General features: G+C 44.1%; 2 protein-coding genes across 2 annotated transcripts; one reads left to right on the top strand and one right to left on the bottom strand.

Moving 5' to 3' along the window:
- Positions 1–5,847: 5,847 nt before the first annotated feature.
- Positions 5,848–21,435, top strand: LOC123426060. Its single transcript, XM_045109834.1, has 3 exons — positions 5,848–5,885; positions 10,890–11,252; positions 21,080–21,435. Exons 1-3 carry the CDS (start codon positions 5,848–5,850, stop codon positions 21,360–21,362), a joined length of 684 nt encoding a protein of 227 aa, XP_044965769.1. The 3' UTR covers positions 21,363–21,435.
- LOC123425742 (G-type lectin S-receptor-like serine/threonine-protein kinase At2g19130) lies at positions 18,085–21,082 on the bottom strand. Its single transcript, XM_045109456.1, has one exon. The coding sequence runs from the start codon at positions 20,778–20,780 to the stop codon at positions 18,312–18,314; it is 2,469 nt and encodes an 822-aa protein (XP_044965391.1). The 5' UTR covers positions 20,781–21,082; the 3' UTR covers positions 18,085–18,311.
- Positions 21,436–288,358: the final 266,923 nt, after the last annotated feature.

The raw sequence follows: 288,358 nt of genomic DNA, 5'->3' as shown, positions 1-288,358 counted from the left end.
GCCCTCGCGCCTATTCCAGAGCATCCAGGGTTATCCAAGGGGTATAATTCAAAACACGCCTGGACTCACAAGCCATGCTTGTGGGATCCGCCTTACTTCAAAGACCTCCTTCTTCCACACAATATCGACATGATGCACACTGAAAAGAATATTGGAGAGGCTATTTTTGGTACATTGTTCGACATAGATGGGAAGACAAAGGATAATACTAAGGCTAGAGTCGATCAAGAGACACTATGTCACAGACCGTTACAAAACATGCGAGAAGGCAAAGGAAAGCAGAAGTGGTCGAAGCCAAAGGTCTGGTTCAATCTTGGAAGGCCAGCTATGATGGAAATTATCTTGTGGGTCAAAATGCACTTGATGTTCCCCGATGGGTATGCAGCGAACCTAAAGAGGGGAGTGAGTCTTGAAAAAATTAAAATCTTTGGTCTCAAGACTCATGATTGGCACATATGGCTTGAGCGGGTAATGTCGATGATGTTACGTGGCTTTATTCTTGAGGATGAATGGCTAGTACTGGCGGAGCTGAGCTATTTCTTCCGTGTTCTTTGTGCGAAATAATTTTCGCCTGGCGTGGTAGATGACATGGAGGAGTTTGCACCGGAGTTGATGTGCAAGTTAGACAAGATCTTTCCGCCGGGCTTCTTTAATCCAATGCACCATTTGATTTTACATCTACCGACCGAGGCAAGATTGGGTGGGCCCGTGCAAAATCGTTGGTGCTATGCAACTGAGAGGATGCAAAAGACGCTTCGAGCTAAATGTAAAAATAAACATAGAATTGAAGCATCGATGGGTGAGGCATTCATTACTGAGGAGGTGGTAAACTTTGTGACAGCACACAACGAAGCCAAAAATCATCATTTGCATAATCCGAAGCCTTGGTACAACGATGGAGACCCTAAAAAGGTGGATCCAACCTCAACCTATTCAAAGGGAAGCTCGCATCATCCGGTGCTTCGAAACCAATAATGTTGGATGTCAAAGAATGGCGGAACATTTCGTTGTGTATCTTCAACAACCTAACAGAAGTGTCGCTGTACATCGAGTAAGTTCTCGGCACATTTTTCCGTAACTTCTAATTCCTTTGAACTGCTCTTATTCCCGGATATTTCATACAGCCGATACGTTGCCAAATTCTCGGATGGAGCGGTGATCCAAAATGATTCTGTCGAAGAGTATGAGCTTCTGGCAAAGCATGGAGGCGGCTATCCCGGTTTCATATCTTGGTTCAAACAAACAATAATTATCAATAATTGACCATTTCATTTCTTGGTCTAACTTGTGGCTAATGCAACAATCGTTTCGTATTAAACTTGTAGGCTAATTCAGAGTCTATGGACGCCGAATTGAGACAAACCGCTAATGGTTTTGACTATAAGGTCCATTCATTTGAGAAATACAACATCAACAGGTATCTCTTTCGTAACTTTGGCAAAGAGTTATCTATGCCCGACCGGAAATCTACAAATTGTTGTGTATCTGCTATCGGCGAAGGTGGTATCGAGTATTATGGAAGAGTTTAAGCAATTTATGAACTTCAATTCTATGATGAAAACCCACCGAACGTCATAGTCTTCAAATGTTATTGGTTCCAGCCGAAGGAGACTAGAAGGACTCATGAACATATAGGACTAGTCGAAATCAATCCAAACACCCATTTAGATGTTCCCAATGTCTATATTACGTCTCAACATGCGACCCAAGTTTTCTATCTACCGTGGGATGCCAAACTGCTAAGAATCTGGAAGGTTGGTATGTTGTTTATGAAGTGCCACCACGTGTTAGACCACCTCCCCCAAATGAACATGATTATGAACCTCACAATAACCCACACACATATGATGGAGAATTCTTCCAAGAAACACGCCTTCCCAAGAAACGTTTCAAGAACCGTCGTGCTTCACCCCAGAACATGGAAGTAGACAGCAATAATGAATCCAACTTCACCCCTGAGACGGAACCAGCAGAGCTGAAACTAGAAGAGGTTACTGATGCGGATGACCTGTCAATGCTTGACCGATTATAGAAAGGCCTTCCACAACTTCATGTCGTTGAACCCGATGAGCACATCATTCATGAAGACATGCGTGATAGTGATGATGATGATGCATTTATTGATGATGATGATTAGTTTGTAAGATTCCCAACTCCGATCCAGGATCAGCCTTGGGTCGAGGTGCCTTCGGCGCACGAGACTCCGGTTCCTAAGGCTACATACCAGGAGACTCGTGCCACATAGGATTCGGCCGACGTGGGGACGTCCGGATGGGGTGCCTGGCCGGATCAGACCGAGGTGCCGGATTGGACCAAGGGTCCGGGTGGTTGTTCTGTTGATGGCGGGGATGAGTCTACGGATAGTGAGGGTGACGTGCAGGTGGACGGGGCCACCGTGTACAAGCATGGTAGTACACGTCTCCCGATCGTGCCGGCTACCTACAAGCAGAGGCCGGTGATTAAGCCTCAATGGGATAGGTAAGTACATTTACTCTTTTTTAGCTTCTGCCTTCAAGTTTCTTCAAATATCTAATGCATTGATCTTATCATACTGCAGGGGATGGACACACCCTCGTGGACTCCGCAAGCCGAACAGCGTCCTTGGTGTGCTTTGCCGGACAAATTTCTCGGGGTTTGTCATGTTGCCTGGTGAGGGTTAGGTTCCTACACTAGGATTTACCTGGGAGCACTACTAGGCTGCACAGGCCCCACCGGAGGAGATTATAGATGGTGTCTTGTGCCACACGAGGGCCGAGATGGTGATCAACAGCTTTTGGGTAAATTATCCTTTTACACAATCTAAAATTAACAATATAGCTAATTATTGTACTAATTTGTGTTGTCTCGTTTGATTGCAGACCTTTTATAGGTGTGAGGAGGGATATGAGGAGGAGGCGGCCAAGGTTATCGAGGCCGAGTGTAGGCGGTTATTACATAACTTGCGCCACGAGGCTCGACTGCACGCTATTCGAGACTACGACGCCATGTGTGGTCTTAAGAAGCAGAAGGAGTGCCACGGAAAGTATCTGAAGAAGGAGCAGTACATGAAGGTAATTACCTATTCTTAAGGCCTTGTACGTAGTTTTCTTGATTTGATTCATAGGCGTAGCACTCAAAATTCTTTTTAATAACTTATAGGTGCTCCCGAAATGGTGTGCGGATAAGATGGATTGTTGGGAGGCGTTGGTGGATGAGTGGTGCACATGCAACTAGCGAGCCGTCGACAACAATGCGAAGGATCGGCGTAGCCAAATGGTTGGTGTGCCACATCATCAAGGCAACGCCAACTTACTTCAGTTCGGACGAAACTGGGTATGTGGTTTGGTTCATGATTCATGCAATTCATTCTTCATGCTAGCTTGAGCCCCTTACTAATACTTTGTTCATCTCTTTTAGGCGCATCACAATAAGACGGAGATGCCAGAGTTGTACGACCTTTATGGCATGGCCCATACCTCCTCCTACAAGAAGGCGAAGGCATTCTCTGAGTCTGACCTGGATGATCTAAATAACTTCACCAACATCTCATCCCACCACAAGCTCGTGAAATACAGGGACACGGGGAAGGCTTGCAAAGGGGAGGACTTTAACCCGAGCCAGGTGTTGGAATTATGCCCTAGAGGCAATGATGAATAAGTTATTATTATGATTCCTCTATCAAGATAATCGTTTATTATCCATGCTATAATTGTATTGAATGAAGACTTAGATACATGTGTGGATACATAGACAAAACACTGTCCCTAGCAAGCCTCTAGTTGGCTGGCCAGTTGATCAAGGATAGTCAGGGTCTTCTGACTATGTACAAGGTGTTGTTGCTTGATAACTGGATCACATCATTGGGAAAATCATGTGATGGACTAGACCCAAACTAATAGACGTAGCATGTTGATCGTGTCATTTTGTTGCTACTGTTTTCTGCGTGTCAAGTATTTATTCCTATGACCATGAGATCATATAACTCACTGACACTGGAGGAATACTTTGTGTGTATCAAACGTCACAACGTAACTGGGTGGCTATAAATATGCTCTACAGGTATCTCCGAAGGTGTCCGTTGAGTTAGTATGGATCAAGACTCGGATTTGTCACTCCGTATGACGGAGAGGTATCTCGGGGCCCACTCGGTAATACAACATCACACACAAGCCTTGCAAGCAATGTGACTTAGTGTAAGTTGCGGGATCTTGTATTACGGAACGAGTAAAGAGACTTGCCGGTAAACGAGATTGAAATAGGTATGCGGATACTCACGATCGAATCTCGGGCAAGTAACATACCGAAGGACAAAGGGAATGACATACGGGATTATATGAATCCTTGGCACTGAGGTTCAAACGATGAGATCTTCGTAGAATATGTAGGATCCGATATGGGCATCTAGGTCCCGCTATTGGATATTGCCTGAGGAGTCCCTCGGGTCATGTCTACATAGTTCTCCAACCCGCAGGGTCTGCACACTTAAGGTTCGACGTTGTTTTATGCGTATTTGAGTTATATGGTTGGTTACCGAATGTTGTTCGGAGTCCCGGATGAGATCACGGACGTCACGAGGGTTTCTGGAATGGTCCGGAGACGAAGATTGATATATAGGATGACCTCATTTGATTACCAGAAGGTTTTCGGAATTACCAGGAATGTACCGGGAATGACGAATGGGTTCCGGATGTTCACCGGGGGGGGGGGGCAGCCCACCCCGAGGAAGCCCATAGGCCTTAGGGGTGCCGCACCAGCCCTTAGTGGGCTGGTGGGCAAGCCCAGAGAGACCCCTGCGCAGGGAGATAAGAAAATCAAAGAGAAAAAAGGGGAAGTGGGAAGGAAGGGAAGGACTCCACCTTCCAATCCTAGTTGGACTAGGATTGGAGGAGGACTCCTCCTCCCCCCCTTCGGCCGAACCCCTTGGGGCTCCTTGAGCCCCAAGGCAAGGCCCCTCCCCTCCCACCTATATATATGGAGGTTTTAGGGCTGATTTGAGACAACTTTTCCACGGCAGCCCGACCACATACCTTCACGGTTTTTCCTCTAGATCGCGTTTCTACGGAGCTTGGGCGGAGCCCTGCTGAGATTAGATCACCACCAACCTCCGGAGCACCGTCACGCTGCCGGAGAACTCATCTACCTCTCCGTCTCTCTTGCTAGATCAAGAAGGCCGAGATCACCGTCGAGCTGTACGTGTGCTGAACGCGGAGGTGCCGTCCGTTCGGCACTAGATCGGAGCGGATCATGGGACGGAACACGGGACGGTTCATGGGGCGGTTCGCGGGGCGTATCGAGGGACGTGAGGACGTTCCACTACATCAACCGCGTTTGTTAACGCTTCTGTTGTGCGATCTACAAGGGTACGTAGATCTGAAATCCCCCTCGTAGATGGACATCACCATGATAGGTCTTCGTGCGCGTAGGAAATTTTTTGTTTCCCATGCGACTTTCTCCAACACCAAGAACCTTTGGATCCAGAGCTGGTGATGATATCTGGTGGCAGGAGGCCCCATGGCTCGATAGCCATTGGAGATGGGATAATACGTTGTCCACTCACTCTCCCAGAGATCAAGGCGCGCCAGTCCAGCTCATGTCCTGAGATAACACCTCGTCCACGTCCAATCGATCTTGCCGTCGAGGTTAGTTGTACGGACTCAGAAAACTTTCATCCATTTCATTGTGTGTGTGGCCATCGATCATTACTGTGGTAACGAGGAATGGTGTTGCAGGTTGCTCTTAAGAAAGAGAGAGCGGCAAATCAGGCTGCTCTTGAGAAAGAGAGATTGGCAAGCCAGGCTACTCTTTAGGATGCTCTTGAGGAGAGGGACCGGACCACGACTCGGTTGATTGAGGAGGAGAGGGCCCGCAATGAGGTGGCTCACCTGTCCATGTACGAGCTTATTGTGGTAAGTTTCTTTTTTACATTAGCCAAATCATGTGTGTAATGTCTGTTTCATTACTAACTAATACGACCGACTCTTCAAAACCGAATGTGCAGCTTATGTGCGAGAAGACCGGTCAAGCCCCTCCGCCAATGCCCGTCTTCTCTGTGATTGGCACGGTGAGTTTCATTTCAATGGTCATTATAAACTAGTATTAACAATTGAGTGTCATCATGCTAACTGAGACATTGCAAAATATCTTTTGTGGAGAATAACTCCCAAGCGGCATCGCACAACCCTTCTCCATGGCAACCGTCTCCAAACGAAGCCACTGTGAGCAACCCTGGCATTTCTCCTCCTTGATGACCATTATGGTAAGTTTTCTCCAAAATGACATAATAAGCTCCTACTTGATTTCTACTAGGAAAAATGGTTAGTGAAACCACTAGTTTCATAACTTAGCTAATTTAGCTCCAAAATGGTTAGTGAAACCACTAGTTTCGTAATTTAGCTAATTTAGCTCCAAAATGACATAATAATCTCAATTGAAATAGGAAAAATGAAAAGAATGCAGAAGAAGAAGAGAAGAAGAAGAGAATAAGAAGGAGAAGAAGAAGGAGAGAAGAAGAAGAGAATAAGAAGGAGAAGAAGAAGGAGAAGGAGGAGAAGAAGGAGAAGGAGCCCTCCTTCTCCTTCTTCTTCTCCTTCTTCTTCTCCTCTCCTCCTTCTTCTCCTCCGTCTTCTCTTCTTCTTTTTCTTCTTCTCTCCTTCTTCTTCTTTTTCTTCTCCTTATTCTTCTCTTCTTGCTTCTTCTCTTTCTTCTTCTACGTAGCTTATTTTCCCCAATAAAGACATACTTAGCTAATTATCCTCCAAAATGATATAATTAGCTTAGTTAGGTAAAAACATCATAAGAACCTTGGTTACATCATTAAAATGACTAATTAAGCTCCAAAAAGACGTGATAAGCTCAAAATGGCATAAGAACCTTGGTTAGCTCATTAATATTATATATTTATCTTGTTTTCCTCTAAAATGACATAATTAGCCCATTTAGCTCAAAAAATACATACTTAGCTAATTTAGCTCCAAGAAGAGGAGAAGAGGAGAAATGAAAAGAAGGAAGAAGAAGAAGAGAAGAAGAAGAAGAGAAGGAGATGGAGAAGAAGAAGAAAAAGGAGGAGAAGAAGAAAAGAAGAAGAAGAGAATAAGGAGGAGGAGGAGAAGAAGGAGAAGGAGCCCTCCTTCTTCTTCTCCTTCTTCTTCTCTCCTCCTTCTTCTCCTTCTTCTTCTCTTATTCTTTTATTCTTCTTCTCCACCTCCCTCTCCTTCTCCTCCTCCTCCTCCTTCTTTTTCTTCTCCTTCTTCTCTTCTTGCTTCTTCTCTTTCTTCTTCAATTTAGCTTATTTTCCCCCAATAAAGACATACGTAGCTAATTATCCTCCAAAATGACATAATTAGCTTAGTTAGGTAAAAACATCATAAGAACCTTGGTTAGCTCATTAAAATGACCAATTAAGCTCCAAAAATACGTAATAAGCTCAAAATGGCATAAGAACCTTGGTTAGCTCATTCATATTATATACTTAGCTTGTTTTCCTCTAAAATGACATAATTAGCCCATTTAGCTCCAAAAAGACATACTTAGCTAATTTAGCACCAAGAAGAGGAGAAATGAAAAGAAGGAAGAAGAAGAAGAAGAGAAGAAGAAGAGAAGGAGAAGGAGAAGGAGAAGAATAAGAAGAAGGAGGAGGAGGAGATAATAAGAAGAAGAGAAGAAGGAGAAGGAGGAGAAGAAGGAGAAGGAACCCTCCTTCTTCTCCTTCTTCTTCTCCTTCTTATTATCTCCTCCTTCTTCTCCTTCTTATTTTCTTCTTCTTTTCTTCTTCTTCTCCACCTCCTTCTCCTCCTCCTCCTCCTCATTCTTATTTTTCTTCTCCTTCTTCTCTTCTTGCTTCTTCTCTTTCTTCTTCAGTTCACTTATTTTCCCTAACAAAGACATACTTATCTAATTATCCTCCAAAATGACATAATTAGCTTAGTTAGGTAAAACATCATAAGAATCTTGGTTAACTCATTAAAATGACTAATTAAGCTCCAAAAAGACGTAATAAGCTCAAAATGGCATAAGAACCTTGGTTAGCTTATTAGTATTATATACTTAGCTTGTTTTCCTCTAAAATGACATAATTAGCCCATTTAGCTTCAAGAAGACATACTTAGCTAATTTAGCTCCAAGAAGAGGAGAAGAGGAGAAATGGAAAGAAGGAAGAAGAAGAGAAGAAGAAGAGAAGGAGAAGGAGGAGGAGGAGAAGAAGAGAAGAAGAAGAGAAGAAGGAGAAGGAGAAGAAGAAGGAGAAGGAGCCGTCCTTCTTCTTCTCTCCTCCTTCTCCTCCTTCTTCTTCTCCTTCTTTTTTCTTCTCCTCCTCCTCCTCCTTCTCCTTCTCCTCCTCCTCCTCCTTCTTCTTATTTTTTCTTCTCCTCTTCTTGTCTTCTTGCTTCTTCTCCTTCTTCAATTTAGCTTATTTTCCCAAACAAAGACATACTTAGCTAATTATCCTCCAAAAAGACAAAATTAGATTAGTTAGGTAAAAACATCATAAGAACCTTGGTTAGCTCATTAAAATGACCTATTAAGCTCCAAAAAGATGTAATAAGCTCAAAAGGGCATAAGAACCTTGGTTAGCTCATTCATATTATATAATTAGCTTGTTTTCCTCTAAAATGACATAATTAGCCCATTTATCTCCAAAAAGACATATTTAGCTAATTTAGCTCCAAGAAGAGGAGAAGAGGATAAATGAAAAGAAGAAGAATAAGAAGAGAAGGAGAAGAAGAAGGAGGAGGACGAGGAGAAGAAGAAGAGAAGAAGGAGAAGGAGGAGAAGAAGGACTTCTCCTTCTTCTTCTCTCCTCCTTCTTCTCCTTCTTCTTTTCTTTCTTCTTCTCTTCTTCTTTTCTTCTTCTTCTCCACCTCCTTCTCCTTCTCCTCGTCCTCCTCCTTCTTCTTATTCTTCTCCTTCTTCTCTTCTCGCTTCTTCTCTTTCTTCTTCAATTTAGCTTATTTTACCCAACAAAGACACTTAGCTAATTATCCTCCAAAATGACATAATCATCTTAGTTAGGTAAAAACATCATAAGAGCCTTGGTTATCTCATTAAAATGACTAATTAAGCTCCAAAAAGACACAATAAGCTCAAAATGGCATAAGAACCTTGGTTAGCTCATTAATATTATATACTTATCTTGTTTTCCTCTAAGATGACATAATTAGACCATTTAGCTCAAAAAGACATACTTGGCTAATTTAGCTCCAAGAAGAGGAGAAGAGGAGAAATGAAAATAAGGAAGAAGAAGAAGAAGAGAAGAAGAAGAGAAGGAGAAGGAGAAGAAAAAAAAGGAGGAGAAGAAGAAGGAGAAGAAGGAGGATAGAAGAAGAAGAAGGAGAGCTCCTTCTTCTCCTTCTTCTTCTTCTATCCTCCTTCTTCTCCTTCTTCTTCTCCTCCTTTTTTTCTTCTCCTTCCTCTCCTTCTTCTTCTTCTATCCTCCTTCTTCTCCTTCTTCTTCTCCTCCTTTTCTCTTCTTCTTTTCTTCTTCTTCTCCCCCTCCTTCTCCTCCTCCTTCTTCTTCTTCTTCTTCTTCTTCTTCTTCTTGTTTTTCTTCTCCTTCTTCTTCTCTTCTTGATTCTTCTCTTTCTTCTTCAATTTAGCTTATTTGTCATATATATGTTGTTGTTGTTGTTCTTCTTCTGACTTTCTTATTCCCATTTTGCAGATTGGATGTACTACATGCATGGAAGCTGACATTGATGGAGTGCTTTAGTTCTAGTTTTCATTTGAGTTGATGAACAATGTGGAATTATATGTATATGCATATATGGATGAACAATATATGTGGAACTATATGTATATGTATATATATGGATGAAACTTTGTGCTATGAATATGTGTTGTGACCTATATATATGTGCTATGAATTATATGTGCTATGTATATGTATATGTGTTGTGACCTATATATGTGCTATGAATTATATGTGCTATGTATATGTGGAGTGAAATAAACAAAAAAAAAACTGTGACAATATGGGCTCTTTGCCGTCTGCTAGCTGATGGCAAAGGCCTTTGCCATCAGGCAGCAGACGGCAAAGGTGCCACGTGGCACCAAATTGTGCAACCTGGGGCAACAGCAGCTGGCCCATATAGTCTTTTTGTCGTCCGCTGCCTTGGGAGGCTGACGACACAGCGGGAGGGAGGCTGACGGCAAAGGGATGATTCCTGTGCTGTCCCAACTATGTGTTGGCCCATAGAAGCAGACGACAAAGAAAGGGAGGGGGGGCAGACGACACAGAGAGGGAGGGAGGCAGACGACAAAGCCTCCGTTAGCCCTAACGAAGGCGTTGCCTGTCGGCTGTCGTCTAAGCATGTGTGCCGTCTGCTCGGAGCTAGAGACTGTCGGCAAAGGTCTTTGCCATCCGCCTCAGGAAGACTGACGACAAAGAAGATGATATGCCGTCGAAAGTAGTCGTAGGAACATTACCGACAGGAGGCTGACGGTAAAGACCTTTGCCGTTGGTGGATCACCTCTTTGTCGTCCTTTATGGCAGACGACAAAGAGTTTGATTCATGTAGTGCTTGCAACAACCATCCACCTTGTTGCATCCTGTGGAGCCTCTTTATCAAAGACGACATCATCGAGGTCCTCTTTCCGGAGCCCCAATTCAGCCATCATCTTTTCCACTTCCGACGCGAAGCTGGAGCCAGACGCCTCTGTGGTCTTAGATCCTATTGTCGCCAAAATTGATACCTAACCCGAGAACAAGGAATCGGGCTATTGAGGATGGACCCTACCTCTCCAACCAACTCGAGGGATCAAAACAAGACCCCAGGAGGGATCCGAGGAGGGAAGGTGAGGGCACTCGACGCCGGCGATTGATCGCCATCGGGAGAAAGACAAAACCCTAACTAGAGGAAAAAAGACCGGTTTTACCCCATGGTACATGAGGTTAGCAAAATCAAAAATTCATAAAGTAGTAGATATACTAAATGGGCTACTCCGGCCCACACAATCCCTGCGTGCGGCGCCTGGAGAGTGTACATTTTACAGCCCAAATTGCTCCTCTCGAGAAAAAAAAAAAGCTGCTTCTTTTCAACGGCAGGATCTCCAGTTCTCCAAGGGAGACGCAGACGGTGCCGTGGCCTCCGGCTCTCCGCCGTCCTCTCCCGTCGCGCCTCCGGCGCTACCCTGCCAATTTGTTTACCGACATCAGATGATCGGATTCAGCGGGGTGTTGGCATTCGCGCCGCGCAGGGTGGCATTAGCGCACCTTGGCTTGGGGCGTTTGCCAGTTCGTCGTCTCCTCCGCCGTCTTCCTCTCGAGGCTCCAACCTCAGGTTAGCCATCCTTCTTCAGTCCCATACGCACGTTTTATGTTGCTTAGATGTTGCCTTTGCCCATCCTGTATTGACCAGTGACCTCCTCGTGTTCGATTCGGTGTGGGGCAATGGGATTGGGGACGTGCCGGATATGGGCAAATCCATCCCAAATTGTAGTGCGATCTGCTTGCATCAGTGGAATTCCAAGTGCCAAGTTGAGTTGGTCTAGCGGATCTAGGAACTGAATGAGGGGTCGCAAATTGGCTATCTTCTTTACCATATGAATTAGGGGTAGCTGCACTGAGACAAAATAAAATTGACGCGTCACAAAATCATTAACTGTACATTGCAGTTTAGTGATTTTATTTTAGTTTTTAGGTGGTCGTTAGTGCACAGAGTACATTGCTTTTTTGACGTTTGAGGCTTGAGTGCGACCCTAATTCTACTTGTCCAGTTGACTCTACATCAATTGCAGTTATGTCACTGTTTCTAGAAATATAACTGCAGCGCTGGAATTCCGATTAGGGCATCTACATAAGAGCGCCTCAACCCCCCAAAAACGTCCGGCTAGAAATATAACTACAGCCCTGGAATTCCGTTTAGGGCATCTACATAAGAGCGCCTCAACCCCCCTAAAACGTCCGGGCAGACGGCCCGGTTACTGACCGATCAAAAATAGCCGACCTAGACGGGCACCTTAAACCGGCGTCAGACGCCCGGGCTAACCAGTACCCTTCATCCAACCCAAACCTGGGGCGGATATGGGGAGGCCCGAGCGCGACCGGGCATGTCCGCAATGTCGGATCCGACCCACATTGGCCCATCCCTTGCTGAACCAAACTTAGTCACTCCACTTCACTCCGCTCCGCCCCCAAACTCACTTCTGGCGATCTCCGAACTTGTACGACATGGCCCACAACGGTTGACTCCGATCGCTCTGGAACCGTCGACTGAGGTGTCATACCATGCGGGATGGAGGAGGCTATGGCCGTCCGCATTGCCCTCCTCCGCTCCCGGGAGGACTGCGTCCGATCGAGGACTAATCAGTCTGGCGCGAATCCATTGCATCGGTGCAACAGGCGCTTGGACACGCCGGGGGCTGGAGCACCCCGGTCCGTTAGCCTCCCCATCTTTGTTCCATCAGAGTATGAATGCTACATGGACCGGTGTGTCCGTTGTGGGAAGGAGAGGATGAGGGTGCCTGAGGCCCGCCTCATCGCCGACATGGCGGAGGTGGAAGCGGCGGCATGTGCTTCCACAAGGGAAGAAGCCATCTGTGCCTGCATCCTAAAGAAGCGACAAAGAAGGAAGAGGCGTGCCCTCGCCCGAGAGCAGAATCGGGTGGTCGATGGCATGGTCAAACTGCCCCCCATAAGGAGAAGGACAGAGGCGAGTTGGACAACTCCGTCAAAGAGCAGATCCGTCTTGATCCATTTTGTGTTTTCGAGCACTACTAGCTGGCATGTGCTCCTATCATTTGATTGAAGGTACATTTCTTACTATCGTGTATGATCCTACTCACTGCTAACAAATGCACACTATATGCAAATGAAACAAGATAATTAATCAAAACTATCCTAGTTACAGTTTATGTGATCATAAGAAAAATAAAACCTCCCTTTTTGGAAAACATTTTTTTTACTCACTAGTGCTAGAATACTAAATCATGGTCTTTTGACTTGACAATACATACTATTCCACTAGGGATACTTTCGTACAAACATCCACAAGTTAAGAAATTTAAATGATAGATTCATTTCTAACATATACATTTGAAGAGATTTGGAAATCAATTCCTGGTTAGATTGTCCAATACCTGTGAATGCATCGTTGACCCTGCACTACATGCCATAAAATAGCACAATTTCAGAGTTCAACTTACGCTAACGACGTTTGATTTGGACAGGTTGTCTTCTTTGATATCGACACTATTTGCGTTAAATTCTTCAGCGACTTTATTCCAATACTAATTCCGGGCACCGTTTACATTGTCAACAACAAAATTAGTGCAAACATTTAATAAATAATAACCTGCTCAATTTATAAAATGTTTTTAGGCCAACCTTTTCATGATAAAGCACTAATGATAATTAAACAAATGACACACGGGGCAAAGATTATCCTCTTTGCTCCATTGTAAGCGCATGCTTCCGACGTAGTCATTGTCGATATCCATTTGCTATAACTAAATTGGGCTACTACGTGTGGAATGAAGTATATGCAATGAGTAGAGTATTTACAAGTTCAAGTAAATATTGAATTATTAATTATTACTAATGCATGAATAATTGAGTGGTCATTGTTGCTTTAACTAGTCGGGTATTTGAGGTGCATGCCTTGATTTAGGAGGCCGTTGTATCTAGCTTTGACTGAAATCCACGTTACTAATTATTATAAATGCATGCATCAACTATACCATGGGTTCTTTAACTAATTATTATATATGGTGTCAATTTGGAGATGATCAAGGGAACAATTAGATGTACCATTTAGAGCTATTTTAGTCTCCATGTTATTTAATTTTCTCCGGTTTTTAATTTCTAATTTCTTCATAATGCAATCTCAGCACATTCAACTATGGTTTATTTGAACTGACTTATTTGTTCATCATTGATTCCAAATGATGTCCAAAGTTCTCTCAAAGCTATGTATAAGGTTTTCTATGTTTGCAGTATATAATTAGTAGTCATGCACTAGAAGCTATATACAAAGGTGTTCTATTTTTAGTCTTGCTCCTTAACTACTCAAATAAACCATGTCCATTGGTTCATGCTTGCATTTGCAATAATTAATAACCCATAGATCACTTGAAGCTAGATACATGATTTTTGTTTATAGAGGTGCCCCAAAAGTGCCCACAAGTCAAAGGACCCATGGGCATAGTTGGCATGCATTTATAATAACTAGGAAAGAGCCTGTGCGTTGCAACTGGAGAAAAAATACCACTCCCCGAACACAATAGCCATGACTTAAGACCCCAATACGTCCAAGTCCTCTATTTCAACACATGTCATCCCAGCCGTGTTCGCACTTATCCTCCTTCCCACCCTCGCCGACGGTGACCTTAGTGCCCACCCAATCACAACGCATTTGGATGTGGTCGACCCTAAGGCGTCTTTCTTCCGGCATAAGATGAGAAATCTGATTTTTTCTGTGAGGTTTTGACGTCGCATGCATGTGTGGTTACAGATGTTTTCTGTCCTCTCCGATCTGGTTTTGTTGAGGTGCTCATTTCCAATCCGGATCGGCACCAGTATGAAAAAAAGACGGATCATGAGCTATTGATTAAGGTTGCACCTTAAATAGCATTTTTAAAATGGTTAACATGTAAAATAACATCATATTTAAATTACACACATTTTGCTAATCAAATTCCATATCTAACATGTTAAATTTGGAGTTAGGGTTTAAAAGATGTGAATAGTTTTGAAAAGCATTTGATATGGTCTGCGGGTTGATTAACTCAAATATCACTTTTTTTTTTGCAAAATCAAAAATCTGACTTAAAACTGATTTGCTCGTTGATTACCAGAAACATCAGGGGGTTTGATTTGATTAACGCAAATATCAGGGGGTTTATTGCAAAAGAAAAAATCTGACTTAAAACTGGTTTGGTGGTTGTTTAACAGAAACATCAGGGTTTTCTACAAAATTAAAAATCTAACTTAAAACTGGACTCTTAGGTTGATTACGGGAAACATCGGAGGGTTTCCTGTAAAATAGCATGACAGACCAAGAATACCACCCTTATTTATTAGTAGTATTACAATAATTAGAACTTAGATTTCAGTCAAAGCTACATACATGGCCTCCTAAATCAAGGCATGCACCTCAACTACCCGTTTAGTCAAAGAAACTATGACCATTGAGTTATTCATGTATTAGTAATGATTAACAATTCAACATTTATACTTGAACCTATAAATACTTCACCCCACACGCTAGTAGCACAATTTAGTTCCAGCAAATGGGTATCGACAATGCCTACATCGGAGACATGCACTTATAATGGAGCAAAGAGGATAATCTTCGCCCGTTGCGTCATTTGTTTAATTATCAATTGTTTCTCTATCATGAAAAGATTGACCTAAAAACATTGTATGAACTGAGTAGGTTATTGTTTGGTTAAATGTTTGCACTAATTTTGTTGTTGGCAATGTAAACAGTGTCCGAAATTATTGGAATAAAGTCGCTGAAGAATTTTACGCAAATAGTGCCGATAATTGAAGAAGACAATCTATCAAAATCAAATGTTCGTTGGGTTAAGATAAACTCTGAAATTATGCTATTTGAGGGCATGTGGTGCAAGGTCAATGATGCATTCACAGTTACTGGACAATCGAACCAGGAATTGATTTCCAAATCTCTTAACTAGTGGATGTATATGTTAGAAATGAATCGACCATTTAAATTTCTTAACTTGTGGATGTATGTACGAAAGTATCCCAGTGAAGTAGTATGTATCATCGAGCCAAAAGGTCATGATTTAGTACTGAAAGTTTGCTCCAAAAAGGGAGGTTTTGTTTTTCTTATGACCCGTAAACTGTAACTGGATAGTTTTGATTAATTATCTTGTTTATGTACATTTGAATCTAGTGCGCATTTGTCAGCAATGAGTAGGATCATACACGATGGTAAGAAATGTACCTTCAATCCGATGATAAGGTTGCAGCTAGGAGCACATAGCAGCAAAACCAGCAATGCGAGAAAAGGGCACGTGGTGAAAGCAATACAACGATAGATAATATATCCTGGAGAGTATGTCGAGATACACTACTAGTGCATGCGCAGGTACAATTTGTAGCAGCAGAGCACATTTGTGTACCCGATAAAGAAGGGGATGATAGATAGATGAGAAGACTACTTGCGAAGATGAGAAATAAATCAGAACTTAGCCTCACTAATTCCAGTATATACGAACGCAGAAACTATACCATACTAGCCTATGAGTGTTCTCCATGTAATTCAAATTCTGACAATTCAGCAAAAATTGCAGTAACAATCTAGATCACCGAGAAAAGACTCCTCCCAAGACTGTAAATCAAACTTTAAATAAAGCAATATATAAATTAAATAAAGCAAACTAGCATGAACACAACTCTGATTCAACATAAACAACAAAGGTGAAATTATCACTGCAATACTAGATAAGAAATTGCTATTTTAATTCCAAGCTGTGCTCCCCAAATTTCTTTTTAATACTATCTAAACTAAAGGTCAGACATTTTGGAACATGTCAAAACTTTAGATCACCATGTCTTGTTTTGCTATGAGATCATAAATTTCCTTCGTAGAAGTATTGTCCTACCAATTCAACAAGAACAAAACGGACAGGAATGGAACCCTGGCGCCCGTTGTAAGCGCCCACGTCGTAAGTGCCCTTAGTGAATTACATTGCTGTAGATGAACAAAATATTTGCGGAGCATTACTCTGGTATACGTACATCCAACTTAAAGTAACGACACATATAATGTGATATGCTATGCATGCTATTATTTTTGGGAGTACATATGCATACCCCTCCCCCCCCCCCTTCCCCGCACTACACACACACATGCTAGCACACCTGCAAGGAGGAGAAGATTCCCATCCTAAAATATTTGTGTTAGCATGATTTCATTAGGAATAACATAACATGATCTTGATCTCATGTTTAGAACACCAAATATATATGCGGAAGATTAGGTACTAAGTGTAACCGGCTGAGACCATTAGACGGTTGACCAGCACTACCTGGGGGTGGCCAGCGGTGGTAGTCAGTCTTCCAACCTTCAGCACCCTTTTTTGTTGATAGGTTTATGTGCATCCATAGATACACGCCCCCCTCTTCAGATCAAAGTTTTAAACGTGTGTTATCTCAGCGCTATAGAGTTTGGAGGGGCATCACGCTAAATGGCATTGTGTGCCATTTAGCGGCTTTGCGTGATATTGAGTCTGCCTCTAATTGCTAAAGTCTGCTATTTAAAACTTTGCTTTATATATGAGATGTTGATGGGCCAGGGACCGAAACCAGTCGCACTACCCCTTTTCTCTCGGTCTGTTTTGACCTGAGAGACCAAATCCAGCAATTTGAGCTCTGGAGATAAGGCACTTAATACAAGATTGTCTCAAATGGCCACCCAAACCAATAGATTTTTTGATACACACCAAAGCATTCTTTTAAGTGGTTCTGAACCGAATACCAGGATAACTTACCTGGATAGAAGAAATCCTGATCGAATTCTACCATTTGATGTAACAGTTGTATGATTAGAAAGTGTTTGGGGTCCAGATATTGTATTAGTCACAGCAGATCTAATTGTGGAAGTGGAAATAAGTAATATATGAGCAGAAACGGATGAACGTATGTTGCGAAAAGGCCATCTTTTGGTACAGAACTGTTATGGAATATCCTTCACTATCTGTACCTGGCTCAATGGAAGCTCTATAAAAGTACTCTCTTGTTCTTTATTAATTGAAAGCAATAGAGGGGTTCCAGTTTACTTTCTTGGGCGCCAAACGAGCCAGTTGCTGCCCTAATAGAGGTTCATGTCAATCCAGCCAAGCCAGTGCCATGTGGTACTCTGCAAGTTTATACTCAAGGGCGTTACCTCCTGGAGAGGGTTAGTGCAAAGAATATCCCCTGGAGGGACAACATGTCCATTGATTTCTTTCGTCCATATTGCCAGTTTTATCATTTGAATTGACTTGTTTTCCCAGACAATGGTTCTATCTGTTGCTAACTTCCTCAGTTGACTGGAGACAACATGCTATCTAGAGGGATGTGCTTCTGCCAAATTACACAGGTAAAATTATGCCATGACCGCCTTTCTCCAAGACATGCGTTTGTGAAAAGGCAGACACTCGCCATGAAAAAAATATTATTTGTTTTTGTCTAAATAGTAAAGTAGTTTCCATTCCACAAGATAGCATGCAACAGAAATTCTGCTGTGAGCCTACAGTGTTTAAATTGATACAAAGGACGGCATAAAAAGCTGAGTGTACTAGTTTCTACATATATACAACTTCAGTTATTCATAGCACTTTTCAAACATATATATAAAAGCCTTGCCCTCATAAATTGCAGGGTTTCCTGATTAAGAACTATGGAAATGTGAACTGCCTGAAGTAGCACTGTGTGTCTGAGAAGTTGTTGTGCTGTTTTGTGTCTGGGAAGTCTGGCTTGAAGACAGATCTGAGAAGAAGTTTATGACATCAGGGCTTTCACCAAGAGCTCTCAGTGACCTGGGAATGGGAGGCATATTCACATCCAGAAACCCCTCTAGGATTTGGATGATCTGACCCGTCGTGGGTCTAGTGCTTTCATCATCTTGGATGCACCAACAAGCAACCTTACAAGCTCTTGTGAGCTCCTCAGGATTTGCATCCCCTTTCAGCCTAGGGTCCAACAAGGTCTGCACATCCCCTTCATGGAGCTTGCTTGCAGCCAAGGTTGGGAAGAAAGTGGACCTGCCCTCCTCTCCATGATCAGCATTCCTCCTGCCTGATATGATTTCAAGGAGCATCATGCCATAGCTGAATACATCTGCCTTCGCCGTTATGGGCACGCCACTGATCCATTCAGGTGCAAGGTAACCCCTTGTTCCTCTCATTGTCGTTAAAACACGGCTGAAGTCCCGGCCTAAGAGCTTTGCTAGACCAAAGTCGGATACTTTGGGTACAAAGGAATCATCCAAGAGAATGTTATCTGGCTTGACATCACAGTGTATGATGCAATCCCTACATTTTTCATGCAGATAGTTTAGGCCTCTTGCTGTTCCAAGTGCAATTTGGTACCTTACGGCCCAGCTCAAAGCAGTTGTCTCACCAGGGAAGAGTTGCACTTCCAAGGAGCCTTTTTGCATGTACTCGTACACAAGCAGCCTCCTTGATCCTTCAGAACAGAACCCAAGAAGGCGGACCAAATTAACATGCTGGGTTGTCCCAATCGTGCTCACCTCAGCACGGAATTGCTTCTCCCCTTGATGAAACCCATCGAGCCTCTTCACAGCAATGGCAGTTGAATCTGGGAGCTTCCCTTTGAACACCGAGCCGAAGGCACCTCCCCCCAGCTTCTCTGAGAAGTTTTTGGTGACATGCTGCAGATCACTGTACCTGAAAGCAATCAATGTGCCGCCAGCAGTCTTTGATATTCGAAGAGTCCTTTCTCGGCGGAACTTCTGATATACGAAGAAAAACACAATTGCAAGGATTATCAGAATTGCAGCAACTCCACCAACAACTCCACCAACGATTGTTGCCTTCTTCCTTTTTGGGTCTTGCAGCTCGGACGCTGCAAGCCTGAGGAAGAGTTTGCCAACTCCATTTCCACTGTACTGTTCTTGGAGGTTCACCAGGTCCCCAGACCAAATAAAACAGCCACTGGTATTGTAAGTGTAAGCATCGCATGAACAGCTTTTCAGACAAGCCTGCTCACATTCTTTCGAGCTGGCGCCCACTGCCCTCTGAGCATTGTCAGGTAGCCTCACGCCTGCCATGGTATAGAACTTATCAGGCTTGGTCTGCCCGGAGGTCGAGTTGGTCTGGCACTGCAATGGTACGTTCCTCTTGCACCCACCCCTGTAATCCTCGAGATCCCAATCACTCTGGACCTTCTGGCTGAACCCCTTGATGCAGTTGCAGTACGGCAGCGCAGCCTCACTGCAGCTGCCGTATGCCCCACAGAGTGCATACACCTCACACTGCGTCCGTGGCTGTGACCAGAACAAGATCCACTGCTGTGAGTATTCCACCCATGTCAGCTGCTTGATCTGTCCGGTCACGTCCATGATGAACCGCGAGATGACTGTATCATCCTTCATTGAGTAGTAGAAATAGCTTTCTGTGGCATTGTCGACGAATTGGAAGTCGTATCTGAAATTGGCCGTCATCTCTGGCACGAGGCTGAAGATATTGCCGTTCCAGGGGCCACTGGTCCAGTAGTTTATGGATTCATTCCACTGGATGAAGTACTGTTTTGTGCCATTGGGGTCTAGCTCCAGAGAGAACAACCCAGGAGATGGGTTTTCTTTGTTCTTCCAAGGAAGAAGTCTCTGGCTCAGACCCGTGGTCTTGTTCAGCCCGAGCTTGCCCCCCGGAAGCCAGGTGTTTGTGGGATGGTCTATGCTTCGCCAATAAACTATCGATGAATTGGAGGCATCGGTGAGCTCGAGGCTACCGCTGTCCCTGATGGTGGCCATGGTGGAGTTGGAGGCTATACTTACATTGGTCGACCATAGCAGCTGGTTCTTGGCTTGATCAAGGAGGACAAGGTTGCCGTCGCGGGCGATTTCCAAGGAGGCGGTGGCCGGGTCGGACACCGGCTTGTCGGTGTTCCACACGGTGGTTACCTGTGGTATGTTGCTGTACCATATGGCTATGTAGTAACTGCTGGAGGTGGAAGAGGCGGTGTTACTCTGCGATGGGGAGTGGAAGCCCACGGTGAACTTGTTGCCCTGGGACAAGATCTTCTGTGACCCGGACAAGGGTGTGGTGGAGTTGATGGTGTCGCCGGCCTTGCAGAGTAGGATTTGGACGAAAAGGAGGAGGAGGAAGAAGGGAGCCATGGATCATGGATGGGAGCTTGGAAGAATAGTCAGGGCTTGACCGAGGATGGGAGCCTGAACTCTGGAGACAGGACTAATTAAATAAGCAGCCTTCTTTGACCTGGTAAACGCCCAACGCCCTGCTGCTGCTGAATAGTACTGCTCCTATAGATGAATTACTCACAAAATAGTAAAATCTCGTGTTGAAATTTATGACCACATGGCTAATGGTGTTTTGTTTTTCTTGCTTGATTTATGTTTTATTTTTCTTGCAAATATCTGGCTCCTGCCATGATGCTGACTGTTGCTGATTAAGAAAGGGAGAAAAATGGTGTGAAGCCAGAAAAGTGGTTTTCCGGCGGCAGAGGCACCAAGGGGAGCGTTGACTTGGAATGTTTAAACGAAGGCAGATCTTTGGCCGCAACTTTTACAAGACTGATGACTTGTCATCTTGTGAATCTACTACTCAAGTTACAGAACTTCTTTTGTTTAGGCTATTACTTCCAGAATTCAACCTCCAACCTTGACCAGATGGCGTCTCCTCTGGAAGATAGGATCTACAACGGGTACTTACCTGGTCACGGTGAATTACCGGAATTTTGAAATGTCTCCTGGTCTGTTTGATTTACAGTGCGTCAGTTCACGGTTGCGATTATCAAAGTCATGTTAATCATCATCGTGATTGCGGTCTCCACTGGAGGCGTGAATGGTGTCCATTGATACGTCTCTGGTCACCTTTTCCTTCTTTTTTCCAGCTGTAGCACCTCAGTAACTCGAGCGCGGAGACGAATAAGCTCTGACCCAGTCCTCATACTATGGTGCCCAAACTCGGGCAAAATGACCTGTCGGAAAAAGGAACGTGATGGCCGTGTTTGACCGGTAACAATGCTAGATGCAGTCACCCCTTTTCCCGATTCCTCGGCTAAATCATGGTTCAGGCAGCGCCCTGTCCTGCTCGGCCATTCAAGAGCTTTTATGATACGGTCCCAGCACCAGGTGGCGTTAAAGGTAGCGTACGGATAGAAACGAAATAGAGGAGACATCAGCACGCGAGGCTACATCCGTATATAGTGGTGATAGGAGGAATATACGAGTATTGATGGAGCACACTGACGACATCTCCAATGGCTGTAAAATAGTTGTTGGTAAAGTTTACCATCTAAGATATATAATGATATGACAATAAATAAATAAGGAGAGAGAAAAGTTGCATGTAGATTAATCAATAACTCTTGCACAAGCTTCAAGGTTACATAGAGAGCAATTGCATTTATTCCAACTTCTCCTAAGAGCAATTGCATTTATTCCAACTTCTCCTATTGAATAATTTAGATGCAATCATTGGAGTAGTTGTATGATCCCTTGTTGGTTGATGACATGGATAATTTTACCAACAAGACTACATACAAACTATTGAAGATGCCTTGAACATGTGATGTACGAACCTCGGAAGGCATATAATGTGGGGTTTGTATATATTACCCCGGAACGCATCTAGGATATATGATGATGTTGCAATAAATAAATAAGAAGAGAGAGGAAAGTTGTATGTAGATTAACCAACATCTCTTGCATAAGCTCCAAGGTTACATAAAGAGTAATTGCATTTATTCCATCTTCTCCTAATGAATAATTTACATGCAATCATTGGAGTAGTTGTATGATCCCTTGTTGGTTGATAACATGGATAATTTTACCAACAAGACTGCATACAAACTATTGAAGATGCCGTGAGCATGTGATGTACGGACACCGGAGTGCATTTAATGTGGGGTTTGTATATATCACCCCGGAACGCGTCTAAGAGCATCTCTAGTAGACCCCGTATGTCGTCGACCCGTAAAACTCGTTTATAGTTCGCGGGAAAACGGTTTTGCGGGCCATCAGGGGCGCCGGCCGAACAGATCCCGCAAAATGGAACTGTAAAACGGAATATTCGTGGATATTCCGTTTTACAATTCCACCATGCACTGCCGACGCTTGTGCCGGCCCGCATATCAGATGCGGTTTTATCTAAATTTTACACATATGCACATATTCAGAATTAGTCTTGCATCAACATGTGTGTTCCCGAGATGGCAATTTCGAGGAATGCAAAGACGGCCAACGATCGATCCTTGCTGCCTCTTTCGGTTCTCATCTTCGTGCTCCTTCATGGCAAAGGTCATCGCCAATGTTTGTTGGTGATAGTTGACAAGCAGTGTCTCAACATCCGAATCGGACGAATCGTCGAGCAAAAACTTCTCACACGGGCTCAATTTCATCTAAGTTCACAAATATGCGCGCCGCGTTAACCAACTATGCATGCCGCTTGACACAAGCACAAGTACAAACTCACCGGCTGCTTCGGGGCGGTGGCTCTCCAACGGTGGACTGGTGGGTCCGGGGAGCCGGTGCAGCAGCTCGGTGGAAGAGGCTAGGGCGCGTTTGGGGGGTCTGGTCAGGCAGCATTTTCCGCGCCGACCCATATTTTGACGGTTATTTTGCGGGACGCGGCTTTATACGGGGTCTGCTAGAGATGCTCTAATGTGGGGTTGTATATATCTGAACGACGGTTCAGACGTACTTTCTTTCGAGGAGCTTTGCGGGTGTTCGGACAACACTTAAGCCCGATTCTGATCATCCTGGCCCATCCCAACACCTCCTTCCTGGTCCGTGCGTTCCCGCACGACGCCGCTTGTTCGCATTCATGTCGTTGTAGAGCGCATCACTACACATTGAAGATGGCTCAGGACGGGTGTGACCTCTCGTTACCTTACCTTCGCTATTGAAGCGACGCGCCGGCCAAGGGCGTCGCTCTCGACACGTGCCCTCGACGTGCCAGGTTGAACACGCCTCCTCGTCATAGTCAAACACCTAGACCCGCGTGGAAGCCAAAAATCCTACTTCGGCTACACGTTTGTTTACGAACGAACAACATTAAACACAATGCAGGACAATCTCCTCTTGTCAGCACGCTATTTAAAGGAAACCATATGTTGGGCAAGAGTCGCACCACTTTGTCGGTCCCTATCTCTTCCTTCCATCATTATCTCCACCTTTTCGATGGCATCCGAGAAGTAGGAAGAGCAATTCTTCGGCATAAAAGCCAGCTAGGTGGCCCGACGGATACGAGCAAGGGAGACGGTTGCTCCACCTCCCCCTAGCCTAATGGAGCAAGTCACCGCTCCAAGCCAACGCGTGGTTCACCAACTCGCCGCTCGAAAACCGATGAGGCACACATGGGATGTAACGTCCCCATTTTGATTGAACGCTAATCATACACGCAAATGCGTATGATCAAGATTAGAAACTCACGAAAAGATATCAAAACACAGCTCTAGACACAAATTAAAGTCATACAAGCATTATATTACAAGCCAGGGGCCTCAAGGGCTCGAATACATAAGCTCGAATACAAATGAGTCAGCGGAAGCAAATAATATATGAGTACAGACGTAAGTCAAAAAGTTTTGCCTTAAGAAGGCTAGCATAAACATAAATCGGATCGAAAAGGCAAGGCCTCCTGCCTGGGAGCCTCCTAACTACTCCTGGTCGTTAGTGGCCTGCACGTAGTAGTAGGCTCCGTCGGGGTAGTAGTAGTCGTCGGTGGGATTAGCCATCTTCTAGGCTTCGTCATCTGGTCGCGACAAGACGTATCAAGAGGAAAAGGGAAGCAAAGCAACGATGAGTACTCATCCAAAGTACTCACAAGACTGACATCAAAACTATGCTAAGTATGCATCAGTATCAAAGGAATGAGGCTATATCTTTGGACTGAGTGCAAAAATGCGAGAATGGAGAGAAAGGTCTAGTCCTATCAAAGACTAGCATCTTCAGTGTCTTGTGACGGGTCATGTCTTGTCGATCAGACGATCGAGTCTCTGATTCTTTAAGTTGTCGAGTCTTTGATGATGAAGCGGGGGCAATTGAGACTAAGTGGGGTCACTGTGGATCACTAATCAACCTATACTAAGCATTTAATATGCAGTAGGGTACAAAAGCAGTTTAACAAAAACAGACTATGCATTAGAATAGGAACTATGTACAACATTAGAATAGGAACTATGTACAACAGTAGCAAAATCTAATGCAAGCAGGAGGGAGAAAGAATGGGTGATATCGGAATGATGAAGGGGGGGGGGGTTGCTTGCCTTGTTGCTCTGCTGCAAAAGGATGATCGTCACGGGCGTAGTCGTACACGGCAGCAGGGTCAGCCTCGGTGTCTATAGGAGAGAAGAGGGGGAAGAAACAATAAATATCAAGCAAGCAGATGCAACGTGATGCATGACATGGCAAAATGCAGTGCTAGGGATGAGCTAATGCAATACTACACGTTACTGACGGAGCGGAAAAATACCTCACAATATTTCCCGTCTCTGGCTTCTACAGTCAGATGATCCTAACACCAAATGTCCATGTTCATCATGCTAGGAGCAAGTGACACATGAACGGACAAAGTATTCGGATTCGTGAGATTTTTCTGAGCAACTTTCATGTATAAAATACTTCCAGCCGAGTTATAAATTATTTTATATGATTTTCAAAGTTTTAGACATATTATGCAATTTCTGGATTTATTAATTTCGAAATTAAAAGCTAAAAATGTTGGGTGCACCCAGAGGTCCATGTGTGGTTGATAGGGGTGGCTAGCTGACTCGGTCAACTGGCCAGTCAGCACAGGGTGACTCGTGGGGCCTGTGTTGAGTCAGTGGGATGACTGCGGTGACTCTATCCATGGGAACGGTGGTAGGGCCCCACCTATCAGTGTGAGTGGAGTAATTAGGGGTTAGTTTTAGTTAACAAAGTTAATTAGAAGGTGGGGCTCCCTTGTGAGTGGCACAGAGACTAATTAGTGATTAAACTAACTTAATCCAAAATGTAACAAGGTTGCCCCCACCTGTCAATGACACTAGGGTGTCATTAGCGCGGGTTTGGACCCGGATTTTTACCGACGACTCGTCGCCGGCAAGGTCAGACGCGACAGAGGGTGTCAGGATTCACCCTCCAGCGACCAAACAAGCGACGAGGGGCTCTACGTGTAGGTGGCGATGCGGTGCGTCCGATGGGGGCAGTAGCAGGTTGCGGGGGTACCGGAGCTCGACGGAATAGAGCCTATGTCAGCGGTCGGAGCTCAGGCTCGAAGGGATCGAGCACAAGGGCTCGAATTCGATGCTCCAACGAGCCAGGCAGCACCTAAGCATGACTACGAGCACGCTGGTGTGCTCAGCAGCGGCGACAGAGCTCTGGCAATGGCGTAGAGCAGCTAAGGGCGAAGCAGCTAGGGGAAAAGATAGGGGTTGCAATGAGGAGCTCACGTGGGTCCTTTAGGCCTCGTTTGGTTAAGGGTGATTGGGGAGGTTTTGAGAGGAAAATCCCGGGAGGGCCCAGAAACCCCACAGATCCTCGGGCGTCCATTTGATAGGAGGGGTTTGCTTAGCCCAATCCCCTCCGTTCCCCTTCAATCCCTTCCTATCCATGTGTTTCAAAACCCTCCTCGGGGGACTAGTGGAAGCAAAACCCCGAGGATTTGAGAGGATTGGGTGAAACAAAGACATTCACCCAATCCCCTGAAATCCCTCCCTCTCAAAACCTCCCCAACCCCCCTTAACCAAACGAGGCCTTAGGGGGAGGCAGCAGGCTCGGGAGGCACTGGTCAAAACGAATCAACGACGAGAAGCTTCGGCGACTGGCGGTGCTAGCGAGGTCGATTTTTGTGTTGTGGTGATCTCCAGCTTGAGCGGCTCCTCGGGATCAACAAAGATGACCACCCCGGACCACCTAGGCAAGCTTGCGGGGCGTGGAGACGACGGCGGCCGCGCGTTTCAGCGGATACTGGCCATGGCAGCGCTCGGTTGAGGTGGGAGAGAGTGAGCGGAGTGGGCGAGGGAGAAACTGGGGGCGACTAAGGTTAGGGTTGGGACAGGGACGTTGCCGGCGTCTTGAGGTCATCGGGGAGTTGCCGCATGGCCGCCGCGTGGCCATCAACGCCATGGACGTGCGCCCTCTATCCACGGAGGCCCCCGTGAACACAGGTTGAAGGAGGGAGTGGAGGTGGGTCAGGCCGGTCCCTATAGCAGTAGGCCACAAGTGGCTAGAGGAGGGGGTTCTTTCTAGTCCAAAACCTTTTGTGATTTCTTTTTTTAAAGAAGTTTGTGTTTTTATTTAATCCAACACTATGTGACCTGGCTCATAAATCATATTACAATATTAGAGAGAGCCACAAAATGTTTGAGGCCCATTTGAAAATGTGTGGAAAATTTACATAATTCAAAAGGCAATTAAATAACATTTTGGCCTCCGTTTTGTTAGTTTTAGAGGTAGTAAAATACCTTATAAAAGGTTGGTTTAAATTTTAAAAATACGAGGGGATTATTTGCAACCCAAACATGATTTTTGTTTTCTGGTTTGTAAAAATATTTAATCGACTTCTTAATTGAATTTGAAAATCAAAAGGGAAAATGAAAAGATATATGATTTCAAAATGATCAAACATTGTTTAGAAAAAATGGATTAGCTTAATATTGTGGTCACTATAGCTTGATTACTTAGACTACTGTAGCAGAAAACCAGGGGTGTTACAACTCTCCTTTAAAAGAAATTATCGTCCCAAGAATTAAGAGGTATAAGTAAGGGGGAAAAGTTTGGTTACAAAATTATAACGAATATTGTCGGTCTTGTTTGCTCTTCGTGAAGAATTGACCCCTTGCGTTGATGTCTTCAATTCTCTGTCTGAGGGCATCCTAATGACGTCGTCATCCTTCCTTCGGGATGTTCATCATCCTACGAATGCGACAAGAGGGAAAAGCTCTAGAAGAACGCTTCCCCACAAAGTTGGGCACCTGACGGTGAACTCGAGGAAGAAGACATGCATCAGTCCTCGAGTTGTAACTCATGGAATTCATCGAGAGCAATATGCGATGGTACAAAAGTTTCAAATGTGTAGGGAATCATTTGATGCCTGATTATAAGGGGAAGGGGTTTAGAGCAACGAGAATAAGTATAGCGTCTGATACCATAATAGATCATCCCTTGGACGGCGGGTTGGGAATATCAAAAGATACTTTGGAATCAAAGATGTACATGAGAGTCAGGTTTTGATCCTATGGAACTATGGGTTATGGGCCCACCATGTGGGTTAAGAATAGGCAGAGCGATGATATCTTTTACGGTCTTGGTAGCAAGACATGTTAGAGGATAGCCTGTCACTTATGTTGGCCACAACATCGGTGCCAAGAGCGGGGGACGAATAGAACCATTTTCCTGCTCGTTGAAACAAGGCGGACCAATAGGCAAAATTCTCGTCCACCGGCGGCTACCGGAATGGTATCCACAATAGTAACAGGGTCTTACTGACAGAGTTGTACACTGAGGTTTTTACCTAAGCAGGGAATTAGCACTACTGAGATAATTTAGATTACAAGAAAGGTTAAACAGACCAATGGGAAGGAAAAAGTGACTATCATATCAAACAGACCAATGGAAAGGGAAATATGTTCACACACAAGTATTAGAATATACCTTTCCGAAGGAAAACAAAGCATGGTATACATGATTGGTCACCAAGTACATAACCATTTAGATAAAGGGGCAAGGAGAATCATGATGTTTACCCATACAATATTGATTGGATAATTGATCAAGAACATTTCAGCATTACGCTTCCAATGTCCCTCTTGACATTTGAAGTACCACATTCGTGCGTCGGGGTAGCATCGACATGGTCATCAGGTAAAGGTCGGACTTTGGGTACACAAAGGATCCATGAGGAACGACTTATAAAATAAGTCATACCATTTCCTTACGGGAGAATGGATAACCTTACCGAGTGAAAGGATCGATATGGTTGATTAGAGGGGGGGGGGTGAATAGGCAACTACCAATTTTTAGCTTTTCTTAACAAGTTAGGGTTAGCAACATAAAGGTTCTCTAAAATAATAACTAGGTGAGAAACCTATATGATGCTACCTACTATGACCGCAAAGGAAAGTACGAAATACTCTTCAACAATAACATACACAATGTAAAGGTAAGAGATAACCACAAGTGGAACCGATGAAGACGAGGATGTGTTACTGAAGTTCCTTCCCTTTGACAGGAAGTACGTTTCCTTTGGAGCGGTGTGGAGGCACAATGCTCCCCAATAAGCCACTAGGGCCACCGTATTCTCCTCACGCCCTCACACAATGCAAGGTGCCGTGATTCCACTATAGGTGCCCTTGAAGGCGGTGACCGAACCTTTACAAACAAGGTTGGGGCTATCTCCACACAAAGCTTGGAGGCTCCCAACAAGACTACGGAGCTTCACCACAATGGAATGTGGCTCTGAGGTTACCTCAACCGTCTAGGGTGCTCAAACACCCAAGAGTAACAAGATCCGCAAGGGATTAGTGGGGGAATCAATTTTCTCTTGGTGGAAGTGTAGATCTTGGCCTTCTCAACCAATCCCTAGGAAATCAACAAGTTTGATTGGCTAGGGAGAGAGAACGGGCACATATGAGCTTAGGGAGCAACAATGGAGTCTTGGAGGGTCAAAGGTAGGGTTTATGAGGTAGGTGAACCCGTTATATAGTGGGGGAACAAGTCCAACCGTTACCCCACTGTCAGCACGCCCCTGGCGGTACTACCGCTTGGGAGCAGCGGTATTACCGCTCTCCCTAGCGGTACTACCGCGTGGAGGAAGCGGTACTACCGCAAGCCCCAGCGGTACTACTGTCAGGACCGAGCGGTACTACCGCTAGGCTGACACAAAGCCACGGTAGTAGAAATACTACTACCAAGCCTACCACCGCTGGAAAAGTATTCACAAAAAGTCCAACGAAGTACAACCGCTGAGAGAGGGAGGTACTACTGTCCCCTAGCTGTACTATCGCTCGACTGTAACAGTACTACCCCTCAGCTAGCGGTACTACTGCTCATCTGGAGCGGTACTACCGCTAGCGAGCGGTACTGCCGCTCATCATGAGCGGTACTACCGCTGGACCCTTTGCAAATGCTACGAAAGACCGAGCATTTTCTCCATTGCCGCAAAGAGAAAGTGGTGGAAAGAAAATGTGCGCGTGTGAGAGTTGATTCCACCCAAACCTTTCCGATGCGGACCCCCTCTTAATAGTACGGCTTTCCTACTACTCAACACTACCAAAGAGAACCTTAGGAAACACCGTGCTCCAACAACACCAAGGGGTGACGAATCATCTTGTGCCCTATGATGTATTATCTGAAATGCTCAATGCACACTTAGTCCGTAGAGGTGCTGTAATCAATCACCAAAATTACTTAGAAAAAAATATGCCCTAACAATCTCCCCCTTTTTGGTGGATTGGTGACAACACCAGATTTGCACAAAAACATAATAATGAAACATAGACATGTGAGCATAAAGATAAAGGCACAAGATAAATGATCTCACATGATAAGTATAGGGAGAGACTTTAGAGATAATATAAGGATAGCATATGTCTCACACCATATGACGAAGAGTCTTCACACACATAATAAGGTATCCAACAGACTTAAACCAACCAAGTTCAGAAAAGAAAGACGAACGAAAAAACCAAAGGCAAATCTCTAACACTCTCTCCCTCTTTGGCATCAGTGCACCAAAAAGGCAGAGAGAACGCGAACGCAGGTGGTGGCTCATTCATCCTCATCCTAAGCAGACACATCCGTAGCGTCCTCATCGTCCTCATCATCATCCTGCCGCTCCTCGTGATCAGACCCTGCTGCATATTCTTCGCCAGACACCTCCTGATCAGTCCCATCCCACTGGTAGTCTCTACCCTGCATTCAGGCAGCCTTTGGAGTGATGACATCCTCATAACCACTAGATACGTGCACATCAAGCGTCCTCAGCAGGCGCTTATTCTGCTAACGGTTCTTCTTCTGAGCCACATGAGTTTGATACTGTCCTTTTTCCTGCATGCGAAACAAGGTCCTCATCTGGTCCTTCAGGGACCCCATTTGTGCCTTCAGCTTCTTGGCCCAAGATGGCTCAGCAGAAAAACGAGTCTGTGAAGCAGGGCCGCCCTCAGCCCTAGCAGCATCAGTCTCCTCCTCAGCCTCCATGTGAGGAGTAGAACGTGAAGTGGAGGTGTTGGTCCACTTCTCTTTCTGGCGCAGTTTGATGGGATCATGGCTCAAGAGCTATGTGGGTGCAGGAAAGGCCCTGCCAGGGAAGGTCTTAGCCCATTTAGTCTTGATGTAGTAGTACAAGCAAGGCCCATAGATGGGGACCCTACGGTTGTATATGACCATCTGAAGCTCGCAAAACATCACATTTTTCGCATCGAGTTGCCCATTGGGCTCTGTCAGTCCTTCCTGACACATCAGGAGCATGTCCACCAGATAGGAGTGAACTTCGTCTTTGTTACCAACCCGAGGGAACAGAGTGTTACGGAAGACCTGATGCATGATATTCAAGAAGGGAATGAGCACACCCTTCGTGACATAGAAAGGCATCAGCTTGTCCTTGGGGGTGTTATCAGGGTTGTGATGAGGACGCAGGCCAAGAGAATTATGCAGCCCAGCGAAATTGATCCTCAAAAGCTTCATGAACTCAGCCCAAGAGCCGACCAACTTCTCACCATGAGTCATCCAAGTCAAAGAGAGATTCTAATCATTATGGAAGAAGAAAGAGGTATATAATTGAGCCACTACCTCTACATCGAAGTCACAACGAAAAGTGATGATATCCTCAATACCCAGCTGCTCAATCATACGCAGGGCCTCGCCAAAATATTCAGGATCCTTCCGGAGATGATTGAGATCAATCCACTGCACTAGAACAAATTTCTTCTTCTTAGTCAGGACGATATCTTGATAGATCATGAGCTGCTGCTTGGTCCAGAACATCTCTCCGCCCCTGAACTCCTCCCTCTCATTGACATAAGAGTTTTGCTTTCGGGGCCTCGCAAACTCCTTTGGAGCCATAGTGTCATAGTCAATGGTGGACTCCTTGTCCTTTGAGACAGTCTTCTTGACGGGGCGCTTCTGAGGACGGGAACCTTCCAGTTATTCAGTGTCGCGGAACCTCTTGGACTCGGTGTTGCAAACTGGGTTGGAACGACGGGAGCAACTGTTGGGGAACGTCGCATGGGAAACAAAAAATTTCCTACGCGCACGAAGACCTATCATGATGATGTCCATCTGCGAGGGGGAATTTCAGATCTACGTACCCTTGTAGATCGCACAGCAGGAAGCGTTAATAAACGCGGTTGATGTAGTGGAACGTCCTCACGTCCCTCGATCCTCCCCGCGAACCGTTCCACGAACCGTCCCGCGATCCGTCCCACGATCCGCTCCGATCTAGTGTCGAACGGACGACACCTCCGCGTTCAGCACACGTACAACTCGACGATGATCTCCGCCTTCTTGATCCAGCAAGAGAGACAGAGAGGTAGATGAGTTCTCCGGAAGCGTGATGACGCTCCGGAGGTTGGTGGTGATCTTATCTCAGCAGGGCTCCGCCCGAGCTCCACAGAAACACGATCTAGAGGAAAAACCGTGGAGGTATGTGGTCGGGCTACCGTGGCAAAGTTGTGTCAAATCAGCCCTAATACCTCAGTATATATAGGAGGGAGGGGAGGGGCCTTGCCTTGAGGCTCAAGGAGCCCCAAGGGGTTCGGCCGAAGGGGGGGAGGAGGAATCCTTCTCCAATCGTAGTGCAACTAGGATTGGAAGGTGGAGTCCTTCCCTTCCTTCCCCCTTCCCCCTTTTTTTCTTTCTCTTTGATTATTCTTATCTCCTGCGCAGGGGCCTTCTTGGGCTTGCCCACCAGCCCACTAAGGGCTGGTACGGCACCCCTAAGGCCTATGGGCTTCCCCGGGGTGGGCTGCCCCCCGGTGAACATCCGGAACCCATTCATCACTCCCGGTACATTCCCGGTAATGCCGAAAACTTTCCGGTAATCAAATGAGGTCATCCTATATATCAATCTTCGTCTTCGGACCATTCCGGAAACCCTCATGACGTCCGTGATCTCATCCGGGACTCCGAACAACATTCGGTAACCAACCATATAACTCAAATACGCATAAAACAACGCCGAACCTTAAGTGTGCAGACCCTCCGGGTTCGAGAACTATGTAGACATGACCCGAGGGACTCCTCGATCAATATCCAATAGCGGGACCTGGATGCCCATATTGGATCCTACATATTCTATGAAGATCTTATCGTTTGAACCTCAGTGCCAAGGATTCATATAATCCCGTATGTCATTCCCTTTGTCCTTCGGTATATTACTTGCCCGAGATTCGATCGTCAGTATCCGCATACCTATTTCAATCTCGTTTACCGGCAAGGTTCTTTACTCGTTCCATAATACAAGATCCCGCGACTTACACTAAGTCACATTGCTTGCAAGGCTTGTGTGTGATGTTGTATTATCGAGTGGGCCCCGAGATACCTCTCCGTCACACGGAGTGACAAATCCCAGTCTTGATCCATACTAACTCAACGGACACCTTCGGAGATACCTGTAGAGCATCTTTATAGTCACCCAGTTACGTTGTGACGTTTGATACACACAAAGCATTCCTCCGGTGTCAGTGAGTTATATGATCTCATGGTCATAGGAATAAATACTTGACACGCAGAAAAACAGTAGCAACAAAATGACACGATCAACATGCTACGTCTATTAGTTTGGGTCTAATTCATCACATGATTCACCCAATGATGTGATCCAGTTATCAAGCAACAACACCTTGTACATAGTAAGAAGACCCTGACTATCCTTGATCAACTAGCTAGCCAACTAGAGGCTTGCTAGGGACAGTGTTTTGTCTATGTATCCACACATGTATCTAGGTCTTCATTCAATACAATTATAGCATGGATAATAAACGATTATCTTGATACAGGAATTATAATAATAACTTATTTATCATTGCCTCTAGGGCATAATTCCAACAGTCTCCCACTTGCACTAGAGTCAATAATCTAGTCCTCACATCGCCATGCGAATTACATTGTAATAAATCTAACACCCATACAGTTCTGGTGTTGATCATGTTTTGCCCGTGGAAGAGGTTTAGTCAGCGGGTCTGCCACATTCAGATCTGTGTGCACTTTGCATATATTCACGTCCTCCTCGTCGACGTAGTCGCGGATGAGGTTGAAGCGTCGTTTGATGTGTCCGGTCTTCTTGTGAAACCGTGGTTTCTTTGCTAAGGCAATGGCACCCGTGTTGTCACAAAACAGGGTTATTGGATTCACTGCGCTCGGCACTACTCCAAGATCCGTCATGAACTGCTTCATCCAGATACCCTCCTTAGCTGCCTCTGAGGCAGCCATGTACTCCGCTTCACATGTAGAATCACCCACGATGCTTTGCTTGGAACTGCACCAGCTTACCGCACCCCCATTAAGAATAAATACGTATCTGGTCTGCGACTTAGAGTCGTCCGGATCTGTGTCAAAGCTTGCATCGACGCAACCTTTTACGGTGAGCTCTTCGTCACCTCATACACGAGAAACATCTCCTCAGTCCTTTTCAGGTACTTCAGGATATTCTTGACCGCCGTCCAGTGATCCACTCCTGGATTACTCTGGACCTGCCTGCCATACTTATGGCCAGGCTAACGTCCGGTCTAGTGCACAACATTGCATACATGATAGAACCTATGGCTGAAGCATAGGGGACGGTGCTCATATGCTCTCTATCTTTATTAGTTGCTGGGCACTGAGTCTTACTCAATATCGTACCTTGTAAAACTGGCAAGAACCCCTTCTTGGACAGTTCCATTTTGAACCTCTCCAAAACTTTATCAAGGTATGTGGTTAGTGAAAGTCCTATCAGGCGTTTTGATCTATCCTTATAGATCTTTATGCCTAGAATGTAAGCAACTTCTCCTAGGTCCTTCATAGAGAAACTTTTATTCAAGTAATCCTTTATGCTCTCCAAAAACTCCATGTTGTTTCCAATCAGCAATATGTCATCCACATATAATATTAAAAACGCCATAGAGCTCCCACTCACTTTCTTATAAATACAAGATTCTCCAACCACTTGTATAAACCCAAATGCTTTGATCACCTCATCAAAGCATTTATTCCAACTCCGAGATGCTTGCATCAGTCCATAAATGGATCGCTGGAGCTTGCACACTTTGTTAGCATTTTTAGGATCGACAAAACCTTCGGGTTGTATCATATACAACTCTTCCTTAAGGAAACCGTTAAGGAACGCCGTTTTGACATCCATCTGCCAGATTTCATAATTGAAAAATGCAGCTATTGCTAAAATGATTCGGACGGACTTAATCATCGCTACGGGTGAGAATTTCTCATCGTAGTCAATCCCTTGAACTTGTGAAAAATCCTTTGCCACAAGTCAAGCTTTATAAACGGTCACATTATCGTCAGCGTCCGTCTTCTTCTTAAAGATTCATTTGTTCTGAATAGCCTTGCGGCCTTCAGGTAGTACTTCCAAAGTCCACACTTTGTTTTCATACATAGATCCTATCTCAGACTTCATGGCCTCCAGCCATTTGTTGGAATCCGGGCCCACCATTGCTTCTTCATAATTCGCAAGCTCATTGTTGTCCAACAACATAATTGATAAGACGGGATTACCGTACCACTCTGGAGTAGTACGCGGTCTCGTCGACCTACGAGGTTTGACAGGAACTTGATCCGGAGTTTCATGATCATCATCATCAGAAAATAACGATATCCGCCGCGTGCCTCCACACTCATCGGACCACACACATCGGTATGTATGATTTCCAACAAGTCACTTGCACGCTCCATTGTTCCGGAGAACGGAGTTTTAGTCATCTTGCCCATGAGGCATGGTTCGCATGTGTCAAGTGAATCAAAGTCAAGTGACTACAAAAGTCCATCGGTATGGAGTTTCTTCATGCGCTTTACACCAATATGACCTAAGCGGCAGTGCCATAAAAACATGGCACTATCATTGTTAACTCTAACTCTTTTGGTCACAATGTTATGTATATGTGTATTATCACTATCAAGATTCAATATGAAAAATCCTCTCACATTGGGTGCATGACCATAAAAGATATTACTCATAGAAATAGAACAACCATTATTCTCTGACTTAAACGAGTAACCGTCTCGCAATAAACAAGATCCAGATATAATGTTCATGCTTAACGCAGGCACTAAATAACAATTAGTTAAGTTCATAACTAATCCTGATGGTAACTGAAGTGAAACTGTGCCGACGGCGATTGCATCAACCTTGGAACCATTTCCCACGCGCATCGTCACTTCATCCTTCTCCAGCCTTCGCTTATTGCGCAGTTCCTGTTTCGAGTTGCAAATATGAGCAACAGAACCGGTATCGAATACCCAGGCACTACTACGAGAGCTGGTTAAGTACACATCAATAACATGTATATCAAATATACCTAATTTTTATTTGGCCGCCTTCTTATCAGCCAGATACTTGGGGCAGTTGCGCTTCCAGTGACCCATACCCTTGCAATAAAAGCACTCCGTTTCAGGCTTAGGTCCAGCTTTGGATTTCTTCTTCGGATTGGCAACAGGCTTGCCGCTCTTCTTCGAATTACCCTTCTTTCCTTTGCCGTTTCTCTTGAAACTAGTGGTCTTATTCACCGTCAACACTTGATGCTCTTTACGGAGTTCTGACTCTGCGACTTTCAGCATCGCGAATAACTCGCCGGGTGACTGTAGCGACCCGACTCAAAACGAGTCAAGCCTCTGTGTATCTGTGTCATCCCTGGATCAGTATGCTGGCACACACAGTACATCAATGTATATATCAAAGTGCAATCACATGTAAATAGCGTAAAACTGATATATACCTTAAATATCTCAGCGGAAGGAGTCAAGGGAGTGGAGTCCCAATAAACACCAACGACAAGTTGAGTGTAGACCGTAACCCTGAATCGTACTCTTACTCGTCGAAGAAAAGTATCTGCAACATAAGACGTTGCAGCCGTGTAGGTCAGCATATTGAATATGCCGGCAAGTCACATATGAGAGGGGGTAAAATATCATCTATACTATATGCATATATGGCAGGTGGTGTTGTAAGTTTTTAGCGTAAAGCAAATTTTCTTCTACAACAAGAGGGGCTAAAAGCAAAATATTACTACAAGGTTGGTTGTTAACGAGATGGTTCCGCCAACCAGTTCTCGTACCCGAGTTGTCAATAATTCCCACATCCATATTATGATTTGTGTTGAGAATTTCAGATAACTTCAGTTCCTTTGGCTCAAGTTGTCCATGACCGTGGACACGGCTAATCGATTAGGTTTGAGTACTCTGCAGAGTTTTGCACACGTTCCCCACAAGATTTGATCGCCTCCGTGTATGTCCTCGCACTTCAGGGTGTTTGAAGACCGGATGATCAAAACATGGTCTTTCAACGGGTCCCTCTGAATCCCTGTGGGTGCCCATCCATTCCTACCGTTCTTCTACATCTGCTAGCACCGCCTGTCCAGAGTCGCCGCGTTGTCCAACCAAGCCAGAGCCCATAGTGACTTGTGGCTGTGCAGGTAAGCCTTGGGTCTTGAAAATATCCGTCCGTCTCTTTGAGCCTGGGTGAAGCTTTCCGCAGGATGTCATGGCCGTCTCCAGCATCCCGGGTCATCCACTGGTTTCTCCAGGGAGCCGATCAACCGTCCTTCATCCAGAGTTGCATTGCATCACGAGGTCTTGAAAAGTCTTGACTTAACCGGTCTTGGTTATTAAATTATTCTCGCATCACTCGTGGTAAACTTTCAACCAGAATCCCGTCTACTCAAGCATATCAATATGAAATTTGTCGTCCCGGGCCAAGTAACGGGGTTGTTGGGTGCCTACCACATGATACTACAATATGTAACCATAATTTCCAAGTACCTACTCAGCATGCAATTGGGCATAGGATGGTAGAACTACGATGCATAAAACATAGGTGATACATGATCAAATGACTTGCCTGGTGATGTTGACGAAGAAGAATTTCTCGAGAAATAACTTGATAGACCACTCATCACTCTCCGATGAAATCTATATAACAAACATATCATTCACATAAGCATTCATACTAGCAATCATTCTAGCAATCAAAACAAAAGAGAGAGTGAATAAGAATCCGAAGGAAACTTCAAATAAGACTAGAGAGTCTTCTACTACATCAAACACTAAATAGTTTTTTAATAACAGAAAAAAATAACAGGGAACTAAGATATAAATTTAACTAAGATAAAATAGAGTATTTTTCACAAAACTTTTTAAAAGTATTTCCAAACGGGATTTGAAACAGTTGAGAAACCAATTGCAAGTTATTAGAGAACTAGAATTGATTTCATGATAACATATAAAAATAAAAATCAAAACTTGTTGCAAACCTACTGTTAACTAACAGAAACAAAACATAATCTTTCTGAAATATAAAAGAAAATAATTTAAAAACAACTAAAGAAAGGAAATTAGTCACAATCCTAAAAGAGGTGAAACAGAAATTGTTTCACAAGAAACAATGAGCTAAAATACTGAAATAATTCTGAAATTTTTACCACTGATAACTAAGATCACTAGTGATCAGTAGCAAAAAGAATCAAATTAAAAGCTATTTTTAAACTCCTGGAATAAGCAAAACAAGGTTTAAACTAAATCTGATCTAATTCAAATGTGAAAATTTTCAACATAGACAAATTATATGTTTTTACAAACTACAGAAAAATTGTGATCTACTGGAGCAAGTTTCAACTCCATTGGAATTCGGGATCAAAATCTATGATCAAAACAAGATTGGAACTTTCTCTGTTTTCTAATATAAAACAGAAAAAGAAGAAAAACTACCAGTGGACAGGGGAGGTATGTGGCAGCTCTTGATTCGTCAGGGAGTGTGTTTGCTGCGAGTCCTATTAGCAAACGGCCGCAATCTAATAAAACGCTTCGGCTAAGTAATAAGTGGGGCAGAAAACCGTTCGGTTTTGTTTAAAAACCGAAGGGGTATCTAACATTTAATCTAGCGCGTCTATCTTTGATCTAACGGCTACAGGAGGTGATGGGGTTAGCAGGGAGCTGGCTCACCGTGGCAGTAGGTTCTCCGGCGAGGCAGGAAGTGGTGCTCGTCGTCGGCGTCGCGGCGGTGGTAGGTGATGACGTCCGAGGTGTTGGGGAGGTGGCGGCGGGTCTCCTCCGTCGGATGGAGGCGACGGCGAGGCTTCTCGTGGCCGGGGAAGAGCTCGGGGAGGTTGGGAGGCTACTGTACTGGCCGAACTCCGGCGAGTGGAGGGCGGAGGCGTAGGGCGGCGAGGGGGTGATCTGTGGTGAAAAATGGGGCGCGGCGGTGAAGGGGGTTTCTCTGGTGGCGTCGGTTGGGGTGGGGAAGAGTGCAGCAGCGAGGGTGGCGAGGTGTTTTTGCCTACTGGAGCCTGGCTCTAGCGAGGTTCCTGGGGCGAGGGGTGGCGTGGGGAGGAGGGGGGCGAGGGGGGGCTTGGGGCGCGACTTAAATAGAGGGGGAGGGGTGCCGAGGGAAGGAAGGGGGAGGCCGAATCGGGGGAGATCCGTCGGATCCTAGCGAGGCAGGAAGGCCACGCCATGGCTGGGCGCTGGGAAGGAAAAAGTTCACGGGATAAGAAAGGAAAGAGAAGAAAGGAGAAAGAAAAAAAAGAAAAGGAAAGAAAAGGGGGTGCGCTGCGTGGGTGTGGTTGGCCAACGATCTGGCTCCGTGGGAATTCTCTCCCAGCGATCTGGGGATCTCGCCCACGCAATCTCCCGATTTGTTTTTTTTAAATAGCAAGAGAAAGAGAATAAAAGGAAACAAAATAAAAAGATTTATATGGGGTATTATATACCAAAATTTTCAGAAAAATATTTCCTTCTCGTTTATCATTTTTCCAACACCAAAATAAAAACTTTAAAAAAATGTTTTTTCAGAAAAATCCCTTATGCTATATTTTCTTTTGGCAAAATATTTTCCCCATAAACTTGGGTCTTCTTGGCTCAAAATATTTCAGAAATGCCTCACATTTTGGAGGGTCATTTTCCTCCGCTCTTTCTTGCGTGCAAGAATTTTGTCGGAGCATTTTCTCGGGGAAGAAAAATATAGAAGCAAGGGCAAATATTTTGAAGGGATTCAAATGCAAACTCCGTTCAAATTCTTTATAGTTGAAGAAGTCATGTCATCTTCTCTCTTTGCTTTTAAAAGATTAAATTTGAATTCATCGGAGATGGGGAAAGTTATTTTATTCCCTCTCATTCAAAAGTTTTTGAAAAGTTTCAAATTTCACTCAAGTTTCAATCACTCAAGCAAACAAACAAACAATATAATAATTATATTAACATTCCAAAATTTGGGATGTTACAGTGACTTGTTCATCCCTTGCATGTTATAGTTCAACACAAAGCCCTTATAGCTTGGCGGCAGTGATTGAAGAATTCTGTCAGTGATAGCCTCTTGCGGGAGTTCAATCCCGAGCTCAGCTAGACGGTTTGAGTACCCAGACATTTTGAGCACATGTTCACTGACAGACGAATTCTCCTTCATCTTGCAAGCATAGAATTTATCGGAGGTCTCATACCTCTCGATCCGGGCGTTCTTCTGAAAGATAAACTTCAACTCCTGGAACATCTCATATGCTCCATGACGCTCAAAGCGACGTTGAAGTCCCGGCTCTAAGCCATACAATACTGCACATTGAACTACTGAGTAGTCCTCCTTACGTGTTAACCAAGCGTTCTAAACATCTTGGTCAGCCGTAACGGGTGGTCCATCTCCTAGCGCAGCATTAAGGACATAATCCTTCTTCCCAGCTTGCAGGGCAACTTAAGATTACGAGCCCAGTCTACAATGTTGCTTCCATCATCTGTCAACTTAGTTTTCTCTAGGAACGTCTTAAAATTCAGGGTGACTGTCGCGTGAGCCATTGATCTACAACACAAATATATTAAAAGTGGACTTAGACTATGTTCAAGATAATTAGAGTTTAACTAATCAAATTACTTGCTAAACTCCCACTCAAAAAGTACATCTCTCTAGTCATTTGAGTGGTTCATGATCCAATTCCACTAGCTCAAGTCCGATCATCACGTGAGTTGAGGATAGTTTCAGTGGTAAGCATCCCTATGCTAATCATAACAACTATATGATTCATGATTGACCTTTCGGTCTCATGTGTTCCGAGGCCATGTATGCACATGCTAGGCTCGTCAAGCTTAACCCGAGTGTTCCGCGTGTGCAACTGTTTTGCACCCGTTGTATGTGAACGTTGAGTCTATCACACCCGATCATCACATGGTGTCTCGAGACGATGAACTATAGCAACGGTGCACAGTCGGGGAGAACACAATTTCATCTTGAAATTTAGGTGAGAGATCACCTCATAATGCTACCGTCGTTCTAAGCAAAATAAGGTGCATAAAATGATTAACATCACATGCAATTCATAAGTGACATGATATGGCCATCATCACGTGCTTCTTGATCTCCGTCACTAAAGCACCGGCACGATCTTCTATCACCGGCGCCACACCATGATCTCCATCAACGTGTCGCCATCGGGGTTTTCGTGCTACTCATGCTATTACTACTAAAGCTACATTCTAGCAATATAGTAAACGCATCTGCAAGCACAAACATTAGTTTAAAGACAACCCTATGGCTCCTGCCGGTTGCCGTACCATTGACGTGCAAGTCGATATTAACTATTACAACATGATCATCTCATACATCCAATATATCACATCACATCGTCGGCCATATCACATCACAAGCATACCTTGCAAAAACAAGTTAGACATCCTCTAATTGTTGTTGCATGTTTTACGTGGTGACCATGGCATCTAGTAGGATCGCATCTTACTTACGCAAACACCACAACGGAGATGTATGAATTGCTATTTAACCTCATCCAAGGACCTCCTCGGTCAAATCCGACAGTCGCCAGTCATCTTTGAGCAACGGGGTTACTCGTAGCGATGAAACCAGTCTCTCGTAAGCGTACGAGTAATGTCGGTCTGAGCCGCTTCGATCCAACAATACCGTGGAATCAAGAAAAGACTAAGGAGGGCAGCAAATCGCACATCACCGCCCACAAAAAACTTTTGTGATCTACTCGAGATGACATCTACGCATGAACCTAGCTCATGATGCCAGTGTTGGTGAACGTCGCATGGGAAACAAAAAATATCCTACGTGCACGAAGACCTATCATGGTGATGTCCATCTACGAGGGGGAATTTCAGATCTACGTACCCTTGTAGATTGCACAGCAGGAAGCGTTAATAAACGCGGTTGATGTAGTGGAACGTCCTCACGTCCCTCGATCCGCCCCGCGAACCGTCCCACGGTCCGCTCCGATCTAGTGCCGAACGGACGACATCTCCGCGTTCAGCACACGTACAGCTCGACGATGATCTCGGCCTTCTTGATCCAGCAAGAGAGACGAAGAGGTAGATGAGTTCTCCGGCAGCGTGACGGCGCTTCGGAGGTTGGTGGTGATCTTATCTCAGCAGGGCTCCGCTCGAGCTCCACAGAAACGCGATCTAGAGGAAAAACCGTGGAGGTATGTGGTCGGGCTGCCGTGGCAAAGTTGTGTCAAATCAGCCCTAATACCTCAGTATATATAGGAGGGATGGGAGGGGCCTTGCCTTGTGGCTCAAGGAGCCCCAAGGGGTTTGGTCAAAGGGGGGGGGGAGGAGGAATCCTCCTCCAATCCTAGTCCAACTAGGATTGGAAGGTGGAGTCCTTCCCTTCCTTCCCACTTCCCCCTTTTTTTTTCTTTCTCTTTGATTTTTCTTATCTCCTGCGCAGGGGCCTTCTTGGGCTTGCCCACCAGCCCACTAAGGCAGCACCCCTAAGGCCTATGGGCTTCCCCGGGGTAGGCTGCCCCCTGGTGAACATCCGGAACCCATTCGTCACTCCCGGTACATTCCCGGTAATCCCGAAAACTTTCCGGTAATGAAATGAGGTCATCCTATATATTAACCTTCGTCTCCGGACTATTCCGGAAACCCTCCTGAAGTATGTGATCTCATCCGAGACGTCGAACAACATTCGGTAACCAACCATATAACTCAAATACGCATAAAACAACGCCGAACCTTAAGTGTGCAGACCCTGCGGGTTCGAGAACTATGTAGACATGACCTGAGGGACTCCTCGGTCAATATACAATAGCGGGACCTGGATGACCATATTGGATCCTACATATTCTACGAAGATCTTATCGTTTGAACCTCAGTGCCAAGGATTCATATAATCCCGTATGTCATTCCCTTTGTCCTTCGGTATGTTACTTGCCCGAGATTCGATCGTCAGTATCCGCATACCTATTTCAATCTCGTTTACCGGCAAGTCTCTTTACTCGTTTTGTAATACAAGATCCCGCGACTTACACTAAGTCACATTGCTTGCAAGGCTTGTGTGTGATGTTGTATTATCGAGTGGGCCCCGAGATACCTCTCCATCACACAGAGTGATAAATCCCAGTCTTGATCCATACTAACTCAACGAACACCTTCGGAGATACCTATAAAGCATCTTTATAGTCACCCAGTTACGTTGTGACGTTTGATACACACAAAGCATTCCTCCGGTGTCAGTGAGTTATATGATCTCATGGTCATAGGAATAAATACTTGACACGCAGAAAACACTAGCAACAAAATGACACGATCAACATGCTACGTCTATTAGTTTGGGTCTAATCCATCACATGATTCACCCAATGATGTGATCCAGTTATTAAGCAACAACACCTTGTACATCGTAAGAAGACCCTGACTATCCTTGATCAACTGGCTAGCCAACTAGAGGCTTGCTAGGGACAGTGTTTTGTCTATGTATCCACACATGTATCTAAATCTTCATTCAATACAATTATAGCATGGATAATAAACGATTATCTTGATACAGGAATTATAATAATAACTTATTTATCATTGCCTCTAGGGCATAATTACAACAGCAACCACCTGAGAGACGCAACACAAACACGCGAAAACGACAAGAGAAGTCATGAAAACATCCAGAACAAGGAGAAAACACAAAAGAACCCAAGTAGGAGCAGGCATAGGCAGCAAATCGAGCGCGAGCAGTAGTACTGCTCGGCCAGGGCGGTAGTACCACTCTACGAGCAGTAGTACCGCTCGGTCAGGGCGGTAGTATCGTGAGCTAGCGGTAGTACCGCTTGGGGCAGGGCGGTAGTACCATGTGGTTACAGATCTAGAGGAACAAGAATAAATCTAACCACAAAGCTGGAGATTTAAAAACATAAGAGACCAAAACTATGGATCCAAGCCCAAAACTATGCAGATCCTATGCAGCAACGCAAATAGAGGCACTTCCCAACATCTCTCCTCCTATCCATTAACGAAAAAAAGCATGCCACAACAATGGAGCCAATACATCTATCCCTAACCCTAGAACCAAGAACATCAAGACATTACAAGGGGGATAGGGGTAGTACCAGAGTCCATGGCACACAGGGGAGGAAGGAGGAGGAGGGGAAATCCCTCCAACTGGAACGGGAGGAGAAGCGCCGCGTAGGAAGATCAAATCTGGGGGAACTCGGGGCAGAGAGGGAGAGCTCCACGAAGAAGAAGCAAATGGGGCAAGGAAAAACTGCCCCCTCTTTTTATATACCCCCAGGGCATGAGCAAGGCGGTAGTACCGCTCGGGCAAAGTGGTAGTACCGCTTGCTACGGTAGTACCGCTCGTGCCCTAGTGGTAGTACCGTTCGAGTCTTGGCGGTAGTACCGCTGGGATCATCGCGGTAGTACCGCATGAGGCAGTAGTACTGCTCCCCCTGAGAATTTTCAGACGCTAGCCCTAATCAGCAGTAGTAACTCGCTGGTCATCGCGGTAGTACTGCTCGGTTCATCGCGGTAGTACGGCTCCCCCTGGCGGTAGTACCGCTTCCCCCCTAGCAGTAGTACCGCTCTAGAACATACAGAAAAATCCAGAAATTGCCAGAACAACGAGAAAACACTATGGACACATACCAGTCAGTACTGGAGAAAAGACAGAGGCAAAATATACTGACTAGCAATATTACAACCCTCCTTTACCAGGAGGGAGAGGGGCAGTGGCCGGAGCCACCTATGTTTGAGACAAAAGGTATGACACCGCGAATAATTATCCTTGGGTTCATGACCAACACTCATCTTTGAAGCACAAGTGCCATCAATAATGGCCAATGTGAAAGACTTGATCGATTTATGCATAATGGGGGAGAGAAAGTTCATTGAGAGAACAACACCCCCCCTATGTCCATGCCTACACCTAGAACGAGATATAATGCGGAATGAGGTGCATAGTGCCTAGTTTCAATCCACATTACTTGAATCAATGATATTTAGCTCATGCCTTAACTCCCGGAACCTTGCTTCATCTAGGGGCTTAGTGAAAATATCTGCAAGTTGCTCTTCAGTGTTGATGGAGTGAACCTGAATATCACCACGCTTGATATGCTCACGAATGAAGTGATCGCGAATATCAATGTGCTTGGTCTTGCTATGTTGCACCGGATTGAGGGAAATCTTGATAGCACTTTGATTCTCACATAGAAGAGGCACTTTGTCACAAGTGACACCGTAATACTTTAAAGTTTGCCTCATCCATAGCAACTGTGCACAACAACTCGCAGCTACAACATACTCAGCTTCGGTGGAAGACAATGAGGCACAGTTCTGCTTCTTTGAAGACCAACTTACGAGTGAACGACCAAGAAATTGACATCCTCCAGAAGTTGACTTCCTCTCCACACAGTATCCCGCCCAATCTGAGTCAGAACAGCCCACTAGGTTGAAGCTTGCTCCTTCCGGATACCATAGGCCAAAATTTGGGGTATGAGCCAAATATCGAAAGATTCGTTTGACAACCATAAAATGGATTTCCTTTGGTGCAGATTGAAACCGTGCACAAATCCTACACTGAACATGATATCCGGTCTAGATGCACAAAGGTAAAGAAGGGATCCAATCATGGAGCGATATACCTTTTGATTCACTTCTTTACCATTGGGATCACTGTCAAGCTTGCATCTGGTTGGCATGGGAAACTTGACCAGCTTGACGTCCTCTAGCTCGAACCTCTTGAGCATGCCTTGGGTGTACTTGGCTTGTTTGATGAAGGTTCCTTCTAAACCTTGCTTAATCTCGAACCCGAGGAAGAACTTCAACTCACTCATCATTGACATCTCAAATTTCTCGGTCATTAGTGCAATAAATTCTTCATTGAAAGATTCGTTAGGGAACTAAAAATAATATCATCAACATATAATTGGCATATGAAAAAAATCCCCTTTGACCTTCTTGGTAAAGAGTGGGATCAATCTTCCCAATTTTAAACCCACAATCTTGTAATAACTCGGTAAGGTACTCATACCACGCACGTGGGGCTTGTTTAAGGCCATAGAGTGCCTTATTAAGTTTATATACATGATTGGAGAGCTTAGGATGTTCGAATCCTGGGGATTGTTTGACATATACCAACTCATTTAAAGGACCATTAAGAAAAGCACTTTTCACATCCATTTGTTGTAATTTGAAATCATGATGAGATGCAAATGCAGGCAGCATGCGAATATATTCTAGACGAGCAACAGGGGCAAAGGTTTCACCATAGTCGATACCCTCGACTTGGGAGTAGCCTTGAGCCACCAATCTTGCCTTGTTTCGAACCACAATCCCATTGGCATCTTGCTTGTTTTTGAAGATCCATTTGGTCCTGATGACATCATGTTCCTCGTTTGGTCTTGGCACTAATTTCCAGACTTGATTACGCTCGAAGTTGTTTAGTTCTTCATGCATGGCCATAAGCCAATCCTCATCATCGAGCGCTTCATGTACCTGTTGAGGTTCACAATACGAAACAAACGCGTGATGCTAACGATAATTTACAATTTGTTGACGAGTGGATACTCCCCTTTTTGAACTTCCAAGAACGTTCTTCATAAGATGTGATTTGACTCTCAGCTTGGATGCAATCTTGGCTGCGTGACGCTCCAAGAGTTCCGCGCTTGATAATTGGGGAGCATCAACTTGATCACGTTGCTTGGCCTTGAGTTTTGATCCTTCCTTGGCACCGCGACCCCTCTTAGGTGCTGCAGTTGGAAATTGAGAAGCAGCATCCTGATCAACTTGATTTTCGTCTTGAGCATGCTCACTGGTTTGTTCTTGATCTTGTGGGTGCTCTTGATCTTGATCTTGTGGCTGCACTTGATCTTGATCTTGAGAAGATTCGGAACCTTGTGTAAGCACTTGGACATCATGTGGTGCATCACCATCTTCGAGCGGTTGATCTTGCCCATGATCCTGTTCAACTGGTTGAGGGTTTTCTCTTTGTTCATCAGAAGCGTGTTGGGCTAGCGAGGGTGATGGCTCCACTTGAGTAGAGCATTGTCCTTCTTCTTCGGCCACAAGGGGTTCCTCAATGGGGAGTATTTGACCAATTCCCATTCTTCTTATGGCTCGGGGAGGAATTTCATCACCTACATCACAAAGACCACTTTGCTCCACTTGAGAGCCATTATTTTCATAAACTCCACGTTACACGTCTCCTCAATGAGCCCGGTGGACTTATTGAGGACACGGTAAGCATGAGAGTTTGTGGCATAACCAACAAAAATTCCCTCTTGAGCTCTAGAATCAAATTTAGCTAAACGTGCACCTTTCTTGAGAATGAAACATTTACACCTGAATACCCTGAAGTACTTGAGGTTGGGTTTGTTTCCGGTGACAATCTCATATGGGGTCTTGTTCAAGCCTTTGCGGATATATAGCCGACTGGATGCATGACATGCTGTGTTGATGGCTTCGGCCCAAAATTTATACGGAGATTTGAATTCCGTCATCATTGTTCTTGCCGCGTCCATCAACGTCCGGTTCTTCCTCTCCGCCACACCATTTTGTTGAGGGGTGTATGGTGCTGAATATTGATGCTTGATTCCCTCATCACTAAGAAACTCATCCAAGGTGTAGTTCTTGAACTCGGTGCCATTGTCACTTCTAATCATCAGAATCTTTGCCTCATGTTGACGTTGAGCTTCATTAGCAAAGTTGATGACGGTTTGTTGAGTCTCACTCTTTCTCTTGAAGAAATATACCCAACTGTATCTTGAGTAATCATCAATAATCACCAAGAAGTACTTTCTGCCCCTAAGACTATCAAAAGATGGAGGACCAAAGAGATCCATATGAAGGAGCTCCAAAGGCCTCTTAGTGTAAATGAGAGTCGTGGGACGATGAGCAGTCTTGTGAATCTTCCCTTCAATACAGGCACTACAAGCACGATCTCTGGCAAAACTCACATTCGTTAGTCCACGAACATGGTCCCCTTTGAGGAGACTTTGCAAAGATCTCATATTGACATGAGCTAGTCGGCGATGCCAAAGCCAGCCCACATCAAGTTTAGCCATTAGACAAGTCGCAGTTTTAGTTGGTCGCTATGAAAAGTTCACCACATAGAGACCATTTTTGACATATCCAACATAGGCTACTTTAAGAGTCTTGCTCCACAAAAGGACCACAATATCAAGATTAAAGAATGTGGCGAAGCCCATAATTGCAAGTTGACGAACAAAAAGTAAATTGTAAGCAAGGGATTCAACTAGCATGACCTTCTCAATAGATAACTCTTGAGAGATGAACACCTTACTAAATCCCAATACCTTGGACGTTGAAGCATCAACAAATTGGACATGGGTGGGCATAGATGGGGAAGGATGCACGTCCACCACTAAGTCCTTGCTTCCGGTCATACGATTTGTTGCTTCACTATCGACCAACCATGACACTCCACCGGAAGCAAACTCCTGCAATAGATCAAGGCTTGGTTTTAGGTACCCATTTTGGAATGGGTCCTTTGATGTTAGAAACAAGGGTCTTAGGAACCCAAATAGCCCATTCAATGGACTCATAGTAAGAACCAACAAATCTGGCATAAACATGCCCATCACCAGCACGACATAAAACATAAGAGGGATTAAATTTGCCGGCTGTGTTGGTAGGAATGGTTTTGCCCTTCTTGACACTACCATCCTCCACCTTGTTCCTGTTCTCCTTCTGAGTCCCTTCGGCTTCTTTGACAAAGATGTCCATGAGGGTAGGAGATCGCTTGTTCCTGTTCTTCCTTTTCCTTTTCGACTTGGATGTAAGTCCAAGTCCCTCCTTTCCTACAACTCCCTTTCGATTACTCAAAAGGTCGTTAAGATTCTTCTCGCCTTGGATGCATGACACAAGGCCCTTCTCAAGTTGATCCTTCAACTTAGCATTTTCCTCCACAAGATGTACATGCTCACAACAAGGATTAGTTGCACAAGCATTATCAATTATAACAAAAGGAGGACATGTAGAGATCTCCTTGGTAAGCTTTGCTTGGAATTGATCATCAATCTCTTTCAGGGAGAAATGAGCACCTTTCAAGACCTTGTGGGCCTTGTCAAGTGTATCAAACTCCTCCTTGAGTTTTTGATGGCCAACCCCAAGTGCAGCCTTTTCAGACTTAAGCACACGTGTAAGGACAATAGCGTGATCTAGTTCCTTTTGTAATTTAGCACAATCATTGTTGTGTGACTCCTCAAGAGACAAACGAAGACTGCACTCTTCTTCTAGAGCAATAGATAATTCAACAATCTCATCGGCATAGTCACGACTATGTTCTTGTAGCTCGGAGATAGTCTCCTCATGAGACTCAATGAGGTCATTAGCCTCACCCAGTTGTTCCAAAAGAGCAACAAAGTGCTTCTTGGATTCTCCTTTGATTTTACACAGAAATTTGTCAAAATCATGCTCATTAAGTTCCACAACATCACTATCATCAACACAGTTTAACAATGAAGGAGCAGTAGTGATGGTGGTCTTAATACTGGGTGTTACCCGATCGATACCTTTGGCCATAAGGCACTTGGCGATGCGGTTATTGTTGGGGGCGCTGAAGAGAGACACCTTGGGAGAGGGGGTGGCAATAGATACAATAGCCGTTGCCACCATATGATCATCCTCATCATCATCGAAGGGGTAATGTTCAAGTGCCACCGTACCCTTTGGATGGGGTTTCTTGACAAAGTTGTTCTTGTTTGGGAAAGACTTGGCTTTGTCTTTGCGAATGAGCTTGCCACTATTGTCTTCCCTCTTCTCATAGGGACACTCTGCCATGAAGTGACTCACATTGCCGCAGTTATAGCATGTCCTCACACGCTGCTTGGTCTTGATCCCACTTGAGTTATTCTTGGAGAAATTGGGCCTTGAGTTTCTCTTGTTGCCCCAGAATTGCCTTGACGCAAGAGCCATGTGCTCGTGATAAGCATACTTAGTGTCTTCAGGGAAGCCTTCCTCTTCCTCCTCCTCCTCTTCTTCTTAAGAAGCATCCTTGGCTTTTAAGGCAAGTTAGGGTGAAGCTGTCTTTGACCGAAAGCGAGCAAGAGCATTATCAAGAGTCTTGTTCATGATAGTCATTGCAATGAATTCATCCAACACCTCACTGGAGGACAAGGAGTGGAAATCTGGCCGTTGGCGAATGATGGATGCCATGGTTTTGTTGAATGGCATGATGGCCTTGAGAAACTTGCGCTTGACCCATGTGTCATCCACATCCTTGCTTCCATGATCCTTGAGGGAAACAACAATAGCATTCACCCTTCGATAGAGATCTCGAGGGTCCTCATTCTCTTCATCACAAACTCATCGGCCTCATCAAGAACCACTTCATAGTTGGACCGTTGAATGCTTGAGATTACCTTGTAGAGAACCATAATGTGATCCCAACATTCCTTAGCCCAAGTGAAACGCGCAAGTGCGGAAGATCTTCAGGAGGCACTGCAGACTGGAGAATGAATAATGCGGAGTGATTATATTGATTGTCCGCTTCTTCTCTTGGAGTGAGGTTGCTTGGGTCATGCGGATAGTAGCCTTGCTCAATGATTCTCCATAAGTTTGTTGAGCTGTGATTCAAATGAGACTTAATGGAAAACACCCAGTTAGCAAAATCACCCTTAATAAGCATAGGAGGAGGACCAAGATGATTGATACGCGGTGTAGGAACCGGTCCTTCATAGACCAGGGGAGGTGGAACCGAGGCATAGGTTCCAGTCCCATTATTGTCGAGAGGGGAAGAAGGTTGCATACTCTTCGGGTGGTCCATGGACTCCCGCCTCATCGTCATCCATACTCTTCGGGTGGTGAAACCCTTAATAAAGAGACGTGTCTCTAATACCAATTGAATGGATCGATATGGTTGAGTAGAGGGGGGGGGGGGTGAATAGGCAACTACCAATTTTTAGCTTTTCTCAACAAGTTAGGGTTAGCAACATAAAGGTTCTCTAAAATAATAACTAGGTGAGAAACCTATATGATGCTACCTACTATGACCGCTAAAGAAGTACGAAATACTCTACAACAATAACATACACAATGTAAAGGTAAGAGATAACCACAAGTGGAACCGATGAAGACACGGATGTGTTACCGAAGTTCCTTCCCTTTGACAGGAAGTACACCTCCGTTGGAGCGGTGTGGAGGCACAATGCTCCCCAGTAAGCCACTAGGGCCACCGTATTCTCCTCACGCCCTCACACAATGCAAGGTGCCGTGATTCCACTATAGGTGCCCTTGAAGGCAGCGACTGAACCTTTACAAACAAGGTTGGGGCTATCTTCACACAAATCTTGGAGGCTCCCAACAAGACCACGGAGCTTCACCACAATGGAATGTGGCTCCAAGGTGACCTCAACCGTCTAGGTTGATCAAACACCCAAGAGTAACAAGATCCGCAAGGGATTAGTGGGGGGAATCAATTTTCTCTTGGTGGAAGTGTAGATCTTGGCCTTCTCAACCAATCCCTAGGAAATCAACAAATTTGATTGGCTACGGAGAGAGATCGGGCACATATGAGCTTAGGGAGCAACAATGGAGTCTTGGAGGGTCAAAGGTAGGGTTTGTGAGGTAGGTGAACCCTTTATATATTGGGGGAACAAGTCCAACCGTTACCCCCACTGTCAGCACGCCCCTGACGGTACTACCGCTTGGGAGCAGCGGTACTACCGCTCTCCCTAGCGGTACTACCGCCTGGAGGAAGCGGTACTACCGCAAGCCCCAGCGATACTACCGCCCGGACTGAGCGGTACTACCGCTAGGCTGACACAAAGCCACGGTAGTAGAAATACTACTACCGAGCCTACCACCGCTGGAAAAGTATTCGCAAAAAGTCCGACAAAGTACAACCGCTGAAAGAGGGAGGTACTACCGTCCCCTAGCTGTACTATCGCTCGACTGTAACGGTACTACCGCTCATCTAGCGGTACTACCGCTCACCTGGAGCGGTACTACCTCTAGCGAGCGGTACTATCGCTCATCATGAGCGGTACTACCGCTGGACCCTTTACAAATGCTGCGAAAGACCGAGCGGGTGCTCCATTGCCGCAAAGGGAAAGTGGTGGAAAGAAAACGTGCGCGTGTGAGAGTTGATTCCACCCAAACCTTTCCGACGTGGATCCCCTCTTAATAGTACAGCTTTCCTACTACTCAACACTACCAAAGAGAACCATAGGAAACACCGTGCTCCAACAACACCGATGGGCGACGAATCATCTTGTGCCCTGTGATGTATTATCTGAAATGCTCAATGCACACGATTAGTCCATAGAGGTGCTGTCATCAATCACCAAAACTACTTAGAACAAAATATGCCCTAACACCAAGGAAGATAATATACAATAGGTCCTCCGGCCAGGTGTGCTAGACAAGACATCACCATACCGGGTTACATAAAGACCGAAGTTATAATTATTGGAAAAATGTTCCAACCATCATGTGTGCCCGATATTCACATCATATTGATGTTAGGATACCCCAGGCTCAGGGTGCCTGAGAAGAAAAGGGGCAACAAAAATTGATGAGATGATGATGCAAGATTCTCGGGATATGAACTACGGAAGCAAGTCTTGAATCATGAGTTGAATTGTAAGACACATGAACATAATGAAAGAGATTCATGCCCCATGGAATTCTTATAACGAATGCAACCGAGTTCTGATTTGGGAAGCATCATCGAGGATATCAAGGTCCTTGGGTAAGTCTAGATTAGCTCTTATGAAGGCCCTTCTTTTCCTTGATCAAATTAGTCATTGGCTTGGGGTGCTAAGAAAGTTATATGAAGTGAATATAGCAAATCTTCGAAACATATAACACTTTGCACACATGTGAATGATTTAGGATGATCCTAGACGAAGTGAAACAAAACTTCCTCATATTCACGGCGGCAAGAATGTGCGTGATCATTGGGAAACACTTCTTATATCAAACATATTCTTCATGAGTTAAGCACATAGATCATGCTTCCAAGAGCTTCATCATGAAACATGGAGAAGTTGAGGGTGGGCTCAGCAACAATCCCTCACGATTTTGATAGTGATGAATTCCCAAAAATATAAGAACAAATAGATACCATTTTTAAAATCAAATAATATAATGACGTATAATCGAGGAAACATCAACAATTAAACATTGATCGAACAATGCACTCAGATATACAGACTGAGTAGCATGACCAATGCTAAAATGGTGAGTCAACAACCAACAAACTAAGAATGAAACTATCATTCTGTAACTTCAAAGAAGTAGGGTTGCCAGAAGTATTGGAATCACACGTTAGAGTTCACTTGTTGATATTTTGGTTAGAAACAACACGGGGGCCAAGAAATGAATGGTGATGGCGATAAGTATCACTATATCAATAATTGTTAAAGCGGTGCAACAATTCTCACAACATTCTTGACATAAAAGATGGTAATACTCCAAGGTAGCAGATAACGTAAGCTGGATAGCAAGGAACTCAAGGAACAACATAAAACATGGACAAATTTGTGTTGGAGGGAAGGTAATAAGGTTTTCAATGATAATACAAATCATCGAGGGGCAAGGATAGTATTTCTCATCATAAATTCGATTGATACTCCGGAAGAGCTCAGAATGCTGATGATGATCACGACATAATTGTCGAGAAAGTTCATGAAGATGTAGTCGTTCGGCGATGACATCAAGCAAAGGAGTGGTGAAGCGAAAGGTTGTCGGAACCACCGATAAAATTGCTAGTTCAGAACCAAAATTGCCTTTCAAGACAAACAACATGATGTTGAAAGCTCAATGTAAGCTTAGCGTACTGTTCGAAATGTGTTCCGGGGATGAAGGACTCAAATAGCATGGTCAAGCTCTAGCATGACGATGATGATGTAGCCTAACAGCTTGGAATGACATGATCGAGTACAACTCATAAGCAAAGAAGATTACTAAGAGTTGTTGAATTCAAATGCGTACTCGATTCAGCTATCGGTGTCCTTGAATGCCCAACCACTCAGAATAGGAGGAAACTGGAATCAACAAAATATCATAGTTGATGCGGAGCTCATAAGAAGTTATATAGCTCTGTGATATTCTCGAGATACCAAGGATAATACTCGGAGGTAGATCAGAATACACTACAACACAACACCACAATCCTCACAAACAGGTTGGTCAGAAAAACTATGTTTGCCGACATACAATCGGTCGAGAAAGAGTATTGCCGACCGACAGCGTATGCTCGGAAAGTCCACACGAGAAAGACTTTCCTGACCGACATATCTTTCCTGACCGACAGTTGGACGCCTATAAAGAACATTGCCGATCGACTTTCTGATGGAACTTCCAGGAATCTTTCCCGACCCAATTGCAGTTAGCGCTTCCATTGAATCTTTCCCGACCGACCTTTTGACGGTACAATCTATGCCGACCGATATTCTGTTGGCTCTATCCTGATCTTTTCCCGACCAATTGTGCGACGGTGCCCTTTTTGCCGACTTACTTTTCGTTGGTCCTCGCATGAGCCTTTGTCGACCAACAATAGGACGTTGTTTTCTTTTGCCAACCAAAAATTTGACAACATTTTGTCTAGCTGAGCAATATAATATCCCACCCTTGATTTTCCATCTGCCTTACAATACAATATCAATCAGGTTGCATATATTATGATATCAATCAAGTACAATAACTTGCATGTACTCGACAAATATTAAATCATGATCAAATAAAGATAACATATTAAGTACTTCTCTTAAGTCAAGGAAACAATTATAGTTTAGTCACTGAATCACCAAATAGGTGTACAAAATGATAGATGCATGTCCAAGATTCATTGTTTGCTCCATTACACAAAATGCCCAGATGAAAAGATGCCATATAGGTTTACAAAATGAGACCTAAAAGACGCATTGTTTTTGCTCCACTATAGAAAATGTCTAGCAGATGCAAACTGACATCTTCCTGGTTCCTTCATGCTCCTTTTGTATGTCTTTCTTACAAAGGATAAAAATGTCACAGGTGAACATGCAGTCAGACCAAGTATTAGATAATGGGTATTATATGCACTCGCATAAAATACAATTAGGCATGTCAATCAATCATGAACTTCCCAGAAATTGCACTCACGGACGGCCCATGAGTGGAATTATATCTAAACTGGTATTTTACCCTTATGAAAAAGAAAAAAAATGTGAAATTCAAGGGGATAAATCATAAGAAGCAACCCTTACTGAATTTTCGATGTCAAATCAATAAAAACATATATACATACAACAGTACAACAGTAGCTCACTGTTACTTTCAGTCATATGCGTGTAAAATAAATGTGCACGGCTAACACATCAAACTCTAGTTCTAGACCTTTTAGCATTATGTTATAGGATATGTTCAAATCAAATGGTTTTCTTTTTCCGGCGTATCAACAACCACTTATTAGCATAACTGAAACACTTACGACTGAGGTCATAAAAACTTCACCTAATAGATCATCCACATGAAAGTGTGGTGCATGGTGCACCTAGAGTTTCCCAATTTCTTATTTTCGTATATTTGAGAACACTACAATTTAGATGACTGTAAGTCTTAGGAAATAATAACAATCTAAGAATTAGCAAACTCAATAACTAAAAGACTTAGGAAATAATAACAATCTGAGAATTAGCAAACTTCTCGAGGAGTTTCTTTTGTTCTTGTTTGCCCCTATCGCATGCACGTTGCACGCATGCACACAGCTGCTTGTTGTATGCACGTCTAGCTCCTTGCCATATCACACCAAACGACAACTGCTCCAGCGCATCAAGCAGAGGGCAGAGGAATAGTAATTTTACTAAACCATGTAAGTTATGAACTGTACATTATCTTAGGCAAACTATAAAGAATAATAAGCAAACAAAATTGTACACCAACACCATGTAAGAAGTGGCACTGAGCTAGGAAGACTTTGCTACATACAAGGTCTAATTAAGTTCATTTCGGTCCCTATTTTTGTAGCTCAAAAATAAATACTAGCTCAGGATTAAAAAATCCCTTAGCGGTGAGACAAGGAACATGTCCTTGGTTTATAGGGTTTCATCTAGCAAAGTGATCATGAGTCAGTATATATCACACATCAAACAATTCAAAATAAGTGGACAAAACACACATTGTTGATGATTACCTTTCTAGATGGCCATGGAATGGACCTTGTGACAGCATCAACGATAATTTGTAAACCATCATATTCAAAAGGCACCGTAGCATCCCTTCTAGTCGCAACGTTGCCAAGAACCTCATTAGTTGCTAGTCCAAGGGGCTCTCTGCCCACAATAGTGTCTCGATCAACTCAGATAATTGTTGCCTTAGCAACAGGAGTTTCAGGACCAGTTCATGCATATAGAAGCACGTGCATACCAGTCTAAATCAATGATTATTTTAGAAATATAGAAACAAAACAGAATTTAAAAATATAGGTAAGGATGCGAAGATTAGAAGGCTTTTATCTTCATGGGCTAATGAGCTTCTTGCAGAGGTCTTTGCAACAACTCTTCTATGAGCAAAGGGCTCTTCATCATCCCGTTCATCATCTTCTTCACCATCGTTATCTTCCTCAGCTTGAACTCTTGAGTTCTGTCACACAACATTATGAAAATAGAGTTGGTGCATGCAACCTGGATTATTGATGCAATGAAAAGGTGTGGAAATAGTCCATTACTTGTCGAGAGTTGGAACCGTGCTGTGACCTAGGAATTTCCAGATTATGCCCTCCTTGTGATGCTAACATCAATTCCATTTGTATCATTCGTTCATGCATTTGTTGCACATGCCCCTCCATCACACTAAACGGATTAAATACATCGGCACATACAACAAGCTTAAGATTTCTGCATTCTTTTGCAAAGTCGTTATTATTTTCATCAAAATCTTTCCAAAGGAGAGAATCTGCAGGATGCCTAATCAGGCCATCTTCCATGCGCTCTTATGCATGCTATCCTGTGGAGCACACAAACAACCTTTAAAGCCTCTTATTTATTGAGAAGTAAAGAAGAGCCTTCTTAGGAGCCTTGTGGACACGTTTCCCATCTGCACTCTTCCTTTCCTTTATGATTTCCGTCGTGAAGCCTTACTTTCTTAGCATGAATTGGCATTGGCATTGTACTTCCAAAATAGAATGCAATCATTTTCACATGCATGGATATTAACATACCCAAGTCCTTAGCATTTGACTAGTTTTGGGTTCATTGGAGTTTTTGGGTATTGCGGACTGAGAGTAAGCATCTTTGAGTAGATCTAACAACAGATCAAAATTTCTATCAGACCACCCTCCAAGCAGTTTGGTGTGAAGAAGTATCACTAGGAAACGAAGCGTTCAGAAATTCTTACAACCTGGATATAGCTCTTGTCTAGAATTAGCTTCAAGTCTGTGGAGAGATTCTATGAAAGAATCATTCTTATGTAAACCACAATCATCTTCAAGATCTCCATCTTTATCGAAACCAGCAACAAGGTATCTTAGCAAATGAGATATATCATGGCCCTCATCCCTATCGTCACCCTCATCTAGATTTGGAGGAATGGGAGAAGAAGAGACACATTCTCCATGAAACATCCACTGTTTGTAGGCATCTACAAATCCCTCGCATACCAGGTGCTCACGGACTTCAGCTTCTTCTCTCCACTGTGAGTTCACATAGTTTTTTACAAGGACATAATATTTTATTCTCGACTCATGATTTACTAAATGCATAACCTAGAAATCTGGCGAGCCCTTGTATGTACTTCTCTGTATGCGTACATACACTGTACATGTGCAATGTGTTATATGTGCAGTGTGTTATATAAAGTTTAAGCATCGAAGAAATTTAAAATATATATGTGGCGTTATATCTAGATGCATCCATCCAACTTCTATCCATGGTAGCTAGCTTCACACTTGGTTACTACCAAATCAACACTAAATCCTGAATAAATAATATCATAACCAGAGAATGCAAGGAATTACTTCAAGTACTATTAATACAATGGCTCAAAAAAGAAAGGAAGAATCATAGAACCAATTCAATGGTAGTACACATAGCAAAGGTAGATACCACCATAAATAAAACACATCAAAGATGTGGTTGACTCACCAGCTGGTGGGGGATGTAGTGACAAGCACGGAAGGGGGATTACCACATCGTTGTTGGAAGCCGAGTCATTGGTGTTAGAGTACTATATATGTAGCGATGTAACCTTTTGTATTTACCCTATTGTGTTGGGGAACGTTGCATGGGAAACAAAGATTTTCCTACGCACACGAAGACCTATCATGGTGATGTCCATCTACGAGAGGAGATTTGGATCTACGTACCCTTGTAGATCGCACATCAGGAAGCGTTAAGAGACGCGATTGATGTAGTGGAACGTCTTCACGTCCCTCGAACCGCCCCACGAACCATCCCACAAACCGTCCCGCGATCCGTCCCACGATCCGTTCCGATCTAGCGCCGAACGGACGGCACCTCCGCGTTCAACACACGTACAACTCGACGATGATCTCGGCCTTCTTGATCCAGCAAGCAAGACGGAGAAGTAGATGAGTTCTCCGGCAGCCTGATGGTGCGCCGGTGGTGGTGACGATCTACTCCTGCAGGGCTCCGCCCGAGCTCCGCAGAATCCGATCTAGAGGTAAAACTATGTGGTCTAGGGTTGAGTTGCACGTGGCAAACGTTGTCTCAAATCAGTCCTAAAACACCACTATATATAGGAGGGAGGGTGAGGAGGCTTGCCTTGAGGGCCAAGCTCTCAAGGGGTGCGCCGACGCTAGGAGGAGGAGGACTCCTCCAATTCGGTTTGGGAAGGAGGAGTCCTCCTCTTCCTTCCCACCTCCTAATTTCCCTTTTATTTTTATTTTCTTTTTGGTATTTCTTTAAGTGGCGCCATGGGCCCCTTGGGCTGACTCGACCAGCCCACTAGGGACTTTTGACGCCACCCTATGGCCTTGTGCTCACTCCCGGGTGGGTGGGCCCCTCCCGGTGAACTCCCGGAACCCATTCGTCTGCCGGAATTGCCGAAAACTTTCCGGTAACCAAATGAAACCATCCTATATATCAATCTTCGTTTCTAGACCATTCCGAAAACCCTCGTGACGTCCGTGATATCATCTGGGACTCCGAACAACATTCGGTAACCACACATATAACTAAACTATACTAAAACATCATCGAACCTTAAGTGTGCAGACCCCGCGGGTTCAAGAACTATGCAGACATGCCCCGAGGCACTCCTCGGTCAATATCCAATAGCGGGACCTCGATGCCCATATTGGATCCTACATATTCTCCGAAGATCTTATCGGTTGAACCTCAGTGCCAAGGATTCATATAATCCCGTATGTCATTCCCTTCGTCCTTCGGTATGTTACTTGGCCGAGATTCGATCGTCGGTATCCGCATACCAATTTCAATCTCGTTACTGGCAAGTCTCTTTACTTGTTCCGTAATACAAGATCCCGTGACTTACACTTAGTCACATTGCTTGCAAGGCTTGTGTGTGATGTTGTATTACCGAGTGGGCCCCGAGATACCTCTCCGTCACACGGAGTGACAAATCCCAGTCTTGATCCATACTAACTCAATGGACACCTTCGGAGATACCTTGTGACATCCTCGGATTGGTGCTATAGTAACTCCTGTAGCCAAGCGACAGTGATCCTACGCTAATGATGCCACGTCACCCTAACTATATCAATGTTCTCGTGATGGTTGAAACCGAATCATAATTCTCGTGAAAAGATTTTTTTATGTTGTTGAGATAACAACGTCGGGGAGTTATAAAGATTCCCTAACAGATTATAATATCAAGTCGGGTACTTTTGGAATCATTGATGATCCCGATATATTAAGAAAGGAGCTTTAACAAAATAAGTAAAGAAATATAGTAAATGAAAATAAATAAACAAAAGAAAGGACTAAAAGTATAAGTTATAAATTATAAAAGAAAGTAAATAAGAATAGAATAATAAAAGGGATTAGAATAAATAATAATAATAAAAGATAAAAAAAAAGAAACAACAAAAAGAAAAAAAGGGAACAACCCCTCCCCCCCGGCCCAGCTGGGCGTGGTGGCCCAGCTGGCCACCACCGACCGGCCCAACTGGGGGGCCAAACCCTAGAGCCCCCTGGTTCCCCTCGCTACTCCCTCCCCCCTGGGCGCCGCCACTCCCCACCTCTCGCCCCCACCCACCCCACCGACACATCTCCCCCTCCCTAGTCCCCCACGAGAGCCCCCCACCTGCCGTGACTCCCTCCCCCCACGAGCCCTCCCTCTCCCGTAACTCCCTCCCTCTCCCGTGACCCCCTCCCCTGCCGATCCACCTCGGCTCCCCTCCCTGGCCGGCGCGCCTTCCCCTCCCCGCCGGCGAGCAGCCCCCCACGGCCTCCCTCCACCAGCCCTCCTCCCCACCTCGGCCCTCCATCCCGCCGGCGGCCCCCTGCCTCTCCTCACCGAGGGGCCCCCCCTCCCCGTCGCGCCCCCTTCCTCTCGCTCGGTCCAGGAGGGATCGGGCAGGGAGACCGGAGCCCCTCGGCCTCCTCCTTCCCGCCGGCGAGCCGCCCCCCCTCGGCCTCCACCCCGCCGGCAGGGGCCCCGGCCTCCTCGAGGTCCCTCTTGCCGGCCTCACCCACTCCGGCCGGCTCCATCTCCGGGGGCCCCTCCTCACCGGGGCCCCTCTCGGCGAACCTCCGGCCGGCTCCTCCTCGCCGGCACGACCGTCTTCACTGGAACCGCGTCACCGTCATCACCTTCACCTTCGTGCGAACTCCGGCTTCATCGGGCCGTCTCGTCACCGTCGGTGAGCCCCTCCTCGGGCTCCTCCCACCATGTCGTTCTCCTCGCCGTCCCGGTTCCGTTCCGGCAAACGAGGCCTCGATCCGTCGACGGTGGACTCCGGTAGGAGGGATTGAAGTTTGTGTTCTTCTAGGTTGAGTTGGAGAAGAGAGTTGTTCTCTCTCTGTTAACAGAGAGAGAGATGAGTGTTGAGAGTTTTGAGAGAAAATGAATAAAAGATAAATGATGTATTAGACGCGTATGTATGTATGTATGTATGAGATGCGATGTATGTATTTGCGTATATGAATATTTAGAGGGATACGACATTTGTATGGTTATGTATTTGTGATTAATAAAATGAGTAAATGGCCTTGGGTCACTTACCAGTGGGGCCAATGCACCCGCTGTCTATGACAGGGAGGCCCCACGCGATAGTTAAAATAAAAATAAAAATAATGTTTTTATTAAATAAATAAATAGATATATTAGTTAAATTAGTTAATTAGAATAATTAGAGTATGACACGTGGGTCCCCCACTAAATTAATATGATTAAATAATATTTAATCTTAAATAAAACTTGTGCCTATGACGTTCGGGACCCGCTGGTCAGTTGACCGGTCAAATGTTGATGTGAGCCTGACATCGCGATGATGTCATAATAGGATTTTATTAAAATAATTAAATCTGTTTTTAATTCTTAAATAATTAATAAAACTTTGAAAATTAATATAAAATAATCCGTAAGTCAGATCAAAATAATTTCAACATGAAAGTTGATCAGCAAAACGAGACGAACCCGGATACACGGCCCGTTCGTCTGTCGCGCATCCCTAGCATAGCAAACATGGAACTTTTCCATCGTTTCCAGTATAACCGGTAGTAGCCCGAGACCCGGAAAATATCGTCAGATATTCTTCCGACCCGTCTTTGACGGATGTTGCTGCGTTATCTCATGTCTAGCCTGCATCTTTCCATGTCATGCTTTGTGTTGCATCAGTGCTATTATTTATTGTTTCTTCCCCCTCTTCTTACCGGTAGACCCCGAGACTGACGCTGCTGCCGGGTACATCTGCGACCCTGCCGATCAGTCCTTTGCCGCAGAGCAGCAAGGCAAGCAAACCCCCCTTGATCATTCCTATATCGCCTATGTCTTTCTTCCTACTGCTTGCATTAGTATTTTGCTACTGTTGTAGTTAGCTCCTATATCTGATGCATAGCCTGTTTTTGATGAACTGCTACTTTCAGTCCTGTACCTTTAATATGCTTAGTATAGGTGGAGCAGTCATCCCCTCTGACCCCGTAGATCAGTTGCCCCGCTTGTTTTCAATTCTCGATCTCTGATCGACGAGCCAAACCCAACACAGCACATTCACCCCCCTTTGTTGTACGACGCTACAGAGATACTATCGGGTACTGAGGGTGACACCTCACTAAGTACTCCTGATGATATCTCTGTAGTATCGCTAGTCGGTCGTGGTTATCGAGGGTGATTCCTCTTTCACCATTCCCGATGACGTCTCTGTCGTGCCACCCCGCGAGTGTGGGACCCCCGAGGGTGATTCCTCTAAGCCCACCTTGATGGGTACATCGTTCGGAATCCAACGAGAGTGATACCTCGGATCCCCCTCGGTGTTACAACCACACAGTTACTCGACCATGTTACTGGGATCTTTGGTGATTAGTTGTAAGACGGGTGGATTCCCGTGAGATTGTGTTGGTGGCCTAATTAAAATGCTAATGGATTTGGGTATTTGATCTGGGTTGGTCGGAGACCTTTTCGCACTAACCGGCTACGTGGGAAGAATTATGGGTACTCGGCGTCGCGGTATCAGCCGAAGCTTTTCAGATGCCAGCAATGTAGCGGCGCGTGCCCGAGTGGTCCCGAGATGCATCGCGCTTGTGATTAAGGGATCCTAGGACTGACGTCGGCCGCCCACGCCACGTGCAGGAGCGTGAAGGGGAACTGGGCCCACGAACGCTTTGTGCTTAGGATTTAGACCGGCGGGCTGGCCTCTCTGATTAGTCTTAGGTGGGGCTGCGACGTGTCGATATTCCGAGGCCGGGCAGGACCCAGAAAAGTATGTCCGGCGAGAGTGTTATCGAGCGTGACGGGACATGTGGTGCACCCCTGCAGGGATGAAAATTAACTATTCGGATAGCCGTGTCCACGGTTACAGGACGACTTGGAGTTGTGCCCCGATCTTTTACAACTACAATTGTTACTTAACTGGAATTAGTTTGCCTCGGGATTGCTTCCTCGCAGGGAGTCGAGGGAGGATCTTTTAGCGTGACCTCACTTTAATATTGCTGCAACAATATGACTATTAATGTTTTACCCGTGTTCTACTCTCGTCTATTGCTGCAAGACCCTGAAGATGCTAGTCTTCGATAGGACTAGGCCTTCTCTCTCTATTCTCGCATTGCTGCAGTCAGTCCACATATAACCCCCTTCTTTGATACTGATGCATATTTTAGAACAGTTCTGATGTAAGACTTGCGAGTACTTTGGATGAGTACTCACCGCTGCTTTGCTCCCCCCTTGCCCCCTTGATCCGTTTGCTGCGACCAGATGATGGAGCCCAGGAGATGGAGGTCCCCGCCGCCGACGACTGCTACCCTGACGGTGCCTACTACTACGTTGTGGCCGCTGATGATCAGGAGTAGTTAGGAGGTTCCCAGGCAGGAGGCCTCTCCTCGTTCGATCGTTGTATCTTTTGTGCTAGCCTTCTCTAAGGCACCCCATGTTTTATGTCTGTACTCAGATATTTGTTGCTTCCGCTGACTCGTGTGTTTATCGAGCTTTCGTATTCTAACCCTCGAGGCCCCTGGCTTGTAATATGAAGCTGATGTTATTTTATTTGTGTCTAGAGTTGTGTTGTGATATCTTCCCGTGAGTCCTTGGGTTTGGTCGTACGCATTTGCGTGTATGTTTAGCGTACGATTAAGCCGAGGGCGTCACATACCTGTAGAGCACCTTTATAGTCACCCAGTTACGTTGAGACGTTTGATGCACACAAGGTATTCCTCCGGTGCCAGTGAGTTATATGATCTCATGGTCATAGGAACAAATACTTGACACGCGGAAAACAATAGCAATAAAACGACACGATCAATATGCTATGTTCATAGTTTGGGTCTAGTCCATCACATGATTCTCCTAATGATGTGACCCAGTTATCAAGTAACAACACTTGCATATAGCCAGATAATCTTGACTATCATTGATAAACTCGCTAGCCAACTAGAGGCTTGCTAGGGACATTGTTTTGTCTATGTATCCATACATGTATCTATGTTTTCATTCAATACAATTATAGCATGGATAATAAATGATTATATTTAAACAAGAAATATAATAATAACTATTTATCATTGCCTCTAGGGCATATTTCCAACATATGTAAGGGGTTTTCTACATATTACACACTTGTACATGTATTTCCAACATGTGTAAGGGGTTTTCCCCCTGGAAATGCAAGTTGCATATTTCCTAATATGGTATTAGAGCCTAGGTTCTTTTTCGCAAGCGCAACTAGTGCTCTTGGTGATCCAGTCTTCAGCTCTAGAGTCCGTGGCTGCTTTGTTCCCCGCTGAAGGCAGTCTCGTCAGCTCGAGAGCCCCGCTCGATTCTGTTGCCCGAGACCTACTGGATCTCGCTACTAGGATCGCTCGCTCTCGGGCTCTTGTTTAAGGAGAGAAATCCCCTCTAGATCTCGACGCGAGCACAAATCAAGCTCCGACCCAGTCGCTCGATTCAGTCATCCCGACGCCAGGTCGCTCGATCTGCGCGAGTCTGCCGTCCCCACTGGATGACGTCGTCCCGTTCCAAGTCGCTCGATCCAGTCTTCTGTCCCCGCCGATCCAATCGTTGATCTAGTCACCCCGTCCCGTTTCGCTCCAGCCGACGTGGGATCCCGTCGCCATTGCCTCGAGTGTGCTGCCCATGCCAACTCTCACCGAATCCCGTCGCCGCACTGCCACCAGTCCGCTGTCTCGCTGCATTCCGCCGTCGCCGCCGCCCTTGCCGGATTCTACTGCTGCTCATTCCGGATTCTGCTAGTGGTGGTCTGCTGTCGTTGGATCTCATTGCCAACTGGTGTTTCCGGTGTCCTACTGTTCGCTGCTGCTTGTTCTGCTATGGGCTGCTGATTAAAAAAATGTCTACATCATCGGGTATGTCGCCGTTCCTCGCTGTCTGGTGATTTTTGATGGCATCCGTCTATGGGGTGTTCTTTCTCGCGAGGTTTGTTTTCCACCATGTCCAGTTCCTCCTCTGGTCCCTACTCTGCTGACGCCACCGGTTCTTCCGTGGATGCTAATCAGGCCGTGAAGGATGCAACTAAGCTTGCTGATGAGGTTGCTGTTCATGCTTATGATGAGCAGGTTTCAGTTTATGAGGAGACCCTTCACACGTATCATGATGCTTTGTCAGTTTGTACTCAGTGGCTTGATGATGATGCCCGTGCCGCCATTGTTCTCACAGCTAGTGTTCTGCCGTTTGCTTATGAGTTCTTGGGCCTTTCCACTGCATTTGAGATGTGGACCAGTCTTCGTCAGTGTTATGAACCCTCTGGTGATGCCTTATACCTGTCCGTGGTTCGTCACGAGCATGCCCTTCAGTAGAGTGACTCCACTATTGATGATTTCTATGCACGGAGTTCTGCTATCTCGCGCCAACTTGATTCTATCCATAGTGCTGGTTGTCGTACTTGCCAATGTTGCGAGGTTGTACAGGAAAATTTGGAGTTTCATCGTGTCTATGAATTCTTGTCCCAGAGCTGTAAGGAGTTTTCTTGTGGCCGTATTTCTCTCATGGAGGCACTTTCTGAGATTAGTGCTGAGGAGACGTGCTTACGTGGTGCTGGTTTACTTGAGGCCCCCTCCGTGCTTTGCTACTAGAGCTCCTGCTATGCACCTGTTGCATCGACTCCTTCCCGCTCGAGTGCTCTGCCGCTCTTGTCCATTCCTGGCGGCTCGGGCCGCCCCCGTCCACATTACGGCTAGTGCAACCTGGATGGTCATATCGAGCCTAAGTGCTTCCAAAAGAAGAAACACCTGCGTAAGGTGCGATCATCATCTTTAGGGACTTTGTTTTGTACTTCGACATCTTCAACCACCGCTTTGACTGAGCAGGATATTCTGAGACTTAAGCGTGTGCTCGCCGCTTCAGGTTCTTCCTCGACGGATACTGTTGGTTCTGTGACTGATGCTTCCCACATTGAGCAACCACCTTCTACACAGTCAGGTACATCCCCATAGGTTCCGGACTCCGGAGCTTCTTTTTATATGTCTTCTCATTCTTCCACTTTGCCTTCTCTTAGATCGCTTGATTTTCCTGTTCATGTCCTCACTGCTGATGCTACTCCTCTTTCTATTGCTAGTAGAGGCAATTTTACCACTCCTTATTCTGTTCCTGATGTTGCTCATGTTGCTCGACTTACCATGAATCTGTTTTTTGCCGGTCAGCTTACTGATTCTGGTTGTCGCGTCATCCTTGACATTGACTCTTGTTCTGTCGAGGATCGTCACGCACTCAGGGTGTTTAGGAGTTAGTCTGGCTTCATGTTCCTTCCGCTGCCACCACCATCGCCAGTTCCTTCGCTTCCGTCGCCTCCGCTACCGGTTCCTTCCAGCAGTGGCATCATCGACTTGGTCATCTTTGTGGTTCTCGTTTGTCGTCTTTAGTTCGTCGAGGTCTTCGAGGGTCTGTCTCACGAGATGTCTCTTTAGAATGTCAAGGTTGTCATCTTGGCAAACATATTCAGTTACCATATGCACATAGTGAGTTAGTGTCTCAGCGTCCTTTTGATTTAATCCATTCTGATATATGGGGTGTGGCTCCGTTCGCTTCGAAATGTGTTTTTCATAGATGATTTCTCTCGTTACACATGGCTTTATTTTATGACTTCTCATAGTGAAATGTTGTCTATTTATAAGCGTTTTGCTGCCATGGTTCACACTCACTTCTCTACGCACATTTGTATGTTTCGGTGCTGACTCCCCTGGCGAGTATATTTCTAAGATGTTGCACGGTGTTCTTGCTGAGCAAGGGACTCTTTCTCAGTTCTCTTGTCCTGGTGCTCACGCTCATATCTGCGTGGCTGAGCGCAAGAATCATCACTTTCTTGAGACGGCTTGTGCATTGATGATTGGTGCCTCTCTTCCGCCTCATTTTTGGGCTGAGGTTGTCTCCACCTCCACCTATCTCATCAATCTACAACCTTCCGCTGCTCTACATGGCGGTGTTCCTTTTGAGCAACTTTTTGATTGTTCTCCCGATTATTCGATGATTCATTTGTTTGGTTGTGTTTGCTATGTTCTTCTTGCCCCTCGAGAGTGCACCAAACTGACCACTCAGTCTGTTGAGTGTGTCTTCTTAGGCTATAGTGATGAGAATAGGGGCTATCGTTTGGGATCCTATCGGTCGTCGGATGAGTATTTCTTGGGATGTGACTTTTGATGAGTCTCGTCCCTTCTACCCGCGCCCATCTTCATCGACCTTTTCAGTGGAGGATATCTCTTTCCTCACTTTTCCTGACACACCTATCACACCCATCGAGCCTTTGTCCATTCGTTCCGCTACCTCTGCTTCTCCAACTCTTGCTGATTTGCCGCCACCATCTCCCACGGTTTCCTCACCTAACATATCACCGGATTCTGCACCTTCATCTCCGGTGACTTCTTCGTCTCCACCCCCCATTCTACCTTGACGATTCTTCCTTGTATTCTTCCATCTTTTCCTCAGTATTTCACTCGTCGTTCACGTCATGTGGATGCCTCTTCGGATGTGTCGTCCTCCTTGTCTCAGCCTACCTATGACTTGTGTTCTCATCCTCGTCCACGTGTTGATCACTTTGGATTTCCCGCCGATGGTGCTGCTGTTCTTGAGACGACTTCTTATCGTGAGGCTGTTGTTCATCTTGAATGGCATTTTGCGATGGTAGAGGAGATTGCTGCTCTTGAACGCACCAGTACATGGGATCTTGTTTCTCCTTCCCCCGGTATCCGTCCCATCACATGTAAGTGGGTCTACAAGGTTAAGACTCGCTCTGATGGTTCTGTTGAGCATTACAAAGCTCGTCTTGTGGCTCGTGGCTTTCAGCAGGAGCATGGTCATGATTACGATGAGACCTTTCCTCCTGTGGCCCATATGCCCACTATTCGTACACTTCTTGTCGTGGCCTCTACACGCCGCTTGTCTGTATCTCAGCTTGATGTTAAGAATGCCTTTCTTAATGGTGAGCTGCGTGAGGAGGTGTACATGCAGCCACCACCTAGGTATTCTGTTCCTGATGGCATGGTATGTTGTCTTCGTCGCTCTCTCTACGGCCTTAAGCAAGCCCCCCGCACTTGGTTTGAGCATTTTGCCTTTGTGGTGTCTGCCGCTGGTTTTTCAGCAAGTCCTCGCGATCCGGCATTGTTTGTCCACCTTTCTTCTTCTCAATGTTGATGACATGATCATCACTAGTGACGACCCCGAGTATATTGCCTTTGTAAAGCCCCGTCTTAGTGAGCAATTTTTATGTCCGATCTTGGACCTCTTCGCTACTTTCTTGGGATTGAAGTCTCTTCTACCTCTGATGGCTTTGTTATATCCCAGGAAAAGTATACCCATGATCTTCTTACTCGTGCCGCTCTTACTGATGAGCGCATTGTTGAGACTCCCATGGAGCTCAATGTTCACCTCTGTGATACTGATGGTGACCTCCTGCCTGATCCGACGCGTTATCGCCATCTTGTTGGCAGTCTTGTCTATCTAGCTATCACTTGTCCCAATATCTCTTATTCGGTTCATATTCTGAGTCAGTTTGTCTCTGCTCCCACCTTGGTTCACTATAGTCACCTCCTTCATGTTCTTCGATATCTTCGGGGCACGATCTCTCACCGCCTATTCTTTCCTTTCTCCAGTTCTTTACAGCTTCAGGATAATTCGGATGCTACGTGGGCTAGTGATCCTTCAGATCGCCGTCCACTTTTTGCTTACTATGTTTTTCTTGGTGGTTCTCTGATTGCGTGGAAGACGAAGAAACAGACCGCAATTTCCCGTTCGAGTGTAGAGGCTGAACTACGAGCTATGGCTCTTTTGACGGTAGAGGTGACTTAGTTACGGTGGTTACTTCAGGATTTTGGTGTTTCTGCCACTACACCTACTCTGCTCTTATCTAACAGTACAGATGCTATTAGCATTGCACGCGATCCTATGAAGCATGAGCTCACCAAGCATATTGTTGTTGATGATTTCTATGTGCGTGCTGGTGTGCAGGATAAGGTTATTGCTCTTCAGCATGTGCCTTCCGAGTTATAGTTGGCGGATTTTCTGACGAAGGCCTAGACTACAACACAGCATGGCTTCTATCTCTCCAAATTCAGTGTTTTTAATCCACCATGATTTTTAGGAGGGGTGTTAGAGTACTATATATGTAGCCATGTAACCATTCGTATTTACCCTATTGTATAATGGGTTTTCTGTATATTACACACCTGTACATATGTATATACTGGCCTATGGCCTCCTGGAAATACAAGTTGCGTATTTCCTAACAATTGGTAGCAAGAATCCTAATAACCAACCAAGTTACACACTATAAAAATTAGTGCCAAACATGAGGCATCTCTACATATTCATGTTAACCACACATATGGAGGGCACCTGGACTTGAGTGGGGCAAAAGAACTCACTTGAGTGGATGCAGTAAGCACGTTAGTGGATGGTATCTTCAAGATGAGGTCCCACGGTGTAGCCTCCCAAAGAAAAAATTGCATAAGAATTGAACCCTAAGCAAAACATTCAATTCATGTTCACACGCAACATCGGTTGGGTTATGCTAGGAATACACTAAGATAACAACTTCAATAAATCTTGGAGACACATTTGTTATTAAGCTCATCAATTTCACAAATAGTATATGTTTGTTAGCCATTAACTCCTAATCTATCTGCCATTTCAGATATTCACATAATTTCTGAATCAAACAGCCAGTCTAAAGGCACTCCATCAACAAATCATATACTAAAAGCAAAATAAACAGTGCACCGAGGTGGTATTTTGTTAGATGACAAATATACTATCAAATACCACAAGCTGGTCGCTAAGTACCAAATATTCTGCTACTAGATCTTGTTCCTCCGCTCAATAGTACAAGTAGTGGTTCTTTGTGCTACCTCCAAGAAAACAAGAGAGTTGAAGTGAGGTTGCATGTACAGAGAGATGTGGCTAACTTTGAAGTAAAAAGATTATGCAAAACCATAACAGTCAATAGTATACACTAACCATGCACATTAATATTTTATTTTGAACCTTAACAGAATAACCATGGACAATGAAAGTCTAAACATGTTTAAATAGAAAAAAAATCTATAACGTACGGATAAGGAATCTGCAGTTCATATCACTAAATGGTCACTAAAAATCTAAAATCATTACAACTGCATGTTACAAGCCACTAAAATGCTATTACTACCTCTTTAATTTATTATAGGCCATTTTTAGAGTCTATGATTTTTTTTAATATTAAGTCACAAAGGGATTAATAAAATTCAGTGATTTACCCCTCCTTTTGGCTTTGCTAGCCCTTTCCCTTTCTTCATCATTTTCTATTGGTACGAACGTGAAGGGTATGAAGCTAGATGTTAGCTTTTAGAATGCTATAACAAATCTACCTAGAGTTGTACGTGGAAAGGTGGAAGAAGCAAGCAAGCTAGGAGAGAGAGAGGAGTTATAGCTCAGCCACATGGATGGACGGGTAGGACGATGCGGGGTGGCGCAGGACGACGAGGGGCGGCGCGGGATGTCGTGGGACGGCAAGGGGCAGTGCGGGACACCGGGAGGCGGCGAGGGGCGGTACGGGACGACACGGGATGGCGATGGGCGACACGAGGCCGCGCCGGACGGTCAGGACGTACGACGAGGGGCATCATAGGACGTACGACGGGGCGACGGTTGGATGACGTGGGGAACGACCAGCGGTGTGAGCCCTGGGACTGGAAGGCGAGGGGAAGTATTCTACAGGTTTGGCTACTTGGGAAGGATAAAGTGATTTGGCGAAAAACATTTGGCGGGTTGGGCCAAGCATTGGCGCTAAAATTTGGCCGTTTGCACGCGAGGCCCATTTATCATCCGACTGTTGGTCGGGGTCATTTACCGATCGATGCTCCATGGGTCATAAGAGAATTCTAGGCCGATGTTTCGACGGTAGATGTTTGATCATTGCTGACCGACAGTATGCCGTAAATAGTTTTCCTGACACACGGTTTGCTAGAAGTTTTCCTGGCCAACCATGGGTCGGGAATAGTGACTTTTTCCCAACACACACCGGTAGGGAACTGCGGTGGATGGTGTAGTGATAGAGGTTAGACTAGTGCATTGATCTGTGGAAGGGAGGCACTTCAAGTTGTGTGAGAATGAAATCAAAGTAGAACAACATGGTCAGAACAACGATTGCAAAGGACAAGATCAGAGAGACCAGATCAAATTATACCAAGAGAATTTGAAAGCACAATTGCTCCCTTAGGTGGTTTCGGTAAATAATCACAACATATGCATCATTGGAGTAATGAGTTTATTCAAGAACATTTCAGAAAAGTTTAAAGATGCTTTGGCTATAGGATTGTATGGAGATGCCCCTTTGGTGCAAGGAAGGAATAGGATTGGCTAAAGCTTCAAGCAAGAAGACTCTTCATTTTATACTTTGTGAGAAATCACTTTGAGTCCATAGGAAAGCCAATACTATTAAAAGGAGATGAGGTATTATGATGAATTGGTTGCTCAAGTGCTTAGAGATAGCCACCAAAAATACTCAGCCACTTTCCCACAAAATATATGTGTCCCAAGCCACATATGCAAAATCGGTGCCACCAACATTTGCTACTCGGCCATACCGATTTTACACTTAGACACATCCTATGCCAAACCCACCATCTCGTTACAGCCAACATTCCTATCGGTGCCACCGAGATTGGGTGACTAACATTCTGTTGAGATGTTTTCAAGTTTCGGAATTTTCGAGTTTGAAATGGGCCTCACCGAGTGTGGGAACCACTATAGGTCATCGTATAGGTACCACCGAGATTCCTATATCGGTATCACCGAGAATTCAAAAGTTTCCACGTTTAGTCCAACTCGGTACCATCGAGATTGATTTCGGTGTCACCGAGTTGGGAAATAATGTTGTAACGGTTGGATTTTGGGGATGCCTATATATACCCCTCCACCTACCTCTCATTCGTTGAGGAAGCACTCAGAACACACTTACACTTGCCAGCTCCATTTGTTTGAGAGAGAGAGAGCCACCTACTCATGTGTTGAGATCAAGAGATTCCATTCAACCATTTGAACCTTGATTTCTAGCCTCCCCAAGTTTCTTTCCACAAGATAAATCTCTCCTACCCCTGCCAAATTTGAGAGAGAGTGATTGAGTGTTGATGAGACTATCTTTAGAAGCACAAGAGCAAGGAGTTCATCATTCTACCACATCTATTACCTTTTGGAGGGTGGTGCCTCCTAGATTGGTTAGGTGTTTCTTGGGAGCCTCCTACTTTGTGTTGTGGAGTTGAACCAAGATGTTTGTAAGGGCAAGGAGAGCGCCTACTTCGTGAAGATCTACCATGCGTGAGGCTAGTCCTGTGTGGACGGAAGCCGTGGTGGAATAGACAAGGCCACTTCTTCGTGGACCCCTTGTGGGTGAAGCCCTCCGTGTACTCTCGTAGCTGTTATCCTCCGTGGGTTGATGTCTCCACTAACATGGACATACGATAGCACCACCTATCGCAACCATGCCAAAAATCATCGTGTCAACCTTTGCGTTTGATCTCCCTACCTTACCCTCTACTTTACACTTGCATGTTTTACTTTCCGTTGCAATACTCTTAGATATGCATGTGTAGGGTGTACTTGACTAGTCATAATCGCTAAAACTGACCCACACTAAAAATTGGGAAAAGGCTAAGTTTTTATCTTGTCAAGTAGTCTAATCACCCCCCTCTAGACATACTTTCGATCCTACAAGTGGTATGAGAGGTTTGGTATCCATTGAATTGGTTTCACAACCTAGGAGAGTATGGCGTCTAGTGAGGGAAATTATCACCGTAGAGCTCCATATTTCGATGGCACTAATTTTGCTAGTTGGAAGCTGATACGTCTCCAACGTATCTATAATTTTTGATGGTTCCATGCTATTATCTTGTCAACTTTGGATGTTTTGTATGCATGAATATGCTATTTTATATCTTTTTTGGGACTAACATATTAACTCAGTGCCAAGTGCCAGTTTCTGTTTTTTCCGTGTTTTTGACCTTTTTCAGAGAAGAATATTAGACGGAGTCCAAACGGAATAAAACCTGCGGCGTGATTTTTTCCATAACAGAAGATACGCAGGGAACTTGAGAACCAAGTCAAAGGACCCCGAGGGAGGTCACAAGCCCCCTAGCTGCGGCCTGGGGGGGTGCCTAGAAGGCTTGTGGGCCCCCCGTGGCTCCTTTGCCCTACTTCTTCCGCCTATGAATTTTCTAAAAATCCAAAACCACCAGAGGGAGCCACAAAAATACTTTCCCGCCGCCACAAGCTTCTGTCTCCGCAAGATCCCATCTGGGGACTGTTCTGGTGCCCTCCCGGAGGGGGGATTCGAACACGGAGGGCTTGTTCATCAACACCGTTGCCTCTCCGATGATGCGTGAGTAGTTCAGCACAGACCTTCGGGTCCATTGCTAGTAGCTAGATGGCTTCTTCTCTCTCTTGGATCTTCAATACAAAGTTCTCCATGATCTTCATGGAGATCTATTCGATGCAACCTTCTTTTGTGGTGTGTTTGTCAAGATCCGATGAATTGTGGATTTATGATCAGATTATCTCTGAATATTTTTTGAGTTTCCCTGATCTCTTATATGCATGATTTCGTATCCTTGTAATTCTCTTCGAGTTGTGGGTTTCATTTGGCCAACTTGATCTATAATTCTTGCAATGGGACAAGTGCTTGGTTTTGGGTTCATACCGTGCGGTGTCCTCACCCAGTGACAGAAGGGGTAGCGAGGCACGCATCGTGTTGTTGCCATCAAGGGTAAAAAGATGGGGTTTATATCTATTGCATGAATTTATCCCTCTACATCATGTCATCTTGCTTAAAGCGTTACTCTGTTTGTTATGAACTCAATACACTAGATGCATGCTGGATAGCGGTCGATGTGTGGAGTAATAGTGGTAGATGCAGACAGTTTCGGTCTACTTCTCTCGGACGTGATGCATATATGTATGATCATTGCCTTAGATATCATCATGACTTTGCGCGATTCTATCAATTGCTCGACAGTAATTCGTTCACCCACCGTAATACTTGCTATCATGAGAGAAGCCTCTAGTGAACACTATGGCCCCCGGGTCTACTTCACATCATATTTTCAGATCTACACTTTTACTTTTTGCACTTTTCACCTTCAGATCTCACCTTGCAAATAATCGTGAAGGGATTGACAACCCCTTTATAGCGTTGGGTGCAAGTTTGTTTGTTTTTGCGCAGGTACATTGGTGCCTCATCTTGATACTCCTACTGGATTGATACCTTGGTTCTCAAACTGAGGGAAATACTTACTCCTACTGTGTTGTATCACCCTTTCCTCTTCAAGGGAAAAAACCAACACAAGCTGAAGAGGTAGCAGAAGCATAAGAGGAGAATGCATATTGTTGGTCATAATCCTGCCGTTTGGGTAGTTGTTCGTGTTGGTGTGCAAGGTGATTTCTTTGGAGAAGGAAGAGAACCGGATCGTGATGGCAGAGCAGAAGAACTGAAGATGTTGCAATTCAATGCTCAAGCCTGTGACATCATGTTCAACTGCTTGTGTCCCAAAGAATTCAAAAAAATCAGCTGCCTTGAGAATGCAAAGGAAATTTGGGGGGGGGGGTACTTTGATTGATATGCACGAAGGTACCCATCTGTCAGAGAATCTAAGTTGGATGTGCTTCAAAGTCAGCTTGACAAGTTCAAGATGAAGGATGGTGAAGGAGTCGCTGAGATGTATTCTAGGCTAGCTCTCATCACAAATGAGATTGCCGGTTTAGAAAGCAAAGAGATGGCCGACAAATTCATCATCAAGAAGATACTTAGACCTTTGGATGGAAGATACGACACCGTGTGCACATAATCTAAATGATGCCCAACTACAAGGATCTCAAGTCTACTGAGGTCATTGTAAGGATTGTTGCTCATGAAATGTCTCTCAAAGACAAAGATGAGTTGCACAACAAGACAAGAGGTGCTTACAAAGCCTTAGTCGATGCTCCCGCTACTTCAAGTGACAAGCTTATTACCAATGAAGAGATCGGCCTCATGGTCAGAAAATTCAACAAGTTCTACAAGAGTAGAGGCAAAGAAAGAAGCTCAAGCTCAAGATACGATGCGAAGCATTCGTCTAGTCATGACCGAAACTGCTACAACTATGAAAAGCCTGTACACTTTTCCAATGAGTGCTCGGTGCCCTACAAACGGAGAGAAGAGTCACCTAGAAGACGAAGCTCAAGAGACGAGTCCCCTCGCAGAGACAGAAGGAGCAGGGAAGATCACTATGAACGGAGACACTCCCGGAGAGGCAGAGAATCAGAGAAGAAGGACATGTACACCAAGAGCAGTTCAAGAAGAAGACATCAAGCTCACATTGGTGAATGGATTTCTGGCTCCGAGTCTGATAACCACTCTGAGAGAAGTTATCACTCCAACTCTCACTACAATCGAGATGAAGTGTTGCCGGCATTGCACTTGTTTCCTCCAAGTCCTATGACTTATTTGATTCACCAAATGAAGGGATTGGAAACTGCTTCATGGCAAAAGGCCCCAAGGTATCACACCCTGGGTACTTTGACTTTGATAGTGATGAGGATGACTTGTTAGGGGAAGATGACTTGCTCTTTGATAAGACTAGTGATAACATTGAAAATGAACTTGCTAATTATCATGCTAGTCAAGAGAAATCGAATGATGATGATAAGAGAGAGATTGAACGACTAACTAAAGAATTAAACATTCTTAAGTTAGCTCCTGAAACTACTCTAGAAGATCATAGAGAGCATGTAAGAACTCATGAGAAGCTACGCTTCGAGAAGCTAAACTTAGAGCAAGAGCATGAGTTCCTAAAAGCTACCAATGATGTTCTTCGAAATAAGAGTTCCTCTTATCTAGCCAAACGATTACTCTTGTCTACTTTTGTTCCACAAGTTAAACCTAAGAACACTAGTAACAAAGGCAAGAAAGTTTATTCATCTAGTAACAACAATGCTAAAGCTAAATCAAATGATATTGTTGCTAGTAGCTCTCTTGATTCCACTAATGATTCTCTTAGCCAAGTTACACTTGAGCAAGAAAACAATTTATTGTAAGGAATTATAGAGAGAGGTATATTCAAGAGTCTTGCCGGAAGTAAGCAATTCGAGGACATTGTGCGCAAACAAGGAGGAAATCGGAAGAAGCAAGGTGTTGGCTACTTCAAAGTCAATGGAGATGTTTGGGAAGAAGGTCCATATCCCATTCCCAAGTTTGTTCCTCAAGAGGATAAGTATGATCCTACTCCTCTCAAGGGAACAAGCTCACAAGATGTCCTTCTATCACAAGACCACAAGGGCAAGGAAAAGCTTGAAGAGAACATTGACTCATTTGAAGAAGAACCCCAAGCCAAGGTCAAGTGGGTTCTCAAGGACACTTCTAACACTAGCTCATCTAGTGCTACCACAACTCCTAGGATCCCCATCAAGGTGATGTGGGTTCCCAAGAGGAAGAAATAGAGAGTTCTTGAGGGGTGACTCCACCAATGAAATTCACTCTGATTCATTATGGCAAGAACTACATGCAATCAACCTCAACTATATGCATTAGTTCAAGGAGTCACACATTCCCTCAAAGGTGAGCAAGGGAGAATGTAAGTAATGCATATTTGGACATCACCTCCCATGTATTTCACTCCACGTCCATAGATATCCTTGTGTTTGTATTTTTTGCTTTGGGACTAACCCATGTAGGTGAGAAGAGTACGATACAACAAGGATTGCTCCCAACTCAAGATGAACTTCATCAATAATGAGCATTGATAACCCACAACTATAGGGGATTGCAACAATTTTCGAGGGTAGAGTATTCAACCCAAATTTATTGATTCGACACAAGGGGAAGCTAAAGAATATTATCGAGTATTAGCAGTTGAGTTGTCAATTCAACCACACCTGAAAGACTGAGTATCTGCAACAAAGTTTCAGTAGCAGAGTAGTGTCATAGTAACGGTAGCATCGGTAACAGTAGCAATAGTGACAACAATAGCGGTAACAATAGCAACAGTGACAACAGTAGCGGTAAAGTAACTTAGCAAGGACCAGTAGGGAAAGACTCGTAGGCATTGGATCGGTGAAGGATAATTATGTCGGATGACATTCATCATGTAACAGTTATAATATGGGGAGATATGTAACTATCTCCAGTTCGTCAATGTAATGTAGGCATGTATTCCGTATATAGTCATACGTGCTTATGGAAAATAACTTGCATGACATCTATTGTCCATCCCTCCTGTGGCAGCCGTGTCCTAATGGAAACTAAGGGATATTAAGGGACTCCTTTTAATAGAGAACTGGAACAAAGCATTAGCACTTAGTGAATACATGAACTCCTCATACTATGGTCATCTCCGGGAGTGGTTCCGGCTATTGTCACTCCGGGGTTGCCGGGTCATAACACATAGTAGGTGACTACAACTTGCAAGATAGGATCAAGAACACACATATATTGATGAGAACATAATAGGTTCAGATCTGAAATCATGGCACTCGGGCCCTAGTGACAAGCATTAAGCAGAGCAAAGTAGTAGCAACATCAATCTCAGAACATAGTGGATACTAGGGATCAATCCCCATCAAAACTAACTCGATTACATGATAGATCTCATCCAACCCATCACCATATAGCAAGCCTACGATGAGATTACTCACGAACGGTGAAGAGCATCATGGAATTGGCGATGAAGGATGGTTGATGATAACGACAGCGACGATTTCCCCTCTCCGGAGCCCAGAACGGACTCCAGATCTTCCCTCTAGAGGAAGAATAGGTGGTGGCGGCGGCTCCGTGTCGTAAAACACAATGAACTCTTTTCTCCTAATTTTTTCCGGGCGAGAGAGACTATATAGAGCTGGAGTTGGAGGCGGCGGAGCCACGAGGGCCTCACAAGCGTGCCAGGCGCGACCCCAGGGGGGGGGGCATGGCTTGTGGGCTCATGGCTCCGTCCCTCCAGGTAATTCTTGCGCTAGTATTTTTTATATATTCCACAACAAATCCTCGTAAATTTCCACGTCATTCCGAGAACTTCTATTTCTGCGCAAAAACAACACCATGGCAATTATGCTGAAAATAACGTCAGTCCGGGTTAGTTCCATTCAAATTATGCAAATTAGAGTCCAAAACAAGGGCAAAAGAATTTGGAAAAGTAGATACGATGGAGACGTATCAACTCCCCCAAGCTTAAAGCCTTGCTTGTCCTCAAGCAATTCAGTTGACAAACTGAAAGAGACAAAATAAAAACTTTTATGAACTCTGTTTGATCTTGTTGTTGTAATTATGTCTAACTCATATTCAGATTTTCAGGACGATCATAAGCTAACCACATAAGCAATGTCATTTAGGTCTCATGGTAAACTCATATCAATGGCATAATTAACTAGCGAGCAATAATAATGAGTTTGAAACGTCAACACTTCAATCAATACAATCATGAAGCAATATGAACATATGGTATCTCGCTAGCTCTTTCTGAGACCGCAAAACATAAATGCAGAGCACCTTCAAAGACCAAGGGCTGATTGAACATTGTAATTCATGGCAAAGAAGATCCAATCACAGTCATACTCAATATCAATTAATAGCAAAGCATAAAAATGAAGGAGGTGCTCTCTAATTGGTGCCTTTATAAGGAGAGGATGACTCAACAGAAACATAAATAGATAGGCCCTTCGCAGAGGGAAGCATTGATTTGCAGAGGTGCGAGAGCTCATGCTTTGAAAACAGAGATAAATAATTTTGGCTGGCATGCTTTCATTGTCAACGCGATGACCAAGAGTTTTCACCATCTTCCATGCTACACATATTATAGGCAGTTCCCAAACAAAAAAGTAAAGTTTTGACTCCCCCACCACCAATCAATCACACTCCACGACTAGCCGAATCCTCGGGTGCCGTCCATACCAACAACAATCCAGGGGGTGTTTTGTTTGCAATTATCTTTTTGATTTGAGCATGGAACTGGGCATTCCAATTACCGCCCCCTTTCTCGTCAGTGGTAGTGAATAAACACATATCGAGGATAACATGCCTAGCATGGAAGATACTGACCGCCCCTTGTCACCACATGAGCGGTTCGGGCATACAAAACAGATTATTACTTGAAAGTTTAGAGAGTGGCACATGCAAATTTACTTGGAACGTAGGTAGATACCACATATAGGTAGGTATGGTGGACTCATATGGAACAACTTTGTATTTATGGAAGTGGATGCACAAGCAGTATTCCCGCTTAGTACAAGTGAAGGCTAGCAAAAGACTGGCAAGCGACCAACTAGAGAGCGACAACAGTCATCAATATGCATTGAAATTAACCAACATCGAGTGCAAGCATGAGTAGGATATAAATCACCATAAACATGAATATCATAGAGGCTATGTTGATTTTGTTTCAACTACATGCGCAAACATGTGCCAAGTCAAGCCACTTGAATCATTCAAAGGTGAATACCATCCTATCATACTACATCATAATCATCTTGAAATTCATGTTGGCAATCAAGACAAACCATTATAAGCTCCTAGCTAATTAAGCATGGCATCAGAAACTATGATCTCTAAGTTGTCATTGCAAACATGTTTCTCTCATAACAAAGCTGAATTAGGAATGATGAGATAGTCATATTTACAAAAACAAAATAGGTCGAGTTCATACAAGCTTTTCCAGGCTCAGTCACTTCATCATATATCGTCATTATTTCCTTTCACTTGCACGACCAAATGATGTGAACAATAATAAGAGTGTTCGTGCATTGGACTAAGATGGAATCTGCAAGAAAACACAGAGGAGAAGACAAAGTAATATGGCTCTTTGACAGATAAATAGATATGCATATAAGAGCCACTAATAATTTAACCATGGCCTTCTACCTTGACCCAAAAAAAAGAAAACTATTTACACGGGAAAGCTCCCAACAAATAAAAGAAGAATGGGAAATCTTTTTGGGTTTTCCTTTTAAACACCACTAAGCAAGCTGGAAATTAAACTTACAACTATTTTTTTTGTTTTTCTCAATCTAAACAAACACACGAGAAGAAAGCGAGAAAAATAAATAAACTACCATGGATGATACAGTGGCAAGGTGTGAACACCGACTATCAAAGTGAAAGTGTGAGCAAGAATATAAAGTCGGTGCGAAACACGTACTCCCCCAAGCTTAGTCTTTTGGCCTAAGTTGGTCTACTTCCATGGAAGTAAATAACCGTCTCCAACGTACTCCGGAGTGTATGGAGGGTGCCACTGCTGGGTGAGCGCCTCTGGCTCCTACTAATAAACTGGCGTCTGATACTCGACTGGTAGCTGGTGACCCACAAGTATAGGGGATCTATCTTAGTCCTTTCGATAAGTAAGAGTGTCGAACCCACAAGGATTTGACAAGTGGTTTTCAGCAAGGTAAAATCTGCAAGCACTGAAATTATCGGTAACAAGTGATTGTGTGGTGAGATGATTCGTAGCAAGCAACAAGTGACAAAAGTAGCAACGATGCACCAAAGTGGCCCAATCCCTTTTGTAGCAAGGGACAAACTTGGACAAAGTCTTATAGGAGGAAAAACGCTCCCGATGACACACAGGAATTTCTGTCATGCTAGTTTTAATCATGTTCATATGATTCACATTCGTTACTTTGATAGTTTGATATGTGGGTGGACCGGCGCTTGGGTACTGCCCTTACTTGGACAAGCATCCCACTTATGATTAACCCCTCTCACAAGCATCCGCAACTACGAAAGAAGAATTAAGACGAAGTCTAACCATAGCATTAAACTAGTGGATTCAAATCAGCCCCTTAGGAAGCAACGCATAAATTAGGGTTTAAGCTTCTGTCACTCTAGCAACCCATCATCTACTTACTACTTCCCAATGCCTTCCTCTAGGCCCAAATAATGGTGAAGTGTTATGTAGTCGACGTTCACATAACACCACCAGAGGAAAAATAACATACAACACATCAAAATATCGAACGAATACCAAATTCACATGACTACTATTAGCATGACTTATCCCATGTCCTCAGGAACAAAAGTAACTACTCACAAAGCATAATCATATTGATGACCAGAGAGGTAATGAGTAGCATCAAGGATCTGAACATAAACTCTTCCACCAAGTAATGCAACTAGCATGAACTACAAAGAGTAATTAACACTACTAGCAACCTTACAAGTACCAATCGGAGTCGCGAGACGGAGATTGGTTACAAGTGATGAACTAGGGTTTGGAGATGACATGGTGCTGATGAAGATGTTGATGGTGATGTGTCCCCTTCGATGAGAGGAGTGTTGGTGATGACGATGGCGACGATTTCCCCCTCCGGGGGGGGGGGGGAAGTTTCTCCGACAGGATCATCCTGCTGGAGCTCTAGATTGGTTCTGCTCAAGTTCCTCCTCGTGGCGGCGGCGAATCCTCGGAAAAGCCTCCTCCTGTTTTTTTCCGAACGAAACCCTTCATATAGCAGAAGAGGGGGGAGGGCCAGCTGGGTGCCCACAAGCCCCCTAGGCGCGGCCAGGGGGGGGGGTGGCCGCGCCTAGCAGGCTTGTGGCCACCTGCTGGCGCCCCTTTGGCACTTCTTTGGCCCAGTATTTTTTATAAATCCCGAAAAAATCCTCGGTGATTTTTACGACATTTGGAGTTGCGCAGAATAGGTATGTCAACTTTGCTCCTTTTTTAGGCCAGAATTCCAGCTGCCGGCATTCTCCCTCTTCATGTAAACCTTGCAAAATAAGAGACAAAATGCATAAGTATTGTACCGTGAAGTGAAATAACAGCCCAAGAAGCAATAAATATCAAATGAAAGCATGATGCAAAATGGATGTATCAACTCCCCCAAGCTTAGACCTCGCTTGTCCTCAAGCGAAAGCCGAGCTCAATAAATATGTCCACATGTTTAGGGATAGAGGTGTCGACAAAACAAAATACGAACATGCATGCATCGTGATCATGATCAGAACAGCAAAACCAACATATAATCTCTCATGCTAAAGTGACAATTCCTTCACAAAGTAAAGTATGGATCAAGAACCTTACATAGAATTAGCAACCGATAGCCTTTAGTCATTGAAGCAATTGCAATTTATCACAACATCAGTAAGAGTCAAATAAGAGCTTGTAAAGAAAATCCACATACTCAATCATCTTTTCGTTTTCTACAATTGCTACAACTCACGTGGTACTCAGGAGATCAAAGTTTCACTTGGACACAGAGAAAGATAGGGGCTTATAGTTTTTCCTCCCAACTGCTTACCTCAAGGGTAATTCCAACAATAATAATTCATGAATACTTACCTCCAAGTTGAAATATGAATATAGATCTTTCCCTAGCATATGACATTAGCCAAGATAAAGGAGAAACAAGGAATTGGTGAAGATCACCATGACTCTTTCAAGGGCAAAAAGTAAAGGTACAAGATAGGCCCTTCGCAGAGGGAAGCAGAGGTTGTCATGCGCTTTTGAGGTTTGGATGCGTGTCCTCTTAGTGCGGAGGAACATCACTTTATATTGCCTCCTGTGATAAAGAACTTTATTATGCAGTCTGTCGCTTTTATGTCTTCCTCATCATAGGTTCGTACAAAGCTTATTTTCCACACACTAATAGATCATACATATTAGGGAGCAATTTTTATTGCTTGCACCGATGACAACTTACTTGAGGGATCTTATTCAATCCATAGGTAGGTATGGTGGACTCTCATGGCAAAACTGGGTTGAATGTTTGTGGATGCACAAGTAGTATCTCTACTTGGTGCGGGAGTTTTGGCTAATATGAGGTGGAAGCAATCGTCACATGCTAAGGGATCCCTAATCATATAACATTGTTCAGAACCAAGCAAACACAATTCATTACATTGTCTTCCTTGTCCAACATCTACTTCTAGGCATGTAATAGTTTGGTGAGTGTTCACAATCATAGATGGTGTCAAAGATGATGTATTTATATGTGAACCTCTCCTTCCTTATCACTTCCTATTAATTGCAACAATGACCAAGGTCTATGTTTGTCTACCCTCAACAAGTTTCAATCAACATTCTTTTTATATGTGAAGCCATCACTTCCCATAAGACCATTACATGATCTTTCATGCTTTTGTTCTTTTCTCACTCTTTTGATCATGGCAAGAGGCAAAGCCCTCAACTAAGACACTCTTTATTATATGGCTCACGAGCTCGAATACATCGGGGGTGACACAAAGCAAAACTCAAGACTAAAACACTAAGACTTTTATTCTACTAGAGAAAGAGAAAACTGAAAAGGAACAAACTAAAACAAAGGTAAAGGCAAAAGAAGTGATGGTTATACGATACCGGGGAAACTCCCCCAAGCTTGGCACAAGCCAAGGGGATTGCCCATACCCATGCTCAGTTGTCTTCCTTTGGAGGTGATGGTGGTGGAGTTGTTGCGACATGGGTTTGATCCTCCGTCTTCCAAGGCATAGGTGCTCCATCATGGAAAGATGAATGAGTCTCCGGAATCCTCAAATCTACAACCAACCGTATTGATTTAAATCTATACTCATACTCACAGTTTTGGTTTTGCAGGTCATAGATCTAGGCGTGGAGGTGATCAATCATGTCATAGAGCCTGGAGATGTGCTTCCCAATGTCACTGGCATAAATCATGTGCTTGTTGGTGAACTCCGTGATCATCATGTGGTTGGAGTTGAGTCCATGCTCCACCATCCCTTGGCACTTGAAGACTTGTTGCTCCATTGCTTCGAGCCTCGCCTCCACGCTTCCGGTCTTCTTGGGCCCTTCAACATCACGGATGTGCAACATCCCCTCACGCATCTTGATAGATTAAGGGTGTTGCAGCACTCCCGTGAGGTAGGGATTGATGACTTTCTCGAAGATCTTGTCCTTCGGAGCTTTTGGGGACGTCATAGCAATCTAGATCTGCAACAGAAACAGGCTCGAAACGAAAACAGAGGAAATGTGCGTGATACGAGGGTTTGGCCTTTCGGGAGAATATATAATGATTTTTTCCAGACCAGAAGGAGTACTCCGCACGAAAACGGAGTCCGGGAGGCACACGAGGTGGCCACAAGCCCCCCAGGCATGGCCAGGGGGTGGGCCCGCGCCTGGCAGGCTTGTCGCCTCCTAGTGCGCTTTCCGGACTACTTCCAATTTTTCTATTTTTTGAAATATTCCAAAACGGAGAAAAATTCCTACTGGAAAAGTTTTGGAGTCTGTTTTCTTACTGAGTCACATACCTCTTCGTTTTCGGAGTATGAAACACGCTGATAAATATCCCTTAGGTATTCTTCCGGAGTTATGGTATTGATAATATTGCTTTAAACATTTATGGGAGTACCTAAGATATAATGCTTGATTCTTTCCCCATTTACAACTCTCGCACAATTACCTTCCGTGTTGTTGATCTTGATAGCACCGGAATGATATACTTCCTCGACAATATAGGGACCTTCCCATTTAGAGAGAAGCTTGCGTGCAAAAAATCTTAAACGAGAATTATATAGCAAGACATAATCACCTACATTGAACTCACACTTTTGTATCCTCTTACCATGCCACCTCTTAACCTTTTCTTTGAACAACTTGGCATTCTCATATGCCTGAGTTCTCCATTCATTAAGCAAGCTAATATCAAATAACCTCTTCTCACCAGCAAGTTTGAAATCAAAGTTGAGCTCTTTGATTGCCCAATAAGATTTATGCTCTAGCTCAAGAGGTAAATGCCATGCTTTACCGTACACCATTTTGTACGGAGACATGCCCATGGGATTCTTATATGCAGTTCTATAAGCCCACAGTGCATCATCGAGCTTCTTAGACCAATTATTTCTAGACCTGTTGACAGTCTTTTGCAGAATTAGTTTAATCTCTCTATTGCTTAGCTCTACTTGACCACTAGACTGAGGGTGATAGGGAGACGCAATTATATGGTTGACATCGTACTTGTCAAGCATTTTACGGAAAGCACCATGAATGAAATGTGAACCATCGTCGGTCATCAGATATCTAGGGACTCCAAACCTAGGGAAAATAACTTCTTTAAGCATCCTGATAGAAGTGTTATGATCGGCACTACTAGTGGGGATAGCTTCTACACCCTTAGTGACGTAATCAACAACAACTAGGATGTGAGTATACCCGTTGGATTTTGGAAAAGGTCCTATAATCAAATGCCCCAAACATCAAATGGTTCAATGACAAGTGAATAGTTTATAGGCATTTTCTGACGTTTACCGATATTACCTACTCTTTAACATTCGTCACAAGACAAGACAAACTTACGGGCATCCTTGAAGAGAGTGGGCCAATAGAAACCTAATTGCAATACCTTGTGTGCAGTTCTATCTCCCGCATGGTGTCCTCCGTAGGCCTCGAAGTGACACTTCTGTAGGATCTGTCCCTGTTCATGTTCAGGTACACAACGTCTAATAACACCATCTACTCCTTCCTTATAAAGGTGAGGATCATCCCAAAAGTAATGTCTCAAGTCAAAGAAGAATTTCTTCTTTTGTTGGTATGTGAAACTAGGTGGTATATATTTGGCAACGATATAGTTTGCATAATCAGCATATCATGGTGCACTACGTGAAGCATTGATGACATTAAATTGCTCATCGGGAAAGCTATCATGTGGGTCATCGAGAACGTTCTCTAACCTAGACAAGTTATCTGCTACGGGGTTATCAGCACCCTTCCTGTCGACAACGTGCAAATCAAATTCTTGTAGCAAGAGGACCCATCTGATAAGTCTAGGTTTAGCGTCCTTCTTCTCCATGAGGTACTTAATAGCAACGTGATCAGTGTGAATAGTGACTTTGGAATCAACTATGTAAGACCTGAACTTTTCACATGCAAACACGACTGCTAAAAAATCCTTTTCCATAGTGGCATAGTTTCTTTGGGCATTGTCTAGAGTTTTACTAGCATAGTGACTAACATTCAACTTCTTATCAACTCTTTGCCCTAGGACAACACCAACAACATAATCACTAGCATCACACATGATTTCAAAAGGTAAGTTCCAGTCAGGTGGTTGAACAATAGGTGCAGTTATCAAAGCCTTCTTAAGTATTTCTAAGGCTTCCTCACAATCATCGCCAAAAACAAAAGGAATATCCTTTTGCAAGAGATTGGTAAGAGGCCTAGAAATCTTAGAGAAGTCTTTAATGAACCTTCTATAGAAACCAACATGACCAAGGAAACTTCTTATACCTTTGATATCTGTGGGGTATGGCATTTTCTCGATTGCATCAACCTTAGCCTTATCGACTTCAATACCTCTTTCAGAAATTTTATGACCTAAGACGATGCCTTCATTAACCATAAAGTGGCACTTCTCCCAATTCAAGACAAGGTTGGTGTCTTTACATCTCTGCAAGACCCGATCAAGGTTGTTGAGGCAATCATCAAAGGAAGACCCGTAAACGAAGAAGTCATCCATGAAAACCTCAACAATCTTTTCACAAAAGTCAGAGAATATAGCCATCATACATCTTTGAAAGGTGGCAGGTGCATTACATAAGCCAAAAGGCATACGTCTATAAGCAAAGGTACCGAAAGGGCAGGTGAAAGTGGTTTTCTCCTGATCAGATTGTGCAACTGGTATTTGGGAGAAACCAGAATAACTGTCTAGAAAGCAGAAGTGTGTGTGTTTAGACAGTCTTTCTAGCATTTGGTCGATAAAAGGCAAAGCGTAATGATCTTTCCTAGTGGCTTTATTCAATTTCCTAAAATCGATCACCATCCTAGAGCCAGTAATAATCCTCTGTGGGATCAATTCATCCTTATCATTAGGGACTACGGTAATACCTCCCTTCTTAGGGACGCAATGCACCGGACTCACCCAATCGCTGTGAGCAACATGATAGATAATAGCTGCTTCCAGGAGCTTTAGTATTTCTTTTCTCACTACTTCTTTCATCTTAGGATTTAATCTCCTTTGATGATCAGCAACTGGTTTGGAATCAGGATCAGTTTTAATCTTGTGCTGGCATAGAGTGGGACTGATGCCCTTAAGATCATCAAGATTATATCCAATAGCAGCACGATGCTTCCTCAGAGTTTTTAGTAACTTCTTTTCTTCATGCTCTGAGAGGCTAGCACTAATAATAGAAGGATATATCTCTTTTTATCAGGATAAGCATACTTAAGAGTATCAGACAACTGTTTAAGCTCGAACACAGGATCACCTTTTGGTGGGGGTGGATCCCCAAGCAGTTCAACAGGCAAGTTATTCTTAAGGATAGAATATTGTTCTAAGACATCTCTATCTATCTCATCCCTTTCATCCATATGCATATCATTTTCATGCTCAAGCAAATATTGCTCTAAGGGATCAGTAGGAGGCACAACAATAGAAGCTAAGGTAATAGTTTCATCCTTACTAGGCAACTCTTTTTCATGAGGTTGTCTACCAAACTTGGAGAAATTCAACTCATGTGACACACCTTCAGAGCCAACAGTGATAGTTTGCTTCTCACAGTCAATATGAGCATTGACGGTATTGAGAAAAGGTCTGCCAAATATGATGGGACAAAAGCTATCTTGTGCGGTAGCAAGAACGAGGAAACCAGCAGGATATTTCGTTTTACCACACAAGACTTCAACATCCCTAACAATTCCCACAGGGAAGATAGTTTCTCTATTGGCAAGCTCAATAGTGACATCAATAGGTTCTATCTCAACAGGTGCAATCTCGTCTTCGATTTCATCTTATAAGGATTGAGGTATTGCACTAACACTAGCACCCACGTCACATAAACCATGATAACAATGATCTCCTATCTTAACAAAAACAACAGGCGTGCCAACAGCAGGCCTATGTTTGTGTCTAGCGTGAGGTTTAGCAATTCTAGCAGCATCTTCACAGAAGTGAATATTATGTCCCTCAACATCGTCGAATAGAAGATCTTTGAGAATAGCAATGCTAGGTTCAACTCTACTTTGCTCAGGGGGTGTAGGTCTTCTAATGTAGCCTCTACGTATCACAGTTGAAGCTTTAGAATGATCCTTTATCCTAATAGGGAAAGGTGGTTTCTCAATGTAAGCACTGGGAACAATAGGATCATTATAGGCAATGACTTTCTCTTCAATTGGATTGGGTTTAACTACATTGACTTCTAAGGGAGGATGATATTTAAACCACTTGTCTTTGGGGAGATCAATATGAGCAGCAAAAGATTCACACAATGAAGCTACTATCTCAGAGTCAAGTCCATACTTAGCGCTAAAATCACTAAAGGTATTTGTTTCAACAAAGGATTTAACACAATCAAACTTGAAATTCATACCAGACTCCTTACCTTCTTCAAGCTCCCAATCTTCAGAGTTGCGTTTAATTCTCTCCAATAAATTCCATTTGAAGTCAATATCTTTCTTCATAAAAGAACCGGTACAAGAAGTGTCAAGCATGGTGTGATCATCATGAGAAAGCCGAGCATAGAAGTTCTGAATGATAATTTCTCTCGAGAGCTCATGGTTGGGGCATGAATATAACATTGATTTAAGCCTCCCCCAAGCTTGAGCGATGCTTTCTCTGTCACGAGGCCAAAAATTATAAATATAATTCCGATCACGATGTACTAAATGCATAGGATAAAACTTTTGATGAACTTCCAATTTCAACCGATTGTAGTTCCATGGTTCCAGTATCATCACATAGCCTATACCATGTCAACGCCTTATCCTTCAAATATAAAGGAAAGACCTTCTTATTGACCTCATCCTCAGGCAAACCTGCAAGCTTAAATAAACCACAAACTTCATCTACATAGATTAGATGCAAGTTTGGATGTGATGTTCCATTTCCTGTAAAAGGATTAGCTAGCAGTTTCTCAAGCATACCCGAAGGAAATTCAAAGAAAATATTTTCAGTAGGTGCAGCAGGTTGAGGAGCAACTCTTTGTGCTTCCGTTCGAGGTGAAGATACCCCGAACAAGCCCCTAAAAGAATTAGTTTCCATAGTGACAAGTGACAATAAATTTCAGCACACTATATGAATGTTTCCTTACCAAGTTCCACTTACCAAAGGCGCTTCACTCCCCGGCAACGGTGCCGTATAAGAGTCTTGATGACCCACAAGTATAGGGGATCTATCTAGTCCTTTCGATAAGTAAGAGTGTCGAACCCAACGAGGAGCAGAAGGATCTGACAAGTGGTTTTCAGCAAGGTAAAATCTGCAAGCACTGAAATTATCGGTAACAAGTGATTGTGTGGTGAGATGATTCGCACCAAGCAACAAGTAACAAAAGTAGCAACAGTGCAGCAAAGTGGCCCAATCCCTTTTGTAGCAAGGGACAAGCCTGGACAAAGTCTTATAGGAGGAAAAACGCTCCCGAGGACACACGGGAATTTCTGTCATGCTAGTTTTCATCATGTTCATATGATTCACGTTCGTTACTTTGATAGTTTGATATGTGGGTGGACCAGTGCTTTGGTACTTCCCTTACTTGGGCAAGCATCCCACTTATAATTAACCCCTCTCGCAAGCATCCGCAACTAAGAAAGAAGAATTAAGACAAAGTCTAACCATAGCATTAAACTAGTGGATCCAAATCAGCCCCTTACGAAGCAACACATGAACTAGGGTTTAAGATTTTGTCACTCTAGCAACCCATCATCTACTTACTACTTCCCAATGCCTTCCTCTAGGACCAAATAATGGTGAAGTGTTATGTAGTCGACGTTCACATAACACCACTAGAGGAAAAACAACATACAAGACATCAAAATATCGAACGAATACCAAATTCACATGACTACTATTAGCATGACTTATCCCATGTCCTGAGTAACAAAAGTAACTACTCACAAAGCATAATCATATTCATGACCAGAGAGGTAATGAGTAGCATCAAGGATCTGAACATAAACTCTTCCACCAAGTAATCCAACTAGTATCAACTACAAAGAGTAATTAACACTACTAGCAACCTTACAAGTACCAATCGGAATCGCGAGACGGAGATTGGTTACAAGTGATGAACTAGGGTTTGGAGATGAGATGGTGCTGATGAAGATGTTGATGGCGATGAGTCCCCTCTGATAAGAGGAGTGTTGGTGATGACGATGGCAACGATTTCCCCCTCCGTGAGGGAAGTTTCCCCGACAGGATCGTCCTGCCGGAGCTCTAGATTGGTTCTGCTCAAGTTCTGCCTCGTGGCGGCAACGAATCCTCGAAAAAGCCTACTCCTGATTTTTTTTTCCGGATGAAACCCTTCATATAGAAGAAGAGGGGGGCCAGAGGGCCAGCTGGGTGCCCACAAGCCCCCTAGGCACGGCCAGGGGGTGGCTGCGCCTAGCATGCTTGTGGCTACCTGCTGGCGCCCCTCTAGCACTTCTTCGGCCTAGTATTTTTTATAAATCCCAAAAAAATCATCGTTGATTTTGACGGTGTTTGGAGTTGCGCAGAATAGGTATCTCAACGTTGCTCCTTTTTCAGGCCAGAATTCCAGCTGCCGGCATTCTCCCTCTTCATGTAAACCTCGCAAAATAAGAGAGAAAAGGCATAAGTTTGTACCTTGAAGTGAAATAACATCCCAAGAAGCAATAAATATCAACATGAAAGCATGATGGAAAATGGACGTATCAGTAGCTCGGGCACGGGCGCATGTGGTGGCGCTATGCCCCAATATGCGTAGATGTCCGAGGGCATAATAATGTACCTGCCTAGATGAAGATTGAACAAAGAAGGAGCAAGCAAAGTAATAGTCTCACGAGTACCGTGACTAAATACCAAGTTATAAATCATCCTCTTATTTATATCTTTATCAAGAAAGTCATGGCGAACCATGCTGTCATAACCTAGATATCTCTCAAGAAGAAGCATCTCTTCCTCCTCGTACAGTCTAATAGGTATCTCAAAATGTTTAGCAAGACGGGTAGCATAGGTACCTCCATAAACATCGCCTTTAGTACGGTTCGTGTTCAACCGTTGAGCCACTATAGCGCCCAAGCTATAAGTTTTATCATTATAAAGAGTTTCGCGCAAAACCGCAAGAACCGGGGAGCTAAGAGCCCCAGCTTTCCCATGGCCAATCAAACATTTTCCCACAAATAAAGAGAAATACTGAAGCACGGGAAAATGTATACTAGCAACTCTAGCGCAAGACACTCCTCTCTCCTCTTCTACAACAATAGTATCAATGAAAGCCTCCAAGTCCCATGGATGAGGTTCATGAATATCCCCAACATAAGCTAATTTGGAAACATTGCAAAAATCTAGAAGTGACATGCGCTGGGGGATATCATATAACTTGAACTCAACCATAGGAGGACTCTTCCTTGGATAGAAATTAAAGCTTTGCACGAAAATATTAGTGAGGAGGAGGTATTGTGGACACTTATCTTCGACAAATGCGGTAAGGCATGCGTTCTCCACCAAGTAATAAAAATCCTCATAAAGACCGGCGGCACGTAAGAACACATCGCTTGGCCACTCGCACGCTCGAACTTCTGCAACTCGGGGGGACCGGATACTTGGGTTTATTCTTCTCATTTTCATCTTCCTTGGGGTCACGGCTTGAAGAGCCTCTTAGGAACCTCCTCATCTTTTCCTTTTTCTTTCTTTGTAAATTTCTGAAATTTTTAGTGACTCAAAAGAAAAGTGAACAAGGCTCAACAAAACTCATAGCAACTACTCCTACAAGTGCCTAGAGGCCATATCATGCCTCAAAACTACTTGGGACCAGCTAAAATTAGCATGCAAAGCTCAAGAACAGGGTCACCAAGGCAGCAAAAATATGCAACAAATAAAGCACTAGAGCAAAAACTAGTTGGACCAATGGAGGAGTCACATACCAAGGAACAATTCCCGGAAAACTGTTTGGTGAATGGGGCTTTGCACAAGGAGATCGAAAAATGCAGCAAGAAGAGCAAGAACACGGGTTTGAGCTGTGGAATGATTTTTTCTGGAGGTAGAAGAAGGAGATGGGAGCTGGAATAACTGGAGGGGGGCCATGTGGGGCCCACAAGCCTGCCAGGCGCGACGAGGGGTGTGCCCGCGCCTCCTGGGCTTGTGGCCCATTGGTGCATCCCCTGACTAGCTCTCTATCTCAGAATTTTTCAAAAAATCCAGAAAAAATCATACTTGAATTTCAGGGCATTTGAAGAACTTTTGTTTTCGGGACACTTTTCTAAGGGATGCAAAAAGCAGAAGACAGGAAAATAAAGCTAAATTTATCATTTTTCTTCTAAGCAACAGAAAGTAAAAGTTGGGAATAGAGGGTTGTGGCTCCTAGATTAATCCATCTCATGGTCATCAAAAGAAATCCGTCAATGAGGTTGATCAAGTCTCCTTGACAAACTTTTTTCGAATCACATAAAACCGGAGAATTTTAAAATAATCACTAGGTTACCTCAACGGGGATGTGGATATCCCTAACAAGTAAATCATACTTCATCTTGACAGTAGGTATAGGGCATTCAAAGTTCCCAATAAGAATTGATGAAGTTCTTTCAATAGCATTGATGCAATGTACTCGATATTGTTTCTTCGGAAAGTGCACCGTATGCTCATTACCATTAACATGGAAAGTGACATTGGCTTTGTTGCAATCAATAACAGCCCCTGCAGTGTTTAAAAAGGGTCTTCCAAGGATGACCGCCATGGCATCATCCTTGGGAATATCCAAAATAACAAAGTCCGTTAAGATAGTAACATTAGCAACCACAACGCACACATCCTCGCAAATGCCGATAGGAAAAGCAGTTGATTTGTCGGCCATTTGCAAAGATATTTTAGTGGGTGTCAACTTATCCAATTCAAGTCTATGATAAAGAGAGAGAGAGGCATAACACTAACACCAGCTCCAAGATCGCATAAAGTAGTTCTAACATAATTTCCTTAATGGAGCAAGGTATAGTGGGCACTCCGGGATCACCCAGTTTCTTAGGAGTTCCACCCTTGAAGGTGTAATTAGCAAGCATGGTGGAAATCTCAACCTCAGGTATCTTCCTTTTATTAGTCACAATATCTTTCATGTACTTAGCATAAGGAGACATTTTGAGCATATCTGTCAAACGCATTTGCAGAAAGACAGGTCTAATAATTTCAACAAAGCGCTCAAAATCCTCATCATCTTTTTTCTTGGATGGTTTGGGAGGAAAGGGAATGGGTTTCTGAATCCATGGTTCTCTTTCTTTACCATGCTTCCTAGCAATAAAGTCATTCTTATCATATCTCCTGTTCTTAGGTTGTGGGTTATCAAGATCAACACTAGGTTCAATCTCCACATCCTTATCATTACTAGGTTGAGCATCATCATGAACACCACAATTGATATTATCACTAGGCTCATGTTCATCACCAGATTGTGTTTCGGCATCAGAAACAGAGATATCATTTGGATTCTCAGGTGTAACAACAACAGGTTTGCTAGCATGCAAGTTCCTATCATCTTTCTTTTTATTCATATTACTAGGATGACTAGGTGCATCAGTGCTAACTCCTTGAGAATCTTGCTCAATTCTCTTAGGATGGCCCTCAGGATACAAAGGTTCCTGAGTCATTCTACCACCTCTAGTGACGACTCTAACAGAATTGTCATTCAACTCATTGAGCAAGTCATTTTGAGCCTTAAGTACTTGTTCTACTTGAGTAGTGACCATAGAGGCATGTTTACTCAAAATCTTAAGATCATTGACATTTCTATCCACACAAGCACTTAAATGATTAATCATGCGAGCATTTTGTTCCAATTGTCTGCTAACATAATCATTCAAACTTTGTTGTTTGGCAACAAAGTTATCAAATTCATCTAAGCATAAGCTAACAGGTTTATCAAAAGGAATATCACTCTCATTCAATCTATGAAGATAATTTACCTCTACTACCCGTGTCGGGTTATCAAGACCATGTATCTCTTTGATAGGTGGTAGATGCTTAACATATTCAGATTTAATACCTTTCTCTTGCATAGATTTCTTGGCTTCTTGCATATCTTCAAGATTGAGGAATAGAATACCACTTTTCTTCGGAGTTGGATTCGGAGGTGGTTCGGGAATAGTCCAAGCATTATCATTGCTTAAGATATTATTCAATAGAATTTCAGCTTGTTCCATAGTTCGTTCCCTGAAAACACAACCAACACAACTATCTTGGTGGTCCCTAGAAGCATCGGTTAGTCCATTATAAAAGATATCAAGTATTTCATTTTTCTCAAGAGGGTGATCAGGCAAAGCATTCAATAACTGGATAAGCCTCCCCCAAGCTTGTGGGAGACTCTCTTCTTCAACTTGCACAAAGTTATATATATCCTGCAAGGCAGCTTGTTTATTATGGGCAGGAAAATATTTCTCAGAGAAGTAGTAGAGCATATACTGGGGACTACGCACACAACCAGGAGCAAGAGAAGTAAACCAAGTCTTAGCATCACGCTTTAGCGAGAAAGGAAACAACTTAAGGATTTAGTAATGGCGAATCTTTTCCTCACTCGTGAATATGGTGGCTATATCATTCAGCTTAGTAAGATGTGCTACAACCGTTTCAGACTCATAACCATGAAAAGGATCACATTCAACCAAAGTGATCAACTGAGGATCAATAGAGAATTCATAATCCTTATGAGTCACAAAGATGGGTGAAGTAGCAAACTTAGGATCGTATTTCATTCTAGCGTTCAGAGATTTTTCTTTCCACTTGCGCTATAAATTCTCAAGATCATAGCTATCCTTACAAGCAAGAAAGTCCTCAGCTACCTCTCCCTCCATAACATAATCCTCAGGTACATCAGGAAATTCATATCTAGGAGAGCTAGTTCTAACAGGTGAAACAGCAGGTTCTACTTCAATAATTTCAGAGGTTTCAGAAGTATCATCACATTCATCAGCAACTCTAGCAATTTGTGCATCAAGGAATGCACCCAGTGGCAAAGCAGTATCAAGCAAAGCATCATCATAATCATCATGGATAGCAGAAGTAGCATCATCAAGCACATGCGACACATCAGAATTTCTAGTAGGTGGTGGTGTCGCAAACTTACTCATAACTGAAGGTGAATCAAGTGCACAGCTAGATGGCAGTTCCTTACCTGTCCTCGTAGTTGAGGGCAAGACTTTAGTTTTTGGATCTCTCGGATTCCTCATAGTGATCAACAGACGTAAATCCCAAGTGACTCAGAGAATAGAGCTAGGCTTCCCCGGCAATAGTGCCAGAAAATAGTCTTGATAACCCACAAGTATAGGGGATCTCAACAGTTTTCGAGGGTAGAGTATTCAACCCAAATTTGTTGATTCGACACAAGGGGAAGCTAAAGAATATTCTCGAGTATTAGCAGTTGAGTTGTCAATTCAACCACACCTGAAAGACTTAGTATCTGCAGCAAAGTTTCAATAGCAGAGTAGTGTGATAGTAACGGTAGCAGCGGTAACAATAGCAATAGTGATAGCAGTAGCGGTAACAATAGCAGAAGTGACAATAGTAGCGGTAAAGTAACTTAGCAAGGACCAGTAGTAAAAGACTCGTAGGCATTGGATCGGTGATGGATAATTATGTCGGATGACATTCATCATGTAATAGTTATAACATGGGGAGATATGTAACTAGGTCCAGTTCGTCAATGTAATGTAGGCATGTATTCCGTATATAGTCATACGTGCTTATGGAAAAGAACTTGCATGACATCTATTGTCCACCCCTCCCGTGGTAGCGGGGTCCTAATGGAAACTATGGGATATTAAGGGTCTCCTTTTAATAGAGAACCAGAACATAGCATTAGCACTTAGTGAATACATGAACTCCTCATACTATGGTCATCTCCGGGAGTGGTTCCGCCTGTTGTCACTCCAGGGTTGCCGGGTCATAACACATAGTAGGTGACTACAACTTGCAAGATAGGATCAATAACACACATATATTGATGAAAACTTAATAGGTTCAGATTTGAAATCATGGCACTCGGCCCCTAGTGACAAGCATTAAGCTTAGCAAAGTAGAAGCAACATCAATCTCAGAACATAGTGGATACTAGGGATCAATCCCCATCAAAACTAACTCGATTACATGATAGATCTCATCCAACCCATCACCGTCTAGCAAGCCTACAATGAGATTACTCACGAACGGTGAAGAGCATCATGGAATTGGCGATGAAGGATGGTTGATGATGACGACAGCGACGATTTCCCCTCTCCGGAGCCCAGAATGGACTCCAGATCTGCCCTCCAGAGGAAGAACAAGTGGTGGCGGCGGCTCCGTGTCGTAAAAAGCGATGAACTCTTCTCTCCTAATTTTTTCCGGGCGAGAGAGACTATATAGAGATGGAGTTGGAGGCGGCGGAGCCACGAGTGCCTCACAAGACTGCGAGGCGCAGCCAAGGGGGCGTGCCTCATGGGCTTGTGGGCTCCTGGCTCCGTCCCTCCAGGTAATTCTTGCGCCAGTATTTTTTATATATTCCACAAAAAATCCTTGTAAATTTGCAGGTCATTCCGAGAACTTTTATTTCTGCGCAAAAACAACACCATGGCGATTCTGCTGAAAACAGCGTCAATCCGTGTTAGTTCCATTCAAATCATGCAAATTAGAGTCCAAAACAAGGGCAAAAGAGTTTGGAAAAGTAGATACGATGGGGACGTATCAAGCATCCACCACTACTTCACCTACTTGAAGTCTTCTATGACAAAACCCAAGGTTAGTTGATCCCTCTTAGGGGGGATGTCACATCTAGGGGGAGCTTAACTTTAAGACTTGAGTACAAGCATCTCTTAAATGATGTGAACACATTAATGCATTACGTAAAAGTGGTAATACCACTTGTGCTTAATCGATGAGTATGACCTATGATCAAGTATTCTTACTTGGCTCCTAAGTCGATATACTCATATATAGATGACTTCATCATCGTCAAAGTGCTTGATAGATACTAGAATGTTTGTGCATGTTCACCATGTTTTGTTTGACATCTTATTGTGTGAGCATGTTGGTATGCATGATTTGCTCATTCGAGGATATCCAATTGTTGTTATTTGGCTTTCTATTTATTTTGGCCAATTGGACATACAAGACTGCCTAAGTACGCTCCTCTAGCTATCTATGCTTTCTCGTCTCAAATTCTATTCATGCTACATTACAAAATTTGAGCAAGAACTTTAGGGACACTCTCTATGAGGAGCACTAGGAGATCTGTTTTGAAAAGAGTTGAATTCTAAAACCTCCCAAAGTGCATCTCGGTGTGACCAACCTCAAAATCTTGGTCCCACCAAAGCCTAGGGTTGATTAGTTTTATTTATCTCGGTACCACCGAGTCTTGATTTTTGGCCTCACCGCGTTTTTTGTTGGTAGATAGTTACAGAACTCGGTGGCACCGAAAAGCACAACTTGGTGTCACCGACAGTGAGGGGATATATATATATACCAGCGGACCCTACTGTTGAAAAATTCCTTTCACACGTCGCCTTGCTGCACCCCTTGCTGTCGTGCCCTAGTCCCCTAGACATCAAACTTGATCCTCCCGTGCGCCCTCTCCATTGGAGTCCTCGCCGCCGATGTAATCTTCACCGTCGTCGCCGCCATAGCAGATACACACCAAGTTAAGGTATGGGTTTGATCATTTTTTGTGCTCCCCTTCTGATTCTTGCGCAAATTAAGTTCTTCCATTTTCTATGCACGATTAAAAGTATTTTATCAACAAGAAAATCCCCTTAGAATAGCAAGCAATGAATATTTTAGGTTTGATAGTCCGCGAGATTGAATATCGGTGTCACCGAGTTGAAAAAGTTGGTAGTACCTATTTTAGTTTTAGGGTTGCTGAGAATGGTCTCGGTGGAACCTAGTTCTTCTTTTCGGTGAAAAGAGGTGCCAAGTTTATGTAAATGAGATCATGTGTCTCGGTGGCTCCAATTTTTGTAACTCGGTGGAACCGAAATCCAATTTTGCAGAAAGTTAAAACTAAATTTAAGAGTTCAAATTTGATAAAACTTTCCAAATTTGTGATGCTTATCTTTTCAAGCTCTTCTATATCTTTTCGCACGATCAACTTGTTTGCTTGTCTGCCAGTCTGCCAGTTTGCTTGTGTGTTTGGTTTGCAAGATGTGAGGTTCCGATGACAGTCAGAACAACTTGAGTGAGCCCCATGCAGAGTCTGATTCATGCACTAGTCCTAAGAGGACCCCTTCTGATCGAGGCACCCCAGCTCCTATGGCATGCCGAAGGCAGCTACCAGGTCTAGGAAGAAGCTAAATTCTGATGAAGAAGATTCTAATTTTGTTCCAGAAGTTCCTGCTACCCAGAAGCAGAAAGAGAAGGCTGCTATCAGGAAAGTAGTAAGGAAGGAGTATACCAAACCTTCCAAGGCTAGGCTTACAAACAAGCCAGGTGTGAAGAGAGTCAGGAAGAGAGTTATTCATGTTGTTGGAAGACAAACCTCCATGTTTGAAGATCCAGCAGAAACTGCTGATGCTGATGAAGAGGAGGAAGAAATAACAGCTGAGGCCCCTCCTCCAAAGAAGAAGAAGCTCTTGGATGATGCCATGCCCAAGAAATCTGCACCAAAGCCTTTAGCTCCTAACAAGCATGTACCTCACAAGAGGACTACAAAGGACATACGTGCAGGTGTCAAATTGAAAGGCACTACTTCCAGATCCTTTGCTGCAGAGGAAGAAGATGAGGATGCACCTATTCTCATGAAGCTAAGACCTCATCTGCCACTTCACAATGAGGCTCATCCAATTGCTGAAGACATGAAGAAGAGGAGAGATGCAGATCCATATGTTGTGAGGAGAAGAACTACTGTTGATCCCCGCTTTCACACAAGGGAACAACAAGATTTCTATGATATAATTCTGTTTGACAAGAGTCGAGGAGTCAGCGACATGAGATATGTCGATTGGGAATACATCAAAGCCAATGAAGGTTTCTTTCCCCACGTGAGAGAAAACTTCAATATTGTTGACATTGAAGAGTTTGTTGGCACATAGATGACTGCATGGAATGATGAGATCATCATGCAATTCTACTCAACAGTTCGTTTCTATGCCAATGGCACAATTGTCTGGATGACTGATGGTCGTAGATATGAAGCCACCATTGACGGATGGGCCACTATCATTGGTGCTCCATAGTCACATGCAGAAGACTTGGATGTGTTCTCAGATCCTAAGATGAATCACAACTCCATGGCTAGCATGTACAAGCCAGTGCCCAATGACTATGTGGCGTCTCACAAGCTTGGCTCTGTGTATTTCTTGCAAGCTGGAATAGCCACTACCAACACTATCTTGAGACATACCCTGATGCCCAAATCAGGTGATGACAAAATGATTATAGGCTATTCCATCAATATACCGCATCATCTAGACACCCACACTCGCTTCAAGGTGATGGATTTGATTGATGAAACTGTCAGGAGGACTACTACAAAGAGATCTTGTGGATATACACCATACATTCAGATGCTCATCAATGCCAAGATTGGAAAGCATGCATATCAGCTTGATCGTCCTCATTTGCCACTTCAGGCAGAGTTTGAGGATAATATAGTTGTGATGGCTGACACCATCCTAGCACAGCTAAACCTAGAGAGGCAGCAGAGGCAGCAGCTGCAAAGGCTGCTAAGAATGCTTGAGTTCAACCACCACCGCTCAAAACCAGAGATGAGCAGATGTCCTTCTTGGTCAGCACCATCCCAGGGATGGATGAAAACATTTCAAAGATGTTGCTGAACCATAAGAGTTTAGATGACCTGGATGTGAAGGTAACAGAGATGACCACCACTGTTCAACAGCTTCAGCATGAAGTTGATTCAGTGAATATTCCACGCTCAGATGATGATCATGATTCACCTCTTCGTACTACCACATGGTTCACGACCTAGACCAGGTCAACAGTTGTGCCAGTACCGGAAGAAAGACCATCTTCATCAACTCAAGGTTCAACTCCTGCTCTAGCACCTATACTGTCTACACCTCTAGCTCCAGCTCCAGCAACTTCTGCTAAAGCCTTCGTCGATGCTCTCTTGTCTACTCCAACTTCAGCTACCAGAGGAGATCGTGCCCAGAGAGACTCTTAGACTAGACCTTTGAACTTTTAGCTACTTGTTGCCAAAGGGGAGAAGTGTATAGATCAACAGGGCTTTGAGAGAGAGAGATAGAGAGAGATAGAGAGCTTTTGACTTTATTTGCTCTCATTTGGTTTTTCAAAAACTTTTGGTCTTTTGGATGACTTTGTCTGCTTAGATGTTTGTTTGATCATACACTTTGATTGTTTGATGCTACCACGTTATTATCTTTGAGCTATCTACATCATGATCATTCACTTACTTGTTTGGTGCTATGTGCATTACTATTCATTCATATCATTTATGCGCACAACCAAGTTGTATGTGACAAGGAAGAGTCACCCATTATCCTAATTGATTGTGCATTTTCATTCAAACACAAATTTAAAATAATGCACAAATTTAGGGGGAGCTCTTGCTTTTCACATACCTCTCAAAGCATCGATGCTAATCATTGATTGTATCTTTTGTCGAAGCTTTGATCTATATGTTGTCATCAATTACCAAAAAGGGGGAGATTGAAAGCACAATTGCTCCCTAAGGTGGTTTTGGTAATTAATCACCACATATGCATCATTGGACTAATGAGTTTATTCAAGAACATTTCAGAAAAGTTCAAAGATGCTTTGGCTATAGGATTGTGTGGACATGTCCCTTTGATGCAAGTAAGGAATATGATTGCCAAAGCTTCAAGCAAGAAGACTCTTCATTTTATGCTTTGTGAGAAATCACTTTGAGTCCATAGGAAAGCCAATACTATTGAAAGGGGATGAGGTATTATGATGAATTGGTTGCTCAAGTGCTTAGAGATAGCCACCAAAAATACTCAGCCACTTTCCCACAAAAAATATATGTCCCAAGCCACATATGCAAAATCGGTGCCACCAACATTTCCTACTCAGCCATACGGATTTTACACTTAGACAGATCCTATGCCAAACCCACCATCTCGGTACAACCAACATTCCTATCGGTGCCACCGAGATTGGGTGACCAATATTCTGTTGAGATGTTTTCAAGTTTCAGAATTTCCGAGTTTGAAATTGTAGCAACCCGACTCAAGACGAGTCAAGCCTCTGTGTATCTGTGCCATCCCTGGATCAGTATGCTGGCACACACAGTACATCAATGTATATATCAAAGTGCAATCACATGTAAATAGCGTAAAACTGATATATACCTTAAATATCTCAGCAGAAGCAGTCAACGGAGTGGAGTCCCAATAAACACCAACGGCAAGTTGAGTGTAGACCGTAACCCTGAATCGTACCTTACCCGTCGAGGAAAATATCTGCAACATAAGACGTTGCAGCCGTGTAGGTCAGCATATTGAATATGCCGGCAAGTCACATATGAGAGGGGGTAAAATATCATCTATACTATATGCATATATGGCAGGTGGGGCTGTAAGTTTTAGCGTAAAGCAAATTTTCTCCTACAACAAGAGGGGCTAAAAGCAAAATATTACTACAAGTTTGCTTGTTAACGAGATGGTTCCGCCAACCAGTTCTCATACCCAAGTTATAAATATTACCCTCATCAAATATATATAATGGTGTTGAGAATTCCAGATAACTTCAGTTCCTTTGGCTCAAGTTGTCCATGACCGTGGACACGGCTAATCGATTAGGTTTGAGTACTCTGCAGGGTTTTGCACACGTTCCCCACAAGATTTTATCGCCTCCGAGTATGTCCTCGCACTTCAGGGTGTTTGAAGACCGGAGGATCAAAACATGGTCTTTCAACGGGTCCCTCTGAATCCCTGTCGGTGCCCATCCAATCCTACCGTTCTTCTACATCTGCTAGCACCGCCTGTCTAGAGTCGCCGCATTGTCCAACCAAGCCAGAGCCCATAATGACTTGTGGCTATGCAGGTAAGCCTTGGGTCTTGAAAATATCCGTCCGTCTCTTTGAGCCTGGGTGAAGCTTTCCGCAAGATGTCATGGCCGTCTCGAGCATCCCTGGTCATCCACTGGTTTCTCCAGGGAGCCGATCAACCGTCCTTCACCCAGAGTTGCATTGCACCACGAGGTCTTGAAAAGTCTTGACTTAACCGGTCTTGGTTATTTAATTATTCTCGCATCACTCGTGATAAACTCTCAACCAGAATCCCATCTACTCAAGCATAGCAATATGAAATTTGTCGTCCCGGGCCAAGTAACGGGGTTGTTGGGTGCCTACCACATGATACTACAATATGTAACCATAATTTCCAAGTACCTACTCAGCATGCAATTGGGCATAGGATGGTAGAACTACGATGCATAAAACATAGGTGATACATGATCAAATGACTTGCCTGGTGATGTTGACGAAGAAGAATTTTCGTTCTCGGGAAATACGTGATAAAACTATTCATCACTCTCCGATGAAATCTATATAATCAAACATAGTATTCACATAAGCACTCATACTAGCAATCATTCTAGCAATCAATTAACAAACAGCAATAAAAGTTTATGCAATCAAAATTCAATAAGAGAGAGCAGATAAAAATTCAAAGGAAACTTCAAAGAAGCTAGGAAGCCTTCTACTACATCAAACACTATATAGTTTTTGTTCTAACTGAAAATAAAACACTAAAATAGAAAAAATAACAGAAAAAATAATATAAAATAACTAATATAACAGAAGTAAAATTTATAAAACAATATTATTTTATAAGTATTTTCAAAATAGGAAATCAAACTAGCAATGCAATCAATTCACAAGTTAGTATAGAACTAGAATTGAGTCCATGCAAACAAATAAGAATAAATAAAATAAAATTTTGTTGTTGTTGAAAAGTTACTGGTAAATATCAGAAAACAAAATATAACTTGTCACAATTACAAAAGAAAACAAATTAAGAACAATTAATACAAAAGAAATAACAAGAAAACAAAAAAGGCTAAAACATAATCTGTTTTGCTTAAAACCATAAGGAAAATTATTTAAAAAAATTTGAAACTTAAACTACTGAAAGATATGATCAATAGGAAGCAGCAGCAAAAAGAATCAAATTAAAAGCTATTTTAAACTCCCGGAATAAGCAAAACAAGCTTTAATTCAAATCTGATCTAACTCAATTTTTATAAATCCAAACATAGACAAATTATATATCTACAGAAACTACATAAAATTTGTGATCCAACGCAGAAAGAATCACCTAATTCGGAGTTATAGACTAATAGATATGAATTTTCTAAGATTGCAATTTTCTGAAAAAACTGCAATACGGGATTTCGTGAATCTCACCATGGGTGAGAGAGAGGAAGAACTCCGGCGAGGTAGCTGCTCCGGCGAGGTGGGGAGGTCGCTGGCGGGGAGGGGGAACGGCGGAGGGGGTCCTGGAGGCGAGGAAGGGGGCGTCAGGTGCTCCTGTGCGTTCTTCTGTTCGGCTCCTTGCAGGAACAACAATGGTGGGGGCGTCGTGGCTACGGGCAGGGAGAGGACGAGCTGATGGGGAAAATGGAACGAGGAGAGGAGGGGCGTTCTTATAGGGGTGGTGGGAGGCTCGGGAAGGAAGTGTAGCCCGCGAATCGGGGGAGGGAAGCTTCCTGGGAAGCTTCTGCCATGGCCACAGAAGGAAGCTCGTGAGGAGGAAGAAGAAGGTGGGATTGGGCCAGACTGGTTTCCTAACGTGGCCCAAGTACATTCCTAAAATAAGAGATCTCTTTCCCTTTTTATTAAAACAGGAATTAATACGATTAAAAGGAAATAGAATATCCTCGGAATATAGGGGTATAATATATTAAAATTTTTAGAAAAATAAATTCAAAAAGATGGACATTTTTCCACGGCCAAAATAAAAACTTCAGAAAAAATTATTTTCACAAAATTGCCTAAAAGATTTATTTTCTTTTGCAAATAATTTTCAAATGACCCTCTAAGTTTTAGGGTTCAAATAACTTTCAAAATGCCCGGGTGTTTGAGGGTCATGTTCCTCCTCTCTTTTCTGTTTGATAGAATGTATTTCCCGGCATTTCTTGCACGAAGAAAACGAATAGAAATGCAAAAGAATTCAAATGCAAATATCTTCGTTCAAATTATTTATAGTTGAAGAAGTCATGTCATCTTCTCTCTTTTCTTTTAAAAGATTGAATTTGAATTCACCGGAGAAGGGGAAAATCATTTTATTCCCTCTCATTTAAAAGTTTTTGAAAAGTTTCAAATTTCACACAAGTTTCAATCACTCAAGCAACCACACAAACAATCTAATAATTATTTTAACATTCCAAAATTTGGGATGTTACAGAAATCGGTCTCACCGAGTTTGGGAACCAGTCTAGGTCATCATATTGGTACCATCGAAATTCCTATATCGGTCTCACCGAGAATTCAAAAGTTGCCACATTTAGTGCAACTCGGTACCACCAAGATTGATTTCGGTGTCACCGAGTTGGGCAATAATTTTGTAACAGTTGGATTTTTGGGGATGCCTATATATACACCTCCATCTACCTCTCATTCATGGAGGAAGCGGTTGGAACACACTTCGACTTGCCAGATCCATTTTTCTGAGAGAGAGCCACCTACTCATGTGTTGATATCAAGAGATTCCGTTCCAACCATTTGAACCTTGCTTTCTAGCCTCCCTAAGTTTCTTTCCACAAGATCAATCTCTCCTACCCCTGCCAAGTCTGAGAGAGGGTGATTGAGTGTTGAGGAGACTATCTTTAGAAGCACAAGAGCAAGGAGTTCATCGTTCTACCACATCTATTACCTTTTGGAGGGTGGTGCCTCCTAGATTGGTTAGGTGTCGCTTGGGAGCCTCCTACTTGGTGTTGTGGAGTTGAACCAAGATGTTTGTAAGGGCAAGGAGATCACCTACTTCGTGAAGATCTACCATGAGTGAGGCTAGTCCTGTGTGGACGGAAATCGTGGTGGAATAGGCAAGGCCGCTTCTTCGTGGACCCCTTGTGGGTGGAGTCCTTCGTGGACTCTCGCACGTGTTACCCCCCATGGGCTGAAGTCTCCACTAACATGGACATACGATAGCGCCACCTATCAGAACCATGCCAAAAATCGCCGTGTCAATCTTTGCGTTTGATCTCCCTACCTTACCCTCTACTTTATACTAGCATGTTTTACTTTCCGCTTCAATACTCTTAGATATGCATGTGTAGGGTCTACTTGACTAGTCATAATTGCTAAAACTGAACCAAACTTAAATTTGGGAAAAGGCTAAGTTTTTAACTTGTCAAGTAGTCTAATCACCCCCCTCTAGACATACTTTTGATCCTACATAATTTTATTGTTACGAGAAGCTTCCATGATAAGGTCAACATCGTTTTGCTGGGCATGAACAGACGGTTCATGGTCAACTCCCACTTCATCAATGCATCACCTGCCATTTACTCCTCATCTTTGATGAAGCTATACCATTGAAAGATTATGTGGCAAAACAACAGAAGAGTAAGACTCGTGAAAACTCTCGGGTTTACACAGATTAGGGAAGGCATAGGTTCAACCCATCGTGGCATCTTAGGAAGATATACCGCAAACTTCAAGAGTAATTAACACATGCTTGAAGGTCATGTCTCATAAAAGCATAGGATACAACTTATTAGAGGGAGAAGACACAATTTACATATGGCATCATGTATCAGGGGAAGAATATCACAAGAATTTTGAATGTGAAGGATGCTATCTGATAATGACCCAACAATGGGTCTGGCGGTCCACAAAGGACCCGACGTGAGCACCCGTACCCAAATAGGGAAGAAAGAATGCAAGGGCATCCGATTATAGAACATTAGAATAATTCTATGCTTTAACACAAAGGAATTATGATTCCTAGATGAGTGTATCAGATTCAGATGCTCTGATGAAGGATGAGTAAGATGATTAGAATTAGATGGACAATCAATCAAGGTTGATTTGTCGAGAACCATCTCATGATTGGAAAGACATCTTAGCCGGACAAATAATTTATGAGGATCAACTGATTATTGCATGCATTCACACACATGTTGAATCATTAAGATAAGAGGACAATCACATTGGATTTTAATGAATGCTGCTAGACATATGTAATTAACCATAATGCAAGCAAGTGAGGATGGTCAAGAGCAATAGGCTACAGAGGATTTTGGAGGATCGAATAGCAAATCGAAGGAGTTGTGAAACCCATGAAAACTAAGGACAAATGAATCACCGGTAAGATAATTCGATGTACCTTGTCAAAACAAGAGCAACTGGAAATGAAAGTATGAGCGACAATTGTATGTAGTCATCCATAGGGGTTGACAGAGGAAGGGAATCGCAAAAGCGATGAACACAATTCCTCGGGAGAACTTCGAAGAATATCTACAGAGTCTTCTTATGAATCAAGCCATCGACTCGAATGAGGGGATCTCCTGGAAGAAGTATTTACGAGAACCTAAGTTAGAGTTAGCAAAAACTTTAACCCGAAATAGAAGGGAGATCAGAACCCATAGTATAGAAGAGGAGTAAAAGATCCTAATACCTCCCGATTTGAGATGTGGGTCCGTAAGACACACAATAATGTTAGTAAAAGTTTTTCAAGTACTAGACTCAACTTCGGCCAAGGAGTTGGAAAGAAGGCTACCTACAAGCAGTCCGGCTCTGATACCAACTTGTGACGCCCCCATTTTAATCATACGTTAATCATACATGAAAATGCGTGCGACCAAGATTAGGGACTCACGGGAAGATATCACAACACAACTCTAAGACAAATTAAAGTCATACAAGCTTCATATTACAAGCCAAGGGCCTCGAGGGCTCGAATACATACGCTCGAGTACAAACGAGTCACCGGAAGCAAATAATATGTGAGTACACACATAAGTCAACAAGTTTTGCCTTAAGAAGGCTAGCAAAAACATAACATCGAATCGAAAGCCTCCTGCGTGCGAGCCTCCTAACCACTCCCGGTCATTAGCGACCTCCACATAGTAGTAGGCTCCGTCGGGGTAGTAGTAGTCATCGGCGGGATCAACCATCTCCTGGCCTATGTTATCCGGTTGCGACAAGTCGTATCAAGATGAAAAGGGGAGCAAAGCAACGGTGAGTACTCATCCAAAGTACTCACAAGACTGACACCAGAACTATGCTAAGTATGCATCAGTATCAAAGCAATGGGGCTATATCTTTGGACTGACTGCAGAAATGTGAGAATAGAGAAAAAGGTATAGTCCTATCAAAGACTAGCATCTTGAGTGTCTTGCAGCATTAGAAGAGTGAAGAACAACATAAGTATAATGTAGCAAGTTTATTAAGTAATGCCCATAGATCCTTCCTCGACTCCCTGTGAGAAAGCAATCTGAGAGCTACGTTTGAGATTAAGTTATAGTTCTAGTTGTATTAGACCGGGACACAATGGTGAGCGTTCGTTACTGTCGACACGGCTCTCTAATAAATATATTTCCCTACAGGGGTGCAAAAATTTACACAACAAGGTCGATCAACTCCAGCTGGACATACTTTCCTGGGTCATGCCTGACCTCGGCTTATCGACACGCCATAGTCCTACCCAGGCTCAACAGAGAGGCCACATGCCGGTCTACATCCTAATCGCAAAGGGGTCATGGGCAATCTCCCTTCACAATCCTGCTTGTTACGTGGACGGCTGCTATCAGTCCTGACACGTCTTTATACAAAGACGGTGCTTACGCGGGCCACCCGAGCGTGTGTCGCTCAACTATGACATCTAAAGAGCTTTCAAGCGAATGTACGATGCAGAGTGCCCATACTTATTCCCACATGGTGGTTAGTGTGAAACAGGCCAGAGGCCTTCTCACATCACATATCCAAACCCATTAATGTTTATTTAACTGCGGTGACGATCAATGAGCCATGACACGCGGTCCCATCGCCCCGTCTCGAGAACTTGTGGTAAAGGCCAAGAATGCCCGGCCACGCCTCATCACAATCACGTGGGAATCAACCTGCTCCGTGCATCTAATCATGTTTGAGTAGTAAATTTAAAGTAGTCGTGCATCTTAAACATCAGAGGAATCCGAGGTATCACCCTCGACGGATTCCAATCGATGTAACCGTCAAGGTGACTAGGGAGGAATCAACCTCGATTGTTCACGTTTGAGGGGTTGCATGACAGAGTCGTTATCTGAAGTGGTGAAGGAGGAATCACCCTCCGTAATCCACCTCCGGTTAACTACACTACAGAGTTAACATCAGGAGTACATTACGAGGTATCACCCTCGGTACTCGACAGTAGCTCTGCAGTCATACAACTAACGGGTCTGAGGTGATGTGATGGGTCATGGCTTTTCAATCGGACGATCGAGTCTTCGAGACTTCAAGTCGTCGAGTCTTTGATGATGAAGGGGGGGGGGGAAACTAGGACTTAGTGGTTCACTAGGGATCACTAATCAACCTATATTAAGCATTTAATATGTAGTAGGGTACAAAACAAATTTAACAAAAACAGGCTATGCGTCAAAATAGGAGCTACCTACAATAGTAGCAAAACCTAATGCAAGCATGAGGGAGAAAGAATGGGTGATATTGGAATGATGAAGGGGGGTTGCTTGCCTTGTTGCTCTGTTGCAAAAGGCTGATTGTGAGGGGCGTAGACATACCCTACAACAAAGTCAGGCTCGGTGTCTACCGCAGAGAATAGGGGTAACAAGCAACAAATGTCAAGCAAGCAGATGCAACACGGTGCATGACATGGCGAAATATAGTGCTAGGGATGAGCTAACATAGTACTCCATATTACTGATGGAGCGGGAAAATACCTACCGATAATTGCCGGGTCTGTGGCTTCCACCGGACAAATGATCCTAACGCCAAATGTCCATGTTCATCCTCCTAGGAGCATTTGAAAGATGAACAAACAACGTATTCAGTTTCATGGGATTTTTCTGAGCAACTTTCATCTGAGTTATAAATTATTTTATATGATTTTCAAAGTTCTAAACATATTCTGAAACTCCTGGATTTATTATTAATTTCTAAATTAAAGCTAGAAATGCCGGGTGCACTGATACGTCTCAAACGTATCTATAATTTTTGATGGCTTCATGCTATTATCTTGTCATCCTTGGATGTTTTATGTACCTTTTATATCTTTTTTGGGACTAACTTATTAATTCAGTGCCAAGTGTCAGTTCCTGTTTTTTCTGTGTTTTTGGCTCTTTTCAGATCTGATTTTTGAACGGAGTCGAAACGGAATAAAATCCCCGAAATAAATTTTTCCCGAACGGAAGAAGATTAGGGGGCTTGAGGGCCAAGCGAGGAGGGCTACACGGGCCCACAAGCCCCTTATCCGCCACCAGGGGGGCGGCGGATGGCAGGCTTGTGGCCTCCCTGGCGCCCCCCTGACCTAGATCCTTTGCCTATATATTCACTAAAATACAGAAAAAAACAAGGGATCCACGAAAATACTTTTCCACCGCCGCAAGCTTCCGTTTCCGCGAGGTCTCATCTGGAGACCCTTCCCGGTGCCCTGCCAGAGGGGACTTTGGAGTTGGAGGGCTTCTACATCAACATCATCGCCCCTCCAAAGACTCGTGAGTAGCTCACTTCAGACCTACGAGTCTGTAGTTAGTAGCTAGATGGCTTCTTGTCTCTCTTGGATCTTCAATACAAAGTTCTCCATGATCTTCATGGAGATCTATCCGATGTAATCCTCTTTGGTGGTGTGTTTGTCGAGATCCGATGAATTGTGGATTTCTGATCAGATTATCTATGATATATATTTGAGTCTTTGCTGATTTCTTATATGCATGATTTGATATCCTTGTAAGTCTCTCCGAGTCTTGGGTTTTGTTTGGCCAACTAGATCTATAATTCTTGCAACGGGAGAAGTGCTTGGTTTTGGGTTGTTACCGTGTGGTGACCTTTCCCAGTGACAGTAGGGGCAGCAAGGCACACATCATGTAGTTGCCATCAAGGGTAACAAGGTGGGCTTGTCGTAGATATGAGATTGTCCGTCTACATCATGTCATCTTGCTTAAGGCGTTACTCTGTTCTTTCGGACTTAATACACTAGATGCATGCTCGATAGCGGTCGACGTGTGGAGTAATAGTAGTAGATGCAGAAAGTATTGGTCTACTTGTTTTGGACGTGATGCCTATAAATATAATCGTTGCCATAGATGACATCACGACTTTGCGCGGTTCTATCAATTGCTCGACAGTAATTTGTTCACCCACCGTCTACTTGCTTTCATGAGAGAAGCCACTAGTAAACACTACGGCCCCCGGGTCTATTCACACCTATCGTTTCCACTTTCACTTTTACTTTGCTATGTTACTTTGTTGCTTTCAGTTCTCACTTGGCGAACAATCTATAAGGGATTGACAACCCCTTCATAGCGTTGGGAGAAAGCTTTTTGTGTTTGTGCAGGCACTTGTGATACTCCTTCACTGGATCGATACCTTGGTTCTCAAACTGAGGGAAATACTTACCACCGCTGCGCTACATCACCCTTTCCGCTTCGAGGGAACACCAATGCAAGGCTCCAAGGCCACGGGGGAAATCCTTTGCAATTGCCTAGGAAGTCCCTCAAGGCGTAGCCATAGCAGAAGGATTCCTAGTGCCGTCACCATGTTTCTGGCGCCATTGGAAGGTCTTTTTTTGAAGTAGGAGAAGTATTTCTGGCGCCGTTGTTGGGAAGGACGATCGCTTGCCGAGGGAGATCAAGACAAGAATAATCTCCCGTAAACACGCCTATTTCTGGCGCCGTTGTCGGGGAAGGAGAGATCTGTCCAAGTAGGTCTCACAAACTCATCTCTCGCATTTACTTTTTTTTGCCAGTTGCCTCTCGTTTTCCTCTCCCCCACTTCATATTTGCCGTTTTCATTTGCCTTTCTCCTTTGCCGTTTTCTTTTGCCTTTTGCCTTTTGCTGTTTTCCTTTGCTGGTTTTCTTGCTTGCTTGTGTGCTTGTTGAAGTCATCATGGCTGAAAACACCAAACTTTGCGACTTCTCGAGTACCAATAATAATTATTTTATTAGTATTTCGATTGCTCCCGCCACTAGTGCTGAATCGTATGAAATCAACGCAGCTTTGCTGAATCTTGTTATGAAAGAGCAATTCTCTGACCTTCCTAGTGAAGATGCCGCATCCCATCTCAATACCTTCATTGAGCTTTGTGATATGCAAAAGAAAAGATATGTGGATAATGACGTGATTAAGTTGAAACTTTTTCCTTTCTTGTTGCGAGATCGCACAAAAACTTGGTTTTCTTCTTTGCCTAAAAATAGTATCGATTCTTGGGATAAGTGCAAAGATGCTTACATATCCAAGTATTTTCCGTCGGCTAAGATCATCTCCTTACGTAACGATATCATGAATTTCAAGCAACTTGATCATGAACGCGTTGCACAATCTTGGGAGAGGATGAAGCTTATGATTAGAAATTGTCTCGCTCATGGCTTGACTTTGTGGATGATTATACAAATCTTTTACGTTGGTTTGAATTTAACTTCTCGCAATATCTTGGACTCCGCCTCAGGTGGAACGTTCATGGAAATCACATTAGGAGACGCTACAAAACTCCTAGACAATATCATGACCAACTACTCTCAGTGGCACACTGAAAGGTGGCCTGCTAGCAAAAAGGTGCACGCTATAGAAGAAATTAACTCGCTTAGTACTAAGATGGACAAGTTGATGAATTTGGTTGCTAGTAGAAATGCTACTGTAGATACTAATGACATGCCACTATCTTCCTTGATTGAGAGTAGCAACGCTAGTTTGGACGTAAATTTTGTTGGTAGGAACAATTTTGGCAACAACAGTGCTTTTAGAGGAAACTATGTTCCTAGGCCTTTTCCTAGTAACTCCTCTAGCAATTATGGAAATTCCTACAACAACACTTATGGAAATCACAACAAATTACCCTCTGATTTAGAGAGTAATATCAAAGAGTTCATCAATTCTCAAAAGATTTTCAATGCGTCCATAGAGGAAAAACTACTCAAAATAGACGATTTGGCTAAGAGCGTTGATAGGATGTCTTGTGATGTTGATGCTTTGAAAGTTAGATGCGCTCGTCCCAAGGTCAACTTGGATGAAACTTTGAAAGCTATGCATGTCTCCATGAATGAGAGCAAAGAAAGAACCACCCAAATTCGCGCTAGGCATGAATGGTTTAAAAGGGTGCGTTCTAGTGATGCAAATCACGAAGATCTTAAAGTGCTTGGTGTGTCTTCTCTTGAATCTCTGTTTTCGGGTGTCAAAACTATTGACGGAGGGGCTGGATATGAATCCACTTTGGTTGTAAAACGCCCCAATGATTCGGAGTCCACCTATCTTGATGATAAAGGTGTGGAGAGTGGAGTAGAAGAAATCAAAATTTTGGGTAGTAATGAAACTCCCACTTTGGATTGCAAGGAATTCAATTATGATAATTGCTCCTTGTTTGAATGCATTTCTTTGATGCAATCCATTGCAAACTCTCCACACGCTTATAGCCAAAGCAAAGACTTTACCGCGCATATTGTAGATGCTATGATGAAATCTCTTGAAGAGAAGCTCGAACTACAAGTCTCTATACCTAGAAAACTTCATGATGAGTGGGAACCTGCTATCAAAATCAAGATAAAAAACTATGACTGCAATGCTTTGTGTGATTTTGGTTCTAGTGTTTCCGCGATTCCAAAGTCTTTATGTGATATTCTTGGTTTTCATGAGATTGAAGAGTGTTCTCTTAATTTGCATCTTGCGGATTCTACTGTAAAGAAACCCATGGGAAGGATCGATGATGTTCTTATTGTTGCAAATAAGAACTATGTACCCGTGGATTTCATTGTACTTGACATAGATTTCAATCCTTCATGTCCCATTATTCTTGGTAGACCTTTCCTAAGGACTATTGGTGCTATCATCGATATGAAGGAAGGGAATATTAGATTTCAATTTCCTTTAAAGAAGGGCATGGAGCACTTTCCTAGAAAGAAAATAAGATTGCCTTATGAATCTATGATGAGGGCTACTTATGGTTTGAGCACCAAAGATGACTATATGTGATTCCATCACCTTCGCCTAGCTAAGGGTGTTAAACAAAAGTGCTTGTTGGGAGGCAACCCAACGAATCTATCCTTTTTCTTTCTGTTTTGCGTTTTCCACACTTTCATAATTCTGTTATGATTTTGTTTTTTGTGTTTCTTTTTGCGTTTGTGCCAAGCAAAACCGTTATGATTAGTCTTGGGGATGATCGTTTGGTCATGCTGGAAAAGACATAAACTTTCTTCTCACGGTAAGAATTTTCATTTCTTTTCTGTAAGAGATTTTGAGTTGATTCTTTTTGCTGCTGATTTCTACGCAAATTCTTCAGACTGTCGTAGTTGTTCAGAATTGTTTAAGTACAGAAGTATACGAAATATACAGATTGCTACAGACTGGTCTGCTGTTTACAAATTCTGTTTTTGTTGTGTTTGTTGCTTATTTTGATGAAACTATGGATAGTATCGGGGGGTATTAGCCATGGAAGGTTGAAAATACAGTAACCCAACATCAGCATAAGTAGAATTTAAGTTTGTTACAGTACCTAAGGAAGTGGTGGTTTGCTTTCTCATACTAATGTTATCACAAGTTTCTGTTTAAGTTTCGTGTTGTGAAGTTTTCAAGTTTTGGGTGAAGTTCTTATGGACAAAGAGATAAAGAGTGGCAAGAACTCAAGCTTGGGGATGCCCAAGGCACCCCAAGAAATTCAAGGATGCCGTAAAAGCCTAAGCTTGGGGATTCCCCGGGAAGGCATCCCCTCTCTCGTCTTCTATCCATCGGTAACGTTACTTGGGGATATATTTTTATTCACCACATGTTATGTGTTCTTGCTTGGAGCGTCTTGTATCGTAGGAGTCTTTTATTTTTGTTGTGTCACAATCATCCTTGCTGCACACCTAGAGAGAGAGACATGCACTCACCGTGATTTTGTCGAGCGTCACTTATAACCTTTGGTAGACAATTCAGCTCACATGTGCTTCACTTATATCTTTTGAGCTAGATACTTTTGCTCTATGTGCTTCACTTATATGTTTTAGAGCACAACGGTGCGTGGCTTGGTAGTTGATCTATGCTTTGAAAGTAGTCTCAAAAGGGGTAGTTATCCAAAGGGATACGAAAACTTCCACCTTCATGTGCATTGAATAGTTAGAGAAGTTTGATTCATCTCAATTAGTTTTGAGTTGTGGTTTTGGTAATATTGAAGTCATGCTAGTAAGGTGTTGTGGATCTATAAATACTTGTGTGGAAGTTAGTGATTCCCGTAGCATGCACGTATGGTGAACCGCTATGTGATGAAGTCTGAGCATGATTAGTCTTTTGATTGTCATCCTTTGTGTGGCGGTCGGGATCGCGCGATGGTTTATACCTACCAACCCTTCCCCTAGGAGTATGCGTTGAATGCCTTGTTTCGATTACTAATAAAACTTTGCAACAAGTATATGAGTTATTCATGACTAATGTTGTGTCCATGGTTTAGATGCACTCTCACCTTCCACCATCACTATCTTCTTAGTGTCGTGCAACTTTCGCCGGTGCACAAAACCCACCATTAGCCTCCCTCAAAACAGCCACCATACCTACCTAATATGGCTTTTTCGAAGTCATTCCGAGATATATTGCCATGCAACTACCACCATGACATGTGCCACCACGTCTACATTGCCATTGCATGATCGTAAGATAGCTAGCATGATGTTTCCATTAATGTCTATGCCATGCTAGATCATTGTCACGGTACACTACCGAAGGCATTCCATATGGAGTCATCGTTGCTTTAAGTTTTGAGTTGAAAGTGTGATGATCATCATTGATGGAGCATTGTCCCATGTGAGGAAATAAAAGAGGCCAAAGATGCCCATTAAAAAAAAGAGGCCAAAGAGCCCACCAAAAAAAAAATGAGAGAAAAAGAGAGAAGGGACAATGCTACCACTTTTCCACACTTGTGCATATTAAGCACCATGATCTTCATGATTGAGAGTCTCTCATTTTGTCACCACCATATAGCTAGTGGGAAATTTTCATTATATAACTTGGCTTGTATATTCCAATGATAGGCTTCCTCAAATTTGCCTTAGGCCTTCGTGAGAAAGCAAGTTGGATGCACACCCACTAGTTTTCTTTAAGAGCTTTCAGATACTCTTAGCTCTAGTGCATCATTTGTATGGCAATCCCTACTCATTCACATTGATATCTATTGATGAGCATCTCCACAGCTCATTGATATGCCTAGTTAATGTGACCATCTTCTCCTTGTTTTTTTTCTTGCAACCTCCCCCACACTCCACACCACTTATAGTGCTAAAACCATGGCTCACGCTCATGTATTGCGTGAGAGTTGAAAATGTTTGAGAAAGTAAAGGTGTGAAACAATTACTTGGCCAATACCGGGGTTGTGCATGATTTAAATTCGTTGTGCAATGATGATAGAGCATAGCCATACTATATGCTTTTGTAGGGATAACTTTCTTTTGGCCTTGTTATTTTCAAAGTTCATGATTAACTTGCTAGTTTGCTTGAATTATTATTGTTTCCACGTCAATAGCAAACTATTGTTTTGAATCTAATGGATCTGAACATTCACGTCACATAAGAGGAGCTACAAAGGACATCTATGCTAGGTGGCATGAAAGCATCAAAAATTCATTCTTTATCACTTCCCTACTCGAGGACGAGCAGGAGTTAAGCTTGGGGATGCTTGATACGTCTCAAACGTATCTATAATTTTTGATGGTTTCATGTTGTTATCTTGTCATCCTTGGATGTTTTATGTACCTTTTATATATTTTTTGGGACTAACTTATTAATTCAGTGCCAAGTGCCACTTCCTGTTTTTTCTGTGTTTTTGGCTCTTTTCAGATCTGATTTTGGAACAAAGTACAAACGGAATAAAATCCCCGAAATAAATTTTTCCCGAATGAAAGAAGATCAGGGGGCTTGAGGGCCAAGCCAGGAGGGCTACAGGGGGCCCACAAGCCCCCTATCCGCCACCATGGGGGCAGCGGATGGCACGCTTGTGGCCTCCCTGGCGCCCCCCTGACCTAGATCCTTCGCCTATATATTCCCTAAAATACAGAAAAAAAATCAAGGGATCCAAGAAAATACTTTTCCGCCGCCGCAAGCTTCCGTTTCCGCGAGATCTCATCTGGAGACCCTTCCCGGTGCCGTGGCGGAGGGGACTTTGGAGTAGGAGGGCTTCTACATCAACATCATCGCCCCTCCAATGAGTCGTGAGTAGTTCACTTCAGACCTACGGGTCCGTAGTTAGTAGCTAGATGGCTTCTACTCTCTCTAGGATCTTCAATGCAAAGTTCTCCATGATCTTCATGGAGATCTATCCGATATAATCCTCTTTGGCGGTGTGTTTGTCGAGATCCGATGAATTGTGGATTTGTGATCAGATTGTCTATGATATATATTTTAGTCTTTGCTGATTTCTTATATGCATGATTTGATATCCTTGTAAGTATTTCCGAGTCTTGGGTTTTGTTTGGCCAACTAGATCTATGATTCTTGCAATGGGAGAAGTGCTTTGTTTTGGGTTCTTACCGTGTGGTAACCTTTCCCAGTGACAGTAGGGGCAGCAAGGCACACATCGTGTAGTTGCCATCAAGGGTAACAAGGTGGGCTTTGTCGTAGATATGTGATTGTCCATCTACATCATGTCATCTTTCTTAAGGCGTTACTCTGTTCTTTCGGGCTTAATACACTAGATGCGTGCTGGATAGCGGTCGACGTGTGGAGTAATAGTAGTAGATGCAGAAAGTATTGGTCTACTTGTTTTGGATGTGATGCCTATAAATATAATCATTGCCATAGATGACGTCACGACTTTGCGCGGTTCTATCAATTGCTCGACAGTGATTTGTTCACCCACCGTCTGCTTGCTTTCATGAGAGAAGCCACTAGTAAACACTACGGCCCCCGGGTCTATTCACACCTATCGTTTCCACTTTCACTTTTACTTTGCTTTGTTACTTTGTTGCTTTCAGTTCTCACTTAGCGAACAATCTATAAGGGATTGACAACCCCTTCATAGCGTTGGGAGCAAGCTTTTTGTGTTTGTGCAGGCACTTGTGATACTCCTTCACTGGATCGATACCTTGGTTCTCAAACTGAGGGAAATACTTACCACCGCTGCGCTACATCACCCTTTCCTCTTCGAGGGAACACCAACGCAAGGCTCCAAGGCCACGGGGGAAATGCTTTGCATATTTGCATAGGAAGTCCCTCAAGGCGTAGCCGTAGCAGAAGGATTCCGGGTGCCGTCAGCACGTTTCTGGCGCCATTGGAAGGTCTTTTATTGCAGTAGCATGCACCGAGAGCCTGGTTTATGCAAAATGGACTGACCATCGTATAATTGTTTATTGATGTGTATCTGACCGTGCGGGCCCACCTATCAGGTGACACGCTGGCCAACTGGCGCATGTCGCTCAACTGATAAGGACGAGGCTGGCACGGCCGGTCTAAGTTGGCTCGGCCGAACCGAGTCGAACTCCTGCCGAACCCTAGTTCTCATATCCCCTGTCCCTCTCCCTCTCCTCTGTGACTATTACTCTCAGGCAATGGCGGTGGTGACTCCAAGCGACCGTGATAGTGCATGTAGCAGCGGTGGGCTTGTGGGAGGCTACGGAGATCTTCCCGGCCTCGGGAGTGATGACTACGTCGATCTCGATGGCTCTATTTCTTCCTACTACTACAACACCGAGGATGAGGAGGAGGAGGTGCCCCTGTCCATAGAGCAATGGGTGCGGCTCGCTGAGATGTGGGTGGCCAGTTGTTGGGGATATTGTCCCGGCATAAGCCGGCCACGCGAGGTCGGCTCATGTTATGTGGGACTGCGCATAAGTAGGCCCATGAGGGACAAGACCCCATGTGTCTAAACTGAGGACCAGGCACAAGAATGCCAAGGTCTTCGGCTGACTTGTGTGGAGGCAGGCTCAAGAAACCATGGCCCAAGGAAAGCTCCAGAAGTGACGGACCAAGCCGGCTTACGAGATGCGAACTTAGGAGATCCACTCCGTTCAGGAGGAGGTGACAAGCATGACCCGAATTCATTGTAGCCCCGGAGGCTTGACTCGTTGTATAAGGGCAAGCCAGGGTCGTCTAGGAGGACAACCAATGTTAGAGCTCTCAAGAGATAGGTAGCGAAAGCGACCAATAAGGAAACACAGAGCAGGAGTAGGCTTTTACCTTACAAGAGGGGTCGAACCTGGGTAAATCGTCTCTCTCATTCCGCCGGGCACCTCAATCAAGAGGGGACTCCCTCAACGCCGAGGTCCAGCTCGATAGGGAAGATGCCTAACTATGGGTAGAAAAATATTTCCCGAGCAGATCCACCATGAAGAACACCTCAAACAAGGGGATGTACGATCTCCTGAAAGAAAAACATAAAAATAGATTAAAGGTGCCATAAGCTCGGCGATACCAAAATCTCTAGCAGAAACTTCATGTCCGAACTAAATCAAGTTTCTTGGTGCCAATCCGAAAATTGGTCTTAAATTAATACGTGCTTCCATCGTGCTTTAACATGATACATCCGATCTCCACACTTCAAGCAGTCAGCCTTTGGCTTTAACCTGCACATCCCGAAGGCGGAGTGTTTATTTGAGGCGTGTTTAGCGAACTAAACTTGAGCGGCTTTAGAAAGAAACTAGGCTACCCGGATATTGACCACACAGACTCGCGTCGGAAAACGGAGTAGTAGAAAAAGACTTTGCAATGTCCAGGAATGAATAACTTTTTATAAACAGCTCATGTAAATGCAAGAGCTTGAGTTAACATGGGTAAAGGAAGTGTTTTTAACAAACAACACTTTTAACAAACTAATTTTTCGGCAATTGTTTTTTGTTTAACACAAATATAATGCTTGGCTGAACCGCACACGAATTAAAAATTGAAAAAAGGTTGAGGATGAAAGCGACTTAGCTGGTTAATGTGCTCAGTGTGACGTGGGCCAAGCTATGGCGGGACAAGGTCCAAGCCCCCAAGCCGGTCACAATGTAGCCGACGAAGAGCTTGGCTTGATGAAGTGACAACACAATAATTCTGAAGGGCCGCGGAGAAACCTCCGGATGATCCAAGGAGACGGAGTAGTTCGGCAGCATGACGGTGAAGCCCCCACGTGAGTTGACCATGTCGATGACACAATTTGGTTGATGGAGGTGGGACGATGATGTTGGCACGCCAAAGTGACCGCATGACACAGTCGAAGCCGATTACCTACATGCATGAAGTACCACAAGCGAGATAATAATAATAAAATAAATAAAAAATTATATGGAATTATTTATGCAAAATAAGTTAGTGGAAGAGATGCGGCCTGACACGATGCCGATGTTGACACAAGACGTTAGTGCGGTGATGATACATCTCCAACGTATCTATAATTTTTGATTGTTCCATGCTATTATATTATCAACTTGGGATGTTTTATATGCATTTATATGCTATTTTATATCATTTTTGGGACTAACCTATTAACTCAATGCCTAGTGCCAGTTTCTGGTTTTCCCGTGTTTTTGACCTTTTTCAGATAAGAATATTAAACGGAGTCCAAACGGAATAAAACCTTCGGGATGATTTTTTCCATAACAAAAGGGATCCAGAAGACTTGAGAACCAAGGCAGAGGGCCACGGAGGAGGCCACAAGCCCCCTAGGCGCACCCCAGGGGTGGCGCCTAGCAGGCTCGTGGCCCCCCGTGCCTCCTTTTCCCTACCTCTTTCACCTATAAATTCCCTAAAATCCCCAAACCAATAGAGAGAGCCACGAAAATACTTTTCCGCCACCGCAAGCTTTTGTTTCCGCGATATCCCATCTGGGGACCGTTTTGGTGCCCTGCCGGAGGGGGATTCGGACACGGAGGGCTTCTTCATCAACACCATTGCCTCTCCGATGATGCGTGAGTAGTTCACCACACACCTTCGGGTCCATAGCTAGTAGCTAGATGGCTTCTTCTCTCTCTTGGATCTTCAATACAAAGTTCTCCATGATCTTCATGGAGATCTACCCGATGTAACTTTCTTTTGCGGTGTGTTTGTCGATATCCGATGAATTGTGGATTTTTGATCAGATTATTTATGAATATTATTTGAGTCTCCTCTGATTTCTTATATGCATGATTTCGTATCCTTGTAATTCTCTTCAAGTTATGGGTTTCGCTTGGCCAACCTGATCTATAATTCTTGCAATGGGAGAAGTGCTTGGTTTTGGGTTCATACCTAGCAGTGTCCACACCTTGTGACAGAAGGGGTAGTGAGGCACGCATCGTGTTGTTGCCATCAAGGGTAAAAATATGGGGTTTATATCATATTGCATGAATTTATCCCTCTACATCATGTCATCTTGCTTATGCCGTTACTCTATTTGTTATGAACTTAATACACTAGATGCATGCTGGATAGCTATCGATGTGTGGAGTAATAGTAGTAGATGCAGAAAGTATCGGTCTACTTGTCTCGGACGTGATACCTATATGTATGATCATTGCCTTATATATCATCATGACTTTGCACGATTCTATCAATCTCTCGACAGTAATTCGTTCACCCACCGTAATACTTGATATCATGAGAGAAGCCTCTAGTGAACACGATGGCCCCCGGGTCTATTTTACACATTATATATTCAGATCTACATACAAAAATACCAAAAATACCTTGCTGCACTTTATTTATTTATTTATATTTACCTATTATCACTATCAGATCTCACCTTGCAAGTAATCGTAAAGGGATTGACAAGCCCTTTATCGCGTTGGGTGCAAGTTCGTTTGTTTTTGCGCAGGTGCCTTGGTGCCTCATCTTGATACTCCTAGTGGGTTGATACCTTGGTTCTCAAACTGAGGGAAATACTTATCTCTAATTTGCTGCATCACCCTTTCCTCTTTAAGAGAAAAACCAACACAAGCTCAAGAAGTAGCAGGTGAGGTGACAAAATCCAAATTCATATGGTCACCCGAATACGCGCTAGGGTGACAACAGAATTTGGCCAACAAAGGCGGGACAACGACGTTGGTACACCGTGGTGAAAACGCCATCCGATCTAAATCCTTTACCTGCACACACAAAATAGTGCAAGCTGGAGATAATAATAATATTTTTTTGCATAACCAATTTACACAGAGTATGAATAATAAAATAAATATGGCTTATGTGCAGCATAAGTAGAATCAAGAGTATATGGACGTGAATGCAGATCAGAGTCCATCGACTTAGCAGAGATAACTTGCGCACAAAATTGTACAAATTATAGGTAGACAGATTTTTGATGTACTAATAAGAACGAACAAATTTGATAGGACAAATAGCAACTAATTGTTCGTAGTGGTCGAAGCTGGCTAATCTCTCGTAACTTGATGCTTCACGTTTGCTATCGTGGTGCGAGAATAGACTCTATCAAATTACATTGACAAAGCCAAATTACATTGACAAAGCCAGTTGCCGAGATTGTAGTGGGCCAAGGTCCCAGCCCCCAAGCCGGTCCCGAGGTGCTCGAGCGAAGAGGTCTACTTGATGAAATGTCCATGCAACACGGTCGATGTGGCGAGGCGAAGCCCCCGGTACATCTAACATGACGAAGCTGGTTGGCTGGTGACGCCGAAGTCCCTAGAGCAGGTTGATGAAGATATGACGAAGCCCCTGGTCTAGCCGAGGTGACAGAGCAGGTTGGTAATGTGATGCTAGGCCCCCATGCGAGCCGACATGTCAAAGCAGGTCGGCGTGATGTACGTCTACTTGAAGAAGCGACGACGCAACGATGCCGATGCAGGACGAAATTTGGGTGACGAGGTTCTCTCAATGATTATTCAGCCCTTGCGATGTTGAACACTTGGTAGGCTTGCCAAGGTGATGATCTGAGGTGGTTCTCGTTGGCTTGATGGAGCAACGGTGCAGTCGATGTTGGCACATGTCGGTAGCCATGGAGCAACGTGGTTTGGCCGGTTAGACGCCGGCGCGATGGTGAAGAGCGCCTCAGAAAAGACTCAAAATTTGTGGGCACGTGTTTGAAAACAACACACAATACCCTAGAAAAAAATTCGTAAAAAAGGATGTCCAATATCCTGTTCATGAAGAAAGATGAATTCAGGTCGGATTCGTTTTCGCGTAGATAATAGATCTGAAAATTAATGCACTCATTGAACATTTCCCGGAGATTAAACGGTTTGATCGAGTTGAAATTTTGAGGTGTGATCTGTATTGGAATTCCACAGCCGATGAATTGTGGGATCTTCCATACAAGTCCGAGCGAGACGTTGGACCCCACGTCCTAAACTCGCCCAGATTTGCATCCAGATTAGACAAGGCTTTGGTAGATCAGAGTTTGCTGAAGTTTCGTCCATCGGAACGCGACCAAAGTTTGCAGGGTTTTTCTACACTCAATTCCCCACAATTCCACCAAAGCAATCGTCAATGCAACAATCGAGTAGGCGGGGACGACAAACATGAATCCATTGTCCACAAAAACTACACCATCGCCCGAGGGCTATGTTGATATCGAGCCCCCGAGGTCCATGGATGATTCCCCATGATCTTGTGAGAGATCAGAGTTGATGATGATGAAAGTATGTGTCCTATCTTGATGATCCGATGCAGGGCACAATCCTCGGTATAGACAAGGTGACTAGTTGAGCCGGCGATGAATACGCTGACATCGAGAACAAAGCTCGGTTCCGATGCGTAGATCACATAGGAGACTATTTGGCTTCCCATCGCACTGGGGCAACTCTGAGCACGCTCTCAATGAAAGCACCAATATCGGTGTCAAATCCAACTTATCTCGTAGTAAGGGTCCTAAGCTAGGCGTCTTGGAGTGATGGTGACATGGACACATGATTTTACCTAGGTTTGGGCTCTCTCAAGGAGATAATACCCTACGTCCTGCTTTTGATTGTACTCATATGGGGATAGTACATAGTACATGTATCTATCACGAGATTGTTGTAACGAATATGAGACTCGAGATTGCCTATTGGCTAGCTTGGCCTCAGTTTATATAATTCACCGTAGGCCTAGGGTTTAGAGTAGTCCTTGCCTTGTGCGTCAAGTCTTGTGGAATCTCTCTTGTATGCATCATGGGCTATCTGAACTATCCCATTAGTAAACCGCGATGGGGGTCCTCGGTCTGACCTACTGGTCGGGATATGATATGGTGAGTACCCCCTAGTCTAGGACACCATCACCCACGACAGTTGGCGCCCACCATGGAGCGTGCGTGTAAGGGAGTCGTCATCTTGGAGGGAGCTCTTCCTCGGACGGAGCGACTGATCACCGATTGGCCTAGGAGAAGGCAGCACGAGAATTTCTACTTTGTCGACTACAAAGGCTAGGGGTCGGAAGCTGACTCTCTCGAGTCAAGATGTCAGGTCCCCTTTTGCAAAGTTGACATCTTCGTCGGTTTTGTACCTGGATACGAGAAGGAGCTGGATCCGAGTGGTGACTCCTTGATAGGAGGTGCCACGATCGTCCAATCCGACAATGAATCGTTAGTCTGTGACAACAACTATACCAACACTGAATCCATTCTCCCCCTCTTCGAGTATAGGCTTGAGGATGCTCTAATGAGGAAGGTTACCCGGTCTACAAAGGATCACCACGTCATGTTGTGGTCTACATGGCAGGCGACCAGCAGAACCCATCTGCTAGAGGACCCAATCCGACTGAGGGCAATCCACCGGGACAGAACTTGCCATCCAACTCTAGTGCTAATTTTGGAGGTATGAACGCTCAAGGGGTCACAAAAGCGCTCACGATGCTCAACAACCTGCTCTCGCAACCAATAACAACCGAAAACACAACAACACGTATCGCTGAAATCGAGAAGTGTTGTGAGCAGGTCACGAAGGCTCAACAAGATATCAAAGCTGAAACCATGTGCCTTGTGGAGGTCGAGAAAGCCGTTATCGAGGAGACCCAGCGACTGGAGGAACAACAGGTTCACCTCAACTTTCGTCATCATAAAATTACTACTATCAATCAGAGGAGGCAACAAAGCCGTTTCCAGACTCCAAAATGGGTAATGGAGCCTTGTAACCTGTTCCAAATAACACCACCTCTCCAGCTCACTGCAGATGCTAACCGAGGGCTGGCTTAGGAGCAGCAAAGGCTGGCATGCCACTGGGTATAAGTCGTCAGAGGTGTGTCGGGAGAAGCCCCTGCAAATCCAACACCAGGTGCAACAACCTATCGCACGCTTCCATACAACCCCTGGACACTTCTCCAATCCGGTCGACAACCTATATGTAGCTATGCAGAATTTGTGAATGATCCCAATGGAAGGCAACACACCATTCGAGATCGAAGCAAGGAAAGTATTTCAAGTGTTCTAGACCGCAGTCACGCAACAGGAAAACTACTCCAACAGTCCTAACAGACTGCACTCAACCCCGTTCAACATCCAGAGGGTCTCTAGTTGACATGGGGAGTCACCCATTACAGCAGGGTCAAGCACAACGCAGCGCCACCAGAAGTGGCATCTACATCATCAACAGCGTCGACATGTAGCTTTAGATGCACAGGTCATAGTTGACAATGCACATGCAGCTCGTGCAGCCTCTACTTGTAATGTAAGGGTGGATCATACTCGTCAAGAAGCAGGCAAAGAAAGGGTCCCACCCACCACAGCCATCCCAATGTCTACCGCCCGTGGCTCTAATTTTGTCAGTAGAACCATTAGTACCCAGTGCCTCGCGCCATCCTTAAGGAACAAATGTATCCCCGTAGACTTCAAAGGTCCCTGCAAAGTACCTAATTATACTTCTAATATGGAACCCGCTCATTGGATTGAGGGTTACGAGCAAGACATGGATATGATGGAAGTGAGCGATGGAGTCTGCTCCCGATATCTCACGATGATGCTCAAAGGACTTGTCTATATTTGGTTGAAAACCTGGCCCCAAATTCAATCAACACGTGGCAAGAGTTGAAGGAGCATTTCATCAAGAAGTTTAAGGGGACTTGTAAACGCCCAACCAATATTGTTGACCTCGAGCTATTTATTCAGAAGGAGGGTGAGTCAGCTCACCATTGGGCACGCTGTGTTGCGGAAATCATACACTCATTCGAAAGTATCACACCATAGACTTTTGTACTTGTCTTGGAGAAAAACTATAAGTTTGAGCCTTTAATCCACAAACTAGGGTGCATTAAATGCAACATGAAGGACATGAATGAGCTCATGAACGCGATGACCAAGTACACCGAGTCTGAAAAAACCAAAGATCCAAATACAGATCATGAGAAGTCTGGCAAGGGCAAGAAGAACGGCGGAAAGGGTCACCAAAACAACAATTAGAATCAGAACAATGGTAACAAGCGTAAAAATGGTGAGGGAAGCTTGGACTTGGTAGTCGATACCAATGCAGGTTACAAGAACCAACGCGAGAATAACAACTCCAGTTTTCAGAAGTTTTCTCAAGCATTCACCCCGGCAAGCTATCATCAGGCGCTGAAGGGGCCGTTTCCCAAGCACATCAGGCCAAATCGCCCGTCTACCCACTCTTGGAGGGTTGTTATGTCATGTAGGAGTTCAAGAACACGGATTTTGGTGATCATAATAATGAATGTCCTGGTGGTGGTCAACCAGGTAACCTCAATGGTAACATGGGGGCTGGGAATCAAGGGCTTGTCAACCATGGTGCTGGTAAAGGACAGCATAGCAACAATGGATCTGCTACTTTTCAGTAACCCCAAGCAACTAAATACTCAGCAGTATCATGTATTCACCGTGTCAACCTGCAAACATGACCACAAGATGCAACGTCACATTGTCAACACGGTTGTCCCTTCTATCCCTCAATGGTTGAATTGGTCTGAGCAACCTATAACTTGGAGCAGGGCTGAGCATCCCCCATATGTGGAGATTCTAGGCGCTCTCGCATTGGTCGTCGCTCTACAAGTGGGAGGTTATACATTGACCAGAGTATTGATGGATGACGGTAGTAGTAATTGTTGGAAATATGCCCTAGAGGCAATAATAAAATAGTTATTATTATATTTCGCCTTTCAAGATAATCATTTATTATCCATGCTATAATTGTATTGAATGGAAACATAAATGCATGTGTGGATATATAGACAAAACAATGTCCCTAGTGAGCCTCTAGTTGACTAGATCGTTGATCAAAAATGGTTAAGGTTTCGTAGCCATAGACAAGTGTTTTCAATTGATGACGGGATCACATCATTGGGAGAATGATGTGATGGACAAGACCCAAACTATAAACATAGCATATGATCGTGTTATTTTCTTGCTATTATTTTTTGCATGTCAGGTATACATTCCTATGGCCATGAGATCATGTAACTCACTGGCACCGGAGAAATGCCTTGTGTGTATGAAATGTCGCAACGTTACTGGGTGACTATAAAGGTGCTCTACAGTTATCTCCGAAGGTGTCCCTTGAGTTAGCATGGATCAAGACTGGGATTTGTCACTTCGTGTGACCAATAGGTATCTCGGGGGCCAGTCGGTAATACAACATCACAAACAATCCTTGCAAGCAATGTGACTAAAGAGTTAGCCATGGGATCTCGTATTACGGAATGAGTAAAGAGACTTGCCGGTAACGAGATTGAAATAGGTATGTCGATACCGATGATCGAATCTCGGGCAAGTAACATACTAAAGTACAAAGGAAATGATATACGTGATTCTGTGAATCCTTGAAATAAAGGTTCAACCGATAAGATCTTCGTAGAATATGTAGGATCCAATATGGATGTCCAGGTCCCGCTATTAAATATTGATCGGAGAGTGTCTCGGTCATGTCTACATAGTTCTCGAACCCGCAGGGTGTGCACACTTAAGATTCGGTGACGTTTCGGTATAGTTGAGTTATAGGTGTTGGTGTCCGAAGGTTGTTTGGAGTCCCGGATGAGATTTTGGACGTCACAGGGAGCTCCAGAATGATCCGGAGATAAAGATGGATATATAGGATGTCGGCGTTGCTAGGTCGACACCAATGGGAATCAACGTGATACCCTTGTGATCTTAGGGCGGGAAAGACGACGTTAAGAGCGGAGCTAACAATCAATGTTCGACAAGCCTTTTTACCCAGGTTTGGGCCGCTTACGCATAAAACCCTATGTCCTGCTCGTCTGATCATATTAAGCGTTTCGTTGTTCCTTATAGTGACTGATGATTACCGTCTTCTGGTCAATGTCCAAGGAGTCTAACCCCTTGTGAATGAGCTAAGGGCCTCCTTTGATAGGCAAAGGGGTCACCTACAGTGCTCGGTGGTAGGTTCATGAGAAGTTACAGTGAACCTAGAGCGGTGCTTATCCATCTACCGTTGTCAGGTGCATTAAATGCATGTCTTGTCCTTGTTAGCGACGTGCTGGCGAAGACATGTGTCCAGGCCTCTTTGACACCTGGACGCCGCGCTGGCGCATGCGGAATATGCTAGACCTTGGGGGGCGGTGGCACAGTGGCAAGGGCGGTCGCCCTCCAGTGCCTAGCCCGTCATCCCGGCAAGGGAGCTTGCTGGGGCCTTGTGTGTTTGTCCTGACAAGAAAGCTTGCCGGGGGCTTCGATTGTCGTCTCGGCAAAGGAGGTTTGCCGAGGCCTCACGCGTGGTGAGTGCATCACGCCCACTAAAACGGGCGTGGCCTTGCTTATCCTCCCCGAAAGACAGGCTTGCCGAGGCCTTATTAATCTTGGGGGCGCATATTGTGTGGATTCTGCCATGCCCTACCATCAGGGGCCCTTTGCGCCCGTGCACAAGTCTGGGGCACTAAGGACCCCAGTCTTTAGTGCACCGACAGGAGCCCCCGGGCCTAGGCCACACACGCGCGCAGAGCGTTGTTGCGCCAGGCCTAAAGAGGTGCACGGGACTTCGTGGCTGGATCTGCTAGCGGTTTCCTTTCCCCACGTCACACATCGGATAAACAAAGTGGGAGGTCATGCGCGGAGTGGACTCTCTGCCTCCTGAAACGCCTCTGCCACGCGTTTGGCATGCGCGATTCATGGATGGACAGGTGGAAGACGAGGCCTTGAAAGGCGCAATAGTGGCTGGGCCCGTTCGTGCATGCACTGGCACATCAGGGCAGTTCTCTGTTCGCCCGTGAGCTCGAGCGATTGGGCGCGAGGGGTGGTGGCTTCTAGAGCAAGAAAGGCTAGCCCCCGCGCCCCGTCCTATAAATTAGGAGGGTTTGCGAGGGCTTTTTCTCACCCAACTCCCTATGAATCCACCAATTCCTCGATCTTGGCCTTCAAAATCTTCTCGTGTTTGTAGGTGGCGCTTGCCCCTAACCATGGTTAGGGGATTGATACGTCTCCAACATATCTATAATTTTTGATGGTTTCATGCTATTATCTTGTCAAACTTTGGATGTTTTGCATGCCTTATATATATTTTTTGGGACTAACTTATTAACTCAGTGCCAAGTGCCAGTTCCTATTTTTTCCATGTTTTTGACCCCTTTCAGAGGAGGATTTTGAACGGAGTCCAAAAGGAATAAAACTTCCAAAAATATTTTTTCCAGAACGGAAGAAGATTGGGAGACTTGAGAACCAAGGCAGGGGGTCCTCAGGGACCCCACAAGGCCTCATGGCGCGGCCAGGGGGGCCTGCGCCGTCCAGGTTTGTGGGCTCCCTGCGCCACCTTTGCCCTAGGTTTTGCGCCTATATATCCCCAAAAATTCCACAAAAAATCAGGAGATCATCGAAAGTACTTTTCCGCCGCTGCAAGCTTCTGTCTCCGCAAGATCCCATCTGGGGCACGTTCTGGTGCCCTGCCGAAGGGGGGATTCGGATACGGAGGGCTTCTTCATCAACACCATGACCACTACGATGATGCGTGAGTAGTTCACCATAGACCTACGGGTCTATAGCTAGTAACTAGATGACTTCTTCTATCTCTTGGATCTTCAATACAAAGTTCTCCATGATCTTCATGGAGATCTATCTGATGTAATCTTTTTTTGCGGTGTGTTTGTCGAGATCCGATGAATTGTGGATTTATGGTCAGATTATCTATGAATCTTATTTGAGTTTCTTCAGATCTCTCTTATGCATGATTTCATATCCTTGTAAATCTCTTCGAGTTGTGGGTTTTGTTTGGCCAACTAGATCTATGATTCTTGCAATGGGAGAAGTGCTTAGTTTTGGGTTCATACCGTGCGGTGACCTTACCCAGTGACAGAAGGGGTAGCGAGGCACGCATCGTGTTGTTGCCAAAAAGGGTAAAAAGATGTTATTTTCATCATTGGTTTCAGATTATCCCTCTGCATCATGTCATCTTGCTTAAGGCGTTACTCTGTTCGTCATGAACTTAATACACTAGATGCATGTTGGATAGCGGTCGATGTGTGGAGTAATAGTAGTAGATGCAGAATGTATCGGTCTACTTGTCTCGGACGTGATGCCTATATGTATGATCATTGCCTTGGAAATTGTCATGACTTTGCGCGGTTCTATCAATTGCTCGACAGTAATTTGTTCACCCACCATGATATTTTCTATTTTGAGAGAAGCCTCTAGTCAACACTATGGCCCCTGGGTCTACTCCACACCATATTTTCGGCCTTACACTTTTTACTTCGTTGCACTTTCTGCCTTCAGATCTCACTTTGCAAACAATCTTGAAGGGATTGACAACCCCTTTGAAGCGTTGGGTGCAAGCTCGTTTGTGTTTGCGCAGGTACTCTGGACTTGATGAGACCCTCCTACTGGATCCGTACCTTGGTTCTCAAACTGAGGGAAATACTTACTGCTCCTTTGCTGCATCACCCTTTCCTCTTCAAGGGAAAAACCAACGCAAGCAAGTCTCTGTCAACGTGTCAATTTCTGGCGCTGTTGTTTGAGAAGTAGCAAGAAGGATTTCTGGCGCCGTTGCCCGGGAGGATCAAGTCAAGAACTCATCCAAGTAAGTGTCGCAAACTCATCTCTTGCATTTACTTTTTTGCCTCTCGTTTTCCTCTCCCCCACTTCTGAAAAAATACAAAAACAATCTTTGCCTTTTTCGTTTTCCTTTTTCCGTTTGCCTTTTTTGTTCTCCCTTTTCACTCGCTTGCTTTCTGTTCGCTTGTGAGCCATGTGCCTTCAATATGCTTGCATCTTTGCTTTCTGAAAATCTAGTGATATGGATCCTCATCCACTTGCTAATCTCTTTAAGAGATCCAATTATGTTGATCCAATTGCTAGTGAGTTGAGTGCACTTGACTATCTTTATGGAGTTTTGCTTGAGATGCGTGAATCTGAAAACTGTGAGGAAGAAATTTATGAAGTGATTCACGAGGGCTCCTTGAATGAAAAGCATGATTGCAATGGTTTCACTATAAATTCTATTAGTGACAATCATGCTAAAAATATGCAAAATCCTAAGCTTGGGGATGCTAGTTTTGCTATGTGTACTACTTGTTGCAATGATCGTGATTGGGGTAATGATTTTTCTTATGATCTTGAAAATTTGTTTAAACCTCATGATGATTATGATATTTACAATATTATTGAAAGTGGGTTTGGAGATGTCATGACTTTAGTTGATGATAATCCCACAATTTTTGAAGGGCGTCAACTTTGCATGCATGTGGATCATGAAAAGAATATCCTATGGGATAGCTATATTGTTGAATTTTAATATGATCCCACATGTAATTTCTATGAGAGAGGAAAATATTGTGGTGGAAACTTTCATTTTACCAAATTACCTCTCGTCATGTTGAGATTGATATTGTCTCTTTCTTCTACCTTGCATATGGTAACTATTGGTTGTCTTGACAATCTGTTTTCCTATAAAATGCCTATGCATAGGAAGTATGTTAGACTTAGATGTGATTTTCACATGCTTCATGATGCTCTCGTTGTGCTTCAATTCTTGTCTTTTGTGTGAGCATCATTGAACTATCAATGCCTAGCTAAGGGCGTTAAACAATAGCGCTTGTTGGGAGGCAACCCAATGAATTTATCTTTTTATTTTCTGTTTTGTTGCGTCCACACTATCATAATTCTGTTGTGGTTGTGTTTTTTTGTGTTTCTTTTTGTGTTTGAGCCAAGCAAAACCTTTAAGACTAGTCTTGGTGATTGTTGTTTGATCCTGCTGGAAAAAGACAGAAACTTTTCGCTCACGATATGATTTTTCATTTTTATTCAGAAAGATCTTTTGAGTTGATTCTTTTTGCTGCTGGTTGATATGCCTTTTTCCCAGGAAGTCGTAATGTTTCAGAATTTTTTAAGTACCAAAAGTATACGAAGTATACAGATTGCTACAGACTGGTCTGTTTTTGACAGATTCTATTTTTGTTGAGTTGGTTGCTTGTTTTGATGAAACTATGGTTAGTATCGGGGGGTACTAGCCATGGAAAAGTGAGAATACGGTATCCCAACACCAATGTAGATAGAATTCAAGTTTGCTACAGTACCAAAAGAAGGGGTAGTTTGTTTTCTTGTGCTAATGTTATCACGAGTTTCTGTTTAAGTTTTGTGTTGTGAAGTTTTCAAGTTTTGGGTGATGTTCTCATGGACAAAGAGATATGGAGTGGAAAGAGATCAAGCTTGGGGATGACCAAGGCATCCCAAGCCAAATTCAAGGACACCAAAAAGCCTAAGCTTGGGGATGCCCCGGGAAGGCATCCCCTCTTTCGTCTTCAATCCATCAGTAACACTACTTGGAGCTATATTTTCATTCACCACATGATATGTGTTTTGCTTGGAGCGTCTTGTATCTTAGGAGACTTTTCTTTTTGTTGTGTCACAATCATCCTTGCTGCACACCTTTTTGAGAGAGATATACATGCACTCATCGTGATTTTGCTAGAATGCTCATAGTGCTTCACTTATATCTTTTGAGCTAGATACTTTTGCTGTATGTGCTTCACTTATATCTTTTGGAGCACGGCAGTGCGTAACTTGGTAGTTGGATTATGCTATGAAAGTAGTCCCAAAGGTGATAGGTACCCAAAGAGGATGCAAAAACCTCCATCTTCATGTGCATTGAGTAGAAAGAGAAGTCTTGATTCCTCTCAATTAGTTTTGAGACGTGGATTTGGTAATATTAAGAGCTATGTTAGTAGGGTGTTGTGAATCTAGAAATACTTGTGTTGAAGTTAGTGATTCCCGTAGCATGCACGTATGGTGAACCGCTATGTTAGGAAGTCGGAGCATAATTGATCTATTGATTGTCATCCTTTATGTTGAGGTCGGGATGGCGCGATGGTTAACACCTACCAACCCTTCCCCTAGGAGTATGCGTTTAGCACTTTGTTTCGATTACTAATAAAAACTTTCACAACAAGTATGTGATTTATTCATGACTAATGTGAGTCCATGGTATAGATGCACTTTCACCTTCCACCATTGCTAGCCTCTCCAGTGTCATGCAATTCTCGCTGGTCCACAAACCCACCATATGCCTTCCTCAAAACAGCCACCATACCTACCTACTATGGCATTTTCATAGCCATTCCGAAATATATTGCGATGCAACTCCCACCGTTCCATCTCATGACTTGTGCCGTCACTCTCATATTGCCATTGCATGATCGTAAGATAGCTAGCGAGATGTTCCAATGTCATACGCCATGCTAGATCGTTGCACATCCCGGTACACTACCACAGGCATTTCCTATAGAGTCATCATCATTTTGAGCTTTGAGCTGTGAGTAAATAAAAGTGTGATGATCATCATTATTAGAGCTTTGTCCCATGTGAGGAAATAAATTAAAAAAAAAAGAAAAAAGAGAGGCCAAAGAGCCCAAAAATAAAAAAGAGAAAAAAGAGGCCAAGAGCCCAAATTAAAAAAGAAAGATATAAAAAGAGAGAAGGGACAATGCTACTATCATTTTCCACACTTGTGCTTCATAATAGCACCATCTTCTTCATGATTAAGAGCCTCTTTTTTCTTCACCACCATATGCTAGTGGGAATCTTCATTATATAACTTGGATTGTATATTCCAATGATGGGCTTCCTCAAAATTGCCCTAGGTCTTCGTGAGCAAGCAAGTTGGATGCACATCCACTAGTTCTCCTTTTGAGCTTTCACATACTTATAGCTCTAGTGCATCCCTTGTATGGCAATCCCTACTCATTCATTGATATCTATTAATGGGCATCTCCATAGCCCTTTGATATGTCGAGTCAATGTGACCATCTCCTCCTTTTTGTCTCACAACCACCACCACACTCTATTCCACTTATAGTGTTATATCCATGGCTCACGCTCATGTATTGCGTGATAGTTATAAAAAGTTTGAGAAAGTAAGAGTGCGAAAACAATTACTTGGCCAATACCGGGGTTGTGCATGATTTACATTAGTTGTGTCAGGATGATGGACCATAGCCAGACTATATGATTTTGTAGGGATAACTTTCCTTGGCCTTGTTATTTTGAAAGTTCATGATTACCTTGCTAGTTTGCTTGAAGTATTACTGTTTTCATGTCAATAGCAAACTATTGTTTCGAATCTTACGGATATGAAAATTCATGTCACGTGAAAGAAGTTGCAAAGGACAACTATGCTAGGTAGCATTCCACATCAAAAATTCATTCTTTATCACTTCCCTACTCGAGGACGAGCAGGAGTTAAGTTTGGGGATGCTTGATACGTCACCAACGTATCTATAATTTTTGATGGTTTCATTCTATTATCTTGTCAAACTTTGGATGTTTTGCATGCCTTTTATATATTTTTTGGGACTAACTTATTAACTCAGTGCCAAGTGCCACTTCCTGTTTTTTCCATGTTTTTGACCCCTTTCAGAGGAGGATTTTGAACGGAGTCCAAACGGAATAAAACTTCCGAAAAGATTTTTACCGGAACGGAAAAAGATTGGGAGACTTGAGAACCAAGGCATGGGGTCCTCAGGGACCCCACAAGCCCTCATGGCGCAGCCAGGGCGGCCGCGCCGTCCAGGCTTGTGGGCTCCCTGGGCCACCTTTGCCCTAGGTTTTGCGCCTATATATCCATGAAAACTCCACAAAAAATCACGAGATCATCGAAAGCACTTTTCGGCCGCCGCAAGGTTCTGTATCCGCAAGATCCCATCTGGGGCACGTTCTGGTGCCCTGCCGGAGGGGGGATTCAGATACGGAGGGCTTCTTCATCAAGACCATGACCTCTCCGATGATGCGTGTGTAGTTCACCATAGACCTACGAGTCCCTAGCTAGTAACTAGATGACTTCTTCTCTCTCTTGGATCTTCAATACAAAGTTCTCCATGATCTTCATGGAGATCTATCCGATGTAATTGTCTTTTGCGGTGTGTTTTGTCGGGATCCAATTAATTGTGGATTTACGATCAGATTATCTATGAATCTTATTTGAGTTTCTTGAGATATTTCTTATGCATGATTTCATATCCTTGTAATTCTCTTCAAGTTGTGGGTTTTGTTTGGCCAACTAGATCTATGATTCTTGCAATGGGAGAAGTGCTTGGTTTTGGGTTCATACCGTGCGGTGACCTCACCCAGTGCAGAAGGGGTAATGAGGCACACATCGTGTTGTTGCCATTAAGGGTAAAAAGATGGGGTTTTCATCATTGGTTTGAGATTATCCCTCTACATCATGTCATCTTGCTTAAGGCGTTGCTCTGTTCGTCATGAACTCAATACACTAGATGCATGCTGGATAGCGGTCGATGTGTGGAGTAATAGTAGTAGATGCAGAAAGTATCGGTCTACTTGTGTCGGACGTGATGCCTATATGTATGATCATTGCCTTAGATATCGTCATGACTTTGCGCAGTTCTATCAATTGCTCGACAATAATTTGTTCACCCACCGTGATATTTGCTATTTTCAGAGAAGCCTCTAGTGAACACTATGGCCCCTGGGTCTACTCCACACCATATTTTCAGCCTTAAACTTTTTTACTTCGTTGCACTTTCTCCCTTTTGATCTCACTTTGCAAACAATCTTGAAGGGATTGACAACCCCTTTGAAGCGTTGGGTGCAAGCTCGTTTGTGTTTGCGCAGGTACTCTGGACTTGATGAGACCGTCCTACTGGATCCATACCTTGGTTCTCAAACTGAGGGAAATACTTACTGCTCCTTTGCTGCATCACCCTTTCTTCTTCAAGGGAAAAACCAACGCAAGCAAGTCTCCGTCAATGCGTCAATTTCTGGCGCTGTTGTATGAGAAGTAGAAGGGACAAGGTCGGCCACCGTCGGCTGCCAGGGCGGCGAGTGGATCCCGTTCAGATCATGCCACAACTTCTGGGGGTGCCGCGGCGGAAGACGGCTCGAACGCCCATGGTGGAGGAAGGGCGATGGGCCGAGGTCTCCGCGGAGGTCGAGGCCGGGGGAGGTGGAGCGCTACTCCAACGCCTCCGCCTTCCCCGGGGCTTGCTCCTGTGGCGGCCCTCCATGTTGCTTTAGGGTCCCCCACGTGTGCTTCTCGACTGCTGCGAAGGTCGCTTGAGCGGCATTGGGAGCTCTGCTTCGAGCGACGGTGATGAGGGGGACGACGACAGCAGTGGCGCTCCTCGTAGGTCGGGAGCCCGGGGGGTCAAGTCGGAGTACGATCCCCCGAGCTCCGACTGACTGCTGGCCCTGCCACAGGCGCCCGCTCACTCCTCTCCCCCTCCTTGTCAGGGACCTCATCGATGCCTTGTCTCCGAGGCGGTGCGACCATTGGACCCGACCCCTTCACTTCTTCCGGCGTTGCTCTCCACTGTGCAATGCTGGTCCAGGGGGGCCAACCTGGGTTGCGCAGTGGGCCGGCCCGCTTTTTGTCTTTTTGAACTTCGCTCCTCCGCATAGGTAGATCCTCGTCAAAAGACAAAGTCTTTGGGTCAGGATATCAATGCTATGCGAGCAAAGCCAAATGTATCCATTCATATGAATGGAAAAGATTGTTTCCCCTTTTTCCGATTCCGTTCTTTGTATGATTCGTTTTTGCATAATGTGGGAGCTTGCCCGCAACTACCGGCAAGGCTCCTTGTCGCGTTCGGTGCAACCATGGAAATTGCCAAGCGTAGTTTGAGACGAAATCGGGTGCTACGTAGCCGCTTGCTCTGTTGATCAGGTTCGCAACTGTTTGAAGGCGCTCTGTGGCCATTCAGGTCGTTTGAACGAGTTCGAAACAGAGACAAGGTGCACCAAACTTTCGGAAGGTCCTAGTACGCGCAAACTCCACACACAAAGGTTGGAAACTTTTGAAGGGAAAAAGCAAAGGATGTATCTACTTCAGATCCAAATCTTAAACTTAAAAACTTATCTGCTCACGTCGTGGTTGCACGACATTCGAGTCTTTCGCCAGGGCGTCGGAGCCCTCGGCAAGTAGGGAATCACCGCTCCTAGCAGCTTTCTCCTCCAGCAAAGTATTCTTGCCGATGGTCCTTGACCGTCGTTTGAAGGAAAAGCCGACCAGGATGTAACCCCTTTCGCTTTTCTCTTGCTAGGTTGTGCTTGCGGAGCCCCCGAGCGCGTCTTTGGGTGACGATGCGACGCTCTCAGGGGCGCAACACTCGCACTGGAGCGCACGGCGGGGCTTCGGGACCGTGTGGCGCATCCTCAACGACTATGCATCGCTCCGTAGAGGTGCGTTCGCTGGAGTATGCACAGGGGCCTCTGTGAAGCGCCCACGCACGCCCTCGACAGCTGCGCGTTGGCCCCCCGAGCAACGCATCGGCCTGACTATGTTGCTCTTGGCGCGTCCCTCCATCACCCCCTACCTGGCGCGCCAAAGATGTCGGCGATGCTAGGTCGACACCTATGGGGATCAACGTGATACCCTTGTGATCGTGGGTCGGGGAAAGACAACGTCAAGAGAAGATCTAATAATCAACGCCGGGCAAGCCTTTTTACCCTGGTTCGGGCCGCTTACGCGTAAAACCCTACGTCCTGCTTGTCTGATCGTATTAAGCGTTTCATTGTTCATTACAGTGACTGATGATAACCGTCTTCTGGCCAATGTCCAAGGAGTCTAACCCCTTGTGAATGAGCTAAGGGCCTCCTTTTATAGGGAAAGGGGTCACCTACAGTGCTCGGTGGTAGGTTCAAGAGAAGTTACAGTGAACCTAGAGCGGTGCTTATCCATCTACCGCTGTCAGGTGCACTAAATGCACGTCTTGTCCTTGTCAGTGACGTGCTGGCGAACACATGTGTCCAGGCGTTTGGACACATGGACGCTGCAATCGCGCATGCGGAATACGCTGGAACTCGGGGGCGGTGGCACTGTGGCAAGGGCGGTCGCCCTCCAGTGTCTAGCCCGTCACCCCGGCAAGGGAGCTTGCCGGGGCCTTGGGTCTTCGTCCCGACAAGGAAGCTTGCCGGGGGCTTCGGCTGTCGTACCGGCAAAGGAGGTTTGCCGAGGCCTCGTGCCTGGTGAGTTCATCACGCCTACTAAAACGGCCGTGGCCTTGGTTATCCTCCCGGCAAGACAGGCTTGCCGGGGCCTTGGTAATCTTGGAGGCGCATCTTGTTTAGACTCTGCCATCCCTACCATCAGGGGCCCTTTGCGCCTGTGCACAAGACCGGGGCACTAAGGACCCCAGTCTTTAGTGCACCGACATAGGAAGTCCTGTTTTGGTCACCAGAAAAGTTTCGGGCTCATGGTAGTGTACCGGGAGTGCCGGGAGGGTACCGGGGGACCACCGGGAGGGTTGTGACGACCCAAGAGCCTTGTGGGCTGTGAGAACAGGTGGACCAACCCATGGTGGGCTGGCGTAAGCCTCTCTCAAAGGCCCATGCGTCTAGGAGAAGAGATAAAAGGTAAAAGACCTTTAAAAGGAAGGTAAGGAGGAGTCCTCCCAAAGTAATCCACCTTCCCACAAGGGAAGGTGGACTCTTCCTTGGTTCGGACAACCCCTTCTCCTTGGAGTAGGGGCCAAGGCTGCCTCCTCTCGTCCTATATATACTAGAGGTTTTTGAGGGTTTTGGACACAACAATCAGCCACATGCTGCCCTCTCTCTAGATCCGTTTCTCCTCTAGTCTAGTTTCTGCGGTGCTTAGGCGAAGCCCTGTTGGAGTAGCTCCACCACCAACGTCGTTACGCTGTCGCGCTGTCGGACAATTCATCTACCTCTCTGCCCCTCTTGCTTGATCAAGAAGGCGGAGATCATCGTCGAGTTGTACGTGTGCTGAATGCGGTGGTGCTGTCCGTTCGACGCTAGATCGGGACGGATCATGGGACGGCGGCGAGTTGGATCGTGAAGACGTTCCACTACATCAACCGCATTTCTTAATGCTTCCCGCTTAGCGATCTACAAGGGTATGTGGATCCAATCTCCCTCTCGTAGATGATCGTCACCATGATAGGTCTTCGTGTGCATAGGAAATTTTTTGTTTCCCATGCAACATTCCCCATTAGTGGCATCATGAGCTAGGTTCATGCGTAGATGATATCTCAAGTAGAACACAAAAGAGTTTGTGGGTGTTGATGTTCAATTTTTTTTGATAAACTGTTGATGCTCAATTTGTTGCCCTCCTTAGTCCTTTCTTGATTCGGCGACATTGTTGGATTGAAGCGGCCCGGACCAACTTTACTCGTACGCTTACGATAGACCGGTTTCATCGACTGACATGCAACTTGTTGCATAAGGATGACTGGCGGGTGTCTGTTTCTTCAACTTTAGTTGAATCGGATTTGACCGAGGCGGTCCTTGGATAAGGTTAAATAGCAATTTGCATATCACCATTTTGGCTTTGCGTATGTAAGATGCGATCATACTAGATACCCATAACAGCCACGTAAAACATGCAACAACAAATTAGAGGACGTCTAACTTGTTTTTGCAGGGTATGCATGTGATGTGATATGGCCAATGACATGATATGATATATTGGATGTATGAGATGATCATGTTGTAATAGTTAAATATCGACTTGCACGTCGATGCGACTGCAACCGGCAGGAGCCATAGGGTTGTCTTTAAATTTATTTTGTGCTTGTAGATGCTCTTGCAATATCGCTAGGCAGTAGATTTAGTAGTAACAGCATAGATAGAGCGACAACCTCGATACCAGCACGATGATGGAGATCATGGTGCGACACCGGTGACGATGGAGATCATGCCGGTGCTTGGGTGATTGAGATCAAGAAGCACAAGTTCATGGCCATATCATGTCATTTTGATTTGCATGTGATGTTAATCCTTTTATGCACCTTATTTTTGTTAGGGTGACGGTAGCATTATAAGGTGATCCCTCACTAAAATTTCAGGATAAAATTTTGTTCTCCCCGATTGTGCACCGTTGCGACAGTTCGTCGTTTTGAGACACCACATGATGATCGGGTGTGATAGACACAACATTCACATACAACGGGTGCAAAACAGTTGCGGACGCGGAACACTCGGGTTAAACTTGACGAGCCTAGCATGTACAGACATGGCCTCGGAACACAAGAGGTCGAAAGTTCGAGCATCAATCATATAGTTGATATGATCAACATGGAGATGTTCACCATTGAAACTAATCTCAACTCACGTGATGATCGGACCTGAGCTAGTGGATTTGGATCATGTGACACTCGAATGACTAGAGGGATGTCTATTTGAGTGGGAATTTATTAGTAATATGATTGGCTAAAATCACTTGTCTTGAACATAGTCTAAGTAATCTTTGCAAACTTTTATGTTGTAGATCAATGGCTCGTGTAGTAGCAACCCTGAATTTCAATACGTTCCTAGAGAAAGCTAAGCTGAAAGATGATGGAAGAAACTTTGTTGACTGTGCTCGTAATCTGAGGCTTATCCTCACGGTTGGCCAAAAGCAATATGTCCTTGATGCTGCGCTAGGTGATGCACCACCCGCTACGGCGACCCAAGATGTTTTGAACGCTTGGCAGTCGCGTAAGGATGACTACTCATTGGTTCAATGTGCAGTTTTGTATGGCTTAGAACCAGGACTTCAAAGAAGTTTTGAACATCATGGAGCATATGAGATGTTCTAGGAGTTGAAGTTTATCTTTGAGAAGGATGCCCGGATCGAGAGGTATGAGAGCTCCAATAAGTTCTATGCTTGCAAGATGGAGGAGAACGGGTCGGTCAGTGAACACATACTCAGAATGTCTGGGTACTCTAACCGTCTAATTGAACTGGGGCTTGAACTCCCACAAGAGGCTATCACTAACAGAGTTCTTCAATCACTGCCACCTAGCTATAAGAGCTTCGTGTTGAACTATAACATGAAAGGGATGAATAAGTCACTTGCCGAGCTATTTGCGATGCTGAAAGTCGGAGAGTCAGAAATCCAAAAAGAGCACCAAGTGTTGATGGTGAATAAGACCACCAGTTTCGACAAAAATGACAAAGGAAAGAAGGGTAACTCCAAGAAGATTGGCAAATCTGTTGCCCCTCCGAAGAAGAAACCCAAGGCTGGACCTAAGCCGGAAACTGAGTGTTATTATTGCAAGGGAACTGGTCACTTGAAGCGAAACTGCCCCAAGTATCTGGCCGATAAGAAGGCGGCCAACGCCAAACATGGTATATTTGATATACATGTTATTGATGTGTACCTCACTAGCTCTCGTAGTTGTGCCTGGGTGTTTGATACTGGTTCTATTGCTCACATTTGCAACTCGAAACAGGAACTGCGGAATAAACAAAGGCTGGTGAAGGATGAAGTGATGATGCGCGTGGGAAATGGTTCCAAGGTTAATGTGATCGCCGTCGGCACAATCTCACTTCAGTTACCATCGAGATTAGTGATGAACTTAAATAATTGTTATTTAGTGCGTGCATTGAGCATGAACGTTATATCTGGATCTTTTGTATTGCGAGACGGTTACTCATTTAAGTTAGAGAATAATGGTTGTTCTATTTATGTGAGTAATATCTTTTATGGTCATGCACCCAATGTTAGGGGTTTGTTCATATCGAATCTCGATAGTAATGACACACATGTCCATAACATTGAGACCAAAAGATGTAGAGTTAATAATGATAACGCCACTTTCTTATGGCACTACCGCTTAGGTCATATTGGTGTAAAACGCATGAAGAAACTCCGTGCTGATGGACTTTTGGAGTCACTTGATTTTGAACACTTGACACATACGAACCATGTTTCATGGGCAAGATGACTAAGACTCCGTTCTCCAGAACAATGGAGCTTGCAAGTAACTTGTTGGAGATCATACATACTGATGTGTGCGGACCGATGAGCATAGAGGCACATGGTGGATATTGTTATTTTCTCACCTTCATTGATGATTTGAGTGGGTATGGTTATATTTACTTGATGAAGCACAAGTCTGAAACGTTTGAAAAGTTCAAGCAATTTCAGAGTGAAGTTGGAAATCATCGTAACAAGAAGATCAAATTCCTACAATCTGACCGAGGAGGTGAGTATATGAGTTACGAGTTTGGCGCTCACTTAAGACACTTTGTAATCTGTTCACAATTGACACCGCCTGGAACACCACAACACTATGGTGTGTCCGGACGCCGTAGTCGTACTTTACTCGATATGGTGCATTCTATGATGTCTCTTACCGATTTGTCGTTGTTTTTTTGGGGCTATGCATTGGAGACAACTGCATTCACTTTAAATAGGGCATCGTCAAAATCCGTTGAGACGGCACCATATGAGCTGTGGTATGGCAAGAAGACAAAGTTGTCATTTCTTAAAGTTTGGGGATGTGATGCTTATGTCAAAAAGTTTCAGCCTGAAAAGCGGGAACCCAAAGCGGAAAAGTGTGTCTTCATAGGTTACCCAAAAGAGACAGTAGGGTATACCTTCTATCTCAAATCCGACGGCAAAGTGTTTGTTGCTAAGAACAAAGCTTTTCTTGAGAAAGAGTTTCTCTCGATAGAATTGAGTGGGAGGAAGATAAAAATTGATGAGGTTGTAGAACCTCTACTTCGACAAGATGGTGGCGCAGGGCAGAATTTTTTTTCTGTCGAGGCAACACCAGTTGAAGAGGAAGCTAATGATGGTGATCATGAAGTTTTAGATCAAGTTGCTATCGGACGTCGCAGGTCGACAAGAGCACATACTTCAACTGAGTGGTACGAGAATCATGTCTTGTCAATCATGTTGTTGGACAACAATGAGCCTGCGAATTATGGAGAAGCAATGGTGGCCCCAGATTCCAACAGATGGTTAGAAGCCATGAAATCTGAGATAGGATCTATGTATGAAAACAAAGTATGGACTTTGGAAGTATTACTTGAAGGTCCAAAGGCTATTCAGAACAAATGGATCTTTAAGAAGAAGAAGAACGCGGACGGTAATGTGACCGCTAATAAAGCTCGACTTGTGACAAAGGGTTTTTCACAAGTTCAAGGAGTTGACTACGATGAGACATTCTCACCTGTAGCGATGCTTAAGTCCGTCCGAATCATGTTAGCAATACCTGCATTTTTTGATTATGAAATATGGCAGATGGATGTCAAAATGGCGTGCCTTAACATGTTTCTTAAGGAAGTGTTGTATATGATGCAACCTGAAGGTTTTGTCGATCCAGAAAATGCTGACAAAGTATGCAAGCTCCAGCGATACATTTATGGACTGGTGCACGCATCTCAGAGTTGGAATCAACGCTTTGATGAGGTGATCAAGGCGTTCGGGCTTATACAACTTTTTGGAGAAGCTTGTATTTACAAGAAAGTGAGTGGGAGCTCTGTAGCGTTTCTAATATTATACGTGGATAACATATTGCTGATTGGAAACAGTGTGGAGTTTTTGGAAAGCATAAAGGATTACTTGAATAAAAGTTTTTCAATGAACGACCTCGGAGAAGCTGCTTACATATTGGGCATAAAGATCTATAGAGATAGGTCAAGGCGCCTGATAGGACTTTCACAAAGCACATACCTTGACAAAGTTTTGAAGAAGTTCAAAATGGAACAATCCAAGAAGGGGTTCTTGGATGTGTTACAAGGTATAAAGTTGAGTAAGACTCAATGCAAGTGGGAGAATGTTGGAAATATGCCCTAGAGGCAATAATAAAATAGTTATTATTATATTCCCTGTTTCAAGATAATTGTTTATTATCCATGCTATAATTGTATTGAATGGAAACATAAATGCATGTGTGGATATATAGACAAAACAATGTCCCTAGTGAGCCTACAGTTGACTAGCTCGTTGATCAAAGATGGTTAAGGTTTCCTAGCCGTAGACAAGTGTTGTCAGTTGATGACGGGATCACATCATTGGGAGAATGATGTGATGGACAAGACCCAAACTATAAATGTAGCATATGATCGTGTTATTTTATTGCTACTGTTTTATGCATGTCAAGTATACATTCCTATGACCATGAGATCATGTAACTCACTGACACCGGAGGAATTCCTTGTGTGTATCAAACGTCTCAACGTTACTGGGTGACGATAAAGGTGTTCTACAGGTATCTCCGAAGGTGTCCGTTGAGTTAGCAATGATCAAGACTGGGATTTGTCACTTCGTGTGACGGAGAGGTATCCCGGGGGCCACTCGGTAATACAACATCATAAACAAGCCTTGCAAGCAATGTGACTAAAGAGTTAGGCACGGGATCTTGTGTTACGAAACGAGTAAAGAGACTTGCCGGTAACGAGATTGAAATAGGTATGTCGATACCGACGATCGACTCTTGGGCAAGTAACATACCGAAGGACAAAGGGAATGATATACGTGATTGTGTGAATCCTTGACATAGAGGTTCAACCGATAAGATCTTCGTAGAATATGTAGGATCCAATATGGACATCGAGGTATCGCTATTGGATATTGACCGGAGAGTGTCTTGGTCATGTCTACATAGTTGTCGAACCTGCAGGGTCTGCACACTTAAGGTTCGGTGATGTTTCGGTATAGTTGAGTTATAGGTGTTGGTGACTGAAGGATGTTCGGAGTCCCGGATGAGATCCTCGACGTCACGCGGAGTTCCGGAGGTAAAGATTGATATATAGAAAGTCCTGTTTTGGTCATTAGAAAAGTTTCGAGCTCATCGGTAGTCTACTGGGAGGGTACCGGGGGACCACCGGGAGGGGTGTGACGACCCAAGAGCATTGTGGGCTGTGGGAAGAGGTGGACCAGCCCCTGGTGGGCTGGTCGAAGCCTCTCTCAAAGGCCCATGCGGCTAGGAGAAGAGATAAAAGGTAAAAGACCTTTAAAAGGAAGGGAAGGAGGAGTCCTCCCAAAGTAGTCCACCTTCCCACAAGGGAAGGTGGACTCTTCCTTGGTTCGGCCGACCCCTTCTCCTTGGAGTAGGGGCCAAGGCTGCCTCCTCTCCTCTTATCTATATATAATAGAGGTTTTAAGGGTTTTGGACACAACAATCAGCCACGTGTTGCCCTCTCTCTAGATCTGTTTCTCCTCTAGTCTAGTTTCAGCGGTGCTTAGGCGAAGCCCTCCTGGACTAGCTCCACCACCATTGTCATCATGCCGTCACGCTTCCGGAGAACTCATCTACCTCTCCGCCCCTCTTGCTGGATCAAGAAGGCGGAGATCATCGTCGAGCTGTATGTGTGCTGAACGCGGAGGTGCCATCTGTTCGGCGCGAGATCGGGCCGGATCATGGGACGGCGACGATTTGGATGGCGAAGACGTCCCACTACATAAATTGCGTTTCTTAACGCTTCCCTCTTAGCGGTCTACAAGGGTATGTGGATCCGATCTCCCTCTCATAGATGATCATCACCATGATAGGTCTTCGTGTGCGTAGGAAATTTTTTGTTTCCCATGGAACGTTCCCCATTAGTATTAACATATTGTATTATGACACTTTAAAGGGGATGAATCTCCTGGACTCTCAGCTACAGTCGTCTTCTACGGTTTTTCAGGGATAATCCTTGTCAAGTCGGCTGTGACGGTTGGCAATATCTATTTGGAAGTGGCCTTTGGCACTAAACAAAATTAAGGCTTGAAATCCCGACCTTTGAGGTAGTTATATTGAAGAGCCCCTATCATGCTCCCTTTGGCATGCTGTCTTATGCTCGGTTTATGGCTCCCCCTTTTCACATCTATCTCAAACTCAAGATGCCTGGTTCAAGGAGAACCTTTACCATTGATGGAAACCACGCCATTGCACTCGAATGTGAGGAAGGTGATGCACTGTATGAAGAAACAACTTGTGCTGCAGAGGAATTGAAGATTTATACTTCGCAGGTTGATCTAGAGGATATGACTTCCCTAAAGAAGCCTGCAACGGATTCTAAGATCAAGTTCGAGTGTGCTCAAGATACCAAGCAAATCGACTTTACCGTGGTGATCTTCCAAGAAGTTCACTATTCGGGCATATCTCACCGACACATAGGATAGCGCGCTCATCAATTTCATCTGTGAGAATCAAGACATCTTCACATGGAAACCTTCTGATTTGCCTGGTGTATTGAGAGAACTCGCTGAGCACAGATTAAATGTAGATCCCAAGATGAAGCATGTCCAACAATTCCTCTGTTGCTTCAATGACAAGAGGCGCAAGGCTAACAGAGAGGAAGTAGCCCGGTTGTTGGCCGCTAGCTTTATTGTTGAAGTATTACACCCAGAATGGTTAGCTAACCCAAACCTTCTACAGAAGAAGAATGGAACTTGGAGAATGTGTGTAGATTACACACACGTGACAAGGCTTGTCCCAAGGATGCATTCCCCCTACTACGCATTGAACAGATCATTGACTCCACCGTCGGTTGCGGGTCTCTATGTTTGTTGGATGCTTCTTCCAGCTATCATCAGATAAAGATGAAGCAAGAGGACTAGGAGAAGACGACTTTCATCACTCCCTTCAGAGCATTTATTACATATCAATGCCCTTTGGTCCGAAGAGCCCCGACACAACCTATCAACGTTGCATTCAGAATTGTCTCAAGCCATAGACTGGCTACAATGTGCATGCTTATGTTGACGACATTATGGTCAAGTCTAAAAAAGAGATACTATGATCGATTAGATGAAGGAAACATTCACCAATCTCCGGGTATATCAGATGAAGCTAAATCCATCAAAGTGCGTTTTCGGGGTCCGTGCAGGCAAACTGCTTGGTTTCATTATCTCTGGGTGTGCCATTGAAGCTAACCTAGAAAAGATTTAAGCCATCTGTAACCTGTGGAAGGTGGCCGATTTTAAGGAATTATAGAAGCTAACAGGGTGTGTTGCGCTCTAAGCCGCTTCATAACCCGGCTCGTTGAGAAGGCCATACGCCTCTACCGGCTTTTGAAGAAGACTCATACTTTCGACCGGACGAATGATGCTATTGAGGCTTTCGAGGCTCTTAAGAGACAACTCCGAAGCACCTATCTTAGCAGCTCCTACATTGAAAGAACGCATGTTGTTGTACACTGTTCTGAACAATAAAGCAGTTAGTGCAAGAATAGTGGTGGAGCGCAATGAGGAAGGCAAGGAGTATCCTTTCCAGCAACATGTTTATTATGTGAGTGAAGTCCTCACTGAGTACACACAACATTGCCCACACTCGCAAAAGTTGGTGTTTGGTGTGTTAATGACTACTCAAAAGCTTAAGCACTACTTTCAGGAGCATCCTTTTATAGTCGTCAGCTATGCCCAGTTGGCAGATATTATTCATAATAGGGATGCAATTGGTCGTATTGCTAAGTGGGATATTGAGCTTGATGACTACCGCATCAAGTATATACCCATGACTACTATGAAATCACAGGCTTTGGTGGACTTCAGCAACGACTGTACTGAGTTACAAGCATCTCCAGATAAGACAGATACTAAGTATTGGACCATAGACTTTAACAGGTCTAGGTAGTTGGAGGGCTCAGAGGCTGGAGTTGTTCTAACTTCCCCTCGTGAAGGTAAGTTCCATTATCTTATTTTATTGTTTCCATGCACTAACAATGATTCAAAATATGAGGCTTTGCTTCATGGTATACGTGTTGTCAAAGACATGAGTAGCAATGTCATCATATGTTTGGGTTATTCCGACCATGTTTCTCATCAAGTGTTCGGAACTTGGGATTCCAAAGAACCAGTCATGGTAGCATAACGTCGAGCAGTCACAACTATTGCAGGACACTTCAATGATTACCAGGTTTACCATATTGATCGATGACTGATACCTCCAAAATGTATCTATAAATTCTGCTTGTTCCATGATCTTTTGGGTGACATTGTTATATGTTTTGCTATACTTTGATATCATTTTACACATATTTTGACTAACCCACTAACTCAGTGCACCTAGTGCCAGTGTCTGTCTGCTGATGTCTATTTTGTAGGGTCTTTTACCCAAATTTCCGAAGCCCGAAAAATTCCAAAATATATATATAAACATTCAGCGAAACAGAAGATTCCGGATCATCGAAGATGGGCCACAGGGGGGGCGAGGGGCCTCCCAGGCGGCCTGCTTGCACAGCTAGGCCCTAGGTTGTGCCAGGAGGTCACATGGGTGGGTCCCACCTCCTCCGGTGCCCTCCTTTGGCCTCTATTTAGAGTCCCGACAGGGAACGCTTCCAGACTTTATGGAATCACGAATTTCTCCATCGTTCTGCCGCCGCAGCGCTTCCGATATGGGGACTGTCAGGAGACCTCTTCTTGGCATCCTGCCGGAGGGAGGATTGACCTCCGGGAGCTTCTCCACCACCATGGATGCTTCCTAGACATGCCGTGAGTAGTCCTCCTTGGACCATGAGTCCATGACCAGTAGCTATCTGATGTCTTCTCTCCAGTCTTGTGCTTCAATGTTTAGTCCTTGTGAGCTTCCCTACATGATCAAGGCATCTAAGTAATTCTCTTGCTATTGCTATGCTCGGTGTGTTGGGATCTGATGGATTAAGAGATTATGTTCAGATTATTATGAGTTATATATATTTTTATCCTTCTATATTATGTTCCTTAGTGATTCATGCATGTTCTCCATTGCTTTTTATTGCTTTGGCCACGTAGTAGATTGTAACTCCAAGAGGGAGCGTTATGCATGATTGTGGGTTCCTGCCCCTCGATGTCTATCTTGAATGATAGAAACATGAGACCAGGGGATGCGCTTGTTGACACTAGGGAGAAAACAACGATGCTTGTGACCACGGTTGCAAGGGTTGTTTACCTTACGCATAGTTTGTTAATGCAGTTGTCCGTTGCTTTGAGTTTACACTTTGGATGGGGCTCGCAACTTAATACCGGAGAGATGTTCTGGATAGATATCTCAAGGTGGATGATTAGTAAGTAGAGGCTGATGAATAAACGGTCTACTTGTCTTGGCATACTGCCCATTACTATTGAACCTCTAACTATCTAGGAGTATAATTAGCATTGCGGTGCAATCATAATTCTGGAATTGCCCAACTATGATTTGTTTACCCAAGCATAGCTGTTTATCGTCTTTTTGGAGAGAGACATCACTAGTGAACATCATTTGACTCCGGTCCAGATCACCATCATTGTTTACACCTCCACTATTTACTGCTTTCATTTACTTTTCCGTTGCAATCACTATTAGCTTCCCGCTTGTGTTTTGGTCCTTTGCAAACTACAAGACCGGAGAGATTGACAACCTCTGTGTACTCGTTGGGAGCAAAGTTATTTGTTGTGTGTGCAGGTCCACGTCTTCTGCTAGCGCCAGGGTGGAAGGCACCTACTTGTTAAGCCTAGGAGTCCTTCTGGTTCAATAAACCTTACAGTCTCCATGTAAGGGAAATCTGCTGCTGACTACATCTCCACCTTCCGCTTGGGGTAACCAATGAGGGGCGAGAAGTATATCCATCGACTCATCATCAAGCGAATTTCTGGCGCCGTGGCCGGAGACTTCAGTCTTCAAGATAGGGAGTTGCACGCTATCCTTTATCTTTGCTTTTTAGTCTTGTTAGTTTGATTTCTAGTGTTTGCTATAGAGTCTTATACCAAAAACCACAAAAAAATTAGTTGCTTTGTTCTTGCTTGTTTCTGCTGCTATGGGTTCCACTAAGAACACTAAGTTGTGTGACTTCACTAGTTAGGCTTACAGAAAACTGCACTCTTAGTTCGCTAATTGGGGAAGACCGCTTTAGCACACCCGTGGTAGAAAATTCTCCTCCACCTACTGAATGGATCCCATTAAAAATACCACTAGGGATAATTGAAATAATTAGGAATGGTTGTTATGAAGGAGATGGAACAGTCAATCCTAGTATTCATTTGTTGAAACTCACAGAACTTTCTGAGTTGTTTAAGATTTCAGGTTTGACAAGAGATGGAGTCATGTGGAAATTATTTGCCTTGTCACTGAACGGAAAAGCATTGGAATGGTATAGGCTACTAGATGATTCTCACCTACGGGATTGGGAAGAGATTCAGTCTCTCTTTTACTCCAAGTTTTATCCTCTTCATGAAGTCCATGTGGATCATGGTAACAATGCTTTATGTGATACTTATATTGTTGATTCTATTCATGATCCCACTGAAAATTATTATGAGAAGGGAACATATGCTTATAGATATGTCAATAATATCAAGTTCCCTCTCTTTATGTTCAAGGTTTTGAAGCTGCACTTGTTTTTCCTTCCTATGCTTATTTCTTTGTGCTTCAATGAATTATTCTATTGCAATATTCCTATGCATAGGAAGCATGTTAGACTTAAATGTGTTTGGAATTTGCTACTTGATGCTCCGTTTTGTTCTACAACTCTTATTCCTACGAGAGCATCATTAAAATCTTAAACCTATATTTATGGCTATAAAGAAAGTGCTCTAGGGAGACAACCCTTGTTATCTTTACTTTGATTTTTACTTTCAGTTTTAGTCGTATTGATGCTTGCTACTACTGTAGCAACATCATTGTATCTTTATTTTCAAGCTTTGTGCCAAGTTTTAACCTCCGATTGCAAGAAAGTTAAAAAAATGTGACATGCTGTCCAGAAACAGATTCCGTCTGCTTGACGGAATAATTCGCCAAAAATCACCAGATCATCTTTTGGATCTGATTTGTTTTGACAGAATGCTCTGTATAATTGCCTTTCTATCATCTTTTCTGAGGTTTTTGATTTGAGTAGAAGAAGTGTCCCGAATAAATTATTTACTACCCGATGTTCTGTTTTTCACACATTCTGTCATGTTTTGCGTTTTCATTGTTTTGCAAATCCTAAGCTTGCATTTTATTTGCAAAAACCTTTTGTAAATCATGAGAAGGAGTAGCTTTTCATGAAAATCTTTATTTCCAACACGTAATGAATTATTTTATTAAGGGTACTAACCACTGTAATCAGCTTATGATGAGTTTCGTAGGAAGGGAGTTTTCAAGTATGCGATGGGAGAGATGATGAAAGAAGATACAGGAGTGTCAAGCGCTCAAGCTTGGGGATGCCCCCATGCACCCCAAGAAATATTCAAAGGAGACTCAAGCATCTAAGCTTGGGGATGCCCCCGTGCATCCCCTTCTCTATCAACAATCATCAGTTCGTCCATCTCCATGCTATATTTTTATCACTTCATATGATATGTGCTATGCTTGGAGCGTATTTTTCTTTACTTTTTAGTTTGTTTTAGTTTTTCTTGCTGTTCATAACAAGTCAGAACCTAGCCTACCTTGTTTGGGAGAGATACACGCTCCATTCCACTCTAGAACACAACGTAGGTTTTCATGCTTATCCTTTTTGTGTGTTCTTCATCTTTTCGTAGCTACTGTCATGTTTAGCTCTTAGTTTTCATGCTTATCTTTTTAAGAGCTATTATTTAGGTTGCTTTTGGAACTCTCTTGAGTTATCATTCTTATCTTGTTTAGAGAGTTGGCTCGTTGCACTGAGTTGTGTGTCTTGCATGAGTAGGTAATTGAGATTGCTATTTGAGTAACTTGCAATAGTTTCGAGGTACTGATTTGAGTAATGTTTGGACTATTGGTGCCAAGAGCTTGAGCCTATTAGTGATAGGTGTCGTATTTTGGGAAATCCGTGTGTTTTTCAAAAACCTAAAAATTAGTTGAGAACTCTAGCTACTAAATTGATCGCTAACCTCCGGAGGGGTTGGAATATATAGAGTACCCTCATGTTACCATGAGTCGAGGATGCGCAAGGATAACCAAACCCCCAAACACTCCTCCTCGGGGTACTTGTCTCTTTATGAATTTCCTAACTATATAGAGAGTTACCTATAATAAGTGTATGAGTTCTTCGGACTAATGTGAGTATTCGATTGTTGGCACTTCCACCATCCATATTTTGCTAGCCTCTTCGGTACCGTGCATTGCCCTTTCACACATTGAGAGTTGGTGCAAACTCCGCCGGTGCATCCAAACACATAACATGATATGCTCTATCATACAAAAGCCTCATTATATCTTTCCTCAAAACAGCCACCATACCTACTTGTGAAGGCATTTCCATAGCCTTTCCGAGATACATTGCCATGCAACATCCACCATCTCATGACTTGTTCTTCATGTCATACATGCTTTTGCTTGATCATAGAGCCGCATGATAGTTGGGCCTTGCCCAAATTATTGCTACATGACACGCTAGTATCATTGCATATCCTCCTACACTGGCAGAGGCATACATTTGCATACATCATGATAGTTTTCACTTGTCTTTATGTTGAGTACTTCTTGTAAAGTGTGATGATTTTTCTTTTATTCATGTAAAACATGGAGTGTTGCCCTTAAGTGAGGAAAAGATCCCAAAGTGGACAAAACAAAAGATCCCAAAGAGGACAAATGAGAGAAAAAAAGAGAGAGACAAAGAGGCCACAAAAAAATTAAAAGAAAGAGAAAAAGAAAAAAAAAGAAAAAAAGAGAGAAGGGGGCAACACTACTATTCCTTTTGAAAGATCCACACTCGTACTCCATTTCTATATTGGTAGTACATAGAGATTATCATTCATGCATAACTATCTGGGGGCCCTTACACTATAGAACTTGGTTTGCATATTCCAATGACGAGCCTCCTCAAATGAGCTCTAGGTCTTCATGAGCAAACAAGTTGGATGCACCCCCACTAGTTCCATTGGAGAGCTTACCTTAGCTCATACATGCACCCGTTACATGGCAATCCTTACTCCTCACATCATATCTATCATTTGGCTTTCTCTCGCCTATGGTTGTCCTCATTGATGTGAGCCTTTCACACTTTTTTTGTCTTACTTCCCCATCATTATTCTATTTGCTATCCTAAGTGCCAACATACCTTGCTTACGCTCATCCATTACATGAGTGCTCAAAGTCAAAAAGGAGAGGATCATTTTGACTTGTGCCTAACTAGTGGTCTCGGGATGAGTCAAAATAAGATTCCGAAGGAGACTAATTGTGAGGTTTAGTAGATTGAGTTCTCAATTAAATATATATTTTATGATCTCAACCCATCTCCCACTTCTTGCATGCAAACACCATTTGGAGACATTCGAGTCACGGACAGCGAGAGCTCTTGCACCTTAATGTTCTTACTTTGCTGAACTCAATACTAGATATAGACACTTGCTTGTTATTGTCTTGATTTAATTTGAAGTTCTTATATGTGTGTTAGCATGTCACCACATAAATTATTGTGTTATCATTTATCTACTCGAGGACGAGCAGAAATTAAGATTGGGGATGTTGATACATCCAAAACGTATCTATAATTTCTGCTTGTTCCATGACCTTTTGGGTGACATTGTTATATGTTTTGCTACAGTTTTATATCATTTTACACATATTTGGACTAACCTACTAACCCAGTGCACCCAGTGCCAATTTCTGTCTATTGATGTCTATTTGGCAAGGGCTTTTACCCAATTTTCCGAAGCCCAAAAAATTACAGAAAAATATATAAAAAATCAGAAAAACAGAAGCTTCCGGATCACCGAAGATGGGCCAAAGAGGGGCCAGGGGCCTCCCAGACGGCTTGTTGGCGCGACCAGGCCCTAGGCCACGCTAGGAGGTCGCCTGGGTCGATCCCACCTCCTCTGGTGCCCTCCTTTGGCCTATATTTAGAGTCCCGAGAGAAACCCTTGTAGACTTTCTGGAATCGTGAATTTCTCCATCGTTTCGCCGTCGTAGCACTTCTGAGATCGGGAGCGTCAGGAGACATCTTCTCGGCACCCTGTCGGAGGGAGGATTAACCTCAGGGAGCTTCTCCATCGCCATGGACGCTTCCCGGACTTGCCGTGAGTAGTCCTCCTTGGACCATGATTCCATGACCAGTAGCTATGTGATGTCTTCTCTCCATTCTTGTGCTTCAATGGTTAGTCCTTGTGAGCTTCCCTACATGATAAAGGCATCTATGTAATTCTCTTGCTATTGCTATGCTTGGTTTGTTGGGATCCGATGGATTATGAGATTATGTCCATATTGTTATGAGTTATATATTTATTTATCCTATTATATTATGTTCCTTAGTGATTCATGCATGTTCTCCGTTGCTTTTTATTGCTTTGGCCAAATAGTAGAATGTAACTCCAAGAGGGAGCGTTATGCATGATTGTGGGTTCATGCCCCTCGATGTCTAGCTTGAGTGACAGAAACATGAGACTAGGGGATGTGCTTGTTGACACAAAGGAGAAAGCAACGGTGCTTGTGACCATGGTTGCAAGGATTGTTTACCTTACGCATAGTTCGTTAATGCAGTTGTCCGTTGCTTTGAGTTTACACTTTGGGTGGGGCTCGCAACTTAATACCGGAGAGATGTTCTGGATAGATATCTCAAGGTGGATGATTAGTAAGTAGATATTGATGAATAAACGGTCTACTTGTCTTGGCATACTTCCCATTACTATTGAACCTCTAACTATCAAGGAGCATAATTAGCATTGCGGTGCGATCATAATTCTGTCAATTGCCCAACTGTGATTTGTTTACCCAAGCATAATTGTTTATTGTCTTTTGGGAGAGAGACATAACTAGTGAACATCACGTGACTCCGGTCCATATCACCATCATTGTTTACACCTTCACTATTTACCGCTTTCATTTACTTTTTCGTTGCAATCACTATTATCCTCCCGCTTGTGTTTTGATCCATTGCAAACTACAAGGCCGGAGAGATTGACAACCTCTTTGTACCCGTTGGGAGCAAAGTTATTTGTTGTGTGTGCAGGTCCACGTCTTCTGCTAGTGCCAGGGTGGAAGACACCTACTTGTTGAGCCTAGGAGTCCTTCTGATTCGATAAACCTTACAATCTCCGTGTAAGGGAAATCTGCTGCTCACTGCATCTCCACCTTCCAGTTGGGGTAACCAACGAGAGGCGAGAAGTATATCCATCAACTCGTCATCAACGACTCAATGAGGTGGCAGATGCTTTGGCTCGTTGGTACGTCTCCAACATATCAATAATTCATGAAGTATCCATGCCATATTTGCCTTTGTTTACAATACTTTTATCTGGTTTGGTTGCACTTTACATGATTTATTTAGAACTAACTCGGACTAATGTTGTTTTCAATAGAAATACCGTGGTGTTGTTTTTTGTGGAGAAAATGGAAGTTCTCGGAATCGCCCGAAACATTTTTATGATTTTTTCTGGAACATATATGCAACAATGGAGCAAAGATTCACCAGAGTAAAGCCACCTATGGGCCATGAGGCAATAGAGCACGCCCACCCCCCGAGAATGCCCTATTGTGTGGTGGTCCCCACGTGGCTCCGTTTGGCGTGTTCACTACATTGAAAAATCCTATATATACCAAACCCCTCAGAAATTACGAGAGAACTTCGTCTCCGCCACCGCAACTCTCTGTATCGAAGAAAAAACCCATCTAGAGCCTTTACACTACCTTACCATAGAGGGGAAATCATGATCGATTGCCAACTTCATCATCCTGGTGGTGGCCATGACGAGGAGGGAGTAGTTCACCCTCAGGGCTGAGGGTATGTACCATTAGCTATGTGTTTGATCTCTCTCTATCTCTCTCTGTTTCTCTCTCTCCCTCTCTCGTGTTCTTGAGATGTCCCGATCTTGATGTATCACGGGCTTTGTTAATATAGTTAGATCTTTCCCTTTGAGACCTCGTTATGTTGGAATGCTTATTTGATTTGGGAACACTTGATGTATGTCTTGGATGCGGATACCCGTAGTGACATTGCGGTATTCTATTGATTCACTTGATATATGTTATGGCATCAAGTTGCAGATTCCGTTGACCTTGGGATTTAAGCATATGGGTTGATTGCACGTTTTCATACCACGTTCTCCGATACAAATCTTGGGGTACTCTTGTAGTTCTTTGTGTTGGATTGAATATGCTAAATATTAAATTGTTTTATGCATGTCGTATAATCAACCCACAGATACTTGAGGTGACATTAGGGTTGATTGATATGTATTATAGGTGTTATTCTAGTACAAACTCTAGCGTTGTTTGTGACACTTATAGGTATAGCTCAAAAGATTGATCGGAAAGAATAACTTTGAGGTGGTTCGCTCCCTACAACAACTTATTCTTATGATCTCCGCTAAAAAGAACTTTGGAGTGATTCTTTGTTGCATGTTGAGAGATGATCATATGATTCTACTATGTTATCATTGTTGAGAGATTGCACTAGTGAAAGTATGAACCCTAGGACTTATTTCCAAGCATTTATACAACTTTTTTATCATTGTTTACTACTTTTTACGTCATTATTTTTATTTATTCAGATTATAGAAACCTATATCTACTATCTATACTACACTTGTATCACCATCTTTTCGCCGAACTACTGCACCTATACAATTTTCCATCGTATTGAGTGTGTTGGGGACACAAGAGATTTCTTATATTTGATTGCATGGTTGTTTGAGAGAGACCATCTTCATCCTACACCTCCCACAGATTGATAAACCTTAGGTCATCCACTTGAGGGATGCTGCTGTCCTACAAAACTCTACACGTGGAGGCCCACTAACATCTACAAGTATAAAGTTGAGTAGTAGACATCAAGCTCTTTTCTGCCGCCCTTGCCGGGGAAGTCAGTACTTTAAGGTATATATTTAGATCTTGTAACTAAATGTTTTAGTTCCGTGTTTTTCACTACTTTTGTTCTATAAAAGAAAACTACAAAAAATGGAATTTAGGTTGTTTCAATTGCTTCACTTTTTTAATGCCTTTCATGAAAATGATGGTTCGGAAAATTGTTCTCAATTGTTAGAGGAATAATTTATAAAAATTCTTAGTGCGAATTCCTTGAATGATTAGCATGATAGTAATATTGTTAGTATGAATTCTGTGAATATCCGTGTGTTGGGGAACGTCACATGGGAAACAAAAAATTTCCTACTCACACGAAGACCTATCATGGTGATGTCCATCTACGAGAGGGGATTTCCGATCTATGTACCCTTGTAGATCGCAGAGCAGAAGCATTAAGAAATGCGGTTGATGTAGTGGAACGTCCTCACGTCCCTCGATCCACCCAAGCGAACCGTCCCGCGATCCGTCCCACGATCTAGTGCCGAACGGACGGCACCTCCGCGTTCAGCACACGTACAGCTCGACGATGATCTCGGCCTTCTTGATCCAGCAAGAGAGACAGAGAGGTAGATGAGTTCCCCGGCAGCGTGACGACGCTCCGGAGGTTGGTGGTGACCTAATCTCAGCAGGGCTTCGCCCGAGCTCCGCAGAAACACGATCTAGAGGTAAAACCGTGGAGGTATGTGGTCGGGCTGCCTTGAAAAAGTTGTCTCAAATGAGCCCTAATAGCTCCATATATATAGGAGGAGGGAGGGGAGGCTTGCCTTGAGGCTCAAGGAGCCCCAAGGGCTGCGCACCAAGGGGAGGAGGAGTCCTCCTCCAATCCGGACCATTCTGGAAACCCTCGTGACGTCCGTGATCTCATCCGGGACTCCGAACAACATTCGGTAACAAACCATATAACTCAAATACGCATAAAACATGTAGCGACCCGACTCAAAATGAGTCAGGCCTCTGTGTTTCTGTGCCATCCCTGGATCAGTTTGCTGGCACACACAGTACATCAATGTATATATCAAAGTGCAATCACATGTAAATAGCGTAAAACTGATATATACCTTAAATATTTCAGCGGAAGCGGTCAAGGGAGTGGAGTCCCAATAAACACCAACGGCAATTTGAGTGTAGACCGTAACCCTGAATCATACTCTTACTCGTCGAAGAAAAATATCTGCAACATAAGACGTTGCAGCCGTGTAGGTCAGCATATTGAATATGCCGGCAAGTCACATAAGAGAGGGGTGAAAAGTAATCATCTATACTATATGCATATATGGCAGGTGGTGTTGTAAGTTTTAGCGTAAAGCAAATTTTCTCTACAACAAGAGGGGCTAAAAGCAAAATATTACTATGTTGTTGGTTGTTAATGAGATGGTTCCGCCAACCATTTCTCATACCCAAGTTATCAATATTACCCACATCAATATTATTATTTGTGTTGAGAATTTCAGATAACTTCAGTTCCTTTGGCTCAAGTTGTCCATGACCGTGGACACGGCTAATCGATTAGGTTTGAGTACTCTGCAGAGTTTGGCACACGTTCCCCACAAGATTTGATTGCCTCCGAGTATGTCCTCGCACTTCAGGGTGTTTGAAGACCGGATGATCAAAACATGGTCTTTCAACGGGTCCCTCTGAATCCCTGTCGGTGCCCATCCATTCCTACCGTTCGTCTACATCTGCTAGCACCGCCTCTCCAGAGTCGCCGCGTTGTCCAACCAAGCCAGAGCCCATAATGACTTGTGGCTGTGTAGGTAAGCCTTGGGTCTTGAAAATATCCGTCCGTCTCTTTGAGCCTGGGTGAAGCTTTCCGCAGGATGTCATGGCCTCTCCAGCATCCCGGGTCATCCACTGGGTTCTCCAGGGAGCCGATCAACCGTCCTTCACACAGAGTTGCATTGCGTCCGAGGTCTTGAAAATCTTGTCTTAACCGGTCTTGATTATTTAATCAACCTTGCATCACTCGTGTTATGCACTCAACCGAAATCCCGTCTACTCAAGCATAGCAATATGAAATTTGTCGTCCCGGGGCCAAGTATCGGGGTTGTTGTGTGCCTACCACATGATACTACAATCTATACTAAAATTTCCAAGTACCTAAGCAGCATGCAATTTGGGCATAGGATGGTAGAACTACGATGCATAAAACATAGGTGATAGTATGATCAAAGTGACTTGCGTGGTGATGTTGACGAAGAAGAATTTCTCGAGAAAATAACTTGGTAGACTACTCGTCACTCTCCGATGAAATCTATATAACAAACATATCATTCACATAAGCACTCATACTAGCAATCATTCTAGCAATCAAAACAAAAGAGAGAGCGAATAGGTATCCAGAGGAAACTTCAAATAAGACTAGGGAGTCTTCTACTACATCAAACACTAAATAGTTTTCGTCCAACGGAAAATAAAAAGAGGGAACTAAGATATAAATTTAACTAAGATAGAATAAAGTATTTTTTCACAAAACTTTTTCAAAGTATTTCCAAACGGGTTTTGAAACAGTGGTGACACCAATTGCAAGTTACTAAGGAACTAGAATTGATTTCATGATAACAAATAAAAATAAAATTAAAACTTGTTGCAAAACTACTGTTAACTAACATAAACAAAACAATAATCTTTCTGAAATATAAAAGAAAATAATTTAAAAGCAATTAAAGAAAGTAAATTAGTCACAATCCTAAAAGAGGTGAAACAGAAATTGTTTCACAAGAAACCATGAGCTAAAGTACTCAAACAAATCTGAAATTTCTACCAGTGGTAAATAAGATCACTAGTGATCAGTAGCAAAAAGAATCAAATTAACATCTATTTTTAAACTCCTGGAATAAGCAAAACAAGGTGTAAACTAAATCTGATCTAATTCAAATTTGAAATTTTCAAACATAGACAAATTATATGTTTTTAAAAACTACAGAAAAATTGTGATCTACTGGAAATCGAATCAACTCCATTGGAGTTATGGATCAAAAGTTATGATCACAAGAAAATTGAAACTCTCTCTGTTTTGGAATTAAAACAGAAAAAGGAAAAAAACTGATTTGTGGACAGGGGTCCACGTGGCATCTTCTGATTGGCTAAGGGGGGTGAGTGCTGCGGGGATAACTAACAAACGGCCGCTATTTAACTAATTTGCTTCGGCTAAACTTAAGTGAAAGAAAAATCGATCGGTTTTATCTAAAAGACCGAAGGGGTAACTGCTTTTAATATACACGGTTGGATCTAGATCTAACGGTAAAACTACACAATACAAAAAAACAAAAGAAGTAAAAGAAAAAGAAAAGAAGGAGGAGTTACCTCCCGTGGATAAACGCAGCAGAGGCTGCTCCGGCGATGGGGAGCTGTGCCGGCGAGGGGGAGAGGGCACTCCGGCGAGGGAAGATCTCCCGCGGGGAAGGGGCCGGTGGAGGAGGGGAGGGCGCTCCTGGGAGGGGCGAGGGAGTCCCTAGGGGGGGCGAGGGATTCCCTGGCTCCTGGCGCTGCTCCTGCTTCTAGGGAGCCGGCGGTGGCCTGCAGGGCGACGGGGTGGTGTGGGGTGGGGCGGCGGAGGAGGGGCCGAAGGGGTGGGGAGGCGCGACATGGGTAGGGAGGGCTCGGCAGGGAGGGGAGGGGTGTAGGGGCGATGGGGAAGATCGCCGGTGAGTTCCTGTGGCCGACTCCGGCGAGGTCCACAGGGGGAGGAGGAGGTGGGGAGAGGCAGCGGTTCTAACGGGAATGGAACGAGGAGGACCGGGGCCTTCTTATAGGGGCGACGGGAGAGGCTAGGAGGGAAGGGACTTCGCGAATCCCGGAGGTGGGGATCTCTTGGCTCCTGCCATGGAAGGTCCTGTGTACGTGAGGAAGAGACATAGGAGGAAGAAGATCCTCTGTTGGGCCAAAATAGGAAAACTCTTAATGGGCCAGCAAGAGTTTCCAAATAAAAGTGATTCCTTTCCTATTTTTTAAAACCGGAAAGTAAACAATTAAAAGGGAAACTAAATAAATCCAAAATATAGAGTTTCTATATACTAAAATTATCACAAATATAAAATCTAAATGATGGGCATTTTTCCACGGCCAAAATAAAAACTTAAAAAAATGTTTTTCCAAAAAATCCCTAAAAGCATTATTTCTTTTTGCAATTATTTTTCTCAAATTAAATTTTGTTTCCTTGGCTCAAAATACTTCAACAAATGCCCCTGGCTTTGGAGGGTCATGTTCCTCCTCACTTTTCTGTTTGACGGAATATTATTCCCCGGCATTTCATGAGTGGAGGGGAAATGGAATTTGCAAATTAAAATCGAAGGAAATTCAAATGCCAGCTCCATTCAAATTCTTTATAGTTGAAGAAGTCATGTCATCTTCTCTTATTGCTTTTAAATGATTGAATTTGAATTCACCGGAGAAGGGGAAAGTCATTTTATTCCCTCTCATTCAAAAGTTTTTGAAAAGTTTCAAATTTCACACAAGTTTCAATCACTCAAGCATACAAACAAACAATCTAATGATTATTTTAACATTCCAAAATTTGTGATGTTACAAACCTACCACACTTAAAATGAATCTCGTCCTCGAGATTCGAAGAGGCTAGAAAGAAAGGTTAGGGTTTGGGGGTCTTCTTACAAATCCAACTTCCGGCAAAGTGGGATGCTACCACACTTAAAATGAGTGCTACTGGTCCCTTAAGATGTTTTAATGATCCTCTGCGATTTTGGCATCTGACTCCTCACAGTCTTCATATCTTCCATTATATTTATAACGTCTCCATCAAAAACGAGGGATCTTCCGTTGATATAAGCTTCTTCCGTTACTGGGTCTTTTTAACTGACAGTCTCGTGGTCAATTCTAACTAACCTATCGATGATTCTCATGGTGGTCTACCATTTGTGGTTATCCTGCAGAGAGAAGGGTCTTGGTTTCATTCTCACCGTAAAATTTCCTACGCGTGACAACAGATGCCATTTACATGGGGCGTTCATAATACCGTTCTAAGGCTTAAACAAAAGCTTCAAAGAACGTCGTCTCTCTATATGGGTAAGTCTCTCAGATTTACCATCCCGAATAGCAAGATAAATGATAAGAGTAAGTCGTCATGGTGATCAATCCATTCCGCACCCAAATCATTTCTCTGTATAAGGTTTAGCGAATCTCGCATTCTAACACTTGGGCATCCTCACAAGCGGATAATCCATTGGTTCTGCAAGCTGAACAAAACATCTATCGCATCTTCACAACTCTCAGGTTTTCGTATGCTCCTAAGAAAACGTTTTGCTGATCTATCATAGCTTCTTCCATAAATCATATTCATTTCATAATCAATCCTTTATTACATCCTTAATTTATCCTCAAAAACTCCAATTCAAAAGTACTCTATTACAGATGCTGCCATCCACATTGTTCGGTATGGTCGAGCATTTCTGCCAACTTTATTCATCTGCCTCTCTTGGAGGTACTTAGTTCCACTCGAACTTTCCGAGGTGCTCCTTGAAATCATCCATCTTTCGCTTCATCATGGTGGTCATTAGCTTCATCTCCATCATCTCCGCATGCACTTCACTCAGGTATTCCTGGGTATGACGGAGTCTTGCTTCAAGTATTTCTCCAATCTGACGTATGGCTTCCATGGCAGCTTCACGAACAGCATCAAAGAAGGTTGCTCGTGGTACACGTGAAATGAAAAAGTATTGCCCCATAGTCTTTGGACAAACTCCTTTCACATGGTGGAGGTGTACTTCCACGTACTAAAGTTCTACTCCACTTTCCATGAATGGGTAGCCTTTGTAGACTGCATCTCCTTCAAGATGAATGTGCTTCATCATGTCCTTCAGGATTTTCGGGTAGTCATGATCACTGGTCAGGGTCATGATCATTTCTGGGCCCTTGAGGAATGACTCGTAGAGAGTTGTCATCTGCAGGTGTCAGTAGATAGGTACTCAGAGGAATGTATATGTCTCCTTGGTAATCATGGTACACTCCTACTCAATGGATCCTGTGGGTTTACCGATAACTACCACACTTATATGAATTATACTCTTGCCTGCATAGACCACATTTTCTCATATCCTTATAATGTTCAGAGATCTTTGCTCGTAGAGAAACAACACATACATTTTCAACATAGGCAATCATGAGACAATAAATTCCATTTATTCATGATGTTATTACAATCTCAGGGACTTCTGTTACAAAAATTTCACTCCATGATCTCATGAAAAAAACAAGAGTGCTTCGGATTACACTTATTGCCCTGGTCAAAACTTAACTACTCCATTCTAGCTTTCTTCCTTTGTGGACAATCGCTAGCAAAATGTCCTGCTTCCTTGCAACGAAAGCAAATGAGTTCTGACAAGTCTCGAGGCTTCTTAGCTTTTGCTTTTGTTCCTTGGATTTCCGGCTTCCTTCCCGAGCACATGTATTTGTGGCGGCCAAATTCCATACACTTGTAACATCTGACATGACTCAGGTCTATATCTGCAGAGATTTGGCTCTTCCGAGGGTACTTTTTCTTCTTTCTGGACTCCTTCATTTTGGCCAGTTCTTCTATTTCAAGTGGATCAAACTCCACTTCTTCCGTCGGGAAGTTTCCCAGATACTCTTGGCTTCTCTTCGTGCAATCCTGTGAATAATGTCCTTCTTCTCCACATGAGTAGGATGCATTGGAGAAAAATCTGGTCAGACCTTGTCCATCAGGGTCTTCAATATTTTCGTTCATCACCGGTCCTTCTAGAATCTTCTTCTTGAGGGTTTCCTTCACTGCATCTTTCTGCTGCTTGACAACTTGTTGCACCTTGGGGTAAATGTGACACTGAGCTGGGTAGTGGGTGGTACCTTCACAAAGGAAACGAGTCACCTGACTACTTGGGCACTCCTCATCTGGGTGATTTTCTTCACAATGAGTGCATCCATCCTTGTGTTCTTCCTGGGTGTGTCCTATTTCTCCACAGATCTTGCATGCACAAGTCTTCTCCTTCGGATTTTCATAGCACTTCTGAATAAGTCGGGATCTTAACAGAGTGTTCTTGAATTCGTCCCAAGTTTCTGGTCCACTAAATCCTTGTATGGCATGGTGCATTTTTCACCAGATAGCAGCACTTTGGGTAAAGTACTGAAGAGTGTGTTCCACTTCATACTTCCTTGAGATCAAGTTGCTCCCGAAGTGGTTCTCCATGTTCCGAGTCCATATCTCAGCTTCCAGCTGGGTCATTGGTCCAGAGACTACAAGTCCAACTTCATACTCCATCTGGTACGGTTGAGGTTTTGGGATGAGACGGGTAAGAGAGGGAGATACACACAATACAAACAATATTTTTGAGAATAGGTTTTATTTGTGGCCGTCGGAAAACACACACCAATGACGGCTCACAAATCATCGTATCTAACGTGGGTATATAACAGGGGTTTGGACGTCTAATGGTCATATAAATATTCGAACGCTTCGGGGTCTTCGAGTTCTTCGGGTCTTGAGAGTCTTCAGTTGGTGAAGCTTCAATTCTTCAAATGTGTGGTGAAATCCTCTTTACTTTGAAGTAGAACTCCGTTGATTCTTCATGAGGTCGAAGGGGTAAGGATATTGTCTAACTATTGGAGGTGAGAGAGAACATTTGATGAAGTCAGAAGAGATGAGAGGTAAAGAATGTTCTTGGAAATAAAATTTTAGAGAGATCCTTTCCTAAGAGATTTCTAGTTTCTAGGTTCACGTCCTACAGTCAACATGTGCTCTGATACCATTTCTGTAGCGACCCGACTCAAAACGAGTCAAGCCTCTGTGTTTTTGTGCCATCCATGGATCAGTATGCTGGCACACACAGTACATCAATGTATATATCAAAGTGCAATCACATGTAAATAGCATAAAACTGATATATACCTTAAATATTTCAGCGGAAGCGGTCAAGGGAGTGGAGTCCCAATAAACACCAACGGCAAGTTGAGTGTAGACCGTAACCCTGAATCGTACTCTTACTCGTCGAAGAAAAATATCTGCAACATAAGACGTTGCAGCCGTGTAGGTCAGCATATTGAATATGCCGGCAAGTCACATAAGAGAGGGGTGAAAAGTAATCATCTATACTATATGCATATATGGCAGGTGGTGTTGTAAGTTTTAGCGTAAAGCAAATTTTCTCCTACAACAAGAGGGGCTAAAAGCAAAATATTACTATGTTGTTGGTTGTTAATGAGATGGTTCCGCCAATCAGTTCTCATACCCAAGTTATCAATATTACCCACATCAATATTATTATTTGTGTTGAGAATTTCAGATAACTTCAGTTCCTTTGGCTCAAGTTGTCCATGACCGTGGACACGGCTAATCGATTAGGTTTGAGTACTCTGCAGAGTTTTGCACACGTTCCCCACAAGATTTGATCGCCTCCGAGTATGTCCTCGCACTTCAGGGTGTTTGAAGACCGGATGATCAAAACATGGTCTTTCAACGGGTCCCTCTGAATCCCTGTCGGTGCCCATCCATTCCTACCGTTCGTCTACATCTGCTAGCACCGCCTGTCCAGAGTCGCCGCGTTGTCCAACCAAGCTAGAGCCCATAATGACTTGTGGCTGTGCAGGTAAGCCTTGGGTCTTGAAAATATCCGTCCGTCTCTTTGAGCCTGGGTGAAGCTTTCCGCAGGATGTCATGGCCTCTCCAGCATCCCGGGTCATCCACTGGGTTCTCCAGGGAGCCGATCAACCGTCCTTCACCCAGAGTTGCATTGCGTCCGAGGTCTTGAAAATCTTGTCTTAACCGGTCTTGATTATTTAATCAACCTTGCATCACTCGTGTTATGCACTCAACCGAAATCCCGTCTACTCAAGCATAGCAATATGAAATTTTTCGTCCCGGGGCCAAGTATCGGGGTTGTTGTGTGCCTACCACATGATACTACAATCTATACTAAAATTTCCAAGTACCTAAGCAGCATGCAATTTGGGCATAGGATGGTAGAACTACGATGCATAAAACATAGGTGATAGTATGATCAAAGTGACTTGCCTGGTGATGTTGACGAAGAAGAATTTCTCGAGAAAATAACTTGATAGACTACTCGTCACTCTCCGATGAAATCTATATAACAAACATATCATTCACATAAGCACTCATACTAGCAATCATTCTAGCAATCAAAACAAAAGATAGAGCGAATAGGAATCCGAAGGAAACTTCAAATAAGACTAGGGAGTCTTCTACTAAATCAAACACTAATAGTTTTCGTCCAACGGAAAATAAAAATAGGGAACTAAGATATAAAATTAACTAAGATAGAATAAATTATTTTTTTCACAAAACTTTTTCAAAGTATTTCCAAACGGGTTTTGAAACAGTGGTGTCACCAATTGCAAGTTACTAAGGAACTAGAATTGATTTCATGATAACAAATAAAAATAAAATCAAAACTTGTTGCAAAACTACTGTTCACTAACATAAACAAAACAATAATCTTTCTGAAATATAAAAGAAAATAATTTAAAAGCAATTAAAGAAAGTAAATTAGTCACAATCCTAAAAGAGGTGAAACAGAAATTGTTTCACAAGAAACCATGAGCTAAATACTCAAACAAATCTGAAATTTCTACCACTGGTAAATAAGATCACTAGTGATCAGTAGCAAAAAGAGTCAAATTAAAATCTGTTTTTAAACTCCTGGAATAAGCAAAACAAGGTTTAAACTAAATCTGATCTAATTCAAATTTGAAAATTTCAAACATAGATAAATTATATGTTTTTAAAAACTACAGAAACATTGTGATCTACCGGAAAAAGAATCAACTCCATTGGACTTATGTATCAAAAGTTATGATCAAAAGAAAATTAAAACTCTCTCTGTTTTGGAATTAAAACAGAAAAAGGAAAAAAAATTGATTTGTGGACAGGGGTCCACGTGGCATCTTCTGATTGGCTAAGGGGGGTGAGTGCTGCGGGGATAACTAACAAACGGCCCTATTTAACTAATTCGCTTCGGCTAAACTTAAGTGAAAGAAAAACCGATCGGTTTTATCTAAAAGACCGAAGGGGTAACTGCTTTTAATATACACGGTTGGATCTAGATCTAACGGTAAAACTACACAATACAAAAAAAACAAAACAAGTAAAAGAAAAAGGAAAGAAGGAGGAGTTACCTCCCGTGGATGAACGCAGCAGAGGCTGCTCCGGTGATCGGGAGCTGCGCCGGCGAGGGGGAGAGGGCACTCCGGTGAGGGAAGATCTCCCGCGGGGAAGGGGCCGGTGGAGGAGGGGAGGGTGCTCCTGGGAGGGGCGAGAGAGTCCCTAGGCGGGGGGAGGGAGTCCCTGGCTCCTGGCGCTGCTCCTGCTTCCAGGGAGCCTGCGGTGGCCTGCAGGGCGACGGGGTGGGGTGGGGTGGGGTGGGGCCTTCTTATAGGGGCGACGGGAGAGGCTAGGAGGGAAGGAACTTCGCGAATCCTGGATGTGGGGATTTGTTGGCTCCTGCCATGGAAGGTCCTGTGTATGTGAGGAAGAGACATAGGAGGAAGAAGATCCTCTGTTGGGCCAAAATAGGAAAATTCTTAATGGGCCAGCAAGAGTTTCCAAATAAAAGTGATTCCTTTCCTATTTTTTAAAACCGGAAAGTAAACAATTAAAAGGGAAACTAAATAAATCCGGAATATAGAGTTTCTATATACTAAAATTATCAGAAAAATAAAATCTACATGATGGGCATTTTTCCACGGCCAAAATAAAAACTTAAAAAAATGTTTTTGCAAAAAATCCCTAAAAGCATTATTTCTTTTTGCAATTATTTTTCTCAAATTAAATTTTGTTTCCTTGGCTCAAAATACTTCAACAAATGCCCCTGGCTTTGGAGGGTTATGTTCCTCCTCTCTTTTATGTTTGACAGAATATTATTCCCCCGCATTTCTTGAGTGGAGGGGAAATAGACTTTGCAAATTAAAATCGAAAGAAATTCAAATGCCAGCTCCATTCAAATTCTTTATAGTTGAAGAAGTCATGTCATCTTCTCTCATTGCTTTTAAATGATTGAATTTGAATTCACCGGAGAAGGGGAAAGTCATTTTATTCCCTCTCATTCAAAAGTTTTTGAAAAGTTTCAAATTTCACACAAGTTTCAATCACTCAAGCAAACAAACAAACAATCTAATAATTTTTTTAACATTCCAAAATTTGGCATGTTACAAAACAACGTCGAACCTTAAGTGTGCAGACCCTGCGGGTTCGAGAACTGTGTACACATGACCCGAGTGACTCCTCGGTCGATATCCAATAACGGGACCTGGATGCCCATATTGGATCCTACATATTCTATGATGATCTTATCGTTTGAACCTCAGTGGCAAGGATTCATATAATTCTGTATGTCATTCCCTTTGTCCTTCGGTATGTTACTTGCCCGAGATTCGATCGTCAGTATCCGCATACCTATTTCAATCTCGTTTATCGGCAAGTCTCTTTACTCGTTCCGTAATACAAGATCCCGCAACTTACACTAAGTCACATTGCTTGCAAGGCTTGTGTGTGATGTTGTATTACTGAGTGGGCCCCGAGATACCTCTCCGTCACATGGAGTGACAAATCCCAGTCTTGATCCATACTAACTCAACGGACACCTTCGGAGATACCTGTGGAGCATCTTTATAGCCACCCAGTTACGTTGTGACGTTTGATACACACAAAGCATTCCTCCGGTGTCAGTGAGTTATATGATCTCATGGTCATAGGAATAAATACTTGACACGCAGAAAACAGTAGCAACAAAATGACACGATCAACATGCTATGTCTATTAATTTGGGTCTAGTCCATCACATGTTTCTCACAATGATGTGATCCAGTTATCAAGCAACAACACCTTGCTCATAGCCAGAAGACCCTGACTATCCTTGATCAACTGGCTAGCCAACTAGAGGTTTGCTAGGGACGGTGTTTTGTCTATGTCTCCAGACATGTATCTAAGTCTTCATTCAATACAATTATAGCATGGATAATAAACGATTATCTTGACACATGAATTTTAATAATAACTTATTTATCATTGCCTCTAGGGCATAATTCCAACACCATGATGCTAATGATATGCAAAGCCACAAGCTTGGTGATTCTATGTTTGATGAAGATGATATTTTTAGTCCCCCAAGTGTTGATGAGCAAATTTATTATGATGATAGGATGCCTCCTATTTATGATGATTATATTGATGAAAGTGGGTTTGGAAGAATGTCAACTCTAGGTACTAATGATCCCACTATTTTGGAGGGTGTTGAATCTTTTCATCATGATAAAAGTGTATTTGAAGAGGTCATCACTATATTTAGTGATGAGTCCGCTATTTTGTAAGAGGTTTCAATTGATGATGATAACAAACTTGCTATCTATGATGCTTATTTTGATGAAATGTATGGTATAAAGTGTAATAATAACTGTGAAATTTGTCATCGTGATTTTTATGTTCAGTTGGATTATGACAATCAAGTATCACATGATAGTTATTTTGTTGAGTTTTCTCCCACCACTATTATGAATGATAAGAAGTTTGCTTGTGTGGGCAGTAATGAAAATTCTATGCTTATGTAGCATGAAAATAATGTTTTATGTGATAGTTATATAGTTGAATTCCTTCATGATGATACTAAAAATTATTACGAGGGAGGAACATATGCTTGTAGGTATTGCAATAATATCAAGTTTCATCCCTATGTGTTCAAAGTTTCGAAGTCATGCTTGTTCTGCCTTCCTATGCAAGTTTAGTCTTGCTACAATAAATTGTTTTCTTGCAAAATCCCAATGCATAGGAAGTGGATTAAACTTAAATGTGCTTGTCATGTGATTCATGATGCTCTTTTGCATGTTTCAATTATTACTTTTTATGTGAGCATCATTGAAATCGTCATGCCTAACTAAAAGGCATAAAAGAAAAACGCTTGTTGGGAGACAACCCAACACTCGTACTTTGTATTTATGTGTGTTCACATGATTGCTCTTTATGCTTCACTTAAAAAAATTAGAGCTATGGAATTGCTCTAGTGCTTCACTTATATCTTTTTGAGCATGGTGTGCTTTAATATGTTTGAAGAAATGCTATCATCCTTCACTTAGATTTATTTGAGAGTTAGTAATTCTGAAGAACTTCTCTCATGCTTCACTTAGACTATTTTGGGACATGATTATTTTATGCTCATGTTCTTCACTTAAATTTGTTTGAGCTTGTCAAAAGCAATTTGAACAGATAAAACCAGTCCCAAAGTGATAGATATTCAAGAGCGATATAATAAAAACTTTCATGAAGATTATTGGACAAATTAAACTTGATTCTTTGTAATAGTTTTGAGATATGATGATAGTGATATGTGAGTCATCTTGATGAGTAATTATGCTTTAGTATAAATATTGGTGTTAAGGTTTGTGATTCCCTATGCAAGCACGAAAGTCAATAGTTACGCAATGAAATGACATCCTACTTATGGTGCATTATTTGGTGTTAGTTATGCTCAATGCTTGCTTATGTGATTTTTCGTTTCGTGGTTGGTTGCTTCTCAATCTTTTCGCTAGCCTCCACTTGTACTAAGTAGAAATACTACTTGTGCATACAAACTCCTTAAACTAAGTTTTGCCATATGAGTCGACCATACCTACCTATATGCGGTATCTCCTTGCTGTTCTAAGCAAATTTGTATGTGCCATCTCTAAAATTCAAAGTAAACTCCTTTTTTGTGTGCCTGTACCTCTCATGAGGCGGTGAGGGGTGGCCTATATTTTTTATGCTAGATATGTTATTCTCAAGATGAGTGTTTATTCACTTGTCATTGCACGTGAGTACAACGATGTTAGGGATACCTAGTCCCGAAATGAAATGAAATTTATTTGATGTTGTCAATAATAAATTCCTTGGAAAGTGTTGGTATGGAAGGCACCCATGGATACGACTAGCCATGGATTGTGAAAGAATGGTGGAAAAGGAAAAAAAATTTTATTTTGTGTTTGGTAACCGCCTATGATGTATCTATCATGGAAATTATTGGGAACTCTTAGTCGTTCTCGTTGACGGGAAAAGTATACCTCCCAAAAAAAATATCTCTAAATTTTTGCTTTGAGCTCTGGCACCTCTACAAATCCCTACTTCCCTCTGCGAAGGGCCTTTCTATTTACTTTATGCAGTTTTTATTTTTATTTGAGTCTCCATCTTCTCTTATAAAGCACCAACTAAGGGGCACTATGATCGTAGTTGAGCATTGGTTGTAGCTAATATGCGAGTGTGTTTCATGAATGGATCAATGACTCAGCATGACGGGCTAGGGATAACTTGCTTCAGTATTGATATTTTGAAAGACATGGTCGCCTTTTGATATGCTTGAGTATTAAAGTCTTCATGTCAAAACTAGACTATTGCTTTGAACCATATGAAAGTCCAAATGTCCATACTATAGAAGAAAAGAATATGTGATGAACATGTTAGGCAACATTCCACATCAAAAATTCTGTTTTTATCATTTACCTACTCGAGGACGAGCAGGAATTAAGCTTGGGGATGATGATACGTCTCCAACATATCTATAATTTTTTATTGTTCCATGTTGTTATATTATCATTCTTGGATGTTTTACAATCATTTTATAGCAACTTTAAATCATTTTTGGGACTAACCTATTGACATAGTGCCCAGTGCTAGTTGTTGTTTGTTGCTTGTTTTTTACTTCGTAGAAAATCAATACCAAACGGAGTCCAAATGCAGCAAGACTTTTTGGAGAATTTTTCTTGGCCAGAAGACACGGGATGGACCAAAGAAGTACCTCGGGGAGCACAACCCACCAGGGCGTGCCCAGGAGCTCAAACGCGCCCTGGGGTGTTTTTGCCCACCTCGGAGGCCTCCCGCACCACTTCTTTGCTCTATAAATACCTAGATATTCCATAATCCCTAGGGGAGTGGATGAAAAATTGTTCCAGCCACCCAAGTTCGAGAACCACGAGATCCAATCTAGACCCCTTTTTCGGCACTCCGTCGGAGGGGAACACGATCACGGAGGGGTTCATCATCCTCATTGGTGCCTCACCAATGATGCGTGAGTAGTCCACTTCAGACCTACGGGTTCGGAGGCAGTAGCTAGATTGCTTCTTCTCTCTTTGTTTCTCAATACAATGCTCTCTCCGACATCTATTTGAAGTAATGACTTTGTGCGGTGTGTTTGTTGGGATCCGATGAACTATGAGATTATGATTGGATTTGCCTTGATTTAATATCCATTCTTGATTATTTTAGACTCATATTTCTTCTCCTAAATTTGAGTTTTGTTTGGCGAACTTGATCTATCTATCTTGTAATGGGAAGAGGTGCTTTCTGATGGGTTCGATCTTGTGGTGTCCTTTCCCAGTGACAGAAGGGGAAGCAAGGCACGCATGTATCGTTGCTATTAAGGATAAAAAGATGGGTCTATTCCTACATGAATAGATCTTGTCTACATCATGTCATCATTCTTATTCCATTACTCCGTTTTTCCATGAACTTAATATAGTAGATGCATGCTGGATAGCGTTCGATATGTGGAGTAATGGTAGTAGATGCACGCAGGAGTCGATCTACTAATCTTGGACATGATGCCTATACACATGATAATTGTCTTGGATATCGTCATGATTATTTTCTTTTCTATCAATTGCTCCACAGTGTAGCGACCCAGCTCGAAAAGAGTCAAGCCGCTATGTATCTGTGCCATCCCTGGATCAGTATGCTGGCACATACAGTACATCAATGTATATATCAAAGTGCAATCACATGTAAAATAACGTAAAACTGATATATACCTCAAAATCTCAGCGGAAACAGTGAAAGGGAGTGGAGTCCCAATAAACACCAATGGCAGGTTGAGTGCAGACCGTAACCCTGAATCGTACTCTTACTCGTCGAAGAAAGTATCTGCAACATAAGACGTTGCAGCCCTGTAGGTCAGCATATTGAATATGCCGGCAAGTCACAAAAGAGAGAGGTGAAAATATCATCTATACTATATGCATATATGGCAGGTGGGGCTATAAGTTTTTAGCGGAAAACAAAGTTTTCTCCTACAACAAGAAAGGGCTAAAAGCAAAAATATTACTACATGGTTGGTTGTTAATGAGAAGGTTCCACCAACTATTTCTCATACCCAAGTTATAAATATTACCCACATCAATAATAAATGGTGTTGAGAATTCCTGATAGTTTCAGTTCCTTTGGCTCAAGTTGTCCATGACCGTGGACACGTCTAATCGATTAGGTTTGAGTACTCTGTAGACTTTTCCACACATTCCCCACAAGATTTGATCGCCTCCATTGAAGTCCTCGCACTTCAGGGTGTTTGAGAACCGGATGATCAAAACATGGTCTTTCAACGGGTTCCTCTGAGCCTGTGTCGGTGCCCATCCAATCCTACCGTTCTTCTACATCTTGTAGCACCGCCCGTCCAGAGTCACCACATTTCCAACCAAGCCAAAGCCCATAATGACTTGTGGCTGTACAGGTAAGCCTTGGGTCTTGAAATATCCATCCATCTCTTTGAGCCTGGGTGAAGCTTTTCGCAAGATGTCATGGCGCTTCTCCATGCATCCCAGGTCCTCCACTGGTTTTCCCAGGGAGCCCATCTGAACCGTCCTTCACCCAGAGGTATATTTCATTCTGAGGTCTTGCAAGTCTTGGAGTCTTCAGGTCTTGATTATTAAGTTTCTCACAACACTCATGGTAAACACTCAATCAAACCCCGTCTACTAGGAGCATAGCGAAATGACGTCCCGACCAAAGTAACAAGGGTTTAGGGGTGCCTATCATAACATACTACTCAATAACCAAAGTTTCCAAGTACCTACTTGCATGCAATGGGTGAAGAAGGTTGAAACTAATGCAATAAAACCATAGGTAAAAATATGATCAATGTGAACTTGCCTGGTATTACTTGATGAAGATAGTCGCTCTCATAATCCTGATAATTGTACTCAACACACTCCGAGCAATCTATCGTAAACGAATAGAATTCAATAAACATTCATTGCCAAAAGGAAGAACCAAAAGAACATAAGAACAAAACATGTCTTGGTGCAAAATAACAACATACCAAGATTTAATAAGAAAAGATAGGGCCTTATGGTGTTGTAAAAGGAAAGGTGAAAGGGGTCAACTCAAAAGAGTCAAAGGATGATCTACTATCTCTATATAAGCTCTACTTGCATACACTATGGGAGATGATCAAAAATATTTGGAGAACAACATGAATGTTGTTTGACAAATAGTATAAGACATAAGAATTTATTTGTAAAAATAATTTCTTGAAATAGAGCACTACAATACAAGTTATAGCGAATTGAAGTATGAATTGAATTTGCATTCACAAGGTCAAAAGAAGTTGAACTGTAGTACGATAGTTAAGTACAAAAATATATGACATGAGTGTTTAGGGTCAAATGAATGTTCGAATACAAATTTGAATCGCTCAAATTTGTAAGGTTCAAAGGTCGAAACTAATGATGCTACTGGATATAGCAGATCAATATGAACATGTAGAAAGAAGAATTACTAGATTTGAAATAACGGATCAAAAGACACAAATACTTCAATATAACATTGAATCAGCTTAGAACAATGTGAACACTTTTGGGCACTAATAGATAAATCTGATTTTCTCAAAATTATAAGTTGAAAAGTTAAGACCATAGTTTTAAATAGCCCGCTATAGCCTTTTCAGCAGGGTGCCGCTAAATGGTATCATGTACAAATATGCTGCTATAGCCCGCTATAGCTGATTTAGGGGCTCGCCGCTATTTGCCGTAGCCCTCTATTTAAAACATTGGTTAAAACTAATGAGACAATCGGGAAGATTAATTTGATACGAATCCGACGCAATTGGATTCATCTAAAACGGAGCTACGGATAAAAAGATATGATCAAAAGAACTTTGAATATGAATCTGAACAAATTTTGAAATTTTAAAATTTCAAAAAGTTGATATGATAAGTTCATCGGATAGGCGGGATCAATACGAAACTCCACGTGTTGGTTTCATCTAAATCGGATAAACGAGTAAAAATTTATGGCTATTTGAAAAATCAGGGCCAAGCTGTTTTATGGAAGAAAAGTGCTATGTCTAAAAGAGTTCTAGGACTAATGTGTAAATACATAGACTAATTGATAAATCTAATTACTCTACCATATACTAGTGTAGGAATACTAGTCTAGAAATAATAAATTTTGGGGGTATAAAAAATACGAAGAGAAATACCTTTAGAATGGAGAGTAAGAATAAATTCCAAAGATGAGGCCACTTCTAGAAATCCTGTCGGAGAGAAGAAAATATGTTTATTCAATAAACCTAGTCAAACCAAAATATTGATATAACCCGAAGTAGATGATTTTTGGATGCTCCTATGGATCTATATTTATAGGTGAAAAGAAGGTCTAAAAGTCATTAGATAGGCAATGTGGGACTAAACATAGACGAAAAAGAGAAGAAAAGAGAGAGAGGAGCCGCATGGGCCAAGGATTCGGCCAGCCGCATCAGCCTAATATCCGGCGAGCTGTTTTTTTCTCTTCGGATGAACAGTACCGAGTGAACAATGCCTTTTTTATTTTTTGAAAATAAACAGCGAAAACAAATATAAACAAAATTAAGAGGATATTTTATATAGGCATATTATATATCAAAATTTTCAGAATAAAATGTCCTATAACATGAACATATTTTCAAGACCAAATAAAATACTTTTTAAAAAAAATATTTTTTGCAATAACTTTAAAACAAAAAGAAATTTGAATTTCAAATAAATTGCAAATACTTAAAATTTGAATCAAGACATTGTCTCTGATTTTGGAGTGTCATTTTACTCCTCTCATTTGATTTTTTTATCAAAGGGTTTTTGAAAATATAGAAACTCAAAATTGAAAAGGGATTCAAAATAGAAAATTTTGGGAAAGTCATTTTATTCCCTCTCATTAATTTTTTTAAAAAGTTTCAAATTCCACTCAATTTCAACCAATCAATAAATCCTAATTATTTATTTGTTATAACATTCCAAATTTATAATTTTGGGATGTTACAAACAGTAATTTGTTTACCCACCGTTTGATATTTCTCAAGAGAACCACTAGTGAAATCTACGACCCCCGGGTCTATTTTCCTATCTTATACATTCAGAACTATATTGATATTTGCTTTTTCCTTTATTTGCATCTTTTATTTTCAGATCTATATTATCAAAAACACAAAAATACCTAGGTGCACTTTTTTATTACTTGTTTTATTTCTCAATTTATCGAGATCTATTTATCCAATCTACCACAAATCTATCTATGTGTTTACCCGAGAGGGATTAACAACCCCTCTTATATGTCGGTTTGCAAGTATTTGTTATTTGTGTGCAGGTACCATTTACATAGTGTTGGGTGGTTCTCCTACTAGTTTGATAACTTTGGTCTCATCATTGAGGGAAATACCTACCGTAGTTGTGCTTCATCGTCCCCTCCTCTTTGGGGAAATACTGACGTAGTTCAAGCGACATAACACGCCTAAATCCTTCAAATAAACATCCGTTTTGTGTGCCCGAACCTCTCATGGAGCGATCGGGGCAGTCAATATCTTCCATGCTAAGTGGGCTATTTTCATGATCAGTGTTTATTCATTTATCATTACATGAGAGAGGCTAGTAAAAAGGACTCCTAATCCTGCATAATACAAAAATAAATAAACAAGAACTCCCCCTAGAAAGATGATTGTTTGGAGGGCACCCGTGGATACGACTAGCCATGGAATGTGATTGAATGGTTGAGGGGATTAAAATTTCAATTACGTTTGGTAACCGCAAATAATTTGATTAGCATGGAAGATATTGAAATCCTTGTTGTAACATAGACACGGAAGGCACACCACCCAAAATATATTCATCTCTATTTTAAACAATAAACTCTAGCACCTTTGTAAATCCCTTCTTCCCTCTACGAAGGGACAATCTATTTACTTTCATGTTATTTACTTTTCATGTTGAGTCAACCATGTGGTGGCAAAAGATCCAAAAAAATATATCCAATCAAATATATTTAATCTTGATTCATAATTGTTGACAATTATCTTCATGACAAGTATGTTGGGAGGCAAAAGATTAACCCCCTATCTTTCTCTGTGTTCGATGTATGTTGTTTGTTCTAAAATATGATTTATGTATTAGCAATCATAGAACACTATATGATAATTGAGTATGTGGAGCTCTTACTTAGACTTGATGAACTTTGAAATTGTTTGACGACTAAGAACATATGTTGTTAAGTTTCAAGGGAATGCATTGTTTGAACCATGACATATGAATTGATTGCTACTCTATCATATTGAGTTTCATGAGAAAAGTTGATGTTTACGATGCTAGAAAAGTAATTGGAATTATCATTGATCAAACTTATATACTATGCTAGCATTCACACTTCATAAATTATTTTATTTATCATTTATCCACTCGAGGACAAGTAGGAATTAAGCTTAGGGATGCTGATACATCTCCAAGGTATCGATAATTTATGAAGTATTCATGCCATATTTTCCTATATTTACATTACTTTTATATGGTGTTGCTGCACTTTATATGATTTATTCAGAACTAACCCGAATTGACCCAATTTTCAGCAGAATTACCATGGTGTTATTTTTTGTACCCAAAATGGAAGTTCTCAAAATTGCCCGAATTTTTTAATGTCTTTTTTGGAATGTATGAGCAACATTGGAGCAAAGATACACTAGAGGAGAGCTGTCACAACATGATTTTCATGGATTTTAATTACCCTTCAAAATGGCCCTTGTGCATGCCAACCCCAGGAATCCTGTTTGATAGTGCATGAATCCTTGATACATTTGTCCAAGCAAAATTTCAAATCTGAAGTACAAGACCGAGGTGGTCCATAGAGTACATCAAAAAGGTTTCTAGTAGTTCATGGCGGAAGCGGTTTAGGATCTCGAGCATCTATGGGACTCCATCTCCCACAGGAACAGCTGACCTGGATAATTTCTAATGCACACAGATGCTGTCTTTGATGCCTAGGTTCTGGAGTTATCGTCAGGTTCCTCCTTTCTAAGCACGCAATATGGCAAAGACAATAGCCAGGGACAAGCCAGTGAGTACTTTGAATATACTCGCAAACATCATGAAACAAACATAAATTGGCATGGCTAATATACACTCGTAATAATACCACAATACTTTGTCAATCATGATGTACTTCTCAAATGTCAGTAATGAAAATATAATTATAGTGAGAAAGTAATAAACAATCAATAAGAGTAAGATTAACAAATGTGATATAAAATGTGCCTCCGTCGCGCGTCTCAGCGATACCACATACATGGCTTGATTAAAATAATAGCAAGCATGCCATAGTCGGGCGTCTAAGAGACACCACATACATGGCTTGAATAAAATAATAGAAAGCATGCCACCATCGGGTGTCTCAGCGATACCTCATAAAGGGCTTATGTGAAATAATAAACATGCTGCAGTCGGGCATCTCAGCGACACCACATAAAGGACCTATATGAAATGATAATAAATAATGAATATCCAGGAGGTAGCACCGTCCCAGGGATATTCAACAATCATAACCATAGGGGTTAGTCCAAATAAAAAATGTTTACTATCACCCACCATAATTCCTGATTAGTCTCACAATTGTTTTAACTACCTTCGAAGATCTATACTCAGACTGACACTTGACTAGTCAACCAGTCGCCCTAGACCGTGGAGACGGCTACTCGAATAATTTCGACTCTGGAGAGGGTGTACTCTTTACCCACTACCAACGGGTTTCAATATTCACTCGGACTAATCCCGCGTATGATATTTTAGAAGTAAACACTCAGAACCATTACAAACCCATTTTTCTCCTACGAAGACCGATATCACTCGGGCTACACTGCCATTGAAGAACCATAAGACGGGGAGGCTCCAACCTCGACTAGCATGGGATCAAAATTATACCAGGCTACAAGGGAAGAGCTGTTCCCTCTCAGTCCCAGACCAGAAACACCCATGCCCCCTGACCGGATGACTGGATTTAGTGCAGTGCCCCTGATACCTACATCCCGGCCTCTCTACTTGGTGTGTACCTGGTAATAGGCTTACGACCTACTAAACCATATTCCTTTTCAGGAAGACCTGTGGCAGCACGAAGGGTTAAGGTGACATACTAACAAGACTCGATCTACGGTCGACTCAGGAGGTTTAAATTATTCCCTACATGATTAGCACAATCAAAATGTTTTAATACCGTAGACAGAGTCTCTATCTATCGTACCCCAACATGCCTCGCTAACCACTCTCGTCCCACGAGATATCAGCCCCAAGGTCGTGGTTCCACAAGACATCGACTGTTACCGGATCCTATCCGGTAGACATGTGTGGTAGGAAGATGTGACTGCTGTCCCATGCATCTCAATCATGCAACAATTGTACATTCAAATCATGAAGCCATGAGCATGATTGTCACATGAAATAACATCACTTGTTTAACATAACCGTAATTTTATTCTCTTCAAGCAACCCACACACAACTAAGATTTATGTAGGTTTAGAATGCTTGCCTTCCAAGTGTAGAGATGTACGTTGCACTCCAAATCTTATGAAGTTCTAGTTCCTTTCCCCAAAGCCTAGTTTGAAAATATAATAATTAACACATAATTTAAAAACATTACAGAAAATTGCTTTTGAAAATTTTCAAATAAATACTAAAATAAAGTAGATGAAATTTTAAAGAGGTGAGAAAAAGAATCAGCTCATTGGGACTATTATTTTTGAAACTAGGTCCAGTCAAAGTTTGTCAAAAACTTGTTTGAAAACAAATCAGAAAAGAAAACGGTTTGGGCGAGGGGTGCCTCTTAAGTTTGAAAGCGTACCACAGCGAATGCGCCTCCTCGTTCGGGAGACGCGCCGGCTCCGAGACGCGACCGAGTGAGGAGGCTCACGCACCGATAGGGGGTCCCACCTGTCGGGTTCATCCCTCACCTCCCGCATGCCTTGGCAGAGATAGCGGTGGATTTCGACGGCTGCTCTCGGCGGCACAAGGCACAAAATGGCACACTTCGGCTATCTACATGCTAAAGGTAACTACCCGCATCGCATGGAGGGGAAATCCATGGCCAGAGAGCTTCAGATTGCGCAGGGCCTTGGCAATGGTGGACTGAGCTTCGGTCAGGGAGGGAGCTTTGCTCACTGCGGCTCGCTGGCAAAATTGGAGGGGAAAATGGGTTCACTTGGCCATGGGGGTACTAACAGAGAAGAAGAGAGGTAGGGAGGGGCTTTGGTCCGCTCGAATTTAGTCGAGGGCGACGGAGGCTGAAGCTGTCGGCGGTGGGTAAGGAGAAGGCCTCAAGCGTAATTGGGGCAACATGAAGGTGGCTATGGCTGCAAGGGATGGCTGTGATTGCTAATAGGGCTCGATGGTGCCTACTTATAGGGCCTCGAGGTCGGTCCAAAGAGGTGGCGATAATATCACCGGCCGACCGCCTATGGAGTTGCAGGGACACGTGGCGACGCTGGGGTGAGTCAAACTGGGTCCACCTGGTGGTCTTGGCTAGCTGACGCGAAAACTTCGGTCACAGGGGGAGAGCCGGCGAGCAGGGGCGGCTCGGGCGGTGATGTACTCGCTGGGGCAACCGTTGCTACAATCGAGGGCCAGCACGGCTGCAGGAGGTGCAGCAAGCGCTAGTAGTATCAGAAACGAGGAGCTACAGGCTGCCACTACACGGGTGATGCTAGGAACAGGGCCGGTGGGCGCGGTATCCACTGCACAACATGTGCAAAATGCGCGCTCTGAGCGTACTCTTGGCATGCCCACCATGTGTTTGGCAGAATGCCCAAGGGTCCTAGAGGGCTTGGGTTGAGGTGAAAGTTAACAGGGTGGCTATGCTAGTTACCAGCGCATAGCTAGACATGCTGGTTTGAGCAATGGGATAAATCTATAATGCAAGGTTTGCACAAGGTCAGTACTATCCATGCACTCAGGGTATTTGACAGAATGCCAATGGTATCTAAGTGGCTCAGGTGGCTACCAAACTGTCCAGTCCAAGGTCTCTCTGGACACTAACAATGATGGCAAGGTTAGCTTTCACAAAGTATAAACTTGTTAGTGCAATAATTTGAGAAAAATAGTCCTGGCCAGTATCTTAGGGAGGTTCAAACATGGGCTTAATCATTCCAAACGGGGTTGATCTCTTGGACTTAATGTTTTGCAGGGTTCTCTACAAGCAGTAAAATTTTCAATAGCTTTGGGTCAGAAAATAATATGGTTGAAGTGCAAACTGCAAATCTGGTCCAGAATAGAAAATAGGAAGTGGTGCTAAAAAATTTGAAAGCACAAAGTGTTTTTTCATAGAATTGATTTATATAAACTCCTTGATAACTCCAAATGTTTCTAGAATTTTTGAAGAGTTATAACTAGGGGCTGTAGTACATATATCAAGTTGGATCAGAAATGAAAGGAATTTAATGTGCTCACTTATTATAAAACACTTTGCTAGATTATTTCAAAAAATGATTCAAAAACATACAAGGTGTCACATCCCTGATACCTTAAGCAAGTTAGTTTTGTGCTCATGTTTTCTTTGCATTGCATCTAAGAAATTTTCAACAAGAACAAAGCAAGTGGTGAAGGAAAATTCTAAAACCCTAGCCACTTCTCAAAATAAGGGAAAATTCAAACTAGTTAAAAAAAATCAATGAACCCAAAATGGCCTCAAGAAAAGTTCAATCTTTCTGATAAATTATGAAAGTATATAAGCAATGAAGAAAACCTTTTCTTGACACTTTAAGCATTTTTAAATAAATGCAAGAAGCTACTGGTTTCAAGTTTTAAATTTGAAATCAGAAACTTTAAACATACAAAAATATAGAAAACTTTGGGAATGGTTGGAAATATTCCAACAAATATTCTGGTGTGTTTAAAATAGTTTTTACAAACTATTTGGGAGGTGAAATAAATAGCAAGTTAATGAAATAGCAAAACACAAACAAATCAGAAAAAAAATGGGAAAACTCTTACCTGACGCTTACCTGGCCCAACCCAGCTCCTCCTGTCGTCTTCCTCCTCGCCAGTAGGAGCAGGAGGTGGCCGCCGCGTCGCCGCGCGCCTCCACACAGCTCCCTGGCTGCCTGGCCGCCGCTTTGCGCTGGCAAGCACGGGGATAACCTCCCCGAGCTCGTAGCTATCCATCCCCGTGCCCATTCTCCCCCTCTGCCTCGTTTCTTTCTGCCGCCATTGGAGCCCGAGCAGAGCTCGAGCTCACCGTCATTCTAGCCTACCTCTCTCCCTCCTAAGCCGCGCAATAGGTCCGCCGCAACTCCCTGAAGCTTTCTAGCCACGAGCCCGACGCCGAGACGCAATGAAACGACGAGACGCACTCGTCTTCTTCCTCGGGTCACCGAAGTTCGTCGCCGGCGTTCTTCCTCTCCAGGCCGTCCCCGAGCAAGCTAGCGCCACCACTGCACTCCTCGTGAGCTTGCGCATCTTTCCCCTAAGATCTCCCCGTCGATCCCCTCCTCTAGGCCTAGTTCCATCGGAGCCCGACGAGATCTGCCGCGGGAGCTCGTCGCCGGTAGCCCTCCGGTGATCAGCTCGTCCTTCTGAGGCCACCAGTAGCTTCAGGCCGTCGCGTAGGTGCCGTAGGAGCTGAGTTCCGTGCGTAGCTCCCTCTGTTTCGATGACCTCGATGACGCCCGAACCTTGGCCGCCGCCAAGCTCGTCGCCGGCGTCATCTCCGGCCAGATCAGCCCCAGCCAAGTGAAAAAATGAACCCGCGGGAGAAGTGTCGTTCCTTTGGTGCTCTCCGCGCCGAGTTTGGCCCCCTGTGCGCCGTTTCCGAGCCCCTCCGACGTACTGGTGCTCGCCGGAGGCTCCCCGTCGGATAGGACGACCTCGCCGCCGGTGGATCTCAGCTGGCCTGAGCCACTGACGTGTGGGGCCAGCCTGTGGGAGTTTAGGAATAATAAAAATAAAATCAAATAAGTTAATAAGACACTGACATGTGGGTCCAGTAAGATTAATCAGCTAAATAAGTTTAATTTGAATTTAAAACTGACCAGAGACACTGACCAGTGGGTCCCACTGGTCAGGTTTGACTTTGAACGGCTAGTTGGACCTGCTGATGTCATGCTGATCCAGTAAAAGGATTTTCCAGTATAAAAATAATTCCAGAAATGTTTAAAACTTCAAAAATTCATAGAAATTAATCTGTAACTCCAATGGAAATAATTTATATATGAAAAAGTATCAGAAAAATTCAAGGAATCTGAATATGCCGTTTTCAAACATGTTTGAAAATGTTACAGAACCCAAACATGTAGTTTAATGGATAAGTCAATTCTTATAAATACTTTATAAATGGAATTTGGAAAATATTTAAATTTCATTATGAATGACATGATCAAAAACTGTTCTAATTACAAACCAGCAACTTAACATGTCATCCCATGCATGTTAACATCAAGTTGATCTGAGCATCAGGTCGAATCAATTAAAATGGTATCCGAGAATACCTCGTTTGAAGTGATATTTGAATATTATTCAAATCAACTTCAAACCTAATACATGTTAGTTATAATAGTATATCACCTTGCATCCTCATGCCATGCTCATGCATCATCTTGATTGCATATGTTTGTTATTGATTGTTGTCATTCCTTTCGGTAGGCTCCGCTCCCCCGGATTCCACCGAATATCCGTCTGACGGATATTGTCACTCCTTTGAGCAACAAGGCAAGCAACCATTTTGATCATCCCGATAAATCCCATGTTCTTGCTCCTGCACTAACTTATTGCATTCGGATGAAATGCTTCAACTACTTTTGCCACGTTAGTTGAACCCACTTCCTTTGCATGACCTAACCTTGTCACAGTAAATAGCCGAACCTTGCAACCTAGCATACCTGGTAGTTGCTTGAGCCATGATGTGCCTTATCCTGCTATGCATGCTATGCTTAGAGTTGTGTATGGTCTGTCATCTGGGAGATGAACAGAATTGTGAGAATGTGTTAGGTAAGCAAAGGTTGTGTGTTGAACCTGATTTGGTAAAGGTACCGGTGAAAGGTTGTGTAGGAGTACATGGCGGGTTGTTTCATTGGAACCGTCCTTAGGAACCGAGTTCCGTGTATGTAATCCAAGACTAGATACTACCACACGTTGGGATACTTAATTGACCCTCTCGACTTATTAATCGCTTAGTACTCGGTCCAGGAGTTGCAAGTAGTTTCTGGTGTTTATAGTCATGCTGGAGGCCGTGCATAGTGCTGACCTGAGAGGTGGGCTATGATGCGGTAGGCAGTGGCACGGTGTACCAAGTGGCACCCGGATGGTGGGCTTAGGAACCCTGCACACATCGTTTGAGGCCGTGGCGGAATCCTCGGCCGGACTTCCGTACGGGTTACTCTCATAGGCGATAAACCTGGACTAGGTACTAGTGTGGTTAACGGTCGTGGCCGACTCCCTCGCTGGGCTTCCGCTTGAAGGTTGCCGAGGTGCATGACGTGCACACGGCGATAAGTGGCGAGAGCGTGTGTGACGAAGTACACCCCTGCAGGGTTATGATCTACTCGAATAGCCGCGTCCGCGGATATGGACTACTTGGAGACATATGTTGTTCATAGATAACTTAAATGGCTACTCATAAAATTGTCAAGATAAGCGTGAGTGTCGTGGATGGCATTTCCGTATGGAGACGGAATGATTCCATGATGGTGTATTGTTGTGGTGTTAGTGGACTCGTGTGCGAGAAATCAAGTTGTCAAAATTATTTTAAAATGCAAGTTGTCTAGCCACGAGTCAAATGCTGGCTTCCCGCATGAAACCCCACAATACCTTATTGATACTTTGCATGAGTAGATAGTTATCCTAAAGTCTTGCTGAGTACCTCCGTACTCATGTTTGCTTAATAAATGTTGCAGAGGTTGCTAATGACCCTAATGGAGGGTTCTTCGTAGACATCGACGACGACGAGTAGCTGGTGTCCTAGCTACGATCTGGCCCTTGGTTGGGTCTGTAGTATAGTCAGGCCATGTGCCTTCTAGTTGCACCTGCCTGTACTCAGACAGTTTTAAACTCTTCCGCTGGCTTGTAACTGAATGACTGATATTATGGGTCGTGAGACCCTTACTGTGTAATATTATGTGTGTGGCTCTTCTGAGCCTCTTAAATAAAGCTTGTATGTTTATGGTTATGTTGTGATGCCATCGATGTATCTATACATATCGGTATGCCATGCATACGTGTGTCGTACTTGATATGTATGGGGTTCGATTACCTAGTCATGAACTTTAGTAGCACTCCTTACAAGGAAATGCCCCTTTGTGATCCAACGAGCCCTGGTAGTTCGCTACTGCTCCGGACACATTGGTTGACCGGCATGTGTCCTTCTTAGCTGTTGTGTCTGTCCCCTTTGGGGAAATGTCACGCGATGTAATGGAGTCCTTGTAGCTTGCTACGACTCGTCTACACTCGCTGGTGACCGACACCTCCTTTGTTGGGGCATGTATGCCTGTCCTTGTGCGATACTGCCACTTTGGTTTATGACTAGACTTGTCGATCCGGGTTCTTTGACATTGGAATGCTAGCGACACTATTGCATACGTGAGTCAAAAGACGCAAATTGTCCCGGCTAAGGTAAGGCTGCAGCCGTGGAGTTAACCGTGCATGAGACTGCAAAGGGATGCGATGTGTTACATGCTGGATTCCTCTGGCTTAGGATCGGGGTCCCGACAGCGTTGGTATCAGAGCCTGACTGACTGTAGGATTACTAAGCCAATCTGGTCGAAGTTGAGTCTAGAATTGCTTTAGTTATATATAAGGGAATTGTTTGTGGAAGGGAACGTAAGACTCTTGTTCTCTTCTCAAGTTATTCTATTCTGATCATCCTCGTCTTTTCTGCGGGAATTAAGGACTAGGTTACTCATCTTCTTCTAGGCTCGTGTTTCTGATCGGTAGATTATAGGACTATGGGTCAAGAGATATTTGGGTTTCTTCATCCCTAGGAAAAAGGAAGTATGTTTGATGATCAGAGATTTGAACTTGATAGTTGAGTGATTACGCTATTCCATTTTGGGTTGTCTCAAAATTTGTTTTTGAGCATTTAGAGCCGTTATGCTGCCCAATTTTTCATTCGGAGCTCTAATGCTTTTGCATTACTCTCTATTTACAGATGCCTGGCCGTCCTTCTCGTCAGGTGGTACGTTTGACCAGGTGCATTGATGTGCCGGGTCATCCGGCCATGCTGGTCAGGGTGATGTCGGTGTGCGGTTACCGCTGGTACCCCGAGTACACAGTGGAGGAACAGTACCGAGACTTCAACCAGAGCCAGTATATCTGCACTGTTAGGGTATTTCCAGACTACCCTGGAGCTGAGGAGCCAATCCATTGGTCCTATTGGTTGGGAGTCACTCTTGACATGGCAGTACAAGATGCTGCCTACTCAATGCTGAGCATTATGAGAGCGAGACATGCACTGTTGCAGAATTCAGAGTTCTGCTATGTTCCAGCCTCTCAGCCTGGTGAAGAGGGATACCTCAGTGGAGTCTATTTTGATTCTTCTAAGGAGGATCCACTACTGCAGTCCACTGTTGAGATGCTAGAGAACAGAGACAGGGATGCTCGTGCTCTCCGCATGGAGCTTTATGCTACCCGTGCCCGTCTATGGACGGCTTTGACGCAGCTGGCACCGGTAGTCCAGACAGGGTACGGAGATATGGAGATGCTGAACCCTGTTAGTGTTGGGGAACGTCGCAAGGGAAACAAAAATTTTCCTACGCGCACGAAGACCTATCATGGTGATGTCCATCTACGAGAGGGGATGAGTGATCTACGTACCCTTGTAGATCGTACAGCAGAAGCGTTAGTGAACGCGGTTGATGTAGTGGAACGTCCTCACGTCCCTCGATCCGCCCCGCGAACAATCCCGCGATCAGTCCCACGATCTAGTACCGAACGGACGGCACCTCCGCGTTCAGCACACGTACAACTCGACGATGATCTCGGCCTTCTTGATCCAGCAAGAGAGACGGAGAGGTAGAAGAGTTCTCCGGCAGCGTGACGGCGCTCCGGAGGTTGGTGATGATCTTGTCTCAGCAGGGCTCCGCCCGAGCTCCGCAGAAACGCGATCTAGAGGAAAAACTGTGGAGGTATGTGGTCGGGCAGCCGTGAGAAAGTCGTCTCAAATCAGCCCTAAAACCTCCGTATATATAGGTGGGAGGGAGGGGAGGAGGCAGCCTCAAAACCTAAATGTTTGGCCGAAATTGGAGGTGGAGGAGTCCTACTCCAATCCTACTTGGAGTAGGATTCCACCTTCCCACTTGGAAACTCTTTCCACCTTGTGTTTTTTTCCTTCTCAAACCTTATGGGCCTTAGTGGGAACTTATTCCAGCCCACTAGGGGCTGGTTTATCTCTTCCCATAGCCCATGAGACCCCTTGGGGCGTGACACCCCTCCCGATGGTCCCCGGCACCCCTCCCGGCACTCCCGGTACACTACCGATGAGCCCGAAACTTTTCCGGTAATGCACGAAAACCTTCCGGTAACCAAATGAGGTCATCCTATATATCAATCTTCGCTTTCGGACCATTCCGGAAACCCTCGTGACGTCCGTGATCTCATCCGGGACTCCGAACAACATTCGGTAACCAACCATATAACTCAAATACGCATAAAACAACGTCGAACCTTAAGTGTGCAGACCCTGCGGGTTCGAGAACTATGTAGACATGACCCGAGAGACTCCTCGGTCAATATCCAATAGCGGGACCTGGATGCCCATATTGGATCCTACATATTCTACGAAGATCTTATCGTTTGAACCTCAGTGCCAAGGATTCATATAATCCCGTATGTCATTCCCTTTGTCCTTCGGTATGTTACTTGCCCGAGATTCGATCGTCAGTATCCGTATACCTATTTCAATCTCGTTTACTGGCAAGTCTCTTTACTCGTTCCGTAATACAAGATCCCGCAACTTACACTAAGTTACATTGCTTGCAAGGCTTGTGTGTGATGTTGTATTACCGAGTGGGCCCCGAGATACCTCTCCGTTCACACGGAGTGACAAATCCCAGTCTTGATCCATACTAACTCAACTAACACCTTCGGAGATACCTGTAGAGCATCTTTATAGTCACCCAGTTACGTTGCGACGTTTGATACACACAAAGCATTCCTCCGGTGTCAGTGAGTTATATGATCTCATGGTCATAGGAATAAATACTTGACACGCAGAAAACAGTAGCAACAAAATGACACGATCAACATGCTACGTCTATTAGTTTGGGTCTAGTCCATCACATGATTCTCCTAATGATGTGATCCCGTTATCAAGTGACAACACTTGCCTATGGCCAGGAAACCTTGACCATCTTTGATTAACGAGCTAGTCAACTAGAGGCTTACTAGGGACAGTGTTTTGTCTATGTATCCACACAAGTATTGTGTTTCCAATCAATACAATTATAGCATGGATAATAAACGATTATCATGAACTAAGAAATATAATAATAACTAATTTATTATTGCCTCTAGGGCATATTTCCAACAGTCTCCCAGTTGCACTAGAGTCAATAATCTAGTTCACATCACCATGTGATTCCAACGAATCCAACACCCATATAGTTATGGGGTCTGATCATGTCTTGCTTGTGAGAGAGGTTTTAGTCAACGGTTCTGAAACTTTCAGATCCGTGCGTTCTTTACAAATCTTTATGTCATCTTATAGATGCTGCTACTACGTGCTATTCGGAAATGCTCCAAATATCCACTCTACTATATGAATCCGTTTCACTACTCATAGTTATTCAAATTAGTGTCAAAGCTTGCATCGACGTTACCCTTTACGACGAACTCTTTAACCACCTCCATAATCGAGAAAAATTCCTTAGTCCATTTGTTACTAAGGATAAATTTTGACCGCTGCTAGTGATTCAAACATGGATCACTCTCTGTACCTCTCAACATACTTTGAGTCAAGGCACACTTCAGGTGCGGTACACAACATGGCATACTTTAGATTCTACGGCTAAGGCATAGAAGACGACCTTCATCTATTCTCTTTATTCTGCCGTGGTCGGGTTTTGAGTCTTACTCAAATTCACACCTCACAACGCAACCAAGAACTCCTTCTTTGCTGGTCTATTTTGAACTCTTTCAAAAACTTGTCAAGCCATGCATCTTGTTGAAACTTCTATTAAGCGCTTTCGATCTATCTCCATAGATCTTTGATGCTCAACCTTCAAGTAGCATAATCCAGGTACTCCTTTGAAAACTTCTTTCAAACAACCTTGTATGCTTTACAGAAATTCTACATTACTTCTGATCCACAATATGTCAACCACATATACCTATCAGAAATTCTATAGTGCTCCCACTCACTTCTTTGGAAATACAAGTTTCTCATAAACCTTGTACACACCCAAAATCTTTGATCATCTCATCAAAGTGCTTATTCCAACTCCGAGATGCTTGCACCAGTCCATTGAAGGATCACTGGAGCTTGCATACTTGCTAGTATCTTTAGGATCGACAAAACCTTCTGGTTGTATCACATACAATGTTTGCTCAAGGAAACCGTCGAGGAAACAATGTTTTGACATCCTACGTGCAATATTTCATAAATAATGCAGCAACTACTAACATAATTCTAACAGACCTTTAGCATCGCTACGAGTGAGAAAGACTCATCATAGTCAACTGTTTGATCTTGTCGAAAACATCTTTGCGACAAGTCGAGCTTTTCTTAATAGTGACTTATCACCATCATCGTCTGTCTTCTTTTAAAGATCCATTTTACCCAATAGTCCCATGACCATCAAGTAGTTCTACCAAAGTCTACACTTTGTTTTCACACATGGATCCTCTCTCGGATTTTATGGCTTCCAGCCATTTGTCGGAATCTGGGCCCACCATCGCTTTCTCCATAACTCGTAGGTTCACTGTTGCTCAACAACATGACCTCCAAGACAGGGTTACCGTACTACTCTGCAGCAGTACGCGACCTTGTCGACCTACGAGGTTTGTAGTAACTTGATTCGAAGCTTAATGATCACCATCATCAGCTTCCACTTCAATTGGTGTAGGCGCCACAGGAACAACTTCCTACGCCCTGCTACACACTGGTTGAAGTGATGGTTCAATAACCTCATCAAGTTCTACTACCCTCCCACTCAATTCTTTCGAGAGAAACCTTTTCTCGAGAAAGGACCCGTTTCTAGAAACAAACACTTTGCTTTCGGATCTGAGATAGGAGATGTACCCAACTGTTTTGGATATCGTGTGAAGATGCATTTATCCGCTTTGGGTTCGAGCTTATCAGACTGAAACTTTTTCACATAAGTTTCGAAGCCCCAAACTTTCAAGAAACGACAGTTTAGATTTCTCTAAACCTCAGTCTATACTGTGTCATCTCAACGGAAATACGCGGTGCCCCATTTAAAGTGAATGTGGTTGTCTCTAATGCATAACCCATAAACGATAGTGGTAATTCGATAAGAGACATCCCAGCATGCACCATACTAAATAGTGCGTGGCTATGACGTTCAGACACATCATCACACCATGATGTTCCAGGTGGCATGAACTGTGAAACAATTTCCACATTGTCTTAACTGTGTACCAAAAATTCGTAACTCAGATATTCATTTCTATGATCATATCGTAGACAGTTCATCCTCTTGTTACGACGAACTTCACTCTGAAACAGAATTGAACTTTTCAATATTTCAGACTTGTGATTCATTAAGTAAATACTCCTGTATCTACTCAAGTCGTCAGTGAAGTAAGAACATAATGATATCCACTGCGTGCCTCAACACTCACTGGACTGCATACATCAAAATGTATCACTTCCAACAAGTTACTATCTTGTTTCATCTCAATGAAAACAAGGCCTTGCTCATGTGGTATGATTTGCATGTCACTAGTGATTCGAAATCAGGTGAGAAAAGATCCATCAGCATGGAGCCTCTTCATGCAATTTATACTAACATGACTCAAGCGGCAGTGCCACAAGTAAGTGGTACTATCATCATTTAACTCGTATCTTTTGGCACCAATGTGTAACACTACAATCGAGATTCAATAAACCATTGAAGGTGATTATTCAAGCAAATAGAGTAACCATTATTCCTTTTGAATGAATAATCGTATTTCAATAAACACGATCCAATCATGTTCATGCTTAACGCAAGCACCAAATAACAATTATTTAGGTTCAACACCAATCCCGATGGTAAAGGGGGCGTGTGACGTTTGATCATATCAACCTTGGAAACACTTCCAACACGTATCGTCACCTCGCCTTTAGCTAGTCTCCGTTTATGCCGTAGCTTTCATTTCGCGTTACTAATCACTTAGCAACCGAACCAGTATCCAATACCCTCGTGCTACTAGGAGTACTAGTAAAGTACACATCAACATTATGTATATCAAATATACTTCTCTCGACTTTTGCCAGCCTTCTTATCTACCAAGTATCTACAGTTGCTCCGCCTCAGTGACTGTTCCCCTTATTATAGAAGCACTTAGTCTCGGGTTTGGGTTTAATCTTGGGTCTCTTCATTAGTGCAGCAACTGTTTTGCCGTTTCACGAAGTATCCCTTCTAGCCCTCGCCTTTCTTGAAACTTAGTGGTTTTTCAAACCATCAACTATTGATGCTCCTTCTTGATTTCTACTTTCGCAGTGTCAAACGTCGCGAATCTCTCAAAGATCATTGTATCTATCCTTGATATGTTATACTTCATCACGAAGCTCTCAAAGCTTGGTGGCAGTGACTTTTGGAGAACCATCACTATCTCATCTGGAAGATTAGCTCCCACTTGATTCAAGTGATTGTCGTACTCAGACAATCTGAGCACACGCTCAACGATTGAGCTTTTCTCCTTTACTTTGTGGTCAAAGAATTTTGTTGGAGGTCTCGTACCTCTTAACAAGGGCACAAGCATGAAATCACAATTTCATCTCTTTAGAACATCACTTATGTTCCGTGATGTTTAAAATGTTTTCGGTGCCTTGCTTCTAAGCCATTAAGTACTTTGCACTGAACTATCGTGTAGTCATCAGAAACGTGTATGTCGGATGTTCACAGCATCCACAGACGACGCTCGAGGTGCAGCACACCGAGTGGTGCATTAAGGACATAAGCCTTCTGCGCAGCAACGAGGACAATCCTCGGTTTTACAGACTCAGTCTGCAAAGTTTGCTACTATCAATTTTCAACTAAATTTTCTCTAGGAACATAAAAAAACAGTAGAGCTATAGCGCAAGCTACATCGTAATTCGCAAAGACCATTAGACTATGTTCATGACAATTAGTTCAATTAATCATATTACTTAAGAACTCCCACTCAAAAAGTACATCTCTCTAGTCATTTGAGTGGTACATGATCCAAATCCACTATCTCAAGTCCGATCATCACGTGAGTCGAGAATAGTTTCAGTGGTAAGCATCCCTATGCTAATCATATCAACTATACGATTCATGCTCGACCTTTCGGTCTCATGTGTTCCGAGGCCATGTCTGCACATGCTAGGCTCGTCAAGCTTAACCCGAGTGTTCTGCGTGTGCAACTGTTTTGCACCCGTTGTATGTGAACGTTGAGTCTATCACACCCGATCATCACGTGGTGTCTCGAAACGAAGAACTGTCGCAACGGTGCACAGTCGGGGAGAACACAACTTCGTCTTGAAATTTTAGTGAGAGATCACCTCATAATGCTACCGTCGTTCTAAGCAAAATAAGGTGCATAAAAGGATTAACATCACATGCAATTCATAAGTGACATGATATGGCCATCATCACGTGCTTCTTGATCTCCATCACCAAAGCACCGGCACGATCTTCTTGTCACCGGCGCCACACCATGATCATCCATCAACGTGTTGCCATCGGGGTTGTCGTGCTATTTATGCTATTACTACTAAAGCTACATCCTAGCAAAATAGTAAACGCATCTGCAAGCACAAACGTTAGTATAAAGACAACCCTATGGCTCCTGCCGGTTGCCGTACCATCGACGTGCAAGTCGATATTTCTATTACAACATGATCATCTCATACATCCAATATATCACATCACATCGTTGGCCATATCACATCACAATCATACCCTGCAAAAACAAGTTAGACGTCCTCTAATTTTGTTGTTGCATGTTTTACGTGGTGACCGAGGGTATCTAGTAGGATCGCATCTTACTTACGCAAACACCACAACGGAGATATATGAGTTGCTATTTAACCTCATCCAAGGACCTCCTCGGTCAAATCCGATTCAACTAAAGTTGGAGAAACAGTCACTTGCCAGTCATCTTTGAGCAAAGGGGGTTACTCGTAACGATGAAACCAGTCTCTCGTAAGCGTACGAGTAATGTCGGTCCAAGCCGCTTCAATCCAACAATACCGCGGAATCAAGAAAAGACTAAGGAGGGCAGCAAAACGCACATCACCGCCCACAAAAACATTTGTGTTCTACTCGAGAAGACATCTACGCATGAACCTAGCTCATGATGCCACTGTTGGGGAACGTCGCAAGGGAAACAAAAATTTTCCTACGCGCACGAAGACCTATCATGGTGATGTCCATCTACGAGAGGGGATGAGTGATCTACGTACCCTTGTAGATCGTACAGCAGAAGCGTTAGTGAACGCGGTTGATGTAGTGGAACGTCCTCACGTCCCTCAATCCGCCCCGCGAACAATCCCGCGATCAGTCCCACGATCTAGTACCGAACGGACGGCACCTCCGCGTTCAGCACACGTACAACTCGACGATGATCTCGGCCTTCTTGATCCAGCAAGAGAGACGGAGAGGTAGAAGAGTTCTCCGGCAGCGTGACGGCGCTCCGGAGGTTGGTGATGATCTTGTCTCAGCAGGGCTCCGCCCGAGCTCCGCAGAAACGCGATCTAGAGGAAAAACTGTGGAGGTATGTGGTCGGGCAGCCGTGAGAAAGTCGTCTCAAATCAGCCCTAAAACCTCCGTATATATAGGTGGGAGGGAGGGGAGGAGGCAGCCTCAAAACCTAAATGTTTGGCCGAAATTGGAGGTGGAGGAGTCCTACTCCAATCCTACTTGGAGTAGGATTCCACCTTCCCACTTGGAAACTCTTTCCACCTTGTGTTTTTTTCCTTCTCAAACCTTATGGGCCTTAGTGGGAACTTATTCCAGCCCACTAGGGGCTGGTTTATCTCTTCCCATAGCCCATGAGACCCCTTGGGGCGTGACACCCCTCCCGATGGTCCCCGGCACCCCTCCCGGCACTCCCGGTACACTACCGATGAGCCCGAAACTTTTCCGGTAATGCACGAAAACCTTCCGGTAACCAAATGAGGTCATCCTATATATCAATCTTCGCTTCCGGACCATTCCGGAAACCCTCGTGACGTCCGTGATCTCATCCGGGACTCCAAACAACATTCGGTAACCAACCATATAACTCAAATACGCATAAAACAACGTCGAACCTTAAGTGTGCAGACCCTGCGGGTTCGAGAACTATGTAGACATGACCCGAGAGACTCCTCGGTCAATATCCAATAGCGGGACCTGGATGCCCATATTGGATCCTACATATTCTACGAAGATCTTATCGTTTGAACCTCAGTGCCAAGGATTCATATAATCCCGTATGTCATTCCCTTTGTCCTTCGGTATGTTACTTGCCCGAGATTCGATCGTCAGTATTCTATACCTATTTCAATCTCGTTTACTGGCAAGTCTCTTTACTCGTTCCATAATACAAGATCCCGCAACTTACACTAAGTTACATTGCTTGCAAGGCTTGTGTGTGATGTTGTATTACCGAGTGGGCCCCGAGATACCTCTCCGTTCACACGGAGTGACAAATCCCAGTCTTGATCCATACTAACTCAACTAACACCTTCGGAGATACCTGTAGAGCATCTTTATAGTCACCCAGTTACGTTGCGACGTTTGATACACACAAAGCATTCCTCCGGTGTCAGTGAGTTATATGATCTCATGGTCATAGGAATAAATACTTGACACGCAGAAAACAGTAGCAACAAAATGACACGATCAACATGCTACGTCTATTAGTTTGGGTCTAGTCCATCACATGATTCTCCTAATGATGTGATCCCGTTATCAAGTGACAACACTTGCCTATGGCCAGGAAACCTTGACCATCTTTGATTAACGAGCTAGTCAACTAGAGGCTTACTAGGGACAGTGTTTTGTCTATGTATCCACACAAGTATTGTGTTTCCAATCAATACAATTATAGCATGGATAATAAACGATTATCATGAACTAAGAAATATAATAATAACTAATTTATTATTGCCTCTAGGGAATATTTCCAACAGTTAGGACCCATCTTCCGGCCCATGTTGACTGGCCAGCTATAGGAGGAGTCACCCCTCTTCGGGGACCCCTCTTACCACTAGTCAGCGGACCAAGGCCACATCCGTGTCCTTATGGATTCCAGGGATCTCAGGCTAGAGTGTTTCCTGATCCGCAGGTTGAGCTTCCAGGTCATGGAGGTAATCTCTATGAGATGTTCTATGCGGATGCCTGAGCTATGAGCGGAAGGATAGTATGGTAGTAGTCGTACGTTCACAGTCATGCGTGACTTGTGAAGTATGCCTGTGATGTGAAATGAATTCCGGAGGCCTGGATAAATAATGTATAGGAAGCTTGTAAGCCTCTGATGAGTAGTTTCATAATTTCAGTAGTTTTCTCTTCGAGTAAGTTTGTACTGAACTATGTAAGGGTGTGTATGAACCATGGTGTATATATAGCAATTGCTTGTTACCATGTTGTTCGGATATTCATTTCCGCATTCCGTGTGTTCAGTAAATACTTAATCCATAGCTAGTATAGATATGATATTGGTCTAAGCTGTGAGTTTGTTTGTCAGGATGGTGTTCACCAGGTTGAACCGTGCCCCTGCTCATGAGGAAGGCGAGGGTAGTCAAGCGTCGCTGGAAGACCTGCCTCACCCGCCCTCTCTGGCTGAAGTTATGCTTGAGGCAGAGAGAAACAAAAGGGAGACCAACCGACTGTTAGAGCGTATTGAGCAGAATACGGCTCGTTAGCCTAGGAATGCTGCAGTATCCCTCAACGACTTTGTGAAGCTAAATCCTCCAAAGTTTCATCACTCCGTCCATCCCCTCGACGCTGATGACTGGCTGTGCAGCATCTCACGCTAGATTAGCTCTGCGAATGTGTCTGAGGCCGACAAGGTGACCTTTGCGGCGTATTTCCTGGAAGGACCCGCCAATCTGTGGTGGGAGAACTTTGAAGCTATGCGTCCTGCTGAACCAGTAGCCACATGGGCAGACTTCAGTGCAGCCTTTCGTCTGCACCATATTCCAGAGGGCCTGATGGACAGAAAGAGAGAGGAGTTCTGTGCCTTCACTCAGGGCAAGTTGACCGTGGATGCCTATAGCCGCGAGTTCGGTAACCTCGCCCGCTATGCAACAGAGGAGGTGTCTACTGACGCCAAGAAGCAAGCAAGATTCTGTAAGGGTCTGAGCCCTGAGCTTCGTCGTGATCTGTGCCTCCACGAGTGTGCAAGCTTTCAAGCCCTGGTCAACAAGGCGATCAGTGCCGAGACTGGTCATACTGACTTTGAAGCCACAAGGAAGCACTCCCGTGACTTTGGCTCGTCTTCTGGTTCCGCGTTTCCAAAACGCAAGCTGTGGGTTCCGAACAATTCTCTGCCGCCAAGATACACTCCAAGGCCATCCTACGTGGCACCTCAGACGAATCAGACCAACCCTCTAGCAAAAACTTACGGTGGTCCAGCTAGCAATGCTGCACCACATGCCAACCAAGTGATATGCTACAAGTGTGGAGAACCAGGGCACTACTCCCATGAGTGTCCTCAAAATGTGGGTGCCAAGCAACCCAGAAAGTCTGTCGGGCAAGGCAAGTCGGGCAAAGCTTACTATGTGAAGCCAACTCCTGCACGTGGCCGTGTGAACTATGTCTCAGCAGAAGAAGCTACAGAGGATCCCGATGTCTTACTAGGTATGCTTCTTGTTAATCATCACCCAGCGTCTGTTCTCTTTGACACTGGGTCTTCTCATTCCTTAATTTCAGAAAGTTATGCACAGTTGCATAACATGTCTTTTTGTGATATGCCAATTCCATTGGTTGTCCAAACTCCTGGTAGAAAATGGCAAACCTCTAGGATAACCTATGACAATGAATTTCTAGTAGACAGGCTAGTTTTTCTAGCCTCATTGGTAGCCTTGAAATCTTCGGATATTAATATCATCTTGGGTATGGACTGGATGTCAGCTCACTATGCCAAGATTGATACTCATTCTAGAAATGTCCAGCTTACCCATCCCTCGGGTGAGATAGTAAATGTGTCTACTCGGGTTGCCAAATGCCAACTCTATTCATTAAATGCCAACCCTCTTCCGGAACTTGAAGACATTCCGGTAGTCCGTGACTTCCCGGATGTTTTTCCAGAGGAACTGCTAGGAATTCCACCTGACAGAGATGTAGAGTTTGTGATAGATCTTGTTCCGGGAATTGTCCCAATAGCCAGAAGACCATATAAGATGGCACCCCTGGAGCTAGCCGAACTTAAGAAGCAACTAGATGAGGCCTTGAATAAAGGTTTCATTCGTCCTAGCTCTTCTCCTTGGGCTTGCCCCGTCCTCTTCATCAAGAAGAAAGACGGAACGGATCGGATGGTTGTAGATTACCGACCAGTTAATCTGGTCACCATAAAGAACAAGTATCCGCTCCCCAGGATTAACGATCTGTATGATCAGCTCGCTGGATACTCAGTCTTCTCCAAAATGGATTTGAGGTTGGGATACCATCAAATCAAGATCAAGAATGGGACATTCCAAAAACGGCTTTTGTTACTCGTTATGGCCAATACGAGTACACCGTCATGTCCTTCGGTTTAACCAATGCCCCAGCCACCTTCTCTCGTCTGATGAATTCAATCTTCATGGAGTATTTGGATAAATTTGTCGTGGTATACCTCGATGATATTCTCATCTACTCGAAGAACGAACAAGAACATGTCGAGCATCTAAGGCTGGTATTGATGAAACTTCGAGAGCATCGCCTTTATGCCAAGTTTTCAAAATGTGAATTTTGGTTACCAGAAGTGACCTATCTAGGTCACGTAATCTCTGGTAAGGGTATTGCTGTCAATCCCGAGAGAGTTCAAGCTGTCATTGATTGGACTCAACCTGAATCAATTAAGCAAGTTAGGAGTTTTCTTAGTCTAGCGAGCTATTGTCGCCGCTTTGTCGAGAATTTCTCCAAGGTTGCAAAACCTCTAACTGATCAAGAAGGATAAAAAGTTCGAGTGGACACCACAGTGTGAGCATAGTTTTCAGGAACTGAAAAGACGACTGACTTCCGCACCTGTGTTGCTACCACTAGATTTTTCTAAGGACTTTGTTATCTATTGCGACGGCTCGCGACAAGGATTAGGTTGCATTCTCATGCAAGATCGTCATGTGATCGCATACGCATCTCGACAGTTGCGTCCACATGAGGATAATTATCCCACACATGACCTTGAGCTTGCAGCTGTGGTCCATGCACTAAAAACCTGGCGACATTACCTTCTGGGTAATCGTTGTGAAATATTCACTGATCACCAAAGTCTGAAATATATCTTCACCCAGCCGGATTTGAATCTCACGCAAAGACGGTGGGTTGAGTTGATCTCGGATTACGACTTAGGGATAACTTACACCCCGGGGAAGGCCAATGTTATTGTAACAATTTGATGCTACAACAAGGTCAACCACATCTCTATGAGGAATTTCGGAAGATGAATCTTCATATTGTTCCTCAAGGATTCCTTTCTACCCTGGTGGCGAAGCCTACTCTTAGGGATCAAATCATAGCCGTGAAGGCTTATGATAAGGGTATATCCGGATCAAGGAGAATATTGCTAGCGGTAACGCTAGGGATTTCTCCATCAATGAGAAAGGTGTTGTGTTCTTTCAGAACCGTTTAGTGGTTCCTAAGAGCAAACGTCTGCGGCAATTGATCCTTAAGGAGGCTCATGACTCTCCTCTCACCATCCATCCCGGTAGTACTAAGATGTATCAGGACCTACGCCAGAGGTTCTGGTGGACCAGGATGAAGAGAGAAATTGTTGAGTTCGTTGCTAACTGCGACGTTTGTCGTCGAGTTAAGGCAGAACATCAAAGGCCTGCTGGCACCCTTCAACCTCTAGCTATTCCTGAATGGAAATGGGATAAAGTTAGCATGGATTTCATTACCGGATTTCCCAAGACCAAGAAAGTAAATAATGCTATCTTTGTGGTCATTGACCGTCTTTCCAAAGTGGCTCATTTTCTTCCCGTTCGTGAGAGTATAACAGCTAGCCAGCTAGCAGCGTTATATATCTCTCGAATAGTGTCTCTTCATGGTGTTCCCCTGGAGATTAACTCGGACCGTGGGAGTATCTTTACTTCTTGCTTCTAGGAAAGTTTTCAGAATGACATGGGGACTCACTTATCTTTTAGCACTGCTTTCCATCCCCAATCAAGTGGTCAAGTAGTAAGAGTGAATCAAATCCTAGAAGATATGCTCCGAGCTTGTGTTATATCGTTCGGTATGAATTGGGACAAGTGCCTTCCATTCGCCGAATTCGCTTATAACAATAGTTATCAATCAAGCTTGGGCAAAGCTCCTTTTGAAGTTCTCTATGGATGAAGATGTCGAACACCTCTTAATTGGTCAGAAACCGGAGAGAGGCAACTCTTTGGCCCGGATATGATCCAGGATGCAGAAGAGCAGGTTCGCATTATTCGTGAAAAGTTGAAAACAGCCCAGTCTCGTGAAAAGAGCCAATATGATCGTCATCATAAGGCTGTGACCTTTGAAGTTGACGAGAAGGCTTACCTTCGGGTTACACCTTTGAAGGGTACCCATCGATTCGGTATCAAGGGCAAGTTGGCTCCTCGTTACATTGGTCCTTTTCGCATTCTTGCCAAATGAGGAGAAGTTGCCTACTAGTTGGAACTTCCTCCGCATCTTTCCAAGGTTCATGATGTCTTCCACGTCTCGCAACTCAGGTGTTGCTTTTCGGATCCTATCCGTGAAGTGGACCACGAAACGCTTGATCTCCAAGATTACCTTTCATACCGAGAATACCCCGTGCGTATTCTTGATCAAGCTGAGCGTACCACTCGACGTCGAAACCTCAAGTTTATTAAAGTTCAATGGTCAAATCATTCTGAAAAGGAGGCAACTTGGGAAAGAGAGGATCGTCTCCGACTTGAGTATCCTGCGTTATACCCGATGACTTCTAAATCTCGGGACGAGATTCTTTTGAGTGGGGGTGAGTTGTCACATCCCTGACACCTTAAGCAAGTTAGTTTTGTGCTCATGTTTTCTTTGCATTGCATCTAAGAAATTTTCAACAAGAACAAAGCAAGTGGTGAAGGAAAATTCTAAAAACCTAGCCACTTCTCAAAATAAGGGAAAATTCAAACTAGTTAAAAAAATCAATGAACCCAAAATGGCCTCAAGAGAAGTTCAATCTTTCTGATAAATTATGAAAGTATATAAGAAATGAAGAAAACCTTTTCTTGACACTTTAAGCATTTTTAAATAAATGCAAAAAGCTACTGGTTTCAAGTTTTAAATTTGAAATCAGAAACTTTAAACTTACAAAAATATTGAAAACTTTGGGAATGGTTGGAAATATTCCAACAAATATTCTGGTGTCTTTAAAATAGTTTTTACAAACTATTTGGGAGCTGAAATAAATAGCAAGTTAATGAAATAGCAAAACAGAAACAAATCAGAAAAAAATGGGAAAACTCTTACCTGACGCTTACCTGGCCCAGCCCAGCTCCTCCTGTCGTCTTCCTCCTCGCCAGTAGGAGCAGGAGGTGGCCGCCGCGTCGCCGCGCGCCTCCACGCAGCTCCCTGGCTGCCTGGCTGCCGCTTCGCGCTGGCAAGCACGGGGATAACCTCCCCGAGCTCGTAGCTATCCATCCCCGTGCCCATTCTCCCCCTCTGCCTCGTTTCTTTCTGCCGCCATTGGAGCCCGAGCAGAGCTCGAGCTCGCCGTTGTTCTAGCCTTCCTCTCTCCCTACTGAGCCGCGCAATAGGTCCGCCGCAACTCCCTGAAGCTTTCTAGCCACGAGCCCGACGCCGAGACGCAGTGAAACGACGAGACGCAGTCGTCTTCTTCCTCGGGTCACCGAACTTCGTCGCCGGCGTTCTTCCTCTCCAGGCCGTCCCCGAGCAAGCTAGCGCCACCACTGCACTCCTCGTGAGCTTGCGCATCTTTCCCCTAAGATCTCCCCGTCGATCCCCTCCTCTAGGCCTAGTTCCATCGGATCCCGACGAGATCTGCCGCGGGAGCTCGTCGCCGGTAGCCCTCCGGTGATCAGCTCGTCCTTCTGAGGCCACCAGTAGCTTCAGGTCGTCGCGTAGGTGTCGTAGGAGCTGAGTTCCGTGTGTAGCTCCCTCTGTTTCGATGACCTCGATGACGCCCGAACTTTGGCCGCCGCCAAGCTCGTCGCCGGCGTCATCTCCGGCCAGATCAGCCCCAGCCAAGTGCAAAAATGATCCCGCGGGAGAAGTGTCGTTCTTCTGGTGCTCTCCGCGCCGAGTTTGGCCCCCTGTGCGCCGTTTCCGAGCCCCTCCGACGTACTAGTGCTCGCCGGAGGCTCCTCGCCGGCGAGGACGACCTCGCCGCCGGTGGATCTCAGCTGGCCTGAGCCACTGACGTGTGGGGCCAGCCTCTGGGAGTTTAGGAATAATAAAAATAAAATCAAATAAGTTAATAAGACACTGACATGTGGGTCCAGTAAGATTAATCAGCTAAATAAGTTTAATATTAATCTAAAACTGATCAGAGACACTGAACACTGGGTCCCACTGGTCAGGTTTGACTTTCAACGGCCAGTTGGACCTGCTGATGCAGTAAAAGGATTTTCCAGTATGAAAATAATTCCAGAAATGTTTAAAACTTCAAAAATTCATAGAAATTAATCTTTAACTCCAATGAAAATAATTTATATATGAAGAAGTATCAGAAAAATTCAAGGAATCTGAATATGCCATTTTCAAACATGTTTGAAAATGTTATAGAACCCAAACATGTAGTTTAATGGATAAGTCAATTCTTATAAATACTTTATAAATGGAATTTGGAAAATATTTAAAGTTCATTATGAATGATATGATCAAACATTGTTCTAATTACAAATCAGCAACTTAACATGTTATCCCATGCATGTTAACATCAAGTTGATCTAAGCATCGGGTCGAATCAATTAAAATGGTATCCGAGAATACCTCGTTTGAAGTGATATCTGAATATGATTCAAATCAACTTCAAACCTAATACATGTTAGTTATAATAGTATATCACCTTGCATCCTCATGCCATGCTCATGCATCATCTTGATTGCATATGTTTGTTATTGATTGTTGTCATTCCTTTCGGTAGGCTCCGCTCCCCCGGATTCCACCGAATATCCGTCTGACGGATATTGTCACTCCTCTGAGCAACAAGGCAAGCAACCATTTTGATCATCCCGATAAATCCCATGTTCTTGCTCGTGCACTTACTTATTGCATTAGGATCAAATGCTTCAACTGCTTTTGCCACGTTAGTTGAACCCACTTCCTTTGCATGACCTAACCTTGTCACAGTAAATAGCCGAACCTTGCAACCTAGCATACCTGGTAGTTGCTTGAGCCATGATGTGCCTTATCCTGCTATGCATGCTATGCTTAGAGTTGTGTATGGTCTGTCATCTGGGAGATGAACAGAATTGTGAGAATGTGTTCGATAAGCAAAGGTTGTGTGTTGAACCTGATTTGGTAAAGGTACCGGTGAAAGGCTGTGTAGGAGTACATGGTGGGTTGTTTCATTGGAACCGTCCTTAGGAACCGAGTTCCGTGTATGTAATCCAAGACTAGATACTACCACACGTTGGGATACTTAATTGACCCTCTCGACTTATTAATCGCTTAGTACTCGGTCGAGGAGTTGCAAGTAGTTTCTGGTGTTTATAGTCATGCTGGAGGCCGTGCATAGTGCTGACCTGAGAGGTGGGCTATGATGCGGTAGGCAGTGGCACGGTGTACCAAGTGGCACCCGGATGGTGGGCTTGGGAACCCTGCGCACATCATTTGAGGCCGTGGCGGAAACCTCGGCCAGACTTCCGTACGGGTTACTCTCAGATAGGCGATAAACCTGGACTAGGTACTAGTGTGGTTAACGGTCGTGGCCGACTCCCTCGCTGGGCTTCCGCTTGAAGGTTGCCGAGGTGCATGACGTGCACACGGCGATAAGTGGCGAGAGCGTGTGTGACGAAGTACACCCCTGCAGGGTTATGATCTACTCGAATAGCCGCGTCCGCGGATATGGACTACTTGGAGACATATGTTGTTCATAGATAACTTAAATGGCTACTCATAAAATTGTCAAGATAAGCGTGAGTGTCGTGGACGGCATTTCCGTATGGAGACGGAATGATTCCACGATGGTGTATTGTTGTGGTGTTAGTGGACTCGTGTGCGAGAAATCAAGTTGTCAAAATTATTTTAAAATGCAAGTTGTCTAGCCACGAGTCAAATGCTGGCTTCCTGCATGAAACCCCACAATACCTTATTGATACTTTGCATGAGTAGATAGTTATCCTAAAGTCTTGCTGAGTACCTCCGTACTCATGTTTGCTTAAGAAATGTTGCAGAGGTTGCTAATGACCCTAATGGAGGGTTCTTCGTAGACATCGACGACGACGAGTAGCTGGTGTCCCAGCTACGATCTGGCCCTAGGTTGGGTCTGTAGTATAGTCAGGCCATGTGCCTTATAGTTGCACATGTCTGTACTCAGACAGTTTTAAACTCTTCCGCTGGCTTGTAACTGAATGACTGATATTATGGGTCGTGAGACCCTTACTGTGTAATATTATGTGTGTGGCTCTTCTGAGCCTCTTAAATAAAGCTTGTATGTTTATGGTTATGTTGTGATGCCATCGATGTATCTATACATATCGGTATGCCATGCGTACGTGTGTCGTACTTGATATGTATGGGGTTCGATTACCTAGTCGTGAACTTTAGTAGCACTCCTTACAAGGAAATGCCCCTTTGTGAACCAACGAGCCCTGGTAGTTCGCTACTGCTCCAGACACATTGGTTGACCGGCATGTGTCCTTCTTAGCTGTTGTGTCTGTCCCCTTTGGGGAAATGTCACGCGATGTAATGGAGTCCTTGTAGCTTGCTACGACTTGTCTACACTCGCTGGTGACCGACACCTGCTTTGTTGGGTCATGTATGTCTGTCCTTGTGCGGTACTGCCACTTTGGTTTATGACTAGACTTGTCGATCCAGGTTCTTTGACATTGGAATGCTAGCGACACTATTGCATACGTGAGTCAAAAGACGCAAACGGTCCCGGCTAAGGTAAGGCTGCAGCCGTGGAGTTAACCGTGCATGAGACCGCAAGGGGATGCGATGTGTTACAGGATGGATTCCTATGGCTTAGGATCGGGGTCCCGACACTAGGTCATTTCCAAGTTTTTGTGGAAGTTTTTAAAAGGAAAAATAAAATGGTAGTAGTTCAAATCAGGCCTTAGAAGTAAGTTTTTGAATAAATGAACTCTAAAGAAAATATATACAAAAATGCCTTCATTTGACTTGGAAATAAAAAAAATTGAGGTAACACTCAAGTCAAATAATATCTTTCAAAAACTCCTACCTAAGAAAGAAATGTTTTTATAAAATAAAACAAGGAAGGGGTCTGAGAACAACAGAAAACCCAAAAATATTTTTTTAATTTGCCAAGGCCAATTTTAAATAGGTAAAAATCATGACCAAAATTTTGGAGTGTTACAAATTCTACTCCCCTTAAGAAAAATCATGTTCTCGAGATTTTCTAGGGACGTTGCAAAGTATGAACTCCTGCCACACTAGAGTATCTACACGAAAATAATTACTCTACGAGGTTACAGTAGAAATGATAATTGGTGCAACTGTGGTGTGGTACAGGGGCTACACACTATTGCCACGGTTGGGGAAAACGATGTGTGCTACAAATGGCTACGACAAAATTTTCAAAAAAGGAAAATTTTCAATTTCGGAATTGTGCTTGCTGTACCCGAGTGCACACTGCTCTCTTTCGCTGACAGGTGGACCCAGGGCCCATTGTGAGTCTCTTCTTCTTGCTTCGGCTCTCTTCTCTCCTCTCTCTCTCTCTCGCGCGCTTTCTGCTGCTTTCTCCACGTGCGCTGTCTAGCGCGTAGGCGTTTGGGATCGTACCCTGGTAGTGTGCAGTGTGCTAGCTGCCGGCGCAGCGTGCACTCGCATCGCGGGCCAGCGCTTTGCCGGCACTGCTCACGGATTCGTTTCCGAACACCGGCGATCGAGCGATGAGCGATGCTGGTGTACGGCGTCTATCGCACACAGATCTGAGGCTATAAAACGACCACGTCGTTCTCTCCTCTACCTCACACTTGGCCTCACTCCTCCTGCTTCATCGTCCTCTTCCTCTTTGCTAGCACAAGCTCAAAGCGAGGCTCCAGTGTTGGATGAGCACCCGGGGTGGCTGATAATCCTGCTGGCTGGAGGAATGGCAGTGCTGATCGGGTTCTCAATGCTCCTATGCGTGATGATCCAGGATGATCGTCGCGATGCTGTTGCTCAGGTGGTGGCTCTCCGTAGTGGCGAGGGACACGAAGACTATGCGTGCGCAAAAATGCATGGCTTTTGCAAAAAATAAAAACACCCACAGTGTATTCATTTGGGAAAGACTATGCTATTAGCGAGGTGATTAGCTATGTGTTAGGTGTGTGTGGCTCTGTCCTTAGTGCATTGGCAGAGTGAGTGTGGTTGTGAGCTGGTTGGCGTGAAAATAAAATATTTTTTGAAAAAGAGTTTTGCCGCAATAGTGGTATTAAAGAAAATAATCACACAAGGATCGTTCTAAGAAAAACAATCCAAGGTAAAAGTCGTAGCAATTCCCACAACTAAAATAGAACACGTGCATGCAATAATTTACAGGGTAAGGTACAACCATCACATCACACAATCATAACCATACTAGCAGATACAACAAGGCATCTACGGAACACGCAAAAGAAAAATCTAACGGTCATGAGGGAATATTCCTGGCAGTGGAATATCTACTTCGTCTTTAGGGGCGAGCGGTTGGAGGACTCGCGGAATGTGTCCTGCTCGGTCTATCCTTAGGGGTTTGCCAATGGCGATCTCAAGGTTTTGGACAGCGAGGGTTTGGAGGAAATCCATCACGTGTTGTGTCAAGCGCTCTTGAGTGATGACATACTGCATGAGCCTAATCAACACGGGGTCTCTCTGAATTGGTTCGTGCAAAAGATGCTGCTCCTCCGGGCACTGCACGGCTCGGAAAATAAGAGTACACCCTTTCACAGGCATATGGTACTGCAAATCGAAGACGAGTGATCACTTTGTAGGCAGCAACCTCTATGGCCATTCCTAGGGTAGGCATAGATTTTCCACTGAAGCACACTTCCGTGGGGTCTTGGTTAGGGTTCACTGGGAAAATGTGCACAACTTCCCAATATTTCGAGGTAGTGGAAGTGATCCTCGACTTGAACATCTCTACTGGGATGGAAGGGGAGAACCCATGGTACTGCAGGTAAAATCCCACAATATCTTAACAAAACTGCCCGGAGTTGCATCCGGAGTTCTGAGGTAACTCCCTTGGGGTAGCATGGCAAAAGGCTGTGAATGTAGGGCACCAGGTGAGGGATGCTGGGGAAATCACTGGATGGCTCTTAAATAGGGCGGGGTTAGGGTGCAAGTCTTCGGTTGGTCTTGGTGGTTGGCTCTGCTCGGGCGTGGTTTGGTCAAGGCCATAGATACTAGTCCACGAAATGTGACATATTACTGTGGTGGTAAGCTGGAAACCGGCTTCTCGTGGTTACGCCCAACTATAAGCTAGACGGCCCCTAAGCACATAGACATCGCTATTAGTGGTACTTATAAAAATAATGGTACAAAAAACTTGCACATTTATTTTACGATAATACCAATTCATACATTACACGCAAGAGAACACTAAGGCGGGGTTATGGCTTAGTCTACTTCGTTCACATCTAGGTGGGCGGGTCTTGCGAACGTCGAGTTTGCTGGAACCACGACGTCACGATTGCTCGGGGAAGGAGGTGGAGCTACAAGGCTAGGGTAGCGGTGGTGTCCATTGCGGGGTGTTGTGGCTACCGTTCCGTTGGAGGTAATGCCCAAAATGCGGCAAAGCTCCTCAGGGGAGATAGGCTCATGATTCGGGTCGACAACTGGGACAGACCTCTGGAGCTCAATCGCCCTCCCAAATAGCAGTACAGGGTTGCGGGTGCTGGGCTCCACTCCTCTCCTCCTTGGCTCAAGATGGGCCAGCTCTTCACGAGATGCAAGTAGGTCGAGGGTTACCTGGTCGTACAGTGCCTCTTGCGCTATCAGGTAGTGCACAAGGTGCAACAAGGCGGGGTCGGTCTCATGGTCTTCGCTGGCGATTTGGAGCGGCCTACCATAACCTTCACGGCTAGGGTAGTAGTAGAACGAGCGACAGTTAACTCTTGGCGACATGTGCTCGAGTTAAACTATTGCCTCTCGAGCTACGAGCTGGATAGCTTCGGGCTGGTAGGAAGTTGTCCTTCCGGTGAACCGATGGGGATGCTCTATGGTGACACTCCTACCGTAGATATGTACCATGGCCCAGAAGTGACGGATGACATCACTCGTGTGCTCCTGGTACACAACATACTCCGGAGGCTCCTCCATGGCAAAGGCACGATGGGTCAGGTTGGCTAGGATGGCTACAAAACCTCCTTGGTCCGCAGTAGTGGTTTCATTGTGGACAATGGGGCTTGGCATCTTGGGGGTGGTGGAGGCTGTGATGTGTTGTGCTGTGCAATCATTCCCTTAATAGAAAAGGAAAACAGAGTCTTCTCTCGCAAGATTGCAAAAAAGGACAAATTGGTCGTCGGTTACTTGCACGTGACCACATGGCTAGTCTGATAGGTTAGACACCGATTTGTCGAAAGGTGTTGGCAAACACTATTCAGGCTACTGGTTTGGGCAGGCTTGGTTGAGTGGTTACCTAGGGTTTATTGACCCGTCTAAGACAGGATTAGCCAATGGTCAGCCTCGCTCTGATACCAAGGTTCTCATGACCGGATTTTCAGGGGTTTTAATTTCCCTTCAAAATGGCCCTTGTGCATGCCAGCCCGAGGAATATTGTTTGCTGGTGCACAAATCCTTGATACATTTGTCCAAGCAAAATTTTCAAACTTGAAGTACAAGACCGAGGTGGTCCATAGAGTACATCAAAAAGGTTTCTAATGGTTGACGGCGGAAGCGGTTTGGGGTCTCCAGCGTCTATGGGACTCCATCGCCCACGGGAACAGCTGACCTGGATAATTTCGATCTCACACGGCTGTTGTCTTTCATGCCTAGGTTCTGGGGTTATCACCAGGTTCCTCCTTTCCAAGCACGCAATCTAACCAAGACAATAGCCAGGGACAAGCCAGTGAGTACTTTGAATGTACTTGCAAACATCATGAAACAAACATAAATTGGCAGGGCTAATATACACTTGTAATAATACCACAATACTTTGTCAATCATGATGTACTTATCAAATATCAGTAACGAAAATATACTTATACTGAGAAAGTAATAAACAGTCAATAAGAGTAAGATTAACAAATGTGATATAAAACATGCCTCCGTCGGGCGTCTCAGTGACACCACATACATGGCTTGATTAAAATAATAGCAAGGATGCCACAGTCGGGCGTCTAAGAGACACCACATACATGGCTTGAATAAAATAGTAGCAAGCATGCCACAGTTGGGCGTCTCAACGACACCTAATAAAGGGCTTATAGGAAATAATAAACATGCCGCAGTCGGGCGTCTGAGCGACACCACATAAAAGGGCTTATATGAAATGATAGTAAATAATGAATATTTAGGAGGTAGAACCATTCCAGGGATAGTCAACAATCATAATCATAGGGGTTAGTCCACAGAAAATAATTTTATGATCATCCATCATAATTCCCGATTAGTCTCATAATTCTTTTAACTACCTTCGAAGACCGACGCTCAGACCAACATTTGACTAGTCAACAAGTCGTCCAAGACTATGGACATGGCTACTCGAATAGTTTTGTCTCTGTAGGGGGTGTATTCTTTACCCACAGCCCACGGGTTTCAATAGTCACTCGGACTAATCCCGCGTATGGTATTTTAGAAGTAAACACTCAGAACCATTACACACCCATTTTTCTCCTGCGAAGACCGATATCACTCGGGCTACACTGCTAGAGAAGAACCTCGACTAGCATGGGATCAAATTTATATCGCGTGCTACAAGGGAAGAGCTGTTCCCTCTCAGTCCCAGACCAGAAACACCCATGCCCCCTGACCGGATGACTGGATTTAGTGCAGTGCCCCGGATACCTACATCCCGGCCTCTCTACTTGGTGTGTACCTGGTAATAGGCTTATGACCTCCCGAACCATATTCCTTTTCACGAAGACCTGTGGCAGCACGAAGGGTTAAGGTGACATACTGGCAAGACTCGATCTACGGTCGACTCAGGAGGTTTAAATTATTCCCTGCATGATTAGCACAATCAAAATGTTTTATTACCACAGACAGAGTCTCTAGCTGTCGTACCCCAACATGCCTCGCTGACCACTCTCGTCCCACGAGATATCAGCCCCAAGGTCGTGTGTCCACAAGACACCGACTCTTACCAGATCCTATCCGGTAGACATGTGTGGTAGGAAGATGTGACTGCTGTCCCATGCATCTCAATCATGCAACAATTTCACCTTCAAATCATGTAGCTACGGACATGATTGTCACATGAAATAACGCCATTTGTTTAACATAACCATAATGTTATTCTCATCAAGCAACCCACACACAACCAAGATTTATGTAGGTTCAGAATGCTTGCCTTCCAAGTGTAGAGAGGTAGGTTGGACTCCAAATCTTTTGAAGTTTTAGCTCCTCTCCCCAAAACCGAGTTTGAAAAATATACTAATTAACACATAATTTAAAAATAGTACAGAAAATTGTTTTTGAAAATTTTCAAAAAAATACTAAAATAAACTAGATGAAATTTGAAAGAGGTGAGGAAAAGAATCAGCTCATTTAAACTATAATTTTTGAAACTAGGGCTAGTCAAAGTTTGGTCAAAAACTTCTTTAAAAACAAATCAGAAAAAGAAAATGGTTCGGGCGAGGGGAGCCTCTTAAGTTTGAAAGCGTAACATAATGAATGCGCATCCTCAAGAGGGAGACGTGTCGGCTCCGAGATGCGACCGATGAAGGAGGCTTACTCACCGACAGGGGGTCCAACCTGTCGGGTCCATCCCTCACCTCCCGCGCGCCTCGGCACAGACATCAGTCGATACCGACAGCTTCTCCCGGCGGCACACGACACCAAATGGCACCCTCCGGCTACCTACATGCTCAGGGGAACTACCCGCGTTGCATGGAGGGGAAATCCATGGTAGGAGAGCTTCAGGTTGCGCATGGCCTTGGCAATGGCGGACCGAGCTTCGGTCACGGAGGGAGCTTTGCTCACTGCAGCTCCCTGGCCAAACTGGAGGGGAAAACGGGTTCACTGGGTCATGGGGGTTCAAACAGAGAAGAAGAGAGGCAGGGAGGGGCTCTGGTTCAATCGAATTTACTCGAGGACAGCAGAGGTCGAAGCTGCCGGTGGTGGGTAAGGAGAAGGCCTCGGGCGTAATTGGGGTAAGATGAAACTGGCTATCGCTGCGAGGGATGGCTGCGATTGCTAGAAGGGCTCGGGGGTGCCAACTTATAGGGCCTCGAGGTCGGTCCGAAGCGGTGGCAATAAGATCGCCGTCGACCGCCTCTGGAGTTGAAGGGACACGCGGTGACGCTGGGGTGAGCCAAACGGTGTCCTGCTGGTGGTCTTGGCTAGCTGACGCGAAAACTTTGGTCGCAGGGGGAGAGCTAGCGAGTAGGGGTGGCTCGGGCCGTGTTGTACTCGCCGGGGCAGCTGTTGCTACAATCGACGGCCAGCACGATTGCAGGAGGTATAGCAAGCGCGAGCAGTCTCAGCAATGAGGAGATGCAGGGTGCCACTGCACGGGTGATGCGAGGAACAGGGCCGGTGGGCGCGGTATCTACTGCACAACACGTGCAAAACGCACGCTCTGGGCGTGCTCTTGGCATGCCCACCATGTGTTCGGCAGAATGCCCAAGGGTCCTAGAGGGCTTGGGTTGAGCTGAAAGTTAACAGGGTGGCTAGGCTAGTTACCCGGGCCTAGCTAGACATGCTAGTTTGAGCACTGGGATAAATCCATAATGCAAGGTTTGCACTTGGTCATTACTTTTCATGCACTCAGGGTGTTTGACAGAATGCCAATGGTATCTAAGTGTCTCAGCTGGCTACCAAACTGTCCAATCCAAGGTCTCTCTGGAAACTAACAATGATGGCAAGGTTATCTTTCACAAAACATAAACTTGTTAGTGCAATAATTTGAGACAAACGGTCCTGGCCAGTATCTTAGGGAGGTTCAAACATGGGCTTAATAATTCTAAATGGGGTTGATCTCCTGGACTTAAGGGTTTTGCAGGGTTCTCTACAAGCAGTAAAATTTTCAATAGCTTTGAGTCAGAAAATAATATGGTTGCATTGCAAACTGCAAATCTGGTCCTGAATAGAAAGCAGGAAGTGGTGCTCAAAATTTTCAAAACACAAAGTGTTTTTTTTGCATAGAAGTGATTATATAAACTCCTTGAGAACTCCAAATTTTTGTAGATTTTTTAAGAGTTTTAACTATGGGTTGTAGTACAAATATCAAGTTGGATCAGAAATGAAAAGAATCTAATGTGCTCACTTATTACAAAACACTTTGCTAGATTATTTCACAAAATTGATTCAGAAACATTCTAGGTCATTTCCATGTTTTTGTGGAAGTTTTTAAAAGGAATAATCAAATGGTTGTAGTTAAAATTAGGCTTTAGAAGTAAGTTTTTGAATAAATCAATTCTAAAGAAAATATTTATAAAAATGCATTCGTTTGACTTGGAAATAATAATAATAAAATATCTGAGGTAACACTCAAGTCAAATAATATCTTTCAAAAACTCCTACCTAAGAAAGAAATATTTTTATAAAATAAAACAAGGAAGATTTGTGAGAACAACACAAAACCCAAAAATAAAATTTTAATTTACAAAGGCCAATCTTAAATAGGTAAAAATCATGACCAGAATTTTGGGGTGTTACAAGAGCCACCTGTGGGCCACGACGCAACATGGCGCGCCCACCCCCTGGGCGTGCCCTGTTGTTTGGTGGTCCAGACATGGCTCCGTTTGGCGTGTTCTCAATGCTGAAAAATCCTATATATACCAAAACCCTTAGAATTTAGGACATAACTTTTGCTCCGCCACCGCAACTCTGTGTATTGAAGAAAAACCCATCTCGAGCCTTTTCAGTACCTTGTTGGAGAGGGGAAATCATCACCAGTGGCCATCTTCATCATCCCGGCGGTGGCCATGACGAGGAGGGAGTAGTTGACCCTCGGGGATGTGGGTATGTACCAATAGCTATGTGTTGATCTCTCTCTCTCTCGTTTTCTTGAGATGTCCCGGTTTTGATGTATCACATGCTTTGTTAATATAGTTGGATCATATGGTGTTTGTCCCTTGCTATGTTGTTGTGATGAATTGAATATTTCCCTTTGAGATATTGTTATGAGGGATTGAATATTGGATTTGAGAACACTTGATGTATGTCTTGCATGAGCATACCCGTAGTGACATTGGGGTATTCTATTGATTCACTTGGTATATGTGCTACTTGTGAGCTGCATTGGGATTCCCCCAAATAGGAGGGGATGACGCAGTACAACATAGATAAGTATTTCCCTCGGTTATGAAACAAAGGTAATCAATCCAGTAGGAAAACCAAGCAACACTATGTAAACAACTCTTGCATACAAACAACAAATACTTGCAACCCAATGCGTTGAGGGGTTGTCAATCCCGCAATGGTATTGAGATAGATTAAATTGAATGGGATTTGATAAGTAGATCTAACTAAAACACAAAATAAAATAAATAAAAGAAAATTGTAGCACGGTATTTTGGTTTTAATATATGATAGAGAATAGACCCCGGGGCTATAGTTTTCACTAGGGGCTTCTCTTGAGAAAATAGCATACAATGGGTAAAAAAATTACCGTTGGGCAATTGGTAGAAAAGTGAATAATCATGACGATATCCAAGGCAATGATCATGTATATATGCATCACGTCCAAGATTAGTAGACCGACTCCTGTGTGCATCTACTACTGTTACTCCACATATAGACCACTATCCAGCATGCATCTAGTGTATTAAGTTCATGTAAAATGGAGTAATGCATTAAGAATGATGCCATGATGTAGACACCACAAACTCAGGTCTGCATAGACTCCATCTTGTTACCCTTAATAGCAACGATACATGCGTGTCATGTCTTTTTCTGTCATTGAGGTTGAGCACCGCAAGATTGAACCCATCACCAAGCACCTCTTCCCATGGCAAGATAGATCAATCTAGCTGGCAAAACCAAATCAATAAATCGGAGAAGAAATACGAGGCTATAAAAATCATGCGTAAAAGAGTTGTAACAAGACTCAAATAATATTCATGGATAAATGAAATCATAAACTCACAATTCATCGGATTCCAACAAACACACCACAATAATAGTTACATCAAATAGTTCTCCAAGAACATCGAGGAGAACATTGTATTGAAGATAAAAAAATAGAAGAAACCATCTAGTTACTAACTATGGACCCGTAGGTGTGTGGTAAACTACTCACGCATCATCAGAGGGGCAGTGTGAATCATGAAGAATCTCTCCATGATCGTTGCCCGGTCCGACAGAGTGCCAACAAAGGTCTCTAGATTGGATCTCGTGGTCCTAGAATTTGCGGCAGTGGAAGAAGTATTTAATTGACTCCTTTAGGGTTTTGGGGATTTTAGAGTATTTATAGAGTCGAAGGTAGGTCAAGGAGGTTCCCGTGGGCTCCACTACCAAACAGGGCGCGTCGGAGGCCCCTGGCGTGCTCTAGTTCCTAGTGGGCTCCATGGACCTCCTATCATGGCCTCCAAAACCTTCCAGGTTCTCTTCTTGCGAGAAAAATCTCCAAAAATTTTCATGGCATTTTGACTTCTTTTGGTATTGATATTCTGCAGCACAAAACAAGCAAAAAATAGCAACTGGCACTGGGCACTAACTTAATAGGTCAGTGCCGAAAATGATATAAAGTTGCTAGTAAATGTATATAAAACATCCAAGATTGATAATATAACAACATGGAACAATCAAAAATTATAGATAGGTTGGAGACATATCATCATCTCCAAGCTTAATTCATGCTTGTCCTCGAGTAGGTAAATGATAAAAAGAGAATTTTTGATGTGGAATGTTGCCTATCATGTTCATCACATATTTTTTTCTTTTGTAGCATGGACATTTGGACTTTAATGGATTCAAAGCAATAGTCTATAACTTGACATAAATACATCAATACTCGAGCATATCAACAAGCAACCATGTATTTCAAAATATCAAGGCTAAATAAAGTTATCCCTAGCCCATTATGATCAAATATTGATCCACTCATGAAGCACACACAAATATTAGCTATATCCAATGCACAAGTATGACAATAGTGTTCCCTAATTGGTGATTTATAAGAGAATATGGAGACTCAATAAAAAGATTGCATAGAAGTAAATAGATATGCCCTTCATAGAGGGAAGCAGAGATTTGTAGATATGTCACAACTCATAGCTTAAATCAAGAGAGAAAATTGTTTTGAGAGGCAAGTTTTCCCGTCAATGAAAACGACCGAGAATTCCCAATATCTTCCATGCTAGATAAATCATAGGCTGTTCGGAAACATAAAATAAAGTTTCTTTCCTTTTCCACCATTCTCACACAATCCATGGCTAGCCATATCCATGGGTGCCCTCCATACCAACACTTTCCAAGGAATTTATTATTCGACAACATATATAATTTTTTTTTTCGTTTCAAGAATGGGCTTCCCTATTAGCTGCCACACTCTCGTGCAATGACAAGTGAATAAACACTCATATTGGGAATAACATACCTAGCATGGAAAATATTGGCAACCCCTTTCCGCTTCATGAGTGATACAGGTACACACAAAGGAAATTATTTTGAAAATTTGATTTGGCACATACAAATTTACTTGGAACAAAATGGAAATACCGCATACAGGTAGGGATGGTGGACTTATTTGGCACAACTTTGGGTTTAAGGAGTTGGATGCTCAAGAAGTATTCCCGCTTAGTGCAAATGAAGGCTAGCAAATAGATTGAGAAGCGACCAACCAAGAAAAAAAACAATCGTAAACGAGCATTAAACATAACTAACACTAAATAACACACCACAAGTAGGATGTAACTTCGTTTCATAACTATTGAATTTCATGCTTGCACACGGAATCACAAACCTTAACACCAATATTCTTACTAAAGCATAATTACTCACCAACAAGACTCACATATTATTATCTCCATATCGCAAAGGTATTGCAAGGAATCAAGTTTGTAATATTCAATGATCTTCATGAAAGTTTTTATTATATTCATCTTGAATATCTATCAATTTGGTACCAAATTTATATCTTGTGAAAATTATCATTATTATTCTTTAACTCTCAAAAATATTGAGATCATAAATATTTCTTCAAATATTATCATATCAACTCTCAAAATAATTTAAGTGAAGCATGAGAGTGCATTTTTTTAATAAATCTCAAATTGATATAAGTGAAGCATGAGAGCATATTTATTTAAAATATAACCACCGCCATGCTCAAAAATATATAAGTGAAGTACTAGAGCAAGTGGCTAGCTCAAAAAACTTAAGTGAAGCACATAAAATATTCTAGCCAATCATGATATGCGGGTGGCTCTCTCAAACAAGTGTGTTCAGCAAGGATGATTGTGACAAACTAAAAAGAAAAACAAGCAAAGACTCATATAATACAAGACGCTCCAAGAAAAACTCAAGATATGTGATGAATAAAAATATAACTCCAAGTAAAATTACCGATGGGTGTTAGAAGAAAGAGGGGATGACTTCTCGGGCATACCCAAGCTTGGTTGCATGGTAGTCCTAATGCCTTGGGGATCCATGGGCATCCCCAAGCTTAGGATCTTGCCACCCTTATTCCTTCATCGATCGTGATCTTTCCCAAAACTTGAAAACTTTAACCACACAAAACTTAACAAAACCTTCGTGAGATCCGTTAATATAATAAAGCAAATCACCACTCTAAGTATTGTTGCAAACCTTATTCATATTTTATTATTGCATTATACCTACTGTATTACAACTTTACCATGTCTTATACCCCCCGATATAATCCATAGATTTGTCAAAATAATCACAGAATGCAACGAAACCAGAATCTGTCAAAAACACAATAGTCCGTAGTAATCTGAACTTTGACCATACTTATGTAACTCTAAAAATTCTGATAATTTTGTAATAGATGAGAATTTTTTATATCAATAATTTGTAAAACAATTCAGAGCAAAAGCACATTTATGTGAATTTTCAAAATTCCGTAACTGTAACACCCACAAATTTTTAGTTTGGATTTGTGTGATTTTAAGTTGTTTTAAAATGGATCTCAAAATTTTACTTTGATGAGAGACTTCTTGAAGTCCTTTGAAAATCCTTTTTGTGAAAATCCATTGAGTTTCACAACTTCTCCGGTTTGAAAATATTTTTTCCTAGCTTCTTCTCAAAATGACATGGCTTGGGTGAGCCCTTTTATTTATTCTTTTAACCAAACCTTTGAAATAAATTTCCATAGGTTCACTAGCCAACCTTCTTCAAATATTTCCTTTCCCTCAATCTTTTTCTGATTTCTAACCTATGGCACTTCTCTAGCACCTAAACATCTAATTTAGATGATTCCTCAAAGTTTTGGAAAGGTTTGAACACCTTTCATATTTTATTTCACCTAAAACTATTTTCTGTAATCAGTTTTGACCCCAAGAATTTTTCAAAGGAACTCATAGATTCCTTTGGTATCTGAACCCCAAATTCCTATCCTTAGTAGACCTTAGTATCCTAAACTCATTCCACCAAAAATATTCTGGTTGCTAGTTTGAAATTTTCAAATTAGTTTTGACCCAAGTTTGACCAAAATATTTTGTTTTTTGTTGAAACATGACTTAACCATTTTCAAAAAACCTGAAAATTTGCACACAACCTCTAGGATCAATGAGAAGTCATCTCATAAATTTTCAGCTTCAAATGATTTTTCCTGACACCATTTTCAATTGATCGAGCACCTGGTGTGCACAGTGTTGGTCTAGCTTCAGTTTTAGTCAAAAGTTCACAGCCGCAACATTGCAGGTTCAGTTGCAGAGATTTGCAGCGCCAATCTCCAGAGTGGCGATCACGGGGCTTTGCCACTGTGCCTCGCTCTTATCCATCGCGCCGCACGCTCGCTTGGACGCATGCTTGCGTTGGTGGTGAGCTGGTGTGAGCTAGCCAGCTCCGGTAGCAACGCTAGCGGCGGCTACCACGGTCATCAGCAGCCCCTGCTGCAAAGCCGCGTCGCCCGGCACAGCCCCTTCCCCTCAAGCCTCCGCGTATTCGTCCCTGCCAGTGCGCACCTGAAACGCCGTCACCACGTTCAGAGTGGCACAGAGCACGATTTCTACTGCCGTCGCAGCCAGTGAATGCCGCATCGTCGAGCCGGGTCTTCCATCGATGATCGCGCAGGATTAGGCCAAAAATGGATTCCCCATAGAGTGTCGGTGCTGCCCCCGCCTACAATCGACTGCTAACCCCCTCTGGCCACCGAAATTGATCGCCAGAGTTAAGCTCCCACGGCTCCCCTCCCGGACACATATAAATAGAGCCCCCTTGCTCCTAAGCATCTCAGCCACTTCAGCTCCTTCCCTCCTCACTCAAAGACCTCGCCCAAGCCAGAGAAGGTCCTCGGGGAGGCCTTCTTCCCCGACTCCGGCCGCCTCGATCCGCTTCGGGTCCCGGTTGGATTCGAGTAGGTTAGCGGAGTTGAGCCCCCCAAACCTTGTGTGTAGCTTCCTCGTGGACCCTTCTTCCTAAGCCCCGCTGCAATTTGGCCTTAGGCTTCTCCTCCGGTGAGATCGAAGTGAGCCTCACGCCGTCGTCCGCCCGAGTTGTGGCCGTCGTCGACACAGTGCTAACCATCGACCAGCTCCACGTGCCTCCTACGCGGAAGAAATGGGTGACCACAAGGGTACCCTTGCTTGCTCTACCCCGTTGAAGATCTCCGCCGACGACCACCACGTGCCTGTGGCGCTGGTGAGATTCAAACCTGACGAGTGAGACCCCTCGAAGGCATATTCTCCAAAAACCGTTTTCCCTTACGGGTTTTCGTATTTTATTCTAGCACCTTGCTTCATTTCAATTCAGCCCGTGGGAAGTTTCTGTTTTATTACACAATAGTCCCTGATTTCTTTTTGGCCATAACTTTTAAACTACAAAAGCTTTTTGAATGATTCTTTTTGCAAAACTTTTCCTTGGAGGTCTTTTTATTTTCATATTTATTTAAAAATTGTTTAGAGACAGTAGCTAGGCCTGAGAACTTACGATGGTATATGATGTATAACGTAGATTCCAACGAGGGAAATGCCGACGTCAACTTCACTTAGGTCGATCCCGACTATGTTGAACCAGGCAAGCATGTTTAAAATTTTGATGTGTTGTTTGCTCACAAACTAATTTAATATTCATCCACTCAATTAACTAAGCATATTGCTTCTTACTCCAATAAAATTTAATATGTGGCTATGACGACTTATATGGTTGTGAGAGGCCAAGGATAACCTAGTCAGGCGGAACATGATAGGTTGTGGCCTGTTCATGCCATATGCATGACCGTGATGGGATTAAATTGGATAACTCCAGTATCGGCCTAGATCGAGTCTTGTAAGTGTGTCACCTTTGTTAACGTGCTGCCAGAGTTTCCTGAAAGGGGATGCGATATAGTCGGTCGTAGACCTATTATCAGTTAAACACCAAGTAGAGGGGACGGGATGAAGGTATCCATGGCCCAAGACTAAATCTAGTCATCCGGTCAGGGGGCATGGGTGTTTCCGATCGGGGACCGCGAGGGAGGGCACTCCCTTGTAGCACATGGTATATGTTTGATCCCATGCTAGTCGAGGTCGGAGCCTCCCTGCCTTATGGTTTTCCCTGGCAGCGTAGTGTTGGAAATATACTCTAGAGGCAATAATAAAGTGGTTATTATTATATTTCCTAGTTCATGATAATTGTCTATTATTCATGCTATAATTGTATTAACCGGAAACCGTAATATATGTGTGAGTACATAGACCACAATGTGTCCCTAGTGAGCCTCTAGTTGGCTAGCTCGTTGATCAATAGATGGTCATGGCTTCCTGATCATGGACACCGGATGTCATTGATAACGGGATCACATCATTAAGAGAATGATGTGATGGACAAGACCCAATCCTAAGCATAACACAAGATCGTGTAGTTCGTCTGCTAAAGCTTTTCTATTGTCAAGTATCATTTCCTTAGACCATGAGATTGTGCAACTCCTGGATACCGTAGGAGTGCTTTGGGTGTATCAAACGTCACAACGTAACTAGGTGATTATAAAGGTGCACTACAGGTATCTCCAAAAGTGTTTATTGGGTTGGTACTAATCGAGACTCGGATTTGTCACGCCGTGTGATGGAGAGGTATCTCTGGGCCCACTCGGTAATTCATGTTCATAATGAGCTCAGTGTGACTAAGGACTTAGCCACGGGATGATGTATTATGGAATGAGTAAAGAGACTTGCCAGTAACGAGATTGAACAAGGTATGGGGATACCGACGATCGAATCTCACGCAAGTGTCATACCGGTAGACAAAGGGAATTACAAACGGGATTGATTGATTTCCCGACATCATGGTCCATTCGATGAGATCATCGTGGAACATGTGAGAGCCAACATGGATATCCAGACCCCGTTGTTGGTTATTGACCGGAGAGGTGTCTCGGTGATGTCTGCATGGTTCCCGAACCCGTAGGGTCTACACACTTAAAGTTCGATGACGCTAGAGTTGTAATGGGAATAGTATGTGGTTACCAAAGGTTGTTCAGAGTCCCAGATGAGATCCGTGACGTCACGAGGAGTTCTGGAATGGTCCAGAGGTAAAGATTCATATGTATAGGAAGTGGATATTTGATCGCCAGAAATGTTTCAGGAATTGTCGGTATTGTACCGGGAGGGGTCACCAGCCCCGGAGGGCCACGTGGGCCAAAAGTGGATAGAGACCAGCCCCTAGATGGGTTGGTGAACCACCCACCTTGCCCCAATGCACATAGGGCAGCAAACCCTAGGCCGTGGTGGCTGCCTTGGGTGGCACACCGCCCCCTCCTCCTCCTTGGCCATCGCACCATCTAGGAGAAACCCTAGGGTGTCCGGCCCCATCTCCCTCCCTCCTATATACAGAGATGGTTTTGGGAGGGCTGCACACACCTCCACACCCCTCCAAGGCGCAGCCCTACCTCTCGCTCTTCGCCTCCACCGTGGTGCTTGCCGAAGCCCTGCCGGAGAACTACATAGCTCCACCTCCACCACGTCGTCGTGTTGCCGGAGCTCTCCCTCAACTTCTCCTCTCTCCTTGGTGGGTCAAGGTGAAGGAGACGTCACCGGGCTACACATGTGTTGAACGTGGATGCGCCGTTGTTTGGTGCTTAGATCGGAATCTTCCGCGATCTGAATTGCTACGAGTACGACTCCATAAACCGCATTCATAGTAACGCTTCCACTTAGCGATCTTCAAAGGTATGAAGTTGCTCTACCCCATTACTACTATGTTACCCAACAGTGGCATCCGAGCCAGGTTCCATGCGTAGATTCTATGCACGAGTAGAACACAAAAGTTGTGCGCGATGATTTTGTCAATTGCTTGCCGTTACTAGTCCAATATTTTTTCTGCGGTATTATGGGATGAAGCGGGCCAGACCGACTTTACACATTCGCTTACGTGAGACAGGTTCCACCGCCTGACATGCACTTGTTGCATAAGGTGGCTAGCTGGGTGTCTGTCTATCCCACTTTAGTTGAATCGGATTCGATGAAAAGGGTCCTTATGAAGGGTAAATAGCATTGGCATATCAATGTTGTGGTTGTCACGTAGGTAAGAAGCGTTCTTGCTAGAAACCCAAATCATCCACGTAAAACTTGCAAAAACAATTAGAGGACATCTAACTTGTTTTTGGAGGGTATGCTATGTGATGTGATATGGCCAAAAGGATGTTATGTTATATCTGTGATGTATGAGATTGATCATGTTCTCGTAATAGGATTCACGACTTGCATGTCGATGAGTATGACAACCGGCAGGAGCCACATGAGTTGTCTTAATTTATTGTATGAGATGCAACGCCATGTGATTACTTTACTTTATTGCTAACCGTTAGCTATAATAGTAGAAGTAATAGTTGGCGAGACGACTTCGCAAAGACACAATGATGGAGATCGTGATGATGGAGATCATGGTGTCTTGCCGGTGAGAATGATGATCATGCCGTGCCCCGAAGATGGAGATCAAAGGAGCAAGATGATAATGGCCATATCATCTCATTATATGATTGCATCTGATGTTTATCATGTTTTTAATCTCATTGCTTAGAACGATGGTAGCAAAGATAAGATGATCCCTCATTAAAATTTCGAGATAAATATTCCCCTAAGTGTGCACCGTTGCGAAGGATCGTTGTCTCGAAGCACCATGTAATGATCGGGTGTGATAGATTCTAACGTTCCAATACAACGCATGTAAGCTAGATTTAAACACGCAAAACACTTAGGTTGGCTCGACGATCCTATCATGTACATACATGGACTTGAAATATGAGAGATCGAAAGGTCGAACATGAGTCGTATGGATGATACGATCAGCATGGAGATGCTCACCATTGATGACTAGTCCGTCTCACATGATGATCGGACACGAGCTAGTCGACGTGGATCATGTATCACTTGGATGACTAGAGGGATGTCTATCTAAGTGGCAGTTCATTAAATAATTTGATTAGATAAACTTAATTATCATGAACTTAGTCTAAAATTGTCTTTACAAATATTGTAGATCCAATGGCCCACGCAATTGTCCCACTGAACTTCAACGCGTTCCTAGAGAAAACCAAGCTGAAAGATGATGGAATTAACTATGCGTACCGGGCTCGTAATTTAAAGCTCATCCTCACTCCGTCCAAGAAAGTTTATGTCCTTGATTCACCGCTAGGTGATCCTCCCATTCCCGCGGCAGCCCAGGACGTTCAGAACGCCTAGCAGTCGCAGAGTGATGACTACTCTCTGGTTCAGTGTGGCATGCTTTACGATTTAGAAACGGGGCTCCAAAGGCGTTTTGAGCGGCATAGAGCATATGAGATGTTCCAAGAGCTGAAACTAGTTTTTCAAGATCATGCCCGGGTCGAGAGATATGTAGTCTCCAACAAGTTCTTCAGTTGTAAGATGGAGGAGAATGGGTCTGTCAGTGAGCACATACTCAAAATGTCTGGGTTGCACAACCGCTTGTCTCAACTCGGAGTTGAACTTCCGGATGACGCAGTCATTGACAGAATTATCGAGTCACTTCCACCTAGCTATAAGGGCCTTGTGATGAACTACAAAATGGAAGTGATGGAGAAGACCATTCCCGAGTTGTATTCAATGCTGAAATCTGCAGAGGTGGAAATCAAGAAAGAACATCAAGTGTTGATGGTGAGTAAGACTACCAGTTTGAAGAAAGGCAAGGGTAAAAAAACTTCAAGAAAGACGACAAAGTAGTTGCCGCGCCCGGTAAACTAGTTGCCAGGAAGAAGCCAAAGAAAGGACCCAAGCCCGAGACTGAGTGCTATTATTGCAAGGGAACCGGTCACTGGAAGTAGAACTGCCCCAAGTACTTAGCGGATTTGAAGGCCGGCAACGTCAAAGGTATATATGATATACATGTTATTGATGTGTACCTTACCAGTGCTCGTAGTAGCTCCCGGGTATTTGATACCGTTGTTGTTGCTCACATTTGTAACTCAAAACAGGAACTGCGGAATAAGCGGAGGCTAGCAAAGGACGAGGTGACGATGCGCGTCGGGAGTGGTTCCAAGGTCGATGTGATCGCCGTCGGCACACTACCTCTACATCTACCTTCGGGATTAGTTTTAGACCTTAATAATTATTATTTAGTACCAACTTTGAGCATGAATATTTTATCGGGATCTCGCTTGATGTAAGATGGCTACTCATTTAAATCTGAGAATAATGGTTGTTCCATTTATATGAGTGATATGTTTTATGGTCATGCCCCGCTGGTCAATGGTTTATTCTTGATGAATCTCGAACGTGATGTTACACGTATTCATATTGTGAGTACCAAAAGATGTAAGGTTGATAATGATAGTCCCACATACTTTGTGGCACTGCCAACTTGGTCATATCGGTGTCAAGCGCATGAAGAAACTCCCTACAGATGGACTTTTGGACTCTCTTGATTTTGAATCATTTGACACATGTGAACCTGTAACATCCCAAAATTTATAAATTTTGGAATCTTATAACAAATAAATAATTAGGATTTTTTTTTGAATGATGTGTGATTGATTGTATGAAATTGAGTGGAATTTGAAATTTTTTCAAAATTTAATGGGAGGGAATAAAATGACTTTCCCAAAATTTTCTATTTTGAATCCCTATTCAATATTGAGTTTGAATATTTTCAAAACCCTGTGATAAAAAAATCAAATGAGAGGAGGAAAATGACACTCCAAAGTCAGACACAATGTCTTGATTCAAATTTTAAGTATTTTGCAACTGAATACTTTTGCCCTATGCTATTTGTCATTCATGTTGTTCTCCGCATAGTTGGGAACATCTTTAATAGTATCTCCACCTTAAGCGTATATAGCAATAGTTCATCGTCCATTAACTCTTTTTATCTCATTCCTGCACCTTCACTTTACAACACACTTAGAACCTATCTTTTTTTATTAAACCTTATTATGTTGTTATTTTGCACCAAGACATGTTTTGTTCTTATGTTCTTTTGGTTCTTCCTTTTGGCATGCATGTTTATTGAATGCTATTCGTTTACGATAGATTGCTCGGAGTGTGACGAATAGGATTATCAGGATTATGAGAGCTACTATCTTCATCAAGTAATACTAGGCAAGTTCACATTGATCATATTTTACCTATTGTTTTATTGCATTAGTTCAACCTTCTCCACCCATTGCATGCAAAGTAGGTACGTGGAAATTGTGGGTCTTGAGTAGTATATTGTGATATGCACCCTTAAACCCTTGTTACTTTGGCGGGGACGTTATTTTTCTATGCTTCTAGTTGACGGGGTTTGGTTGAGTGTTTATCATGAGTGTTGTGAGAACTTAATAATCAAGACCTGAAGACTTCAAGACTTTCAAGACCTCATGATGCAATATATCTCTGGGTGAAGGATGGTTCAGATGGGCACCCTCGGGAAGCCAGTGGATGACCCGGGATGCATAGGGAATCGCCATGACATCTTACAGAAAGCTTCACCCATGCACAAAGAGATGGATGGATACTTCAAGACCCGAGGCTTACCTGCACAACCACAAGTCATTATGGGCTCTGGCTTGGTTGGACATTGTGGTGACTCTGGACAGGCGGTGCTACGAGATGTAGAAGAACGGTAGGATTGGATGGGCACCGACATTGTCTCAGAGGAACCCTTTGGAAGACCATGTTTTGATCATCCTGTTCTCAAACACCCTGAAGTGTGAGGACTTCAACGGAAGCGATCAAATCTTGTGGGGAACGTGTGCAAAACTCTGCAGAGTACTCAAACCTAATCGATTAGTCGTGTCAACGGTCATGGACAACTTGATCCAAAGGAACTGAAACTATCAAGAATTCTCAACACCAATAACTTGAGCCAAATAAACCTGCCGTTGGTGTTTATTTGGGACTCCACTCCCAGTGACTGTTTCCGCTGAGATTTTGAGGTATATATCAGTTTTGCGTTATTTACATGTGATTGCACTTTGATATATACATTGATGTACTGTGTGTGCCAGCATACTGATCCAGGGATCGCAGAGAACACAGAGGCTTGATTCGTTTTGAGTCGGGTCGCTACAGAACCGTACCTCGTGGGCATAATGACCAAGACTCCGTTCTTCGGAACAATGGAGTGAGCAACCAACTTGTTGGAAATAATACATACCGATGTGTGCGGTCCAATGAGTGTTGAGTCTTGCGGTGGCTATCGTTAGGTTCTCACCCTCACTGATGACTTAAGCAGTGTTGGGGAACGTCGCATGGGAAACAAAAAAATTCCTACACGCACAGAGACCTATCATGGTGATGTCCATCTACGAGAGGAGATTTGGATCTACGTACCCTTGTAGATCGCACAGCAGGAAGCGTTAAGAAACGCGGTTGATGTAGTGGAACGTCCTCACGTCCCTTGATCCGCCCCGCGAACCGCCCCGCGATCCGTCCCACGATCCACTCCGATCTAGTGCCGAACGGACGACACCTCCGCGTTCAACACACATACAGCTCGACGATGATCTCGGCCTTCTTGATCCAGCAAGAAAGACGAAGAAGTAGATGAGTTCTCCGACAGCGTGACGGTGCTCCGGTGTTGGCAAAGGATCTACTCCTGCAGGGCTCCGCCCGAGCTCCGCAGAAATACGATCTAGAGGAAAAACCGTGATGTTTTGTGGTCGGGCTGCCGTGGCAAAGTTGTCTCAAATCATCCCTAGACCATCACTATATATAGGAGGAGGGGTGGGGAGGCTTGCCTTGGGGTCCAAAACCCCAAGGGTCTGCCGGCCAAGGAGGTGGAGGAGTCCACCTCCAATCCTAGTCCAACTAGGATTGGAAGGTGGAGGAGTCCACCTCCAATCCTAGTCCAACTAGGATTGGAAGGGGGAGTCCTTCCCTTCCTTCCCACCTCTTTTTTTATATTCTCTTTGATTTTCTATCTCCTGCGCATAGGGCCCCTTTGGGCTGTCCCACCAGCCCACTAAGGGGTGGTGCGTCACCCCTAAGGCCTATGGGCTTCCCCGGGTGGGCTGGCCCCTCCCGGTGAATATCCGGAACCCATTCGTCACTCCCGATACATTCCCGGTAATGCCCGAAAACTTTCCGGTAACCATATGAGGTCATCCTATATATCAATCTTCACCTCCGGACCATTCCAGAAACCCTCGAGACATCCGTGATCTCATCTGGGACTCCGAACAACATTCGGTAACCACACATATAACTCAACTATACTAAAACATCGCCGAACCTTAAGTGCGAAGACCCTGTGGGTTCGAGAACTATGCAGACATGCCCCGGGGTACTCCTCGGTCAATATCCAATAGCGGGACCTGGATGCCCATATTGGATCCTACATATTATTCGAATAACTTTATTGGTTGAACCTCAGTGTCAAGGATTCAGGCAATCCCGTATATCATTCCCTTTGTCCTTCGGTATGTTACTTGCCCGAGATTCGATCGTCGGTATCCGCATACCTATTTCAATCTCGTTACCGGCAAGTATATTTTCTCGTTCCGTAATACAAGATCCCGTGACTTACACTTAGTCATATTGCTTGCAAGGCTTGTGTGTGATGTTGTATTACTGAGTGGGCCCCGAAATACCTCTCCGTCACACGGAGTGACAAATCCCAGTCTTGATCCATACTGACCCAACGAACACCTTCGGAGATACCTTTAGAGCACCTTTATAGTCACCCAGTTACGTTGTGACGTTTGATACACACAGGGCATCCCTCCGGTGCCAGTGGGTTATATGATCTCATGGTCATAGGAACAAATACTTGACACATAGAAAACAATAGCAATAAAATGACACTATCAATATGCTACGTTCATAGTTTGGGTCTAGTCCATCACATGATTCCCTTAATGATGTGATCCAGTTATCAAGCAACAACACTTTGCACGTAGTCAGAAAACCTTGACTATCCTTGATCAACTGGCTAGCCAACTAGAGGCTTGCTAGGGACATTGTTGTGTCTATTTATCCACACATGTATCTATGTTTTCATTCAATACAATTATAGCATGGATAATAAACGATTATCTTTAAACAGGAAATATAATAATAACTATTTATTATTGCCTCTAGGGCATATTTCCAACAAGTAGATATGGGTATGTCTGCTTAATTAAACACAAGTCTGAAACCTTTGAAAGGTTCAAGGAATTTCATAGTGAGGTAGAGAATCAACGTGACAAGAAAATAAAGTTCCTACGATCTGATCATGGAGGAGAATATTTGAGTCACGAGTTTGGCACACACTTAAGGAAATGTGGAATTGTTTCACAACTCACGCCGTCTCCACACCGCAGCGTAACGGTGTGTCTGAATGTCGTAATTGCAATTTATTGTATATGGTGCGATCTATGATGTCTCTTACTGATTTACCGCTATCATTTTCGGGTTATGCATTGGAAACTGTCGCATTCACTTTAAATAGGGCACCGTCTAAATCCGTTGAGATGACATCGTATGAATTATTGTTTGGCAAGAAACCTAAGATGTCGTTTCCGAAAGTTTGGGGTTGCGATGCTTATGTGAAGAAACTTCAACCTCAGAAACTCGAACCCAAAGCGAAAAAATGCGTCTTCATAGGATACCCTAAGGAAACCATTGGGTATACCTTCTATCTTAGATCCGAAGGCAAAATCTTTGTTGCCAAGAATGGGTCCTTTCTAGAGAAAGAGTTTCTCTCGAAAGAAGTAAGTGGGAGGAAAGTAGAAATTGATGAGGTAATCATACCTCCTCTCGAACCGGAGAGTAGCGCAGCACAAGAAAATGTTTGTGAGGTGCCTGCACCAGCTAGAGAAGAATTTAATGAGGATGATCATGAAAATTTAGATCAAGTTGCTACTGAACCTCAAAGGTTCACAAGGACACGTTCCGCACTAGAATGGTACAACAACCGTGTCATGGAAATCATGTTGTTGGACAAAAGTGAACCTTCGAACTATGAAGAAGCAATGGCGGTTCCAACAAATTGCTTGAAGCCATGAAATCCAATAAGGGATCCATGTATGAGAACAAAGTATGGACTTTGGTGGACTTTCCCAATGATCGGTGAGCCATAGAAAATAAATGGATATTTAAGAAGAAGACTGACATGGATGGTAATGTGACCATCTATAAAGCTCGACTTGTCCCTAAGGGTTATCGACAAATTGAAGGGATTGACTACGATGAGACCTTCTCACCCGTAGCGATGCTAAGGTCAGTCCAAATCATGTTAGCAGTTGCTGCCTTTTATGATTATGAAATCTGGCAAATGGACGTCAAAACGGCATTCCTGAACGGCTTTCTTAAGGAAGAATTGTATATGATACAACCGGAAGGTTTTGTCGATCCTAATAATGATGACAAGGTATGCAAGCTCCAGCACTCCATCTATGGGCTGGTGCAAGCATCACAGAGTTGGAACATTCGCTTTGATGAGGTGATCAAAGTGTATGGGTTTGTACAGACTTATGGAGAAGCCTGTATTTACAAGAAAGTGAGTGGGAGCTCTGTAGCATTTCTCATATTATATGTGGATGACATATTGTCGATGGGAAATGATATAGAACTTTTGGAAAGCATAAAGTCCTATTTGAATAAGTGTTTTTCAATGAAGGACCTTGGAGAAGCTGCTTACATATTAAGCATCAAGATCTATAGAGATAGATCGAGGCGCCTCATTGGTCTTTCAGAAATCACATACCTTGATAATATGTTGAAGAAGTTCAATATGGATAAGGCCAAGAAGGGGTTCATGCCTGTATTACAAGGTGTGAGGTTGAACACACCTCAATGCCCGACCACATCAGAAGATAGAGAAAAGATGAGTATAGTCCCCTATGCTTCAGCCATAGGCTCTATTATGCATGCCATGTTGTGTACGAGACCTAATGTGAACCTTGCCATAAGTTTGGTAGGGAGGTACCAAAGTGATCCAGGAGTGGATCAGTGGACAGCGGTCAAGAATATCCTGAAGTACGTGAAAAGGACTAAAGATATGTTTGTCGTTTATGGAGGTGCCGAACTGCTCGTCGTAAATGGTTACGTCAATGCTAGCTTCGACACAAATCCGGATGACTCCATGTCACAAATCGGATACGCGTATATTTTGAATGGTGGGGCAGTCAACTGGTACAGCTGCAAGCAAAGCGTCGTGGCTTCATCTACATATGAAGCGGAGTACATAGCTGCTTCGGAAGCAGCACATGAAGGAGTTCATCACCGACCTAGGAGTGATTCCCAATGCGTCGGGCCCGATGACTCTCTTTTGTGACAACGCTGGAGCTATTGCCATTGCCAAGGAGCCCAGGTTTCACAAGAAGACCAAACACATCAAGCGTCGCTTCAAATCCATTCGCGGATACATCGAGGATAGAGATATAGATATTTGTAAAGTACATACAGATCTGAATGTCGCAGGTCCGTTGACTAAACCTCTTCCACGAGCGAAACATGACCAGCACCAGAACTATATGGGTGTTCGATTCATCACAATGTAACTAGACTATTGACTCTAGTGCAAGTGGGGGACTGTTGGAAATATTCCCTAGAGGCAATAATAAAGTGGTTATTACTATCTTTCCTAGTTCATGATAAGTGTCCATTATTCATGCTATAATTCTATTAACCAGAAACCGTAATACATGTGAATACATAGACCAGAATGTGTCCCTAGTGTGCCTCTAGTTGGCTAGCTCGTTGATCAATAGATGGCCATGGTTTCCTGACCAAGGACATTGGATGTGATTGATAACGGGATCACATCATTAAGAGAATGATGTGATGCACAAGACCCAATACTAAGCATAGCACAAGATCGTGTAGTTCGTCTGCTAAAGCTTTTCTAATGTCAAGTATCATTTCCTAAGACCATGAGATTGTGCAACTCCTGGATACCGTAGGATTGCTTTGGGTGTATCAAACGCCACAACGTAACTGGGTGATTATAAAGGTGAACTACAGGTATCTCCGAAAGTGTCTGTTGGATTGGTATGAATCGAGACTGGGATTTGTCACTCCGTGTGACGGAGAGGTATCTCTGGGCCCACTCGGTAATGCATCATCATAATGATCTCAATGTGACTAAGGAGTTAGCCACGGGATGATGTATTATGGAACGAGTAAAGAGACTTGTCAGTAATGAGATTGAACAAGGTATAGGGATACCGACGATCGAATCTCGGGCAAGTGTCATACTGTTAGACAAAGGGAATTGCATATAGGATTGATTGAATCCCTCACATCATGGTTCATCCGATGAGATCAGCGTGGAACATGTGGGAGCCGACATGGATATCCAGACCCCGCTGTTGGTTATTGACCAGAGAGGTGTCTCGGTGATGTCTACATGGTTCCCGAACCCGTAGGGTCTACAGACTTAAGGTTCGATGATGCTACAGTTGTAATGAGAATAGCATGTGGTTACCGAAGGTTGTTCCGAGTCCCGGATGAGATCCCGGACGTCACGAGGAGTTCTGGAATGGTGCGGAGCTAAAGATTGATATATATATAGGAAGTGGAGATTTGATCGTTGGAAATGTTTCGGGAAATCGTCGATATTGTACCGGGACCACCGGAAGGGTTCTGGGGGTATACAGGGAGGGGCCACCAGACCCAGTGGGCCACGTGGGCCAAAAATGGATGTAACCAGCCCCTAGATGGGCTGGTGCACAACCCACCTTGGCCCAATGCGCATAGGGCACCAAACCCTAGGGAATGGTTGCTGCCTTGGGTGGTAAGCCACCCCCTAGGGCGCCCCCCTCCTCCTCCTTGGCCGCCGCACCACCTAGGGGAAACCCTAGGGTGGTCGTCCCTCTCTCCCTCCCTCCTATATATATAGATGGTTTTGGGAGGGCTGCACATACCACCACACCCCTCCAAGGCGCAGCCCTACCTCTCCCTCTTTTCCTCCTCCGCGCTTGGCGAAGCCCTGCCGGAGAACTGCATAGCTCCACCGCCACCACGCCGTCATGCTGCTGGAGCTCTCCCTCAAGTTCTCCTCTCTGTGAGGCGCCATTGTTTCGTGCTTAGATAGGAATCTTCCGCGATCTGAATCGCTACGATTAGGACTCCATCAACCGTCTTAGCGACACCTCAACCGTATTGGTGTGATGTAGGAATTTTTTTGAATTACTACTACGTTCCCCCAACACGTAGTCCGGGTGAAGCCGGTCTTCATGGCGGTAAAAATGGGTGTGTGTGTGCTGATTTTGAGCGTTTGCTTCTAAAATACCGTACGCGTGATTAGTCCTAGTGACTATCGAAACCCGTGGGCTATGGGTAAAGAGTACAGCCTCTGCAGAGTCAAAACTATTCGAGTAGCCATGTCCACGGTCAAGGACGGCTGGTGACAGGTCAAGTCTCGGTCTTAGAGTCGGTTCGTAGAGTATAAGTTTGGTTTAATAATAATGGTTGTGAACATATGACAATGATGTAAGGAAACTACTGGATGAAAACTTGGTTACTCAAAATATCCTAAAGGTAGGTTGTACCACCCGGATAATCCTTACTTGTATGCCCTTGTTGAGGTGTCGCTAAGACACCCGGCTATGGCTCGTTAATTATTTATGCCCTTTCTGAGGTGTCGCTAAGACGCCCAACTGTGGCTTTTCAATTATTTATGCCCTTTGTGAGGTGTCCCTAAGACGCCCGACTGTGGCTTGTCAATTATTTATGCCCTTTCTGAGGTGTCGCTGAGATGCCCGACTGTGGCTTGTTAATTATTTATGCCCTGTCAGTGGTGTCGCTAAGACACCCTACTGCGGCTCGTTACTTTGGTATGCCCTGTATGTGGTGTCGCTTAGATGCTCGACGGTGGTTATTTACCTTACCTGTTAACCTTTTGAGGCATCGCTTCACACACCCGATCTGTGCATTCTATTCTCTGTTTGGATATTTCGGGAGAACTACCGACCGACTTATCTACTCTAACATAACATCTATTAACATCTCTATCAGAATAAGTTGATACTACCCATGCATATTAAAATTTGCTGCATGCACCTCATCTTTTGTGCAAACTGTTTGCGAGTACTTTTCGAAGTACTCACTGGCTTGTTGATGTGGCTAGATATGGATGAAGGAGACCTCATGGATGAAGAGTTCGATAGCGAGTCCAACACCTAAAGGAGTCCTAGTCAGTCTTACGATCATGGAGTCCATCATTGTATTATTCCACCACTTCCGCCACCCAAATAAATCATCAAGCCTCACTCTGACACTTGTCGTGTAGTAGTACTTGTCATGTCAACCAGCAATAGACTTACCCATGACCACTATAACATATCCATCCTTGTGCCACTATGGACATGTTGTAATAATGTGTAGAGCCACCTCCGCTCTACTATGTTCACTATTAAGTACTACTGGTTTTCTCTATCAAGATGAGTCTATCAGTGAGGAATATTTTTCTACACTGTGACATTCATGGCTGATTTCCAATAAAATATTTTAATTGGAAACCGGTTCTCACAATAACTGGGCGCAAAAGTTTTTGTTTTTCAAGAGGATCAAATCAACTATCATCAAAAACAATTCTAAAGGATTTACTTGGCACAAGCACTAATTAAAATATGAAAACAAAACTATAACATTATAATAATTTCATATCAATTGAAAAACATAAAGGAAAACAAAAGATAACTATTGGATAACCTCCCAACAAGCGTTATTGTTTTATGCCCCTAGTTAGGCATAATGCACTGATTCAAGTATTGTCCTCTTTGGTTTTTGCTCCATAGGTTGGCCTCATGATTGACTCATATGTTGTCTAAATTTTTGTTATAGGGAAGTGTTCCATACCCTTTCTCAAAGGAAACTGAAATTTATTATCCCCTTCTTTCATATCATTCATAGCACTTATAGTTCGTAAAAACGGTCTACCAAGTATTATGGGACAAGACGGATTGCAATTAATATCAAGCACAATAAAATATATGGGCACATACTTCCTATTTGCAAGAATAAGAACATCATTAATTCTTCCCAAAGGCTTTTTAATATTAGAATCTGCCAAGTGCAAATTAAGAGAACACTCTTCCAAATTGGTAAAACCTCACACATCATATAGAGATTTCGGAATTGTGGAAACACTAGCACCCAAATCACCTAAAGCAATGCACTAGTAATTTTTGATATTGACTTTAATGGTGGGTTCCCATTCATCATATAATTTTCTAGGAACTGAAATCAATAATTCCACTTTTCTTCCAAGGCTTTCATTACAGCTTCTGCGATATGTTCAGTAAAAGCCTAATTTTGTTCATATGCATTGGGTGAATTTAGCATGGATTGTAACAAAGAAATACATTCAATCAAAGAACTACTATCATAATTAAAGTCTTTGTAATCCAAGAGAGTGGACACATCACTAGTTAAAGTTTTTACCTCTCCGAACTCACTTTTCTATAATTTTCAACAAGATTTTCACCCTCCGAATTATGGGTATGCCTTCTGGCTAAAGTTGACTCTTATTCAGTCCCCTTATCTTCATATTTAATATTAATAAACAAGGAACCAATAGAAGAAACTCCAATCATTTCAACATCTTCATCATTACTACAAGAGAACTCGGGTGGAATTACCTTTTCAAAAAATTCTGTTTTAGCTATTAGCATGGTGGTTATTTTTCTTACTTTCATCCATAGAGACATACAAAGCTTTAATTGATTCATTTACATCAACCTTGGGTGGAAATGTTTTAATCTTGAGATTTTCTACAACATGTGTAATTCTATCAATGCTCCTCGAGATATCATGGATATTACTTATTTTTTCTGCTACCCTAGTGTTAAAAACTTTTTGAGCATTAACAAATTCTTAAATATTGTTATCAAGAGCAGAAGGTATACTATTATTATTATTATAATAATTGACATAGGAATTTCCATAATATTAAGGAACTTCAAGGAAACGTCCTAGGATTAAAATTACCCCTATAAGCATTGTTATTAAAGTTGTTTCGCGAGACAAAATTCACATCTATAGGATCATTATTTTATTCAATGAAAGTAGATAAAGGCACATCATTCAAATCAATAGGATAATTTTTACTAACAACCAATTTCATAGGTGCATCAACTTTTTCACTCAAAGTACTAATCTCTTCAATAGAATTAACCTTTTTACTAGTGGGTGCTCTTTCGGTATGCCATTATGAATAATTTGCCATGATATTGTGAAGTAATTCGGAAGATTCACCTAAAGTAATTTCCATAAAAGTACTACCCACAGTGGAGTCTAAAAGATTTCGAGAGAAAAATTCAATCCAACATAAATTTCTTGTATAATCATCCATAGATTTAAACTATGAGTATGATAATTTCTTAGCATCAATTTCACTCTTTCCCAAGATTGTGCAACATGTTCACGCTCAATTTGTTTGAAATTCATAATTTGATTTCTAAGGAAAATAATTTTCATGGGAGGAAAATACTTGGTAATAAAATCATCTTTGTATTTATTCCATGAATCAATACTATTGCGTGGCAAACATGTAAACCAAATTTCTGCACAATCCCTCAAAGAGAAAGGAAATAATGTTAATTTCAAAATATCATTGTACACATCTTTTTTCTTTTGCGTGTCACACAATTCTACGAAAGTATTTAGACGGTACACGGTATCCTCATTAGGAATACCGAAAAATTGCTCTTTCATAACCAGATTCATAAAGCAGCATAAATATCATAAGACTCCGCACTAGTGACAGGAGGAGGAATTGGAGTAATAGTAAAGTCATTATTATTAGTATTAGAAAAATTAGTCAATTTGGTATTTTCTTGAGTCATCATGACTATGCAAACAAGATCACAAGCAAACAAAAGATCAAACAAGAAAAAGTAAACGAAAAATATTTTCGTATTTTTGTATAAACTTTTTGGAAGTGGGGAGATAAAAATGAGAGGCAAATGGAAAATAAAGTAATTGCAAGGAGATGTGTAACTCCCAAGATGCAGTCCTATCCTTATTTTGGCGCGATGGCCTCGACAGGGATAGAAACGCATCTCGTCGTTTCGCAAGAATGGATATCGTTACAAGTACATCTACTGAAAAGATGAGTATAAGGAGTTGGCTTACACACGCCACAAGCTACATTAGAGTCACATCAGTAAAATACATACAATCATCATGAAAAAGAGCAGGGTCCGACTACGGCCGAAAACAAACGATAAAAGAACGACGTCCATCCTTGCTATCTGAGGTTGCGGGCATGGAACCTATCCTAGATCGACGAAGAAGAAGAAACTCCAAATAGCACAATCAGCGCGCTCACGTCAAAGTAACTCCTTACTATACCTGCAATTGGTGTTGTAGTAATCTGTGAGCCACAGGGGAATCAACAATCTCATTTCCAAAGGTATCAAGACTAACAAAGCTTAATGGGTGAGGTATGGTTAAGCGGTGAGGTTGCATCAAGCGACTAAGCATTTATTTGAGGTGGCTAACTTACGAGTACAAAAATAATGAGGGGATGGTCTACGCATAGCGGACGTGTACTACTGATGATCAAATGAATGATCTTGAACACCTACTTACTTCACACATAACTGCACTATGTCCTCGATTAGAGAAGGAGATCACGAAAGAGACAATCACGGTTACACACTTAGTGTCGGGACCACGATCCTAAGCCATAGGAATCCAGCCTGTAACACATCGCATCCCTTTGCGGTCTCACGCACGGTTATCCCCACGGTTGCAGCCTTACCTTAGCCGGGACCGTTTGCGCCTTTCGACTCGCGTATGCAATTGTGTCGCTAGCAATCCAATGACAAAGAACCCGGATCGACATGTCTAGTCATAAACCAAAGCAGCAGTTCCGCACAGAGACAGGCATGCATGACCCAGCAAAGCAGGTGTCGGTCACCGGCGAATGTAGACAAGTCGTAGCAAGCTACAAGGACTCCATTACATTGCGTGACATTTCCCCAATAGGGACAGACACAACAACTAAGAAGGACACATGCCGGTCAACCGATGTGTCCAGAGCAGTAGCGAACTACCATGGCTCGTTGGATCACAAAGGGGCATTTCCCTATAAGGAATGCTACTAAAGCCTACGGCTAGGTAATCAAACCCCATACATATCAAGTACAACACACGTACGCATTGCATACCGATATGTATAGATACATCGATGGCATCACAACATAACCATAAACATACAAACTTTATTTAGAAGTCTCGGAAGAGCCACACACACAATATTACAAGGTAGGGGTCTCACGACCCATCATCACAAGTCATACACACAATTCTTACAAACCAGCGGAAGAGTAAAGTTGTCTGAGTACAGACAGAAGGAAACACAAAGGCACATGGCCTGACTATCTACAGACCCATCCTAGGGCCAGATCGTAACTGGGATACCAGCTACTCGTCGTCGTCGATGTCTAGGTAGAACCCTCCATTAGGGTCATTAACAACCTCTGCAAAGAATTATTAAGCAAACATGAGTACAAAAGTACTCAGCAAGACTTTAGGATAAGCTATCTACTCATGCAATGTATCAATAAGGAGTTGTGGGGTTTCATGCGGAAAGCCAACAATTGACTCGTGGCTAGACAACTTGCATTCTAAATTAGTTTTGACAACTTTGATTTCTCGCACACGAGTCCACTAACACCACAACAATACTCCATCGTGGAATCATTCCGTCTCCATACGGAAATGCCGTACACGACACTCACGCTTATCTTGACAATTTTATGAGTAGCCATTAAAGTTATCTATGAACAACATATGTCTCCAAGTAGTCCATATCCGCGGACGCGGCTATTCGAATAGATCATAACCCTGCAGGGGTGTACTTCTTCACACACGCTCTCACCACTTATCGCCATGTGCACGTCATGCACCTCGGCAACCTTCAAGCGGAAGGCCAGCGAGGGAGTCGGCCACGACCGTTAACCACGCTAATACTTAGTCCTGGTCTATCGCCTATCTGAGGGTAACCCGCACGGAAGTCTGGCCGAGCTTTCTGCCACGGCCCCAAACGATGTGCGCAGGGTTCCCAAGCCCACCATCCGGGTGCCACTTGGTACACCGTGCCACTGCCTAACTTGTGGTAGTATCTAGTCTTGGATTATATACACGGAACTCAGTTCCTAAGGACGGTTCCAATGAAACAACCCGCCATGTACTCCTACATAGCCTTTCACCGGTACCTTTACCAAATCAGGTTCAACACACAACCTTTACTTACTGAACACAATATCACAATTCTGTTCATCACCCAGATGACAGACCGTACAAAACTCTAAGCATAGCATGCATAGCAGGATAAGGCAGATCATGGCTCAAGCATCTACCAGGTATGCTAGGTTGCAAGGTTCAACTATTTACTGTGACAAAGACAGGTCATGCAAAGGAAGTGGGTTCAACTAACGTAGTAAAAGAAGTGAAAGCATTTGCCCTAATGAAAGAAATGAGAGCAGGAGTGAGAACATGGGATTTATCGGGATGATCGAAATGGTTGCTTGCCTTGTTGCTCAGCAAAGGGACAATATCCATCAGTCGGATATTCGGTAGAATCCAGAGGAGCGGGGCCTACCGGTAAGAACAATAACAATTAATAACAATCATATGCAACAAGATTATGCATGAGCATGGCATGAAAATGAAAGGTGGTAGGCTAATGTGACTACCATTTCTTAAGTTGAAGTTGATTTGAATCAAGATTCAAATATCACTTCAAACAAGGTATTTTCAAATACCCTTTTAATTGGTTCGACCTGATACCTAGGTAATCTTGTTTTAGCATGCATGATGATGGTATGTTGGGTTGCTGGTTGTGCTTGATCATGGTTTGGTCATAATATTTAAGTGGGATTCAAATGGATTTCAAATTCCAACTCCAAATTATGTAATGAGGTTATCCTAATCATCATTTAACCTGTTTTGTGAAGTTAACATTTTCAAACATGTTTGAAAATATCAAAATCAGATTCCTTGTATTTTTCTGATACTTTCTCATATATAAATTATTTTCTTTGGAGTTACAGATTATTTTCTATGATTTTTATAAGTTTTGGGCATTTTTTGGAATTCTTTTAAATCAGAAAACTCTTTATTGCATCAGCATGACATCAGCAGGTCCAACTGGCCGTTGAAAGTCAAACCTGACCAGTGGGACCCACTGGTTAGTGACTCTGGCCAGTTTTTAGTTTAAATTTCTCTTAATAGATTAATTATCAGGGCTGGACCCACATGTCAATGACTGTTTATGTTTTTATTTATTTAATTATCTTTACTAATATTATTCTTAATTAACCAGAGGCTGGCCCCACCTGTCATAGACTCACGGGGGTCAGATCCACTGGCGGCGAGGTCGTCCTCGCCGGCGGTGAGCCTCCGGCGATCACCAGAACGGCGGAGGGGCTCGGAAATCTCATTCCGACGACCATTTGCACGAGAGAGGGCACCAGACTGACCAGCGTTCACCCGCTGTTCCATTTTTGCACAGAACTGGGGCTGATCTGGCCAGAGATGACGCCGGCGACGAGCTTGGTGGCGGACGAAGCTCGGGCGTCATTGGGGTCATCGAAACAGGGGGCTTCACGTGCGGGGCTAGGCTCCTACGACATCTGCATGACGTGCTGAAGTGTTTGCAAGACTTAGATCAATGAGCTGCTCACCGGAGAGCCATCGGCGATGAGCTACCGCGGCGGTCATCGTCGGGCTCTGGTGGAATCAGGTGCTAGGGCTCGGGATCGAGAGGGGAAATAGGGGAAAAAGTATCCTGAGCTCACGAGGAGTGCAGTGGCGTTGAAAGTAGGCTGGGGGAAGGCCTGTGGAGGAAGAACGGCGGCGATGAACGTCAGTGATCCGAGGAGGAAGAAGACGGCTTCTCGGCGATTCACTATGTCTCGGCGTCGATCTCGTGGCTTGGAAGCTTCAAGGACCCTGGCGGTTCTTCTTCGCGGCTCAGGAGGGAAGGGGGCAGGTCAGAGCGACGCTGAGCTCGAGCTCTGCTCGGGCTCCAATGGCGGCCGAGAGGAGAGGTAGCAGGGGTGAGAATGGGAAGGGGATGAGCTCGGGCATGCCTCGAGGATCTTATCCCCTACCTCGCCAGCGCGATGCGGCGGCCAGGCAGGCACGCAGCTGCGTGGGCGCGCCGGATCGAGCGGCAGCCACCTCCTGCTCCAACTGGCAGGGAGGAAGACGACACGTAAGGTGGGCTAGGCTTCAGGTAAGCGTAGGATAGCATTTTTCCATTTTTCTGTTTCTGTTTTATTTGCTGACATTGATTTCTATTTATTTTGGATTCAAAAAGCAAACTAAAAATAGTTTGAAAAATGCTGGGGTGTTAGCTGGAATATTTCCAATCACCCATAAAGTTTTCAGCATTGTTGAAAACTATATATTTTTTAATTCAAATATAAGTTTGAATTCAGAGACTTGCTAGTTTAAAATAAGATGCCAAAAGTGATTTAAAAATAGTTTTCTCCCCTGATAATTTGTTTTCAATATTTATCAGAAATATTGAACTTTTAAGAAGGCCATTTTGGGTTCATTGATTTTGACAAGATTTGAATTTCCTTTGAATAAGAAGTGGCTAGGGTTTTTGGTTTGAGTTTCACCACTTCTTTGGAGTTTGTTTCAATTTCTTGATTGCAATGGAAGAAAACATGAGCACAAATACCAAACCCTAGTTAGGGATCCAGGGATGTGACAACTCACCCCCACTCAAAAGAATCTCGTCCCAAGATTTGGAAGTCGTCGGGAATAGCACGGGATACTCAAGTTGGAGACGATCCTCTCTTTCCCATGTTGCCTCCTTTTCGTAATGATTTGACCATTGAACTTTAAGAAACTTGAGGTTTCGACGTCGAGTGGTACGCTCAGCTTGATCAAGAATACGCATAGGGTATTATCGGTATGAAAGGTTATCTTGGAGATCAAGCGTTTCCTGGTCCACTTCATGGATAGGATCCGAAAAGCAACGCCTGAGTTGTGAGACGTGGAAGACATCATGAACCTTGGAAAGATGCGGAGGGATTTCCAATTGATAGGCAACTTCTCCTCGTTTGGCAAGAATGCGAAAAGGACCAATGTAACGAGGAGCCAACTTGCCCTTGATACCCAATCGATGGGTACCCTTCAAAGGTGTAACCCGAAGGTAAGCCTTCTCGTCAACTTCAAAGGTCACAACCTTATGATGACGATCATATTGGCTCTTTTGACGAGACTCGGCTGTTTTCAACTTTTCACGAATAATGCGAACCTGCTCTTCTGCATCCTGGATCATATCCGGGCGAAAGTGTTGCCTCTCTCCGGTTTCTGACCAATTAAGAGGTGTTCGACATCTTCGTCCATAGAGAACTTCAAAAGGGGCTTTGCCCAAGCTTGATTGATAATTATTGTTATAAGCAAATTCGGTGAATGGAAGGCACTTACGACTTAGTGCATCAACCATAACATTGGCCTTCCCCGGGGTGTAAGTTATCCCTAAGTCGTAATCCGTGATCAACTCAACCATCGTCTTTGCCTAAGATTTCAAATCCGGCTGGGTGAAGTTATATTTTAGACTTTGGTGATCAGTGAATATTTCGCAACGATTACCAAGAAGGTAATGTCGCCAGGTTTTAAGTGCATGGACTACAGCTGCAAGCTCAAGATCATGTGTGGGATAATTATCCTCATGTGGACGCAACTGTCGAGATGCGTATGCTATCACATGACGATCTTGCATGGGAATGCAACCTAATCCTTGTCGTGAGGCGTGGCTATAAATAACAAAGTCCTTAGAAAAATCTGGTGGTAGCAACACAGGTGCGGAAGTCAGGCGTCTTTTCAGTTCCTGAAAACTATGCTCACACTATGGTGTCCACTCGAACTTTTTATCTTTCTTGAGGAGTTCAGTTAGAGGCTTTGCAACCTTGGAGAAGTTCTCGACAAAGCGGCGACAATAGCTCGCTAGACCAAGAAAACTCCTAACTTGCTTAACCGATTCAGGTTGAGTCCAATCAAGGACAGCTTGAACTCTCTCGGGATTGACAGCAATACCCTTACCAGAGATTACGTGACCTAGATAGGTCACTTTTGGTAACCAAAATTCACATTTTGAAAACTTGGCATAAAGGCGATGCTCTCGAAGTTTCATCAATACCAGCCTTAGATGCTCGGCATGTTCTTGTTCGTTCTTCGAGTAGATGAGAATGTCCCCGTTCTTGATCTTGATTTGATGGTATCCTAACCTCAAATCCATTTTTGAGAAGACTGAGGATCCAGCGAGTTGATCATACAGGTCGTTGATCCTGGGGAGCGGATCTTGTTCTTTATGGTGACCAGATTAACTGGTCGGTAATCTACAACCATCCGATCCGTTCCGTCTTTCTTCTTGACGAAGAGGATGGGACAAGACCAAGGAGAAGAGCTAGGACGAATGAAACCTTTATTCAAGGCCTCATCTAGTTGCTTCTTAAGTTCGGCTAGCTCCAGGGGTGCCATCTTATATGGTCTTCTCGCTATTGAAACAGTTCGCGGAACAGGATCTATCACAAACTCTACATCTCTGTCAGGTGGAATTCCTGACAGTTCCTCTGAAAAAACATCCGGAAAGTCACGGACTACCGTAATGTCTTCAAGTTCCGGAAGAGGGTTGGCATTGAGGGAATAGAGTTGGCATTTGGCAACTCGAGTAAAGACATTGACTATCTCACCCGAGGGATGGGTAAGCTGTACATCTCTGGAATGAGTATCAATCTTGGCATAGTGAGCTGACATCCAGTCCATACCAAAGGTGATATTGATATCCGAAGATTTCAGGGCTATCAAGGATGCTAGAAAAACCAGCATGTCTACTAGAATTTCATAGTCATAGGTTATCCTGGAGGTTTGCCACTTACTACCAGGGGTTTGGACAACCAATGGGATTGGCATATCACGGAAAGACATGTTATGCAAATGTGCATAACTTTCTGAAATGAAGGAATGAGAAGACCCAGTGTCAAAAAGAACAAACGCTGGGTGATGATTAACAAGGAGCGTACCCAGTATGACGTCGGGATCCTCTACAGCTTCTTCTGCTGAAACATAGTTCACACGACCACGTGCAGAAGTTGGCTTCACATAGTTAGCTTTGCCCGACTTGCCTTGCCCAACGGACTTTCCAGGTTGCTTGTCACCCACATTCTGAGGACACTCACGGGAATAGTGCCCTGGTTCTCCACACTTGTAACAGATCACCTGATTGGCACGTGGTGCAGCATTGCTAGCTGGACCACCATAGGTTTTTGCTGGAGGGTTGGTCTGAGGCGCCACATAGGATGGCCTCGGAGTGTATCTTGGCGGCAGAGAACTATTTGGAACCCACAGCCTGCGTTTTGGAAACGCGAAACCAGATGACGAGCCAAAATCACGGGAGTGCTTCTTTGTGGCTTCATAGTCGGTATGACCAGTCTTGGCACTGATCGCCTTGTTGACCAGGGCTTGGAAGCTTGTACATTCGTGGAGGCGTAAGTCATGACGAAGCTCAGGGCTCAGACCCTTATGACATGTTGCTTCTTTCCTGGCATCAGTAGACACCTCCTCTGTTGCATAGCGGGCGAGGTTACCGAATTCGCGGCTATAGGCATCCACGGTCAACTTTCCCTGGGTGAATGCACATAACTCATCTCTCTTTCTGTCCATCAGACCCTCTGGAATATGGTGCAGACGGAAGGCTGCACTAAAGTCTGCCCATGTAGCTGCTAGTTCAGCAGGACGCATAGCTTCAAAGTATTCCCACCACAGATTGGCGGGTCCTTCGAGAAAGTACGCGGCAAAGGTCACCTTGTCGGCCTCAGAAACATTCGCAGAGCGAATCTTACGTGAAATACTGCACAGCCAATCATCAGCGTCGAGGGGATCGACGGAGTGATGGAACTTTGGAGGATTCAGCTTCACAAAGTCATTGAGGGACACTGTAGCATTCCTAGGCCGACAAGCTGTATCTTGCTCAATACGCTCTAACAGTCGGTTGGTCTCCCTTTTGTTTCTCTCTGCCTCAAGCATAACTTCTGCCAGAGAGGGCGGGTGAGGCAGTTCTTCTTGCGACGCTTGACTTCCCTCGCCTTGCTCATGAGAAGGGGCACGGTTCAACCTGGTGAACACCATCCTGACAAACAAACTCACAGCTTAGACCAATATCATCATCAATACTAGCTATGGATTAAGAATGCACTGAACACATGGAATGCGGAAATGAATATCCGAGCAGCATGGTAACAAGCAACTGCTATATATACACCATGGTTCATACACACCATTACATAGTTCAATACAACCTTAACCGAAGAAGAAACTACTGAAAATATGAAACTACTCATCAGAGGCTTTCAAGCTTCCTATCCATTATTTATCTATGCCTCCGGCATTCATTTCCATTCAGGAATAGCTAAAGGTTGAAGGGTGCCAGCAGGCCTTTGATGTTCTGCCTTAACTCAACAACAAACGTCGTAGTTAGCAACGAACTCAACAATTTCTCTCTTCATCCTAGTCCACCAAAACCTCTGGCGTAGGTCCTAATACATCTTAGTACTACCAGGATGAATGGTGAGAGGAGGATCATGAGCCTCCTTAAGGATCAATTGCCGCAGACGTTTGCTCTTAGGAACCACTAAACGGTTCTGAAAGAACACAACACCTTTCTCATTGATGGAGAAATCCCTAGCATTTCCGCTAGCAATATTATCCTTGATCTGGGATATACCCTTATCATAAGCCTGCAGGGCTATGATTTGATCCCTAAGAGTAGGATTCGCCACCAGGGTAGAAAGGAATCCTTGAGGAGCAATATGAAGATTTAACTTCCGAAATTCCTCATAGAGCTGTGGTTTACCTCGTTGTAGCATCAAATTGTTACAACAAGATTTACGAATTAGTGCATCAGCCATAACATTCGCCTTCCCCGGGGTGTAAGTTATCCCTAAGTCGTGATCCGTGATCAACTCAACCCTCCGTCTTTGCCTAAGATATCAAATCCGGCTCGGTGAAGATATATTTCATACTTTGGTGTTCAGTGAATATTTCGCAACGATTACCAAGAAGGTAATGTCGCCAGGTTTTAAGTGCATGGACTACAGCTGCAAGCTCAAGATCATGTGTTGGATAATTATCCTCATGTGGATGCAACTGTCGAGATGCATGTGCTATCACATGACGATCTTGCATGAGAATGCAACCTAATCCTTGTCGTGAGGAGTCGCAATAAATAACAAAGTCCTTAGAAAAATCTGGTGGTAGCAACACAGGTGTGGAAGTCAGGCGTCTTTTCAGTTCCTGAAAACTATGCTCACACTGTGTGTCCACTCGAACTTTTTATCTTTCTTGAGGAGTTCAGTTAGAGGCTTTGCAACCTTGGAGAAATTCTCGATAAAGCAGCGATAATAGCTCGCTAGACCAAGAAAACTCCTAACTTGCTTAACCGATTCAGGTTGAGTCCAATCAAGGACAACTTGAACTATCTCAGGATTGACAGCAATACCCTTACCAGAGATTACGTGACCTATATAGGTAACTTCTGGTAACCAAAATTCACATTTTGAAAACTTGGCATAAAGGCGATGCTCTCGAAGTTTCATCAATACCAGCCTTAGATGCTCGACATGTTCTTGTTCGTTCTTCGAGTAGATGAGAATATCATCGAGGTATACTACGACGAATTTATCCAAATACTCCATGAAGATTGAATTCATCAAGCGAGAGAAGGTGGCTGGGGCATTGGTTAAACCGAAGGACATGACGGTGTACTCGTATTGGCCATAACGAGTGACAAAAGCCGTTTTTGGAATGTCCCCGTTGTTGATCTTGATTTGATGGTATCCCAACCTCAAATCCATTTTTGAGAAGACTGAGGATCCAGCGAGCTAATCATACAGGTCGTTGATCGTCGGGAGCGGATACTTGTTCTTTATGGTGACCAGATTAACTGGTCGGTTATCTACAACCATCCGATCCGTTACGTCTTTCTTCTTGACGAAGAGGACGGGACAAGCCCAAGGAGAAGAGCTAGGACGAATGAAACCTTTATTCAAGGCCTCATCTAGTTGCTTCTTAAGTTCGGCTAGCTCCAGGGGTGCCATCTTATATGGTCTTCTGGCTATTGGAATAGTTCCCGGAACAGGATCTATCACAAACTCTACATCTCTGTCACATGGAATTCCTGGCAGTTCCTCTAGAAAAACATCCGGAAAGTCACGGACTACCGGAATGTCTTCTAGTTCCGGAAGAGGGTTGGCATTGAGGGAATAGAGTTGGCATTTGTTAACTCGAGTAAAGACATTGACTATCTCACCCGAGGGATGGGTAAGCTGAACATTTCTCGAATGAGTATCAATCTTGGCGTAGTGAGCTGACATCCAGTCCACACCCAAGGTGATATTGATATTCGAAGATTTCAGGGCTATCAAGGATGCTAGAAAAACTAGCCTGTCTACTAGAATTTCATAGTCATAGGTTATCCTGGAGGTTTGCCACTTACTACTAGGGGTTTGGACAACTAATGGGATTGGCATATCACAAAAAGAAATGTTATGCAACTGTGCATAACTTTCTGAAATGAAGGAATGAGTAGACCCAGTGTCAAAAAGAACAGAAGCTGGGTGATGATTAACAAGAGCGTACCCAGTATGACGTCGCGATCCTCTACAGCTTCTTCTGCTGAAACATAGTTCACACGGCCACGTGCAGGAGTTGGCTTCACATAGTAAGCTTTGCCCGACTTGCCTTGCCTAACGTACTTTCCGGGTTGCTTGGCACCCACATTCTGAGGACACTCACGGGAATAGTTCCCTGGTTCTCCACACTTGTAACAAATCACCTCATTGGCACGTGGTGCAGCATTGCTAGCTGGACCACCATAGGTTTTTGCTGGAGGGTTGGTCTGATTCGTCTGAGACGCCACATAGGATGGCCTCACAGTGTATCTTGGCGGAAGAGAACTATTTGGAACCCACAACCTGTGTTTTGGAAATGCGGAACCAGATGACGAGCCAAAATCATGGGAGTGCTTCTTTGTGGCTTCATAGTCGGTATGACCAGTCTTGGCACTGATTGCCTTGTTGACCAGGGCTTGGAAGCTTGCACATTCGTGGAGGCGCAAGTCACGAAGAAGCTCAGGGCTCAGACCCTTACGAAATCTTGCTTGCTTCTTGGCATCAGTAGACACCTCCTCTGTTGCATAGCGGGTGAGGTTACCGAACTCGCGGCTATAGGCATCCACGGTTAACTTTCCCTAGGTGAATGCACAGAACTCCTCTCTCTTTCTGTCCATCAGGGCCTCTGGAATATGGTGCAGACGGAAGGTTGCACTAAAGTCTGCCCATGTAGCTGCTGGTTCAGCAGGACGCATAGCTTCAAAGTTCTCCCACCACAGATTGGCGGGTCCTTCCAGAAAGTATGCCGCAAAGGTCACCTTGTCGGCCTCAGAAACATTCGCAAAGCGAATCTTACGTGAAATACTGCATAGCCAATCATTAGCGTCGAGGGGATCGACGGAGTGATGGAACTTTGGAGGATTCAGCTTCACAAAGTTATTGAGGGACACTGTAGCATTCCTAGGCTGACGAGCTATATTTTGCTCAATACGCTCTAACAGTTGGTTGGTCTCCCTTTTGTTTCTCTCTGCCTCAAGCATAACTTCCGCCAGAGAGGGCGGGTGAGGCAGTTCTTCTTGCGATGCTTGACTACCCTCGCCTTGCTCATGAGAAGGGGCACGGTTCAACCTGGTGAACACCATCTTGACAAACAAACTCACAGCTTAGACCAATATCATCATCAATACTAGCTATGGATTAAGAATGCACTAAACACATGGAATGCGGAAATGAATATCCGAACAGCATGGTAACAAGCAACTGCTATATATACACGATGGTTCATACACACCATTACATAGTTCAGTACAACCTTAACAGAAGAACAAACTACTGAAAATATGAAACTACTCATCAGAGGCTTCCAAGCTTCCTATACATTATTTATCTATGCCTCCGGCATTCATTTCACAACACAAGCATACTTCACAAGTCACACAGGACTATGAAAGTACAGCTACTACCATACTATCCTTCCACTCACGGTTCAGGCATCCGCATAGAACATCTCATAAAGATTGCCTCCATGGCCTGGAAGCTCAACCTACGTATCAGGAAATACTACAGCCTGAGACCCCTGGGATCCATAAGGACACGGGTGTGGCCTTGGTCCCCTGACTGGTGGTAGTAGAGGTCCCCAAAGAGGGGTGACTCCTCCTATAGCAGGCCAGTCAACATGAGCCGGGAGATGGTTCCTAACAGGGTTCAACATCTCCATATCTCCATACCTTGTCTGAACTACACGTGCCGGCTGCGTCAAAGCCGTCCACAGACGGGCACGTGTAGCATAAAGCTCCATACGGAGGGCACGAGCATCCGTGTCTCTATTCTCTAGCATCTCAGCAGTGGATTGCAGCAGCGGATCCTCCATAGAGGAATCAAAGTAGACTCCACTGAGGTATCCTTCTTCACCTGGCTGAGAGGAAGAAACATAACAGAACTCTGAATTCTGCAGCAGTGCATGTCTAGCCCTCATGATGGCCAGCATTGAATAGGCAGCATCTTGTACTGCCATGTCAACAGTGACCCCCAATCCATAACAGTGCAAAGATACTGGCTCTGATTAAAATCCCGGTACTGCTCCTCCACTGTGTACTCTAGGTACCAGCGGTAACCGGACACTGACATCATCCTGACTAGCATGGCCGTATGACCCGGCACATCGATGCACCTAGTCAGACGAACCACCTGACGAGAAGGATGGCCAGGCATCTGAAAATAGAGAGTAATGCAAAGCATTAGAGCTCTCAAGACAAAATTGGGCAGCATAACGGCTGTAAATGCTCAAAAACCATTTTGAGACAACCCATAAAATAGGATAGCGTAACCACTCAACTATCAAGTTCAATGCTCTGATCATCAAAACTTACTTCCTTTCCCTAGGATAAAAGAAACCCAAAATAACTCTCGACCCATTGTCCTATAATCTACCGATCAGAAACACGAGCCCAAGAGAAGATGAGTAACCTAGTCCTTAATCCCCGCAGAAAAGACGAGGATGACCAGAATAGAATAACATGAGAAGAGAACAAGAGTCTTACGTTCCCTTCCACAAAAAATTCCCCTATATATAACAAAAGCAATTCTAGACTCAAGTTCGACCAGTTTGGCTTAGTAATCCTACACTCAGTCAGGCTCTGATACCAACGCTGTCGGGACCCCGATCCTAAGCCATAGGAATTCAGCCTATAACACATCGCATCCCTTTGCGCTCTCACGCACGGTTATCCCCACGGCTGCAACCTTACCTTAGCCGGGACCGTTTGTGCCTTTTGACTCGCGTATGCAATTGTGTCGCTAGCAATCCAATGACAAAGAACCCGGATTGACATGTCTAGTCATAAACCAAAGCGGCAGTTCCGCACAGAGACATGCATACATGACCCAGCAAAGCAGGTGTCGGTCACCAGCGAATGTAGACGAGTCGTAGCAAGCTACAAGGACTCCATTACATTGCATGACATTTCCCCAACAGGGACAGACACAACAGCTAAGAAGGACACATGCCGGTCAACCGATGTGTCCAGAGCAGTAGCGAACTACCATGGCTCGTTGGATCACAAAGGGACATTTCCCTGTAAGGAATGCTACTAAAGCCTACGGCTAGGTAATCGAACCCCATACATATGAAGTACAACACACGTACGCATGGCATACCGATATGTATAGATACATCGATGGCATCACACCATAACCATAAACATACAAACTTGATTTAGAAGGCTCGGAAGAGCCACACACACAATATTACAAGGTAGGGGTCTCACAACCCATCATCACAAGTCATACACACAATTCTTACAAACCAGTGGAAGAGTAAAGCTGTCTGAGTATAGACAGAAGGAAAGACAAAGGAACATGGCCTACCTATCTACAGACCCATCCTAGGGCCAGATCGTAGCTAGGATACCAGCTATTCCTCGTCGTCGATGTCTAGGTAGAACCCTCCATTAGGGTCATTAACAACCTCTGCAAAGAATTATTAAGCAAACATGAGTACAAAAGTACTCATCAAGACTTTAGGATAAGCTATCTACTCATGCAATGTATCAATAAGGAGTTGTGGGGTTTCATACGGAAAGCCAGCAATTGACTCATGGCTAGACAACTTGCATTTTAAATTAGTTTTGACAACTTTGATTTCTCGCACACGAGTCCACTAACACCACAACAATACTCCATCATGGAATCATTCCGTCTCGATACGAAAATGCCGTCCATGACACTCACGCTTATCTTGACAATTTTATGAGTATCCATTAAAGTTATCTATGAACAGCATATGTCTCCAAGTAGTCCATATCCGCGGACGCGACTATTCAAATAGATCATAACCCTGCAGGGGTGTACTTCTTCACACACGCTCTCGCCACTTATCGCCATGTGCACGTCATGCACCTCGGCAACCTTCAAGCGGAAGCCCAGCGAGGGAGTCGGCCACGACCGTTAACTACGCTAATACTTAGTCCAGGTCTATCGCCTATCTGAGGGTAACCTGCACGGTAGTCCGGCCGAGGTTTCCGCCACGGCCCCAAACAATGTGCGCAGGGTTCCCAAGCCCACCATCCGGGTGCCACTTTGTACACCGTGCCACTGCCTACCGCATCATAGCCCACCTCTAAGGTCAGTTCTATGCATGGCCTGCAGCATGACTATAAACACCAGAAACTACTTGCAACTCCTGGACCGAGTACTAAGCGATTTATAAGTCGAGAGGGTCAATTAAGTATTCCAACGTGTGGTAGTATCTAGTCTTGGATTACATACACGGAACTCAGTTCCTAAGGACGGTTCCAATGAAACAACCCGCCATGTACTCCTACATAGACTTTCACCGGTACCTTTACCAAATCAGGTTCAACACACAACCTTTACTTACTGAACACAATCTCACAATTCTGTTCATCATCCAGATGACAGACCGTACACAACTCTAAGCATAGCATGCATAGCAGGATAAGGCACATCATGGCTCAAGCATCTACCATGTATGCTAGGTTGCAAGGTTCAACAATTTACTGTGACAAAGACATGTCATGCAAAGGAAGTGGGTTCAACTAACGTAGTAAAAGCAGTGAAAGCATTTGCCCTAATGCAAGAAATAAGAGCAGGAGCGAGAACATGGGATTTATCGGGATGATCAAAATGGTTGCTTGCCTTGTTGCTCAGCAGAGGGACAATATCCGTCAGTCGCATATTCGGTGGAATCCGGAGGAGCGGGGCCTACCGGTAAGAACAATAACAATCAATAACAATCATATGCAACAAGATGATGCATGAGCATGGCATGAAAATGAAAGGTGGTAGGCTAATGTGACTACCATTTCTTAAGTTGAAGTTGATTTGAATCAAGATTCAAATATCACTTCAATGAAGGTATTTTCCAATATCCTTTTAATTGATTCGTCCTGATGCTCAGGTAATTTTTTTTAGCATGCATGATGATGGTATGTTGGGTTGTTGGTTGTGCTTGATCAGGGTTTGGTCATAATATTTGAAGTGGGATTCAAATCGATTTCAAATTCCAACTCCAAATTATTTAATGAGGTTATCCTAATCATCATTTAATCTGTTTGGTTAAGTTAACATTTTCAAACATGTTTGAAAATATCTAAATCAGATTCCTTGGATTTTTCTGATACTTTTTCATATATAAATTATTTTCTTTGGAGTTACAGATTATTTTCTATGATTTTTAGAAGTTTTGGGGATTTTCCGGAATTCTTTTAAATCAGAAAACTCTTTATTGCATCAACATGACATCAGCAGGTCCAACTAGCCGTTGAAAGTCAAACCTAACCAGTGGGACCCATTGGTCAGTGACTCTGGCCAGTTTTTAGTTTAAATTTCTCTTAATAGATTAATTATCAAGGCTGGACCCACATGTCAGTGACTGTTTATGTTTTTATTTAATTAATTATTTTTACTAATCTTAATCTTAATTAACCAGAGGCTGGCCCCACCTGTCATAGACTCAGGGGGGGGGGGGGGTTAGATCCACCGGCGGCAAGGTCGTCCTCGCCGGCGGTGAGCCTCCGGCGACCACCAGAACGGCGGAGGGGATCGGAAATCTCATTCCGATGACCATTTGCACGGCAGTGGGCACCAGACTGACAAGCGTTCACCCGCCGTTCCATTTGAAACGACGTGCTGAAGCGTTTGCAAGCCTCCGATCAACGAGCTGATCACCGGAGAGCCACCGGCGACGAGCTACCGCGGCGGTCATCGTCGGGCTCCGGTGGAATCAGGTGCTAGGGCTCGGGATCGAGAGGGGAAATAGGGGAAAAAGGATCCTGAGCTCACGAGGAGTGCAGTAGCGTTGAAATTAGGCTCAGGGAAGGCATGAGGAGGAAGAACGACGGTGATGAACGTTGGCGACCGAGGAGGAAGAAGACGGCTTCTCGGCACTTCACTACGTCTTGGCGTCCAGCTCGTGGCTTGGAAGCTTCAAGGGACCCTGACGGTTCTTCTGCGCGGCTCAGGAGGGAAGGGGGCAGGTCAGAGCGACGGCAAGCTCGAGCTCTGCTCGGGCTCCAATGGCGGCCGAGAGGAGAGGTAGCAGGGGGGAGAATGGGGAGGGGATGAGCTCGGGCACGCCTCGGGGAGCTTATCCCCTACCTCGCAAGCACGACACGGCGGCCAGGCAGGCACGCAGCTGCGTGGGCGCGCCGGATCGAGCGGCGGCCACCTCCTGCTCCGACTGGCAGGGAGGAAGACGACATGTAAGGTGGGCTAGGCTTCAGGTAAGCGTAGGATAGCATTTTTCCATTTTTCTGTTTGTGTTTTATTTGCTGACATTGATTTCTATTTATTTTGGCTTCACAAAGCAAACTAAAAATAGTTTGGAAAATGCTGGGGTGTTAGTTGGAATATTTCCAATCACCCATAAAGTTTTCAGCATTTTTGAAAACTATATATTTTTGAATTCAAATATAATTTTGAATTCAAAGACTTTCTAGTTTAAAATAAAATGCCAAAGTGATTTAAAAATAGTTTTCTCCCCTGATAATTGTTTTCAATATTTATCTGAAATATTGAACTTTTAAGAAGGCCATTTTGGGTTCATTGATTTTGACAAGATTTGAATTTCCTTTGAATAAGAAGTGGCTAGGGTTTTTGGTTTGAGTTTCACCACTTCTTTGGAGTTTGTTTCAATTTCTTGAATGCAATGGAAGAAAACATGAACACAAATACCAAACCCTAGTTAGGGATCCAGGGATGTGACACTCAGTTGGCATATTTTAGTTAAGTTTACTTCAAGTTATTTAGAACCGGATGTTAAACAAAGTTTCCACTGTGCCACATAACCACGGGCACGACTTTTCGAAAGATTTAACCCTGCAGGGGTGCTCTAACTAGTCCATCACAAACTACCACACGCTGTGATGGAATGACCTCGATTAGAGAAACCCGTGATCTCCTCGGGTTCCTATTGGAAAACCTCAATCCCGAGATAACCCAAAGCATCCTTTGAATCCCTCGTACAAGACGCTCGAGAAAGGTAAAACAAGTCCAGCAAGGCCGCCTGGTGTGTCAACGATCTCGATAGGAGCTTCATATCTCGTTCTCAAGACACAATGGATAAGCACATCGTATGGTGTCCTTATAGACATCACCCGAGTTGCCCCGGGTTGGCTCCACAAAAGGCTCTATTTTGGACCAGCACCATGAGCACTGGCCCTCCCTATATTATATTGAATTACTCCTCGAGTTCATGATGCCCTATGTTTTTCATTATTAACAGTATTATTATATTGGGAAAATATAGTACCAATGTTGGGCCTTTCTAGGCGAGCTTTGTCCCAAAACAAGAATCTAGGGGGTCCCCATAACAACCCCAAGCATGTTAGAAGCACTCATTTATGGAACATAACACCGGTATCCGAAACAAAGGTGACAAAGGTGGAAGAAAACACCAGACTAGAAAGCCGAGCCTTCCATGTTTTACCAAGTATATAGGTGCATTAAATTAATAGCAATAATATGGTGATATAACAAGGAACCCATGTTATCACATGGAAGCAACTACACCTGCAACTAGCAACGCTAACACATGGTTAAGCAAGTGGTAACATAGCCAATCAGTGGTTTGCTAGGTTGTGGAAAGGTTGAAGGTTTTCATGGCAATGTTGGAAGGCTGATATTTAACAGGTGGTAGGCACTGAGACATAACAATGGAAATGAAACAACTAGCATGACATTAATAGTAATGGTATCTAGGGAAATGATCATTTTGCCTGAGATCCTGCTTGGAAGAAGAACGACTCCATGAAGTAGATGAACCGATGTAGTCGAACGGGTCCTCACATTCCGACACGCTTGCGGAACTCTATCGATACGAAGCAAACCGAAGACAAGCATCAACACACGATATTCACCACGGCACATGCACGACATGATGCACAACACATATGATGCATGATCAGTTTCAAATATGCAAGGTATGACATGGCAATTCACACAATCAAACACTACACATTAAGTGAAGCTCAATATGCAACGAGTTGCATATTGACTAAACTCCACGTTTAATTATTTAGTTCACTCTCGTCTATTTCCAAGGCAATATTAAATTTTTTTAAACATGGCAAGGGTGAAGCACAAATTAAACTACCTATCTAGGCATTTCAAATGAGGCCAGAAACGAACCCACGCGTTAACTTTGTAATCTGTTCAGATCTATCCTAACCATATTTTAAGTTTGTTAAACATAAAAACAAAGTGGTTCACGTGATTCTACTCGTAGTTCTAATCCATTTACATATATGGCTCATCTCCAACGGAGCTACGGATCACTAGCTACGAATTAAACTGTTTCTATCACGTCGCCACGCCAACCAATGCAAAAAGCACACTAAACAGTTTTAAATATGCATGAGAGCTGGAACATATAAATCTACGCGAAATTATACACGTTTTACATATCTAACTTATTTCGATCCGACGCACGGTTCAAAAGTTTCGGGCGTTTTAAAATATGCATCTAATATGTAACTTTGAAATTTGGGGCTAATTAAACAAATTCGCATGCGAGAAAGAAAAAACACAACCTGGCTGAATTGCACCATAGTGCAGCAGCCCAGGAGTGGATTAGAACCAAGCGGGTGGGTGAGTGCAAAACAAAAACATGGCAAAAAATAATGGGTCCATGGAACTTGAACCCAGGACCTCATGGATGGATGCATGCAAGGGTGACCAATGGGCTACGGTGTGACTTCGGTCAACAGGGATGAAATTTACCAAAGATATATAACATTGAGGCCCAGATCTGACAAAACTAACACACACATGGCTAATAAAATGTGACAAAACAAAAATGGGCAAGGATGGGATTTGAACCCCAGATCTCCTAGATGAAAATCTTGCCCTGTAGCCAGTCGGACTAGGAGGCAGGTTCTGTCTAGATGCGGCTTCGACCGAAGAAGAGATGATGCGGGGGAAGGCTCACCTTGGGCCAGATCGACTGGCCATGGAGGTTGCAGCAGGTCAGCGGCTACAACGACCCCGACGGTGGCAGCAGCTGCTGGCGACCATGCGCGAGGGGGCAGCAGGGCCGAGCAAGGGAGCCTCAGGGAGTCACCGGCGTGGAGCCACTGGTGTCAGCAAGGGCTCATGCCCATGGTGCTGGAGTCCGGCGGCGTTCCCTAGAACATGAGAGGAGAGAGAGAGGCATGACAGAGAGAGAGCGAAAGACTCGGCGATGGGAGAGAGAGGGCGTGGGGCGGCGGAGACGACCGGCAAAGGGGCGGACTAGCGGCGGTGCGAGCTTAGTGGCCAGGACAGTCGGGCGAGCCTGGAGGCGACGGCGCTACCGAGCGGGGCATAGGGCCGAGCTCCCGAGCGGCACGGCAACGCGAGCTGCTCCGAGCCTCGATGGGCTCGGGCGGGACAACACCGGGCCCGAGCAGGCCGCGCGGGGGCAGGAATGGGCTGGCAGCGGAGCCATGGGTGGAGGCGGCTAGGAGGGACATATGGCGCGCGCCGGTTGGATGGAGGGGCGGCTGGGTGAGTGGCAGCTCGCCAAGTGGAGGCTGCTGGTTCCGCTGGTGCTGAAAACGAGGAAGGAGGGTGGCGGATGCAAGGGGTGGGAAGGTCAAATTTGGATGGTGGCGTGTCTATAAATAGCAGGGAGACTAGGGTTTGGGGTTTTCAGCTCGTTTTTAAGACGTTCGACCTAGATCGGACGGCTCGCAAGCGGAGGGGGTTTGCTAGGTGGTTGTTGGGATGTGGAGATGGGTTGGGCTGAGATGAGAGGGAAATGAGCAGCCTGTGACATAAATTTCAAAACCGAAAAAACATCCGTCGATAAACCGATAACGGTGCCGCTACGGTCGACCGTTCAGGGTATCAAAGAGACTCGGATTGCGACGGAATTTGGCAAGCGGCCTACCTACAACATATAAATACTGCACGCCAAGTTTCAACCCAATCAGAGAATATTTTTGAGCACCTTTAAAAACATATATTATGGATGCCGCGGGCGTGGGCGTGTGTGGTTGGTCTCGAAACATCAATGACAAAAAAGGAGAGAACTCACAACTAATAACAGATGCAGTTTTGAAAAATGGCAGCAACAGAGTGCCTGTCCAATGCAGATGATGCATATGATGCAATGATGAATCCGACTAACAAATAAATCACATGACAACAATGGAATAAGAGGGGAATCTTCTAGAGCGTCGGTCTCGGGCTGTCACAAGATGAGAGTTTACGCATAGGTACTTGATATATGTTGATGATGTCTCCCACGCAACGACGCCAAAAATTCTTCCTGCTACTTGTGAGCTGCATTGAGATTTCCCCGAAGAGCAGGGGATGATGCAGTACAATAGAAATAAGTATTTGCCTCAGTTATGAAACCAAGGTTATCAATCTGGTAGGAGAACCAAGCAACACTATGTAAACAACACGTGCTCACAACAAATACTTGCAACCCAACGAGTAGAGGGGTTGCCAATCCCTCAATGGTATTGAGATAGACTAAATTGCATAGGATTTGATAAATAGATCTAAACAAAACACAAAATAAAAAATAAAAAATAAAATTGCAGCATGGTATTTTTGGTTTTAATATATGATAGAAAATAGACCCGGGGGCCATAGTTTTCACTAAGGCTTCTCTTGAGAAAATAGCATACAGTGGGTAAACAAATTACTGTTAGGGAATTGATAGAAAAGAAAATAATCATGATGATATCCAAGGAAATGATCCTGTATATAGGCATCATGTCCAAGATTAGTAGACCGACTCCTGCATGCATCTACTACTATTACTCTACACATCGACGACTATCCAACATGCATCTAGTGTATTATGTTCATGAAAAAGGAACTAATGCATTAAGAACGACGACATGATGTAGACAAGATAAACTCACGTATGACTAAATACCATATTGTTACCCTTAATATCAACAATACATGTGTGCCATGCTCTTTCTATCATTGAGATAGAGCACCGCTAGATTGAACCCATCACAAAGCACCTCTTCCCATGGCAAGGTAAATCCATCTAGTTGGCCAAACCAAACCAATAAATTGGAAAGAAATACGAATCTATAACAATCATGCATAAAATATTTCAAACAAGACTCAAAATAATATTCATGGATAGATCTAATCATAAAGTCACAATTCATCGGATCCCAAAAACACACTTCAAAAAGTGTTACATCAAATAGAACTCCAAGAACATCGAGGAGAACATTGTACTGAAGATCGAAAAGAGAGAAGAAGCCATCTAGATAGTAACTACGAACCCGTAGGTATGTGGTATATTACTCACGCATCATCAACGAGGCAGTAAGGATAATGAAGAACCCCTTCGTGATCGTTGCCCCCCTTCAGAAGAGTGCTGCAAAAGGTCTCTAGATTGGATCTCATGGTTCTAGAACTTGCGGCGGCGGAAGAATATTCCGTCGACTCCTCTAGGGTTTTTGGGATTTTAGATTATTTATAGAGTCGGAGGTAGGTCAAGGAGATTCATGTGGACTCCACTACCCACGAGGGCACGTTGGAGGCCCCTGGCATGCCCTGGTGCCTAATGGGCCCCATGGACCTCCTCTCGTGGTCTCCAAAAGCTTCCAAGGTCTCTTCCTGCCAGAAAAAAATCTCCAAAAAGTTTTGTTGCATTTGGACTTCATTTCGTATTGATATTCTGCAAAGTAGAAAAAGAAAAAAATGGTAACTCGCACTGGGCACTAAGTTAATAGGTTAGTCCCTAAAAACGATATAAAGTTGCTAGTATATGTATATAAAACATCCAAGATTGACAATACAATAGCATGGACCAATCAAAATTATAGATACGTTGGATATGTATCAATATGTTTTGGCATCAACTTGCGGATTCTGGTGACCTTGGGGATCTATGCATAGGGGTTGATTGCATGTTTTCATACTACGTTCTCCTATAGAAATCTTGGGGTATTCTTTGACGTTATTTGTGTTGGATTGAATATGATGAATCTGAAGTTGTGTGATGCATGTCGTATAATTAACCCATGGATACTTGGGGTGACATTGGAATATCAAGGTGACATAACTGTTGATTGATATGTATCATAGGTGTTATTCTAGTACAAACTCTAGAGTTGTTCGTGACACTTATAGGAATAACTCAAATGATTGATCGTAAATAATAAATTTGAGGTGGTTTTCTGCCTACAACAAGTTCTTCTTATGTTCTCCGCTAATAGGAACTTTGGAGTGATTCTTTGTTACACGTTGAGGGATGATCATATGATTCTACTATGTTAGCATTGTTGAGAGATTGCACTAGTGAAAGTGTCGTGGGTATAAGCCTGACAGTAGATGTGTAGGGTACGAATGAGATGGGCAGAGTCCTAGCCACGACGAGGTTGTATGAGTTCAGGCCCCTCTGCGGTGGAGGTAACAACCCTACGTCTCAGTGCTCTCGGAGCTTGTTGCCGAGTGTAATATGGAATACAATGATTTGCTAACCCTTCTACCAGCGGGGGAGGGCGGCTTATATAGAGTGCGCTGCCCTCCACAACGGTTCTGGTATAAGGGCGGAGTAGTGGGGATTGAATGCATACGTTACAGGTAACGTATGCTCTAAATGCTAATAAATGCACTCAGAAACGTATGACCGTTTCCCTCCAGGGAGGTTACGATGTACCGAGTGTATCCAGTCGGTTAGCTTGGTATTCTCCGAATGCTAGTATCCGACTGGATGATAGAGGACCTGTTGCCGACTGGATGATGGGGATTCCTTAATTCAGTCGGGGTAGACTTAGGGTCTTGTCCTTTGTGTGGGGTAGTCCGTGGGTAGGACCTGTATGGCAGGCTTATGACCCTACCCTAGGACTACGACCCCATCATTAGTCCCCGAATGGATTGGGGTTGAAACGACGAAGCGGTGCTTGAAGTTCGGATCCGACTGGATTAGACTCGGCTTGGGCGTGCTTGCCTCTATCCATTTTACCTTTTCTGACCAACGATCCGAGTGGAAGTGCTTCCGAAACCGACTGTCGGGAACCGAGTGCTTCCGCGGCATCTTTTGACGCGACCGGTCAACTGACAGCGGCGGATTTTCCAGGATCTCAAATTTCGGGTTCCGCACGCTCAGCGGGGACGACGTCAGCACACTCGAGTAGCGCCTGACGCCTCGATTCTTGCGCCTTCAAGTCCTCCACTGATATCACCGCGGCCGGTCGGGCGGATATGGTTTCGGGGCCACCCGCCAGTGACCCAGTCGGAACTCTGTTTAAATCTGGGCGGCGAGGTTTCTTCATTACACTCGCCGAATCTTTCGCTCCCGCCTGCTCCGTCTTCCTCGCCACCTCCAGTGCTCCAACACTCCCTCCTTCTCCTTCGTCTCGAGAGTTCGCCGTCGCCTCCATGACCAAGGGCCAGACCAGCAAGATGGAGGCGAGGAAGAAGAAGGGCAAGGCGGCGGCGCCTGCTCAGCGGCGGCAGCGGCCACTACCGGTGGGGTGGATCCAAGGAGACTTCCTCCCCTCCACGGTGACGGAAGGGGATCTGCTGCAGCTGGTGGAGCACGGAGTGCTCGTGCACAAGTCCTGGAGACTGCCGGCGGAGGACGAGGTCGAGCCAGCGCCCCGGGAGGGGGAGCGCGTCCTGCTCCTCAGCCATGTCCACCGAGGTTTTTCTTTGCCCCCGCATCCTTTCTTCAAGGGCATCTTGAATCACTTCGGTGCCCAACTTCACCATTTCCCTCCGAATGCCATCGCGCACCTTTCTGCCTTCATAGTCTTATGTGAGTGTTTTATTGGTTGCCCTCCCCATTGGGGTTTGTTCAAACACATCTTCTCCGCCCGATCCCAAACCATCAAACGACTTAGCCAGTCGGATGATAAGACGCACCTCCTCCAGCTCTGTGGGGGCTTAGGGTTCCAGAAGAAGAGTCGGAGTAGCTATCCTGCTCTCCAGTTAAGTGAGTCGGTTTGGAACTGGCAGTCGACGTGGTTCTACTTCCAGGATATCGCCTGTCCGAATGCGTCGACTGGTCTGCCTCCTTTTAGTCTAGACTGGCCCGCCCCGCCTAAGCAGTTCGCGCTCTTGAAGGCGGAGAAGAACGACGTCCAGCCCTTGGTTGAGGCGCTCGTGGACGTTGTCAGGAGGGGGGTCACCGGTATAGACCTGCTGGAAGTCTTCCTTGGTCGGCGGATCCAGCCTCTGCAGGCTCGCGACCATGCCATGTGTCATTACACGGGGCCCGAGGATTCCACTCAGACCAATGTTGTGGGCGTGACTGAGGAGAGGGTGACCTCGTGGGTGCTCTAGATCACGGGCCCCTGTGAGAATCCCAAAGGATCACGGCGAGTGAAGCCCTTCTGCGCGGATAATCCCCCACCGAATCAGGTGAGAGACTCTTGTCGAGTGCTCCTAACTGTCTTAATCTTGTCGTTTGCTTGAATCTCTGTGTGATGTTTGATGTCGCGGACTGAATTTTATGCAGGAGTGGACCAACTGGTTTTCTCCCATCTCGAACGGGAATTCAGCCAAAGAGGAGGAGGGCAGCCAGGAGGGCAACGTGGAGAGTGCTGAATATGTCTCCGATAGTGGGGAGTCGGAGGAAGAGTCCAGCGAGGAGGAGGAAGAAGACGAGGAGCAGGACTCGCCACCTCCACAACTGGAGCATCGGACCAAGCGACGACACGAGCCCGCTGTCCCCTCACCTCCTCCCGCGTCTTCGACTGCTCCGCCTACTGCTCCACTGGTCCCGAATGTTCGAAGCGCTAAGAGGACCAGGGATGTCGCTGCTGAGCCTGCGGGCCAATCTTCTAAGACGCCCAAGCCGAGTGGGCCTAAACCTCGGAAGGCTCTGCCGTGAATGAGGGTCATTGTCCCCGTCACCTTCACGTAAGTGTACTCAGCTTTCAGTTTTTTCTGATATCCGAGTGAACTTATGTTTACTGGCCAACTGGATCTCACTCGACAGGGTCGCTACTTCTATCACCTCCCCGGCGTGTCAGGAAGACGACCCCATGGACACGGACAACGTCCTCTCGTCTCAGCCAGGTGCGTTGTAGGAACGTCGAGTGTTTTATACCATCGCTTCTTTCTTTTTCTGAGAACTCGTGTCATTCGGCTTGTCAGGGGCGATCTGCCTGGGTGAGGGCGACCAGGGGAGAGCCGACCCAGCTGTGGAGCCTGTTCTTGAGGCTGCTCCTCCCACTCCCGCTCTCACCGCCGACGTGCTGCCGACAGAGGCACCGCCGTCGACTGAACTAGTGCTGGTGGAGGAGGAGCCGACTCGGGCGGGCCTTGGGATGCCCCAGGAACCTCCGACGATTCCAGGTTCGTCGCATGCTGAATTCAGCATCTAGCGTCTTCCGGAGGAGCAGGTGGTAGCGGCCAAGGGGGCTATGGTGCAGGCGGAGCTGATGACTGGAGAAGCCAAGAAGGCTTATGACTCCATTGCGGCCTTGTACCAGCGGAGCTTGGAGCTGCGCGATGATATCCGAGTAAGTGGTCTAGTAAGTATTTACTTTTCCCCTGTAACCCACTGGGTGTTCTTGAATAGTAGCTGTTATTTGCAATGGGTTCACTCTGAGTGAACCCGGTGGGTGTAGTCCCCGAGACTTCTGTCGAGTGCTTGCACCGACAGTTGTCTTTATACATGTTGCTTTGAGTTTGGTTGTGTCTGGAGATAGGAGTACCGAGTGCGAGTAGTTGTTGTAGTCGGATTGCACTTACGGTAAGAGTCCCCGAGAGTAAGTTGTACTCAGGTCGGGTAGTATTGGCCTTGGAGGCGTAGTTGATAACATGCATCTCAATAGGGCAGGCCTGCTTGAGGTGCATGCCAGTGGGGTCACGCTTAGTGAACCCATTGGGTGTAGTCCCCGAGACCGCTGTCGACTGCTTGCATCGGCAGGGGTCTGAAGAACTTAGATTGTTAACTGTTGAAGTTTCTGATTGTCCCTTGTTTGTTGTTGGCAGAAAACTTGTGCAATGGGATCAGCCTATGAGAATCTCAAGGCGGAGACAAATCAGTTCGCTGGCGAACTTGATGCGGCCATGATTGCAATGGCTGGCATGACGGATGCCCTGGCGGAACGGGAGAAATCATTGGAGCAGGCGCGTGAAGTGAACAAGGTGTTGACTGAGGAAGTGGAAAAGATGGGGAAGCAGAGGACTGCGCTGATGAGTCAGATGGATGTGCTGAACAAACGATGTAGAGCACAAGAGAAATATGTCAGCTACTGGGCTCGGCAGATGATGGCGCGTCTGGCTGGTAAGTCCTTATCTTTCCGAGTGGTAGTCTTATGCGCGTAGCACTCGGCTCTTATTATCTGTTTGTCCTATTGTCGTAGATTTTTGCTTTGACGCCGAAGCTGAAGCGGCTGACGTGGAGCGTTCGATTCTTGAGAACGTTCCACTTGGCGACGATGCCAATCGGGATCTGCTCCGTGCGCACATCCGCGTGGGCAAAGTTGGTCCTTTCATCGGTCGACTAAGAGAAGTCGTCGGCCGAATCGACAAGGAGCTTTGGCCAGAAGATGAGTCGCGGCAGGAGATGGAGAACCTGATGAACCGACTGGCGGAGATGCCCAACAGAGTGCAGTCGTGGAAGAAATCTGCAGCTCGTTGCGGTGCAGATGTTGCTCTGTTCCTGGTCCGAGTCCATTGCAAGGAGGTGCGTGAGGAAAAACTGAAGACGCTGAAGGTCGCCAACATGAAGAAGCTTCGACTCGAAGACTTCATGGAGACGTTCCTTGAGAGTGCTACCCGCATCGCCGACGGAATCGACTTGGACACTTTCGTGGAGCCCTCCAGTCCTGGTGCCGGCCCAGCTGACGCGTAAGAAACTTTATCCTTGGTATGCCGAGTGGTTTTCTGTAAGGTACTTTGGCCACTTCTGTTGGCCGTCACACTTTTAAATCGGTGCGGGTAAACTTGATACGCACCGAGTTAGCTATGTTTGCGAGGATTTTGGAATCCGATTTTTGCTCTTCTGTTGCAATGTTGATTCGAGTTTTTGTTTGGCGTTTTTTGGTGAAGCCAAAGGCAAACAGTCCATGCTGGATCGCTGCTAAGCCCCCGAGTGTAACATGAAGTGCACACTTGGAGAAGGTTAATACTTAGGCGATGCTGGATCGCAGCTAAGCCCCCGAGTGTGACGTGTAGTGCACTATCGGAGAAGGTAATACTTAGGCGATGCTGGATCGCAGCTAAGCCTCCGAGTGTGACGTTAAGTACACACTCGGAGAAGGTTAATACTTAGGCGATGCTGGATCGCAGCTAAGCCCCCGAGTGTGACGTTAAGTACACACTCGGAGAAGGTTAATGCTTAGGCGATGCTGAATCGCAGCTAAGCCCCCGAGTGTGACGTGAAGTGCACACTCGGAGAAGGTTAGTACTTAGGCGATGTTGGATCGCAGCTAAGCCCCCGAGTGTGACGTGTAGTGCACACTCGGAGAAGGTTAATACTTAGGCGATGTTGAATCGCAACTAAGCCCCCGAGTGTGCGTGAAGTGCACACTCGGAGAAGGTTAGTACTTAGGCGATGTTGGATCGCAGCTAAGCCCCCGAGTGTGACGTGTAGTGCACACTCGGAGAAGGTTAATACTTAGGCGATGCTGAATCGCAGCTAAGCCCCCGAGTGTGACGTGAAGTGCACACTCGGAGAAGGTTAGTACTTAGGCGATGTTGGATCGCAGCTAAGCCCCCGAGTGTGACGTTAAGTACAAACTCGGAGAAGGTTAATACTTAGGCGATGCTGGATCGCAGCTAAGCCCCCGAGTGTGACGTTAAGTACACACTCGGAGAAGGTTAATGCTTAGGCGATGCTGAATCGCAGCTAAGCCCCCGAGTGTGACGTGAAGTGCACACTCGGAGAAGGTTAGTACTTAGGCGATGTTGGATCGCAGGTAAGCCTCCGAGTGTGACGTTAAGTACACACTCGGAGAAGGTTAATACTTAGGCGATGCTGGATCGCAGCTAAGCCCCCGAGTGTGACGTTAAGTACACACTCGGAGAAGGTTAATGCTTAGGCGATGCTGAATAGCAGCTAAGCCCCCCGAGTGTGACGTGTAGTGCACACTCGGAGAAGTTTAGTACTTAGGCGATGCTGAATCGCAGCTAAGTCCCCGAGTGTGACGTGTAGTGCACACTCGGAAAAGGTTAATACTTAGGCGATGCTGAATCGCAGCTAAGCCCCCGAGTGTGACGTGTAGTGCATACTCGGAGAAGGTTAATACTTAGGCAATGCTGGATCGCAGCTAAGGTTTTTTTTTTTGAGACCGGAGTTTGTGACCGCGGAAGAACTTTGAACCTGCAAAAAACTCAATCTGCTTTGTATTATTTCGCCAATACTTGTTCGTTACATCGCTTCAGTCGACGGTCACGTGTAGAAGCGCTTCAGGAGGTCTCCGTTCCATGCGCGCGGCTCGTCTGTCTCCCTCTGAATGTTGTAGAGTCTGTATGCTCCATTGTTCAGCACCTTGGAGATGATGAAGGGTCCTTCCTAGGACGGAGCTAACTTGTGGGGTCTTTGTTGATCCACTCGGAGCACCAGGTCGCCAGCTTGGAACGTCCGACTTCTGACGTGGCGTGCATGAAAACGTCGCAGATTTTGTTGATAAATGGTCGAGCGAGTTAACGCCATCTCGCGCTCCTCTTCCAGAAGGTTCACTCCGTCTTGCCTTGCTTGTTCTGCTTCGGCTTCGGAGAAGAGTTCGACTCGTGGCGCATTGTGAAGCAAGTCACTCGGAAGGACCACTTATGCTCCATAAATGAGGAAGAACGGTGATCGCCCTGTAGATCTGTTCGGGGTTGTTCGAAGTCCCCAAAGCACTGAAGGTAGCTCGGTGACCCAAGCGCCAGCAGCATGTCCTATCTCTTGCAGGAGTCGGGGCTTCAATCCTTGCAAAATAAGCCTGTTTGCCCACTCTGCTTGTCCGTTGGACTGAGGATGTGCTACGGAAGCAAAATCCACTTGGATGCCCTGGCTTGTACAGAACCCTTTGAATCTGTCCGGGTCAAAGTTTGTCCAATTGTCCGTAATTATGCTGTGAGGTACACCGAATCTGAAGATGATGTCCCTGACAAACTTGACGGCTGTTGAAGCGTCGAGCTTCTTGATGGGCTTCGCTTCGATCCACTTCATGAACTTGTCGACTGCCACCAACAGATGTGTGTATCCACCTTGGCCTGTCTTGAATGGGCCGACTGTATCTAATCCCCACACTGCAAACGGCCACACAAGAGGGATCGTCTTCAACGCAGACGTTGGCTTCTGGGACTTGTTGGACTAGAACTGACAGCCTTCACATCGATCAACCATATCCCTAGCCATCTCATTAGCCTGCAGCCAAAAGAAGCCAGCCCTGAATGCCTTGGCTGCGATTTCTCTCGAAGAGGCGTGATGACCGCAGGTCCCCGAGTGAATGTCCTCCAGAATCAGCTGCCCTTCCTCTGGGGAGATGCATCGTTGAAGAACACCCGAGATACTTTCCTTGTACAATTGGCCTTCAATGACAGTGAATGACTTCGATCTGCGGACTATCTGCCTGGCTTGGACTTCGTCTTCTGGGAGTTCTTGCCTCAAGATATATGCCATGATCGGCACAGTCCAATCGGGAATGACAGCCAGAATCTCCATGACCAGATCAACCACCGCAGGTACATCGACTTCAGTCGGATCTGTTGCGCTCTTGGGTTGCACCGATTCCTCTGTGAAAGGATCTTCTTTGACTGAGGGGAGGTGGAGGTGCTCGAGGCAGACGTCACTCGGGACTGGTCTCCGAGTGGATCCGAGTTTTGCTAACTCTTCAGCCACTTGGTTCTTCAGTCTTGGAACATGGTGGAGCTCCAGACCTTCAAACTTCTTCTCCATCTTCCTCACTGCATTGCAGTATGTGGTCATGGTGGGGTTCCTGACGTCCCACTCTTTCATCACTTGATTGACCACCAAATCCGAATCGCCGTAGACCATCAAGCGACGGACGCCGAGTGAGATGGCCATACGCAATCCGTAGAGGAGAGCCTCCTACTCTGCCTCGTTGTTGGAGGAATCAAAATGTATCTGCAACACGTATTTGAGCTTGTCGCCCTTTGGTGATATGATCACAACACCAGCGCCGGAGCAATTCAACATCTTAGACCCATCGAAGAACATTGTCCAATGAGCCGAGTAGATGTGGGTCGGTTGCTGTTGTTCTACCCATTCTTCTATAAAGTCAGCGAGGGCTCAAGACTCAATAGCTTTCTTGGCCTCGAACTTGATGTCACAGTACAACATCTCCATTGCCCACTTCGCCACTTGGCCTGATGCGTCTCGATTGTGGAGAATTTCCGACAACGGAGCATCAGAAACGACAGATACCGAGTGGTCTTGGAAATAATGAGCCACCTTCTTCGCAGTCATATAGATCCCATAGATAAGTTTTTGATAATGGGGATACCTCTGCTTGGAAGGAGTCAGGACTTCGGAGACGTAGTACACTGGCCGCTGAACTTTGTATGCTTTGCCTTCTTCTTCTCGCTTGACTGTAAGAACAGTACTGACGACTTGATTTGTAGCCGCGATATATAGAAGAAGGGGCTCTTTACTGAGCGGAGCAGTAAGAACCGGCTGGGTGGAAAGCAGGACTTTGAGGTCGTCGAATGCGACTTGGGCTTCGTCTGTCCACTCGAAGGTATCTGATTTCTTCATGAGTCGGTACAGAGGAAGTGCTTTTTCGCCGAGTCGACTGATGAACCTGCTCAAAGCCGCTAGGCAACCTGTGAGCCGTTGAACATCGTGTATTCTGACCGGCCTTTCCATTCGGACGATGGTCCCGATCTTTTCGGGGTTGACGTCGATCCCTCGTTCGGAAACGAAGAAACCGAGTAACTTTCCGCTGGGAACACCGAATGAACATTTGGCTGGGTTGAGCTTGATATCGTACCTAAGAAGGTTGGCGAATGTTTCTGCCTAGTCAGTCAGCAGGTCGGAACCTTTGCGTGACTTGACTACGATATCATCCATATATGCTTCCACATTGCGACCGATCTGGTCGAGGAGACATTTTTGGATCATGCGCATAAAGGTAGCCCCTGCATTCTTCAGACCGAAAGGCATAGTGATGTAGCAGAAGCACCCGAATGGGGTGATGAAGGCTATCTTTAACTCATCGGGACCATACAGACGGATCTGATGATAACCCGAGTAGGCATCGAGAAACGACAGACGCTCACAATCCGCAGTCGAATCGACAATTTGATCTATGCGTGGGAGCGGAAAATGGTCTTTCGGGAAGACCTTATTGAGGTGCTTGAAGTCGATGCACATTCGGAGCGACTTGTCCTTCTTGGGCACCATGACAACATTGGCGAGCCACTCGGAGTGGTGAACCTCGCGAATGAAGTTGGCTGCCAACAGCATGGCCACCTCTTCCCCAATTGCCTTCCTCTTGTGCGCGGCGGACCGGCGCAGACGTTCTCGGACAGGCCGAGCCATGGAATCCACGTGCACTCGGTGCTCAGCCAACTCCCTGGGTACACCTAGCATGTCGGAGGGTTTCCATGCGAAGATGTCCCAGTTCTCACGGAAGAATTGGGTGAGCTCGGCTTCCTATTTAGAATCGAGGGTGGTGGAGATGTTCGTCGGGGCAGCAGTGGCGTCCGTCAGGTGGATGCTGACCTTCTTCGTCTCTCCCGCCGACTGAAATGCAGACTCTGACGCTGGCTTCTTCGAGCGCATCAGGTCGGCGGGGTCGACTATTTTCTTGTACTCGTCTAGCTCGAGGACGACCATCTGCTGGTCGGCAATCCTTGATCCCTTCTGCAGACACTCTTTAGCTCACTGCCGATTGCCTGTGATGGTGATCACGCCTTTCGGGCCCGACATCTTCAACTTCAGGTACACGTAACATGGACGGGCCATGAAGTGCGCATACGTTGGGCGACCCAGAATTGCATGATAAGCGCTCTGGAAGTCAACCACTTCGAACGCCAGCCTTTCCTTGCGGAAGTTCTTGTCGGAGCCGAAAATGACGTCCAACGCGATCTGGCCGAGTGATTTGGCTTTCCGTCCAGGGACGACTCCGTGGAACTGCATGCTGCTCTCGCTGAGTCTGGACATCGGGATGCCCATCCCCTTGAGGGTGTCGGCGTACATGATGTTCAAGCCACTGCCGCCATCCATGAGGACTTTGCACCGTCGGACTCCTTCTACCACCGGGTCGACGACCAGGGCCTATCTTCCCGGGGTGGGTACATGTGCCGGATGATCCGACTGGTCGAAGGTGATCGCAGTCTGGGACCATTTGAGGAACTTGGGGTTGGAAGGGGTGGCCATGTTCACCTCTCGGTTCACCAGCTTCAGTCGTCTCTTGCTCTCGACGTCAGCAAAGATCATCAGGGTGCCATGGACTTGGGGGAACGGATCCTCCTTATCCTCCTCATCCTGTTCATGGTCCTTCTCACTCGATTGCCCTTCGCTGAATCCCTGGATCAGGAGGCGACACTGTCGAGTGGTATGCTTCGCATATATGGGGTTGCCTTCTTCGTCCATCTTCGTGTGCACCGGACAAGGCTGGTCCAGGATGGGATTGTTGAACTGCTTCTTCTTGGGGGTAAACTGCGCCTTCCCTTTGCCCTTGAACTTAGCATTGGTCACGGCTGCAGCCTCTGCTTGCGGTGTGGGCAGAGCTTTCTGTTTCTGCTTCCGAGTGTTACCTCCGTCAGCATCGCCGACTGTCTTGTGCTTGCTGCTTCGGATGCGGTCCTCTTCTTCGCCGTTTGCATAGCGAGCCGCTATCTCCATCATCTTGCTCATGGAGATGTCGCCCGTTCGACCAAACTTTAAGTACAGCTCTCTGTACTGTACGCCTGCCTTGAAGACGCAGACTGCTTGATGCTCGGTGACGTTCTCCACCGTGTGGTAGAGAGTTGTCCAACGCTGGATGAAGTCGCGCAGGGGCTCATTCGGCTTCTGGACACAGTGCTGGAGCTCCACAAGGCCTGCAGGGCGTTTGCACGTCCCTTCGAAGGTCCTGATGAATACTCGGGACAGATTTGCCCAACTGTAAATGCTCGAGGGGGCCAACTGGTTTAGCCACGCTCGCGCCGAGCCGTCGAGCATCAGAGGGAGGTGCTTCATAGCGACATGGTCGTCCCCTCCTCCGATCTGGACTGCCACTCGGTAGTCATCCAGCCATGTTTCCGGCTTGGACTCTCCTGTAAACTTACTGATTCCCGCTGCCAATCGGAAGTTGGGCGGGATGTCAGCCGAGCGGATAGCTCGACTAAAACACTCGGGACCGGACACGATGGCCCTGCTTCCACTCGGACGGTCCATATCGTAACCATCACGGTGGGCTCGACCCCTGTCGACTCTTCGCTGGGTGATACGTCCTCTTGCGTCGGGTCTTGGGTCATGAGTGTCGCCGACTGAACGCCGATCATCATGATGTCGGGACCCATAGGGCCCACCCCACGGAGGGGTGCGTGAGTGGCGGCGATCTTCATGAATCAAGGAACGACTTCCTCCCCTGTGGCGCTGATGGGATCCAGGGCTGTGAACCCACCGATGCGTGTTGGCGTGGACGGAACTATTGTAGATCCGGTTGTGCGACTGGGAGACTGCCGAATTCTGTTGCTGCGCTGTGTGCAACAGGGCTCAGATCTGCTCGATCCCTCTACCAGCCTCTGAATCGGTCGGCTGGAGGGAATCGACTATCTTGGCAGCAGCAGCCAAGTTGAGGAGGGGCATGCGGAACAACTCTACGTTGCTCCGCCGAGTGTGTCGACTGGCAGAACAGCGAGGTGGACGGCGCGCACCGGATGCTCCGCCGACTTCGCGCTCGCTTTGACCAGCTTGACGGGGATCTTCATGGGTGTTGGCCATGTGAACTTCTGCTGCAGGCCCGCGGCCCGCGTACTCGGAAGGAAACTCAGTAGGAACTGAGCCCGAGTGCTGGGAACGCGGGGCAACCACAATATACTCCAGAACTACCACTTGAGAAGACGCAATCTGACGCGCTCGAGCATGCTGCACCCAACGTTGGAGACGCGGACGGCGAGACCGCTTGTTGCGGCGCATGATGGAGGTGCAAGTCGACAACGGAGCCGATTGTTGGAGAAGAAGAACGCCGCGGGCGCCGGCACGGAAGTGCGTGGCCCCGCGAAGGGGAAGCGCCTCGACGTCGAGAGGTGCCTCCCGAAGCCACGCCGAATCGTCGATGGTGAAGGAGAGAGCGCCGAAGAAGATCTGGTGACCCATGCTCGAATCTCCACCGGACGACATGATGAAAAGAAGTAGTCGCAAACTCGCCGGAAGTCGCTTAGACACCTGCCCCACGGTGGGTGCCAACTGTCGTGGGTATAAGCCTGACAGTAGATGTGTAGGGTACGAATGAGATGGGCAGAGTCCTAGCTACGGCGAGGTTGTATGAGTTCAGGCCCCTCTGCGGTGGAGGTAACAGCCCTACGTCTCAGTGCTCTCGGAGCTTGTTGCCGAGTGTAATATGGAATACAATGATTTGCTAACCCTTCTACCAGCGGGGGAGGGCGGCTTATATAGAGTGCGCTGCCCTCCACAACGGTTCTGGTATAAGGGCGGAGTAGTGGGGATTGAATGCATACGTTACAGGTAACGTATGCTCTAAATGCTAATAAATGCACCGGGAAACGTATGACCGTTTCCCTCCAGGGAGGTTACGATGTACCGAGTGTATCCAGTCGGTTAGCTTGGTATTCTCCGAATGCTAGTATCCGACTGGATGATATAGGACCTGTTGCCGACTTGATGATGGGGATTCCTTAATTCAGTCGGGGTAGACTTAGGGTCTTGTCCTTTGTGTGGGTTAGTCCTTGGGTAGGACCTGTATGGCAGGCTTATGACCCTACCCTAGGACTACGACCCCATCAGAAAGTATGAAACCTAGGCCTTATTTCCAAGCATTTATACAACATTTTGCTTGTTGTTTACTACTTGTTAATTTGCTGTTTTTATTTATTGATATTATAAAAACATATATCTACTATACATACTACACTTGTATCACCATATCTTCGCCGAACTTGTGCACCTATACAATTTGACATTGTATTGGGTGTGTTGGGGACACAAGAGATTCATTTGATTTGATTGCAGGGTTGATTGGGAGAGACCATCTTCATCCTACAACTCCCATGGATTAATAAAACTGAGGTCATCCACTTGAGGGAACTTTGTTACTCTCCTACAAAATTTTGCACTTGGAGGCCCAACAACGCGTGCAAGAATAAAGTTGCATAGTAGACATCACTCGTCTCGACTCCCAAAAGAAACCTATACCCCCTAATGTTTTCTAGATGAGCTTCATAGTCTGTCTATCAAGCTACCTACAAAGGATAACCTTTCCAATCTAGATCTTGGGACTCAACTGGTGGCAGTTGTACATGGCACTCCACCATGGATTGAGGCTTATGTGGCATACAAACTGTGATGTGAGCTACTAGATGATAAGTTGATGTCTATAGAGATGCAGTGACATTCCAAGGCATAGACAATTATCAATGGCGAATTACATAAAGTAAGCACCACAAGTGTTTTTAAACATTCTGTGTCTCCCGAAGAAGGCCAGGACATACTTCATGAAATTCACTCACGCGATTGTGGTCATCATGCAAGCTCTCGCTCCTTCATCGCTAAGGCTTTTTTTCATGGTTTGTTTTCTTGTTGTCTGCACACCTATATGCAGAACACATCGTTCGTACGTGAGATGGATGCCAATGATATGCTAAGCAGGATCACATGCCTGCACAAGCCCTTCGGATGATTCCTATCACTTGGTCGTTTGCAGTCTGGGGGTTGTACATGGTTTGTTGTTTCAAGATGTCCAAGTGCAAGAATACCCACCTCTTGGTCGCAGTTGACAAATTCACCACGTGGGTGGAGGCAGAGCCTGCCAGCAGTTGTGATGCCGAAAATGCAGCCAATTTCTTAAAAAGATCATCTTTCATTTTGGTTATCCTCACAGCATAATTACAAACAATGGTAGTAACCTCTCTGAGGAAGATATGGAAAAAAATTGTGGTAAGTAACACATGGGTATATATCTTACTTTAGTGGACCATCCTCGGTCCAATGGACAAGCTGAGCGTGCAAATTAGTAGTTGCTCCGAGGTATCAAGCTCACACTCGAGGTACCTTTGGAACGAACACGAGGATGTTGTGTCGAAGAACCCCCAACTGTTTTATGGGGTATACAGACCACCCTAACTGATCGACTGGATTTACTCCTTTCTTCATGGTTTATGGTATAGAAGTTGTATTACCAAGTGATATCTATCATGACTCACTGCTACCTCTTCAACTTGCATTGGTTTTCCCTTGAGGAGGAAAGGGCGATGCAGTGAAGTAGATAAGTATTTCCCTCAGTTTGTTCAGAACCAAGGTATCAATCCAGTCGGAGGAACAAGCAAGACTCCAGTAGTAGTACCTACACAAATAATCCAACACTTGCACCCAACGCTATAAAGGGGTTGTCAATCCCTTCAGAGTTATTTGCAAGGATGAGATCTGATAGAGAGAGGTATAAAATATTGATAAATCTGAAAGTAGAACTAAAGTAAATAAATTGCATCAAAGCATTTTTGGTATTTTCAGTTTATAGATCTGAAAATATAATATGGAAAATAGCCCTCGGGGCCATAGGTTTCACTAGAGGCTTCTTTCATAACGGAAAATAATATGATGGGTGAACAAAATACTGTCGAGCAATTGATAGAAAAGCAAATAATTATAAAGATATCCAAGGCAATTATTATGCATATAGGCATCACGTCGGTATCAAGTAGACCGAAATGATTCTTCATCTACTACTATTACTCCACACATCGACCGACTCCTGCCTCCATCTAGACTATTAAGTTCATGCAGAACAAAGTAACACATTAAGTAAGATGACATGATGTAGAGGGATAAACTCAAGAAATATGATGAAAACCCCATCTTTTTACCCTTAATGGCAACAATACAATACGTGCCTCGCTACCCCTACTGTCACTGGGTGAGGACACCGCAAGATTGAACCCAAAACTAAGCACTTCTCTCGTTGCAAGAATTACCAATCAAGTTGGCCAAACCAAACAAATAATTCGAGGAGACTTGCAAAGATATGAAATCATGCATATAATAGTTCAGAAGAGACTCAAATAATATTCATTGATAATCTGAACATAAACTGACAATTCATCGGATCTCGACAAACACACCGCAAAATAGTATTACATCGGGTAGATCTCCATGAAGATCATGAAGAACATGGTATTGAAGATCAAAGAGAGAGAAGAAGCCATCTAGCTACTAGCTATGAACCTGTATGTCTGTGGTGAACTACTCACACATCATCGGAGGGGCAATGGAGTTGATGTAGATGCCCTCCGTGATCAATTGCCTATTCGAAAGATTACGGAAAAAGGCTCCCAGATTGGATCTCTCGGGTACAGAGGCTCCCGACGACGTAAAAGTATTTTCTTGGCTCTTTTTGGCGATACTAGAATATTTGGGAATTTATAGGACAAGAATTAGGGTTAGGATACCTGCAGGGGGCCCACAAGCGAGGCGACGCGGCCACCCCCCAGGGCGCCCCCTGCAGGCTTGTGGCCTCCAGGCAATTGCCTTGCCCCCTATTCCAAGTCCGTTGCGTGTCTTCTGGTCCAAGAAAAATCTTTTCAGTGATTTTATTCTGTTTGGACGCTATTTAATATTCCTTATCTGCAATATTCAAAAACATGGAAAAAAGAAAAACTCGCACTAGGCTCTAGATTAATAGGTTAGTCCCAAAAATAATATAAAATAACATATAAATGCATATCAAACATCCAAAACATATAATATAATAGCATGGAACAATAAAAATTATAGATATGTTGGAGACGTATCACCATCCCCAAGATTAATTCCTGCTCATCCTTGAGTAGGTAAATGATAAAAACATAATTTTTGATGTGGAATGCTACCTAACATATTTATCCATGTAATATTCTCTATTGTGGTATGAATATGTAGATCCATAAGACTCAAAACGACAGTCTATATTGACATAAAAACAATAATAATTCAAGCATACTAATAAGGTAATTGCTTCCTTTCGAAATTGCATGGTCTTAGAAAGTTATCCCTACAAAATCATATGGTATGGCTATGCTCCATCTTCACCACACAAAGTATCTAAATCATTCACAACCCCGGTGAAAATCAAGCAATTGTTTGACACTTTTTATGTTCTCAAACCATTTCAACTCTCATGCAATACATGAGCGTGAGCCATGGAAATAGCACTATAGGTGGAATAGTATGTGGTGGAGGTTGCAAAAGGAAAGGAAGAAGATAGTCTCACATCAACTAGTCATATCAACGGGCTATGGAGATGCCCATCAATAGATATTAATGTGAGTGACTAGGGATTGCCATGCAACAAATGCACTAGAGCTATAAGTGTATGAAATCTCAAAAAGAAAACTAAGTGGTTGTGAAAAAGATGTATACCACTAGTTATATGAAAGTGACAACATAGGGGACTCTCTATGAAGAACATGGTGCTACTTTGAAGCACAAGTGTGGAAAAAGATAGTAGCATTGTCCCTTCTTTCTTTATTTGTGACAGCCCAAGACCGACGCCCATAAGATTCCCCTTTGTTTCTGTTTCCGCCGTGTGGTCATTTTATTTTGTGGCCTCTTCATTTAGTTTGCATCATCGCATCATGCATGGCATCTTGCATCGCGTGTGGTGTTTTGAGTGTGTGTGCTTCGAGTGCTCACCGAGTCGTAGAGCGATAGAAGTTCCCTCTCTCCCCTCCTAATTTGATTCTGAGATTTTGCTAAAGTTTCCGTTTAATCCCCTTTAAAAAACGTCTTTTAAAAACCCTTTTATTAAATGTGAAGGCCACCCCGTGGGTTTCCTTTATTTTTTCCCTTTTGTTTATTTTTCTAAAAACGTCTCATTTTGTTTTCTCCTTTAAAGACCTCTTATTTTATTCTTTAAAAAAAAGGGGTTTTATCTTATTCTTCAAAAGGTCTTATTTTTATTCGTTTAAAAATGCCCAATTTATTTATTGGAGCATGATTTTAGGAGCTCAAAAGCATTTATATATATATTTTTTTATTTCTTTAGTTAAATTCTTTTTCTTTTGTATGTGGTATTCTGTTTTTAAAACAAGCTTTATTTGTCGCGAGGCTTTTAGCTCACACAGAGGTAGGCCCATCCGAAGCCCACTACCAGCCGGCCACCTAGGCCCAGCGAGCCCCTCCTGGTAGCCCTAGCGAGAGGAGGCGCCCTCGTTCCCGATCCTCCCCATGCCCCGTGCCGCGCTCGACCCTCCTGCCGCCTCCTCCGTCCTCCCGTCGTCCCAGCGCCACCTCCCCGCCCGGCCTCGGCCGCGCCGCCGGAAGCCGTGGCCTCGCCGGCCTCCCTTCCGCGTCGCCTCGCCCTTCGCCCCTGTGCCCGGTGCCCCACGCCGTGCCCCGCGCCCCCTGCTCGCCGACCTCGCCGGCCTCCCGGGAGCCCCCTCGCCGCTAGCAGCCCCGCGCCGGCCTCAGTTGGCCGCCGCGCCCGCATCCCCGCACGACCGCCGTCATCGCCTCCCTGTTTCCCGAGCCGTCATCGCCGTGCCGCGCCGCGCTGCCTTGCGAGCAGGCGCAGCCCCTCCCTCTCCCCGCCTGCGTGCCGCCTCCCTCTCCCGTGTCGCGCCGTTCCCCGCGCTGCTCGCGGTACGTCGCCCTACTGAGCCCGAAGTGTGCCTGCCCGTAGCTGCCTGCCTGCTTGCTAATGATGTTGCTGTGGCTGTCTCGTGCTGTCCCGAATTGCTGCTGTTGCTGTGCGCTGTGATGTGGTGGCGTGTTCCTGTAGGTTGCTGCTGCTGCCGTTTGTGTTGCTGGTGTTGTGCTGTAGCTGTTGCCTGCGCGCTGCTTGCTGCCGTCGTGGCCTAGTTGCTGTAGGTTGCTGTGCGTTTTGCTGCTAGCTGCTTCTGCTCGTCAGCCGTGCTGCCCGACGTGCCTCGTCCCATGCTCGCGCCGGTTTTCCCTGCTGCTCCGCTTCACCAGTTCCCGCGCCGCCCTGCCTGTGATACTGTCGTTGGGCTTGCCCGTCGCCCGTGCTTGCTGCTGCGCTAGCCGATGCCTGCTTGCTGATGTGGCTGCTCCCGCCGCTTGCTCCTGTGCTGTTGCTGCCGCTGATGCGTTAGGTGTTGCTGCCGCTGCTGCGTTAGCGGTAGTTGCTGCCCTGCTTGCCGGTTGCTTAGCTGCTAGGCTGCTGCTTGCTGTGCTTGCCTGTTGCCGATAGCTGCTGCTTGCCTGATGCTACCGGGTGTTGTGCCTCCTGCCGCCGCTGCTTGCGCTAGCTGCTGCCGTGCCTTGCTTGTTGTTTGCCTGCATGCCGCTGCTGTCGATTTCTGTTGCCGGCCGTTGCCTAGTGATGTTGATAGGTTGGTTGCCTTACCATTTGGTGCTGCTATAGATGCTGTAGGCTGTTTGCTTGCTTGCTAATAGGTGCTTGCTGATGCTAGTTGCTGCTGTCAGTTGCTAACTACAGACTATTGCTTGCCGTCGCTTGATAGATGCTAGGAGCCGGCTGATGCCAGATATTGCTTCTTGCTATTGCGTGCCTCGCCCTATTGCCTTTCGGGAACGTCGCCGAAGACCGCGTGGACCATCCCCGCGCTGTGGAACCATCAAGACCGCGTGTACCACGACGTCCTCGACGACCCCGACCATCTTCGGAACGTGATCGACTAGCGACGCCGAAGAACGTGCACCGACGCCGAGCATACGAATACCGTCGACGAGACCGTGTACGACTACTTCCACGACGACCATGACGACCGTTGATCTCCTTCATCGACCCGAACCGCTTCGAATAGCATGCTTCGAAGGTATACCGATGGGACATGTCGTGTATCGTGCACTAGTGATGTACGAATGTATGTGTTGTACAAGTTGAATGCATGTATGCACCGTATGTATGCACCATTTATTTGCCCGTGCACGTTGTCTTCCTTTTCGTCGTGCCCTCGACACATGGGAACCCGGTAACCGGGATCACCCCATCTTTGTTTAGCGTTCCCGCACACGCTTCCTATACGTTGGCACGATACCCCGTTGAGTTATCGGGATAGGAACGTTGCCGTGGCATCGTTTCCGATTTGCCGCCATGGTTTCATCTCGCTCGCCATGGCGATACATGCTTATTTCCCTCCTTGTCGTGATGTGTTGATCTTGCATGCATGAGGCATTCATGGCATATATATTCTTGTGTTGCATGTCTCTTGTGCCGTAGCTCCGATCTTTGTTTCGCGTGTAACCGTCTAGGATGCCACGTAGGATCGTCGCTACACCCTTCCATGTTAACAACAATTAAATATTTCCGTGTAAATAATCGGGAGTGAACTAAATAATTAATCGTGGAGTTTCGTAGATATGCAACCCGTTGCATATCGAGCTTCACTTAATGTGTAGAGTTTGCGTGAGGTGAATTGCCATGCCATCCCTTGCATCATTGAACTGATCATGCATCATATTAGGTGGTGCATCATGTTGTGCATCGTGTGGTGAATATTTGTGTTGATGTTTGTTTCCGGTTTGCTCTGTCTCGATAGAGTTCCACAAGCGTGTCGGAATGTGAGGACCCGTTCAACTATGTCTGTTCGTCTGCTTCACGGAGGCATTCTTCTTCCAAATGGGATCTCAGGCAAGATGATCATTTCAACAGATACCAATACTATCATTGCCATGCTAGTTTTATCGCTTCTATCGATTATGTCTCGTTGCCTACCACATGTTAAATATCAGCCTCTCAACAAGGCCATGAAACCTTCAACCTATTCGACCTAGCAAACCACTGATTGGCTATGTTACTGCTTGCTTAACCCTGTTGATAGCGTTGCTAGTTGCAGGTGCAGATGCTTCCATGCGAAAGCATGGGTTCCTTGTTATATCACCATATTAATGCTATCTAATTTAATGCACCTATATACTTGGTAAAAGGTGGAAGGCTCGGCCTTTCCAGCCTGGTGTTTTGTTCCACCTTTGCCCCCAACTTTGGTACTACATTTGCTTAATAACTAATGAACTGCATAGGGAGTAATTAACCTGAGGAAATTTAATCAACCCCCGGGCCAGTGCTCCTCATGAGTGTTGGTCCAAAACTAGAGCCGTTTGCGGGGCCAACCCGGGGCAACTTGGGAGATTTCTATCAGGCCATCGTACGCTGTGCTTATCCGTCGTGTCCTGATAACGAGATACGCGGCTCCTATCGGGATCGTCGACATGCCGGGCGGCCTTGCTGGGTTAGTTATACCTTTGACGAGATATCTTGTGCATCGGGATTCCGGTGATGCTTTGGGAATTCTCAGAGTTGAGGTTTTCCACTAGGGAATTCGACGAGATCGCGAGCTTCGTGATTGAGGATTTCTATGCGGCTTGTGGTAATTTGTGATGGACTAGTTGGAGCACCCCTGCAGGGTTAAATCTTTCAGAAAGCCGTGCCCGCGGTTATGTGGCAATGCGGAAGCTTTGTTTAACACTGGTTCTAGATAACTTGAAGTTAACTTAATTAAAACTTGCCAGCCGTGTGCGTAACCGTGACTGTCTCCTTCGTCAGTTCCTTCTCCGATCGAGGACACGGTGGGGTTATGTCTGACGTAGGTAGGTGTTCAGGATCATCCATTTGATCATCAGTAGTTCACGTCCTTATGCGTAGATCTTCCCCCTCTTATTTCTTGTACTCGTAAGTTAGCCACCAAATATATGCTTAGCCGCTGCTGCAAACCTCACCACTTAACCATGCCTCACCCATTAAGCTTTGCTAGTCTTGATACCTTTGGAAATGAGATTGCTGAGTCCCCCTGTGGCTCATAGATTACTACAACACCAGTTGCAGGTACAGGTAAAGGTTACTTGACGCGAGCACGTTGATTGTTCATTTGGAGTTGCATCTTCCTCTTCTTCTTCATCGATCTAGGATGAGTTCCAGGCCGGCAGCCTGGGATAGCAAGGATGGACGTCGTTCTTCTTTCCTCGTTTGTTTTTTTCCGTAGTCGGACCCTGCTCTTACTCTTGATGACCATGTAATGTACTGATGTGACTCTGATGTAGCTTGTGGCGAGTGTAAGCCAATTCTTTATATATATCTCTTCTTTTTAGTACATGTACTTGTAACGATATCCATTCTTGCGACACGACGAGATGCGCTTCTATCCCTGACGAGGCCTTCGTGCCAAATTGAGGATAGGGTCGCGTCTTGGGCGTGACATTATCTCATCATTTTTCCTTTTTTCCTTTTTTTGATTCGGCTTCTATGGCCTCTTTTTTTGGGCTTCACTGGCCTCTTTTATTTTTTTTGTAAAGTCTAGAGACTCATCCCAACATGTGAGGGAATCATAGCTTCCATCATCCTTTTTTCTCACATGGGACAATGCTCTCATAATACAAATCATCACACTTTTATTTACTTACAACTCAAAAGATTACAACTCGATATCTAGAACAAAGTATAACTCTATAAGCAATATGGAAGTGATGGTACGTGTCATAAAAAAGAGGCGGTGGTGTTGCATGGCAATATATCTCGGAATGGCTATGAAAATGCCATAATAGGTAGATATGGCGGCTATTTTGAGGAAAATATGTGGTGGCTATTTTGAGGAAGGTGGGTTTAATGTACCGGTGAAAGTTGTGCGGTACTAGAGAGGCTAGCAAAGGAGGAAGGGTGAGAGTGCGTATGATCCATGAACTCAACATTAGTCATAAAGAACTCAATAATTATTGTGAAAGCCTATTAGTTATCAAAGCAAAGTATTATACGCATGCTCCTAGGGGAAGGGTTGGTAGGAGTTAACCATCGCGTGATCCCGACCTCCACACAAAGGTTGACAAACATTAAACAAGTCATGCTCCGACTTTATCACACAACAGTTCACCATACGTGCATGCTAAGGGATTCACAAGATTTACCACATGTATATTTCTAATTCACAATTACTTACTAGCATGATGCTCATATCACCATCTTCACATCTCAAAACTATATGCAAGGAATCAAACTTCTCATCATATTCAGTGCACTTAATATGAAAGTTTTTATTATATCCCTCTTGGATGCCTATTATATTAGGACTAAATTCATAACCTAAACCAATTACCAGGCTTTTTAAAGAACTCTCAAAATAATATAAGTGAAGAACAAGATTTTTAATAATTCCACAACATCGCCATGCTCTAAAAGATATAAGTGAAGTACTAGAGCAACATTGCCTAGCTCAAAAGATATAAGTGAAGCATAAAGAGTATTCTAACCAATTCACGATTAAGTGTGTCTCTATAACTCAAAAGATGTGTGCAGCAAGGATGATTGTGGCAAACTAAAATCTAAATACTCATATCATACAAGACGATCCAAGCGAAACACATATCATGTGGTGAATAAAAATATAGCCTCAAGTAAATTTACCGACGGATTGAAGACGAAAGAGGGGATGCCTTCCGGGGCATCCCCAAGCTTAGGCTCTTTGGTATCTTTGAATATGGCTTGGGGTGCCTTGGGCATCCCCAATCTTAGGCTTTTTCCACTCCTTATTCCGTAGTCCATCAAATCTTTACCCAAAACGTGAAAACTTCACAACACAAAACTCAACAGAAAACTCATGAGATCCGTTAGTATAAGAAAGATAAATCACCACTTAGGTACTGTTGTGAACTCATTCTTTATTTATATTGATGTAACATTTACTGTATTCTAACTTCTCCATGGTTCATACCCCCCAATACAACCAATAGTTTCATCAAAATAATCAAACAACACAAAGAAAACATAATCTGTCAAAAGTAGTACAGTGTGTAGAAATCTGTTTACTTCAAATACTTGTGTAACTCAAAAATATCTGAAAACTTAGGATGATCTAGGAAAATTGTAAACCAATATTGTGTAAAAAATGCAGATCAAAATCACGTCCAGTGAATTTATAAAATTCATGGACTGAGAGCGAACGTTTTTGTTTTTCAGCAAAATCAACTTCCAAGCACGATAGACCATCCCAAAGGTCTTACTTGGCTCAAACACTAATTAAAACAACAAAACACAATTACTGAAGAGGTAATAATATGTGCATAACACAAAAATAGAAACAAAAACAAAAGCAAAACGGGTAAAATTGGGTTGCCTCCCAACAAGCGCTATTGTTTAGCGCCCCTAGCTAGGCATAATGCAATAGATCTAGGTATTATCATAATAGTAAGGGAGATTATCAATGTTCTTATCATACTCCCTTTTTTCAGCACCAGGTTTCCTTTGTGACAAGAAAAATTAATCAAAAGGGATAAATTTAATAGGATAAGGATCATTAAGATTAAGTGCACGAGGAATAGGTTCCTCCTTCGGCCCTCTATAGTGTATGATCAATTCATCATTGTAGGCTTTCCTTTGGTGGAAGGTCGTAACTTTATCTCTTAGTATGAACTCTAATACATTATTTTGTATAGCAAAATCATCATTGAGTTTAGAAATCCTATGAACCAAAACCTCAATGGGAACCCTTTTTCTCAAATTTTCACTATAAGCCACATAATCCGGAGACTGCAATCTCATTATTTATTCTTGATTAAAAAGGATCTCCTCAATGGGGGGACATCCACCATTAATTTTATAATGAGCAAAAATTCATTAGCCTCTTTCATAATGAATCTAAACTCGTGGGCTAGAAATATAGTGGCGACACGCTTAACGGAAGCAAGCTGAATATTGGAGAACTCAAGGAAAATCCTTTGTATGCAAGGATGCATATGAATAAATTGTCTCTAAAGTTCAAGTATTAGAAGTGTTATGGCGTCTCGAATACTATTAGTTTTATTGAGGATAGATCCTCCTAAAGTAGGTAGCGTACTAGCACAAGTAAACAAATCTTGAATAACATCTTTTCCAATGATATTGTCACTACCTACGCGGAGTTTTTTTGTATGGATGATAGTAGGTTCTCTATGGGAATCATTATTCTCTTCAAGATTATTACTATGCTTTTCAATGTAAACCTCCCCAGATTCAGACATGGTGGTAACGAATAGATCTAGCACACACGCAAGCGAACAAAAAGACGAACGAAAAAAGAGCGAATAAAAAGGAAAATCTTTTTGGTATTTTTTGAAAATATTTTAAGAAATGGGGGAGAGGAAAACGAGAGGCAAATGGCAAATGAAGTAAATGCAAGAGATGAGTTTGTGATGGGTTCTTGGTGATCTTGCTATGTATCCTCCCTAGCAACGGCACCATAAATCATTCTTTCTACCTCTTGAGCTTGCGTTGGTTTTCCCTTGAAGAGGAAAGGGTGATGCAGCGAAGTAGATAAGTATTTCCCTCAGTTTGTTCAGAACCAAGGTATCAATCCAGTAGGAGGAACAAGCGAGACTCGAATAGTAGAACCTACACAAATAATCAAACACTTGCACCCAACGCTATAAAGGGGTTGTCAATCCCTTCACAGTTATTTGCAAGGATGAGATTTGATAGAGATAGGTATAAAATATTAATAGATCTGAAAGTAAAACTAAAGTAAATAAATTGAAGCAAAGTATTTTTGGTTTATAGATCTGAAAATATAATATTGTAAATAGACCCCGGGGCCATAGATTTCACTAGAGGCTTCTCTCATAAAGGTAAATAATACGGTGGGTGAACAAATTATTGTCGAGCAATTGATAGAAAAGCAAATAATTATGAAGATATCCAAGACAATGATTATGCATATAGGCATCACGTCCGTATCAAGTAGACCGAAACGATTCTGCATCTACTACTATTACTCCACACATCGACCGACTCCTGCCTGCATCTAGAGTATTAAGTTCATGAAGAACAAAGTAACGCATTAAGTATGATGACATGATGTAGAGGGATAAACTCAAGGAATATGATGAAAACCCCATCTCTTTACCCTTGATGGCAACAGTACAATACGTCCCTCGCTACCCCTACTGTCACTCGGTGAGGACAGCACAAGATTGAACCCAAAACTAAGCACTTCTCCCATTGCAAGACTTACCAATCTGGTTGGCAAAACCAAATAAATAATTCAAAGAGACTTGCAAAGATATGAAATCATGCATATAAGAATTTAGAAGAAACTCAAATAATATTCATGGATAATCTAAACATAAACTTACAATTCATCGCATCTCGACAAACACACCGTAAAAGAGTATTACATCGGATAGATCTCCATGAATATCATGAAGAACATGGTATTAAAGATCAAAGAGAGAGAAGAAGCCATATAGCTACTACCTATGGACGCGTAGGTGTGTGGTGAACTACTCACACATCACCGGAGGGGCAATGGAGTTGATGTAGATGCCCTCCGTGATCAATTCCCTCTCCAGCAGATTACCGGAAAAGGCTCCCATATTGGATCTATCGGGAATAGAGCCTCCCAGCGGCATAAATGTATTTTTGTGGCTCTTTTTGGCAATACTGGAATATTTGGGAATTTATAGGCCAAGAATTAGGGTTAGGAGACCTGCAGGGGGCCACAAGCCAGGGGGCGCCCTGCAGGCTTGTGGCCTCCCCGCAACTGCCTTGCCCCTACTCCAAGTGTGTTGCGTGTCTTCTGGTCCAAGAAAAATCTTTTCGGAGATTTTATTCCATTTGGACTCCATTCAATAGTCCTTATGTGCAATATTCAAAAACATGGAAAAACAAAAACTCTCACTAGGCTCTAGATGAATAGGTTAGTCCCAAAAATAATACAAAATAACATATAAATGTATATAGAACATCCAAAACATATAATATAATAACATGGAACAATCAAGAATTATAGATACGTTGGAGACATACCACTCACCAAGAGCAGCCTCTTATGTTAAGGCTGGTAATGAAGCAGCTCGACATGACTCCCTTGACGCCCTTAAAGAGGCATGCGATCTTGCAGCATCAAGATCAGTGATCTATGAAAAGGACCTACATCCTTATGATAGTTGTAGGGTTCGTACTCGTACTTTCCAGGAGGATGACTTAGTGCTCTGTCTGATTCAGAAGAAGGCAGGAATGCACAAGACATCTCCTCCATGGGGAGGAACTTTCGTTGTTAGCAAGAATCTTGGCAATGGCTCTTATTACCTCATCGGCGTTCGTGATCACACAAAATCATGTACTATCGAGGAAGAAACACCTCGGCCATGGAACATAGTTGTGATACGTCCTTATTATACATAGTTTGTTTTTATCAATGTTTTCAAACAGTTGTATTTTCAAAATACCTATTATGGGTTATGAATAAAGATAGTTTCCACTGATATATGAGTTGGTCTGCATTCTTTCCACATTACCTGTTCATTAGTATTTTTACTAGCTTTTTGGTTGCTTCGGGGTTGTAAACTTACAAATTTTAGTTGATACCCCTATAACCCGTCACATATATGTCGACTCATAGTTTTATTCGTCTTCTAATCCCGAGAGCTACTCACACCTATCTGAACCGCCTGTGCACCTTTTAGTTCAATCACCTATGATTCCTTTGAACAAGGACTTAGTTCGACTCTGGAACTACTTGAGTGTGATCACATCAGTCACATCATGCGAATGTCGTCTTATGAAAATGCACAATGGAAAAAACTAGCAAGGTATTAGCCAAACCTTTGAGAAGCTCACATGCCAGCACTCAGTTTTGCGTAAGTCTGCAACATAACGCAAAAGTAAAGCGTGTTCATCTAAGCTATTACAAGCCCTTATGTGCCATGTGGTAATTGTTTTGCAGATAGCACTCCTTGCTTAATGTATAACTATGATTGAGCCATGAGCCGGTCCATCTACTCAGACTTGTCTTGGGATGTTTCTTGAGTCTTCTCTTGGAGGATCGTGGAAGGCTCTGTCGCTGCTAGCTTGGGGGCTTGTGTTGGATCGAGAAGGGATGTCTAGAAGGGGGTGAAGAGAGTACTTGGCAAAATAAAAACCTAAAATTTTCCCAATTGTATTGGTTCTCAAGTTTTAGCAATCCCAGCAAGTCTAGCACACCCTATATATGCAAGTCAATGAGTAGAGTAGCGGAAAGTAAATACATGCGCATGTAAGTAAGGAGTATAGATAGGAAGATCAAACTGAAAGATGACATGGAGATATTTGGCATCGTTCTGATAGGTGGTTCTATCGTACGGGCACGTTGATGGAGATTTCCACCCATAGATGTTCATGAAGTAGGTGATCTCCTTGCCCTTACAAAAGTGTTGGTTCAATATCACAATTAATTGGAAGCTCCAAAGCGACACTTAACCAATCTAGGGGACACCACTCTCTAAAAGGTAATATATGTGGTATGGATGATGAACTCCTTGCTCTTGTGCTTCAAAAGATAGTCTCCCAACACTCAATTACTCTCTCATTGGATTTGGCTCTGGTGGAAGAGATTGATTGTGTGGAAAGCAACTTGGGGAGGCTAGAAATCAAGATTCATATGGTTGGAGTGTAATATCTTGATCCCAATGCATGAGTAGGTGGTTCTCTCTCGGAAAATAAATAGTGGAAGTGTTTGTTTGTTCTGAGTGCTCCCTCTACAAATTAGAGGGGATGGAGGGGTATATATAGTCATCTGCAAAAATCCAACCGTTACAACACTATTGCCCAACTCCGTGAAATCAAAGTAGAAACTCGGTTGTACTGACTAGTGCAAAATGTTGCTACTTTTGGCTTTTTAGTGAGACCGATATACAACATCTTGGTGAGACCGACCCGGTTGACCGAGGCAGTAGAAAAGCTCGATGTGACCGATTTGCAAAAATATAAAATTCTGATTTTATGCAAATTATCAACAAGTTTCCACTGTTTTCGGCTGTACCGAAATGCATATTGGTAGCAACGATATGCTAGGGTTTGGCTTTGGGATCTGTCTATGGAAAACTCGGTATGGACAATTTGGAAAAGTTGGTGGCACTGAACTTAACATTTGGGATTTTGATAGAATATATCATGGGAGAATTCATGAGGGGTTTTGCTGGCTAATTTCTAAGCACTTGAGTATCCAGATCATCATATATAACTCACCCCCTTTTAATAGTATTGGCTTTACTATGGATTCAAGATGTGATTTCTCATATAAATATCAAATGTAGAGTCTTGAAGCTTGAATCTTTGCCAAACTTATCCTTTCCTTCTTGGGAATCCTACTCACAATTCCAAGCCACTTCAACCTTTGGACATAGTCTAAAATAAACGAGATAGAAATATTAGTCCAAGAGATAATGTATGTTGTCATGAATTATCAAAACCTCCAAGGGAGCATAAGTGCTTTCAGCTTGGGATCCCGGGTCATCCATTTGTGAAGAATCTCCACCACTAGTCCCTCGCCTGAAAATATGATAGAGGAATCAAGAGGCTCATCTTCATCATGAGTACTGGGAGCTCGAGGAGGAACCGACATGAAAGGAGTACCTAAGATGGCGGGCCCTGAAGAAGATGATGGTGCAGCCGGGTCAGAAGTTTTGCTAGTCAGCTCGAAGGGCTCTGGTGTCTTCATCATAATCTTTCTATTTTGCTCATCATAGTCTACTTGATATGCTATGAGATCAATGGTACGAGCTATGGCGCAAGCATGATGCCAGGTGTGTTTCAAGAAATTTTGGTAATCTTCCTTGGAGAACTCACAGCCATGAACCTTGAATTATGGAAACCCACTGGCTAACAACTCTGTCTTTTACTCTCGATGATATGCCTTGGCCAAGGTCAATCCACGAAGAACCCCCTTTGGACAGGTTGATTCTTTTTGGATCTTGATCCAAGCTGGCACAACTCACGGCTCATTTTGGACTTCTGTAAGCCATCAAGGGGGTTGTGTCGATCCTCTCATCGCACTGATGGTTCATAGCTTCCAATGAAAAAGATGTTTGATCAAATTATACAATAATTTGAGTTTTTGTGGAGGTGTCCTAAGCCGCTCACCATATCATGGCTCTGCAAATAGAGGTCACAAATTTATGAGCCAACATTCACCAGAAGTGTTACAACACATAAACAGTCAAAGGAAACTCACTGAACATTTTTGTGCATATGTCATTCGTCTATCGGGTCATCTAGTTTATGCCGACGTCGGCCTCCTTTGCATTGGCATCCATAGTTTCTGCACGATTTGTATAAATATCGTCCAACTTTGTAGACTCGCTTTTGAGATATTCAAGATCCGCAGTTGCTTGTCTAGCACCAACATCAGCTGCCTTACTAAGCCTTTCACCTTCTTGGCATTTATTGTTTCCTGCAACAGCTCCTCTCTGAATCGGCTGATTTCAACGTCAGCCTTAGAAATGGATTTCTACAAATACAAATACAAGTACATATATAAGTAGAGGTCCCAGGTTGTTGTGGACAGCTAACCCGACACTTCGGGGCTACACTTATGTCATTTTACACTCTTGGTAAACTCCGAGGTTGTTGTGGTGAGCTAACCCATCCCTTGGGGGCTATATTATTCAGATCTTCAAATTATTAATGAATACCCGACTCAGACAAGCATTTTAGTCGGCCCTTGGGGTCTACGTAGTTTGAATGTGAGAATTTGGTCATATATGAAGACCCGGTTCATACAAGAGTATGACGTGGCCCTTGGGGGCTACACTATTCAGTTCTTCAAATTATTACTGAAGACCCGACTCATACAAGAGTATAAGTTGGGCCTTGAGGGCTACATTATTGACTTAGTCCTTTCCTATAGTTTCCCCTAGAGTGGACAACTTTAAAATTAGGAGCTAATGATACAATATGGGCTTACCTCATATTTCTTCTTTAACGAGGTGATAAGAGCACACTCTTCTTCATGGTGGCGGGCGAGTCGGGTCACATACTCTTGATGAAGGGATTTTAAACCCATATCTTCAAAAATAGTGAGTTGGGCCTCTTGTGTTGGCTCACTAGTTGGGGCGCCTTGGTTCCCACTGAAGTTTTCACCAGCACACTCGAAGTTTTTGGAGGGGAGCAGTACCTAGTATGAGTGACTACCACTTCCCCATCCTCCGGCTTGGTGTTGCTAGTTGATGGTACTATATTGTTCATTACCATTTCTGTGGCCGACTCTTGTTGGTCTTGAAGATCTTGTTTATCCAAAATTGGTTCATTGAGGACAGGAGCAAATTCAACCGACTTAACCCTTGCCATTTCAACTGCTAGGGGCTCAGTCCTCGTTGTTTCAACCTTACTCAGCTCAGTCCTTGCTGGCTCACCGGTAGCAGCTTCAGGATTTGTTGTCTCCACTCTAGTGCTATTGGAGGCAGATGAGGTTGGCTTATCCTTCAACACCACCTTGGCACTCTTTTTTTTAAAACAGAAAGAATAGCATATAAGCCATAAAGAAAGTTGAGAGCTACTATTATTTCCATTGAAATGCTCACTTGCCCAATGTTGATTGTAAAATAAGCATTAGCGCTCGAAGTGCTAGATGAAGATGATGACGCATTAGGAGCCAGCTCAGAAGGGCTACGAGGAGATCTCACTTGCCCAGACTGAGGGCAGGAACCAGAGGGACTGGACTTCTCAGTGTGGCAAACCCAACAAGGTGATGGCTCAAGAGGGAGCCCTTCATGAAGATCTTCCGAGCTGTAGCTTCGGGTTTCATTTTTCTTACTTGCGTCATGCTGTGATATCTTCAAAGATAAATGTGGGTCCAAATGATCAGATGTATGTGAAAAAGGTACCTTACGAATAGAAAGTCGTGTCATCCTTCTGCCAAGAGTCTCAGAATCAGAGATGCTGGGATTTACCTCCGGATCTACCGGCTCAACCGCACCAGAGACATCATGAGAAGAATCACCGTTAGCATGGTTATTAAAGGGCCGGCCTAAAGAGTCGAGCTCTACCTCGTTTGTTTCATCATCTTCCTTCTCTTCCACTTCTTCTTCACGAGTGTGGGGAGTGTGGTAGTCTGTTTTCCACCATGATACGTCCATTTTGCGCCATGAATCTTTATTGATATTTGTCTTATTATTTTCCATTATTCCTTGTTATTATGTAATTCTTATGCCTCTTCCCTCTGAATATGCAAGGTACATTATAAAGAGGGAAGTATGTGGACACTAGAACTTTCGGCCAAGAAATCGAGTAAAAGGAAGAAAAATCAAGTTGCTTCGAATGACCTGAAACTTCATAGAGAATTTATCTGGAGTCTATAATAATTATTGGGCCAAACATACACAGGAGAGGGGTAACCATTTGGGCACAACCACCAGGGTGCCCCCTCAGGTCATGTCGTGATGGCTTGTGGGGCCCTTGTTAGCCCTCCGACACACCTCTTCTCCTATATGGCGTGTTTTACCCTAGAAAAAACTGAGAGATGAAGCACCTCTGTCTCGATGCAGAAACCTGGGCAGAGGCCCTTTTGCTCTCTAGTAGAGCGATTCTGTCGGAGGAATTCCTCTTCGGGAGTGGGAAATCGAAGCCATCGTCATCACCAATGCTTCCTCCTTCGAGGGAGGACCAATCTTCATCAACATCTTCACCCGCACCATTTCATCTCCAACCCTAGTTCATCTCATGTATTCAATGTTTGTCTCAAAACCTCAGATTGGTACCTGTGGGTTGCTAGTTGTGTTAATCACATCTTGTAGTTTATGGTAGTTAGATTACTTGGTGGATGACATTATGTTCAGACCCTTAATCATTATTATAATACCTCTCATGTTGAACATGTTGATGAGGTGTGAGTAGTTACTATTGTTCCTTAGGACATGGGAGAATTCTGGTTATAATTACTCATATAAAGTTGGTATTCGTTCGATATTTTGATGATATGTATGTTGTTACTTCCTTAAGTGGTGTCATCTGAATGTTGACTACATGACAATTCACCATGTTATGGGCCTAAGGGAAGTCATTGTGGAGTAACAAGTAGATGATGGGTTGCGAGAGTGATAGAAGCTTAAACCCTAGTTTATGCGTTGCTTCATAAGGGGCTGATTTGGATCTATATGTTTCGTGCTATGGTTAGATTTATCTTAATTCTTCTTTCGTAGTTGCGGATGCTTGCTTGAGGGGTTAATCATAAGTAGGTTGTTAGTTCAAGTAGGAACATCACCTTAGCACCAGTCCACCCACATATCAAATTATCAAAGCAGCGAACGTGAATCAATTCAATATGATGAACATGACTAGACA

The sequence above is a fragment of the Hordeum vulgare genome, chromosome 2H (assembly GCF_904849725.1).
Source record: "Hordeum vulgare subsp. vulgare chromosome 2H, MorexV3_pseudomolecules_assembly, whole genome shotgun sequence".
Lineage (NCBI taxonomy): Eukaryota > Viridiplantae > Streptophyta > Magnoliopsida > Poales > Poaceae > Hordeum > Hordeum vulgare.
The sequence above is the reverse complement of the archived record's forward strand: the minus strand, read 5'-3'. Positions and strand labels throughout refer to the sequence as shown.

Bases quoted from the DNA above. Each gene is read 5' to 3' on its own strand.
- LOC123426060 (XM_045109834.1), top strand. From the start codon at position 5,848: ATGAGGTGGCTCACCTGTCCATGTACGAGCTTATTGTG. The intron at 5,886-10,889 runs GTAAGTTTCTTT...AAATTCATAAAG, and splicing joins CCATGTACGAGCTTATTGTG to TAGTAGATATACTAAATGGG. The intron at 11,253-21,079 runs GTTAGCCATCCT...TGATTAAGAAAG, and splicing joins TCTCGAGGCTCCAACCTCAG to GGAGAAAAATGGTGTGAAGC.
- LOC123425742 (XM_045109456.1), bottom strand. From the start codon at position 20,780: ATGGCTCCCTTCTTCCTCCTCCTCCTTTTCGTCCAAATCCTACTCTGC.